Source organism: Pseudophryne corroboree, chromosome 7 (genome assembly GCF_028390025.1).
Source record: "Pseudophryne corroboree isolate aPseCor3 chromosome 7, aPseCor3.hap2, whole genome shotgun sequence".
Lineage (NCBI taxonomy): Eukaryota > Metazoa > Chordata > Amphibia > Anura > Myobatrachidae > Pseudophryne > Pseudophryne corroboree.
The window spans coordinates 258,129,079-258,389,936 of record NC_086450.1 but is presented as its reverse complement, the minus strand read 5'-3'; the positions used below and the strand labels follow the sequence as shown (position 1 = coordinate 258,389,936).

General features: G+C 45.8%; 203 non-coding genes and 15 pseudogenes across 203 annotated transcripts; 75 read left to right on the top strand and 143 right to left on the bottom strand.

Annotated features, from left to right (window-relative positions):
• Nucleotides 1-29,422: 29,422 nt before the first annotated feature.
• LOC134946639 (U1 spliceosomal RNA) lies at nt 29,423-29,585 on the bottom strand. Its single transcript, XR_010182305.1, has one exon. It is a non-coding gene; the product is annotated as a U1 spliceosomal RNA (small nuclear RNA).
• A 152-nt stretch (nt 29,586-29,737) lies between these two features.
• On the bottom strand, nt 29,738-29,901 carry LOC134946541 (U1 spliceosomal RNA). Its single transcript, XR_010182232.1, has one exon. It is a non-coding gene; the product is annotated as a U1 spliceosomal RNA (small nuclear RNA).
• Nucleotides 29,902-30,572: 671 nt separating this feature from the next.
• On the bottom strand, nt 30,573-30,735 carry LOC134946640 (U1 spliceosomal RNA). Its single transcript, XR_010182306.1, has one exon. It is a non-coding gene; the product is annotated as a U1 spliceosomal RNA (small nuclear RNA).
• A 152-nt stretch (nt 30,736-30,887) lies between these two features.
• LOC134946548 (U1 spliceosomal RNA) lies at nt 30,888-31,051 on the bottom strand. The gene has a single exon (XR_010182237.1). It is a non-coding gene; the product is annotated as a U1 spliceosomal RNA (small nuclear RNA).
• A 144-nt stretch (nt 31,052-31,195) lies between these two features.
• Nucleotides 31,196-31,311, top strand: LOC134946739 (U5 spliceosomal RNA). The gene has a single exon (XR_010182340.1). It is a non-coding gene; the product is annotated as a U5 spliceosomal RNA (small nuclear RNA).
• A 286-nt stretch (nt 31,312-31,597) lies between these two features.
• LOC134946732 (U5 spliceosomal RNA) lies at nt 31,598-31,713 on the top strand. Its single transcript, XR_010182334.1, has one exon. It is a non-coding gene; the product is annotated as a U5 spliceosomal RNA (small nuclear RNA).
• A 579-nt stretch (nt 31,714-32,292) lies between these two features.
• Nucleotides 32,293-32,408, top strand: LOC134946870 (U5 spliceosomal RNA). Its single transcript, XR_010182447.1, has one exon. It is a non-coding gene; the product is annotated as a U5 spliceosomal RNA (small nuclear RNA).
• Nucleotides 32,409-32,682: 274 nt separating this feature from the next.
• On the top strand, nt 32,683-32,798 carry LOC134946784 (U5 spliceosomal RNA). Its single transcript, XR_010182376.1, has one exon. It is a non-coding gene; the product is annotated as a U5 spliceosomal RNA (small nuclear RNA).
• A 286-nt stretch (nt 32,799-33,084) lies between these two features.
• Nucleotides 33,085-33,200, top strand: LOC134946852 (U5 spliceosomal RNA). Its single transcript, XR_010182434.1, has one exon. It is a non-coding gene; the product is annotated as a U5 spliceosomal RNA (small nuclear RNA).
• Nucleotides 33,201-38,244: 5,044 nt separating this feature from the next.
• LOC134946735 (U5 spliceosomal RNA) lies at nt 38,245-38,360 on the top strand. The gene has a single exon (XR_010182336.1). It is a non-coding gene; the product is annotated as a U5 spliceosomal RNA (small nuclear RNA).
• Nucleotides 38,361-38,630: 270 nt separating this feature from the next.
• On the top strand, nt 38,631-38,746 carry LOC134946774 (U5 spliceosomal RNA). Its single transcript, XR_010182369.1, has one exon. It is a non-coding gene; the product is annotated as a U5 spliceosomal RNA (small nuclear RNA).
• Nucleotides 38,747-39,325: 579 nt separating this feature from the next.
• Nucleotides 39,326-39,441, top strand: LOC134946748 (U5 spliceosomal RNA). The gene has a single exon (XR_010182347.1). It is a non-coding gene; the product is annotated as a U5 spliceosomal RNA (small nuclear RNA).
• A 275-nt stretch (nt 39,442-39,716) lies between these two features.
• LOC134946745 (U5 spliceosomal RNA) lies at nt 39,717-39,832 on the top strand. Its single transcript, XR_010182345.1, has one exon. It is a non-coding gene; the product is annotated as a U5 spliceosomal RNA (small nuclear RNA).
• A 286-nt stretch (nt 39,833-40,118) lies between these two features.
• LOC134946726 (U5 spliceosomal RNA) lies at nt 40,119-40,234 on the top strand. The gene has a single exon (XR_010182329.1). It is a non-coding gene; the product is annotated as a U5 spliceosomal RNA (small nuclear RNA).
• A 7,062-nt stretch (nt 40,235-47,296) lies between these two features.
• LOC134946536 (U1 spliceosomal RNA) lies at nt 47,297-47,460 on the top strand. The gene has a single exon (XR_010182227.1). It is a non-coding gene; the product is annotated as a U1 spliceosomal RNA (small nuclear RNA).
• Nucleotides 47,461-47,612: 152 nt separating this feature from the next.
• Nucleotides 47,613-47,775, top strand: LOC134946583 (U1 spliceosomal RNA). The gene has a single exon (XR_010182266.1). It is a non-coding gene; the product is annotated as a U1 spliceosomal RNA (small nuclear RNA).
• A 674-nt stretch (nt 47,776-48,449) lies between these two features.
• On the top strand, nt 48,450-48,613 carry LOC134946513 (U1 spliceosomal RNA). Its single transcript, XR_010182208.1, has one exon. It is a non-coding gene; the product is annotated as a U1 spliceosomal RNA (small nuclear RNA).
• Nucleotides 48,614-48,765: 152 nt separating this feature from the next.
• Nucleotides 48,766-48,928, top strand: LOC134946588 (U1 spliceosomal RNA). Its single transcript, XR_010182269.1, has one exon. It is a non-coding gene; the product is annotated as a U1 spliceosomal RNA (small nuclear RNA).
• A 672-nt stretch (nt 48,929-49,600) lies between these two features.
• On the top strand, nt 49,601-49,764 carry LOC134946527 (U1 spliceosomal RNA). Its single transcript, XR_010182220.1, has one exon. It is a non-coding gene; the product is annotated as a U1 spliceosomal RNA (small nuclear RNA).
• A 152-nt stretch (nt 49,765-49,916) lies between these two features.
• On the top strand, nt 49,917-50,046 carry LOC134946663 (U1 spliceosomal RNA; annotated as a pseudogene).
• A 6,036-nt stretch (nt 50,047-56,082) lies between these two features.
• Nucleotides 56,083-56,246, top strand: LOC134946534 (U1 spliceosomal RNA). The gene has a single exon (XR_010182226.1). It is a non-coding gene; the product is annotated as a U1 spliceosomal RNA (small nuclear RNA).
• A 152-nt stretch (nt 56,247-56,398) lies between these two features.
• Nucleotides 56,399-56,561, top strand: LOC134946582 (U1 spliceosomal RNA). The gene has a single exon (XR_010182265.1). It is a non-coding gene; the product is annotated as a U1 spliceosomal RNA (small nuclear RNA).
• Nucleotides 56,562-57,235: 674 nt separating this feature from the next.
• On the top strand, nt 57,236-57,399 carry LOC134946512 (U1 spliceosomal RNA). The gene has a single exon (XR_010182207.1). It is a non-coding gene; the product is annotated as a U1 spliceosomal RNA (small nuclear RNA).
• Nucleotides 57,400-57,551: 152 nt separating this feature from the next.
• LOC134946586 (U1 spliceosomal RNA) lies at nt 57,552-57,714 on the top strand. Its single transcript, XR_010182268.1, has one exon. It is a non-coding gene; the product is annotated as a U1 spliceosomal RNA (small nuclear RNA).
• A 672-nt stretch (nt 57,715-58,386) lies between these two features.
• LOC134946526 (U1 spliceosomal RNA) lies at nt 58,387-58,550 on the top strand. The gene has a single exon (XR_010182219.1). It is a non-coding gene; the product is annotated as a U1 spliceosomal RNA (small nuclear RNA).
• Nucleotides 58,551-58,702: 152 nt separating this feature from the next.
• Nucleotides 58,703-58,832, top strand: LOC134946662 (U1 spliceosomal RNA; annotated as a pseudogene).
• Nucleotides 58,833-64,863: 6,031 nt separating this feature from the next.
• LOC134946533 (U1 spliceosomal RNA) lies at nt 64,864-65,027 on the top strand. Its single transcript, XR_010182225.1, has one exon. It is a non-coding gene; the product is annotated as a U1 spliceosomal RNA (small nuclear RNA).
• Nucleotides 65,028-65,179: 152 nt separating this feature from the next.
• Nucleotides 65,180-65,342, top strand: LOC134946574 (U1 spliceosomal RNA). Its single transcript, XR_010182258.1, has one exon. It is a non-coding gene; the product is annotated as a U1 spliceosomal RNA (small nuclear RNA).
• Nucleotides 65,343-66,016: 674 nt separating this feature from the next.
• On the top strand, nt 66,017-66,180 carry LOC134946525 (U1 spliceosomal RNA). The gene has a single exon (XR_010182218.1). It is a non-coding gene; the product is annotated as a U1 spliceosomal RNA (small nuclear RNA).
• Nucleotides 66,181-66,332: 152 nt separating this feature from the next.
• Nucleotides 66,333-66,495, top strand: LOC134946594 (U1 spliceosomal RNA). The gene has a single exon (XR_010182272.1). It is a non-coding gene; the product is annotated as a U1 spliceosomal RNA (small nuclear RNA).
• A 672-nt stretch (nt 66,496-67,167) lies between these two features.
• On the top strand, nt 67,168-67,331 carry LOC134946524 (U1 spliceosomal RNA). The gene has a single exon (XR_010182217.1). It is a non-coding gene; the product is annotated as a U1 spliceosomal RNA (small nuclear RNA).
• Nucleotides 67,332-67,483: 152 nt separating this feature from the next.
• On the top strand, nt 67,484-67,646 carry LOC134946614 (U1 spliceosomal RNA). Its single transcript, XR_010182289.1, has one exon. It is a non-coding gene; the product is annotated as a U1 spliceosomal RNA (small nuclear RNA).
• A 672-nt stretch (nt 67,647-68,318) lies between these two features.
• On the top strand, nt 68,319-68,482 carry LOC134946555 (U1 spliceosomal RNA). Its single transcript, XR_010182243.1, has one exon. It is a non-coding gene; the product is annotated as a U1 spliceosomal RNA (small nuclear RNA).
• A 152-nt stretch (nt 68,483-68,634) lies between these two features.
• LOC134946613 (U1 spliceosomal RNA) lies at nt 68,635-68,797 on the top strand. Its single transcript, XR_010182287.1, has one exon. It is a non-coding gene; the product is annotated as a U1 spliceosomal RNA (small nuclear RNA).
• A 671-nt stretch (nt 68,798-69,468) lies between these two features.
• Nucleotides 69,469-69,632, top strand: LOC134946522 (U1 spliceosomal RNA). Its single transcript, XR_010182216.1, has one exon. It is a non-coding gene; the product is annotated as a U1 spliceosomal RNA (small nuclear RNA).
• Nucleotides 69,633-69,783: 151 nt separating this feature from the next.
• On the top strand, nt 69,784-69,946 carry LOC134946578 (U1 spliceosomal RNA). The gene has a single exon (XR_010182261.1). It is a non-coding gene; the product is annotated as a U1 spliceosomal RNA (small nuclear RNA).
• Nucleotides 69,947-70,617: 671 nt separating this feature from the next.
• Nucleotides 70,618-70,781, top strand: LOC134946549 (U1 spliceosomal RNA). The gene has a single exon (XR_010182238.1). It is a non-coding gene; the product is annotated as a U1 spliceosomal RNA (small nuclear RNA).
• A 25,831-nt stretch (nt 70,782-96,612) lies between these two features.
• LOC134946660 (U1 spliceosomal RNA) lies at nt 96,613-96,737 on the bottom strand (annotated as a pseudogene).
• A 152-nt stretch (nt 96,738-96,889) lies between these two features.
• LOC134946488 (U1 spliceosomal RNA) lies at nt 96,890-97,053 on the bottom strand. Its single transcript, XR_010182187.1, has one exon. It is a non-coding gene; the product is annotated as a U1 spliceosomal RNA (small nuclear RNA).
• Nucleotides 97,054-97,716: 663 nt separating this feature from the next.
• On the bottom strand, nt 97,717-97,879 carry LOC134946619 (U1 spliceosomal RNA). Its single transcript, XR_010182293.1, has one exon. It is a non-coding gene; the product is annotated as a U1 spliceosomal RNA (small nuclear RNA).
• A 152-nt stretch (nt 97,880-98,031) lies between these two features.
• Nucleotides 98,032-98,180, bottom strand: LOC134946661 (U1 spliceosomal RNA; annotated as a pseudogene).
• Nucleotides 98,181-98,875: 695 nt separating this feature from the next.
• On the bottom strand, nt 98,876-99,017 carry LOC134946632 (U1 spliceosomal RNA; annotated as a pseudogene).
• A 151-nt stretch (nt 99,018-99,168) lies between these two features.
• Nucleotides 99,169-99,332, bottom strand: LOC134946485 (U1 spliceosomal RNA). Its single transcript, XR_010182186.1, has one exon. It is a non-coding gene; the product is annotated as a U1 spliceosomal RNA (small nuclear RNA).
• A 671-nt stretch (nt 99,333-100,003) lies between these two features.
• LOC134946634 (U1 spliceosomal RNA) lies at nt 100,004-100,166 on the bottom strand. The gene has a single exon (XR_010182302.1). It is a non-coding gene; the product is annotated as a U1 spliceosomal RNA (small nuclear RNA).
• A 152-nt stretch (nt 100,167-100,318) lies between these two features.
• Nucleotides 100,319-100,482, bottom strand: LOC134946496 (U1 spliceosomal RNA). The gene has a single exon (XR_010182195.1). It is a non-coding gene; the product is annotated as a U1 spliceosomal RNA (small nuclear RNA).
• Nucleotides 100,483-101,154: 672 nt separating this feature from the next.
• On the bottom strand, nt 101,155-101,317 carry LOC134946617 (U1 spliceosomal RNA). The gene has a single exon (XR_010182292.1). It is a non-coding gene; the product is annotated as a U1 spliceosomal RNA (small nuclear RNA).
• Nucleotides 101,318-101,468: 151 nt separating this feature from the next.
• LOC134946515 (U1 spliceosomal RNA) lies at nt 101,469-101,632 on the bottom strand. Its single transcript, XR_010182210.1, has one exon. It is a non-coding gene; the product is annotated as a U1 spliceosomal RNA (small nuclear RNA).
• A 674-nt stretch (nt 101,633-102,306) lies between these two features.
• Nucleotides 102,307-102,469, bottom strand: LOC134946615 (U1 spliceosomal RNA). Its single transcript, XR_010182290.1, has one exon. It is a non-coding gene; the product is annotated as a U1 spliceosomal RNA (small nuclear RNA).
• A 151-nt stretch (nt 102,470-102,620) lies between these two features.
• LOC134946490 (U1 spliceosomal RNA) lies at nt 102,621-102,784 on the bottom strand. The gene has a single exon (XR_010182189.1). It is a non-coding gene; the product is annotated as a U1 spliceosomal RNA (small nuclear RNA).
• Nucleotides 102,785-103,455: 671 nt separating this feature from the next.
• Nucleotides 103,456-103,618, bottom strand: LOC134946650 (U1 spliceosomal RNA). Its single transcript, XR_010182313.1, has one exon. It is a non-coding gene; the product is annotated as a U1 spliceosomal RNA (small nuclear RNA).
• Nucleotides 103,619-103,770: 152 nt separating this feature from the next.
• On the bottom strand, nt 103,771-103,934 carry LOC134946569 (U1 spliceosomal RNA). The gene has a single exon (XR_010182254.1). It is a non-coding gene; the product is annotated as a U1 spliceosomal RNA (small nuclear RNA).
• A 677-nt stretch (nt 103,935-104,611) lies between these two features.
• On the bottom strand, nt 104,612-104,774 carry LOC134946604 (U1 spliceosomal RNA). The gene has a single exon (XR_010182280.1). It is a non-coding gene; the product is annotated as a U1 spliceosomal RNA (small nuclear RNA).
• Nucleotides 104,775-104,926: 152 nt separating this feature from the next.
• LOC134946568 (U1 spliceosomal RNA) lies at nt 104,927-105,090 on the bottom strand. The gene has a single exon (XR_010182253.1). It is a non-coding gene; the product is annotated as a U1 spliceosomal RNA (small nuclear RNA).
• A 695-nt stretch (nt 105,091-105,785) lies between these two features.
• On the bottom strand, nt 105,786-105,927 carry LOC134946618 (U1 spliceosomal RNA; annotated as a pseudogene).
• A 151-nt stretch (nt 105,928-106,078) lies between these two features.
• On the bottom strand, nt 106,079-106,242 carry LOC134946501 (U1 spliceosomal RNA). Its single transcript, XR_010182198.1, has one exon. It is a non-coding gene; the product is annotated as a U1 spliceosomal RNA (small nuclear RNA).
• Nucleotides 106,243-106,881: 639 nt separating this feature from the next.
• Nucleotides 106,882-107,044, bottom strand: LOC134946579 (U1 spliceosomal RNA). Its single transcript, XR_010182262.1, has one exon. It is a non-coding gene; the product is annotated as a U1 spliceosomal RNA (small nuclear RNA).
• Nucleotides 107,045-107,196: 152 nt separating this feature from the next.
• LOC134946532 (U1 spliceosomal RNA) lies at nt 107,197-107,359 on the bottom strand. Its single transcript, XR_010182224.1, has one exon. It is a non-coding gene; the product is annotated as a U1 spliceosomal RNA (small nuclear RNA).
• A 674-nt stretch (nt 107,360-108,033) lies between these two features.
• Nucleotides 108,034-108,196, bottom strand: LOC134946584 (U1 spliceosomal RNA). The gene has a single exon (XR_010182267.1). It is a non-coding gene; the product is annotated as a U1 spliceosomal RNA (small nuclear RNA).
• Nucleotides 108,197-108,347: 151 nt separating this feature from the next.
• On the bottom strand, nt 108,348-108,511 carry LOC134946516 (U1 spliceosomal RNA). Its single transcript, XR_010182211.1, has one exon. It is a non-coding gene; the product is annotated as a U1 spliceosomal RNA (small nuclear RNA).
• A 13,162-nt stretch (nt 108,512-121,673) lies between these two features.
• On the bottom strand, nt 121,674-121,836 carry LOC134946600 (U1 spliceosomal RNA). Its single transcript, XR_010182276.1, has one exon. It is a non-coding gene; the product is annotated as a U1 spliceosomal RNA (small nuclear RNA).
• A 152-nt stretch (nt 121,837-121,988) lies between these two features.
• LOC134946514 (U1 spliceosomal RNA) lies at nt 121,989-122,152 on the bottom strand. Its single transcript, XR_010182209.1, has one exon. It is a non-coding gene; the product is annotated as a U1 spliceosomal RNA (small nuclear RNA).
• Nucleotides 122,153-122,826: 674 nt separating this feature from the next.
• On the bottom strand, nt 122,827-122,989 carry LOC134946595 (U1 spliceosomal RNA). The gene has a single exon (XR_010182273.1). It is a non-coding gene; the product is annotated as a U1 spliceosomal RNA (small nuclear RNA).
• Nucleotides 122,990-123,141: 152 nt separating this feature from the next.
• On the bottom strand, nt 123,142-123,305 carry LOC134946551 (U1 spliceosomal RNA). Its single transcript, XR_010182240.1, has one exon. It is a non-coding gene; the product is annotated as a U1 spliceosomal RNA (small nuclear RNA).
• A 671-nt stretch (nt 123,306-123,976) lies between these two features.
• On the bottom strand, nt 123,977-124,139 carry LOC134946625 (U1 spliceosomal RNA). The gene has a single exon (XR_010182297.1). It is a non-coding gene; the product is annotated as a U1 spliceosomal RNA (small nuclear RNA).
• A 152-nt stretch (nt 124,140-124,291) lies between these two features.
• Nucleotides 124,292-124,455, bottom strand: LOC134946489 (U1 spliceosomal RNA). Its single transcript, XR_010182188.1, has one exon. It is a non-coding gene; the product is annotated as a U1 spliceosomal RNA (small nuclear RNA).
• A 674-nt stretch (nt 124,456-125,129) lies between these two features.
• On the bottom strand, nt 125,130-125,292 carry LOC134946629 (U1 spliceosomal RNA). Its single transcript, XR_010182299.1, has one exon. It is a non-coding gene; the product is annotated as a U1 spliceosomal RNA (small nuclear RNA).
• A 152-nt stretch (nt 125,293-125,444) lies between these two features.
• Nucleotides 125,445-125,604, bottom strand: LOC134946566 (U1 spliceosomal RNA). Its single transcript, XR_010182251.1, has one exon. It is a non-coding gene; the product is annotated as a U1 spliceosomal RNA (small nuclear RNA).
• A 671-nt stretch (nt 125,605-126,275) lies between these two features.
• LOC134946644 (U1 spliceosomal RNA) lies at nt 126,276-126,438 on the bottom strand. Its single transcript, XR_010182309.1, has one exon. It is a non-coding gene; the product is annotated as a U1 spliceosomal RNA (small nuclear RNA).
• A 152-nt stretch (nt 126,439-126,590) lies between these two features.
• LOC134946503 (U1 spliceosomal RNA) lies at nt 126,591-126,754 on the bottom strand. Its single transcript, XR_010182200.1, has one exon. It is a non-coding gene; the product is annotated as a U1 spliceosomal RNA (small nuclear RNA).
• Nucleotides 126,755-127,428: 674 nt separating this feature from the next.
• Nucleotides 127,429-127,591, bottom strand: LOC134946599 (U1 spliceosomal RNA). The gene has a single exon (XR_010182275.1). It is a non-coding gene; the product is annotated as a U1 spliceosomal RNA (small nuclear RNA).
• A 152-nt stretch (nt 127,592-127,743) lies between these two features.
• On the bottom strand, nt 127,744-127,907 carry LOC134946562 (U1 spliceosomal RNA). The gene has a single exon (XR_010182248.1). It is a non-coding gene; the product is annotated as a U1 spliceosomal RNA (small nuclear RNA).
• A 671-nt stretch (nt 127,908-128,578) lies between these two features.
• Nucleotides 128,579-128,741, bottom strand: LOC134946624 (U1 spliceosomal RNA). Its single transcript, XR_010182296.1, has one exon. It is a non-coding gene; the product is annotated as a U1 spliceosomal RNA (small nuclear RNA).
• Nucleotides 128,742-128,893: 152 nt separating this feature from the next.
• Nucleotides 128,894-129,057, bottom strand: LOC134946484 (U1 spliceosomal RNA). Its single transcript, XR_010182185.1, has one exon. It is a non-coding gene; the product is annotated as a U1 spliceosomal RNA (small nuclear RNA).
• A 671-nt stretch (nt 129,058-129,728) lies between these two features.
• On the bottom strand, nt 129,729-129,891 carry LOC134946590 (U1 spliceosomal RNA). Its single transcript, XR_010182271.1, has one exon. It is a non-coding gene; the product is annotated as a U1 spliceosomal RNA (small nuclear RNA).
• A 152-nt stretch (nt 129,892-130,043) lies between these two features.
• Nucleotides 130,044-130,207, bottom strand: LOC134946505 (U1 spliceosomal RNA). The gene has a single exon (XR_010182202.1). It is a non-coding gene; the product is annotated as a U1 spliceosomal RNA (small nuclear RNA).
• Nucleotides 130,208-130,874: 667 nt separating this feature from the next.
• LOC134946572 (U1 spliceosomal RNA) lies at nt 130,875-131,037 on the bottom strand. Its single transcript, XR_010182257.1, has one exon. It is a non-coding gene; the product is annotated as a U1 spliceosomal RNA (small nuclear RNA).
• A 152-nt stretch (nt 131,038-131,189) lies between these two features.
• Nucleotides 131,190-131,353, bottom strand: LOC134946529 (U1 spliceosomal RNA). The gene has a single exon (XR_010182222.1). It is a non-coding gene; the product is annotated as a U1 spliceosomal RNA (small nuclear RNA).
• Nucleotides 131,354-132,026: 673 nt separating this feature from the next.
• Nucleotides 132,027-132,189, bottom strand: LOC134946648 (U1 spliceosomal RNA). The gene has a single exon (XR_010182311.1). It is a non-coding gene; the product is annotated as a U1 spliceosomal RNA (small nuclear RNA).
• A 152-nt stretch (nt 132,190-132,341) lies between these two features.
• Nucleotides 132,342-132,505, bottom strand: LOC134946517 (U1 spliceosomal RNA). Its single transcript, XR_010182212.1, has one exon. It is a non-coding gene; the product is annotated as a U1 spliceosomal RNA (small nuclear RNA).
• A 671-nt stretch (nt 132,506-133,176) lies between these two features.
• On the bottom strand, nt 133,177-133,339 carry LOC134946611 (U1 spliceosomal RNA). The gene has a single exon (XR_010182285.1). It is a non-coding gene; the product is annotated as a U1 spliceosomal RNA (small nuclear RNA).
• Nucleotides 133,340-133,491: 152 nt separating this feature from the next.
• On the bottom strand, nt 133,492-133,655 carry LOC134946493 (U1 spliceosomal RNA). The gene has a single exon (XR_010182192.1). It is a non-coding gene; the product is annotated as a U1 spliceosomal RNA (small nuclear RNA).
• Nucleotides 133,656-134,326: 671 nt separating this feature from the next.
• On the bottom strand, nt 134,327-134,489 carry LOC134946643 (U1 spliceosomal RNA). The gene has a single exon (XR_010182308.1). It is a non-coding gene; the product is annotated as a U1 spliceosomal RNA (small nuclear RNA).
• Nucleotides 134,490-134,641: 152 nt separating this feature from the next.
• Nucleotides 134,642-134,805, bottom strand: LOC134946502 (U1 spliceosomal RNA). The gene has a single exon (XR_010182199.1). It is a non-coding gene; the product is annotated as a U1 spliceosomal RNA (small nuclear RNA).
• Nucleotides 134,806-135,479: 674 nt separating this feature from the next.
• LOC134946596 (U1 spliceosomal RNA) lies at nt 135,480-135,642 on the bottom strand. Its single transcript, XR_010182274.1, has one exon. It is a non-coding gene; the product is annotated as a U1 spliceosomal RNA (small nuclear RNA).
• Nucleotides 135,643-135,794: 152 nt separating this feature from the next.
• On the bottom strand, nt 135,795-135,958 carry LOC134946560 (U1 spliceosomal RNA). The gene has a single exon (XR_010182247.1). It is a non-coding gene; the product is annotated as a U1 spliceosomal RNA (small nuclear RNA).
• Nucleotides 135,959-136,629: 671 nt separating this feature from the next.
• On the bottom strand, nt 136,630-136,792 carry LOC134946622 (U1 spliceosomal RNA). Its single transcript, XR_010182295.1, has one exon. It is a non-coding gene; the product is annotated as a U1 spliceosomal RNA (small nuclear RNA).
• Nucleotides 136,793-136,944: 152 nt separating this feature from the next.
• Nucleotides 136,945-137,108, bottom strand: LOC134946483 (U1 spliceosomal RNA). The gene has a single exon (XR_010182184.1). It is a non-coding gene; the product is annotated as a U1 spliceosomal RNA (small nuclear RNA).
• Nucleotides 137,109-137,779: 671 nt separating this feature from the next.
• LOC134946589 (U1 spliceosomal RNA) lies at nt 137,780-137,942 on the bottom strand. The gene has a single exon (XR_010182270.1). It is a non-coding gene; the product is annotated as a U1 spliceosomal RNA (small nuclear RNA).
• Nucleotides 137,943-138,094: 152 nt separating this feature from the next.
• LOC134946504 (U1 spliceosomal RNA) lies at nt 138,095-138,258 on the bottom strand. The gene has a single exon (XR_010182201.1). It is a non-coding gene; the product is annotated as a U1 spliceosomal RNA (small nuclear RNA).
• Nucleotides 138,259-138,925: 667 nt separating this feature from the next.
• Nucleotides 138,926-139,088, bottom strand: LOC134946571 (U1 spliceosomal RNA). The gene has a single exon (XR_010182256.1). It is a non-coding gene; the product is annotated as a U1 spliceosomal RNA (small nuclear RNA).
• Nucleotides 139,089-139,240: 152 nt separating this feature from the next.
• On the bottom strand, nt 139,241-139,404 carry LOC134946528 (U1 spliceosomal RNA). Its single transcript, XR_010182221.1, has one exon. It is a non-coding gene; the product is annotated as a U1 spliceosomal RNA (small nuclear RNA).
• A 671-nt stretch (nt 139,405-140,075) lies between these two features.
• Nucleotides 140,076-140,238, bottom strand: LOC134946577 (U1 spliceosomal RNA). The gene has a single exon (XR_010182260.1). It is a non-coding gene; the product is annotated as a U1 spliceosomal RNA (small nuclear RNA).
• A 152-nt stretch (nt 140,239-140,390) lies between these two features.
• On the bottom strand, nt 140,391-140,554 carry LOC134946508 (U1 spliceosomal RNA). Its single transcript, XR_010182205.1, has one exon. It is a non-coding gene; the product is annotated as a U1 spliceosomal RNA (small nuclear RNA).
• A 692-nt stretch (nt 140,555-141,246) lies between these two features.
• Nucleotides 141,247-141,388, bottom strand: LOC134946593 (U1 spliceosomal RNA; annotated as a pseudogene).
• Nucleotides 141,389-141,540: 152 nt separating this feature from the next.
• On the bottom strand, nt 141,541-141,704 carry LOC134946530 (U1 spliceosomal RNA). Its single transcript, XR_010182223.1, has one exon. It is a non-coding gene; the product is annotated as a U1 spliceosomal RNA (small nuclear RNA).
• A 144-nt stretch (nt 141,705-141,848) lies between these two features.
• LOC134946730 (U5 spliceosomal RNA) lies at nt 141,849-141,964 on the top strand. Its single transcript, XR_010182333.1, has one exon. It is a non-coding gene; the product is annotated as a U5 spliceosomal RNA (small nuclear RNA).
• A 270-nt stretch (nt 141,965-142,234) lies between these two features.
• LOC134946862 (U5 spliceosomal RNA) lies at nt 142,235-142,350 on the top strand. The gene has a single exon (XR_010182442.1). It is a non-coding gene; the product is annotated as a U5 spliceosomal RNA (small nuclear RNA).
• Nucleotides 142,351-142,619: 269 nt separating this feature from the next.
• Nucleotides 142,620-142,735, top strand: LOC134946782 (U5 spliceosomal RNA). The gene has a single exon (XR_010182375.1). It is a non-coding gene; the product is annotated as a U5 spliceosomal RNA (small nuclear RNA).
• A 286-nt stretch (nt 142,736-143,021) lies between these two features.
• LOC134946871 (U5 spliceosomal RNA) lies at nt 143,022-143,137 on the top strand. The gene has a single exon (XR_010182448.1). It is a non-coding gene; the product is annotated as a U5 spliceosomal RNA (small nuclear RNA).
• A 269-nt stretch (nt 143,138-143,406) lies between these two features.
• On the top strand, nt 143,407-143,522 carry LOC134946819 (U5 spliceosomal RNA). The gene has a single exon (XR_010182406.1). It is a non-coding gene; the product is annotated as a U5 spliceosomal RNA (small nuclear RNA).
• Nucleotides 143,523-143,774: 252 nt separating this feature from the next.
• On the bottom strand, nt 143,775-143,890 carry LOC134946751 (U5 spliceosomal RNA). The gene has a single exon (XR_010182350.1). It is a non-coding gene; the product is annotated as a U5 spliceosomal RNA (small nuclear RNA).
• A 270-nt stretch (nt 143,891-144,160) lies between these two features.
• LOC134946743 (U5 spliceosomal RNA) lies at nt 144,161-144,276 on the bottom strand. Its single transcript, XR_010182343.1, has one exon. It is a non-coding gene; the product is annotated as a U5 spliceosomal RNA (small nuclear RNA).
• Nucleotides 144,277-144,558: 282 nt separating this feature from the next.
• On the bottom strand, nt 144,559-144,674 carry LOC134946823 (U5 spliceosomal RNA). Its single transcript, XR_010182408.1, has one exon. It is a non-coding gene; the product is annotated as a U5 spliceosomal RNA (small nuclear RNA).
• Nucleotides 144,675-144,945: 271 nt separating this feature from the next.
• On the bottom strand, nt 144,946-145,061 carry LOC134946817 (U5 spliceosomal RNA). Its single transcript, XR_010182404.1, has one exon. It is a non-coding gene; the product is annotated as a U5 spliceosomal RNA (small nuclear RNA).
• A 282-nt stretch (nt 145,062-145,343) lies between these two features.
• Nucleotides 145,344-145,459, bottom strand: LOC134946829 (U5 spliceosomal RNA). The gene has a single exon (XR_010182414.1). It is a non-coding gene; the product is annotated as a U5 spliceosomal RNA (small nuclear RNA).
• Nucleotides 145,460-145,735: 276 nt separating this feature from the next.
• LOC134946810 (U5 spliceosomal RNA) lies at nt 145,736-145,851 on the bottom strand. Its single transcript, XR_010182397.1, has one exon. It is a non-coding gene; the product is annotated as a U5 spliceosomal RNA (small nuclear RNA).
• Nucleotides 145,852-146,645: 794 nt separating this feature from the next.
• Nucleotides 146,646-146,761, bottom strand: LOC134946759 (U5 spliceosomal RNA). The gene has a single exon (XR_010182356.1). It is a non-coding gene; the product is annotated as a U5 spliceosomal RNA (small nuclear RNA).
• Nucleotides 146,762-147,031: 270 nt separating this feature from the next.
• On the bottom strand, nt 147,032-147,147 carry LOC134946828 (U5 spliceosomal RNA). The gene has a single exon (XR_010182413.1). It is a non-coding gene; the product is annotated as a U5 spliceosomal RNA (small nuclear RNA).
• A 272-nt stretch (nt 147,148-147,419) lies between these two features.
• Nucleotides 147,420-147,535, bottom strand: LOC134946861 (U5 spliceosomal RNA). The gene has a single exon (XR_010182441.1). It is a non-coding gene; the product is annotated as a U5 spliceosomal RNA (small nuclear RNA).
• A 270-nt stretch (nt 147,536-147,805) lies between these two features.
• LOC134946827 (U5 spliceosomal RNA) lies at nt 147,806-147,921 on the bottom strand. The gene has a single exon (XR_010182412.1). It is a non-coding gene; the product is annotated as a U5 spliceosomal RNA (small nuclear RNA).
• Nucleotides 147,922-148,191: 270 nt separating this feature from the next.
• On the bottom strand, nt 148,192-148,307 carry LOC134946844 (U5 spliceosomal RNA). Its single transcript, XR_010182427.1, has one exon. It is a non-coding gene; the product is annotated as a U5 spliceosomal RNA (small nuclear RNA).
• Nucleotides 148,308-148,577: 270 nt separating this feature from the next.
• Nucleotides 148,578-148,693, bottom strand: LOC134946797 (U5 spliceosomal RNA). Its single transcript, XR_010182387.1, has one exon. It is a non-coding gene; the product is annotated as a U5 spliceosomal RNA (small nuclear RNA).
• Nucleotides 148,694-148,964: 271 nt separating this feature from the next.
• On the bottom strand, nt 148,965-149,080 carry LOC134946805 (U5 spliceosomal RNA). Its single transcript, XR_010182394.1, has one exon. It is a non-coding gene; the product is annotated as a U5 spliceosomal RNA (small nuclear RNA).
• A 270-nt stretch (nt 149,081-149,350) lies between these two features.
• On the bottom strand, nt 149,351-149,466 carry LOC134946796 (U5 spliceosomal RNA). Its single transcript, XR_010182386.1, has one exon. It is a non-coding gene; the product is annotated as a U5 spliceosomal RNA (small nuclear RNA).
• Nucleotides 149,467-149,737: 271 nt separating this feature from the next.
• Nucleotides 149,738-149,853, bottom strand: LOC134946804 (U5 spliceosomal RNA). The gene has a single exon (XR_010182393.1). It is a non-coding gene; the product is annotated as a U5 spliceosomal RNA (small nuclear RNA).
• Nucleotides 149,854-150,123: 270 nt separating this feature from the next.
• LOC134946763 (U5 spliceosomal RNA) lies at nt 150,124-150,239 on the bottom strand. Its single transcript, XR_010182360.1, has one exon. It is a non-coding gene; the product is annotated as a U5 spliceosomal RNA (small nuclear RNA).
• A 274-nt stretch (nt 150,240-150,513) lies between these two features.
• On the bottom strand, nt 150,514-150,629 carry LOC134946741 (U5 spliceosomal RNA). The gene has a single exon (XR_010182342.1). It is a non-coding gene; the product is annotated as a U5 spliceosomal RNA (small nuclear RNA).
• Nucleotides 150,630-150,899: 270 nt separating this feature from the next.
• On the bottom strand, nt 150,900-151,015 carry LOC134946794 (U5 spliceosomal RNA). The gene has a single exon (XR_010182385.1). It is a non-coding gene; the product is annotated as a U5 spliceosomal RNA (small nuclear RNA).
• Nucleotides 151,016-151,286: 271 nt separating this feature from the next.
• On the bottom strand, nt 151,287-151,402 carry LOC134946803 (U5 spliceosomal RNA). The gene has a single exon (XR_010182392.1). It is a non-coding gene; the product is annotated as a U5 spliceosomal RNA (small nuclear RNA).
• Nucleotides 151,403-151,672: 270 nt separating this feature from the next.
• Nucleotides 151,673-151,788, bottom strand: LOC134946793 (U5 spliceosomal RNA). The gene has a single exon (XR_010182384.1). It is a non-coding gene; the product is annotated as a U5 spliceosomal RNA (small nuclear RNA).
• A 271-nt stretch (nt 151,789-152,059) lies between these two features.
• LOC134946801 (U5 spliceosomal RNA) lies at nt 152,060-152,175 on the bottom strand. Its single transcript, XR_010182390.1, has one exon. It is a non-coding gene; the product is annotated as a U5 spliceosomal RNA (small nuclear RNA).
• A 270-nt stretch (nt 152,176-152,445) lies between these two features.
• Nucleotides 152,446-152,561, bottom strand: LOC134946762 (U5 spliceosomal RNA). The gene has a single exon (XR_010182359.1). It is a non-coding gene; the product is annotated as a U5 spliceosomal RNA (small nuclear RNA).
• A 794-nt stretch (nt 152,562-153,355) lies between these two features.
• LOC134946725 (U5 spliceosomal RNA) lies at nt 153,356-153,471 on the bottom strand. The gene has a single exon (XR_010182328.1). It is a non-coding gene; the product is annotated as a U5 spliceosomal RNA (small nuclear RNA).
• Nucleotides 153,472-153,746: 275 nt separating this feature from the next.
• Nucleotides 153,747-153,862, bottom strand: LOC134946766 (U5 spliceosomal RNA). Its single transcript, XR_010182362.1, has one exon. It is a non-coding gene; the product is annotated as a U5 spliceosomal RNA (small nuclear RNA).
• A 282-nt stretch (nt 153,863-154,144) lies between these two features.
• LOC134946756 (U5 spliceosomal RNA) lies at nt 154,145-154,260 on the bottom strand. Its single transcript, XR_010182354.1, has one exon. It is a non-coding gene; the product is annotated as a U5 spliceosomal RNA (small nuclear RNA).
• Nucleotides 154,261-154,534: 274 nt separating this feature from the next.
• LOC134946778 (U5 spliceosomal RNA) lies at nt 154,535-154,650 on the bottom strand. Its single transcript, XR_010182372.1, has one exon. It is a non-coding gene; the product is annotated as a U5 spliceosomal RNA (small nuclear RNA).
• A 275-nt stretch (nt 154,651-154,925) lies between these two features.
• Nucleotides 154,926-155,041, bottom strand: LOC134946776 (U5 spliceosomal RNA). Its single transcript, XR_010182370.1, has one exon. It is a non-coding gene; the product is annotated as a U5 spliceosomal RNA (small nuclear RNA).
• A 274-nt stretch (nt 155,042-155,315) lies between these two features.
• Nucleotides 155,316-155,431, bottom strand: LOC134946749 (U5 spliceosomal RNA). The gene has a single exon (XR_010182348.1). It is a non-coding gene; the product is annotated as a U5 spliceosomal RNA (small nuclear RNA).
• Nucleotides 155,432-155,713: 282 nt separating this feature from the next.
• Nucleotides 155,714-155,829, bottom strand: LOC134946822 (U5 spliceosomal RNA). Its single transcript, XR_010182407.1, has one exon. It is a non-coding gene; the product is annotated as a U5 spliceosomal RNA (small nuclear RNA).
• A 275-nt stretch (nt 155,830-156,104) lies between these two features.
• Nucleotides 156,105-156,220, bottom strand: LOC134946737 (U5 spliceosomal RNA). Its single transcript, XR_010182338.1, has one exon. It is a non-coding gene; the product is annotated as a U5 spliceosomal RNA (small nuclear RNA).
• Nucleotides 156,221-156,502: 282 nt separating this feature from the next.
• Nucleotides 156,503-156,618, bottom strand: LOC134946724 (U5 spliceosomal RNA). Its single transcript, XR_010182326.1, has one exon. It is a non-coding gene; the product is annotated as a U5 spliceosomal RNA (small nuclear RNA).
• A 275-nt stretch (nt 156,619-156,893) lies between these two features.
• On the bottom strand, nt 156,894-157,009 carry LOC134946777 (U5 spliceosomal RNA). The gene has a single exon (XR_010182371.1). It is a non-coding gene; the product is annotated as a U5 spliceosomal RNA (small nuclear RNA).
• An 806-nt stretch (nt 157,010-157,815) lies between these two features.
• On the bottom strand, nt 157,816-157,931 carry LOC134946838 (U5 spliceosomal RNA). The gene has a single exon (XR_010182422.1). It is a non-coding gene; the product is annotated as a U5 spliceosomal RNA (small nuclear RNA).
• A 270-nt stretch (nt 157,932-158,201) lies between these two features.
• Nucleotides 158,202-158,317, bottom strand: LOC134946790 (U5 spliceosomal RNA). The gene has a single exon (XR_010182381.1). It is a non-coding gene; the product is annotated as a U5 spliceosomal RNA (small nuclear RNA).
• Nucleotides 158,318-158,599: 282 nt separating this feature from the next.
• Nucleotides 158,600-158,715, bottom strand: LOC134946826 (U5 spliceosomal RNA). The gene has a single exon (XR_010182411.1). It is a non-coding gene; the product is annotated as a U5 spliceosomal RNA (small nuclear RNA).
• Nucleotides 158,716-167,899: 9,184 nt separating this feature from the next.
• On the bottom strand, nt 167,900-168,015 carry LOC134946738 (U5 spliceosomal RNA). Its single transcript, XR_010182339.1, has one exon. It is a non-coding gene; the product is annotated as a U5 spliceosomal RNA (small nuclear RNA).
• A 275-nt stretch (nt 168,016-168,290) lies between these two features.
• Nucleotides 168,291-168,406, bottom strand: LOC134946813 (U5 spliceosomal RNA). Its single transcript, XR_010182400.1, has one exon. It is a non-coding gene; the product is annotated as a U5 spliceosomal RNA (small nuclear RNA).
• A 282-nt stretch (nt 168,407-168,688) lies between these two features.
• On the bottom strand, nt 168,689-168,804 carry LOC134946839 (U5 spliceosomal RNA). Its single transcript, XR_010182423.1, has one exon. It is a non-coding gene; the product is annotated as a U5 spliceosomal RNA (small nuclear RNA).
• Nucleotides 168,805-169,086: 282 nt separating this feature from the next.
• On the bottom strand, nt 169,087-169,202 carry LOC134946825 (U5 spliceosomal RNA). The gene has a single exon (XR_010182410.1). It is a non-coding gene; the product is annotated as a U5 spliceosomal RNA (small nuclear RNA).
• A 282-nt stretch (nt 169,203-169,484) lies between these two features.
• Nucleotides 169,485-169,600, bottom strand: LOC134946754 (U5 spliceosomal RNA). The gene has a single exon (XR_010182352.1). It is a non-coding gene; the product is annotated as a U5 spliceosomal RNA (small nuclear RNA).
• A 274-nt stretch (nt 169,601-169,874) lies between these two features.
• On the bottom strand, nt 169,875-169,990 carry LOC134946750 (U5 spliceosomal RNA). Its single transcript, XR_010182349.1, has one exon. It is a non-coding gene; the product is annotated as a U5 spliceosomal RNA (small nuclear RNA).
• Nucleotides 169,991-170,272: 282 nt separating this feature from the next.
• LOC134946747 (U5 spliceosomal RNA) lies at nt 170,273-170,388 on the bottom strand. Its single transcript, XR_010182346.1, has one exon. It is a non-coding gene; the product is annotated as a U5 spliceosomal RNA (small nuclear RNA).
• A 2,179-nt stretch (nt 170,389-172,567) lies between these two features.
• Nucleotides 172,568-172,683, bottom strand: LOC134946760 (U5 spliceosomal RNA). The gene has a single exon (XR_010182357.1). It is a non-coding gene; the product is annotated as a U5 spliceosomal RNA (small nuclear RNA).
• Nucleotides 172,684-172,965: 282 nt separating this feature from the next.
• Nucleotides 172,966-173,081, bottom strand: LOC134946840 (U5 spliceosomal RNA). Its single transcript, XR_010182424.1, has one exon. It is a non-coding gene; the product is annotated as a U5 spliceosomal RNA (small nuclear RNA).
• A 317-nt stretch (nt 173,082-173,398) lies between these two features.
• Nucleotides 173,399-173,514, bottom strand: LOC134946757 (U5 spliceosomal RNA). The gene has a single exon (XR_010182355.1). It is a non-coding gene; the product is annotated as a U5 spliceosomal RNA (small nuclear RNA).
• Nucleotides 173,515-173,787: 273 nt separating this feature from the next.
• Nucleotides 173,788-173,903, bottom strand: LOC134946835 (U5 spliceosomal RNA). Its single transcript, XR_010182418.1, has one exon. It is a non-coding gene; the product is annotated as a U5 spliceosomal RNA (small nuclear RNA).
• A 282-nt stretch (nt 173,904-174,185) lies between these two features.
• Nucleotides 174,186-174,301, bottom strand: LOC134946789 (U5 spliceosomal RNA). The gene has a single exon (XR_010182380.1). It is a non-coding gene; the product is annotated as a U5 spliceosomal RNA (small nuclear RNA).
• Nucleotides 174,302-174,576: 275 nt separating this feature from the next.
• LOC134946744 (U5 spliceosomal RNA) lies at nt 174,577-174,692 on the bottom strand. Its single transcript, XR_010182344.1, has one exon. It is a non-coding gene; the product is annotated as a U5 spliceosomal RNA (small nuclear RNA).
• A 2,114-nt stretch (nt 174,693-176,806) lies between these two features.
• Nucleotides 176,807-176,922, bottom strand: LOC134946740 (U5 spliceosomal RNA). Its single transcript, XR_010182341.1, has one exon. It is a non-coding gene; the product is annotated as a U5 spliceosomal RNA (small nuclear RNA).
• A 306-nt stretch (nt 176,923-177,228) lies between these two features.
• Nucleotides 177,229-177,341, bottom strand: LOC134946917 (U5 spliceosomal RNA). The gene has a single exon (XR_010182477.1). It is a non-coding gene; the product is annotated as a U5 spliceosomal RNA (small nuclear RNA).
• Nucleotides 177,342-177,629: 288 nt separating this feature from the next.
• Nucleotides 177,630-177,745, bottom strand: LOC134946729 (U5 spliceosomal RNA). The gene has a single exon (XR_010182332.1). It is a non-coding gene; the product is annotated as a U5 spliceosomal RNA (small nuclear RNA).
• A 275-nt stretch (nt 177,746-178,020) lies between these two features.
• On the bottom strand, nt 178,021-178,136 carry LOC134946818 (U5 spliceosomal RNA). Its single transcript, XR_010182405.1, has one exon. It is a non-coding gene; the product is annotated as a U5 spliceosomal RNA (small nuclear RNA).
• Nucleotides 178,137-178,406: 270 nt separating this feature from the next.
• LOC134946847 (U5 spliceosomal RNA) lies at nt 178,407-178,524 on the bottom strand. Its single transcript, XR_010182429.1, has one exon. It is a non-coding gene; the product is annotated as a U5 spliceosomal RNA (small nuclear RNA).
• Nucleotides 178,525-178,806: 282 nt separating this feature from the next.
• LOC134946843 (U5 spliceosomal RNA) lies at nt 178,807-178,922 on the bottom strand. Its single transcript, XR_010182426.1, has one exon. It is a non-coding gene; the product is annotated as a U5 spliceosomal RNA (small nuclear RNA).
• Nucleotides 178,923-181,049: 2,127 nt separating this feature from the next.
• LOC134946727 (U5 spliceosomal RNA) lies at nt 181,050-181,165 on the bottom strand. Its single transcript, XR_010182330.1, has one exon. It is a non-coding gene; the product is annotated as a U5 spliceosomal RNA (small nuclear RNA).
• A 1,464-nt stretch (nt 181,166-182,629) lies between these two features.
• On the bottom strand, nt 182,630-182,697 carry LOC134946915 (U5 spliceosomal RNA; annotated as a pseudogene).
• Nucleotides 182,698-182,978: 281 nt separating this feature from the next.
• On the bottom strand, nt 182,979-183,094 carry LOC134946792 (U5 spliceosomal RNA). Its single transcript, XR_010182383.1, has one exon. It is a non-coding gene; the product is annotated as a U5 spliceosomal RNA (small nuclear RNA).
• A 281-nt stretch (nt 183,095-183,375) lies between these two features.
• Nucleotides 183,376-183,492, bottom strand: LOC134946780 (U5 spliceosomal RNA). Its single transcript, XR_010182374.1, has one exon. It is a non-coding gene; the product is annotated as a U5 spliceosomal RNA (small nuclear RNA).
• Nucleotides 183,493-190,664: 7,172 nt separating this feature from the next.
• Nucleotides 190,665-190,780, bottom strand: LOC134946736 (U5 spliceosomal RNA). Its single transcript, XR_010182337.1, has one exon. It is a non-coding gene; the product is annotated as a U5 spliceosomal RNA (small nuclear RNA).
• A 282-nt stretch (nt 190,781-191,062) lies between these two features.
• LOC134946779 (U5 spliceosomal RNA) lies at nt 191,063-191,178 on the bottom strand. The gene has a single exon (XR_010182373.1). It is a non-coding gene; the product is annotated as a U5 spliceosomal RNA (small nuclear RNA).
• Nucleotides 191,179-191,460: 282 nt separating this feature from the next.
• On the bottom strand, nt 191,461-191,576 carry LOC134946765 (U5 spliceosomal RNA). The gene has a single exon (XR_010182361.1). It is a non-coding gene; the product is annotated as a U5 spliceosomal RNA (small nuclear RNA).
• Nucleotides 191,577-191,850: 274 nt separating this feature from the next.
• LOC134946854 (U5 spliceosomal RNA) lies at nt 191,851-191,967 on the bottom strand. The gene has a single exon (XR_010182435.1). It is a non-coding gene; the product is annotated as a U5 spliceosomal RNA (small nuclear RNA).
• A 282-nt stretch (nt 191,968-192,249) lies between these two features.
• LOC134946837 (U5 spliceosomal RNA) lies at nt 192,250-192,365 on the bottom strand. Its single transcript, XR_010182421.1, has one exon. It is a non-coding gene; the product is annotated as a U5 spliceosomal RNA (small nuclear RNA).
• Nucleotides 192,366-192,647: 282 nt separating this feature from the next.
• Nucleotides 192,648-192,760, bottom strand: LOC134946849 (U5 spliceosomal RNA). Its single transcript, XR_010182431.1, has one exon. It is a non-coding gene; the product is annotated as a U5 spliceosomal RNA (small nuclear RNA).
• A 274-nt stretch (nt 192,761-193,034) lies between these two features.
• On the bottom strand, nt 193,035-193,150 carry LOC134946752 (U5 spliceosomal RNA). The gene has a single exon (XR_010182351.1). It is a non-coding gene; the product is annotated as a U5 spliceosomal RNA (small nuclear RNA).
• A 144-nt stretch (nt 193,151-193,294) lies between these two features.
• Nucleotides 193,295-193,458, top strand: LOC134946544 (U1 spliceosomal RNA). The gene has a single exon (XR_010182234.1). It is a non-coding gene; the product is annotated as a U1 spliceosomal RNA (small nuclear RNA).
• Nucleotides 193,459-193,610: 152 nt separating this feature from the next.
• On the top strand, nt 193,611-193,773 carry LOC134946603 (U1 spliceosomal RNA). Its single transcript, XR_010182279.1, has one exon. It is a non-coding gene; the product is annotated as a U1 spliceosomal RNA (small nuclear RNA).
• Nucleotides 193,774-194,447: 674 nt separating this feature from the next.
• LOC134946543 (U1 spliceosomal RNA) lies at nt 194,448-194,611 on the top strand. The gene has a single exon (XR_010182233.1). It is a non-coding gene; the product is annotated as a U1 spliceosomal RNA (small nuclear RNA).
• Nucleotides 194,612-194,763: 152 nt separating this feature from the next.
• Nucleotides 194,764-194,905, top strand: LOC134946656 (U1 spliceosomal RNA; annotated as a pseudogene).
• Nucleotides 194,906-195,596: 691 nt separating this feature from the next.
• Nucleotides 195,597-195,760, top strand: LOC134946540 (U1 spliceosomal RNA). Its single transcript, XR_010182231.1, has one exon. It is a non-coding gene; the product is annotated as a U1 spliceosomal RNA (small nuclear RNA).
• A 151-nt stretch (nt 195,761-195,911) lies between these two features.
• LOC134946606 (U1 spliceosomal RNA) lies at nt 195,912-196,074 on the top strand. Its single transcript, XR_010182282.1, has one exon. It is a non-coding gene; the product is annotated as a U1 spliceosomal RNA (small nuclear RNA).
• Nucleotides 196,075-196,745: 671 nt separating this feature from the next.
• LOC134946479 (U1 spliceosomal RNA) lies at nt 196,746-196,909 on the top strand. The gene has a single exon (XR_010182180.1). It is a non-coding gene; the product is annotated as a U1 spliceosomal RNA (small nuclear RNA).
• A 152-nt stretch (nt 196,910-197,061) lies between these two features.
• On the top strand, nt 197,062-197,224 carry LOC134946607 (U1 spliceosomal RNA). Its single transcript, XR_010182283.1, has one exon. It is a non-coding gene; the product is annotated as a U1 spliceosomal RNA (small nuclear RNA).
• Nucleotides 197,225-197,895: 671 nt separating this feature from the next.
• On the top strand, nt 197,896-198,059 carry LOC134946478 (U1 spliceosomal RNA). The gene has a single exon (XR_010182179.1). It is a non-coding gene; the product is annotated as a U1 spliceosomal RNA (small nuclear RNA).
• A 152-nt stretch (nt 198,060-198,211) lies between these two features.
• Nucleotides 198,212-198,374, top strand: LOC134946637 (U1 spliceosomal RNA). Its single transcript, XR_010182304.1, has one exon. It is a non-coding gene; the product is annotated as a U1 spliceosomal RNA (small nuclear RNA).
• Nucleotides 198,375-199,045: 671 nt separating this feature from the next.
• LOC134946492 (U1 spliceosomal RNA) lies at nt 199,046-199,209 on the top strand. Its single transcript, XR_010182191.1, has one exon. It is a non-coding gene; the product is annotated as a U1 spliceosomal RNA (small nuclear RNA).
• Nucleotides 199,210-199,361: 152 nt separating this feature from the next.
• Nucleotides 199,362-199,503, top strand: LOC134946655 (U1 spliceosomal RNA; annotated as a pseudogene).
• A 691-nt stretch (nt 199,504-200,194) lies between these two features.
• On the top strand, nt 200,195-200,358 carry LOC134946546 (U1 spliceosomal RNA). The gene has a single exon (XR_010182236.1). It is a non-coding gene; the product is annotated as a U1 spliceosomal RNA (small nuclear RNA).
• A 152-nt stretch (nt 200,359-200,510) lies between these two features.
• LOC134946605 (U1 spliceosomal RNA) lies at nt 200,511-200,673 on the top strand. Its single transcript, XR_010182281.1, has one exon. It is a non-coding gene; the product is annotated as a U1 spliceosomal RNA (small nuclear RNA).
• Nucleotides 200,674-201,344: 671 nt separating this feature from the next.
• Nucleotides 201,345-201,508, top strand: LOC134946495 (U1 spliceosomal RNA). The gene has a single exon (XR_010182194.1). It is a non-coding gene; the product is annotated as a U1 spliceosomal RNA (small nuclear RNA).
• A 152-nt stretch (nt 201,509-201,660) lies between these two features.
• LOC134946649 (U1 spliceosomal RNA) lies at nt 201,661-201,824 on the top strand. Its single transcript, XR_010182312.1, has one exon. It is a non-coding gene; the product is annotated as a U1 spliceosomal RNA (small nuclear RNA).
• A 671-nt stretch (nt 201,825-202,495) lies between these two features.
• Nucleotides 202,496-202,659, top strand: LOC134946477 (U1 spliceosomal RNA). Its single transcript, XR_010182178.1, has one exon. It is a non-coding gene; the product is annotated as a U1 spliceosomal RNA (small nuclear RNA).
• A 152-nt stretch (nt 202,660-202,811) lies between these two features.
• Nucleotides 202,812-202,953, top strand: LOC134946646 (U1 spliceosomal RNA; annotated as a pseudogene).
• A 692-nt stretch (nt 202,954-203,645) lies between these two features.
• LOC134946491 (U1 spliceosomal RNA) lies at nt 203,646-203,809 on the top strand. The gene has a single exon (XR_010182190.1). It is a non-coding gene; the product is annotated as a U1 spliceosomal RNA (small nuclear RNA).
• Nucleotides 203,810-203,961: 152 nt separating this feature from the next.
• LOC134946657 (U1 spliceosomal RNA) lies at nt 203,962-204,103 on the top strand (annotated as a pseudogene).
• A 691-nt stretch (nt 204,104-204,794) lies between these two features.
• LOC134946539 (U1 spliceosomal RNA) lies at nt 204,795-204,958 on the top strand. Its single transcript, XR_010182230.1, has one exon. It is a non-coding gene; the product is annotated as a U1 spliceosomal RNA (small nuclear RNA).
• A 152-nt stretch (nt 204,959-205,110) lies between these two features.
• On the top strand, nt 205,111-205,273 carry LOC134946575 (U1 spliceosomal RNA). Its single transcript, XR_010182259.1, has one exon. It is a non-coding gene; the product is annotated as a U1 spliceosomal RNA (small nuclear RNA).
• Nucleotides 205,274-205,944: 671 nt separating this feature from the next.
• On the top strand, nt 205,945-206,108 carry LOC134946475 (U1 spliceosomal RNA). Its single transcript, XR_010182177.1, has one exon. It is a non-coding gene; the product is annotated as a U1 spliceosomal RNA (small nuclear RNA).
• A 152-nt stretch (nt 206,109-206,260) lies between these two features.
• On the top strand, nt 206,261-206,423 carry LOC134946636 (U1 spliceosomal RNA). Its single transcript, XR_010182303.1, has one exon. It is a non-coding gene; the product is annotated as a U1 spliceosomal RNA (small nuclear RNA).
• Nucleotides 206,424-207,093: 670 nt separating this feature from the next.
• Nucleotides 207,094-207,257, top strand: LOC134946482 (U1 spliceosomal RNA). Its single transcript, XR_010182183.1, has one exon. It is a non-coding gene; the product is annotated as a U1 spliceosomal RNA (small nuclear RNA).
• A 152-nt stretch (nt 207,258-207,409) lies between these two features.
• LOC134946626 (U1 spliceosomal RNA) lies at nt 207,410-207,572 on the top strand. Its single transcript, XR_010182298.1, has one exon. It is a non-coding gene; the product is annotated as a U1 spliceosomal RNA (small nuclear RNA).
• A 671-nt stretch (nt 207,573-208,243) lies between these two features.
• On the top strand, nt 208,244-208,407 carry LOC134946538 (U1 spliceosomal RNA). Its single transcript, XR_010182229.1, has one exon. It is a non-coding gene; the product is annotated as a U1 spliceosomal RNA (small nuclear RNA).
• A 1,596-nt stretch (nt 208,408-210,003) lies between these two features.
• On the top strand, nt 210,004-210,167 carry LOC134946557 (U1 spliceosomal RNA). The gene has a single exon (XR_010182245.1). It is a non-coding gene; the product is annotated as a U1 spliceosomal RNA (small nuclear RNA).
• A 152-nt stretch (nt 210,168-210,319) lies between these two features.
• LOC134946564 (U1 spliceosomal RNA) lies at nt 210,320-210,485 on the top strand. The gene has a single exon (XR_010182250.1). It is a non-coding gene; the product is annotated as a U1 spliceosomal RNA (small nuclear RNA).
• A 3,638-nt stretch (nt 210,486-214,123) lies between these two features.
• Nucleotides 214,124-214,287, top strand: LOC134946550 (U1 spliceosomal RNA). Its single transcript, XR_010182239.1, has one exon. It is a non-coding gene; the product is annotated as a U1 spliceosomal RNA (small nuclear RNA).
• Nucleotides 214,288-214,439: 152 nt separating this feature from the next.
• Nucleotides 214,440-214,574, top strand: LOC134946627 (U1 spliceosomal RNA; annotated as a pseudogene).
• Nucleotides 214,575-222,670: 8,096 nt separating this feature from the next.
• Nucleotides 222,671-222,834, top strand: LOC134946481 (U1 spliceosomal RNA). The gene has a single exon (XR_010182182.1). It is a non-coding gene; the product is annotated as a U1 spliceosomal RNA (small nuclear RNA).
• Nucleotides 222,835-222,986: 152 nt separating this feature from the next.
• Nucleotides 222,987-223,149, top strand: LOC134946641 (U1 spliceosomal RNA). Its single transcript, XR_010182307.1, has one exon. It is a non-coding gene; the product is annotated as a U1 spliceosomal RNA (small nuclear RNA).
• A 507-nt stretch (nt 223,150-223,656) lies between these two features.
• Nucleotides 223,657-223,819, bottom strand: LOC134946652 (U1 spliceosomal RNA). Its single transcript, XR_010182315.1, has one exon. It is a non-coding gene; the product is annotated as a U1 spliceosomal RNA (small nuclear RNA).
• A 152-nt stretch (nt 223,820-223,971) lies between these two features.
• Nucleotides 223,972-224,135, bottom strand: LOC134946558 (U1 spliceosomal RNA). The gene has a single exon (XR_010182246.1). It is a non-coding gene; the product is annotated as a U1 spliceosomal RNA (small nuclear RNA).
• Nucleotides 224,136-224,827: 692 nt separating this feature from the next.
• LOC134946628 (U1 spliceosomal RNA) lies at nt 224,828-224,969 on the bottom strand (annotated as a pseudogene).
• A 153-nt stretch (nt 224,970-225,122) lies between these two features.
• Nucleotides 225,123-225,285, bottom strand: LOC134946563 (U1 spliceosomal RNA). The gene has a single exon (XR_010182249.1). It is a non-coding gene; the product is annotated as a U1 spliceosomal RNA (small nuclear RNA).
• A 671-nt stretch (nt 225,286-225,956) lies between these two features.
• LOC134946651 (U1 spliceosomal RNA) lies at nt 225,957-226,119 on the bottom strand. Its single transcript, XR_010182314.1, has one exon. It is a non-coding gene; the product is annotated as a U1 spliceosomal RNA (small nuclear RNA).
• A 152-nt stretch (nt 226,120-226,271) lies between these two features.
• Nucleotides 226,272-226,435, bottom strand: LOC134946480 (U1 spliceosomal RNA). The gene has a single exon (XR_010182181.1). It is a non-coding gene; the product is annotated as a U1 spliceosomal RNA (small nuclear RNA).
• A 658-nt stretch (nt 226,436-227,093) lies between these two features.
• On the bottom strand, nt 227,094-227,256 carry LOC134946621 (U1 spliceosomal RNA). Its single transcript, XR_010182294.1, has one exon. It is a non-coding gene; the product is annotated as a U1 spliceosomal RNA (small nuclear RNA).
• Nucleotides 227,257-227,408: 152 nt separating this feature from the next.
• Nucleotides 227,409-227,572, bottom strand: LOC134946507 (U1 spliceosomal RNA). Its single transcript, XR_010182204.1, has one exon. It is a non-coding gene; the product is annotated as a U1 spliceosomal RNA (small nuclear RNA).
• A 681-nt stretch (nt 227,573-228,253) lies between these two features.
• LOC134946592 (U1 spliceosomal RNA) lies at nt 228,254-228,395 on the bottom strand (annotated as a pseudogene).
• Nucleotides 228,396-228,547: 152 nt separating this feature from the next.
• Nucleotides 228,548-228,711, bottom strand: LOC134946552 (U1 spliceosomal RNA). The gene has a single exon (XR_010182241.1). It is a non-coding gene; the product is annotated as a U1 spliceosomal RNA (small nuclear RNA).
• A 671-nt stretch (nt 228,712-229,382) lies between these two features.
• LOC134946602 (U1 spliceosomal RNA) lies at nt 229,383-229,545 on the bottom strand. The gene has a single exon (XR_010182278.1). It is a non-coding gene; the product is annotated as a U1 spliceosomal RNA (small nuclear RNA).
• A 1,797-nt stretch (nt 229,546-231,342) lies between these two features.
• LOC134946816 (U5 spliceosomal RNA) lies at nt 231,343-231,458 on the bottom strand. The gene has a single exon (XR_010182403.1). It is a non-coding gene; the product is annotated as a U5 spliceosomal RNA (small nuclear RNA).
• Nucleotides 231,459-231,744: 286 nt separating this feature from the next.
• On the bottom strand, nt 231,745-231,860 carry LOC134946807 (U5 spliceosomal RNA). Its single transcript, XR_010182396.1, has one exon. It is a non-coding gene; the product is annotated as a U5 spliceosomal RNA (small nuclear RNA).
• Nucleotides 231,861-232,134: 274 nt separating this feature from the next.
• Nucleotides 232,135-232,250, bottom strand: LOC134946806 (U5 spliceosomal RNA). The gene has a single exon (XR_010182395.1). It is a non-coding gene; the product is annotated as a U5 spliceosomal RNA (small nuclear RNA).
• Nucleotides 232,251-232,524: 274 nt separating this feature from the next.
• On the bottom strand, nt 232,525-232,640 carry LOC134946788 (U5 spliceosomal RNA). Its single transcript, XR_010182379.1, has one exon. It is a non-coding gene; the product is annotated as a U5 spliceosomal RNA (small nuclear RNA).
• A 270-nt stretch (nt 232,641-232,910) lies between these two features.
• Nucleotides 232,911-233,026, bottom strand: LOC134946848 (U5 spliceosomal RNA). The gene has a single exon (XR_010182430.1). It is a non-coding gene; the product is annotated as a U5 spliceosomal RNA (small nuclear RNA).
• A 144-nt stretch (nt 233,027-233,170) lies between these two features.
• On the top strand, nt 233,171-233,334 carry LOC134946494 (U1 spliceosomal RNA). Its single transcript, XR_010182193.1, has one exon. It is a non-coding gene; the product is annotated as a U1 spliceosomal RNA (small nuclear RNA).
• Nucleotides 233,335-233,486: 152 nt separating this feature from the next.
• LOC134946570 (U1 spliceosomal RNA) lies at nt 233,487-233,649 on the top strand. Its single transcript, XR_010182255.1, has one exon. It is a non-coding gene; the product is annotated as a U1 spliceosomal RNA (small nuclear RNA).
• Nucleotides 233,650-235,339: 1,690 nt separating this feature from the next.
• LOC134946497 (U1 spliceosomal RNA) lies at nt 235,340-235,503 on the top strand. Its single transcript, XR_010182196.1, has one exon. It is a non-coding gene; the product is annotated as a U1 spliceosomal RNA (small nuclear RNA).
• A 152-nt stretch (nt 235,504-235,655) lies between these two features.
• LOC134946601 (U1 spliceosomal RNA) lies at nt 235,656-235,818 on the top strand. Its single transcript, XR_010182277.1, has one exon. It is a non-coding gene; the product is annotated as a U1 spliceosomal RNA (small nuclear RNA).
• The last annotated feature ends 25,040 nt before the right edge of the window (nt 235,819-260,858 follow it).

The window sequence follows — 260,858 nt, the reverse complement described above, 5'->3', positions numbered from 1 at the left end:
CACGCCTCCTGTTTCTCAGTTGCCGACCCAATATTGAAACCCTGCCCCCGCACCGCTCCATCTCCGACTTGGAAATGGAGTGTTGTTGACCCCCCTCCCCCCCCCCTGCACCGATTGACAGGCAGAGGCGATCGCATTATCTGCGAGGTGCCGCAGAAAATGCAGGCGGATGCGTATGCTCTTAGCAATTTTTGCAGTTGGATTGCTTATTGCGATTGCAATCCAACCTGAATTAGGCCCTATTACCTATCACAATGCACTGCGGGTAGTACAAAATGGGGTTAATATAGGAGAAAAAACCCCAGAGCTGTGCTCCTTAACTGTCCCTGGTGGCTAGTGGAGCAGCTGCCCAGTAATCAGTGTCCACGTCAGTGCGCACACGGCCCGCCCCCTACAGCCACGCTGGATCACGGTATAGTGTGGGCACAGAAGCCCCTTACCACCCTTTCATCAGCGGCCTCGTGATCCCGGAGGGCGGTGCATGTGTGACTGACCTTAGGAAGAAACCGGAGCCTCCGCTGCAGTGACCCAGCAACCGGGGCACGGGAGTATACTGCGCCGCTGGGAGTGATGGAGCTGCAGTAAATATGTCTATTAGACCTAGCCTGCTGCAGCCCTTGTAGATTCTTATTAAAAAAGTTCTTCTTTTCTTGTCAAAATTAATAGCTAAGAATAGGATGCCTTAGGCAGCCCCCTGTTAAGTGGCCTGCTACTGAAGGCACCAACTACAAACTGAGCTCCCTGTTCATGGAAGCGAGGTTATAGAGGAGGGGGCGCTGAGTATCTTGGGAACAGTCAAAAGCTTTGAGCTTGTTGGTGCCTCAGATCAAGATCCTACTCTACACCCCAATGTGAATCCTTGTGGAGTCCAGTGTACCCCACAGAAGAAAAAAATGTGTCACAACCATTGGCAGCAACATTAGAATAGCTTCTGATGGGCACAATTGAGAAAGGAAAGGGGGAAAACATTTGAATCCAGCACATATATGTAATTCGAATATGTAATTTGTACCTTCCTACTTTAAAATGTAATGGATGAACCTCACCCTGTGAGAACTATCTTCATGATCAAGAGATCTCATATGCAAGATAAGTATGTGTTGGGATAGGGCTGTGGAGGGCGGCTGCTCGGGCACACCCCCGTCAAGTTAAGGAGATTCAACTGAGGAAGCACAAGGGAACTCTCATCTGGGGACAACAACTGCAGGGAGAACACATTTTCAGATGAATGTGGGAGGGCAGAAGGCTGCCTAATACTGAAGCACCCCCAAACAACAAACCAAATGCAACAACTAGTGCAAGCATTCCTGGGTGAAGGCCTGCAGCAGATGGATCCAGTAACAGCTCCAGAGTTGCTCTACAAAACAAGTAAAAGGGTGTGAGCCCTGCAGCACCACCTGTACTTTGCATACACACATATATAGGACAGCATCTCTTATATGCCCCAGGGTCAATAAAATAGTATCCTTATCTAGGGTATCCATCCCCTCAGATAAGGTATACGTCCATGCTGCTACAGCACTACACATACACACCCAGGCCGACGCAATTGCCGGTCTGAGTAAGGTACCCGAATGTGTATAAATGGACTTCAGGGTTATCTCCTGTTTGCGGTCAGCAGACTCTTTGAGGGTAGCCGTATCCTGGGACGGGAGGGCTACCTTCTTGAATAAGCGTGTTAATGCTTTGTCCACCCTAGGGGAGGATTCCCATCTTAACCTATCCATTGATGGGAAAGGATACGCCATAAGAATCCTTTTGGAAATCTGCAGTCTTTTATCTGGAGATTCCCAAGCTTTTTCACATAACTCGTTCAGCTCGTGTGAGGGGGGAAAGGTTACCTCAGGCTTCTTTCCCTTGTACATATGTACCCTCTTGTCAGGGACAGGGGGTTCCTCTGTGATGTGCAAAACATCTTTTATTGCCATAATCATATATCGAATGGATTTTGCCAATTTTGGCTGTAACTTTGCATCATCGTAATCGACACTGGAGTCAGAATCCGTGTCAGTATCTGTGTCAACAATCTGGGATAGTGGGCGCTTATGAGACCCTGACAGTCCCTGCGACATAGGATCAGGCATGGGTTGAGACTCTGACTGTCCCGAAGCTTCAGCCTTGTCTAATCTTTTGTGCAATGAGTTTACACTAGCATTTAAAACATTCCACATATCCATCCAATCAGCTGTCGGCGGAGACACCACATTAATTTTGCTACAGGGCTATGCCGTGTAGATGATGGCCTAACAGGAGGCTTTAAAATTTTCTTTCTAGTGTCCTTCGTTTGGGAGAAAAATGCAAAGGTACAAGACAGCTTTTCCTTGCCAATATCTCTCTTTTGCAAAGAGCTACGCATTGAAAAATTCAGGGCTATGCCATGTAGATGAAGCCCTAACAGGAGGCTTTAAAATTTTCATTCTAGTGTCCTTCGTTTGGGAGAAAAATGCAAAGGTACAAGACAGCTTTTCCTTGCCAATATCTCTCTTTTGCAAAGAGCTACGCATTGGAAAAATTCAGGGCTATGCCGTGTAGATGAAGCCCTAACAGGAGGCTTTAAAATTTTCCTTCTAGTGTCCTTCGTTTGGGAGAAAAATGCAAAGGTATAATACAGCTTTTCCTTGCCAATATCTCTCTTTTGCAAAGAGCTGCGCATTGGAAAATTCAGGGCTTTGCCATGTAGATGATGGCCTAACAGGAGGCTTTAAAATTTTCTTTCTAGTGTCCTTCGTTTGGGAGAAAAATGCAAAGGTACAAGACAGCTTTTCCTTGCCAATATCTCTCTTTTGCAAAGAGCTACGCATTGGAAAATTCAGGGCTATACCGTGTAGATGAAGCACTAACAGTAGGCTTTAAAATTTTCATTCTAGTGTCCTTCGCTTGGGAGAAAAATGCAAAGGTACAAGAAAGCTTTTCCTTGCCAATATCTCTCTTTTGCAAAGAGCTACGCATTGGAAAATTCAGGGCTATACCGTGTAGATGAAGCACTAACAGGAGGCTTTAAAATTTTCTTTCTAGTGTCCTTCGTTTGGGAGAAAAATGCAAAGGTACAAGACAGCTTTTCCTTGCCAATATCTCTCTTTTGCAAAGAGCTACGCATTGGAAAATTCAGGGCTATGCCGTGTAGATGAAGCCCTAACAGGAGGCTTTAAAATTTTCCTTCTAGTGTCCTTCGTTTGGGAGAAAAATCATAGTTCTCACAGGGTGAGGTTCATCCATTACATTTTAAAGTAGGAAGGTACAAATTACATATTCAAATTACATATATGTGCTGGATTCAAATGTTTTTCCCCCTTCCTTTCTCAATTGTGCCCATCAGCAGCTATTCTAATGTTGCTGCCAATGGGTGTGACACATACATTTCTTCTGTGGGGTACACTGGACTCCACAAGGATTCACATTGGGGTGTAGAGTAGGATCTTGATCTGAGGCACCAACAGGCTCAAAGCTTTTGACTGTTCCCAAGATGCTCAGCGCCCCCTCCTCTATAACCTCGCTTCCATGAACAGGGAGCTCAGTTTGTAGTTGGTGCCTTCAGTAGCAGGCCACTTAACAGGGGGCTGCCTCAGGCAGCCTATTCTTAGCTATTAATTTTGGCAAGAAAAGAAGAACTTTTTTTATAAGAATCTACAAGGGCTGCAGCAGGCTAGGTCTAATAGACCTCTTTACTGCAGCTCCATCACTCCCAGTGGCGCAGTATACTCCCGTGCCCCGGTTGCTGGGTCACTGCAGCGGAGGCTCCGGTTTCTTCCTAAGGTCAGTCACACACACACCGCCCTCCGGGATCATGAGGCCGCTGATGGGGGCGGGCCGTGTGCGCACTGGCGTGGACACCGATTACTGGGCAGCCGCTCCACTAGCCACCAGGGACAGTTAAGGAGCACAGCTCTGGGGTTTTTTCTCCTATATTAACCCCATTTTGTACTGCCCGCAGTGCATTGTGATAGGTAATGGGGCCTGATTCAGGTTGGATCGCAATCCAACTGCAAAAACTGCTAAGAGCATACGCATCCGCCTGCATTTTCTGCAGCACCCCGCAGATAATGCGATCGCCTCTGCCTGTGAATTGGTGAAGGGGGGGGGAGGGGGGTCAAAAAACACTCCATTTCCAAGTCGGAGATGGAGCGGTGCGGGGGCACGGTTTCAAAATGGGGTCGGCAACGGAGAAACAGGAGGCATGGTCAGAGCAGCTGCATGACATCACATGGGCCGGACTCTGCCAGTGGAGCCCCAGCGTCATGAGGTAGATTTTGTAGAGGCCGGGGAGGACTTCTGTTCCTGGGAACTAGCTGTGTTGTGCAGCTTTATTCCTCTGCCCCTACCTCTGGCAAGAAAGGACGCACCTCGCACTTTCTTGTTTCTTTGTGACCGAAAGGACTGCATTTGATAATGCGGAGCTTTCTTATGCTGTGAGGGAACATAAGGTAAAAAAATTGATCTTCCAACTGTAGCTGTGTGTGTTAATGCTTTGTCCATCCTAGGGGAGGATTTCCATCGTAACCTATCCGTTGATGGAAAAGGATACGCCATAAGAATCCTTTTGGAAATCTGCAGTCTTTTATCTGGAGATTCCCAAGCTTTTTCACATAACTCGTTCAGCTCGTGTGACCCCCTCAAAGGTTACCTCAGGCTTCTTTCCCTTGTACATATGTACCCTCTTGTCAGGGACAGGGGGTTCCTCTGTGATGTGCAAAACATCTTTTATTGCCATAATCATATATCGAATGGATTTTGCCAATTTTGGCTGTAACTTTGCATCATCGTAATCGACACTGGAGTCAGAATCCATGTCGGTATCTGTGTCAACAATCTGGGATAGTGGGCGCTTATGAGACCCTGACAGTCCCTGCAACATAGGATCAGGCATGGGTTGAGACCCTGACTGTCCCAAAGCTTCAGCCTTGTCTAATCTTTTGTACAATGAGTTTACACTAGAATTTAAAGCATTCCACATATCCATCCAATCAGGTGTCAGCGGAGACACCACATTCATTTGCTCCCGCTCTTCTCTAATATAGCCTTCTTCCTCAGACATGTCGACACACGTGTACCGACACACCACACACACAGGGAATGCTTTTTCTGAAGACAGTTTCCCCACAAGGCCCTTTGGAGAGACAGAGAGAGAGTATGCCAGCACACACCCCAGCGCTTAATAACCCAGGAATAACACAGTAACTTAATGTTTGTCCAGTAGCGCTGCTGTATGTAATTTGCGCCGAATTTTGTGCCCCCCCCCCCTCTCTTTTAAACCCTCTTCTCTACCGTGCTATAAGCAGGGGAGAGTCCGGGGAGCTTCCTCTCAGCGGTGCTGTGGAGAAAAAATGGCGCTGGTGAGTGCTGAGGGAGAAGCCCCGCCCCCTCTGCGGCGGGCTTCTGTCCCGCTTAAACTGTAAAATTGGCGGGGGCTCATACATATATACAGTGCCCAGCTGTATATATGTTATATTTTTGCCAAAAAGAGGTTTATATTGCTGCCCAGGGTGCCCCCCCTGCGCCCTGCACCCTTACAGTGACCGGAGTATGTGAGGTGTATGGGAGCAATGGCGCACAGCTGCAGTGCTGTGCGTTACCTCAGTGAAGATCATGAGCTCTGTGGAGCCCGTCTATCCCCATGGTCCTTACGGAGTCCCCAGCATCCTCTAGGACGTTAGAGAAACTAGGATTTTAATACCTACCGGTAAATCCTTTTCTCTTAGTCTGTAGAGGATGCTGGGCACCCGTCCCAGTGTGTACTGTGTCTGCAGTTATTAAATGGCCCTTAACTCCAGAACATTTATGTGGAGACAACTTTCCTGACTTGACCATCTTCCTTGGACATTTTCCCCCTGTGTGACTGCTCCCCAGCCTCGGAGGGTTGCATCTGTGGTCCCTAGGATCCAGTCCTGGATCCCGAACCATCGCCCCTCTAGGATGTGAGAACTGTGCAGCCACCAATGGAGTGAGATTCTGGTCTTGGAAGACAGGATTATCCTCCGGTGCTTGTGTAGGTGGGATCCGGACCACTTGTCCAACAGGTCCCACTGGAACACTCTGGCATGGAACCTGCCAAACTGAATGGCCTCGTAGGCCACAACCATCTTCCCCAGCAACCGAATGCATTGATGGATTAACACTCTTGCTGGTTTCAGAATTTGTTTGACCAGACTCTGGATCTCCATAGCCTTTCCACTGGAAGAAAACCTCTTCTGTGTCCAGTATGACTCCCAAAAACAACTACCGCGTCATTGGGACCAACTGCGATTTTGGCAAGTGTAGGATCCAACCATGTTGTTGAAGAACTGTCAGGGAGAGTGCAATGTTTTGCACCAACTGGTCCCTGGATCTCGCCTTTATCAGGAGCTCATCCAAGTACGGGATAATTGTGACTCCTTGCTTGCGAAGGAGAACCATCATTTCCGCCATCACCCTGGTGAAAATCCTCGGAGCCGTGGACAGACCAAACGGCAATGTCTGAAATTGGTAATGACAATCCTGAATTGCAAACCTTAGGTAGCTTGATGCAGTGGCTAAATGGGAACATGTAAGTAGGCATCCTTTATGTCTACCAAAACCATGAAATCTCCTTCCTCCAGACTGGAGATCACTACCCTGAGAGATTCCATCTTGAAATTGAATTTCTTTAGGAAGAAATTGAGGGATTTCAGATTTAAGATTGGTCTGACTGAGCCGTCCGGCTTCGGGACCACGAAGAGGCTTGAATAAAAACCTTCTCCCTGCTGACTAAGGCCAATTTGAACAATCGGTGAGGGGGAACGTCTTGAAACCCCAGTTTGTACCCTTGGGACACTATTTGTAAAACCCACAAGTCCAGGTCTGAATGAATCCAGAACTGACTGAAGAGTTTTAGACGTGCCCCCACTGGTGTGGGATCCTGCAAGAAAGCCCCAGCGTCATGCAGTGGATTTGGCAGAAGCAGAGGACAATCTCTGCTCCTGCGATCTTGAAGAGGCTACAGACCTCTTCCTTCTCCTTCCTCTACCTGCAAAGAAAGGGGAATCTTAACTTCTTGCATATCTATTGGGCCAAAATGACTGTGGTAGATAATGATGCGTCTTCATCCGTTGAGAGGGAACATAGGGCAAGAATGTTGACTTACCTGCGGGAGCTGCCGAGATCAAATTAACTAGGCCGTCGCCAAACAAGGCTTCACCTTCATAGGGAAGAGACTCCCTTTCTTCTTGGAGTCAGCATCAGCATTCCCTTGGTGAATCCACAATGCCCTCCTATCCGAGACTGCCATGAAATTGGCCCGTGAACTCAAGAGTCCTATATCCCTTGCAGTCGTAAGTATGCTGCAGTGTCAACAGGCCAACTAAACCCTCCCCCCTCCTTTTACCCCATCACTTTGTCCAGTCCCTGTGGTCCATACTGTATTGCCATTATTATGCATGTTGCTGTGCTGGCCCTTTTCTGAATGTCCCTGCCACCGCCACCGAAGAGCTGGATAGCCCAGTATGAAAACCACCTGCCGGCCTCACTGACGGTCCGAGTCAAAGGCTCCATTTTTTTTTTAAAGATCCCTCTGCCAAGTTAAGGGGGGGTTAAGGGGGCCCCAGAGATATCAGTGTACTGGGGCCCAAGATTTCTGTTGCTGGCCCTGACCCTCTGGGGCGTATCTACCCCTTGGCCAGGATGTCACTTGCCAGGGGCACCATCCAGGTTTCAGTTGGGGGATTAGAGTTCATACAGTAATTAAATGTTTTCATATTGAGAACTACATCTCCCAGCATATACAGTGTGCTGGGGATGCTAACAAGCTTTATTTAAAAGTTTAAAAAACATTGCTTTTATAATTGCAATGGTTAAAAAGGGAGTGCTATAAATCAATTTATCAGTGAATGATCGCAGTTTGAGCCGTTACATTTTACTGAACCACCTATCCCTCCACACTCACTACCTGTCCTCAGGATACATTTACCATCCCGGCAGACGGTATTTGACCGATGTTGGAATCCTGACACCACTTGGGAGACTGGTGCCGGCACACAGACAGCCAACATCCCGAAGGTGAGTATTGGAGGGAGGGTTAGGAGTCGGACCAGGGGAGGTGGTGTAAGGGAAGGCACTAGGATGGGGGGGGAGGTAGCCCTAGCTGCCACCCCCTGAGGGTTAGCCCTATCCGCCACCCCCCCCAGAGGGTTAGTATTAGGATTGGGGATCATGTGACCGCTGGAATCCCGAGCGCCGGATGCCATACCCAACCCCCTTTACTTTTTCAGGCATTTCTATCTCTCCTCTCTCTATGGTGTTCCAATTGCCCACTTTCCCTTGTGCTTTACTCTCTCTCTCTCTCCTTTGTTTAGAGCATCAGTTTCTGTAGTCCACTTATACCCTTATATTTTCCAGTGTTTCACTATCTCTCTGATGTAATGAGGATGTATGGTCTAGAGGGATCATCAGTAATGCATTGTACTGTATAGAGGCGTCAGGGATGTAGCGTAGGGAATAGAGGCGTCAGGGATGTAGCGTAGGGAATAGAGGTGTCAGGGATGTGGCGTAGGAAGTAGAGGCGTCAGGGATGTGGCGTAGGGAATAGAGGCGTCAGGGATGTGGCGTAGGGAATAGAGGCGTCAGGGATGTGGCGTAGGGAATAGAGGCGTCAGGGATGTGGCGTAGGGAATAGAGGCGTCAGGGATGTGGCGTAGGGAATAGAGGCATCAGGGATGTGGCGTAGGGAATAGAGGTGTCAGGGATGTAGCGTAGGGAATATAGGCATCAGGGATGTACTAGCAGGTATATAGAGGTCAGTGTACTGTAAAGAGGGGTCAGTAATGCAGTGATGGTTATAGAAAGGTCAGTGATGTAGTGTAGGGTATAGAGGGGTCAGTTATGTAGTGTGGGGTAAAGAGGGGTCAGTAAAGATACTAAGCTGAAGTACTTAGAACACTTCTTGAATTAAGACACAACCTGCAAGAAAAAGTATGCAATATGGGTGAAAAGGCAAATGTCAGAGGTCTGATACAAGTGACCAGCTCCATACCTTGCACTACATAGCGTTATGTTAAACTGGGATATGTTCTTTTTTGGTGTGTGTGTGTGTGTGTGTGTGTGTGTGTGTGTGTGTGTGTGGGAGCCAAAGGCTGCCTGCCTGATTGCTCCTCCCCCATCCGGCTCCCAAGCACCTCTGCTGCCCAGTGATCCAGGAGCCTGCTGCTAGGAAGAAGTGGCCGAGCTTCAGCAAGCGAGTCTGGAAACTGGCGGAGGAAGTCATGATAACCAGATAATGGGGAGTGGAGAGCCAGTTCCAAGGTAATACTTGATACAGCTGGTTGAGATCCTGGTCGGTGGATATGGATTCCAAGAAAACCCTGGAGGTGCTTCCTTTCAAGGGAGACACTCTCTTTGGAGAAGACCTCAATAAGATTGTAGCTGATCTGGCTACTGCTAAAACAACTTGCCTACCTAGTATGACTCCTACCACGCAGAAGGCTAAAAGTACTTTCCCTTGGCCCTTTCATCCTCCAGGTAAAGCGTACCCATGGTCAGGCATACCCAAAGCAAGCTCATGCTTCCAGACCTGCCAAGCCCAGACTGAAGCAAGCCTGGGCTGCCCGTCAGCCTGCTTCCAAAACGGACAAGCCTGCCGCATGACGGGGCGGGCCTCCCTCTGGGGGATCCCAGGGTGGGGGGCCCGACTTCTAGGTTTGGCATAGAAAAGTATAATTCTAAGATAGAGAATTCTATTTGGAGCTCACCTTGTACTTTGTGAAGAAATAATCAGCATTGTGGCTGAGCAGATACATGTAGTGTGTGGCTGCAAACTGCATGGATCTGCTGCGTTGCAATGCTGATACTTTTTTTTTTCAAAGTACCAATAGCTTCATATAATGTTCACAATTTTTATGCAGGATCAAATAGCTCAATGGGTAGGGTGTTTGATTAGAATTCAACAGGTTATAGGTTTGAATCCTGGGTATTGTAGTTTGAGATGTGTTATTTAATAAAGCATGTTATTCTGACTGCCGGCATCCTATCACCTGGGATATCATACTAAATAAATGGAGTTGATCATTTTTTTTTTTTTTTTATTAAACTAGGGACAATTTCCAGATACTTTTCTTTATAACTGAGATTGCCCCCTGGTACTTCACATCAGTTGACAACTATGCATGAGTGGGCAGTGCGTGCCCTGGATCTGCCCACCCATTTGTGTGCCATCATAAAAGAAAGCATAACTGACAGTTATCCTGGGCGTACACTACACAATTATCTGTCAGGCTATCTATCCAGTCTGGATGGATGGAATAAAAATCTGGTAATGTATAGGAGCAAATGTCAATTAACCATTTGCTCCCAAACACTAGAAAAGTGGTCAAAAATGGTCATTACACAAATTGGTTAAACCCCAAATTTAACCAATTTGTTTAGGGGACCATTTTTGTCCATTTTCTAGTGTTTGAGAGTAAATCGTTGATGGTCATTTGCTCACATAGATAACCGGATTTCTATTCCAACCAGCCAGTGTTGGAGAGATGGTCTGCCAGATTACATAATGCATACCAGAGCCATAACTAGACTTTTTAGTGCCCTGTGACAGAGAATTATATGCCCCCCCCCCCCCACTATTTTTGCAATATGGACAAAAGGCGCATGCCTCGTGGGGAAGGGGCATAACAAGATTGGTCTCAGAGAAAGCACATGAGATATGAAGATATATCTAGTATACTTGACACTCAATGGTTTGTGGTATTGCCGGGGGGCCCTCCTTAAATGCATATACAGTCACACATGGCTTGCTTGTGCAAATGGCATATCAGCAGTCAGCACTAACTGGTGACATGCCATTTGTACAAGTAAGCCATGTGTGACTAATATATAAACACACTTTATTAAATAACACCTCAAACTACCATACCCAGGATTCAAACCTATAACCTGTTGAATTCTAATCAAACACCCTACCCATTGAGCTACTTGATCCTGCATAAAAATTGTGAACATTATATGAAGCTATTGGTACTTTGCAAAAAAAAATTATTAGCATTGCAACTCAGCAGATCAATGCAGTGTGCAGCCACAAACTCCATATATCTGCTCAGCCACAATGCTGATTATTTCTTCACAAAGTACAAGGTGAGCTCCAAATAGAATTCTCTAGCTTAGATTATACCTTTCTATGCAAGGGTAAATAGCTCAATTGTTTGACTGCAATGCCACAGGAAATGGTTTGGATCCAAGACAGTGTGACTGAATAATAAAGAAACCTTAAGATGAGTTCATGAATGTTGTAAAAGTATTAGTGAGAGATGGGGTCAGGAGCATGCTAGGCTGCAAAAAATAAGGTAGGCTGCAAGTGAAAGTAATGATCTCCTATATATTTTCCCAGATCTGTCACTCTGTGTGGCTAACTCTGGGGGAAGTCACAGCAATGGGCGGAGACGGCATCTGCAGGACGATACACCAGTGCCAGCAGCAGACCGTAACAAAGTGACAGATTAGGGAGAATATATAGGAGGTAGGCAGGTGGCCATGGTACATGGCTGACCAAGGGACACTAGCTCATGTACCCCTTTACCACTGAGGCTAGCCACCAAGGATGGACCTGTTACCAGTGCACATGCAATAACCTCTTCTGCTGCCCTCTTTGCAACTCAGATTGCCCAGTGCTCCCCTTCGCTAACAGTCCACAAAGTTTCCCCATCTCACGATCTGCCTCCTCACCGCCACTTTCATCTCTACAGCACACGCGCATATCATACAAGATCCCATCATGCGTACGTAAGTCTGAAATGCCAGAGGGAGGTTGGGGGGAGATTGGCATGCGCCAGCAACACCACACAGCTCACTGTGACCACAGTGGAGAGGCGCTGCAACAGGACAATACACCAACCTCAGAGCAAGGAACTGCGTCGGTCAGGAGGAGAACTATTTCAATAGCATAAAAAGGTTAGTGCGTCCCACCCTATGGACACCAGACTCATCAAGTCACTGTTGCCAGAGTCTCATACAATGACTCTGAACCTCTAAGCACACTATTTGACTGTCCACACCCTGCTGTGCCTATTACCCATCTCCTCCACCACCCTCAACACTGACCCACACATCATTCACCCACAAAGATACAATAAAGGTAGTTTGGATAAATTAGCTAAATGAAATGGATTTAACCAATTTATCTAAATGACCATTTTTGGATGTTTTCGAGTGTTTGTGAGCAAATGGTCAATTGTCATTTGCTGCCACATATTAGCATAATTTTGTTTCAACTAGAAAAAAAAATTGGACAGATAATCTAAGTGTGGATCCAGTTTAAAGGTCCATATTCACGGCCCGATTTTGGGGAGAGATGTGTGCTGAGCGAACTGCTCAGCACACATCTCTCCCCCCGCTCAGCACAGCGTGATGTGTGCTGAGCGTACGGGGGGTGTGGGGGCGCTCATTTCACCCCCTGTGTAGGGCATTCTGTGTGTATCCAGCTTAACAGGTGTGAGCATTATACAACTACTGACTTGCGAGTAACTATACAGCAGCTCCATACCTTGTGACTTGAAGAAACACCAGTTAACCCTGGGAATGCTGCAGTCAAAGCAACAATTCCTCTTCTTACATTCCGCTGCACTTATTGTGGGGTAGCCGCAATCCCTTCTGCTGTACGGTTCCACATTACATTGTTTCTTGTCACTTCCTGTTGATTAAGGAAACATCCAGGAATTACAGCAGCTTAGTTTTTTTTTTTTTTAACTGGGGCAATTTAGCTAGATCACAGGGCAATTTAGCTCCTTTGGTCCTTTTTTAGGACCAGTTAATCAGACAGTTGAGCAAACTGAAAAACAGCTAACAGGAAATTTCCACTTAAATGGTATTTTCTAATCTTATCTGACCATGACTAAGAATAAAGGATACACAAGATAAACTCTTTAGAGCTATGGACCTTATCCATGTTTAAGCTCCATCAAATCTGTAATCAATAGCACTACATGCTCCCACTCTACCACTGTACTATATACTCTACCTGTGTTTTTAAGGTAAAAACACCATTTAACCCCAGTGACACTTGAATTAAAGTAGCAGCCTCTGGAATAGCATTCTTTAGCATTAATCCCAGGAAATCTGCAATCTTCACGCTCTTTGATAGCCACGCTACATTGCTGTTTACTTGGATGGAGCAGAGAGCACAACATCAGGACATAGGAAATATTGCAATGCATGATAAGAAAGGTGTGAGCTCTACAGCAAGGCCTCTAACCCTTTGCCAGTGCCAAATACATAGGGCTTAACTCAGATCTGATCACAGCAGCAAATTTATTAGCTAAAACCATGTACACTGCAGGAGGGGGGGGGTGTATAATATGTGCAGAGAGAGTTAGATTTTGGTGCGGTGTGTTCAAACTGAAATCTAAATTGCAGTGTAAAAACAAAACAGTCAGTATTTACCCTGCACACAAACAATATAACCCACCTAAATCTCTCTGCAAATGTTATATCTGCCCCCCCCCCCCCCATCCCTGCAGTGCACATGGTTTTGCCCACTAGCTAACAAATTTGCTGCATCTGGGAATTACAGCATCTTAATATTTCTTTTTACAGAAGGTTCAGCAAATTAAATTATTTAGTGAAATACTGTAATCATAACAGTTACAGGGATATTGTAGGTAGATTTATTGTCAGTGGATAAATGTAAAAATTAAACCCTTAGGCATAGTTCCCAAATGCTGTCATTGCAATCCAGATTTTAAGGATATCATGCTTGAGCACAGGTGACTTAATTAGAACTTCGGTCAATGTGAATTAACCATTGGACTCAACCATGGTTATCCTTAAAACCCAGGGGTCTATTTAAGATCGATCTTAATCGATGTTGGGCTTCCAGGTTGAAAAAAAAACACACATTTACTAACATTTTAAAATTTATATAAAAAATCATCTGTTCGTAAATGCAGTGCACATGGTTTTGCCCAACTGCTAACAAAAATCCTGCTGCGATCAACTCAGAATTACCCCCCATGGCCCTCATTCCGAGTTGTTCGCTCGCAAGCTGCTTTTAGCAGCATTGCACACGCTAAGCCGCCGCCTACTGGGAGTGAATCTTAGCATCTTAAAATTGCGAACGAAAGATTTGCAATATTGCGATAAGACATCTCTGTGCAGTTTCTGAGTAGCTCGAGACTTACTCTGCCAGTGCGATCAGTTCAGTGCTTGTCGTTCCTGGTTTGACGTCACAAACACACCCAGCGTTCGCCCAGACACTCCTCCGTTTCTCCAGCCATTACCGCGTTTTTCCCAGAAACGGTAGCATTTTTCCCCACACGCCCCTAAAACGGCCTGTTTCCGCCCAGAAACACCCACTTCCTGTCAATCACATTACGATCACCAGAACGATGAAAAAACCGTGAGTAATATTCCTAACTGCATAGCAAATTTACTTGGCGCAGTCGCAGTGTGAACATTGCGCATTAAGCGGAAAATCTCTGCGATGTGAAGAAAATTACCGAGCGAACATCTCGGAATGACCACCTATGTGCACTGCAGGGAAGGCAGATTTAACATGTGCAGAGAGAGTTAGATTTGGGTGTGGTGTGTTCAAACTGCAATCTAATTTGCAGTGTATAAATAAAGCAGTCAGTATTTACCCTGCACAGAAACAAAATAACTCACCCAAATCTAACTCTTTCTGCACATGTTATATCTGCCTCCCCTGCAGTACACATGGTTTTGCCCAACTGCTAACAAAATTTCTGCTGCGATCAACTTGGAATTACCCCCATCGATTGATGTTTTCACACTGCTCGTGTATATAAGACATAGGGCCTAATTCAGTTTGGATCGTAATAAGCGTTCCAACCGCAAAAACTATGAAGAGGATGGGGGCATATACGCAGGGTCCATCCTGTGCGTGTGCCTACATTTTCTCCGGGTGCCCCGCAGAAAATGCGAATGCCTCTGCCTGTCAATCAGTAGAGGGCGTACCTTCGCAGGTATATCGCGATCATGAGCCATGTCTCCCATTTTTGTCATTATAGGTGCTCTGTGAGCTGCTGGCCATGCCCCAGCCCCTCTGTCTCCCGTGAATAGACATTGAGGCTTATTCATACCAGATCGCTTCAATTTATTTTCATCCAGCTGGCAATCAGGTCTGCACTGCACATGCGTATGCGCCACAATGCGTAAGTGCGACGGTCCGGAGATCACAAGAAGATTGACAAGAAGAGGGTGTTTGTGTGGGTGGCAACTGAATGTTTCTAGGGAGTATCCGGAAAAACACTGGAGGGACCCGGCGTTTTGTGGGAGGATTTGTGACGTCACCTCAATGGCTGAGTAAGTGCTGAGCTGTGCAGCTCTAGTGCACATGTGATCACACACCTGCACAGCAAATTTTCCCTTCCGCTGTAGGCGGCAACTACCTGATTACAGGGATGCAAAAAACACACCCTAGCGATCAGGTCTGAATTACCCACAATGTGCATATTTGCAGAGCAAAAAGCTACAGGGAGACTACCACCCCCACCCCCCCTTCCCCATGACAATGGGACACTGCGGCCCCCACAGGGGGGGGGGGGGTTGTTTGGGTTAGCTGGACATTCCCAAAAAAGTGACTGTCCTGCAATAATTGGGTTAGTTGGGAGGTATGTGCAAATACATTTATTGTTTTGCATGCAGGGTAAATACTGGCTTCTTTGACATTTAGCCACAAATGCTGCACAGCTGAATTACAGTATTACACTGCAATTAACAGTTATGCTAGGACATTCCCCCTCCCAAATCTACCTCTCTCTGCATGTTACATCTGTCCCACAGTGGCGTGCGGTGAGGTCAGTGGCTAGTGAGGCACTACAGCCATAATTTCCGCCGAATCCTGCCGATGACCCTTAGCCAATGCCCGCTACTGCCTCTGAGCCGATACCCGCTGCCACCGCCAATGGCTTACAAACTCTCCCACAATCAACTGACCCAGCCCTCCACCACTAATTTCTATCTCAGTCCGATGCCGCCAATGCCCGCTGCCTGCCTGCTCATTGTTCTTGTTATATATTATAAATTTTTAAAGAAAAAAAAAAAAGAGTGTTTGGGACTGGGAAGGGTGAGGGAGGAGGACATGAATGCAATTTTGTTGTCCAGGGCTTCCATTAACTTAAAGGAGAAGGGTCTGAATGGGTTAAAAAAAATGCATGAGGTCCCCCCTCCTTAGTATAACCAGCCTCGGGCTCTTTGAGCCGGTCCTGGTTATTTAAATACTGGGGGAAAAATTGGACAGGGGTTCCCCGTATTTAGACAACCAGCACCGGGCTCTTAGAACGGTCCAGGTTCCAAAAATACGTGGGACAAAAGATGTAGGGGTCCCCTATATTTTTAAAACCAGCACCTGGCTCCACTAGCCAGAGAGATAATGCCACAGCCGGGGGACACTTTTATGTAGGTCCCTGCGGCCCTGGCATTACCCCTCCAACTAGTCACCCCTGGCCGGGGTTCCCTGGAGGAGTGGGGACCCCTTAAATCAAGAGGTTCCTCCCCTCAAGGCACCCAAGGGCCAGGGGTGAAGCCCGAGGCTGTCCCCAGCACCCCTGGGTGGTGGGTGCCGGGCTGATAGCCATGTGTGTAAAAAAAGAATATTGTTTTTTTGTTGTGGAACTACAAGGCCCAGCAAGCCTCCCCCGCTTGCTGGTACTTGGAGAACCTCAAGTACCAGCAGGCGGGGAAATAACGGGCTTGCTGGTACCTGTAGTTCTACAACAACAAAAAATACCCAAATAAAAACACAAACACACACAGCGTGACAGTAAAATTATTGAGACAGGCTGTAGCATGTGGGTGCATGTAACTAGAGATGAGCGGGTTCGGTTTCTCTGAATCCGAACCCGCCAGAACTTCATGTTTTTTCTCACGGGTCCGAGCGACTCGGATCTTCCCGCCTTGCTCGGTTAACCCGAGCGCGCCCGAACGTCATCATGACGCTGTCGGATTCTCGCGAGGCTCGGATTCTATCGCGAGACTCGGATTCTATATAAGGAGCCGCGCGTCACCGCCATTTTCACACGTGCATTGAGATTGATAGGGAGAGGACGTGGCTGGCGTCCTCTCCGTTTAGAATTAGAATAGATTAGAGAGACACTTGATTTACTAATTTTGGGGAGCATTAGGAGTACTCAGTAGTGTACAGTGCAGAGTTTTGCTGATAGTGACCAGTGACCACCACTTTTATTTATAATCCGTTCTCTGCCTGAAAAAAGCGATACACAGCACACAGTGACTCAGTCACATACCATATCTGTGTGCACTGCTCAGGCTCAGGCCAGTGTGCTGCATCATCTATTATCTATATATAATATTATATATATCTGTCTGACTGCTCAGCTCACACAGCTTATAATTGTGGGGGAGACTGGGGAGCACTACTGCAGTGCCAGTTATAGGTTATAGCAGGAGCCAGGAGTACATAATATAATCCGTTCTCTGCCTGAAAAAAGCGATACACAGCACACAGTGACTCAGTCACATACCATATCTGTGTGCACTGCTCAGGCTCAGGCCAGTGTGCTGCATCATCTATTATCTATATATAATATTATATATATCTGTCTGACTGCTCAGCTCACACAGCTTATAATTGTGGGGGAGACTGGGGAGCACTACTGCAGTGCCAGTTATAGGTTATAGCAGGAGCCAGGAGTACATAATATATTATATAGTGAGTGACCACCAGACACACAGTGCAGTTTATTTAATATATCCGTTCTCTGCCTGAAAAAAGCGATACACACAGTGACTCAGTCAGTCACATACCATATCTGTGTGCACTGCTCAGGCTCAGGCCAGTGTGCTGCATCATCTATATATATTATATATCTGTCTGACTGCTCAGCTCACACAGCTTATAATTGTGGGGGAGACTGGGGAGCACTACTGCAGTGCCAGTTATAGGTTATAGCAGGAGCCAGGAGTACATAATATTATATTAAAATTAAACAGTGCACACTTTTGCTGCAGGAGTGCCACTGCCAGTGTGACTAGTGACCAGTGACCTGACCACCAGTATATAATATTAGTAGTATACTATCTCTTTATCAACCAGTCTATATTAGCAGCAGACACAGTACAGTGCGGTAGTTCACGGCTGTGGCTACCTCTGTGTCGGCACTCGGCAGCCCGTCCATAATTGTATATACCAGTGACCTAACCGTGGTTTTTTTTGCTTTCTTTATACATACATACTAGTTACGAGTATACTATCTCTTTATCAACCAGTCTATATATTAGCAGCAGACACAGTACAGTGCGGTAGTTCACGGCTGTGGCTACCTCTGTGTCGGCACTCGGCAGCCCGTCCATAATTGTATATACCACCTAACCGTGGTTTTTTTTTCTTTCTTTATACATACATACTAGTTACGAGTATACTATCTCTTTATCAACCAGTCTATATATTAGCAGCAGACACAGTACAGTGCGGTAGTTCACGGCTGTGGCTACCTCTGTGTCGGCACTCGGCAGCCCGTCCATAATTGTATATACCACCTAACCGTGGTTTTTTTTTCTTTCTTTATACATACATACTAGTTACGAGTATACTATCTCTTTATCAACCAGTCTATATATTAGCAGCAGACACAGTACAGTGCGGTAGTTCACGGCTGTGGCTACCTCTGTGTTGGCACTCGGCAGCCCGTCCATAATTGTATATACCACCTAACCGTGTTTTTTTTTTCTTTCTTTATACATACATACTAGTTACGAGTATACTATCTCTTTATCAACCAGTCTATATATTAGCAGCAGACACAGTACAGTGCGGTAGTTCACGGCTGTGGCTACCTCTGTGTCGGCACTCGGCAGCCCGTCCATAATTGTATATACCACCTAACCGTGGTTTTTTTTTCTTTCTTTATACATACATACTAGTTACGAGTATACTATCTCTTTATCAACCAGTCTATATATTAGCAGCAGACACAGTACAGTAGTTCCCGGCTGTGGCTACCTCTGTGTCGGCACTCGGCAGCCCGTCCATAATTGTATATACCACCTAACCGTGGTTTTTTTTTCTTTCTTTATACATACATACTAGTTACGAGTATACTATCTCTTTATCAACCAGTCTATATATTAGCAGCAGACACAGTACAGTAGTTCACGGCTGTGGCTACCTCTGTGTCGGCACTCGGCAGCCCGTCCATAATTGTATATACCACCTAACCGTGGTTTTTTTTTCTTTCTTTATACATACATACTAGTTACGAGTATACTATCTCTTTATCAACCAGTCTATATATTAGCAGCAGACACAGTACAGTGCGGTAGTTCACGGCTGTGGCTACCTCTGTGTCGGCACTCGGCAGCCCGTCCATAATTGTATATACCACCTAACCGTGGTTTTTTTTTCTTTCTTTATACATACATACTAGTTACGAGTATACTATCTCTTTATCAACCAGTCTATATATTAGCAGCAGACACAGTACAGTGCGGTAGTTCACGGCTGTGGCTACCTCTGTGTCGGCACTCGGCAGCCCGTCCATAATTGTATATACCACCTAACCGTGGTTTTTTTTTCTTTCTTTATACATACATACTAGTTACGAGTATACTATCTCTTTATCAACCAGTCTATATATTAGCAGCAGACACAGTACAGTGCGGTAGTTCACGGCTGTGGCTACCTCTGTGTCGGCACTCGGCAGCCCGTCCATAATTGTATATACCACCTAACCGTGGTTTTTTTTTCTTTCTTTATACATACATACTAGTTACGAGTATACTATCTCTTTATCAACCAGTCTATATATTAGCAGCAGACACAGTACAGTGCGGTAGTTCACGGCTGTGGCTACCTCTGTGTCGGCACTCGGCAGCCCGTCCATAATTGTATACTAGTATCCAATCCATCCATCTCCATTGTTTACCTGAGGTGCCTTTTAGTTGTGCCTATTAAAATATGGAGAACAAAAATGTTGAGGTTCCAAAATTAGGGAAAGATCAAGATCCACTTCCACCTCGTGCTGAAGCTGCTGCCACTAGTCATGGCCGAGACGATGAAATGCCAGCAACGTCGTCTGCCAAGGCCGATGCCCAATGGCATAGTACAGAGCATGTCAAAACCAAAACACCAAATATCAGTAAAAAAAGGACTCCAAAACCTAAAATAAAATTGTCGGAGGAGAAGCGTAAACTTGCCAATATGCCATTTACCACACGGAGTGGCAAGGAACGGCTGAGGCCCTGGCCTATGTTCATGGCTAGTGGTTCAGCTTCACATGAGGATGGAAGCACTCAGCCTCTCGCTAGAAAACTGAAAAGACTCAAGCTGGCAAAAGCACCGCAAAGAACTGTGCGTTCTTTGAAATCCCAAATCCACAAGGAGAGTCCAATTGTGTCGGTTGCGATGCCTGACCTTCCCAACACTGGACGTGAAGAGCATGCGCCTTCCACCATTTGCACGCCCCCTGCAAGTGCTGGAAGGAGCACCCGCAGTCCAGTTCCTGATAGTCAGATTGAAGATGTCAGTGTTGAAGTACACCAGGATGAGGAGGATATGGGTGTTGCTGGCGCTGGGGAGGAAATTGACCAGGAGGATTCTGATGGTGAGGTGGTTTGTTTAAGTCAGGCACCCGGGGAGACACCTGTTGTCCGTGGGAGGAATATGGCCGTTGACATGCCAGGTGAAAATACCAAAAAAATCAGCTCTTCGGTGTGGAGGTATTTCACCAGAAATGCGGACAACAGGTGTCAAGCCGTGTGTTCCCTTTGTCAAGCTGTAATAAGTAGGGGTAAGGACGTTAACCACCTCGGAACATCCTCCCTTATACGTCACCTGCAGCGCATTCATAATAAGTCAGTGACAAGTTCAAAAACTTTGGGTGACAGCGGAAGCAGTCCACTGACCAGTAAATCCCTTCCTCTTGTAACCAAGCTCACGCAAACCACCCCACCAACTCCCTCAGTGTCAATTTCCTCCTTCCCCAGGAATGCCAATAGTCCTGCAGGCCATGTCACTGGCAATTCTGACGAGTCCTCTCCTGCCTGGGATTCCTCCGATGCATCCTTGCGTGTAACGCCTACTGCTGCTGGCGCTGCTGTTGTTGCCGCTGGGAGTCGATGGTCATCCCAGAGGGGAAGTCGTAAGCCCACTTGTACTACTTCCAGTAAGCAATTGACTGTTCAACAGTCCTTTGCGAGGAAGATGAAATATCACAGCAGTCATCCTACTGCAAAGCGGATAACTGAGTCCTTGACAACTATGTTGGTGTTAGACGTGCGTCCGGTATCCGCCGTTAGTTCACAGGGAACTAGACAATTTATTGAGGCAGTGTGCCCCCGTTACCAAATACCATCTAGGTTCCACTTCTCTAGGCAGGCGATACCGAGAATGTACACGGACGTCAGAAAAAGACTCACCAGTGTCCTAAAAAATGCAGTAGTACCCAATGTCCACTTAACCACGGACATGTGGACAAGTGGAGCAGGGCAGGGTCAGGACTATATGACTGTGACAGCCCACTGGGTAGATGTATGGACTCCCGCCGCAAGAACAGCAGCGGCGGCACCAGTAGCAGCATCTCGCAAACGCCAACTCTTTCCTAGGCAGGCTACGCTTTGTATCACCGCTTTCCAGAATACGCACACAGCTGAAAACCTCTTACGGCAACTGAGGAAGATCATCGCGGAATGGCTTACCCCAATTGGACTCTCCTGTGGATTTGTGGCATCGGACAACGCCAGCAATATTGTGTGTGCATTAAATATGGGCAAATTCCAGCACGTCCCATGTTTTGCACATACCTTGAATTTGGTGGTGCAGAATTTTTTAAAAAACGACAGGGGCGTGCAAGAGATGCTGTCGGTGGCCAGAAAAATTGCGGGACACTTTCGGCGTACAGGCACCACGTACAGAAGACTGGAGCACCACCAAAAACTACTGAACCTGCCCTGCCATCATCTGAAGCAAGAAGTGGTAACGAGGTGGAATTCAACCCTCTATATGCTTCAGAGGTTGGAGGAGCAGCAAAAGGCCATTCAAGCCTATACAATTGAGCACGATATAGTAGGTGGAATGCACCTGTCTCAAGTGCAGTGGAGAATGATTTCAACGTTGTGCAAGGTTCTGATGCCCTTTGAACTTGCCACACGTGAAGTCAGTTCAGACACTGCCAGCCTGAGTCAGGTCATTCCCCTCATCAGGCTTTTGCAGAAGAAGCTGGAGGCATTGAAGAAGGAGCTAAAAGGGAGCGATTCCGCTAGGCATGTGGGACTTGTGGATGCAGCCCTTAATTCGCTTAACAAGGATTCACGGGTGGTCAATCTGTTGAAATCAGAGCACTACATTTTGGCCACCGTGCTCGATCCTAGATTTAAAGCCTACCTTGGATCTCTCTTTCCGGCAGACACAGGTCTGCTGGGGTTGAAAGACCTGCTGGTGACAAAATTGTCAAGTCAAGCGGAACGCGACCTGTCAACATCTCCTCCTTCACATTCTCCCGCAACTGGGGGTGCGAGGAAAAGGCTCAGAATTCCGAGCCCACCCGCTGGCGGTGATGCAGGGCAGTCTGGAGCGACTGCTGATGCTGACATCTGGTCCGGACTGAAGGACCTGACAACGATTACGGACATGTCGTCTACTGTCACTGCATATGATTCTCTCAACATTGATAGAATGGTGGAGGATTATATGAGTGACCGCATCCAAGTAGGCACGTCACACAGTCCGTACTTATACTGGCAGGAAAAAGAGGCAATTTGGAGGCCCTTGCACAAACTGGCTTTATTCTACCTAAGTTGCCCTCCCACAAGTGTGTACTCCGAAAGAGTGTTTAGTGCCGCCGCTCACCTTGTCAGCAATCGGCGTACGAGGTTACATCCAGAAAATGTGGAGAAGATGATGTTCATTAAAATGAATTATAATCAATTCCTCCGCGGAGACATTGACCAGCAGCAATTGCCTCCACAAAGTACACAGGGAGCTGAGATGGTGGATTCCAGTGGGGACGAATTGATAATCTGTGAGGAGGGGGATGTACACGGTGATATATCGGAGGGTGAAGATGAGGTGGACATCTTGCCTCTGTAGAGCCAGTTTGTGCAAGGAGAGATTAATTGCTTCTTTTTTGGGGGGGGTCCAAACCAACCCGTCATATCAGTCACAGTCGTGTGGCAGACCCTGTCACTGAAATGATGGGTTGGTTAAAGTGTGCATGTCCTGTTTTGTTTATACAACATAAGGGTGGGTGGGAGGGCCCAAGGACAATTCCATCTTGCACCTCTTTTTTCTTTTCTTTTTCTTTGCATCATGTGCTGATTGGGGAGGGTTTTTTGGAAGGGACATCCTGCGTGACACTGCAGTGCCACTCCTAGATGGGCCCGGTGTTTGTGTCGGCCACTAGGGTCGCTAATCTTACTCACACAGTCAGCTACCTCATTGCGCCTCTTTTTTTCTTTGCGTCATGTGCTGTTTGGGGAGGGTTTTTTGGAAGGGACATCCTGCGTGACACTGCAGTGCCACTCCTAGATGGGCCCGGTGTTTGTGTCGGCCACTAGGGTCGCTAATCTTACTCACACAGTCAGCTACCTCATTGCGCCTCTTTTTTTCTTTGCGTCATGTGCTGTTTGGGGAGGGTTTTTTGGAAGGGACATCCTGCGTGACACTGCAGTGCCACTCCTAGATGGGCCCGGTGTTTGTGTCGGCCACTAGGGTCGCTAATCTTACTCACACAGTCAGCTACCTCATTGCGCCTCTTTTTTTCTTTGCGTCATGTGCTGTTTGGGGAGGGTTTTTTGGAAGGGACATCCTGCGTGACACTGCAGTGCCACTCCTAGATGTGCCCGGTGTTTGTGTCGGCCACTAGGGTCGCTAATCTTACTCACACAGCTACCTCATTGCGCCTCTTTTTTTCTTTGCGTCATGTGCTGTTTGGGGAGGGTTTTTTGGAAGGGCCATCCTGCGTGACACTGCAGTGCCACTCCTAGATGGGCCCGGTGTTTGTGTCGGCCACTAGGGTCGCTAATCTTACTCACACAGCTACCTCATTGCGCCTCTTTTTTTCTTTGCGTCATGTGCTGTTTGGGGAGGGTTTTTTGGAAGGGACATCCTGCGTGACACTGCAGTGCCACTCCTAGATGGGCCCGGTGTTTGTGTCGGCCACTAGGGTCGCTAATCTTACTCACACAGTCAGCTACCTCATTGCGCCTCTTTTTTTCTTTGCGTCATGTGCTGTTTGGGGAGGGTTTTTTGGAAGGGCCATCCTGCGTGACACTGCAGTGCCACTCCTAGATGGGCCCGGTGTTTGTGTCGGCCACTAGGGTCGCTAATCTTACTCACACAGCTACCTCATTGCGCCTCTTTTTTTCTTTGCGTCATGTGCTGTTTGGGGAGGGTTTTTTGGAAGGGCCATCCTGCGTGACACTGCAGTGCCACTCCTAGATGGGCCCGGTGTTTGTGTCGGCCACTAGGGTCGCTAATCTTACTCACACAGCTACCTCATTGCGCCTCTTTTTTTCTTTGCGTCATGTGCTGTTTGGGGAGGGTTTTTTGGAAGGGACATCCTGCGTGACACTGCAGTGCCACTCCTAGATGGGCCCGGTGTTTGTGTCGGCCACTAGGGTCGCTTATCTTACTCACACAGCGACCTCGGTGCAAATATTAGGACTAAAAATAATATTGTGAGGTGTGAGGTATTCAGAATAGACTGAAAATGAGTGTAAATTATGGTTTTTGAGGTTAATAATACTTTGGGATCAAAATGACCCCCAAATTCTATGATTTAAGCTGTTTTTTAGTGTTTTTGGAAAAAAACACCCGAATCCAAAACACACCCGAATCCGACAAAAAAAATTCGGTGAGGTTTTGCCAAAACGCGTTCGAACCCAAAACACGGCCGCGGAACCGAACCCAAAACCAAAACACAAAACCCGAAAAATTTCAGGCGCTCATCTCTACATGTAACCCTATAAAAGTGATGGATTGGGTGACTATTACAATACCCACTGTTGCTGTTTGAAAAATGATGGATTTATAGATTGCTCTGCCGAGACATGTTTTTTTCTAAAATGCACCACAGGTATGGATGGATAGCATACTTGATGACACAGAGGTAGGTAGAGCAGTGGCCTACTGTACCGTACTGCTATATATTATATTATTTATTATTATTATTATTATCCTTTATTTATATGGCGCCACAAGTGTTCCGCAGTGCCCAATTACAGAGTACATAAACAAATAATCAAACAGGAAAACAGCAACTTACAGTTGACGACAATATAGGACAAGTACAGGGTAAATAAACATAGCTACATCAGCAGATGACACTGGAATAAGTATCAGGTGGCAGAAGACTGCTGGATTTGGTGCAGCTGAAGATTATTAAAGTAAGAAAAGAGTAAGCACATGAGGGAAGAGGGCCCTGCTCGTGAGAGCTTACATTCTAAAAGGGAGGGGTAGACAGACAGGGGTGAGACAGATGGGGTACATAGAGAGCGTGGAACAGAGGTTTAGGATGAGATTTGGCTGGGTTTGGTGAAGAAGTGGGTCTTGAGAGCCCGTTTGAAGTTTTGTAGAGAGGTGGAGAGTCTGAGGGGGAGAGGTAGGGAATTCCAGAGAAGTGGTGCAGCACGTGAAAAATCTTGGAGGTAGGAGTAGGAGGAAGTAATCCGTAGGCAGGAGTCGGTGTGCATTAGCAGAGCGAAGAGGACGGGCAGATTCTGAAAGGGAAGGGGAGCCAGTGAAGGACTAGTAAGAGAGGAGAGGTGGACGTAGTGCGTTTGGTGAGGAAAATGAGCCGGGCAGCAGCATTGAGGATAGATTGGAGTGGAGAGAGGTATTTGTCAGGAATGCCAGTCAGGAAGAGCTTACAGCAGTCCAGTCTGGAGATGACCAGTGAGTGGATAAGAGTCTTAGTAGCATCCTGGGTCAGAAAGGGTCTGATCCTGGAAATATTTTTTAGATGAAAACGGCAGGTTTGTGAGAGGTGCTGAATGTGTGTTTTGAAGGAGAGGGAGGAGTCAAGGATTACTCCAAGACAGCGCACTTGGGGGGTAGAGGAGATAGTAGTGCCATCAATAGATAATGAGATTGTAGGAGGTGAGGTTATGCAGGAGGGAGGGTAGATGATCAGCTCGGTCATAGACATGTTAAGTTTAAGAAAGCGCTGGGACATCCAGGAAGAGATAGCAGAGAGACAGTTGGAGATACGGGTGAGGAGAGTAGGGGAGAGGTCTGGAGAGGAAAGATAGATTTGAGTGTCATCAGCATAGAGATGATATTGGAAACCAAAAGAACTAATGAGCTTACCTAGTGAGGACGTATAGAGAGAGAAGAGAAGAGGACCAAGGACAGAACCTTGGGGTACCCCTACAGTTAGTGGAAGTGAGGGGGAGGTGGAGTCATGAGAGGAGACAGAGAATGAACGGTCAGAAAGGTTGGTGGTTCAATCCCACCCAGGGACGTAATTGACCTTGTTATCAGATTTTGGTGATCTTTAAGTAGACAAGTCAAAATTTCAAACCCCCTCTTATGGTGTAGGGTACCTGGCCTTCTCTGATGTAATCAGAGTTAGATTTGATTAAGTGATTTTATAAAACAACAGATAGGAAGTACAATTTAGCAGTGGGTTGCAGAGAAAAAGAAAAATGCTGGCAGAAAAATCCAATTGAGTGATTAAACAGCTCCTTATTTTCTGGCTTTATTTTTATGCTAACAAATTTGTTCTCTGAAAAGGGTCCACAAAGCCAAGTCTCTGATTAACACCTTTGTAGGGATGGTTTTTCACCTATTACTAAATTAAACTTGCTTCATTGGAAAGGCAGCAAGATGCATCCTGATTTCAATGTCTACTGAAATAATACAGGTTGACACCAGGAAACATTAACGCCACTGCATCCTTGCTGCTTTCTCATGTGGAAGTCTGTTTAATGTGAAAACAAGGTGATATCTAATTAGCACACAGGTAAGGAATTAAGAAAATATTTAAGGGTGAAGATGTTTCTCACAAAATCGTTGCCCCAATGCATCATTGAAATTCAAGCTGGAAAGATGATTTTAATATATCACTTGTACATTTTGTATTGCTCTTCTGGTGACAATGTAGTTTGTTTTTGTCAATTACCACTTTAATAATAGGGTAAAGAAAATTAAGTGAATTTTTGAAAGAAAACAATACTGTCAATATACTATTAAAACAAATTAAAATGGTAAAAGTTATTGTACTTTAAGTAAAATTAAAAGAGCTAAAATATCAATCCCAGTTTTGGATTACTTTAATTAAAAAAATGCATATAGCAGAGGATAGTTTCAATCTGCCTACCTCTGGGTTATGGGCCCAGCATGCTTCCATTGCAGTACTCTGCTGCACATGTAAGTGCAAGAGATCCTGAAGCACTCACTCATCATGGGAAAGTACCAATGTGTTTCTTCGTTGGTTGATTTAAGAAACATCTTACAAAAACTCTCCAGATTATTGACTTTTTAAAGTTTTTCTAGGAAACGTTCTAGATGAATGCTTATTAGCCTTTGTCAGTATGCATTTTAGAAAAGTGTCTCTGTGGCGCAATCAGTTAGTGTATCCGGCTACTAACCAGAAGGTTGGTGATTCAATCCCACCCAGGGACGTAATTGACCTTGTGATCAGATTTTGGTGATCTTTAAGTAGTCAAGTCAAAATTTCAAACCCCCTCTTATGGTGTAGGGTACCTGGCCTTCTCTGATGTAATCAGAGTTAGATTTGATTAAGTGATTTTATAAAAAAAAAACAGATAGGAAGTACAATTTAGCAGTGGGTTGCAGAGAAAAAGAAAAATGCTGGCAGAAAAATCCTATTGAGTGATTAAACAGCTCTTCATTTTCTGGCTTTATGTTTATGCTAACAAATTTGTTCTCTGAAAAGTGTCCACAAAGCCAAGTCTCTGATTAACACCTTTGTAGGGATGGTTTTTCACCTATTACTAAATTAAACTTGCTTCATTGGAAAGGCAGCAAGATGCATCCTGATTTCAATGTCTACTGAAATAATACAGGTTGACACCAGGAAACATTAACGCCACTGCATCCTTGCTGCTTTCTCATGTGGAAGTCTGTTTAATGTGAAAACAAGGTGATATCTAATTAGCACACAGGTAAGGAATTAAGAAAATCTTTATTTAAGGGTGAAGATGTTTCTCACAAAATCGTTGCCCCAATGCATCATTGAAATTCAAGCTGGAAAGATGATTTTAATATATCACTTGTACATTTTGTACTGCTCTTCTGGTGACAATGTAGTTTGTTTTTGTCAATTACCATTTTAATAATAGGGTAAAGAAAATTAAGTGGATTTTTGAAAGAAAACAATACTGTCAATATACTATTAAAACAAATTAAAATGGTAAAAGTTATTGTACTTTAAGTAAACATAAAAGAGCCAAAATATCAATCCCAGTTTTGGATTACTTTAATTAACAAAAAAAAATGCATATAGCAGAGGATAGTTTCAATCTGCCTACCTCTGGGTTATGGGCCCAGCATGCTTCCATTGCAGTACTCTGCTGCACATGTAAGTGCAAGAGATCCTGAAGCACTCACTCATCATGGGAAAGTACCAATGTGTTTCTTCGTTGGTTGATTTAAGAAACATCTTACAAAAACTCTCCAGATTATTGACTTTTTAAAGTTTTTCTAGGAAACGTTCTAGATGAATGCTTATTAGCCTTTGTCAGTATGTACTTTTTGCAAAGTGTCTCTGTGGCGCAATCAGTTAGTGTGTTTGGCTACTAACCAACAGGTTGGTGGTTCAATCCCACCCAGGGATGTAATTGACCTAGTGATCAGGTTTTGGTGATCTTTAAGTAGACAAGTCAAAATTTCACACCCCCTCTTATGATGTAGGGTACCTGGCCTTCTCTGATGTAATCAGAGTTAGATTTGATTAAGTGATTTTATAAAAAATAGCTAGGAAGCACAATTTAGCAGTGGGTTGCAGAGAAAAAAAATATGCTGGCAGAAAAATCCAATTGAGTGATTAAACAGCTCTTCATTTTCTGGCTTTATTTTTATGCTAACAAATTTGTTCTCTGAAAAGTGTCCACAAAGCCAAGTCTCTGATGAACACCTTTTTAAGGATGGTTTTTTACCTATTACTAAATTAAACTTGCTTCATTGGAAAGGCAGAGAAAAGGGCATGGCGGCCTTTTGCAGCGCTTGGATGACCCTTAGTTCGCATTAAACACTCCCACCATCTTTCGGTGTGGGGCTCATGTTGGCCATGCCCCAGCCCCTGAAGCATTCAAGCTGATTTCTTGCAGCAGCTTGGCACTGTAAAAGCTCCAGAGCTGCTCTGTAAGGCAAGTAAAAGGGCGTGGGCCCTGCAGCACTACCTGTAGTTTGCATTGTGCATTAAAAGGCACAAAGTAAGCAGACATGAGGAGAAGTCAGGATAGTGCACAAGGGTATAAAAGGGAGGGGCTCAAGAAAAAAGAAGTGGAAACATACAGCAAACTAGGCTGGAGAGAGACCTGAGACAAAGAGTTCTGAATTATACGAGAGCCGACCAGGGGAAACACAAATTATGCAGTCAAGTTTCCCACATTTGGGGAAATCGCAGGGGCAGCACACCCAGAGTGCAATGGATGAGCTTTGCCCTGGAAGAAGCACCTTCATGATCATAGTATCTCACCTGGCAGGTAAATAGGAGTTGGGCTAGAGCTGGGGAGGGTCGCTGCTCGGGCACCCCCCTGTCAAGTGAAGGAGATCCAACTGAGGCAGCACAAGGGAACTCTCGAGAGAATAAAAAGGCTAGAGGAAGATCTGAGACAAAGAAATCTGACTTTTACCAGAGCTGACCAGAGGAAAGCACAAACACAGTCCCCCACTACCACAAATAATGCAGTTGAGTTTCCAACATTTGGGGAAATCACAGGGGTCAGCATACCCAGAATGCAATGAATGAACCTCACCCTGGGAGAACAATCTTCATGACCATGGTATCGCCTATGCAAAATAAGTATGATTTGGGATAGGGCTGGGGAGGGCCGCTGCTCAGGCACATCTCTGTCAAGTAAAGGAGATTCAACTGAGGCAGCACAAGGGAACTCTCATCTGGGGACAACAACTGCAGGGAGAACACATATTTTCAGATGAACATGGGTGGGCAGAAGGCTGCCTAATACTGAAGCACCCCCAAACAACAAACCAAATGCAACAACTAGTGCAAGCATTCCTGGGGGAAGGCCTGCAGCAGATGGATTTGCATATGGTGATGTCATTCAAGCAGTGGGTCAAAGTTGGCTTCAACCCTCGTCTGCATATGAAAAGAGAAAAGGGGCGTGCAGGGCATGGCGGCCTTTTGCGGCGCTTGGATGACCCCTAGTTCGCATTAAACACCTCCACCCTCCTTCGGTGTGGGGCTCATGTTGGCTATGCCCCAGCCCCTGAAGCATTCAAGCTGATTTCTTGCAGCAGCTGGGCACTGTAACTGCTCCAGAGCTGCTCTGTAAGGCAAGTAAAAGGGTGTGAGCCCTGCAGCACTACCTGTAGCTCGCATTGTGCGTTGGAAGGCACGAAGTAAGCAGACGGGAGAAGTAAGGATAGTGCGCAAGGGCAAAGAAGGGAGCAGCTCAAGAAAAGAGAAGTGGAAACAGACAGCAAACTAGGCTGGAGAGAGACCTAAGACAAAGAGATCTGAATTATACGAGAGCCGACCAGGGGAAACACAAATTATGCAGTCAAGTTTCCCACATTTGGGGAAATCGCAGGAGCAGCACACCCAGAGTGCAATGGGTGAGCCTTGCCCTGGTAGAAGCACCTTCATGATCATAGTATCTCACCTGGCAGGTAAGTAGGAGTTGGGCTAGAGCTGGGGAGGGTCGCTGCTCGGGTTCCCCCCTGTGAAGTGAAGGAGATCCAACTGAGGCAGCACAAGGGAACTTTCGAAAGAAGAACAAGGCTAGAGGAAGATCTGAGACAAAGAAATCTGACTTTTACCAGAGCTGACCAGAGGAAAGCACAAACACAGTCCCCCACTACCACAAATAATGCAGTCGAGTTTCCCACATTTGGGGAAATCACAGGGGTCAGCATATCCAGAATGCTATGAATGAACCTCACCCTGGGAAAAAAATCTTCATGACCATGGTATCTCCTATGCAAAATAAGTATGATTTGGGATAGGGCTGGGGAGGGCCGCTGCTCAGGCACATCTCTGTCAAGTAAAGGAGATTCAACTGAGGCAGCACAAGGGAACTCTCATCTGGGGACAACAACTGCAGGGAGAACACATATTTTCAGATGAAAATCTTGGTCATGCTCTGGTTTCTCTTCAGAACGAACAAATCTTTCGCCTTTTACTAAAGATTTCCGTGGAGAGGAGCAAAACCGAGTTTTATCTCAATTTTTGTATGCCCCGTCTTATTGGGGTTTCTTTTATCAGTTTAAAGACAGAACGAGTGTGCTTTCTTGTTAGCTTTAATGTAAGTTTATTTGCATAACAATGACAGTAAATGTCTGTTTCTTTTCAAGCAGAACTTTCTTGACCATACTAATTGCTTGAATGATCTGGGAGCACATGGAAAAGAGTACAAACCATGCTTATAGCAAGGGGAAGCCTGGTGAGAAATCTGCTTTCTTTCTTTCAAATTGGGTGCTCACTTTGAGCTGAATGAGGACTGCTGGCATGGCACTCAGGCGACAGGTGGAATCTAGGTCATGCTCTGGTTTCTCTTCAGAACGAACAAATCTTTCGCCTTTTACTAAAGATTTCCGTGGAGAGGAGCAAAACTGAGTTTTATCTCAATTTTTGTATGCCCCGTCTTATTGGGGTTTCTTTTATCGGTTTAAAGATAGAACGAGTGTGCTTTAATGTAAGCTCATTTGCATAGAAATGACAGTAAATGTTTGTTTCTTTTCAAACAGAACTTTCTTGATTATACTAATTGCTTGAAAGATCTGGGAGCACATGGAAAAGAGTACAAACCATGGGGGTAATTCTGAGTTGATCACAGCAGGATTTTTGATAGCAATTGGGCAAAACCATGTGCACTGCAGGGGAGGCAGATATAACATGTGCAGATAGAGTTAGATTTGGGTGGGTTATTTTGTTTCTGTGCAGGGTAAATACTGGCTGCTTTATTTTTGCACTGCAAATTAGATTGCAGATTGAACACACCACACCCAAATCTAACTCTCTCTGCACATGTTATATCTGCCTCCCCAGCAGTGCACATGGTTTTGCCCAATTGCTATCAAAAATCCTGCTGCGATCAACTTGGAATTACCCCCCATGTTTATAGCAAGGGGAAGCCTGGTGAGAAATCTGCTTTCTTTCTTTCAAATTGGGTGCTCACTTTGAGCTGAATGAGGACTGCTGGCATGGCACTCAGGCGACAGGTGGAATCTTGGTCATGCTCTGGTTTCTCTTCAGAACGAACAAATCTTTTGCATTTTATTAAAGAATTACGTGGAGAGGAGCAAAACTGAGTTTTATCTCAATTTTTGCATGCCCCGTCTTATTGGGGTTTCTTTTATCGGTTTAAAGATAGAACGAGTGTGCTTTAATGTATGCTCATTTGCATAGAAATGACAGTAAATGTTTGTTTCTTTTCAAACAGAACTTTCTTGACCACACTAATTGCTTGAAAGATCTGGGAGCACATGGAAAAGAGTACAAACCATGTTTTGTAGCAAGGGGAAGCCAGGTGAGAAATCTGCTGTCTTTCTTTCAAATTGGGTGCTCACTTTGAGCTGAATGAGGACTGCTCCATGGCACTCAGGCAACAGGTGGAATCTTGGTCATGCTCTGGTTTCTCTTCAGAATGAACAAATCTTTCGCCTTTTATTAAAGATTTCCGTGGAGAGGAGCAAAACTGAGTTTTATCTCAATTTTTGCATGCCCCATATTATTGGGGTTTCTTTTATCAGTTTAAAGACAGAACGAGTGTGCTTTCTTTTTAGATTTAATGTAAGTTTATTTGCATAACAATGACAGTAAATGTCTGTTTCTTTTCAAGCAGAACTTTCTTGACCATACTAATTGCTTGAAAGATCTGGGAGCACATGGAAAAGAGTACAAACCATGCTTATAGCAAGGGGAAGCCTGGTGAGAAATCTGCTTTCTTTCTTTCAAATTGGGTGCTCACTTTGAGCTGAATGAGGACTGCTGGCATGGCACTCAGGCGACAGGTGGAATCTTGGTCATGCTCTGGTTTCTCTTCAGAACGAACAAATCTTTCGCCTTTTATTAAAGATTTCCGTGGAGAGGAGCAAAACCGAGTTTTATTTCAATTTTTGCATGCCCCATCTTATTGTTTTTTTTTTTATCGGTTTAAAGATAGACTGAGTGTGCTTTAATGTAAGCTCATTTGCATAGAAATGACAGTAAATGTTTGTTTCTTTTCAAACTGAACTTTCTTGACCATGTTACATGCTTGAAAGATCTGGGAGCACATGGAAAACAGTACAAACCATGCTTTTAGCAAGGGGAAGCCTGGTGAGAAAATAAGAATTTAGTTACCGATAATTCTATTTCTCGTAGTCCGTAGTGGATGCTGGGAACTCCGTAAGGACCATGGGGAATAGCGGCTCCGCAGGAGACTGGGCACAAAAGTTAAGCTTTAGGACTACCTGGTGTGCACTGGCTCCTCCCCCTATGACCCTCCTCCAAACCTCAGTTAGGATACTGTGCCCGGACGAGCGTACACAATAAGGAAGGATTTTGAATCCCGGGTAAGACTCATACCAGCCACACCAATCACACCGTACAACCTGTGATCTGAACCCAGTTAACAGCATGATAACAGCGGAGCCTCTGAAAAGATGTCTCACAACAACAAAAACCCGATTTTTGTAACAGCAACTATGTACAAGTATTGCAGACAATCCGCACTTGGGATGGGCGCCCAGCATCCACTACGGACTACGAGAAATAGAATTATCGGTAAGTAAATTCTTATTTTCTTTGACGTCCTAGTGGATGCTGGGAACTCCGTAAGGACCATGGGGATTATACCAAAGCTCCCAAACGGGCGGGAGAGTGCGGATGACTCTGCAGCACCGAATGAGAGAACTCCAGGTCCTCCTCAGCCAGGGTATCAAATTTGTAGAATTTAGCAAACGTGTTTGGCCCTGACCAAGTAGCTGCTCGGCAAAGTTGTAAAGCCGAGACCCCTCGGGCAGCCGCCCAAGATGAGCCCACCTTCCTTGTGGAATGGGCTTTTACAGATTTAGGCTGTGGCAGGCCTGCCACAGAATGTGCAAGCTGAATTGTACTACAAATCCAACGAGCAATAGTCTGCTTAGAAGCAGGAGCACCCAGCTTGTTGGGTGCATACAGGATAAACAGCGAGTCAGATTTTCTGACTCCAGCCGTCCTGGAAACATATATTTTCAGGGCCCTGACTACATCCAGCAACTTGGAGTCCTCCAAGTCCCTAGTAGCCGCAGGTACCACAATAGGCTGGTTCAGGTGAAACGCTGAAACAACCTTAGGGAGAAATTGAGGATGAGTCCTCAATTCTGCCCTGTCCGTATGAAAAATTAGATAAGGGCTTTTATAGGATAAATCCGCCAATTCTGACACACGCCTGGCCGAAGCCAGGGCCAACAGCCTTACCACTTTCCATGTGAGATATTTTAAGTCCACAGTGGTGAGTGGTTCAAACCAATGTGATTTTAGGAACCCCAAAACTACATTGAGATCCCAAGGTGCCACTGGAGGCACAAAAGGAGGCTGTATATGCAGTACCCCCTTGACAAACGTCTGAACTTCAGGAACTGAAGCCAGTTCTTTCTGGAAGAAAATCGACAGGGCCGAAATTTGAACCTTAATGGACCCTAATTTTAGGCCCATAGACAGTCCTGTTTGCAGGAAATGCAGGAAACGACCCAGTTGAAATTCCTCTGTAGGGGCCTGCCTGGCCTCGCACCACGCAACATATTTACGCCAAATGCGGTGATAATGTTGTGCGGTTACATCCTTCCTGGCTTTGATCAGGGTAGGGATTACTTCATCCGGAATGCCTTTTTCCTTCAGGATCCGGCGTTCAACCGCCATGCCGTCAAACGCAGTCGCGGTAAGTCTTGGAACAGACAGGGTCCCTGCTGGAGCAGGTCCCTTCTTAGAGGTAGAGGCCACGGGTCCTCTGTGAGCATCTCTTGAAGTTCCGGGTACCAAGTCCTTCTTGGCCAATCCGGAGCCACGAGTATAGTTCTTACTCCTCTCCGTCTTATAATTCTCAGTACCTTGGGTATGAGAGGCAGAGGAGGGAACACATACACTGACTGGTACACCCATGGTGTTACCAGAGCATCCACAGCTATTGCCTGAGGGTCCCTTGACCTGGCGCAATACCTGTCTAGTTTTTTGTTGAGGCGGGACGCCATCATGTCCACCTTTGGTTTTTCCCAACGGTTCACAATCATGTGGAAGACTTCTGGATGAAGTCCCCACTCTCCCGGGTGGAGGTCGTGCCTGCTGAGGAAGTCTGCTTCCCAGTTGTCCACTCCCGGAATGAATACTGCTGACAGTGCTATCACATGATTTTCCGCCCAGCGAAGAATCCTTGCAGCTTCTGCCATTGCCCTCCTGCTTCTTGTGCCGCCCTGTCTGTTTACGTGGGCGACTGCCGTGATGTTGTCTGACTGGATCAGCACCGGCTGACCTTGAAGCAGAGGTCTTGCTAGGCTTAGAGCATTGTAGATGGCCCTTAGCTCCAGAATATTTATGTGAAGTGATGTCTCCAGGCTTGACCACAAGCCCTGGAAATTTCTTCCCTGTGTGACTGCTCCCCAGCCTCTCAGGCTGGCATCCGTGGTCACCAGGACCCAGTCCTGAATGCCGAATCTGCGGCCCTCTAGAAGATGAGCACTCTGCAACCACCACAGGAGAGACACCCTTGTCTTTGGTGACAAGATTATCCGCTGATGCATCTGAAGATGCGACCCGGACCATTTGTCTAGCAGATCCCACTGGAAGGTTCTTGCGTGGAATCTGCCGAATGGGATTGCTTTGTAGGAAGCCACCATTTTTCCCAGGACCCTTGTGCATTGATGCACTGAGACTTGGCCTGGTTTTAGGAGATTTCTTGGGAACTGGCTGTGTGCTGCAGCCTTTTTCCTCTCCCTCTGCCACGGGGCAGAAATGAGGAGCCTTTTGACCGCTTGCCCTTATGGGGCCGAAAGGGCTGCGCCTGATAATACGGTGTCTTCTTATGTTGAGAGGCTACCTGGGGTAAAAATGTGGATTTTCCAGCAGTTGCCGTGGCTACCAGGTCTGATAGACCTACCCCAAATAACTCCTCCCCCTTATAAGGCAATACTTCCATGTGCCTTTTGGAATCCGCATCACTTGACCACTGCTGCGTCCATAACCCTCTTCTTGCAGAAATGAACAGCGCGCTAACTCTTGATGCTAGTCGGCAAATATCCCTCTGTGCATCACGCATATATAAAAATGCATCTTTTAAATGCTCTATAGTCAGTAATATACTGTCCCTATCTAGGGTATCAATATTTTCAGTCAGGGAATCCGACCACGCCACCCCAGCACTGCACATCCAGGCTGAGGCGATTGCCGGTCGCAGTATAACACCCGTTTGAGTGTATATACATTTTAGGATATTCTCCTGCTTTCTGTCGGCAGGTTCCTTTAGGGCGGCCGTATCAGGAGAGGGTAGTGCCACCTGTTTAGACAAGCGTGTGAGCGCTTTATCCACCATAGGGGGTGTTTCCCAACGTGCCCTATCCTCTGGCGGGAAAGGGTATGATGCCAATAACCTTTTAGGAATTATCAGTTTTTTATCGGGGGAAACCCACGCCTCATCACACACTTCATTTAATTCCTCGGATACAGGAAAAACTACAGGCAGTTTTTTCTCACCAAACATAATACCCTTTTTAGTGGTACTTCTATTATCAGAAATATGCAAAACATTTTTCATTGCCTCAATCATGTAACGTGTGGCCTTACTGGAAGTTACATTTGTCTCATCATCGTCGACACTGGAGTCAGTATCCGTGTCTGTGTCTGCCATCTGAGGTAACGGGCGTTTTAGAGCCCCTGATGGCGTTTGAGACCCCTGGACAGGCACAAGCTGAGTAGCCGGCTGTCTCATATCGTCAACTGTCTTTCGTAAAGAGCTGACATTGTCACGCAATTCCTTCCATAAGCTCATCCACTCAGGTGTCGACTCCCTAGGGGGTGACAACTCTATTATAGGCAATTGCTCCGCCTCCATCTCATTTTCCTCCTCAAACATGTCGACACAATCGTACCGACACACCGCACACACACAGGGAATGCTCTGATAGAGGACAGGACCCCACTAGCCCTTTGGGGAGACAGAGGGAGAGTATGCCAGCACACACCAGAGCGCTATATATAGACAGGAATACCACTATATAACGTGCTTTTCCCTTTATAGCTGCTGTTATTATCAAAACTGCGTCAAATTAGTGCCCCCCCTCTCTTTTTTACCCTTTTCTGTAGTGCAGGACTGCATGGGAGAGTCAGGGAGACGTCCTTCCAGCGGAGCTGTGATGGAAAATGGCGCCCATGTGCTGAGGAGATAGGCTCCGCCCCCTTCTCGGCGGCCTTTTCTCCCGCTTTTTGGTGAATTCTGGCAGGGGTTAAAATACATCCATATAGCCCTGGGGGTTATATGTGGTGTATTTTCGCCAGCCAAGGTGTTTTACATTGCTGCATAGGGCGCCCCCCCCTAGCGCCCTGCACCCTCAGTGACCGGAGTGTGAAGTGTGCCTGAGGAGCAATGGCGCACAGCTGCAGTGCTGTGCGCTACCTTGTTGAAGACTGATGTCTTCTGCCGCCGATTTTTCCGGACCTCTTCTTGCTTCTGGCTCTGTAAGGGGGCCGGCGGCGCGGCTCTGGGACCGGACTCCGAGGCTGGGCCTGTGTTCGGTTCCTCTGGAGCTAATGGTGTCCAGTAGCCTAAGAAGCCCAAGCTGGCTGCAAGCAGGCAGGTTCGCTTCTTCTCCCCTTAGTCCCTCGATGCAGTGAGCCTGTTGCCAGCAGGTCTCACTGAAAATAAAAAACCTAAAACTAAACTTTCACTAAGAAGCTCAGGAGAGCCCCTAGTGTGCACCCTTCTCGGCCGGGCACAAAAATCTAACTGAGGCTTGGAGGAGGGTCATAGGGGGAGGAGCCAGTGCACACCAGGTAGTCCTAAAGCTTTACTTTTGTGCCCAGTCTCCTGCGGAGCCGCTATTCCCCATGGTCCTTACGGAGTTCCCAGCATCCACTAGGACGTCAGAGAAATCTGCTTTCTTTCAAATTGGGCGCTCACTTTGAGCTGAATGAGGACTGCTGGCACGGCACTCAGGCGACAGGAGGAATCTTGGTCATGCTCTGGTTTCTCTTCAGAACGAACAAATCTTTCGCCTTTTACTAAAGATTTCCGTGGAGAGGAGCAAAACTGAGTTTTATCTTAATTTTTGCAGGCCCCGTCTTATTGGGGTTTCTTTTATCGGTTTAAAGACAGAATGAGTGTGCTTTAATGTAAGCTCATTTGCATAGAAATTACAGTAAATGTTTGTTTCTTTTCAAACAGAACTTTCTTGACCATGCTACTTGCTTGAAAGATCTGGGAGCACATGGAAAACAGTGCAAACCATGCTTATAGCAAGGGGAAGCCAGTTGAGAAATCTGCTTTCTTTCAAATTGGGCGCTCACTTTGAGCTGAATGAGGACTGCTGGCATGGCATTCAGGTGACAGGTGGAATCTTGGTCATGCTCTGGTTTCTCTTCAGAATGAACAAATCTTTCGCTTTTTACTAAAGATTTCCGTGGAGAGGAGCAAAACTGAGTTTTATCTCAATTTTTGCATGCCCCATCTTATTGGGGTTTCTTTTATCGGTTTAAAGATAGAATGAGTGTGCTTTAATGTAAGCTCATTTTCATAGAAATGACAGTAAATGTTTGTTTCTTTTCAAACAGAACTTTCTTGACCACACTAATTGCTTGAAAGATCTGGGAGCACATGGAAAAGAGTACAAACCATGGGGGGTAATTACAAGTTGATCGCAGCAGGAAATTTTTTAGCAGTTGGGCAAAACCATGTGCACTGCAGGGGGGCAGATATAACATTTGCAGAGAGAGTTAAATTTGGGTGGGTTATTTTATTTCTGTGCATGGTAAATACTGGCTGCTATATTTTTACACTGCAATTTAGATTGCAGATTGAACACACCACACCCAAATCTAACTCTCTCTGCACATGTTATATCTGCCTCCCCTGCAGTGCACATGGTTTTGCCCAATTGCTAACAGAATTCCTGCTGCGATCAACTTGGAATTACCCCCCATGTTTATAGCAAGGGGAAGCCTGGTGATAAATCTGCTTTCTTTCTTTCAAATTGGGTGCTCACTTTGAGCTGAATGAGCACTGCTGGCATGGCACTCAGGCGACAGGTGGAATCTTGGTCATGCTCTGGTTTCTCTTCAAAATGAACAAATCTTTCGCCTTTTACTAAAGATTTCCGTGGAGAGGAGCAAAACTGAGTTTTATCTCAATTTTTGCATGCCCCGTCTTATTGGGGTTTCTTTTATCGGTTTAAAGACAGAACGAGTGTGCTTTATTGTAAGCTCATTTGCATAGAAATGACAGTAAATGTTTGTTTCTTTTCAAACAGAACTTTCTTGACTATACTAATTGCTTGAAAGAACTGGGAGCACATGGAAAAGGAGTACAAACCATGTTTATAGCAAGGGGAAGCCTGGTGAGAAATCTGCTTTCTTTCTTTCAAATTGGGTGCTCACTTTGAGCTGAATGAGGATTGCTGGCATGGCACTCAGGCGACACGTGGCATCTTGGTCATGCTCTGGTTTCTCTTCAGAATGAACAAATCTTTCGCCTTTTACTAAAGATTTCCGTGGAGAGGAGCAAAACTGAGTTTTATCTCAATTTTTGCATGCCCCATGTTATTGGGGTTTCTTTTATCAGTTTAAAGACAGAACGAGTGTGCTTTCTTGGTAGCTTTAATGTAAGTTTATTTGCATAACAATGACAGTAAATGTCTGTTTCTTTTCAAGCAGAACTGTCTTGACCATACTAATTGCTTGAAAGATCTGGGAGCACATGGAAAAGAGTACAAACCATGCTTATAGCAAGGGGAAGCCTGGTGAGAAATCTGCTTTCTTTCTTTCAAATTGGGTGCTCACTTTGAGCTGAATGAGGACTGCTGGCATGGCACTCAGGCGACAGGTGGAATCTTGGCCATGCTCTGGTTTCTCTTCAGAACGAACAAATCTTTCGCCTTTTACTAAAGATTTCCGTGGAGAGGAGCAAAACTGAGTTTTATCTCAATTTTTGCATGCCCCATCTTATTGGGGTTTCTTTTATCGGTTTAAAGATAGAACGAGTGTGCTTTAATGTAAGCTCTTTTGCATAGAAATGAAAGTAAATGTTTGTTTCTTTTCAAACAGAACTTTCTTGACCATGCTACTTGCTTGAAAGATCTGGGAGCACATGGAAAACAGTACAAACCATGCAGTACCACCGAAGGTGGTTCATCTTTCCACATGGTGACTTTGGCCACTGACACCTTCGTTGAGTCAAAGTCTCTGGCTGTGGTCAGAACTTTGAAAATTTATGTCACCAGAACGGTTCAGATTAGGAAAACAGAGACTCTGTTTGTCCTGTATGCTCCCAACAGGATTGGGTGTCCTGCTTCCATGCAGACCAGTATGCGCTGGATCTGTGGTAAGATTCAGCATGCTCATTCCATGGCAGGATTGCCGTTACTGAATTAGGTGAAGACCCATTCTACTAGAAAGGTGGGTTCATCCTGGGCAGCTGGTCGGGGAGTCTCGGCATTGCAACTTTGCCGAGCAGCTATTTAGTAAACACTTTTGCTAAGTTTTACAAGTTTGATACCTTGGCCGATGATAACCTCAAGTTGGGTCATTCGGTGCTGCAGAGTCGTACGCACTCTCCCACCCGTTCAAGAGCTTTGGTATAACCCCATGGTTCTTAATGTGACCCCAGCATCCTCTAGGTCGTATGAGAAAATAGGATTTTAATACCTACCGGTAAATCCTTTTCTCTTAGTCCGTAGAGGATGCTGGGCACCCGTCCCTGTCCATACTGTTTTGCTGCAATTGTTCATGCCGTTGGCTTGTGTTCTGTTGAATGCCACGTTCTGCGGCATGCTTAAGGTGTGAGCTGGTAAGATGCTCACCTTAGTTTAACAATAAATCCTTTCCTCGAAATGTCCGTCTCCCTGGGCACAGTTCCTATAACTGGAGTCTGGAGGAGGGGCATAGAGGGAGTAGCCAGTTCACACCCTTTGAAAGTCTTAAAGTGCCCATGTCTCTTGTGGATCCCGTCTATACCACATGGTTCTTAATGTGACCCCAGCATTCTCTACGGACTAAGAGAAAAGGATGCCCTTGCGCACTATCCTGACTTCTCCTCCCGTCTGCTTACTTTGTGCCTTCCAACGCACAATGCTAACTACAGGTGGTGCTGCAGGGCCCACACCCTTTTACTTGCCTTACAGTACAGCTCTGGAGCTATTACAGTGCCCAGCTGCTGCAAGAAATCAGCTTGAATGCTTCAGGGGATGGGGCATGGCCAACATGAGCCCCACACCAAAGGAGGGTGGGGGTGTTTAATGCGAACTAGGGGTCATCCAAGCACCGCAAAAGGCCGCCATGCCCTGCATGCCCCTTTTCTCTTTTCATATGCAGATGAGGGTTCCAGCCAACTTTGGCCCACTGTTTGGAAGACATCACCGTATGCAAATCCGTCTGCTGCAGACGTTCCCCCAGGAATGCTTGTACTAGTTGTTGCATATGGTTTGATATTTAATGGTGCTTCAGTATTAGGCAGCCTTCCGCCCTCCCATGTTCATCTGAAAAGATGTGGTCTCCCTGCAGTTGTTGTCCCCAGACGAGAGTTCCCTTGTGCTTCCTCAGTTGAATCTCCTTTACTTGACGGGGGAGGGGCTGCCCGAGCAGCCACCCTCCCCAGCCCTATCCCAACTCATACTTATTTTGCATATGAGATCTCTTGATCATGAAGATTGTTCTCACAGGGTGAGGTTCATCCATTATATTTTAAAATAGGAAGGTACAAATTACATATTTGAATTGCATCTATGTGCTGGATTCAAATGTTCCCCCCCCCCCTTCCTTTCTCAATTGTGACCGTCAGCAGCTATTCTAAGGTTGCTGCCAATGGGTGTGACACATTAATTTCTTCTGTGGGGTACACTGGACTCCACAAGGATTCACATTGGGGTGTAGAGTAGGATCTTGATCTGAGGCACCAACCGGCTCAAAGCTTTTGACTGTTCCCAAGATGCTCAGCGCATCCTCCTCTATAACCCCGCTTCCATGAACAGGGAGCTCAGTTTGTAGTTGGTTCCTTCAGTAGCAGGCCACTCAACAGGGGCCTGCCTCAGGCAGCATATTCTTAGCTATTAATTTTGACAAGAAAAGAAGAACTTGTTTTATGAGAATCTACAAGGGCTGCAGCAGGCTAGGTCTAATAGACATCTTTACTGCAGCTTCATCACTCCCAGCGGTGCTGTATACTCCCGTGCCCTGGTTGCTTGGTCACTGCAGCGGAGGCTCCGGTTTCTTCCTAAGGTCAGTCACACACACACCGCCCTTCCGGATCACGAGGCCGCTGATGAAGGGGAGCGTGGCCGTAGGGGGTGGGCCGTGTGCGCACTGGCGTGGACACTGATTACTGGGCAGCCGCTCCACTAGCCACCAGGTACAGTTAAGGAGCACAGGTCTGGGGTTTTTTCTCCTATATTAACCCAATTTTGTACTGCCCGCAGCGCATTGTGATAGGTAATAGGGCCTGATTCAGGTTGGATTGCAATCACAATAAGCGATCCAACTGCAAAAATTGCTAAGAGCATACGCATGTGCCTGCATTTTCTGCGGCACCCCGCAGAGAATGCGATCACCTCTGCCTGTCAATCGGGGCGGGGGGGGGAGAGGGGGGTCAGCAACACTCCATTTCCAAGTCAGGGATGGAGCGGTGCAGGGGCAAGGCTTCAAAATGGGGTCTGCAATGGAGGAGACACAGGGGGCGTGGTCACAGCGGCTGTATGACATCACATTCAGCCGCTGTGATAACAAAAATGGTGGCGGCTTCCAGCGCGCACATACAGTCTGCACCAGCAGGAGGCTACACCATTTTTTATGATCACGCTGAACTGCAGTGCGACTGCAATTACAGCATGGTCAAGAAGGGAGGCTGGGTTGCCATGCCCTGTCACTGTGCAGGAGCCAGCGCCGCTCACACACTAGTCCCCGGGTGCAGCCCCCAACCCCCGGGACACCCGGAGCAACAAAATGTAGATTCAGGCCACCAGGCCACGCCCCTACCTATGAAACCATGCCTCCTTTTTACCATTGCGCTGCTTATCTGCGCGCACTGCATTACAATCTCCCTCGCCACCTCTCTGGGTGTCACCAGTGATAGTGCCACCTCTGCCATGCTTGTAGCAGCTGGTCCTAAGATCTACGCCTCAAGCCCTGAGTGTTTGCCCTTGTGACTTGTTGATCACGAACTCCACGTGGTTTACACTGGTCCGAGGCAGGCTCGGTTGTTCCCGCCTGACTCGGAAAACCTGAACAAGGGAAAATGTCTTCATCCCGCTGTTGGATTCTCGCGAGATTCGGATTCCATATAAAGAGCTGCGCGTTGCCGCCATTTTTACTCGTGCATTGAAGAGAGAGCGGAGAGGACGTGGCTATGTTCTCTCAGTGGAAATCTCAATATCAGTGCTCAGTATCAGTGGTTACTTATTGCTGCTCAGTAATACTAGTAGTGTGTCTCTCCTGCTCAGTGTCAGTTCTCAGTAGTATCCTCATCAGTGCTCAGTATCACTGCTCATTGTCTTGTGCTGCATTGTGGTGCTCAGCATACTACAGTACATTACTAATAGTCCAGTGCTGCATCTTGCTGCTCAGTGTCAGTTCTAGTATCCTCATCAGTGCTCACTATCAATGCTCATTGCATTGTGGTGTTCTGTATACTACAGTAACATAGTAATATAGTAACATAGTTTTTGAGGTTGAATAGAGGCAAATTGCCCATCGTGTTCAACCTGTTTTAAGTTGTGATGATTCTACATACTTGCTGAATAATGTTTTATGACTAGTTAGCTACTATAACTCATGTTACCCCCGGATTAACCATGTTGATATTTTAAGTATTATAACCTTGGATAGCTTTTTCATTCAGAAATGTATCCATTCCTTTTTTAAATCCAATTACAGAGTCCGCCATTACCACCTTCCCTGTCAGGGAATTCCACATCCTGATTGCCCTAACAGTGAAGAACCCTTTCCTCCATTGCGTTCTGAACTTTCCTCCAGTCGCAGCGAGTGACCACGTGTTCTTTTAATAAATAATTCCTCTGATAACTCTTTGTTATGTATCTTTACATATTTGAAGATATTAATAATATCTCCTCTTAGGCACCTCTTTTCTAGTGTATACATATTCAGCCTAGTAAGTCTTTCCTTATAGTCCAGTACTTTTAGGCCTTTAATCAATTTAGCCTTCAGGATCTCTTGCACTTCCATGAGCAGCAGAGTAGTGCAATGGAAGCATGCTGGGCCCATAACCCAGAGGTCGATTGATCGAAACTATCCTCTGCTATGTGCATTTTTTTTTTTTTTTATAATTAAAGTAATCAAAAACTGGGATTGGGCTCTTTTACTTTTACTTAAAGTACAATAACTTTTATCATTTTAATTTGTTTTAATAGTATATTGACAGCATTGTTTTCTTTAAAAAATCCACTTAATTTTCTTTACCCTATTACTGAAATGGTAATTGACAAAAACAAACTACATTGTCACCAGAAGAGCAATGCAAAATGTACAAGTGATATATTAAAATCATCTTCCATCTTGAATTTCAATGATGCATTGGGACAACAATTTTGTGAGAAACATCTTCACCCATAAAGAAAGATTTTCTTAATTCCTTACCTGTGTGCTGATTAGATATTGCCTTGTTTTCACATTAAACAGACTTCCACATGAGAAAGCAGCAAGGATGCAGTGACATTTATGTTTCCTGGTGTCAACCTGTATTATTTCAGTAGACATTGAAATGAGGATGCATCTTGCTGCCTTTCCAATGTAGCAAGTTTAATTCAGTAATAGGTGAAAAAACATTCCTACAAAGGTGTTAATCTGAGACTTGGCTTTGTGGACACTTTTCAGAGAGCAAATTTGTTAGCATAAAAATAAAGTCAGAAAATGAAGAGCTGTTTAATCACTCAATTGGACTTTTCTGCCAGCATATTTTTTTTTCTCTGCAACCCACTGCTAAATTGTGCTTCCTAGCTGTTTTTTATAAAATCACCTAATCAAATCTAACTCTGATTACATCAGAGAAGGCCAGGTACCCTACACCATAAGAGGGGGTTTGAAATTTTGACTTGTCTACTTAAAGATCACCAAAATCTGATCACAAGGTCAAAAACATCCCTGGGTGGGATTGAACCACCAACCTTTTGGTTAATAGCAAAACATGCTAACCGATTGCACAACAGAGACACCTCGTAAAAGTACATACTGACAAAGGCTAATAAGCATTCATCTAGAACGTTTCCTAGAAAAACTTTAAAAAGTCAATAATCTGGAGAGTTTTTGTAAGAAACACATTGGTACTTTCCCATGATGAGTGAGTGCTTCAGGATCTCTTGCATTTACATGAGCAGCAGAGTACTGCAACGGAAGCATGCTGGGCCCATAACCCAGAGGTAGGCAGATTGAAACTATCCTCTGCTATATGCATTGTTTTTTGTTAATTAAAGTAATCCAAAACTGGGATTGATATTTTGGCTCTTTTATTTTTACTTAAAGTACAATAACTTTTACCATTTTAATTTGTTTTAATAGTATATTGACAGTATTGTTTTCTTTCAAAAATCCACTTAATTTTCTTTACCCTATTATTAAAATGGTAATTGACAAAAACAAACTACATTGTCACCAGAAGAGCAGTACAAAATGTACAAGTGATATATTAAAATCATCTTTCCAGCTTGAATTTCAATGATGCTTTGGTGCAACAATTTTGTGAGAAACATCTTCACCCATAAAGAAAGATTTTCTTAATTCCTTACCTGTGTGCTGATTAGATATCACCTTGTTTTCACATTAAACAGACTTCCACATGAGCCAGTGACGTTTATGTTTCCTGGTGTCAACCTGTATTATTTCAGAAGACATTGAAATGAGGATGCATCTTGCTGCTTTTCCAATGAAGCAAGTTTAATTCAGTAATAGGTGAAAAACCATTCCTACAAAGGTGTTAATCAGAGACTTGGCTTTGTGGACACTTTTCAGAGAGCAAATTTGTTAGCATAAACATAAAATCAGAAAATGAAGAGCTGTTTAATCACTCAATTGGACTTTTCTGCCAGTATAATTTTTTTTCTCTGCAACCCACTGCTAAATTGTGCTTCCTAGCTGTTTTTTTTATAAAATCACTTAATCAAATCTAACTCTGATTACATCAGAGAAGGCCAGGTACCCTACACCATAAGAGGGGGTTTGAAATTTTGACTTGTCTACTTAAAGATCACCAAAATCTAATTACAAGGTCAATTACATGCCTGGGTGGGATTGAACCACCAACCTTTTGGTTAATAGCCTAACATGCTAACCGATTGCGCCACAGAGACACCTTGCAAAAGTAGATACTGACAAAGGCAAATAAGTATTCATCTAGAACGTTTCCTAGAAAAACTTTATAAAGTCAATAATCTGGAGAATTTTTGTAAGAAACACATTGGTACTTTCCCATGATGAGTGAGTGCTTCAGGATCTCTTGCACTTACATGGGCTATTAACCAAAAGGTTGGTGGTTCAATCCCACCCAGGGACGTATTTGACCTTGTGATCAGATTTTGGTGATCTTTAAGTAGACAAGTCAAAATTTCAAACCCCCTCTTATGGTGTAGGGTACCTGGCCTTCTCTGACGTAATCATAGTTAGATTTAATTAAGTGATTTTATAAAAAAAACAGCTAGGAAGCACAATTTAGCAGTGGGTTGCAGAGAAAAAAATAACATTTTAAACCTACCGGTAATTTTTTTTTCTCGTAGTCCGTAGAGGATGCTGGGGACTCCGTAAGGACCATGGGGGATAGACGGGCTCCGAAGGAGACATGGGCACTATAAGAAAGACTTTAGATCTGGGTGTGCACTGGCTCCTCCCTCTATGCCCCTCCTCCAGACCTCAGTTAGAGAAACTGTGCCCAGAGGAAACGGACAGTACGAGGAAAAATATGTGTTCTCCCTGCAGTTGTTGTCCCCAGATGAGAGTTCCCTTGTGCTGCCTCAGTTGAATCTCCTTTACTTGACAGAGATGTGCCTGAGCAGCAGCCCTCCCCAGCCCTATCCCAAATCATACTTATTTTGCATAGGAGATACCATGGTCATGAAGATTGTTCTCCCAGGGTGAGGTTCATTCATTGCATTCTGGGTATGCTGACCCCTGTGATTTCCCCAAATGTGGGAAACTCGACTGCATTATTTGTCGTAGTGGGGGACTGTGTTTGTGCTTTCTTCTGGTCAGCTCTGTTAAAAGTCAGATTTCTTTGTCTCAGATCTTCCTCTAGCCTTGTTCTTCTTTCGAGAGTTCCCTTGTGCTGCCTCAGTTAGATCTCCTTCACTTGACAGTGGGGTGCCCGAGCAGCGACCCTCCCCAGCTCTAGCCCAACTCCTACTTACCTGCCAGGTGAGATACTATGATCAGGAAGGTGCTTCTCCCAGGGCAAGGCTCACCCATTGCACTCTGGGTGTGCTGCCCCTGCGATTTCCCCAAATGTGGGAAACTTGACTGCATAATTTGTGTTTCCCCTGGTCGGCTCTCGTATAATTCAGATCTCTTTGTCTCAGGTCTCTCTCCAGCCTAGTTTGCTGTCGGTTTCCACTTCTTTTTTCTTGAGCCCCTCCCTTCTATACCCTTGTGCACTATCCTGACTTCTCCTCCCGTCTGCTTACTTTGTGCCTTCCAATGCACAATGCAAACTACAGGTAGTGCTGCAGGGCCCACACCCTTTTACCTGCCTTACAGAGCAGCTCTGGAGCTGTTACAGTGCCCAGCTGCTGCAAGAAATCAGCTTGAATGCTTCAGGGGCTGGGGCATGTCCAACATGAGCCCCACACCGAATGAGGGTGGGGGTGTTTAATGTGAACTAGGGGTCATCCAAGCGCCGCAAAAGGCCGCCATGCCCTGCATACCCCTTTTCTCTTTTCATATGCAGATGAGGGTTGAAGCCAACTTTGGCCCACTGCTTGGATGACATCACCATATGCAAATCCGTCTTCTGCAGACCTTCCCCCAGGAATGCTTGTACTAGTTGTTGCATTTGGTTTGTTGTTTGGGGGTGCTTCAGTATTAGGCAGCCTTCTGCCCTCCCATGTTCATCTGAAAATATGTGTTCTCCCTGCAGTTGTTGTCCCCAGATGAGAGTTCCCTTGTGCTGCCTCAGTTGAATCTCCTTTACTTGACAGAGATGTGCCTGAGCAGCGGCCCTCCCCAGCCCTATCCCAAATCATACTTATTTTGCATAGTAGATACCATGGTCATGAAGATTGTTCTCCCAGGGTGAGGTTCATTCATTGCATTCTGGGTATGCTGACCCCTGTGATTTCCCCAAATGTGGGAAACTCGACTGCATTATTTGTGGTAGTGGGGGACTGCGTTTGTGCTTTCCTCTGATCAGCTCTGGTAAAAGTCAGATTTATTTGTCTCAGATCTTCCTCTAGCCTTGTTCTTCTTTCGAGAGTTCCCTTGTGCTGCCTCAGTTGGATCTCCTTCACTTGAAAGGGGGGCGCCCGAGCAGCGATCCTCCCCAGCTCTAGCCCAACTCCTACTTACCTGCCAGGTGAGATACTATGATCATGAAGGTGCTTCTCCCAGGGAAAGGCTCACCCATTGCACTCTGGGTGTGCTGCTCCTGTGATTTCCCCAAATGTGGGAAACTTGACTGCATAATTTGTGTTTCCTCTGGTCGGCTGTCGTATAATTCAGATCTCTTTGTCTCAGGTCTCTCTCGAGCCTAGTTTGCTGTGTGTTTCCACTTCTCTTTTCTTGAGCCGCTCCCTTCTATGCCCTTGCGCACTATCCTGACTTCTCCCGTCTGCTTACTTTGTGCCTTCCAACGCACAATGCGAACTACAGGTAGTGCGGCAGGTCCCACACCCTTTTACTTGCCTTACAGAGCAGCTCTGGAGATGTTACAGTGCCCAGCTGCTGCAAGAAATCAGCTTGAATGCTTCAGGGGCTGGGGCATAGCCAACATGAGCCCCACACCGAAGGAGGGTGGAGGTGTTTAATGCGAACTAGGGGTCATCCAAGCGCCGCAAAAGGCCGCCATGCCCTGCACGCCCATTTTTCTCTTTTCAAATGCAGACGAGGGATGAAGCCAACTTTGACCCACTGCTTGGATGACATCACCATATGCAAATCCATCTGCTGCAGGCCTTCCCCCAGGAATGCTTGCACTAGTTGTTGCATTTGGTTTGTTGTTTGGGGGTGCTTCAGTATTAGGCAGCCTTCTGCCCTCCCATGTTCATCTGAAAATATGTGTTCTCCCTGCAGTTGTTGTCCCCAGATGAGAGTTCCCTTGTGCTGCCTCAGTTGAATCTCCTTTACTTGACAGAGATGTGCCTGAGCAGCGGCCCTCCCCAGCCCTATCCCAAATCATACTTATTTTGCATAGTAGATACCATGGTCATGAAGATTGTTCTCCCAGGGTGAGGTTCATTCATTGCATTCTGGGTATGCTGACCCCTGTGATTTCCCCAAATGTGGGAAACTCGACTGCATTATTTGTGGTAGTGGGGGACTGTGTTTGTGCTTTCCTCTGATCAGCTCTGGTAAAAGTCAGATTTATTTGTCTCAGATCTTCCTCTAGCCTTGTTCTTCTTTCGAGAGTTCCCTTGTGCTGCCTCAGTTGGATCTCCTTCACTTGAAAGGGGGGCGCCCGAGCAGCGATCCTCCCCAGCTCTAGCCCAACTCCTACTTACCTGCCAGGTGAGATACTATGATCAGGAAGGTGCTTCTCCCAGGGAAAGGCTCACCCATTGCACTCTGGGTGTGCTGCTCCTGTGATTTCCCCAAATGTGGGAAACTTGACCCCAGCATTCTCTACGGACTAAGAGAAAAGGATGCCCTTGCGCACTATCCTGACTTCTCCTCCCGTCTGCTTACTTTGTGCCTTCCAACGCACAATGCTAACTACAGGTGGTGCTGCAGGGCCCACACCCTTTTACTTGCCTTACAGTACAGCTCTGGAGCTGTTACAGTGCCCAGCTGCTGCAAGAAATCAGCTTGAATGCTTCAGGGGATGGGGCATGGCCAACATGAGCCCCACACCAAAGGAGGGTGGGGGTGTTTAATGCGAACTAGGGGTCATCCAAGCACCGCAAAAGGCCGCCATGCCCTGCATGCCCCTTTTCTCTTTTCATATGCAGATGAGGGTTCCAGCCAACTTTGGCCCACTGTTTGGAAGACATCACCGTATGCAAATCCGTCTGCTGCAGACGTTCCCCCAGGAATGCTTGTACTAGTTGTTGCATATGGTTTGATATTTAATGGTGCTTCAGTATTAGGCAGCCTTCCGCCCTCCCATGTTCATCTGAAAAGATGTGGTCTCCCTGCAGTTGTTGTCCCCAGACGAGAGTTCCCTTGTGCTTCCTCAGTTGAATCTCCTTTACTTGACGGGGGAGGGGCTGCCCGAGCAGCCACCCTCCCCAGCCCTATCCCAACTCATACTTATTTTGCATATGAGATCTCTTGATCATGAAGATTGTTCTCACAGGGTGAGGTTCATCCATTATATTTTAAAATAGGAAGGTACAAATTACATATTTGAATTGCATCTATGTGCTGGATTCAAATGTCCCCCCCCCCCCCTTCCTTTCTCTATTGTGCCCGTCAGCAGCTATTCTAAGGTTGCTGCCAATGGGTGTGACACATTAATTTCTTCTGTGGGGTACACTGGACTCCACAAGGATTCACATTGGGGTGTAGAGTAGGATCTTGATCTGAGGCACCAACCGGCTCAAAGCTTTTGACTGTTCCCAAGATGCTCAGCGCATCCTCCTCTATAACCCCGCTTCCATGAACAGGGAGCTCAGTTTGTAGTTGGTTCCTTCAGTAGCAGGCCACTCAACATGGGCCTGCCTCAGGCAGCATATTCTTAGCTATTAATTTTGACAAGAAAAGAAGAACTTGTTTTATGAGAATCTACAAGGGCTGCAGCAGGCTAGGTCTAATAGACATCTTTACTGCAGCTTCATCACTCCCAGCGGTGCTGTATACTCCCGTGCCCTGGTTGCTTGGTCACTGCAGCGGAGGCTCCGGTTTCTTCCTAAGGTCAGTCACACACACACCGCCCTTCCTGATCACGAGGCCGCTGATGAAGGGGAGCGTGGCCGTAGGGGGTGGGCCGTGTGCGCACTGGCGTGGACACTGATTACTGGGCAGCCGCTCCACTAGCCACCAGGTACAGTTAAGGAGCACAGGTCTGGGGTTTTTTCTCCTATATTAACCCAATTTTGTACTGCCCGCAGCGCATTGTGATAGGTAATAGGGCCTGATTCAGGTTGGATTGCAATCACAATAAGCGATCCAACTGCAAAAATTGCTAAGAGCATACGCATGTGCCTGCATTTTCTGCGGCACCCCGCAGAGAATGCGATCACCTCTGCCTGTCAATCGGGGCGGGGGGGGGAGAGGGGGGTCAGCAACACTCCATTTCCAAGTCAGGGATGGAGCGGTGCAGGGGCAAGGCTTCAAAATGGGGTCTGCAATGGAGGAGACACAGGGGGCGTGGTCACAGCGGCTGTATGACATCACATTCAGCCGCTGTGATAACAAAAATGGTGGCGGCTTCCTGCGCGCACATACAGTCTGCACCAGCAGGAGGCTACACCATTTTTTATGATCACGCTGAACTGCAGTGCGACTGCAATTACAGCATGGTCAAGAAGGGAGGCTGGGTTGCCATGCCCTGTCACTGTGCAGGAGCCAGCGCCGCTCACACACTAGTCCCCGGGTGCAGCCCCCAACCCCCGGGACACCCGGAGCAACAAAATGTAGATTCAGGCCACCAGGCCACGCCCCTACCTATGAAACCATGCCTCCTTTTTACCATTGCGCTGCTTATCTGCGCGCACTGCATTACAATCTCCCTCGCCACCTCTCTGGGTGTCACCAGTGATAGTGCCACCTCTGCCATGCTTGTAGCAGCTGGTCCTAAGATCTACGCCTCAAGCCCTGAGTGTTTGCCCTTGTGACTTGTTGATCACGAACTCCACGTGGTTTACACTGGTCCGAGGCAGGCTCGGTTGTTCCCGCCTGACTCGGAAAACCTGAACAAGGGAAAATGTCTTCATCCCGCTGTTGGATTCTCGCGAGATTCGGATTCCATATAAAGAGCTGCGCGTTGCCGCCATTTTTACTCGTGCATTGAAGAGAGAGCGGAGAGGACGTGGCTATGTTCTCTCAGTGGAAATCTCAATATCAGTGCTCAGTATCAGTGGTTACTTATTGCTGCTCAGTAATACTAGTAGTGTGTCTCTCCTGCTCAGTGTCAGTTCTCAGTAGTATCCTCATCAGTGCTCAGTATCACTGCTCATTGTCTTGTGCTGCATTGTGGTGCTCAGCATACTACAGTACATTACTAATAGTCCAGTGCTGCATCTTGCTGCTCAGTGTCAGTTCTAGTATCCTCATCAGTGCTCACTATCAATGCTCATTGCATTGTGGTGTTCTGTATACTACAGTAACATAGTAATATAGTAACATAGTTTTTGAGGTTGAATAGAGGCAAATTGCCCATCGTGTTCAACCTGTTTTAAGTTGTGATGATTCTACATACTTGCTGAATAATGTTTTATGACTAGTTAGCTACTATAACTCATGTTACCCCCGGATTAACCATGTTGATATTTTAAGTATTATAACCTTGGATAGCTTTTTCATTCAGAAATGTATCCATTCCTTTTTTAAATCCAATTACAGAGTCCGCCATTACCACCTTCCCTGTCAGGGAATTCCACATCCTGATTGCCCTAACAGTGAAGAACCCTTTCCTCCATTGCGTTCTGAACTTTCCTCCAGTCGCAGCGAGTGACCACGTGTTCTTTTAATAAATAATTCCTCTGATAACTCTTTGTTATGTATCTTTACATATTTGAAGATATTAATAATATCTCCTCTTAGGCACCTCTTTTCTAGTGTATACATATTCAGCCTAGTAAGTCTTTCCTTATAGTCCAGTACTTTTAGGCCTTTAATCAATTTAGCCTTCAGGATCTCTTGCACTTCCATGAGCAGCAGAGTAGTGCAATGGAAGCATGCTGGGCCCATAACCCAGAGGTCGATTGATCGAAACTATCCTCTGCTATGTGCATTTTTTTTTTTTTTTTTTTTATAATTAAAGTAATCAAAAACTGGGATTGGGCTCTTTTACTTTTACTTAAAGTACAATAACTTTTATCATTTTAATTTGTTTTAATAGTATATTGACAGCATTGTTTTCTTTAAAAAATCCACTTAATTTTCTTTACCCTATTACTGAAATGGTAATTGACAAAAACAAACTACATTGTCACCAGAAGAGCAATGCAAAATGTACAAGTGATATATTAAAATCATCTTCCATCTTGAATTTCAATGATGCATTGGGACAACAATTTTGTGAGAAACATCTTCACCCATAAAGAAAGATTTTCTTAATTCCTTACCTGTGTGCTGATTAGATATTACCTTGTTTTCACATTAAACAGACTTCCACATGAGAAAGCAGCAAGGATGCAGTGACATTTATGTTTCCTGGTGTCAACCTGTATTATTTCAGTAGACATTGAAATGAGGATGCATCTTGCTGCCTTTCCAATGTAGCAAGTTTAATTCAGTAATAGGTGAAAAAACATTCCTACAAAGGTGTTAATCTGAGACTTGGCTTTGTGGACACTTTTCAGAGAGCAAATTTGTTAGCATAAAAATAAAGTCAGAAAATGAAGAGCTGTTTAATCACTCAATTGGACTTTTCTGCCAGCATATTTTTTTTTCTCTGCAACCCACTGCTAAATTGTGCTTCCTAGCTGTTTTTTATAAAATCACCTAATCAAATCTAACTCTGATTACATCAGAGAAGGCCAGGTACCCTACACCATAAGAGGGGGTTTGAAATTTTGACTTGTCTACTTAAAGATCACCAAAATCTGATCACAAGGTCAAAAACATCCCTGGGTGGGATTGAACCACCAACCTTTTGGTTAATAGCAAAACATGCTAACCGATTGCACAACAGAGACACCTCGTAAAAGTACATACTGACAAAGGCTAATAAGCATTCATCTAGAACGTTTCCTAGAAAAACTTTAAAAAGTCAATAATCTGGAGAGTTTTTGTAAGAAACACATTGGTACTTTCCCATGATGAGTGAGTGCTTCAGGATCTCTTGCATTTACATGAGCAGCAGAGTACTGCAACGGAAGCATGCTGGGCCCATAACCCAGAGGTAGGCAGATTGAAACTATCCTCTGCTATATGCATTGTTTTTTGTTAATTAAAGTAATCCAAAACTGGGATTGATATTTTGGCTCTTTTATTTTTACTTAAAGTACAATAACTTTTACCATTTTAATTTGTTTTAATAGTATATTGACAGTATTGTTTTCTTTCAAAAATCCACTTAATTTTCTTTACCCTATTATTAAAATGGTAATTGACAAAAACAAACTACATTGTCACCAGAAGAGCAGTACAAAATGTACAAGTGATATATTAAAATCATCTTTCCAGCTTGAATTTCAATGATGCTTTGGTGCAACAATTTTGTGAGAAACATCTTCACCCATAAAGAAAGATTTTCTTAATTCCTTACCTGTGTGCTGATTAGATATCACCTTGTTTTCACATTAAACAGACTTCCACATGAGCCAGTGACGTTTATGTTTCCTGGTGTCAACCTGTATTATTTCAGAAGACATTGAAATGAGGATGCATCTTGCTGCTTTTCCAATGAAGCAAGTTTAATTCAGTAATAGGTGAAAAACCATTCCTACAAAGGTGTTAATCAGAGACTTGGCTTTGTGGACACTTTTCAGAGAGCAAATTTGTTAGCATAAACATAAAATCAGAAAATGAAGAGCTGTTTAATCACTCAATTGGACTTTTCTGCCAGTATAATTTTTTTTCTCTGCAACCCACTGCTAAATTGTGCTTCCTAGCTGTTTTTTTTATAAAATCACTTAATCAAATCTAACTCTGATTACATCAGAGAAGGCCAGGTACCCTACACCATAAGAGGGGGTTTGAAATTTTGACTTGTCTACTTAAAGATCACCAAAATCTAATTACAAGGTCAATTACATGCCTGGGTGGGATTGAACCACCAACCTTTTGGTTAATAGCCTAACATGCTAACCGATTGCGCCACAGAGACACCTTGCAAAAGTAGATACTGACAAAGGCAAATAAGTATTCATCTAGAACGTTTCCTAGAAAAACTTTATAAAGTCAATAATCTGGAGAATTTTTGTAAGAAACACATTGGTACTTTCCCATGATGAGTGAGTGCTTCAGGATCTCTTGCACTTACATGGGCTATTAACCAAAAGGTTGGTGGTTCAATCCCACCCAGGGACGTATTTGACCTTGTGATCAGATTTTGGTGATCTTTAAGTAGACAAGTCAAAATTTCAAACCCCCTCTTATGGTGTAGGGTACCTGGCCTTCTCTGGCGTAATCATAGTTAGATTTAATTAAGTGATTTTATAAAAAAAACAGCTAGGAAGCACAATTTAGCAGTGGGTTGCAGAGAAAAAAATAACATTTTAAACCTACCGGTAATTTTTTTTTCTCGTAGTCCGTAGAGGATGCTGGGGACTCCGTAAGGACCATGGGGGATAGACGGGCTCCGAAGGAGACATGGGCACTATAAGAAAGACTTTAGATCTGGGTGTGCACTGGCTCCTCCCTCTATGCCCCTCCTCCAGACCTCAGTTAGAGAAACTGTGCCCAGAGGAAACGGACAGTACGAGGAAAAATATGTGTTCTCCCTGCAGTTGTTGTCCCCAGATGAGAGTTCCCTTGTGCTGCCTCAGTTGAATCTCCTTTACTTGACAGAGATGTGCCTGAGCAGCAGCCCTCCCCAGCCCTATCCCAAATCATACTTATTTTGCATAGGAGATACCATGGTCATGAAGATTGTTCTCCCAGGGTGAGGTTCATTCATTGCATTCTGGGTATGCTGACCCCTGTGATTTCCCCAAATGTGGGAAACTCGACTGCATTATTTGTCGTAGTGGGGGACTGTGTTTGTGCTTTCTTCTGGTCAGCTCTGTTAAAAGTCAGATTTCTTTGTCTCAGATCTTCCTCTAGCCTTGTTCTTCTTTCGAGAGTTCCCTTGTGCTGCCTCAGTTAGATCTCCTTCACTTGACAGTGGGGTGCCCGAGCAGCGACCCTCCCCAGCTCTAGCCCAACTCCTACTTACCTGCCAGGTGAGATACTATGATCAGGAAGGTGCTTCTCCCAGGGCAAGGCTCACCCATTGCACTCTGGGTGTGCTGCCCCTGCGATTTCCCCAAATGTGGGAAACTTGACTGCATAATTTGTGTTTCCCCTGGTCGGCTCTCGTATAATTCAGATCTCTTTGTCTCAGGTCTCTCTCCAGCCTAGTTTGCTGTCGGTTTCCACTTCTTTTTTCTTGAGCCCCTCCCTTCTATACCCTTGTGCACTATCCTGACTTCTCCTCCCGTCTGCTTACTTTGTGCCTTCCAATGCACAATGCAAACTACAGGTAGTGCTGCAGGGCCCACACCCTTTTACCTGCCTTACAGAGCAGCTCTGGAGCTGTTACAGTGCCCAGCTGCTGCAAGAAATCAGCTTGAATGCTTCAGGGGCTGGGGCATGTCCAACATGAGCCCCACACCGAATGAGGGTGGGGGTGTTTAATGTGAACTAGGGGTCATCCAAGCGCCGCAAAAGGCCGCCATGCCCTGCATACCCCTTTTCTCTTTTCATATGCAGATGAGGGTTGAAGCCAACTTTGGCCCACTGCTTGGATGACATCACCATATGCAAATCCGTCTTCTGCAGACCTTCCCCCAGGAATGCTTGTACTAGTTGTTGCATTTGGTTTGTTGTTTGGGGGTGCTTCAGTATTAGGCAGCCTTCTGCCCTCCCATGTTCATCTGAAAATATGTGTTCTCCCTGCAGTTGTTGTCCCCAGATGAGAGTTCCCTTGTGCTGCCTCAGTTGAATCTCCTTTACTTGACAGAGATGTGCCTGAGCAGCGGCCCTCCCCAGCCCTATCCCAAATCATACTTATTTTGCATAGTAGATACCATGGTCATGAAGATTGTTCTCCCAGGGTGAGGTTCATTCATTGCATTCTGGGTATGCTGACCCCTGTGATTTCCCCAAATGTGGGAAACTCGACTGCATTATTTGTGGTAGTGGGGGACTGCGTTTGTGCTTTCCTCTGATCAGCTCTGGTAAAAGTCAGATTTATTTGTCTCAGATCTTCCTCTAGCCTTGTTCTTCTTTCGAGAGTTCCCTTGTGCTGTCTCAGTTGGATCTCCTTCACTTGAAAGGGGGGCGCCCGAGCAGCGATCCTCCCCAGCTCTAGCCCAACTCCTACTTACCTGCCAGGTGAGATACTATGATCATGAAGGTGCTTCTCCCAGGGAAAGGCTCACCCATTGCACTCTGGGTGTGCTGCTCCTGTGATTTCCCCAAATGTGGGAAACTTGACTGCATAATTTGTGTTTCCTCTGGTCGGCTGTCGTATAATTCAGATCTCTTTGTCTCAGGTCTCTCTCGAGCCTAGTTTGCTGTGTGTTTCCACTTCTCTTTTCTTGAGCCGCTCCCTTCTATGCCCTTGCGCACTATCCTGACTTCTCCCGTCTGCTTACTTTGTGCCTTCCAACGCACAATGCGAACTACAGGTAGTGCGGCAGGTCCCACACCCTTTTACTTGCCTTACAGAGCAGCTCTGGAGATGTTACAGTGCCCAGCTGCTGCAAGAAATCAGCTTGAATGCTTCAGGGGCTGGGGCATAGCCAACATGAGCCCCACACCGAAGGAGGGTGGAGGTGTTTAATGCGAACTAGGGGTCATCCAAGCGCCGCAAAAGGCCGCCATGCCCTGCACGCCCATTTTTCTCTTTTCAAATGCAGACGAGGGATGAAGCCAACTTTGACCCACTGCTTGGATGACATCACCATATGCAAATCCATCTGCTGCAGGCCTTCCCCCAGGAATGCTTGCACTAGTTGTTGCATTTGGTTTGTTGTTTGGGGGTGCTTCAGTATTAGGCAGCCTTCTGCCCTCCCATGTTCATCTGAAAATATGTGTTCTCCCTGCAGTTGTTGTCCCCAGATGAGAGTTCCCTTGTGCTGCCTCAGTTGAATCTCCTTTACTTGACAGAGATGTGCCTGAGCAGCGGCCCTCCCCAGCCCTATCCCAAATCATACTTATTTTGCATAGTAGATACCATGGTCATGAAGATTGTTCTCCCAGGGTGAGGTTCATTCATTGCATTCTGGGTATGCTGACCCCTGTGATTTCCCCAAATGTGGGAAACTCGACTGCATTATTTGTGGTAGTGGGGGACTGTGTTTGTGCTTTCCTCTGATCAGCTCTGGTAAAAGTCAGATTTATTTGTCTCAGATCTTCCTCTAGCCTTGTTCTTCTTTCGAGAGTTCCCTTGTGCTGCCTCAGTTGGATCTCCTTCACTTGAAAGGGGGGCGCCCGAGCAGCGATCCTCCCCAGCTCTAGCCCAACTCCTACTTACCTGCCAGGTGAGATACTATGATCAGGAAGGTGCTTCTCCCAGGGAAAGGCTCACCCATTGCACTCTGGGTGTGCTGCTCCTGTGATTTCCCCAAATGTGGGAAACTTGACCCCAGCATTCTCTACGGACTAAGAGAAAAGGATGCCCTTGCGCACTATCCTGACTTCTCCTCCCGTCTGCTTACTTTGTGCCTTCCAACGCACAATGCTAACTACAGGTGGTGCTGCAGGGCCCACACCCTTTTACTTGCCTTACAGTACAGCTCTGGAGCTGTTACAGTGCCCAGCTGCTGCAAGAAATCAGCTTGAATGCTTCAGGGGATGGGGCATGGCCAACATGAGCCCCACACCAAAGGAGGGTGGGGGTGTTTAATGCGAACTAGGGGTCATCCAAGCACCGCAAAAGGCCGCCATGCCCTGCATGCCCCTTTTCTCTTTTCATATGCAGATGAGGGTTCCAGCCAACTTTGGCCCACTGTTTGGAAGACATCACCGTATGCAAATCCGTCTGCTGCAGACGTTCCCCCAGGAATGCTTGTACTAGTTGTTGCATATGGTTTGATATTTAATGGTGCTTCAGTATTAGGCAGCCTTCCGCCCTCCCATGTTCATCTGAAAAGATGTGGTCTCCCTGCAGTTGTTGTCCCCAGACGAGAGTTCCCTTGTGCTTCCTCAGTTGAATCTCCTTTACTTGACGGGGGAGGGGCTGCCCGAGCAGCCACCCTCCCCAGCCCTATCCCAACTCATACTTATTTTGCATATGAGATCTCTTGATCATGAAGATTGTTCTCACAGGGTGAGGTTCATCCATTATATTTTAAAATAGGAAGGTACAAATTACATATTTGAATTGCATCTATGTGCTGGATTCAAATGTCCCCCCCCCCCCCTTCCTTTCTCAATTGTGCCCGTCAGCAGCTATTCTAAGGTTGCTGCCAATGGGTGTGACACATTAATTTCTTCTGTGGGGTACACTGGACTCCACAAGGATTCACATTGGGGTGTAGAGTAGGATCTTGATCTGAGGCACCAACCGGCTCAAAGCTTTTGACTGTTCCCAAGATGCTCAGCGCATCCTCCTCTATAACCCCGCTTCCATGAACAGGGAGCTCAGTTTGTAGTTGGTTCCTTCAGTAGCAGGCCACTCAACAGGGGCCTGCCTCAGGCAGCATATTCTTAGCTATTAATTTTGACAAGAAAAGAAGAACTTGTTTTATGAGAATCTACAAGGGCTGCAGCAGGCTAGGTCTAATAGACATCTTTACTGCAGCTTCATCACTCCCAGCGGTGCTGTATACTCCCGTGCCCTGGTTGCTTGGTCACTGCAGCGGAGGCTCCGGTTTCTTCCTAAGGTCAGTCACACACACACCGCCCTTCCTGATCACGAGGCCGCTGATGAAGGGGAGCGTGGCCGTAGGGGGTGGGCCGTGTGCGCACTGGCGTGGACACTGATTACTGGGCAGCCGCTCCACTAGCCACCAGGTACAGTTAAGGAGCACAGGTCTGGGGTTTTTTCTCCTATATTAACCCAATTTTGTACTGCCCGCAGCGCATTGTGATAGGTAATAGGGCCTGATTCAGGTTGGATTGCAATCACAATAAGCGATCCAACTGCAAAAATTGCTAAGAGCATACGCATGTGCCTGCATTTTCTGCGGCACCCCGCAGAGAATGCGATCACCTCTGCCTGTCAATCGGGGCGGGGGGGGGAGAAGGGGGTCAGCAACACTCCATTTCCAAGTCAGGGATGGAGCGGTGCAGGGGCAAGGCTTCAAAATGGGGTCTGCAATGGAGGAGACACAGGGGGCGTGGTCACAGCGGCTGTATGACATCACATTCAGCCGCTGTGATAACAAAAATGGTGGCGGCTTCCTGCGCGCACATACAGTCTGCACCAGCAGGAGGCTACACCATTTTTTATGATCACGCTGAACTGCAGTGCGACTGCAATTACAGCATGGTCAAGAAGGGAGGCTGGGTTGCCATGCCCTGTCACTGTGCAGGAGCCAGCGCCGCTCACACACTAGTCCCCGGGTGCAGCCCCCAACCCCCGGGACACCCGGAGCAACAAAATGTAGATTCAGGCCACCAGGCCACGCCCCTACCTATGAAACCATGCCTCCTTTTTACCATTGCGCTGCTTATCTGCGCGCACTGCATTACAATCTCCCTCGCCACCTCTCTGGGTGTCACCAGTGATAGTGCCACCTCTGCCATGCTTGTAGCAGCTGGTCCTAAGATCTACGCCTCAAGCCCTGAGTGTTTGCCCTTGTGACTTGTTGATCACGAACTCCACGTGGTTTACACTGGTCCGAGGCAGGCTCGGTTGTTCCCGCCTGACTCGGAAAACCTGAACAAGGGAAAATGTCTTCATCCCGCTGTTGGATTCTCGCGAGATTCGGATTCCATATAAAGAGCTGCGCGTTGCCGCCATTTTTACTCGTGCATTGAAGAGAGAGCGGAGAGGACGTGGCTATGTTCTCTCAGTGGAAATCTCAATATCAGTGCTCAGTATCAGTGGTTACTTATTGCTGCTCAGTAATACTAGTAGTGTGTCTCTCCTGCTCAGTGTCAGTTCTCAGTAGTATCCTCATCAGTGCTCAGTATCACTGCTCATTGTCTTGTGCTGCATTGTGGTGCTCAGCATACTACAGTACATTACTAATAGTCCAGTGCTGCATCTTGCTGCTCAGTGTCAGTTCTAGTATCCTCATCAGTGCTCACTATCAATGCTCATTGCATTGTGGTGTTCTGTATACTACAGTAACATAGTAATATAGTAACATAGTTTTTGAGGTTGAATAGAGGCAAATTGCCCATCGTGTTCAACCTGTTTTAAGTTGTGATGATTCTACATACTTGCTGAATAATGTTTTATGACTAGTTAGCTACTATAACTCATGTTACCCCCGGATTAACCATGTTGATATTTTAAGTATTATAACCTTGGATAGCTTTTTCATTCAGAAATGTATCCATTCCTTTTTTAAATCCAATTACAGAGTCCGCCATTACCACCTTCCCTGTCAGGGAATTCCACATCCTGATTGCCCTAACAGTGAAGAACCCTTTCCTCCATTGCGTTCTGAACTTTCCTCCAGTCGCAGCGAGTGACCACGTGTTCTTTTAATAAATAATTCCTCTGATAACTCTTTGTTATGTATCTTTACATATTTGAAGATATTAATAATATCTCCTCTTAGGCACCTCTTTTCTAGTGTATACATATTCAGCCTAGTAAGTCTTTCCTTATAGTCCAGTACTTTTAGGCCTTTAATCAATTTAGCCTTCAGGATCTCTTGCACTTCCATGAGCAGCAGAGTAGTGCAATGGAAGCATGCTGGGCCCATAACCCAGAGGTCGATTGATCGAAACTATCCTCTGCTATGTGCATTTTTTTTTTTTTTTATAATTAAAGTAATCAAAAACTGGGATTGGGCTCTTTTACTTTTACTTAAAGTACAATAACTTTTATCATTTTAATTTGTTTTAATAGTATATTGACAGCATTGTTTTCTTTAAAAAATCCACTTAATTTTCTTTACCCTATTACTGAAATGGTAATTGACAAAAACAAACTACATTGTCACCAGAAGAGTAATGCAAAATGTACAAGTGATATATTAAAATCATCTTCCATCTTGAATTTCAATGATGCATTGGGACAACAATTTTGTGAGAAACATCTTCACCCATAAAGAAAGATTTTCTTAATTCCTTACCTGTGTGCTGATTAGATATTACCTTGTTTTCACATTAAACAGACTTCCACATGAGAAAGCAGCAAGGATGCAGTGACATTTATGTTTCCTGGTGTCAACCTGTATTATTTCAGTAGACATTGAAATGAGGATGCATCTTGCTGCCTTTCCAATGTAGCAAGTTTAATTCAGTAATAGGTGAAAAAACATTCCTACAAAGGTGTTAATCTGAGACTTGGCTTTGTGGACACTTTTCAGAGAGCAAATTTGTTAGCATAAAAATAAAGTCAGAAAATGAAGAGCTGTTTAATCACTCAATTGGACTTTTCTGCCAGCATATTTTTTTTTCTCTGCAACCCACTGCTAAATTGTGCTTCCTAGCTGTTTTTTATAAAATCACCTAATCAAATCTAACTCTGATTACATCAGAGAAGGCCAGGTACCCTACACCATAAGAGGGGGTTTGAAATTTTGACTTGTCTACTTAAAGATCACCAAAATCTGATCACAAGGTCAAAAACATCCCTGGGTGGGATTGAACCACCAACCTTTTGGTTAATAGCAAAACATGCTAACCGATTGCACAACAGAGACACCTCGTAAAAGTACATACTGACAAAGGCTAATAAGCATTCATCTAGAACGTTTCCTAGAAAAACTTTAAAAAGTCAATAATCTGGAGAGTTTTTGTAAGAAACACATTGGTACTTTCCCATGATGAGTGAGTGCTTCAGGATCTCTTGCATTTACATGAGCAGCAGAGTACTGCAACGGAAGCATGCTGGGCCCATAACCCAGAGGTAGGCAGATTGAAACTATCCTCTGCTATATGCATTGTTTTTTGTTAATTAAAGTAATCCAAAACTGGGATTGATATTTTGGCTCTTTTATTTTTACTTAAAGTACAATAACTTTTACCATTTTAATTTGTTTTAATAGTATATTGACAGTATTGTTTTCTTTCAAAAATCCACTTAATTTTCTTTACCCTATTATTAAAATGGTAATTGACAAAAACAAACTACATTGTCACCAGAAGAGCAGTACAAAATGTACAAGTGATATATTAAAATCATCTTTCCAGCTTGAATTTCAATGATGCTTTGGTGCAACAATTTTGTGAGAAACATCTTCACCCATAAAGAAAGATTTTCTTAATTCCTTACCTGTGTGCTGATTAGATATCACCTTGTTTTCACATTAAACAGACTTCCACATGAGCCAGTGACGTTTATGTTTCCTGGTGTCAACCTGTATTATTTCAGAAGACATTGAAATGAGGATGCATCTTGCTGCTTTTCCAATGAAGCAAGTTTAATTCAGTAATAGGTGAAAAACCATTCCTACAAAGGTGTTAATCAGAGACTTGGCTTTGTGGACACTTTTCAGAGAGCAAATTTGTTAGCATAAACATAAAATCAGAAAATGAAGAGCTGTTTAATCACTCAATTGGACTTTTCTGCCAGTATAATTTTTTTTCTCTGCAACCCACTGCTAAATTGTGCTTCCTAGCTGTTTTTTTTATAAAATCACTTAATCAAATCTAACTCTGATTACATCAGAGAAGGCCAGGTACCCTACACCATAAGAGGGGGTTTGAAATTTTGACTTGTCTACTTAAAGATCACCAAAATCTAATTACAAGGTCAATTACATGCCTGGGTGGGATTGAACCACCAACCTTTTGGTTAATAGCCTAACATGCTAACCGATTGCGCCACAGAGACACCTTGCAAAAGTAGATACTGACAAAGGCAAATAAGTATTCATCTAGAACGTTTCCTAGAAAAACTTTATAAAGTCAATAATCTGGAGAATTTTTGTAAGAAACACATTGGTACTTTCCCATGATGAGTGAGTGCTTCAGGATCTCTTGCACTTACATGGGCTATTAACCAAAAGGTTGGTGGTTCAATCCCACCCAGGGACGTATTTGACCTTGTGATCAGATTTTGGTGATCTTTAAGTAGACAAGTCAAAATTTCAAACCCCCTCTTATGGTGTAGGGTACCTGGCCTTCTCTGACGTAATCATAGTTAGATTTAATTAAGTGATTTTATAAAAAAAACAGCTAGGAAGCACAATTTAGCAGTGGGTTGCAGAGAAAAAAATAACATTTTAAACCTACCGGTAATTTTTTTTTCTCGTAGTCCGTAGAGGATGCTGGGGACTCCATAAGGACCATGGGGGATAGACGGGCTCCGAAGGAGACATGGGCACTATAAGAAAGACTTTAGATCTGGGTGTGCACTGGCTCCTCCCTCTATGCCCCTCCTCCAGACCTCAGTTAGAGAAACTGTGCCCAGAGGAAACGGACAGTACGAGGAAAAATATGTGTTCTCCCTGCAGTTGTTGTCCCCAGATGAGAGTTCCCTTGTGCTGCCTCAGTTGAATCTCCTTTACTTGACAGAGATGTGCCTGAGCAGCAGCCCTCCCCAGCCCTATCCCAAATCATACTTATTTTGCATAGGAGATACCATGGTCATGAAGATTGTTCTCCCAGGGTGAGGTTCATTCATTGCATTCTGGGTATGCTGACCCCTGTGATTTCCCCAAATGTGGGAAACTCGACTGCATTATTTGTCGTAGTGGGGGACTGTGTTTGTGCTTTCTTCTGGTCAGCTCTGTTAAAAGTCAGATTTCTTTGTCTCAGATCTTCCTCTAGCCTTGTTCTTCTTTCGAGAGTTCCCTTGTGCTGCCTCAGTTAGATCTCCTTCACTTGACAGTGGGGTGCCCGAGCAGCGACCCTCCCCAGCTCTAGCCCAACTCCTACTTACCTGCCAGGTGAGATACTATGATCATGAAGGTGCTTCTCCCAGGGCAAGGCTCACCCATTGCACTCTGGGTGTGCTGCCCCTGCGATTTCCCCAAATGTGGGAAACTTGACTGCATAATTTGTGTTTCCCCTGGTCGGCTCTCGTATAATTCAGATCTCTTTGTCTCAGGTCTCTCTCCAGCCTAGTTTGCTGTCGGTTTCCACTTCTTTTTTCTTGAGCCCCTCCCTTCTATACCCTTGTGCACTATCCTGACTTCTCCTCCCGTCTGCTTACTTTGTGCCTTCCAATGCACAATGCAAACTACAGGTAGTGCTGCAGGGCCCACACCCTTTTACCTGCCTTACAGAGCAGCTCTGGAGCTGTTACAGTGCCCAGCTGCTGCAAGAAATCAGCTTGAATGCTTCAGGGGCTGGGGCATGTCCAACATGAGCCCCACACCGAATGAGGGTGGGGGTGTTTAATGTGAACTAGGGGTCATCCAAGCGCCGCAAAAGGCCGCCATGCCCTGTATACCCCTTTTCTCTTTTCATATGCATATGAGGGTTGAAGCCAACTTTGGCCCACTGCTTGGATGACATCACCATATGCAAATCCGTCTTCTGCAGACCTTCCCCCAGGAATGCTTGTACTAGTTGTTGCATTTGGTTTGTTGTTTGGGGGTGCTTCAGTATTAGGCAGCCTTCTGCCCTCCCATGTTCATCTGAAAATATGTGTTCTCCCTGCAGTTGTTGTCCCCAGATGAGAGTTCCCTTGTGCTGCCTCAGTTGAATCTCCTTTACTTGACAGAGATGTGCCTGAGCAGCGGCCCTCCCCAGCCCTATCCCAAATCATACTTATTTTGCATAGTAGATACCATGGTCATGAAGATTGTTCTCCCAGGGTGAGGTTCATTCATTGCATTCTGGGTATGCTGACCCCTGTGATTTCCCCAAATGTGGGAAACTCGACTGCATTATTTGTGGTAGTGGGGGACTGTGTTTGTGCTTTCCTCTGATCAGCTCTGGTAAAAATCAGATTTATTTGTCTCAGATCTTCCTCTAGCCTTGTTCTTCTTTCGAGAGTTTCCTTGTGCTGCCTCAGTTGGATCTCCTTCACTTGAAAGGGGGGCGCCCGAGCAGCGATCCTCCCCAGCTCTAGCCCAACTCCTACTTACCTGCCAGGTGAGATACTATGATCAGGAAGGTGCTTCTCCCAGGGAAAGGCTCACCCATTGCACTCTGGGTGTGCTGCTCCTGTGATTTCCCCAAATGTGGGAAACTTGACTGCATAATTTGTGTTTCCTCTGGTCGGCTGTCGTATAATTCAGATCTCTTTGTCTCAGGTCTCTCTCGAGCCTAGTTTGCTGTGTGTTTCCACTTCTCTTTTCTTGAGCCGCTCCCTTCTATGCCCTTGCGCACTATCCTGACTTCTCCCGTCTGCTTACTTTGTGCCTTCCAACGCACAATGCGAACTACAGGTAGTGCGGCAGGTCCCACACCCTTTTACTTGCCTTACAGAGCAGCTCTGGAGATGTTACAGTGCCCAGCTGCTGCAAGAAATCAGCTTGAATGCTTCAGGGGCTGGGGCATAGCCAACATGAGCCCCACACCGAAGGAGGGTGGAGGTGTTTAATGCGAACTAGGGGTCATCCAAGCGCCGCAAAAGGCCGCCATGCCCTGCACGCCCATTTTTCTCTTTTCAAATGCAGACGAGGGATGAAGCCAACTTTGACCCACTGCTTGGATGACATCACCATATGCAAATCCATCTGCTGCAGGCCTTCCCCCAGGAATGCTTGCACTAGTTGTTGCATTTGGTTTGTTGTTTGGGGGTGCTTCAGTATTAGGCAGCCTTCTGCCCTCCCATGTTCATCTGAAAATATGTGTTCTCCCTGCAGTTGTTGTCCCCAGATGAGAGTTCCCTTGTGCTGCCTCAGTTGAATATCCTTTACTTGACAGAGATGTGCCTGAGCAGCGGCCCTCCCCAGCCCTATCCCAAATCATACTTATTTTGCATAGGAGATACCATGGTCATGAAGATTGTTCTCCCAGGGTGAGGTTCATTCATTGCATTCTGGGTATGCTGACCCCTGTGATTTCACCAAATGTGGGAAACTCGACTGCATTATTTGTGGTAGTGGGGGACTGTGTTTGTGCTTTCCTCTGGTCAGCTCTGGTAAAAGTCAGATTTCTTTGTCTCAGATCTTCCTCTAGCCTTGTTCTTCTTTCGAGAGTTCCCTTGTGCTGCCTCAGTTGGATCTCCTTCACTTGACAGGGGGGTGCCCGAGCAGCGACCCTCCCCAGCTCTAGCCCAACTCCTACTTACCTGCCAGGTGAGATACTATGATCATGAAGGTGCTTCTCCCAGGGAAAGGCTCACCCATTGCACTCTGGGTGTGCTGCTCCTGTGATTTCCCCAAATGTGGGACACTTGACTGCATAATTTGTGTTTCCTCTGGTCGGCTGTCGTATAATTCAGATCTCTTTGTCTCAGGTCTCTCTCCAGCCTAGTTTGCTGTGTGTTTCCACTTCTCTTTTCTTGAGCCACTCCCTTCTATGCCCTTGCGCACTATCCTGACTTCTCCCGTCTGCTTACTTTGTGCCTTCCAACGCACAATGCGAACTACAGGTAGTGCTGCAGGTCCCACACCCTTTTACTTGCCTTACAGAGCAGCTCTGGAGCTGTTACAGTGCCCAGCTGCTGCAAGAAATCAGCTTGAATGCTTCAGGGGCTGGGGCATAGCCAACATGAGCCCCACACCGAAGGAGGGTGGAGGTGTTTAATGCGAACTAGGGGTCATCCAAGCGCCGCAAAAGGCCGCCATGCCCTGCACGCCCATTTTTCTCTTTTCAAATGCAGACGAGGGATGAAGCCAACTTTGACCCACTGCTTGGATGACATCACCATATGCAAATCCATCTGCTGCAGGCCTTCCCCCAGGAATGCTTGCACTAGTTGTTGCATTTGGTTTGTTGTTTGGGGGTGCTTCAGTATTAGGCAGCCTTCTGCCCTCCCATGTTCATCTGAAAATATGTGTTCTCCCTGCAGTTGTTGTCCCCAGATGAGAGTTCCCTTGTGCTGCCTCAGTTGAATCTCCTTTACTTGACAGAGATGTGCCTGAGCAGCGGCCCTCCCCAGCCCTATCCCAAATCATACTTATTTTGCATAGGAGATACCATGGTCATGAAGATTGTTCTCCCAGGGTGAGGTTCATTCATTGCATTCTGGGTATGCTGACCCCTGTGTTTTCACCAAATGTGGGAAACTCGACTGCATTATTTGTGGTAGTGGGGGACTGTGTTTGTGCTTTCCTCTGGTCAGCTCTGGTAAAAGTCAGATTTCTTTGTCTCAGATCTTCCTCTAGCCTTGTTCTTCTTTCGAGAGTTCCCTTGTGCTGCCTCAGTTGGATCTCCTTCACTTGACAGGGGGGTGCCCGAGCAGCGACCCTCCCCAGCTCTAGCCCAACTCCTACTTACCTGCCAGGTGAGATACTATGATCATGAAGGTGCTTCTCCCAGGGAAAGGCTCACCCATTGCACTCTGGGTGTGCTGCTCCTGTGATTTCCCCAAATGTGGGACACTTGACTGCATAATTTGTGTTTCCTCTGGTCGGCTGTCGTATAATTCAGATCTCTTTGTCTCAGGTCTCTCTCCAGCCTAGTTTGCTGTGTGTTTCCACTTCTCTTTTCTTGAGCCACTCCCTTCTATGCCCTTGCGCACTATCCTGACTTCTCCCGTCTGCTTACTTTGTGCCTTCCAACGCACAATGCGAACTACAGGTAGTGCTGCAGGTCCCACACCCTTTTACTTGCCTTACAGAGCAGCTCTGGAGCTGTTACAGTGCCCAGCTGCTGCAAGAAATCAGCTTGAATGCTTCAGGGGCTGGGGCATAGCCAACATGAGCCCCACACCGAAGGAGGGTGGAGGTGTTTAATGCGAGCTAGGGGTCATCCAAGCGCCGCAAAAGGCCGCCATGCCCTGCATGCCCCCTTTCTCTTTTCAAATGCAGACGAGGGTTGAAGCCAACTTTGACCCACTGCTTGGATGACATCACCATATGCAAATCCATCTGCTGCAGGCCTTCGCTCAGGAATGCTTGCACTAGTTGTTGCATTTGGTTTGTTGTTTGGGGGTGCTTCAGTATTAGGCAGCCTTCTGCCCTCCCATGTTCATCTGAAAATATGTGTTCTCCCTGCAGTTGTTGTCCCCAGATGAGAGTTCCCTTGTGCTGCCTCAGTTGAATCTCCTTTACTTGACAGAGATGTGCCTGAGCAGCGGCCCTCCCCAGCCCTATCCCAAATCATACTTATTTTGCATAGGAGATACCATGGTCATGAAGATTGTTCTCCCAGGGTGAGGTTCATTCATTGCATTCTGGGTATGCTGACCCCTATGATTTCCTCAAATGTGGGAAACTCGACTGCATTATTTGTGGTAGTGGGGGACTGTGTTTGTGCTTTCCTCGGTCAGCTCTGGTAAAAGTCAGATTTCTTTGTCTCAGATCTTCCTCTAGCCTTGTTCTTCTTTCGAGAGTTTTTTTGTGCTGCCTCAGTTGGATCTCCTTCACTTGACAGGGGGGTGCCCGAGTAGCGACCCTCCCCAGCTCTAGCCCAACTCCTACTTACCTGCCAGGTGAGATACTATGATCATGAAGGTGCTTCTCCCAGGGCAAGGCTCACCCATTGCACTCTGGGTGTGCTGCTCCTGCGATTTCCCCAAATGTGGGAAACTTGACTGCATAATTTGTGTTTCCCCTGGTCGGCTCTCGTATAATTCAGATCTCTTTGTCTCAGGTCTCTCTCCAGCCTAGTTTGCTGTCTGTTTCCACTTCTCTTTTCTTGAGCCGCTCCCTTCTGTGCCTTTGCGCACTATCCTGACTTCTCCCGTCTGCTTACTTTGTGCCTTCCAACGCACAATGCGAACTAGAGGTAGTGCTACAGGGCCCACACCCTTTTACTTGCCTTACAGAGCAGCTCTGGAGCTGTTACAGTGCCCAGCTGCTGCAAGAAATCAGCTTGAATGCTTCAAGGGCTGGGGCATAGCCAACATGAGCCCCACACCGAAGGAGGGTGGAGGTGTTTAATGCGAACTAGGGGTCATCCAAGCGCCGCAAAAGGCCGCCATGCCCTGCACTCCCCTTTTCTCTTTTCATATGCAGACGAGGGTTGAAGCCAACTTTGACCCACTGCTTGGATGACATCACCATATGCAAATCCATCTGCTGCAGGCCTTCCCCTAGGAATGCTTGCACTAGTTGTTGCATTTGGTTTGTTGTTTGGGGGTGCTTCAGTATTAGGCAGCCTTCTGCCCTCCCATGTTCATCTGAAAATATGTGTTCTCCCTGCAGTTGTTGTCCCCAGATGAGAGTTCCCATGTGCTGCCTCAGTTGAATCTCCTTTACTTGACAGAGATGTGCCTGAGCAGCGGCCCTCCTCAGCCCTATCCAAAATCATACTTATTTTGCATAGGAAATACCATGGTCATGAAGATTGTTCTCCCAGGGTGAGGTTCATTCATTGAATTCTGGGTATGCTGACCCCTGTGATTTCCCCAAATGTGGGAAACTCAACTGCATTATTTGTGGTAGTGGGGGACTGAGTTTGTGCTTTCCTCTGGTCAGCTCTGGTAAAATACAAAAAAAGAGAGGAAAATGTATCTGCACACTTAATAATCTGTAAATTAATTAAATCTTATCTGGTGTTTGAACCCCAATAAAGAAAATATAGAACTATTAATAGATTTCACTGTATGGGGGTGCAGCCCAATTACAACTCGAACTGAATATGAACAAAAGGGGAAAGGACAGGAAGGAGAATCAAAAAGTAGTTGCCTAGTAGGGCGCACTGATATAATTTGTATTCTGATATGTTATTTAAAACTTAGCTTTTATTGCTTATGCCTTCTAAAAATTTCCTTTTCTCTGGGGATTTACACAGCAAAACATAGAGGTTAAAAATATTGGACATATACAAACATGTAGTGAATAAGAAGAAATAAAGATGTGTGGAAATAGATTTAAAAAGTAGCACTACCACATATACCTCCTAATGTGGTGTAGAAAGTAGAATTTATGGTGCCCTTATGAATCCAAATATAATATCCAATCAGGTCACTCAGTGTTGACTGTTCACTATTAATACAACCTATTTCAAACAAGTGACATATTACTAAATAGGAAGGTGTATGTCTGATTGCAACCTAGTGTTGTGAGATTATGGTGTAAAGAATAACTTATACCAATAAATTTCTTATTGCAGATGTGGTGTGTGTTTATTAAATGTACATGTATCTACATGTTCTTATTATTTTTATTTTATACATTCACACCATCACTGCATATAGATCTTACTAACTTTGTGATTGGGAAAAGATGCCCCACAAATGGATGCCCCTGCAATGGGGGTCAAAGTTGCTGGAAAATTATGTCTTTGATTTCTTTATATACTTAGACAAATTCCACTTATTCATTTCATATTTTAAAGATTTTTAATCAAAAGATGCAGTGGATTATTGTCCCTGTAGTGAATACTGATCCAGGTATATATCACAGAATTGTGCTATTGCTCTTAAATTACATAGGTGACAATTCTATCACTCCTATGCACTTGCCAGCATTTATCTATCAGTGATACTTTCACTTTGATGTTGTAGCAATCTGTCCATGTAATAAAATGACACAGGAATGATATTGCTGCCTCACTGTTATTAATCTGGCTGCACCTGTGTTTGTAATTATACAATGTATCGAGTTATACTGCACGATACACTTCACTTGTGGATGATAATGCTACATTACTGTTATTGGTCTGGCTGCACCTGTGTTTGTGATTATACAATGTATCGCGTTATACTGCACAGTACACTTCACTTGTGTGTCACCAGGTTCTGCTTGGGGGCTATCACTCCTATGCACTTGCCAGCATTTGTCTCTCAGTGATACTTTCACTTTGATGTTGTAGCAATCTGTCTTTGTAATGAAATGACACAGGAATGGTATTGCTACCTCACTGTTATTGGTCCGGCTGCACCTGTGTTTGTGATCATACAATGTATCGAGTTATGCTGCACGATACACTTCACTTGTGAATGATAATGCTACATTACTGTTATTAGTCTGGCTGCACCTGTGTTTGTGATTACACAATGTATCGCATTATACTGCACAGTACACTTCACTTGTATGTTGCTAGGTTCTGCTTGGGGGCTAAAGAGTATGTACTCGATCACTGGTTCAATCTTTTATATTAGTAAGTGGAGCACTGTGTTATATATAGTTACCATAAATCAACCACTCTCACTGTAGAGTATGGTAAATATCTTATACAATTACCACTTGCTAGGAGTGGTACCTAATTGCATAAATTGTATGGTGGCTGCACAGTGCTACTACTGACATACACATGTGTTAGATATTAACAACATTCCTTGTGGTCTATGTCTGAATACATGCTAAATATAGCACCTAGGTAATTGAATTGCACAGTGGCCACGTGGTGCTGTCACTGATTTGCACATCTACAATCTGTGTCTGAGAGTCTGAGAGTCTAAATTATTGCACGATTTGGACACTCTTGGTAATTTCCTCTGATAGCCTATCCTGTCACTTGCATTCAATTGCTATCACCTCAATGTTCAAGGGTATCAGGAGGTCTACAGAGACTATCTATACAATAATTTCTACACCATTCAATACATTGTTAAGGAGTGTGGCAGGCTACTGAAACGCCGACGTGCACGTTTCGCTGTATAGCTTTAACGAGGCTGAACCCGATTGCCTTCCGTGAGCTTAATTTCTAGGATTGACCACAGCCAATCATGGGCCGGATGCAAATCATGTGAGCTGTTCCGCCAATAGCGGCGCATCCGCGTCCCGTTCTGGGCACTGATCACATGGGCAGTGACGTTAGCCCGCTCCGATCACGTGATATCCGACGTCACTCTTGATTCCATGGTTACACTGTAAACATTCGGCCCGATCACGTGATTGGGTCCTTCGAGATATCAGTGTACATTGTTCTATTTGTTCTACACAGCTCAAGAGAGAGGTATAGATTGTTGAAGCACTTAAACGAAAACATAGTGCTATTAAATACGTGTCCTAGACATACTCATCTTAATGTAGATTTCATCTTCTCCATATTGCATATTATATCATACAATTACCATAAAAGCATACACTGCATTGTCACTTATTGGATAGTATTGTCACTTATTGAATGGTATATTGTATCACAATTGTCCCCATGCTTGTGGGATATTTTATGTCACCAATGATTTCATAATCCCACGCGGGTGTCAAAAACATAATCCCAAAGTATACATGTTATGAAACCATAACAGAAAGTGGGCTCGCTAAGATGACCTACTTAAATGGTACCAATGTTAGGGTCCTTGTGTACCTTCAATATAATCTGATTGTACAGGTAAGTGTATATCCGCCACAGGGGCTGTAATTACTGGGATTGGAGTGATCATTCTTCCATATATCTCAGAAAAACCAATTGTGGGCCATATGAGATAGGTCATAGTGGGGATGAATTCACTAGAGATGAGCGGGTTCGGTTTCTCTGAAACCGAACCCGCACGAACTTCATGTTTTTTTCACGGGTCCGAGCAGACTCGGATCCTCCCGCCTTGCTCGGTTAACCCGAGCGCGCCCGAACGTCATCATGACGCTGTCGGATTCTCGCGAGACTCGGATTCTATATAAGGAGCCGCGCGTCGCCGCCATTTTCACACGTGCATTGAGATTGATAGGGAGAGGACGTGGCTGGCGTCCTCTCCATTAGAAATTAGATTAGAAGAGAGAGAGAGATTGTGCAGAGTCAGACAGAGTTTACCACAGTGACCAGTGCAGTTGTTGTTAGTTAACTTTTATTTATTTTAATATAATATATCCGTTCTCTGCTATATCCGTTCTCTGCCTGAAAAAAAACGATACACAGCAGCAGCCAGTCACACAGTGTGACTCAGTCTGTGTGCACTCAGCTCAGCCCAGTGTGCTGCACATCAATGTATAAAAGGCAAAGCTTATAATAATTGTGGGGGAGACTGGGGAGCACTGCAGGTTGTTATAGCAGGAGCCCCCAGGAGTACATAATATTATATTAATTTAAAATTAAACAGTGCACACTTTTGCTGCAGGAGTACCACTGCCAGTGTGACTAGTGGTGACCAGTGCCTGACCACCAGTATAGTAGTATATTGTTGTATGTATTGTATACTATCTCTTTATCAACCAGTCTATATTAGCAGCAGACACAGTACAGTGCGGTAGTTCACGGCTGTGGCTACCTCTGTGTCGGCAGTCGGAACTCGGCAGGCAGTCCGTCCATCCATAATTGTATTACAATATATACCACCTAACCGTGGTATTTTTTTTTCTTTCTTTATACCGTCGTCATAGTGTCATACTAGTTGTTACGAGTATACTACTATCTCTTTATCAACCAGTGTACAGTGCGGTAGTTCACGGCTGTGGCTACCTCTGTGTCGGCAGTCGGCAGGCAGTCCGTCCATCCATAATTGTATTATTATTATAATATATACCACCTAACCGTGGTTTTTTTTTCATTCTTTATACCGTCATAGTGTCATACTAGTTGTTACGAGTATACTACTATCTCTTTATCAACCAGTGTACAGTGCGGTAGTTCACGGCTGTGGCTACCTCTGTGTCGGCAGTCGGCAGGCAGTCCGTCCATCCATAATTGTATTATTATTATAATATATACCACCTAACCGTGGTTTTTTTTTCATTCTTTATACCGTCGTCATAGTGTCATACTAGTTGTTACGAGTATACTACTATCTCTTTATCAAGCAGTGTACAGTGCGGTAGTTCACGGCTGTGGCTACCTCTGTGTCGGCAGTCGGCAGGCAGTCCGTCCATCCATAATTGTATTATTATTATAATATATACCACCTAACCGTGGTTTTTTTTTCATTCTTTATACCGTCATAGTGTCATACTAGTTGTTACGAGTATACTACTATCTCTTTATCAACCAGTGTACAGTGCGGTAGTTCACGGCTGTGGCTACCTCTGTGTCGGCAGTCGGCAGGCAGTCCGTCCATCCATAATTGTATTATTATTATAATATATACCACCTAACCGTGGTTTTTTTTTCATTCTTTATACCGTCGTCATAGTGTCATACTAGTTGTTACGAGTATACTACTATCTCTTTATCAACCAGTGTACAGTGCGGTAGTTCACGGCTGTGGCTACCTCTGTGTCGGCAGTCGGCAGGCAGTCCGTCCATCCATAATTGTATTATTATTATAATATATACCACCTAACCGTGGTTTTTTTTTCATTCTTTATACCGTCGTCATAGTGTCATACTAGTTGTTACGAGTATACTACTATCTCTTTATCAACCAGTGTACAGTGCGGTAGTTCACGGCTGTGGCTACCTCTGTGTCGGCAGTCGGCAGGCAGTCCGTCCATCCATAATTGTATTATTATTATAATATATACCACCTAACCGTGGTTTTTTTTTCATTCTTTATACCGTCGTCATAGTGTCATACTAGTTGTTACGAGTATACTACTATCTCTTTATCAACCAGTGTACAGTGCGGTAGTTCACGGCTGTGGCTACCTCTGTGTCGGCAGTCGGCAGGCAGTCCGTCCATCCATAATTGTATTATTATTATAATATATACCACCTAACCGTGGTTTTTTTTTCATTCTTTATACCGTCGTCATAGTGTCATACTAGTTGTTACGAGTATACTACTATCTCTTTATCAACCAGTGTACAGTGCGGTAGTTCACGGCTGTGGCTACCTCTGTGTCGGCAGTCGGCAGGCAGTCCGTCCATCCATAATTGTATTATTATTATAATATATACCACCTAACTGTGGTATTTTTTTTTCTTTCTTTATACCGTCGTCATAGTGTCATACTAGTTGTTACGAGTATACTACTATCTCTTTATCAACCAGTGTACAGTGCGGTAGTTCACGGCTGTGGCTACCTCTGTGTCGGCAGTCGGCAGGCAGTCCGTCCATCCATAATTGTATTATTATTATAATATATACCACCTAACCGTGGTTTTTTTTTCATTCTTTATACCGTCGTCATAGTGTCATACTAGTTGTTACGAGTATACTACTATCTCTTTATCAACCAGTGTACAGTGCGGTAGTTCACGGCTGTGGCTACCTCTGTGTCGGCAGTCGGCAGGCAGTCCGTCCATCCATAATTGTATTATTATTATAATATATACCACCTAACCGTGGTTTTTTTTTCATTCTTTATACCGTCGTCATAGTGTCATACTAGTTGTTACGAGTATACTACTATCTCTTTATCAACCAGTGTACAGTGCGGTAGTTCACGGCTGTGGCTACCTCTGTGTCGGCAGTCGGCAGGCAGTCCGTCCATCCATAATTGTATTATTATTATAATATATACCACCTAACCGTGGTTTTTTTTTCATTCTTTATACCGTCGTCATAGTGTCATACTAGTTGTTACGAGTATACTACTATCTCTTTATCAACCAGTGTACAGTGCGGTAGTTCACGGCTGTGGCTACCTCTGTGTCGGCAGTCGGCAGGCAGTCCGTCCATCCATAATTGTATTATTATTATAATATATACCACCTAACCGTGGTTTTTTTATACCACCTAACCGTGGCAGTCCGTCCATAATTGTATACTAGTATCCAATCCATCCATCTCCATTGTTTACCTGAGGTGCCTTTTAGTTCTGCCTATAAAATATGGAGAACAAAAAAGTTGAGGTTCCAAAATTAGGGAAAGATCAAGATCCACTTCCACCTCGTGCTGAAGCTGCTGCCACTAGTCATGGCCGAGACGATGAAATGCCAGCAACGTCGTCTGCCAAGGCCGATGCCCAATGTCATAGTACAGAGCATGTCAAATCCAAAACACCAAATATCAGAAAAAAAGGACTCCAAAACCTAAAATAAAATTGTCGGAGGAGAAGCGTAAACTTGCCAATATGCCATTTACCACACGGAGTGGCAAGGAACGGCTGAGGCCCTGGCCTATGTTCATGGCTAGTGGTTCAGCTTCACATGAGGATGGAAGCACTCAGCCTCTCGCTAGAAAACTGAAAAGACTCAAGCTGGCAAAAGCACCGCAAAGAACTGTGCGTTCTTTGAAATCCCAAATCCACAAGGAGAGTCCAATTGTGTCGTTTGCGATGCCTGACCTTCCCAACACTGGACGTGAAGAGCATGCGCCTTCCACTATTTGCATGCCCCCTGCAAGTGCTGGAAGGAGCACCCGCAGTCCAGTTCCTGATAGTCAGATTGAAGATGTCAGTGTTGAAGTACACCAGGATGAGGAGGATATGGGTGTTGCTGGCGCTGGGGAGGAAATTGACCAGGAGGATTCTGATGGTGAGGTGGTTTGTTTAAGTCAGGCACCCGGGGAGACACCTGTTGTCCGTGGGAGGAATATGGCCGTTGACATGCCAGGTGAAAATACCAAAAAAATCAGCTCTTCGGTGTGGAGGTATTTCACCAGAAATGCGGACAACAGGTGTCAAGCCGTGTGTTCCCTTTGTCAAGCTGTAATAAGTAGGGGTAAGGACGTTAACCACCTCGGAACATCCTCCCTTATACGTCACCTGCAGCGCATTCATAATAAGTCAGTGACAAGTTCAAAAACTTTGGGTGACAGCGGAAGCAGTCCACTGACCAGTAAATCCCTTCCTCTTGTAACCAAGCTCACGCAAACCACCCCACCAACTCCCTCAGTGTCAATTTCCTCCTTCCCCAGGAATGCCAATAGTCCTGCAGGCCATGTCACTGGCAAGTCTGACGAGTCCTCTCCTGCCTGGGATTCCTCCGATGCATCCTTGCGTGTAACGCCTACTGCTGCTGGCGCTGCTGTTGTTGCCGCTGGGAGTCGATGGTCATCCCAGAGGGGAAGTCGTAAGCCCACTTGTACTACTTCCAGTAAGCAATTGACTGTTCAACAGTCCTTTGCGAGGAAGATGAAATATCACAGCAGTCATCCTACTGCAAAGCGGATAACTGAGTCCTTGACAACTATGTTGGTGTTAGACGTGCGTCCGGTATCCGCCGTTAGTTCACAGGGAACTAGACAATTTATTGAGGCAGTGTGCCCCCGTTACCAAATACCATCTAGGTTCCACTTCTCTAGGCAGGCGATACCGAGAATGTACACGGACGTCAGAAAAAGACTCACCAGTGTCCTAAAAAATGCAGTTGTACCCAATGTCCACTTAACCACGGACATGTGGACAAGTGGAGCAGGGCAGGGTCAGGACTATATGACTGTGACAGCCCACTGGGTAGATGTATGGACTCCCGCCGCAAGAACAGCAGCGGCGGCACCAGTAGCAGCATCTCGCAAACGCCAACTCTTTCCTAGGCAGGCTACGCTTTGTATCACCGCTTTCCAGAATACGCACACAGCTGAAAACCTCTTACGGCAACTGAGGAAGATCATCGCGGAATGGCTTACCCCAATTGGACTCTCCTGTGGATTTGTGGCATCGGACAACGCCAGCAATATTGTGTGTGCATTAAATATGGGCAAATTCCAGCACGTCCCATGTTTTGCACATACCTTGAATTTGGTGGTGCAGAATTTTTTAAAAAACGACAGGGGCGTGCAAGAGATGCTGTCGGTGGCCAGAAAAATTGCGGGACACTTTCGGCGTACAGGCACCACGTACAGAAGACTGGAGCACCACCAAAAACTACTGAACCTGCCCTGCCATCATCTGAAGCAAGAAGTGGTAACGAGGTGGAATTCAACCCTCTATATGCTTCAGAGGTTGGAGGAGCAGCAAAAGGCCATTCAAGCCTATACAATTGAGCACGATATAGGAGATGGAATGCACCTGTCTCAAGTGCAGTGGAGAATGATTTCAACGTTGTGCAAGGTTCTGATGCCCTTTGAACTTGCCACACGTGAAGTCAGTTCAGACACTGCCAGCCTGAGTCAGGTCATTCCCCTCATCAGGCTTTTGCAGAAGAAGCTGGAGGCATTGAAGAAGGAGCTAACACGGAGCGATTCCGCTAGGCATGTGGGACTTGTGGATGCAGCCCTTAATTCGCTTAACAAGGATTCACGGGTGGTCAATCTGTTGAAATCAGAGCACTACATTTTGGCCACCGTGCTCGATCCTAGATTTAAAGCCTACCTTGGATCTCTCTTTCCGGCAGACACAGGTCTGCTGGGGTTGAAAGACCTGCTGGTGACAAAATTGTCAAGTCAAGCGGAACGCGACCTGTCAACATCTCCTCCTTCACATTCTCCCGCAACTGGGGGCGCGAGGAAAAGGCTCAGAATTCCGAGCCCACCCGCTGGCGGTGATGCAGGGCAGTCTGGAGCGACTGCTGATGCTGACATCTGGTCCGGACTGAAGGACCTGACAACGATTACGGACATGTCGTCTACTGTCACTGCATATGATTCTCTCAACATTGATAGAATGGTGGAGGATTATATGAGTGACCGCATCCAAGTAGGCACGTCACACAGTCCGTACTTATACTGGCAGGAAAAAGAGGCAATTTGGAGGCCCTTGCACAAACTGGCTTTATTCTACCTAAGTTGCCCTCCCACAAGTGTGTACTCCGAAAGAGTGTTTAGTGCCGCCGCTCACCTTGTCAGCAATCGGCGTACGAGGTTACATCCAGAAAATGTGGAGAAGATGATGTTCATTAAAATGAATTATAATCAATTCCTCCGCGGAGACATTGACCAGCAGCAATTGCCTCCACAAAGTACACAGGGAGCTGAGATGGTGGATTCCAGTGGGGACGAATTGATAATCTGTGAGGAGGGGGATGTACACGGTGATATATCGGAGGGTGAAGATGAGGTGGACATCTTGCCTCTGTAGAGCCAGTTTGTGCAAGGAGAGATTAATTGCTTCTTTTTTGGGGGGGGTCCAAACCAACCCGTCATATCAGTCACAGTCGTGTGGCAGACCCTGTCACTGAAATGATGGGTTGGTTAAAGTGTGCATGTCCTGTTTTGTTTATACAACATAAGGGTGGGTGGGAGGGCCCAAGGATAATTCCATCTTGCACCTCTTTTTTCTTTTCTTTTTCTTTGCATCATGTGCTGATTGGGGAGGGTTTTTTGGAAGGGACATCCTGCGTGACACTGCAGTGCCACTCCTAGATGGGCCCGGTGTTTGTGTCGGCCACTAGGGTCGCTAATCTTACTCACACAGCTACCTCATTGCGCCTCTTTTTTTCTTTGCGTCATGTGCTGTTTGGGGAGGGTTTTTTGGAAGGGACATCCTGCGTGACACTGCAGTGCCACTCCTAGATGTGCCCGGTGTTTGTGTCGGCCACTAGGGTCGCTAATCTTACTCACACAGTCAGCTACCTCATTGCGCCTCTTTTTTTCTTTGTGTCATGTGCTGTTTGGGGAGGGTTTTTTGGAAGGGCCATCCTGCGTGACACTGCAGTGCCACTCCTAGATGGGCCCGGTGTTTGTGTCGGCCACTAGGGTCGCTAATCTTACTCACACAGCTACCTCATTGCGCCTCTTTTTTTCTTTGCGTCATGTGCTGTTTGGGGAGGGTTTTTTGGAAGGGACATCCTGCGTGACACTGCAGTGCCACTCCTAGATGGGCCCGGTGTTTGTGTCGGCCACTAGGGTCGCTTATCTTTCTCACACAGCTACCTCATTGCGCCTCTTTTTTTCTTTGCGTCATGTGCTGTTTGGGGAGGGTTTTTTGGAAGGGACATCCTGCGTGACACTGCAGTGCCACTCCTAGATGGGCCCGGTGTTTGTGTCGGCCACTAGGGTCGCTTATCTTTCTCACACAGTCAGCTACCTCATTGCGCCTCTTTTTTTCTTTGCGTCATGTGCTGTTTGGGGAAGGTTTTTTGGAAGGGACATCCTGCGTGACACTGCAGTGCCACTCCTAGATGGGCCCGGTGTTTGTGTCGGCCACTAGGGTCGCTTATCTTTCTCACACAGTCAGCTACCTCATTGCGCCTCTTTTTTTCTTTGCGTCATGTGCTGTTTGGGGAGGGTTTTTTGGAAGGGACATCCTGCGTGACACTGCAGTGCCACTCCTAGATGGGCCCGGTGTTTGTGTCGGCCACTAGGGTCGCTAATCTTACTCACACAGCTACCTCATTGCGCCTCTTTTTTTCTTTGCGTCATGTGCTGTTTGGGGAGGGTTTTTTGGAAGGGACATCCTGCGTGACACTGCAGTGCCACTCCTAGATGGGCCCGGTGTTTGTGTCGGCCACTAGGGTCGCTTATCTTACTCACACAGCGACCTCGGTGCAAATTTTAGGACTAAAAATAATATTGTGAGGTGTGATGTGTTCAGAATAGGCTGAAAATGAGTGTAAATTATGTTTTTTGAGGTTAATAATACTTTGGGATCAAAATTACCCCCAAATTCTATGATTTAAGCTGTTTTTTAGGGTTTTTTGAAAAAAACACCCGAATCCAAAACACACCCGAATCCGACAAAAAAAATTCGGTGAGGTTTTGCCAAAACGCGGTCGAACCCAAAACACGGCCGCGGAACCGAACCCAAAACCAAAACACAAAACCCGAAAAATTTCCGGCGCTCATCTCTAGAATTCACTAAGATGACCTATTGGGATATTCCATATTAAAGTTCCTATGTACCTTTATTGTATTCTTATTGTACAAATGAATAAGTAATCCACTGGAAAATTCCATAATATGGTTCTTATATACCATTGATGTATTCTTATTATAGAGGTAAGTATGTATAAGCGGAAAAGGGGGATATCATTTCTGAGGTTGGACTGTCAGTCTGATTTTAACATGTGAATCACTAATTAGCTACAGTCTCTTGTGATTTATCAAGGGGGGATGTTTAATTAACATATTTCTACTATATAGGCCACTCGATGAGATAAAATGATTCTATAGACTGGTATTATTATCATTTGCCAGAAAAATATATATTGAATCTGCTTTTTATGGAATAAATTATTGTCCTGGTTTTTACCTATTAATCTAAATAAGATGCATAATAATGTGATCAACGTGATATGTGAAAAAGAATAAAGAAAGAAATATTGTAATAATAATAATAGTAATGATAATAGTGAGATGTTAAATTAAATGGAGAAAAGAAAAAGTGATTGAAAAAGTGCAGTGTGTACAAGACTCCCAAAGGTAAAAAACGAAAAACAAACAAAAAAACTGTAGGAGGGAGAAAAAGAAATAGTGTGTGAAATGAAAAACGTCTAAAGTGTTATGAAGTATGACAGTATCTAAACTGATTCTTGATAAATAACCCACTAGTGGTGTATAATACCACTAGCTAGTGAGATGTGCGTGATACGTGATAGTCTGTGGTCAGAATCAGGCCACAGATAACCCCTAGAGGGATAACTCAATTAAATATTGCATGTATAATATATAATAAATGTTAATCCAGGGAGGTATTAATAAACAATGAATCCAGATATAACTATGGGTTAAGAGTGAATCCAGCTAGAATAATTAACCTAGGTTTGAGACTGCATAATCATATACAAATTGTTCATAAATATGAACTGTAACTATTAGCTTCGTTCAAACCTATCGGATACAGGCTATTCATCAGAAAGATCATTTTAGTTTCGTATCTTAGGAGGGCCTGATCTACATCTCCACCCCGAATCCCAAGTTGTATTTGTCTCATGCCGAAAACCTTCAGACCTGTGGGGTCACATTTGTGAAATTTCTGAAAATGTCGTGCCACCGATGTCAAAGTTCTAAATCTGGCTTGGTCTCTATTGGCATTACGTATATTTCCAACATGTTCTAATATACGTACTTTCAATGGTCTCAATGTTTTGCCAATATAAACTTTATGGCATGGGCACTCCATGTGATACACAATGCCTATAGAAGTACAGGTTATGAGTGTGGAGATCATCCATTTTTTGTTGAATTTATCAAAGAAATACATAGTCGGGACCATGTACTGACACGCTTTACATTGGCCACAACCTTTTGATCCCTTTCTATTGGATTTGGCATCTCCTATTTTCTGGAGGTGACTGTGTACAAGGTGGTCTTTAATATTACGTGACCGACGCCAACTACTTTGGACTTTTGTTGGAAGAATTGATTTCAGATCATGATCAGTCTGGAGAATTGACCAATGTTTCTGAAGGATAGCATTGATCTCTCTCCAGTGTGCATTAAAGGTACCAATAAACCGTACTGGCTCTTCTCTCCGTTCTTTATGCTTCACTTTTAGGAGAGACTCCCGCGGGTACCTCTCCACTTCCCTAACTGTTTTCTTAATGAGTGTATTACTATATCCTCTGTTATGGAATCGAACACTCAATTCTTTTTGTCTTATATCAAAAGTATCTGGATCCGAACAGTTCCTTTTAGTTCGGAGCAGTTCCCCCTTTGGTACTGCTTTGACCGTAGCGGGAAGATGTGAGCTCCTGGAGTGGAGGATGCTATTAGTTGCCGTATGTTTTCTGAAAATATCTGTAGAGACATTACCTTCCTCATTAATCTGTATTGTGAGATCAAGGAAATTAATCCTGGATTGGCTGGTCTCATACGTGAGCCTCAGGTTAAGGTCATTTGTGTTCAAGATGTTAATAAATCGTGTCAAGTCACTGAGATATCCCTCCCAGAGCATGAAAATATCGTCTATATAACGTAAATAGATTAAGATGTTATCTGTGAATATTTCCAATGATTCATGGAAGACCACCTCCTTTTCCCACCACCCCAGGTAGAGGTTAGCGTAAGTGGGGGCACATGCTGTCCCCATCGCTGTTCCTCTTACCTGGAGGTAGTGGGATTCGTTACACGTGAAATATTTTTTTGTTAAAATAAATTTTAACAATTGGATGAGAAAATCATTGTGTTCACATGGTATCTCCATATCAAGGAAATATCTCGCTGCTTCTATTCCCTTGTCGTGGCTAATACTGGTGTATAAGCTCTCGACATCGCAGGATACCAGCCATACCCCTGGGTTCACAATCAGATTTTGAAGTTTCAGTAACACATCTATTGTATCCCGTGTATAGGAAGCCAATGAGGTAACATGCTTCCGTAAAAATTGATCGACATAAATACTAGCTTTTTCAGTTAAGCTTCCTTTTCCGGACACAATAGGTCTTCCTGGGGGTCTGGTCTCGTTCTTATGTATTTTTGGGAGTAGATATAGTGTGGGGGTCCTTGGTTTTTCCATTTTCAAAAATTCCAGATCTTGTTTTTTTATGATACCATTATCAAATGCGGTCTTAATTAATGTATTGTATTGTTTAAGAAATTTCTGAGTGGGGTTGAAGATAAGTTTTTCATAACATGTATTGTCTTCCAGCTGTTTACGTATTTCTTCAAGGTACATGTCCCTTGGCCACAATACTACGTTCCCCCCTTTGTCAGAGGGTTTCACCAGGATTTCATCCCATTCTGCTATTTCCTGCAGTGCAGTTCTTTCTCCCTGACTAATATTGTCAGGATGTCTGCATTTGTGATGAAATAGTTTATCTAAGTCTCTGGAAACTAGGTCTTGGTATACTTGTACAGATGGACAGATCTTATAATCAGGGAGGAAAGAAGATCTTTTTTTAATCTTACTCCTGTCAAATGGTAGAGACATGGAATTATCTGCTGGTTCTTCATTAGCTAGCTCTTCTAATGCTTGAATAGCCAGTGAGTCTTGTGAATTCAAAGTCAGAGTATTGGAATCAGATTCTACTAAAGGGGATTGTTGGGAGTTTTGGTTTGCGAAAAATTTCTTGAGAAGGATTTTCCTAGTGAACAGATGTAAATCCTTTTCGCATTCAAACCGGTCCAAATCTTGGACTGGGGAAAAGGAGAGGCCTTTACTCAAAATCCCAATTTGATCCGGGGTCAAAATTTTGTTAGATAAATTGATAACTCTTAGAGTATCTCCGAGCGTAGTATTGGAGGCATCTACCGATATTTCCTGTCTCTCCTTTCCCTCGGTTCTTCCTGCCAATCCAGGGAGTCTCTTTTTCTTCTGTTTCCCCTGCCCCATCCTGGTCTTCCTCCCTCTATTCCTGGACCATCGCGTATGTTTCTCGGGGTTTTGCCTAAAAAATCCCTCCTATGTGTCCTATTGAGGGATGTGCTATTGGAGAGTTCCCCATCCGAGGAATCAACCTCAGAGGTGGAATAATTGGAGGGTTGAGGGTTTCTATTCCTCTGGGGATGGGTGTTCCATTTGAACACTCTGTTCATTGTGAAATCAGTTTTATCTCTCAAGAATTTACGTCTCTTTCTTTCGATTATTTCATTTTCATATTCCTCCAATTCCTTTCTATATTTTTCATATCTCTGTTGAAATACATCAAGGCTTTCAAAATTTTTAAGTCTGTCACTCAACTTAGAAATCTCTTGTGTTAATTGCGTGAGTATGATGTCATCATGTTTAATGAGTATTTTAATTAGTTCTCTTGAACAGTGTAATAATGTGTTTTCCCATTCTTTTTTCAATTCATTATTAGCCAGTTCATACGCTGGAAAAAGTTTGGGTCTAAGACCCCTCGGTACTAAATCGTTTTTAAGATATTACTCGGATGTGGTTCGATTCCAACATATTCTACTTTGTCGCATAAGTGCCAATTTCAACCCGAATAGATCATCTGTCCAATCTGCATGTAAATTAGTATGTTGTGTAGATGTATCATTGAAAGCAGATTCCATGTCATTACGTAATTTGTCTCTCCTATTCTCAAGGTCCTTGGTAAGACTGAAACTTGACATGGTTGTAGTCACGGAAGAAACAAAATGGGTTCCTTATTATTATAATTATTAATTATTTCAAGAAATGATAAATGTAATATAATCCAGATTATATTTTGGGATTAAGGTGCTAGATACTGGAGAAAGCTGGAAACCAGCTAGACTAGTTATGTACAAAAAAAGAGAGGAAAATGTATCTGCACACTTAATAATCTGTAAATTAATTGAATCTTATCTGGTGTTTGAACCCCAATAAAGAAAATATAGAACTATTAATAGATCTCACTGTATGGGGGTGCAGCCCAATTACAACTCGAACTGAATATGAACAAAAGGGGAAAGGACAGGAAGGAGAATCGAAAAGTAGTTGCCTAGTAGGGCGCACTGATATAATTTGTATTCTGATATGTTATTTAAAACTTAGCTTTTATTGCTTATGCCTTCTAAAAATTCCCTTTTCTCTGGGGATTTACACAGCAAAACATAGAGGTTAAAAATATTGGACATATACAAACATGTAGTGAATAAGAAGATATAAAGATGTGTGGAAATAGATTTAAAAAGTAGCACTACCACATATACCTCCTAATGTGGTGTAGAAAGTAGAATTTATGGTGCCCTTATGAATCCAAATATAATATCCAATCAGGTCACTCAGTGTTGACTGTTCACTATTAATACAACCTATTTCAAACAAGTGACATATTACTAAATAGGAAGGTGTATGTCTGATTGCAACCTAGTGTTGTGAGATTATGGTGTAAAGAATAATTTATACCAATAAATTTCTTATTGCAGATGTGGTGTGTGTTTATTAAATGTACATGTATCTACATGTTCTTATTATTTTTATTTTATACATTCACACCATCACTGCATATAGATCTTACTAACTTTGTGATTGGGAAAAGATGCCCCACAAATGGATGCCCCTGCAATGGGGGTCAAAGTTGCTGGAAAATTATGTCTTTGATTTCTTTATATACTTAGACAAATTCCACTTATTCATTTCATATTTTAAAGATTTTTAATCAAAAGATGCAGTGGATTATTGTCCCTGTAGTGAATACTGATCCAGGTATATATCACAGAATTGTGCTATTGCTCTTAAATTATATAGGTGACAATTCTATCACTCCTATGCACTTGCCAGCATTTATCTATCAGTGATACTTTCACTTTGATGTTGTAGCAATCTGTCTATGTAATAAAATGACACAGGAATGATATTGCTGCCTCACTGTTATTAATCTGGCTGCACCTGTGTTTGTAATTATACAATGTATCGAGTTATACTGCACGATACACTTCACTTGTGGATGATAATGCTACATTACTGTTATTGGTCTGGCTGCACCTGTGTTTGTGATTATACAATGTATCGCGTTATACTGCACAGTACACTTCACTTGTGTGTCACCAGGTTCTGCTTGGGGGCTATCACTCCTATGCACTTGCCAGCATTTGTCTCTCAGTGATACTTTCACTTTGATGTTGTAGCAATCTGTCTTTGTAATAAAATGACACAGGAATGATATTGCTGCCTCACTGTTATTAATCTGGCTGCACCTGTGTTTGTAATTATACAATGTATCGAGTTATACTGCACGATACACTTCACTTGTGGATGATAATGCTACATTACTGTTATTGGTCTTGCTGCACCTGTGTTTGTGATTATACAATGTATCGCGTTATACTGCACAGTACACTTCACTTGTGTGTCACCAGGTTCTGCTTGGGGGCTATCACTCCTATGCACTTGCCAGCATTTGTCTCTCAGTGATACTTTCACTTTGATGTTGTAGCAATCTGTCTTTGTAATGAAATGACACAGGAATGGTATTGCTACCTCACTGTTATTGGTCTGGCTGCACCTGTGTTTGTGATCATACAATGTATCGAGTTATGCTGCACGATACACTTTACTTGTGAATGATAATGCTACATTACTGTTATTAGTCTGGCTGCACCTGTGTTTGTGATTATACAATGTATCGCGTTATACTGCACAGTACACTTCACTTGTGTGTTGCTAGGTTCTGCTTGGGGGCTAAAGAGTATGTACTCGATCACTGGTTCAATCTTTTATATTAGTAAGTGGAGCACTGTGTTATATATAGTTACCATAAATCAACCACTCTCACTGTAGAGTATGGTAAATATCTTATACAATTACCACTTGCTAGGAGTGGTACCTAATTGCTTAAATTGTAAGGAGGCTGCACAGTGCTACTACTGACATACACATGTGTTAGATATTAACAACATTCCTTGTGGTCTATGTCTGAATACATGCTAAATATAGCACCTAGGTAATTGAATTGCACAGTGGCCACGTGGTGCTGTCACTGATTTGCACATCTACAATCTGTGTCTGAGAGTCTGAGAGTCTAAATTATTGCACGATTTGGACACTCTTGGTAATTTCCTCTGATAGCCTATCCTGTCACTTGCATTCAATTGCTATCACCTCAATGTTCAAGGGTATCAGGAGGTCTACAGAGACTATCTATACAATAATTTCTACACCATTCAATACATTGTTAAGGAGTGTGGCAGGCTACTGAAACACTGACGTGCACGTTTCGCTGTATAGCTTTAACGAGGCTGAACCCGATTGCCTTCCGTGAGCTTAATTTCTAGGATTGACCACAGCCAATCATGGGCCGGATGCAAATCATGTGAGCTGTTCCACCAATAGCGGCGCATCCGCGTCCCGTTCTGGGCACTGATCACATGGGCCCGCTCCGATCACGTGATATCCGACGTCACGTTTACAGATTATTAAGTGTGCAGATACATTTTCCTCTCTTTTTTGTACATAACTAGTCTAGCTGGTTTCCAGCTTTCACCAGTATCTAGCACCTTAATCCCAAAATATAATCTGGATTATATTACACTTATCATTTCTTGAAATAATTAATAATTATAATAATAAGGAACCCATTTTGTTTCTTCCGTGACTACAACCATGTCAAGTTTCAGTCTTACCAAGGACCTTGAGAATAGGAGAGACAAATTACGTAATGACATGGAATCTGCTTTCAATGATACATCTACACAACATACTAATTTACATGCAGATTGGACAGATGATCTATTCGGGTTGAAATTGGCACTTATGCGACAAAGTAGAACATGTTGGAATCGAACCACATCCGAGAAATATCTTAAAAACGATTTAGTACCGAGGGGTCTTAGACCCAAACTTTTTCCAGCGTATGAACTGGCTAATAATGAATTGAAAAAAGAATGGGAAAACACATTATTACACTGTTCAAGAGAACTAATTAAAATACTCATTAAACATGATGACATCATACTCACGCAATTAACACAAGAGATTTCTAAGTTGAGTGACAGACTTAAAAATTTTGAAAGCCTTGATGTATTTCAACAGAGATATGAAAAATATAGAAAGGAATTGGAGGAATATGAAAATGAAATAATCGAAAGAAAGAGACGTAAATTCTTGAGAGATAAAACTGATTTCACAATGAACAGAGTGTTCAAATGGAACACCCATCCCCAGAGGAATAGAAACCCTCAACCCTCCAATTATTCCACCTCTGAGGTTGATTCCTCGGATGGGGAACTCTCCAATAGCACATCCCTCAATAGGACACATAGGAGGGATTTTTTAGGCAAAACCCCGAGAAACATACGCGATGGTCAAGGAATAGAGGGAGGTAGACCAGGAGGGGGCAGGGGAAACAGAAGAAAAAGAGACTCCCTGGATTGGCAGGAAGAACCGAGGGAAAGGAGAGACAGGAAATATCGGTAGATGCCTCCAATACTACGCTCGGAGATACTCTAAGAGTTATCAATTTATCTAACAAAATTTTGACCCCGGATCAAATTGGGATTTTGAGTAAAGGCCTCTCCTTTTCCCCAGTCCAAGATTTGGAACGGTTTGAATGCGAAAAGGATTTACATCTGTTCACTAGGAAAATCCTTCTCAAGAAATTTTTCGCAAACCAAAACTCCCAACAATCCCCTTTAGTAGAATCTGATTCCAATACTCTGACTTTGAATTCACAAGACTCACTGGCTATTCAAGCATTAGAAGAGCTAGCTAATGAAGAACCAGCAGATAATTCCATGTCTCTACCATTTGACAGGAGTAAGATTAAAAAAAGATCTTCTTTCCTCCCTGATTATAAGATCTGTCCATCTGTACAAGTATACCAAGACCTAGTTTCCAGAGACTTAGATAAACTATTTCATCACAAATGCAGACATCCTGACAATATTAGTCAGGGAGAAAGAACTGCACTGCAGGAAATAGCAGAATGGGATGAAATCCTGGTGAAACCCTCTGACAAAGGGGGGAACGTAGTATTGTGGCCAAGGGACATGTACCTTGAAGAAATACGTAAACAGCTGGAAGACAATACATGTTATGAAAAACTTATCTTCAACCCCACTCAGAAATTTCTTAAACAATACAATACATTAATTAAGACCGCATTTGATAATGGTATCATAAAAAAACAAGATCTGGAATTTTTGAAAATGGAAAAACCAAGGACCCCCACACTATATCTACTCCCAAAAATACATAAGAACGAGACCAGACCCCCAGGAAGACCTATTGTGTCCGGAAAAGGGAGCTTAACTGAAAAAGCTAGTATTTATGTCGATCAATTTTTACGGAAGCATGTTACCTCATTGGCTTCCCATACACGGGATACAATAGATGTGTTACTGAAACTTCAAAATCTGAATGTGAACCCAGGGGTATGGCTGGTATCCTGCGATGTCGAGAGCTTATACACCAGTATTAGCCACGACAAGGGAATAGAAGCAGCGAGATATTTCCTTGATATGGAGATACCATGTGAACACAATGATTTTCTCATCCAATTGTTAAAATTTATTTTAACAAAAAATTATTTCACGTGTAACGAATCCTACTACCTCCAGGTAAGAGGAACAGCGATGGGGACAGCATGTGCCCCCACTTACGCTAACCTCTACCTGGGGTGGTGGGAAAAGGAGGTGGTCTTCCATGAATCATTGGAAATATTCACAGATAACATCTTAATCTATTTACGTTATATAGACGATATTTTCATGCTCTGGGAGGGACAGCTCAGTGACTTGACACGATTTATTAACATCTTGAACACAAATGACCTTAACCTGAGGCTCACGTATGAGACCAGCCAATCCAGGATTAATTTCCTGGATCTCACAATACAGATTAATGAGGAAGGTAATGTCTCTACAGATATTTTCAGAAAACATACGGCAACTAATAGCATCCTCCACTCCAGGAGCTCACATCTTCCCGCTACGGTCAAAGCAGTACCAAAGGGGGAACTGCTCCGAACTAAAAGGTACTGTTCGGATCCAGATACTTTTGATATAAGACAAAAAGAATTGAGTGTTCGATTCCATAACAGAGGATATAGTAATACACTCATTAAGAAAACAGTTAGGGAAGTGGAGAGGTACCCGCGGGAGTCTCTCCTAAAAGTGAAGCATAAAGAACGGAGAGAAGAGCCAGTACGGTTTATTGGTACCTTTAATGCACACTGGAGAGAGATCAATGCTATCCTTCAGAAACATTGGTCAATTCTCCAGACTGATCATGATCTGAAATCAATTCTTCCAACAAAAGTCCAAAGTAGTTGGCGTCGGTCACGTAATATTAAAGACCATCTTGTACACAGTCACCTCCAGAAAATAGGAGATGCCAAATCCAATAGAAAGGGATCAAAAGGTTGTGGCCAATGTAAAGCGTGTCAGTACATGGTCCCGACTATGTATTTCTTTGATAAATTCAACAAAAAATGGATGATCTCCACACTCATAACCTGTACTTCTATAGGCATTGTGTATCACATGGAGTGCCCATGCCATAAAGTTTATATTGGCAAAACATTGAGACCATTGAAAGTACGTATATTAGAACATGTTGGAAATATACGTAATGCCAATAGAGACCAAGCCAGATTTAGAACTTTGACATCGGTGGCACGACATTTTCAGAAATTTCACAAATGTGACCCCACAGGTCTGAAGGTTTTCGGCATGAGACAAATACAACTTGGGATTCGGGGTGGAGATGTAGATCAGGCCCTCCTAAGATACGAAACTAAAATGATCTTTCTGATGAATAGCCTGTATCCGATAGGTTTGAACGAAGCTAATAGTTACAGTTCATATTTATGAACAATTTGTATATGATTATGCAGTCTCAAACCTAGGTTAATTATTCTAGCTGGATTCACTCTTAACCCATAGTTATATCTGGATTCATTGTTTATTAATACCTCCCTGGATTAACATTTATTATATATTATACATGCAATATTTAATTGAGTTATCCCTCTAGGGGTTATCTGTGGCCTGATTCTGACCACAGACTATCACGTATCACGCACATCTCACTAGCTAGTGGTATTATACACCACTAGTGGGTTATTTATCAAGAATCAGTTTAGATACTGTCATACTTCATAACACTTTAGACGTTTTTCATTTCACACACTATTTCTTTTTCTCCCTCCTACAGTTTTTTTGTTTGTTTTTTCGTTTTTTACCTTTGGGAGTCTTGTACACACTGCACTTTTTCAATCACTTTTTCTTTTCTCCATTTAATTTAACATCTCACTATTATCATTACTATTATTATTATTACAATATTTCTTTCTTTATTCTTTTTCACATATCACGTTGATCACATTATTATGCATCTTATTTAGATTAATAGGTAAAAACCAGGACAATAATTTATTCCATAAAAAGCAGATTCAATATATATTTTTCTGGCAAATGATAATAATACCAGTCTATAGAATCATTTTATCTCATCGAGTGGCCTATATAGTAGAAATATGTTAATTAAACATCCCCCCTTGATAAATCACAAGAGACTGTAGCTAATTAGTGATTCACATGTTAAAATCAGACTGACAGTCCAACCTCAGAAATGATATCCCCCTTTTCCGCTTATACATACTTACCTCTATAATAAGAATACATCAATGGTATATAAGAACCATATTATGGAATTTTCCAGTGGATTACTTATTCATTTGTACAATAAGAATACAATAAAGGTACATAGGAACTTTAATATGGAATATCCCAATAGGTCATCTTAGTGAATTCATCCCCACTATGACCTGTCTCATACGGCCCACAATTGGTTTTTCTGAGATATATGGAAGAATGATCACTCCAATCCCAGTAATTACAGCCCCAGTGGCGGATATACACTTACCTGTACAATCAGATTATATTGAAGGTACACAAGGACCCTAACATTGGTACCATTTAAGTAGGTCATTTTAGCGAGCCCACTTTCTGTTATGGTTTCATAACATGTATACTTTGGGATTATGTTTTTGACACCCGCGTGGGATTATGAAATCATTGGTGACATAAAATATCCCACAAGCATGGGGACAATTGTGATACAATATACCATTCAATGGGGTCGATTCTATTCTGCAACTAATGAATAGCGCCGGGAATTAGCTCCCGACGCTATTCAATTCAGCAACTAGTTACGTCGGCGATGGCCCGTTCTCGCCGACAAAACAGGTTGAATTGTCGGGAGAACGGACATTCTCCGACTTAACTCCCCGGCGCGAGGCTGATTCCCGACAGAATCAGCCTCGCGCCGGCCGCGAGGCAGCACTTTTGTCGGGTTTCTCTTCTCATCCCCCGGGGATGAGAGAAGAATTCCCGACAATTGCAGGTAATTAGTTGCTGTATTGAATAGCGTCGGGAGCTAATTCCCGGCGCTATTCATTAGTTGCCGAATAGAATCGACCCCAATAAGTGACAATACTATCCAATAAGTGACAATGCAGTGTATGCTTTTATGGTAATTGTATGATATAATATGCAATATGGAGAAGATGAAATCTACATTAAGATGAGTATGTCTAGGACACGTATTTAATAGCACTATGTTTTCGTTTAAGTGCTTCAACAATCTATACCTCTCTCTTGAGCTGTGTAGAACAAATAGAACAATGTACACTGATATCTCGAAGGACCCAATCACGTGATCGGGCCGAATGTTTACAGTGTAACCATGGAATCAAGAGTGACGTCGGATATCACGTGATCGGAGCGGGCTAACGTCACTGCCCATGTGATCAGTGCCCAGAACGGGACGCGGATGCGCCGCTATTGGCGGAACAGCTCACATGATTTGCATCCAGCCCATGATTGGCTGTGGTCAATCCTAGAAATTAAGCTCACGGAAGGCAATCGGGTTCAGCCTCGTTAAAGCTATACAGCGAAACGTGCACGTTGGCGTTTCAGTAGCCTGCCACACTCCTTAACAATGTATTGAATGGTGTAGAAATTATTGTATAGATAGTCTCTGTAGACCTCCTGATACCCTTGAACATTGAGGTGATAGCCTATCCTGTCACTTGCATTCAATTGCTATCAGAGGAAATTACCAAGAGTGTCCAAATCGTGCAATAAATTAGACTCTCAGACTCTCAGACACAGATTGTAGATGTGCAAATCAGTGACAGCACCACGTGGCCACTGTGCAATTCAATTACCTAGGTGCTATATTTAGCATGTATTCAGACATAGACCACAAGGAATGTTGTTAATATCTAACACATGTGTATGTCAGTAGTAGCACTGTGCAGCCACCTTACAATTTATGCAATTAGGTACCACTCCTAGCAAGTGGTAGTTGTATAAGATATTTACCATACTCTACAGTGAGAGTGGTTGATTTATGGTAACTATATATAACACAGTGCTCCACTTACTAATATAAAAGATTGAACCAGTGATCGAGTACATACTCTTTAGCCCCCAAGCAGAACCTAGCAACACACAAGTGAAGTGTACTGTGCAGTATAACGCGATACATTGTATAATCACAAACACAGGTGCAGCCAGACTAATAACAGTAATGTAGCATTATCATTCACAAGTGAAGTGTATCGTGCAGCATAACTCGATACATTGTATGATCACAAACACAGGTGCAGCCAGACCAATAACAGTGAGGTAGCAATACCATTCCTGTGTCATTTCATTACAAAGACAGATTGCTACAACATCAAAGTGAAAGTATCACTGAGAGACAAATGCTGGCAAGTGCATAGGAGTGATAGCCCCCAAGCAGAACCTGGTGACACACAAGTGAAGTGTACTGTGCAGTATAACGCGATACATTGTATAATCACAAACACAGGTGCAGCCAGACCAATAACAGTAATGTAGCATTATCATCCACAAGTGAAGTGTATCATGCAGTATAACTCGATACATTGTATAATTACAAACACAGGTGCAGCCAGATTAATAACAGTGAGGCAGCAATATCATTCCTGTGTCATTTTATTACAAAGACAGATTGCTACAACATCAAAGTGAAAGTATCACTGATAGATAAATGCTGGCAAGTGCATAGGAGTGATAGAATTGTCACCCATGTAATTTAAGAGCAATAGCACAATTCTGTGATATATACCTGGATCAGTATTCACTACAGGGACAATAATCCACTGCATCTTTTGATTAAAAATCTTTAAAATATGAAATGAATAAGTGGAATTTGTCTAAGTATATAAAGAAATCAAAGACATAATTTTCCAGCAACTTTGACCCCCATTGCAGGGGCATCCATTTGTGGGGCATCTTTTCCCAATCACAAAGTTAGTAAGATCTATATGCAGTGATGGTGTGAATGTATAAAATAAAAATAATAAGAACATGTAGATACATGTACATTTAATAAACACACACCACATCTGCAATAAGAAATTTATTGGTATAAGTTATTCTTTACACCATAATCTCACAACACTAGGTTGCAATCAGACATACACCTTCCTATTTAGTAATATGTCACTTGTTTGAAATAGGTTGTATTAATAGTGAACAGTCAACACTGAGTGACCTGATTGGATATTATATTTGGATTCATAAGGGCACCATAAATTCTACTTTCTACACCACATTAGGAGGTATATGTGGTAGTGCTACTTTTTAAATCTATTTACACACATCTTTATTTCTTCTTATTCACTACATGTTTGTATATGTCCAATATTTTTAACCTCTATGTTTTGCTGTGTAAATCCCCAGAGAAAAGGGAATTTTTAGAAGGCATAAGCAATAAAAGCTAAGTTTTAAATAACATATCAGAATACAAATTATATCAGTGCGCCCTACTAGGCAACTACTTTTCGATTCTCCTTCCTGTCCTTTCCCCTTTTGTTCATATTCAGCTCTGGTAAAAGTCAGATTTCTTTGTCTCAGATCTTCCTCTAGCCTATCCCAAATCATACTTATTGTCATCCAAGCAGTGGGTCAAAGTAGGCTTCAACCCTTGTCTGCATATGAAAATAGAAAAGGGGCGTGCAGGGCATGGCGGGCTTTTGCGGTGCTTGGATGACCCCTAGTCTGCATTAAACACCTCCACCCTCCTTCGGTGTGGGGCTCATGTTGGCTATGCCCCAGCCCCTGAAGCATTCAAGCTGATTTCTTGCAGCAGCTGGGCACTGTAACAGCTCCAGAGCTGCTCTGTAAGGCAAGTAAAAGGGTGTGGGCCCTGCAGCACTACCTGTAGTTCGCATTGTGCGTTGGAAGGCACAAAGTAAGCAGACGGGAGAAGTCAGGATAGTGCGCAAGGGCATAGAAGGGAGCGGCTCAAGAAAAGAGAAGTGGAAACAGACAGCAAACTAGGCTGGAGAGAGACCTGAGACAAAGAGATCTGAATTATACGAGAGCCGACTAGGGGAAACACAAATTATGCAGTCAAGTTTCCCACATTTGGGGAAATCACAGGGGCAGCACACCCAGAGTGCAATGGGTGAGCCTTGCCCTGGGAGAAGCACCTTTTATCTCACCTGGCAGGTAAGTAGGAGTTGGGCTAGAGCTGAGGAGGGTCGCTGCTCGGGCACCCCCCTGTCAAGTGAAGGAGATCCAACTGAGGCAGCACAAGGGAACTCTCGAAAGAAGAACAAGGCTAGAAGAACATCTGAGACAAAGAAATCTGACTTTTACCAGAGCTGACCAGAGGAAAGCACAAACACAGTCCCCCACTACCACAAATAATGCAGTCGAGTTTCCCACATTTGGGGAAATCACAGGGGTCAGCATACCCAGAATGCAATGAATGAACCTCACCCTGGGAGAACAATCTTCATGACCATGGTATCTCCTATGCAAAATAAGTATGATTTGGGATAGGGCTGGGGAGGGCCGCTGCTCAGGCACATCTCTGTCAAGTAAAGGAGATTCAACTGAGGCAGCACAAAGGAACTCTCATCTGGGGACAACAACTGCAGGGAGAACACATATTTTCAGATGAACATGGGAGGGCAGAAGGCTGCCTAATTCTGAAGCACCCCCAAACAACAAACCAAATACAACAACTAGTGCAAGCATTCCTGGGGAAAGGCTGCAGCAGATGGATTTGCATATGGTGATGTCATCCAAGCAGTGGGTCAAAGTTGGCTTCAACCCTCGTCTGCATATGAAAAGAGAAAAGGGGCGTGCAGGGCATGGCGGCCTTTTGTGGCGCTTGGATGACCCCTAGTTCGCATTAAACACCTCCACCCTCCTTCGGTGTGGGGCTCATGTTGGCTATGCCCCAGCCCCTGAAGCATTCAAGCTGATTTCTTGCAGCAGCTGGGCACTGTAACAGCACCAGAGCTGCTCTGTAAGGCAAGTAAAAGGGTGTGGGCCCTGCAGCACTACCTGTAGTTCGCCTTCCACTGCACAAAGTAAGCAGACGGAAGAAGTCAGGATAGTGCGCAAGGGCATAGAAGGGAGTGGCTCAAGAAAAGAGAAGTGGAAACAGACAGCAAACTAGGCTGGAGAGAGACCTGAGACAAAGAGATCTGAATTATACGAGAGCCGACCAGGGGAAACACAAATTATGCAGTCAATTTTCCCACATTTGGGGAAATCGCAGGAGCAGCACACCCAGAGTGCAATGGGTGAGCCTTGCCCTGTTAGAAGCACCTTCATGATCATAGTATCTCACCTGGCAGGTAAGTAGGAGTTGGGCTAGAGTTGGGGAGGGTCGCTGCTCGGGCACCCCCCTGTCAAGTGAAGGAGATCCAACTGAGGCAGCACAAGGGAAATCTCGAAAGAGGAACAAGGCTAGAGGAAGATCTGAGACAAAGAAATCTGACTTTTACCAGAGCTGACCAGAGGAAAGCACAAACACATTCCCCCACTACCACAAATAATGCAGTTGAGTTTCCCACATTTGGGGAAATCACAAGGGTTAGCATACCCAGAATGCAGTAATTAGAACAAACTTCATGACCATGGTATCTCCTATGCAAAATAAGTATGATTTGGGATAGGGCTGGGGAGGGCCGCTGCTCAGGCACATCTCTGTCAAGTAAAGGAGATTCAACTGAGGCAGCACAAGTGAACTCTCATCTGGGGACAACAACTGCAGGGAGAACACATATTTTCAGATGAACATGGGAGGGCAGAAGGCTGCCTAATACTGAAGCACCCCCAAACAACAAACCAAATGCAACAACTAGTGCAAGCATTCCTGGGGGAAGGCCTGCAGCAGATGGATTTGCAAATGGTGATGTCATCAACTCAGTGGGTCAAAGTTGGCTTCAACCCTCATCTGCATATGAAAAGAGAAAAGGGTCGTGCAGGGCATGGCGACCTTTTGCGGCGCTTGGATGACCCATAGTTCGCATTAAACACCCCCACCCTCCTTCGGTGTGGGGCTCATGTTGGCCATGCCCCAGCCCCTGAAGCATTCAAGCTGATTTCTTGCAGCAGCTGGGCACTGTAACAGCTCCAGAGCTGCTCTGTAAGGCAAGTAAAACGGTGTGGGCCCTGCAGCACTACCTGTAGTTTGCATTGTGCATTGGAAGGTACAAAGTAAGCACACGGGAGGAGAAGTCAGGATAGTGCACAAAGGTATAGAAGGGAGGGGTTCAAGAAAAAAGAAGTGGAAACAGACAGCAAACTAGGCTGGAGAGAGACCTGAGACAAAGAGATCTGAATTATATGAGAGCCGACCAGGGGAAACACAAATTATGCAGTCAAGTGTCCCACATTTAGGGAAATCGCAGGGGCAGCACACCCAGAGTGCAATGGGTGAGCCTTGCCCTGGGAGAAGCACCTTCATGATCATAGTATCTCACCTGGCAGGTAAGTAGGAGTTGGGCTAGAGCTGTGGAGGGTTGCTGCTCGGGCACCCCCTGTCAAGTGAAGGAGATCCAACTGAGGCAGCACAAGGGAACTCTCGAAAGAAGAACAAGGCTAGAGGAAGATCTGAGACAAAGAAATCTGACTTTTACCAGAGCTGACCAGAGGAAAGCACAAACACAGTCCCCCACTACCACAAATAATGCAGTCGAGTTTCCCACATTTGGGGAAATCACAGGGGTCAGCATACCCAGAATGCAATGAATGAACCTCACCCTGGGAGAACAATCTTCATGACCATGGTATCTCCTATGCAAAATAAGTATGATTTGGGATAGGGCTGGGGAGGGCCGCTGCTCAGGCACATCTCTGTCAAGTAATGGAGATTCAACTGAGGCAGCACAAGGGAACTCTCATCTGGGGACAACAACTGCAGGGAGAACACATATTTTCATATGAACATGGGAGGGCAGAAGGCTGCCTAATACTGAAGCACCCCCAAACAACAAACCAAATGCAACAACTAGTGCAAGCATTCCTGGGGGAAGGCCTGCAGCAGATGGATTTGCATATGGTGATGTCATCCAAACAGTGGGTCAAAGTTGGCTTCAACCCTCGTCTGCATATGAAAAGAAAAAAGGGGTGTGCAGGGCATGGCGGCCTTTTGCGGCGCTTGGATGACCCCTAGTTCGCATTAAACACCTCCACCCTCCTTCGGTGTGGGGCTCATGTTGGCTATGCCCCAGCCCCTGAAGCATTCAAGCTGATTTCTTGCAGCAGCTGGGCACTGTAACAGCTCCAGAGCTGCTCTGTAAAGCAAGTAAAAGGGTGTGGGCCCTGCAGCACTACCTATAGTTTGCAGTGTGCGTTGGAAGGCACAAAGTAAGCAGACGGGAGAAGTCAGGATAGTGCACAAGGGCATAGAAGGGAGCGGCTCAAGAAAAGAGAAGTGGAAACAGACAGCAAACTAGGCTGGAGAGAGACCTGAGACAAAGCGATCTGAATTATACGAGAGCCGACCAGGGGAAACACAAATTATGCAGTCAAGTTTCCCACATTTGGGAAAATCGCAGGGGCAGCACACCCAGTGTGCAATGGGTGAGCCTTGCCCTGGGAGAAGCACCTTCATGATCAAAGTATCTCACCTGGCAGGTAAGTAGGAGTTGGGCTAGAGCTGGGGAGGGTCGCTGCTCGGGCACCCCCCTGTCAAGTGAAGGAGATCCAACTGAGGCAGCACAAGGGAACTCTCGAAAGAAGAACAAGGCTAGAGGAATATCTGAGACAAAGAAATCTGACTTTTACCAGAGCTGACCAGAGGAAAACACAAACACAGTCCCCCACTACCACAAATAATGCAGTCGAGTTTCCCACATTTGGGGAAATCACAAGGGTCAGCATACCCAGAATGCAATGAATGAACCTCACCCTGGGAGAACAATCTTCATGACCATGGTATCTCCTATGCAAAGTAAGTATGATTTGGGATAGAGCTGGGGAGGGCCGCTGCTCAGGCACATCTCTGTCAAGTAAAGGAGATTCAACTGAGGCAGCACAAGGGAACTCTCATCTGGGGACAACAACTGCAGGGAGAACACATATTTTCAGATGAACATGGTAGGGCAGAAGGCTGCCTAATACTGAAGCACCCCCAAACAACAAACCAAATGCAACAACTAGTGCAAGCATTCCTGGGGGAAGGCCTGCAGCAGATGGATTTGCATATGGTGATGTCATCCAAGCAGTGGGTCAAAGTTGGCTTCAACCCTCATCTGCATATGAAAAGAGAAAAGGGGCGTGCAGGGCATGGCGGCCTTTTGCGGCGCTTGGATGACCCCTAGTTCACATTAAACACCTACACCCTCCTTCGGTGTGGGGCTCATGTTGGCTATGCCCCAGCCCCTTAAGCATTCAAGCTGATTTCTTGCAGCAGCTGGGCACTGTAACAGCTCCAGAGCTGCTCTGTAAGGCAAGTAAAAGGGTGTGGGCCCTGCAGCACTACCTGTAGTTTGCATTGTGCATTGGAAGGCACAAAGTAAGCAGACGGGAGAAGTCAGGATAGTGCACAAGGGTATAGAAGGGAGGGGTTTAAAGAAAAAAGAAGTGGAAACAGACAGCAAACTAGGCTGGAGAGAGACCTGAGACAAAGAGATCTGAATTATACGAGAGCCGACCAGGGGAAACACAAATTATGCAGTCAAGTGTCCCACATTTAGGGAAATCGCAGGGGCAGCACACCCAGAGTGCAATGGGTGAGCCTTGCCCTGGGAGAAGCACCTTCATGATCATAGTATCTCACCTGGCAGGTAAGTAGGAGTTGGGCTAGAGCTGTGGAGGGTTGCTGCTCGGGCACCCCCTGTCAAGTGAAGGAGATCCAACTGAGGCAGCACAAGGGAACTCTCGAAAGAAGAACAAGGCTAGAGGAAGATCTGAGACAAAGAAATCTGACTTTTACCAGAGCTGACCAGAGGAAAGCACAAACACAGTCCCCCACTACCACAAATAATGCAGTCGAGTTTCCCACATTTGGGGAAATCACAGGGGTCAGCATACCCAGAATGCAATGAATGAACCTCACCCTGGGAGAAGAATCTTCATGACCATGGTATCTCCTATGCAAAATAAGTATGATTTGGGATAGGGCTGGGGAGGGCCGCTGCTCAGGCACAGCTCTGTCAAGTAAAGGAGATTCAACTGAGGCAGCACAAGGGAACTCTCATCTGGGGACAACAACTGCAGGGAGAACACATATTTTCATATGAACATGGGAGGGCAGAAGGCTGCCTAATACTGAAGCACAGCCAAACAACAAACCAAATGCAACAACTAGTACAAGCATTCCTGGGGGTAGGTCTGCTGAAGACGGATTTGCATACGGTGATGTCATCCAAGCAGTGGGCCAAAGTTGGCTGGAACCCTCATCTGCATATGAAAAGAGAAAAGGAGTACGCAGGGCATGGCGGCCTTTTGCGGCGCTTGGATGACCCCTAGTTCGCATTAAACACCCCCACCCTCCTTCGGTGTGGGGCTCATGTTGGCTATGCCCCAGCCCCTGAAGCATTCAAGCTGATTTCTTGCAGCAGCTGGGCACTATAACAGCTCCAGAGCTGCTCTGTAAGGCAAGTAAAAGGGTGTGGGCCCTGCAGCACTACCTGTAGTTTGCATTGTGCGTTGGAAGGCACAAAGTAAGCAGACGGGAGGAGAAGTCAGGATAGTGCACAAGGGTATAGAAGGGAGGGGCTCAAGAAAAAAGAAGTGGAAACAGACAGCAAACTAGGCTGGAGAGAGACCTGAGACAAAGAGATCTGAATTATACGAGAGCCGACCAGGGGAAACACAAATTATGCAGTCAAGTGTCCCACATTTAGGGAAATCGCAGGGGCAGCACACCCAGAGTGCAATGGGTGAGCCTTGCCCTGGGAGAAGCACCTTCATGATCATAGTATCTCACCTGGCAGGTAAGTAGGAGTTGGGCTAGAGCTGTGGAGGGTTGCTGCTTGGGCACCCCCTGTCAAGTGAAGGAGATCCAACTGAGGCAGCACAAGGGAACTCTCGAAAGAAGAACAAGGCTAGAGGAAGATCTGAGATAAAGAAATCTGACTTTTACCAGAGCTGACCAGAGGAAAGCACAAACACAGTCCCCCACTGCCACAAATAATGCAGTCGAGTTTCCCACATTTGGGGAAATCACAGGGGTCAGCATACCCAGAATGCAATGAATGAACCTCACCCTGGGAGAACAATCTTCATGACCATGGTATCTCCTATGCAAAATAAGTATGATTTGGGATAGGGCTGGGGAGGGCCGGTGCTCAGGCACATCTCTGTCAAGTAAAGGAGATTCAACTGAGGCAGCACAAGGGAACTCTCATCTGGGGACAACAACTGCAGGGAGAACACATATTTTCAGATGAACATGGGAGGGCAGAAGGCTGCCTAATACTGAAGCACCCCCAAACAACAAACCAAATGCAACAACTAGTGCAAGCATTCCTGGGGGAAGGCCTGCAGCAGATGGATTTGCATATCGTGATGTCATCCAAGCAGTGGGTCAAAGTTGGCTTCAACCCTCGTCTGCATATGAAAAGAAAAAAGGGGTGTGCAGGGCATGGCGGCCTTTTGCGGCGCTTGGATGACCCCTAGTTCGCATTAAACACCTCCACCCTCCTTCGGTGTGGGGCTCATGTTGGCTATGCCCCAGCCCCTGAAGCATTCAAGCTGATTTCTTGCAGCAGCTGGGCACTGTAACAGCTCCAGAGCTGCTCTGTAAAGCAAGTAAAAGGGTGTGGGCCCTGCAGCACTACCTATAGTTTGCATTGTGCGTTGGAAGTCACAAAGTAAGCAGACGGGAGAAGTCAGGATAGTGCACAAGGGCATAGAAGGGAGCGGCTCAAGAAAAGAGAAGTGGAAACAGACAGCAAACTAGGCTGGAGAGAGACCTGAGACAAAGCGATCTGAATTATACGAGAGCCGACCAGGGGAAACACAAATTATGCAGTCAAGTTTCCCACATTTGGGGAAATCGCAGGGGCAGCACACCCAGTGTGCAATGGGTGAGCCTTGCCCTGGGAGAAGCACCTTCATGATCAAAGTATCTCACTTGGCAGGTAAGTAGGAGTTGGGATAGAGCTGGGGAGGGTCGCTGCTCGGGCACCCCCCTGTCAAGTGAAGGAGATCCAACTTAGGCAGCACAAGGGAACTCTTGAAAGAAGAACAAGGCTAGAGGAAGATCTGAGACAAAGAAATCTGACTTTTACCAGAGCTGACCAGAGGAAAACACAAACACAGTCCCCCACTACCACAAATAATGCAGTCAAGTTTCCCACATTTGGGGAAATCACAAGGGTCAGCATACCCAGAATGCAATGAATGAACCTCACCCTGGGAGAACAATCTTCATGACCATGTTATCTCATATGCAAAATAAATATGATTTGGGATAGAGCTGGGGAGGGCCGCTGCTCAGGCACATCTCTGTCAAGTAAAGGAGATTCAACTGAGGCAGCACAAGGGAACTCTCATCTGGGGACAACAACTGCAGGGAGAACACATATTTTCAGATGAACATGGGAGGGCAGAAGGCTGCCAAATACTGAAGCACCCCTAAACAACAAACCAAATGCAACAACTAGTGCAAGCATTCCTGGGGGAAGGCCTGCAGCAGATGGATTTGCATATGGTGATGTCATCCAAGCAGTGGGTCAAAGTTGGCTTCAACCCTCATCTGCATATGAAAAGAGAAAAGGGGCGTGCAGGGCATGGCGGCCTTTTGCGGCGCTTGGATGACCCCTAGTTCACATTAAACACCTACACCCTCCTTCGGTGTGGGGCTCATGTTGGCTATGCCCCAGCCCCTGAAGCATTCAAGCTAATTTCTTGCAGCAGCTGGGCACTGTAACAGCTCCAGAGCTGCTCTGTAAGGCAAGTAAAAGGGTGTGGGCCCTGCAGCACTACCTGTAGTTTGCATTGCATTGCATTGGAAGGCACAAAGTAAGCAGACGGGAGGAGAAGTCAGGATAGTGCACAAGGGTATAGAAGGGAGGGGCTCAAAAAAAAAGAAGTGGAAACAGACAGCAAACTAGGCTGGAGAGAGACCTGAGACAAAGAGATCTGAATTATATGAGAGCCGACCAGAGGAAACACAAATTATGCAGTCAAGTTTCCCACATTTGGGGAAATCGCAGGGGCAGCACACCCAGAGTGCAATGGGTGAGCCTTGCCCTGGGAGAAGCAACTTCATGATCATAGTATCTCACCTGGCAGGTAAGTAGGAGTTGGGCTAGAGCTGTGGAGGGTCGCTGCTCGGGCACCCCCCTGTCAAGTGAAGGAGATCCAACTGAGGCAGCACAAGGGAACTCTCGAAAGAAGAACAAGGCTAGAGGAATATCTGAGACAAAGAAATCTGAATTTTACCAGAGCTGACCAGAGGAAAGCACAAACACAGTCCCCCACTACCACAAATAATGCAGTCAAGTTTCCCAGATTTGGGGAAATCACAGGGGTCAGCATACCCAGAATGCAATGAATGAACCTCACCCTGGGAGAACAATTTCCATGATAATGGTATATCCTATGCAAAATAAGTATGATTTGGGATAGGGCTGGGGAGGGCCGCTGCTCAGGCACATCTCAGCCAAGTAAAGGAGATTCAACTGAGGCAGCACAAGGGAACTCTCATCTGGGGACAACAACTGCAGGGAGAACACATATTTTCAGATGAACATGGGAGGGCAGAAGGCTGCCTAATACTGAAGCACAGCCAAACAACAAACCAAATGCAACAACTAGTACAAGCATTCCTGGGGGTAGGTCTGCTGAAGACGGATTTGCATACGGTGATGTCATCCAAGTAGTGGGCCAAAGTTGGCTGGAACCCTCATCTGCATATGAAAAGAGAAAAGGGGTATGCAGGGCATGGCGGCCTTTTGCGGCGCTTGGATGACCCCTAGTTCGCATTAAACACCCCCACCCTCCTTCGGTGTGGGGCTCATGTTGGCTATGCCCCAGCCCCTGAAGCATTCAAGCTGATTTCTTGCAGCAGCTGGGCACTGTAACAGCTCCAGAGCTGCTCTGTAAGGCAAGTAAAAGGGTGTGGGCCCTGCAGCACTACCTGTAGTTTGCATTGTGCGTTGGAAGGCACAAAGTAAGCAGACGGGAGGAGAAGTCAGGATAGTGCACAAGGGTATAGAAGGGAGGGGCTCAAGAAAAAAGAAGTGGAAACAGACAGCAAACTAGGCTGGAGAGAGACCTGAGACAAAGAGATCTGAATTATATGAGAGCCGACCAGGGGAAACACAAATTATGCAGTCAAGTTTCCCACATTTGGGGAAATCGCAGGAGCAGCACACCCAGTGTGCAATGGGTGAGCCTTGCCCTGGGAGAAGCACCTTCATGATCATAGTATCTCACCTGGCAGGTAAGTAGGAGTTGGGCTAGAGCTGTGGAGGGTTGCTGCTCGGGCACCCCCTGTCAAGTGAAGGAGATCCAACTGAGGCAGCACAAGGGAACTCTCGAAAGAAGAACAAGGCTAGAGGAAGATCTGAGACAAAGAAATCTGACTTTTACCAGAGCTGACCAGAGGAAAGCACAAACACAGTCCCCCACTACCACAAATAATGCAGTCGAGTTTCCCACATTTGGGGAAATCACAGGGGTCAGCATACCCAGAATGCAATGAATGAACCTCACCCTGGGAGAACAATCTTCATGACCATGGTATCTCCTATGCAAAATAAATATGATTTGGGATAGGGCTGGGGAGGGCCGCTGCTCAGGCACATCTCTGTCAAGTAAAGGAGATTCAACTGAGGCAGCACAAGGGAACTCTCATCTGGGGACAAAAACTGCAGGGAGAACACATATTTTCAGATGAACATGGGAGGGCAGAAGGCTGCCTAATACTGAAGCACCCCCAAACAACAAACCAAATGCCACAACTAGTGCAAGCATTCCTGGGGGAAGGCCTGCAGCAGATGGATTTGCATATGGTGATGTCATCCAAGCAGTGAGAAAAGAGAAAAGGGGTATGCAGGGCATGGCGGCCTTTTGCGGCGCTTGGATGACCCTTAGTTCGCATTAAACACCCCCACCCTCCTTCGGTGTGGGGCTCATGTTGGCTATGCCCCAGCCCCTGAAGCATTCAAGCTGATTTCTTGCAGCAGCTGGGCACTGTAACAGCTCCAGAGCTGCTCTGTAAGGCAAGTAAAAGGGTGTGGGCCCTGCAGCACTACCTGTAGTTCGCATTGTGCGTTGGAAGGCACAAAGTAAGCAGACGGGAGAAGTCAGGATAGTGCACAAGGGCATAGAAGGGAGCGGCTCAAGAAAAGAGAAGTGGAAACAGACAGCAAACTAGGCTGGAGAGAGACCTGAGACAAAGAGATCTGAATTATACGAGAGCCGTCCAGAGGAAACACAAATTATGCAGTCAAGTGTCCCACATTTAGGGAAATCGTAGGAGCAGCACACCCAGAGTGCAATGGGTGAGCCTTGCCCTGGGAGAAGCACCTTCATGATCATAGTATCTCACCTGGCAGGTAAGTAGGAGCTGGGCTAGAGCTGGGGAGGGTCGCTGCTCGGGTACCCCCCTGTCAAGTGAAGGAGATCCAACTGAGGCAGCACAAGGGAACTCTCGAAAGAAGAACAAGGCTAGAGGAAGATCTGAGACAAAGAAATCTGACTTTTACCAGAGCTGACCAGAGGAAAGCACAAACACAGTCCCCCACTACCACAAATAATGCAGTTGAGTTTCCCACATTTGGGGAAATCACAGGGTCAGCATACCCAGAATGCAATGAATGAACCTCACCCTGGGAGAACAATCTTTATGACCATGGTATCTCCTATGCAAAATAAGTATGATTTGGGATAGGGCTGGGGAGGGCCGCTGCTCAGGCACATCTCTGTCAAGTAAAGGAGATTCAACTGAGGCAGCACAAGGGAACTCTCATCTGGGGACAACAACTGCAGGGAGAACACATATTTTCAGATGAACATGGGAGGGCAGAAGGCTGCCTAATACTGAAGCACCCCCAAACAACAAACCAAATGCAACAACTAGTACAAGCATTCCTGGGGGAAGGTCTGCAGAAGACGGATTTGCATACGGTGATGTCATCCAAGCAGTGGGCCAAAGTTGGCTGGAACCCTCATCTGTATATGAAAAGAGAAAAGGGGTATGCAGGGCATGGCGGCCTTTTGCGGCGCTTGGATGACCCTTAGTTCGCATTAAACACCCCCACCCTCCTTCGGTGTAGGGCTCATGTTGTCCATGCCCCAGCCCCTGAAGCATTCAAGCTGATTTCTTGCAGCAGCTGGGCACTGTAACAGCTCCAGAGCTGCTCTGTAAGGCAAGTAAAAGGGTGTGGGCCCTGCAGCACTACCTGTAGTTTGCATTGTGCATTGGAAGGCACAAAGTAAGCAGACGGGAGGAGAAGTCAGGATAGTGCACAAGGGTATAAAAGGGAGGGGCTCAAGAAAAAAGAAGTGGAAACAGACAGCAAACTAGGCTGGAGAGAGACCTGAGACAAAGAGATCTGAATTATACGAGAGCCGACCAGGTGAAACACAAATTATGCAGTCAAGTGTCCCACATTTGGGGAAATCGCAGGGGCAGCACACCCAGAGTGCAATGGGTGAGCCTTGCCCTGGGAGAACCAACTTCATGATCATAGTATCTCACCTGGCAGGTAAGTAGGAGTTGGGCTAGAGCTGGGGAGGGTTGCTGCTCGGGCACCCCCTGTCAAGTGAAGGAGATCCAACTGAGGCAGCACAAGGGAACTCTCGAAAGAAGAACAAGGCTAGAGGAAGATCTGAGACAAAGAAATCTGACTTTTACCAGAGCTGACCAGAGGAAAGCACAAACACAGTCCCCCACTACCACAAATAATGCAGTCGAGTTTCCCATATTTGGGGAAATCACAGGGGTCAGCATACCCAGAATGCAATGAATGAACCTAACCCTGGGAGAACAATCTTCATGACCATGGTATCTCCTATGCAAAATAAGTATGATTTGGGATAGGGCTGGGGAGGGCCGCTGCTCAGGCACATCTCTGTCAAGTAAAGGAGATTCAACTGAGGCAGCACAAGGGAACTCTCATCTGGGGACAACAACTGCAGGGAGAACACATATTTTCAGATGAACATGGGAGGGCAGAAGGCTGCCTAATACTGAAGCACCCCCAAACAACAAACCAAATGCAACAACTAGTACAAGCATTCCTGGGGGAAGGTCTGCAGAAGACGGATTTGCATACGGTGATGTCATCCAAGCAGTGGGCCAAAGTTGGCTGGAACCCTCATCTGCATATGAAAAGAGAAAAGGGGTATGCAGGGCATGGCGGCCTTTTGCGGCGCTTGGATGACCCTTAGTTCGCATTAAATACCCCCACCCTCCTTCGGTGTGGGGCTCATGTTGGCCATGCCCCAGCCCCTGAAGCATTCCAGCTGATTTCTTGCAGCAGCTTGGCACTGTAACAGTTCCAGAGCTGCTCTGTAAGGCAAGTAAAAGGGTGTGGGCCCTGCAGCACTACCTGTAGTTTGCATTGTGCATTGTAAGGTACAAAGTAAGCGGATGGGAGGAGAAGTCAGGATAGTGCACAAGGGTATAGAAGGGAGGGGCTCAAGAAAAAAGAAGTGGAAACAGACAGCAAACTAGTGTCAAAGTCAGAAAAATATCTCTATACACACTGCCATATTTGCACCTCATACACGTCCGCGCTGCGCATGCGTACGCTCTCCCGTGCGTGCGCATACTCACAGTCGCGGGCACCCGCAGGCGCACGGTATGCGTATTTACGGTAGAGTTTATGTGATCGTAGCGTGCGACTCAATCGTTACATATTTTAACTATATAATGTATTTTGTAGATCATGGTCCCTTTGATAGATTCTGAAAGTTTAGTTAATATAGCATGTTCCTGGACAGGGGGATCCCTCTTTGTATTGTACGAAGGGTCTAACAGGAGTCATACAGTGGTGTTTAGTACCCATCGGAAGAACATTTAAAGAGCAATATTCCGGTGTTGGTTTGGAGCGGATTAATCGCTCGTGCGAATAGTTATGGACATAAGAAGTTTATGTCCATTTACTATTATTTACTCTTACTTAGCCATGCGGCGGGAAACCCAGTATCCCACCCACCTGAGCTGTTGGAAATCGTCACAGCCCACCTGTATGAATCAACCTATGACCTTTTGTTATAGTGCGAGGAGGAATTCCTGTGTCCAATGAACAATGAGATTGTAGGGACCATTGAATTGTATTGTGTGTGGGGCATAAATAGACAAGCCGATCACATCCAGCTCACTCTTCAACGGTTATCATTGCTGAAAATCGGGAGCTGGATGTCCAGAGGCGCATGCGATCATTCCCCTTGTGCGTAAGTGTTTCTCCGCAACCATATTGTTCTTACTGTTATTGTGAGCCATTTCTCTCTCTCTCTCTCTTCTCCTCTTTCTCTCTTATTTTCCCTTAAAACATAATTGTATTGTATTGTATTTCCTGTGTAGTTAACTGGTTAGGTAGTCTATGTTATATTGTAGTGTATGACTTGTATTGTGTTAATTCTTTTGCAAGTATATCATTCATAATATATATATATTAGGCGTTGGACCCTAAGCCCAGGTATCTGTGTATTTCTTATAGTGTTTAGTATTCTCAGAGTGTCGGTGACGCTCGAACAGCATTTGAGTTAATAAGGTTATACTGTGTTGCATTTACACTCTATCACTACACTAAGGTTTTACTGCATAATATACGGTTTATGGTTTAGATATAAAGGTTTAACATTGTGAGCGTCAGCGCCGCTGGTGATCTCCTCGTGGTCCCGAGCGTCCGCTACGCTATAGCGAATCATTACGTTAGACGGCAGCCAATAGCGTGCCTGCCTGTGATCTCTTGGCCGTGAGCGAACATGACGCTTGAGCGTCTCGACTACAGCTAAGCGATTGCTACGCAACGAGCGTACCCTTACGGTACTCCATACGTGAATAGCGTACAGTGTTCTTAGACCTCATAAAGGGTTTTATATAAGATAAATATTTAGCTTTATCAATTGGCGGCTCGCCCGTCCTTCACATATCTGCACTAGGTAATTTCAGCAGACATTATCCAGCAGCAAAGGGCGGGAGGTCATATTCCTCGTAGTGCTGTTTGGATAAGCGTCTGCTTCGCTTAGTAAAGGGTGCTGAAGGAATCCGGGACCGGAGGTAAGAACAAAACAATAGTGTCTTTTTAAAACTGTTTATTTCTGTCTTGCGTACACACGCACGCATATCTGCATTTCTTTTCATTCGTGTATTTTCATATATCACTCTCCTGTTTGCCATTGTATAATTGATAAACGTACTAAGAGAGATTTGCCGCTATTTCATAGTTAAAGAGTAAAGGTAATACAGTTAAGGTATATAAATACACACAGCTCTACCTAAAGGTAAAAGGAGAGATTGGTGTGGTGTGCGGTAGATGATCGAGGATCATCTACATTGATAAATGTGTTAGTTGTGTTACGGTGGACATTGGTTTTGTGTACACGTGTCTCTAACAAAGGGCTGAGACTCGCGTACGCAAAGGCCGACGCACGCAGCGTAAATTACGCAACGGAGCGTCTGGGTACGCCCACGTAACTCAAGTCACACGATAGTGTTGATTGTTAAATAGCGCAACAAGCGATAAATAGCGCAACAAGCGATAAATAGCGCAACAGGCGATAAGTAGCGCAAATCTATTTTAAATTCGAAATTTAAATTAACAGATCCTTCTCCTAATTTGTAACACATCTGGTCTAAAGAGAAATTTCTGCGCAGAAATAGAAATAGAAACAAAAGTGTATATGTGGTGAGTGAGTGTGTTTTTACAATTTTGAGGATTGAACCAAAAGAAATCATCGAGTTCTCGTGAAGGTACATACGTGTAAGTGACATGCACGGTGGCTAGGGAGGCATCCTTGGTTAAACAAAAAATTTGAGCATTAGAGTATAGCAGACCAGGAGGTCACACTGTAACAGACCAGGAGGTCTAGGTACAGCAGACAAGGAAGTCCGCTATAGAGTCCACAGGCACAACACCAAAAAAAAAAAGGGTTGGTGCAACACCCATATAGGCCATACAAGCTCTTGCTGAAGGAATTCGCAGCTGCAATTTTCGATTCCGCTGGTCACTCCGTACATAAGATTAGTTGCTTATGTGCTGAACGATTGTACCGCACGTAATTGTGTGCATTAGTAAACCTGACCGGTACTATTTGTGTACGAAGGTCATAAACGCTATTTGTACATTCGAACGTGATTTGTGTAATTTTTTATTTTTTCAAAAAGGGAAGTTCGCTGGTCACTCAGGAACTATCTGACAACCACACCTTTACTGGAAAGGGTTAATGCTCTGCGGATCACACTCACATGTTCCAGTAAACAAAGGTTAATAGGGGCCCTGGGTCGAGTACGCCAGCACTATATCAGTGTGATCAGGTCGTATTGGTCGGCGTGGGCGAGTGAGTGAGGTGCTCGGTAAACTTCACCGCCAACCTATCGTGAATATCTTGGTTTTTTGTAAGGTTCCGTAACACCTGCAAATTATGGGGGCCAGTTGTTCAGGAAGGGGGCGATCAACCTCGGTTCGGGTTGATTCTATAAACCGACCAGTCGGGTCGGCAAGGTACGTAATGTGTGAAAAGTACGGAAGTCACACAGAAGCATGGTGATGAATGTGATGAATGTGATGAATGGGAGAGAATGACAGTACATGACGGGGAGAAATTCCCAAGAGTAGGTAGCTTCAGCACAGAAGTGTTAACGAATTTAAGGAGAAGGATATGTCTCATTAAATCAGCAAAGAGACGAATCAAGCATTATGATTATTTGCAGTTGTGGCAACAGGAGGGTGACATACAGAGAGGATTGGCTCAGGCGGCGGGATCTGGCTCGATCAGGAAACTGATAGCCACGGCCCCACCGCCACCATACATATCAGGAGAGAAATTGGTTGCGGAGAATGACGCACTAAGGTGTAACAAACAAACACTTAGCAACTGTGTAAATGTTAAAGATAATGTTAACCAATTAACCAATGCAAGTATTAACCCGTGCAAGTTGTACCCTGTTTTGAACTTTCCCCAGGAGTGTGATCAAGAGGACGAATCGGCAACAATATCAGCGCTCTCTCTAGCAGCCACCATATCAGAAACAACAGTAGGCACGGCCCAACCCATAAGATTAGTAACAAAGCCCCCTAGCGGAGGGACAGGTGAGGTCGTATCAACGGGTAAGTACGGCACCATACACTATGCTGAAACTATTTCACCACAAACTGCAGAATCTACACAGAATGATGTTGTTAGAATTAATCCTGTTAAAGTAATAGTAGTGCCAAATGGGAAAACGGACACTTCAGGAGTCACTCCTGTTAGGAACATCGCCATGTATAGCCCGTTTACCCGAATGGAATTAAGGACCATAGTGTCTGAATTCCCTGACCCTAGAAAAGATTTAGTTGCTAGCCAAAAATACATCAGAGACCTAGGAAACACTTTAGAGCCCAATAATAAAGATTGGCAAGTACTGCTAAGAGCTTGTTTACCCTCCAATGTCGACGCAACTCAATTTTTAGCTGACTGTGGATTAGATCAGGATGTACCTCTTACAGATGTGTACAACAAAGATAATGTAAAAAGAATAAGTTTACAGTTAAAGGAGTATTTCCCAGCGGTAGTTAAATGGAACAAGATATTCTCCATTAAACAAAAGGAGTCAGAAACAGCTGCAGAGTATTTTCACAGAGCATTATCAGAGATGGCAAAATACACAGGCATAGAGGACATTAAAACAAACATAAACCATCGAGAAGTAACAGTATCGGTACTGATGGATGGTTTAAAAGAGTCATTAAAGACTAGGGTACAGACCACACAACCATGTTGGCGAGGTCTGTCTGTGGCTACTTTGAGAGAGGCTGCTATTGATCACGACCGGAATATCACCAGACACAGGGAGTCACAAGGTGATAAGTTAATGTCAGTAAGTATACAGGCCCTGACCACAAAACAGCCTGTGTTAATATCACCAAACCCTGTGGGTAAGTCAAATGTGGTAACATGTTATTTTTGTCACAAACAAGGACACTTTGCACGAGACTGTAGATCGAGAAATGTACAAAAATCTTATCAACCCCCTAGACAACGACACGACACACGACATTGGGATCAGGGTCCACAGAGACGGAGTTATGAGCCACATACAGGGGAAACAAAAAGATACCCCCCGAACAGAGACTGGCACGCCTCTGGTAGTTCCCAGCTAACTCCCTCACAAGTAGTTGCTGCCAGCGGGATTCAGGGAGGTCACCATACCCAATAGGGGTGTGGCCATACCTGTAATCTGCAGCCAGTAAAATTGATTGCAAGCCTTGGAAGTGAACCCGAAGTTGCAATTAATGTAGCTGGTAAATCATTAAACTTTCTTGTAGATACGGGGGCGGCCAAATCAGTGATAAATTCGACAGTGGGCATGAGAACCACTGGTAGGACAATTCCAGCCATGGGAGTAACAGGAGTAGTCCAGCATTACCCTGTTAGCGAGCCAGCCGAGATTACAATAGGGCCTTTACATACCAAGCATTCCTTTTTGCTGGCTGCATCGGCACCGACCAATCTCCTGGGAAGAGACTTACTGTGTAAAATGGGGTGCGTCATTTATTGTACTCCTGAAGGTGTATTCTTGGACATACCTGAGAATCACGCTCAGGAAGTGCGAGACATGTTAGACTCCCCATCAAAATTAATGTCACATACCATTATGACAAATAGGACTCCCTCCCAAGTAGAAGAAATGACATCTCAGATACCAGAGTCACTTTGGACTAAAGATGGACAGGACACTGGATTAATGGCAAACGTAGCTCCGGTAGTTGTACAAGTAAAAGATGGTAGGATAGCTCCAAAAATCCCACAGTACCCTCTGAAGCCAGAGGTGGAGTTAGGAGTTTACCCAGTAATAGAGCGCTTGCTACAACAGGGCATTCTGGTAAGAACGTCCAGCACTGCCAATAGTCCCATCTTCCCTGTGAAAAAGAGTGGGGGGAGGGGTTACCGGCTAGTGCAGGATCTAAGGGGGATTAACAAAATAGTTGAGAGTCAGTTCCCCGTAGTGCCAAATCCAGCTGTCATCCTAATGCAAATCCCTCCCACTGCGAAATTTTTCACTGTTATTGACCTCTGCTCCGCTTTCTTTTCGGTACCCCTGCACCCTGACAGCCAATATTTGTTCGCATTTACATACAGAGGAGTCCAATACACATGGACTCGATTACCACAAGGATTCATAGATAGTCCAAGTATATTTTCCCAGGCTTTGCATGATTGTTTACAGTCTTTCCAACCAGTGAGTGGATCAGTATTAATACAGTACGTGGATGATCTACTACTGTGCTCTGATTCATTGGAAGCATCCCTGAAGGATACGAAACAGCTCCTGTTTCATCTTTCAGACACAGGACACAAGGTTTCCAAAGACAAGTTGCAATTATGCCAAACTAAGGTAAAATATTTGGGACACTGTCTAACACAAGGCCTGAAACACCTGACCGCTGATAGAATTCAAGCAATTAGAGACATGACTCTGCCACAAACCCAGCAACAGATCAGAACGTTTTTAGGAATGTGTGGGTATTGCCGTAACTGGATCCCAGGATTTTCCATTCTAGCGTTACCTTTGCAGGAGATGGTCTCCTCAAACAAACCTGATCGGATTTCGCATACAGACGAGTTTGAGACGGCATTTGAGAGACTTAAACAGTGCCTAACGCAGGCACCAGCATTAGGTATGCCAGACTATGGGAAACCCTTTGAGCTATACGGAACAGAAAGTGCTGGTTGCGCGGCAGGCGTACTAACCAAAAGCACGGTGATGCCAGCAGGCCAGTAGCATATTACAGCGCTCAGCTAGACACGGTAGCGCGATCCCTCCCCACATGCTTGCGAAGCGTTGCTGCGATAGCATTGCTAGTAACGAAAAGCGAAGATGTCGTGCTAGGTCACAACCTCACAATTCATACACCACATGCAGTGTCAGCCTTGTTAAATTCTGCCCAAACCAGGCACGTCTCATTAGCGCGGTTTACAAGATGGGAATTGGCACTAATGGCCCCCGTAAACATCACCATAAGGAGATGCAGTGCATTAAATCCTGCAACATATCTCCCAGGTGTGCCTGGACAGGCACAAAGGGTGGAGGATGAGAGTGGTGGGGAAGGAGGATTTAATACAAAGGAAGACACACATGATTGTATGGAATATTTGACCCAAAATTTTACCGCAAGGCCTGACATCAGTGACAACCCACTGGAAGATGTAGAACTTACGTTCTACACGGACGGTAGTTGTCATAGACAGTCAGACTCGGGAGACTTGTGTACTGGATACGCAGTCGTAGATGACCAAGGCACCATAGAAGCGGAACCGCTAGGCCCACCTCACTCAGCCCAGGTTGCTGAACTGGTCGCCCTAACCAGAGCATGTGAATTGGCTAAGGGCAAATCAGCCAATATCTACACCGACTCTAGATACGCATTCGGGGTAGTCCATGATTTCGGAGCCCTATGGCGCCTCAGAAATTTCATGACGGCAGCTGGTACACCGATAGCGCATGCAGCCCACATAAAAAGGCTTCTAACAGCGATACAGGAACCCGACAGAGTGGCTGTTATCAAATGTAAAGCACACACATATAGCCAAGACCCAGTATCACTTGGTAACAGCCGAGCAGACGAAGCTGCTAAGTTAGCAGCTGGTACCCCCAGACAGACAGACACCACACAACTGATGGTATTTAATACCATCAACACACAGAAGTTGTGTGAGATGCAAAATTTGTGTTCCACACAGGAAAAGGCAGTCTGGAAGGCAAAAGGATATGGCCAGGAGTCCTCAGGACTCTGGACGGATGGACACAGTAAACCAGTGGCCCCCAGAGCATACCTTCCATGTTTAGCTGAGGCAGCTCACGGGCTGACTCATCTGGGCAAGGAAGGGATGTGCAAGTTGGTAAGAGCATATTGGTGTGCCCCAGGATTTTCATCTCATGCGAGTAAAAGAGCAATGTCATGCCTTACCTGTTTGAGAAAGAACATCGGAAAGGCAATACCTACAGAACCATCTCATATCCCACCTGCCGGCGGCCCTTTCCAGGTAATACAGATTGACTTTATACAATTACCCCCTTGTCGAAATTTGAAATATGTACTTGTTTGTATAGATGTTTTCTCAAATTGGGTCGAAGCATTTCCGGCGGCCACAAATACCGCTATGTTTACTGCTAAGAAAATTGTGCAGGAATTTGTATGTAGATATGGTATCCCTAGAATTATCGAAAGTGATAGGGGTACCCATTTTACAGGTGATGTCTTTCAAGGAATGTGTAAATTGATGGGAATTGATAGCAAGCTGCACACTCCATACCATCCACAGGCGAGTGCGAAAGTGGAAAGAGTGAACAGCACTATTAAAAATAAACTGAGTAAAGTGATGGCAGAGACAGGATTGACATGGCCAGAAGCTTTACCCATTGTACTGTACAGCATCAGAACCACTCCCAGGTCCCCTTTTAATCTGTCTCCCTTTGAAATCTTGTTTGGTCGACAACCGCATGTTATGATTAACCCTCAGGATGATTTGAAGTGTAACAATGAAGTGACTGTAAAATACTTGATTAACATGAGTAAACAGTTAAGGAATCAAAATGATAATCTGAAGTTGGTGATTCCTGATTTACCAGATAGTAATTGTCATGACATTGAACCTGGGGATTATGTAATGATAAGGAATTTTCTACGCTCAGGTTGCCTTATTGACAGATGGGAAGGACCATACCAGGTCTTATTGACTAGCACTACAGCATTGAAGGTTGCTGAGAGAGAGACTTGGGTTCATTCGTCCCACTGTAAGAAGGTTGCTGATCCAGAGAGGTCCCGTGATAAGGAACAGACGGTAGAGGTTGTATCACTGGAGTGTCTGTTCCAGGAGGATTGAGGCGGCACCTGAGCATTGAAAATCACAAGACCAAAAGCAGTTGTCGATCCCCTGTTCCCTTTTATTGTTTTTCTCCAACTTCCCATCCCTTTTCCCTCAAATTATTTTTTTTTCCCCCTTCTCATTCTTCTCCATTTCCTCCTACAAGATGGACTTGCCCCAAGAGACTGTGATCCGGATTTTCCTGTTGACCATGATGTTGACCAGAGCAGTCTGTTCCGGCGAGAGTACCATGGAGGTCGAGAGAGGTTCTGGAATGGGTTCTGATGATAAAGATGGAGGCGTAGTTTTCCAAGAACAACTTAACCAACAAGTAAAGGCGAGTATCAGAAAACGATCAGATAGCATTGACAATAGAAGGAATTGTGAAGGATTGTTAGCTGAAGAAAACTGTATCTGTAGGCTCTGTAACAACGTAGTGGAGGATGGGTGCATTAAGAAATGCCAATCCAGTTTTAATATCCATATGGACCGGCATCCATTGAGTGACTATCACTCCTTAGTGGGTAGTGTGTTAAATAAAACAGATTGTTGGGTATGCTCCCAAGTACCTCAAGGTCATAGCAAATCAGGGCTAGTACCATTTCCTTTAACGTTAGGGGAGGTACTTGAGTTAAGTGGTGGGAGACCGGTGGACAGGAGGTTTAATATCTCCAGCCCTCCTAGTTTGAAGCTCCACCAATACCATGTGGATAGGTCCCTATTATGTTTTAACATCTCCAATCCCCGAAAGCCGGGAAATTGGGAAGTGTCATGGAGTAACCAAACCATGACCTTTTCGCATAGAGCAGATAGAATGCCTACAGATACAGAGTTTATACGCCACATAGCCAGTAGAGGAAAATCTTTCCGATATAGGTATACCTTAGGAAATAGGATTACGAGAGTTGGAGAGGTATCACCAGGATACTGTGCACATATCGTACAACCTGATACGTGTACTAAGCAGATGGAAGAATTAGGGTTAGGAGATTTCACATGGAAGGTGTGTAATATGGTTATGTCCTACTCCGTCCCATATGTTCTCCCCGATGATGCATATTTCATATGCGGGAGAAAGGCGTATAAGTGGCTTGCCCCAAACTCTGAAGGATTGTGTTATATTGGAAAAGTACTGCCTGAAGTAATGACTGTATCACATGACAAAATGAAAGACATACACCGTGTTGCCCAAACTCCTTATACTCACACCCATTACGAGCACGTAGTTAAACGGCACCTGATAGAAAGAACAGAGCATCCGGCCTCTGACATGATCCATGAATCCACCGGGATTCAGTTTCTAATCGCGTTAGACATCACTCGCACCGCCAGAGGAGTGTTGAATTATAAATACATATCTGCGCTTGCAAATTTGTTAGATAATATCACTGAAATGTATGATGACACGTTTAGGTATACTGGAAGAGAACTTCAAGCTTATAAAACAGAACTGGTACAGCATAGAATGGTTCTTAATTACCTCACAGCAGTGACAGGCGGATATTGTGTCACACTGGCAACACAATACGGCGTGAAATGTTGCACATATATTACGAATAGCACCGAGGACCCGGTCGAGGTCATAGACCAAAAGATGGACGATATTCTCCAACTGAAGTGGGAATTTCGCAGGAGACACAATCTCACTCTTGCTGCTGTAGGTAATGAGCTGACTGGTTGGGTGTCATGGTTGAACCCGCGAAATTGGTTCTCTGGTTTAGGAGACTGGGCTCAAGGAGTCATAATGGATGTTGGGAAGTTTCTCCTATGTATCTTAGGTGTTATCATAACGATTGGCTTGATATTTAGATGCGGTCAGGCTTTAACGAAGTGTAAACGAAGTACCAGGGTGATGAGTTTAAGGAGTGAGGAAACTGTAATTCCAATGGATTTGATTTATGACCCAAATGTAGAAACAATGATGTGATGAAAATGCGATTTCTACGGTCCGTTTCTTTCACCTGTTTTTCCGTTTCCTCCAAGGTAAAAAGACCCACTTGGACGAGGAATTTGATGAGCCGATATACAGACAACAGATGGATTAAAGAAGAAGTTTTGACAACCTGATACACAGATTTTTGATGAACTTTGCCATAGATCCCCAGTTTCCCTAGAAATTTTAAAATTACGCTAGCCCAACACTTTTGTAAATCTATGGACATTGACAAAGCTTTTGCTCGCACCTTATGGGCAAAAGCACAAAGAAGACTGCATTCAACAGACACCGAACAAGACTTCAACCGACAAATGTTCATTTACCTGACATAGAATACCACTGCATTTACCGTAATTATGTCTTTTCTTCATCTCTACAACCTTCAGGTAATTACACACATAGTATAGGGAATACAGGCACAGATATCAGCAATCACATATTCCCCCATTCATGTATCATCAACTAAAATGTGCTCCCCCATTTTGTTACAACCAAAAGCCGAAAAGAGCTCGGTAAAGTTTGACAGCCCATCCACAGACCCATACCACGGGATAAGAAGGAATTCAAATGTATACTTCGCAATGCCTCGAAGCTTGATGTACAACACGTACGGCACGATGATACATGACCCCCCCAAACATGGATTCATACACACATGCTTCTACTATCTCACTAGGTCATACCCTCTTCACACCTTCTCCACTCTCCTCCCTTACCCAACCATGGAAATGTATTAACCCCTGACATATATTTTTCTCTTTTTGAAATGTTTTAGAAGGTGGCAGTTATTGTTGACTGCCAAAGGGTGGACTGTCAAAGTCAGAAAAATATCTCTATAAACACTGCCATATTTGCACCTCATACACGTCCGCGCTGCGCATGCGTACGCTCTCCCGTGCGTGCGCATACTCACAGTCGCGGGCACCCGCAGGCGCACGGTATGCGTATTTACGGTAGAGTTTATGTGATCGTAGCGTGCGACTCAATCGTTACATATTTTAACTATATAATGTATTTTGTAGATCATGGTCCCTTTGATAGATTCTGAAAGTTTAGTTAATATAGCATGTTCCTGGACAGGGGGATCCCTCTTTGTATTGTACGAAGGGTCTAACAGGAGTCATACAGTGGTGTTTAGTACCCATCGGAAGAACATTTAAAGAGCAATATTCCGGTGTTGGTTTGGAGCGGATTAATCGCTCGTGCGAATAGTTATGGACATAAGAAGTTTATGTCCATTTACTATTATTTACTCTTACTTAGCCATGCGGCGGGAAACCCAGTATCCCACCCACCTGAGCTGTTGGAAATCGTCACAGCCCACCTGTATGAATCAACCTATGACCTTTTGTTATAGTGCGAGGAGGAATTCCTGTGTCCAATGAACAATGAGATTGTAGGGACCATTGAATTGTATTGTGTGTGGGGCATAAATAGACAAGCCGATCACATCCAGCTCACTCTTCAACGGTTATCATTGCTGAAAATCGGGAGCTGGATGTCCAGAGGCGCATGCGATCTTTCCCTTGTGCGTAAGTGTTTCTCCGCTACCATATTGTTCTTACTGTTATTGTGAGCCATTTCTCTCTCTCTCTCTCTTCTCCTCTTTCTCTCTTATTTTCCCTTAAAACATAATTGTATTGTATTGTATTTCCTGTGTAGTTATCTGGTTAGGTAGTCTATGTTATATTGCAGTGTATGACTTGTATTGTGTTAATTCTTTTGCAAGTATATCATTCATAATATATATATATTAGGCGTTGGACCCTAAGCCCAGGTATCTGTGTATTTCTTATAGTGTTTAGTATTCTCAGAGCGTCGGTGACGCTCGAACAGCATTTGAGTTAATAAGGTTATACTGTGTTGCATTTACACTCTATCACTACACTAAGGTTTTACTGCATAATATACGGTTTATGGTTTAGATATAAAGGTTTAACATTGTGAGCGTCAGCGCCGCTGGTGATCTCCTCGTGGTCCCGAGCGTCCGCTACGCTATAGCGAATCATTACGTTAGACGGCAGCCAATAGCGTGCCTGCCTGTGATCTCTTGGCCGTGAGCGAACGTGACGCTTGAGCGTCTCGACTACGGCTAAGCGATTGCTACGCAACGAGCGTACCCTTACGGTACTCCATACGTGAATAGCGTACAGTGTTCTTAGACCTCATAAAGGGTTTTATATAAGATAAATATTTAGCTTTATCACTAGGCTGGAGAGAGACCTGAGACAAAGAGATCTGAATTATATGAGAACCGACCAGGGGAAACACAAATTATGCAGTCAAGTTTCCCACATTTGGGGAAATCGCAGGGGCAGCACACCCAGAGTGCAATGGGTGAGCCTTGCCCTGGGAGAAGCAACTTCATGATCATAGTATCTCACCTGGCAGGTAAGTAGGAGTTGGGTTAGAGCTGGGGAGGGTCGCTGCTCGGGCACCCCCCTGTCAAATGAAGGAGATCCAACTGAGGCAGCACAAGGGAACTCTCGAAAGAAGAACAAGGCTAGAGGAAGATCTGAGACAAAGAAATCTGACTTTTACCAGAGCTGACCAGAGGAAAGCACAAACACAGTCCCCCACTACCACAAATAATGCAGTCGAGTTTCCCACATTTGGGGAAATCACAGGGGTCAGCATACCCAGAATGCAATGAATGAACCTCACCCTGGGAGAATAATCTTCATGACCATGGTATCTCCTATGCAAAATAAGTATGATTTGGGATAGGGCTGGGGAGGGCCGCTGCTCAGGCACATCTCTGTCAAGTAAAGGAGATTCAACTGAGGCAGCACAAGGGAACTCTCATCTGGGGACAACAACTGCAGGGAGAACACATATTTTCAGATGAACATGGGAGGGCAGAAGGCTGCCTAATACTGAAGCACCCCCAAACAACAAACCAAATGCAACAACTAGTACAAGCATTCCTGGGGGAAGGTCTGCAGAAGACGGATTTGCATACGGTGATGTCATCCAAGCAGTGGGCCAAAGTTGGCTGGAACCCTCATCTGCATATGAAAAGAGAAAAGGGGTATGCAGGGCATGGCGGCCTTTTGCGGCGCTTGGATGACCCTTAGTTCGCATTAAACACCCCCACCCTCCTTCGGTGTGGGGCTCATGTTGGCCATGCCCCAGCCCCTGAAGCATTCAAGCTGATTTCTTGCAGCAGCTTGGCACTGTAACAGCTCCAGAGCTGCTCTGTAAGGCAAGTAAAAGGGTGTGGGCCCTGCAGCACTACCTGTAGTTTGCATTGTGCATTGTAAGGTACAAAGTAAGCGGATGGGAGGAGAAGTCAGGATAGTGCACAAGGGTATAGAAGGGAGGGGCTCAAGAAAAAAGAAGTGGAAACAGACAGCAAACTAGGCTGGAGAGAGACCTGAGACAAAGAGATCTGAATTATATGAGAACCGACCAGGGGAAACACAAATTATGCAGTCAAGTTTCCCACATTTGGGGAAATCGCAGGGACAGCACACCCAGAGTGCAATGGGTGAGCCTGGCCCTGGGAGAAGCAACTTCATGATCATAGTATCTCACCTGGCAGGTAAGTAGGAGTTGGGCTAGAGCTGGGGAGGGTCGCTGCTCGGGCACCCCCCTGTCAAGTGAAGGAGATCCAACTGAGGCAGCACAAGGGAACTCTCGAAAGAAGAACAAGGCTAGAGGAAGATCTGAGACAAAGAAATCTGACTTTTACCAGAGCTGACCAGAGGAAAGCACAAACACAGGCCCCCACTACCACAAATAATGCAGTCAAGTTTCCCACATTTGGGGAAATCACAGGGGTCAGCATACCCAGAATGCAATGAATGAACCTAACCCTGGGAGAACAATCTTCATGACCATGGTATCTCCTATGCAAAATAAGTATGATTTGGGATAGGGCTGGGGAGGGCCGCTGCTCAGGCACATCTCTGTCAAGTAAAGGAGATTCAACTGAGGCAGCACAAGGGAACTCTCATCTGGGGACAACAATTGCAGGGAGAACACATATTTTCAGATGAACATGGGAGGGCAGAAGGCTGCCTAATACTGAAGCACCCCCAAACAACAAACCAAATGCAACAACTAGTGCAAGCATTCCTGGGGGAAGGCCTGCCGCAGATGGATTTGCATATGGTGATGTCATCCAAGCAGTGGGTCAAAGTTGGCTTCAACCCTCGTCTGCATATGAAAAGAGAAAAGGGGCGTGCAGGGCATGGCGGCCTTTTGCGGCGCTTGGCTGACCCCTAGTTTGCATTGAACACCTCCACCCTCCTTCGGTGTGGGGCTCATGTTGGCTATGCCCCAGCCCCTGAAGCATTCAAGCTGATTTCTTGCAGCAGCTGGGCACTGTAACAGCTCCAGAGCTGCTCTGTAAGGCAAGTAAAAGGGTGTGGGCCCTGCAGCACTACCTGTAGTTCGCATTGTGCGTTGGAAGGCACAAAGTAAGCAGACGGGAGAAGTCAGGATAGTGCACAAGGGCATAGAAGGGAGCGGCTCAAGAAAAGAGAAGTGGAAACAGACAGCAAACTAGGCTGGAGAGAGACCTGAGACAAAGAGATCTGAATTATACGAGAGCCGACCAGGGGAAACACAAATTATGCAGTCAAGTGTCCCACATTTGGGGAAATCGCAGGAGCAGCACACCCAGAGTGCAATGGGTGAGCCTTGCCCTGGGAGAAGCACCTTCATGACCATAGTATCTCACCTGGCAGGTAAGTAGGAGCTGGGCTAGAGCTGGGGAGGGTCGCTGCTCGGGTACCCCCCAGTCAAGTGAAGGAGATCCAACTGAGGCAGCACAAGGGAACTCTCGAAAGAAGAACAAGGCTAGAGGAAGATCTGAGACAAAGAAATCTGACTTTTACCAGAGCTGACCAGAGGAAAGCACAAACACAGTCCCCCACTACCACAAATAATGCAATTGAGTTTCCCACATTTGGGGAAATCACAAGGGTCAGCATACCCAGAATGCAATGAATGAACCTCACCCTGGGAGAACAATCTTTATGACCATGGTATCTCCTATGCAAAATAAGTATGATTTGGGATAGGGCTGGGGAGGGCCGCTGCTCAGGCACATCTCTGTCAAGTAAAGGAGATTCAACTGAGGCAGCACAAGGGAACTCTCATCTGGGGACAACAACTGCAGGGAGAACACATATTTTCAGATGAACATGGGAGGGCAGAAGGCTGCCTAATACTGAAGCACCCCCAAACAACAAACCAAATGCAACAACTAGTACAAGCATTCCTGGGGGAAGGTCTGCAGAAGACGGATTTGCATACGGTGATGTCATCCAAGCAGTGGGCCAAAGTTGGCTGGAACCCTCATCTGCATATGAAAAGAGAAAAGGGGTATGCAGGGCATGGCGGCCTTTTGCGGCGCTTGGATGACCCTTAGTTCGCATTAAACACCCCCACCCTCCTTCGGTGTAGGGCTCATGTTGTCCATGCCCCAGCCCCTGAAGCATTCAAGCTGATTTCTTGCAGCAGCTGGGCACTGTAACAGCTCCAGAGCTGCTCTGTAAGGCAAGTAAAAGGGTGTGGGCCCTGCAGCACTACCTGTAGTTTGCATTGTGCATTGGAAGGCACAAAGTAAGCAGACGGGAGGAGAAGTCAGGATAGTGCACAAGGGTATAAAAGGGAGGGGCTCAAGAAAAAAGAAGTGGAAACAGACAGCAAACTAGGCTGGAGAGAGACCTGAGACAAAGAGATCTGAATTATACGAGAGCCGACCAGGTGAAACACAAATTATGCAGTCAAGTGTCCCACATTTGGGGAAATCGCAGGGGCAGCACACCCAGAGTGCAATGGGTGAGCCTTGCCCTGGGAGAAGCAACTTCATGATCATAGTATCTCACCTGGCAGGTAAGTAGGAGTTGGGCTAGAGCTGGGGAGGGTCGCTGCTCGAGCAGCCCCCTGTCAAGTGAAGGAGATCCAACTGAGGCAGCACAAGAGAACTCTCGAAAGAAGAACAAGGCTAGAGGAAGATCTGAGACAAAGAAATCTGACTTTTACCAGAGCTGACCAGAGGAAAGCACAAACACAGTCCCCCACTACCACAAATAATGCAGTCGAGTTTCCCACATTTGGGGAAATCACAGGGGTCAGCATACCCAGAATGCAATGAATCTAACCCTGGGAGAACAATCTTCATGACCATGGTATCTCCTATGCAAAATAAGTATGATTTGGGATAGGGCTGGGGAGGGCCGCTGCTCAGGCACATCTCTGTCAAGTAAAGGAGATTCAACTGAGGCAGCACAAGGGAACTCTCATCTGGGGACAACAACTGCAGGGAGAACACATATTTTCAGATGAACATGGGAGGGCAGAAGGCTGCCTAATACTGAAGCACCCCCAAACAACAAACCAAATGCAACAACTAGTGCAAGCATTCCTGGGGGAAGGCCTGCCGCAGATGGATTTGCATATGGTGATGTCATCCAAGCAGTGGGCCAAAGTTGGCTGGAACCCTCATCTGCATATGAAAAGAGAAAAGGGTTATGCAGGGCATGGCGGCCTTTTGCGGCGCTTGGATGACCCCTAGTTCGCATTAAACACCTCCACCCTCCTTCGGTGTGGGGCTCATGTTGGCTATGCCCCAGCCCCTGAAGCATTCAAGCTGATTTCTTGCAGCAGCTGGGCACTGTAACAGCTCCAGAGCTGCTCTGTAAGGCAAGTAAAAAGGTGTGGGCCCTGCAGCACTACCTGTAGTTCGCATTGTGCATTGGAAGGCACAAAGTAAGCAGACGGGAGAAGTTAGGATAGTGCGCAAGGGCATAGAAGGGAGCGGCTCAAGAAAAGAGAAGTGGAAACAGACAGCAAACTAGGCTGGAGAGAGACCTGAGACAAAGAGATCTGAATTATACGAGAGCCGACCAGGGGAAACACAAATTATGCAGTCAAGTGTCCCACATTTGGGGAAATCGCAGGAGCAGCACACCCAGAGTGCAATGGGTGAGCCTTGCCCTGGGAGAAACACCTTCATATTCATAGTATCTCACCTGGCAGGTAAGTAGGAGTTGGGCTAGAGCTGGGGAGGGTCGCTGCTCGGGCACCCCCCTGTCAAGTGAAGGAGATCCAACTGAGGCAGCACAAGGGAACTCTCGAAAGAAGAACAAGGCTAGAGGAAGATCTGAGACAAAGAAATCTGACTTTTACCAGAGCTGACCAGAGGAAAGCACAAACACAGTCCCCCACTACCACAAATAATGCAGTCGAGTTTCCCACATTTGGGGAAATCACAGGGGTCAGCATTCCCAGAATGCAATGAATGAACCTCACCCTGGGAGAACAATCTTCATGACCATGGTATCTCCTATGCAAAATAAGTATGATTTGGGATAGGGCTGGGGAGGGCCGCTGCTCAGGCACATCTCTGTCAAGTAAAGGAGATTCAACTGAGGCAGCACAAGGGAACTCTCATCTGGGGACAACAACTGCAGGGAGAACACATATTTTCAGATGAACATGGGAGGGCAGAAGGCTGCCTAATACTGAAGCACCCCCAAACAACAAACCAAATGCAACAACTAGTACAAGCATTCCTGGGGGAAGGTCTGCAGAAGACGGATTTGCATACGGTGAAGTCATCCAAGCAGTGGGCCAAAGTTGGCTGGAACCCTCATCTGCATATGAAAAGAGAAAAGGGGTATGCAGGGCATGGCGGCCTTTTGCGGCGCTTGGATGACCCTTAGTTCGCATTAAATACCCCCACCCTCCTTCGGTGTGGGGCTCATGTTGGCCATGCCCCAGCCCCTGAAGCATTCAAGCTGATTTCTTGCAGCAGCTTGGCACTGTAACAGCTCCAGAGCTGCTCTGTAAGGCAAGTAAAAGGGTGTGGGCCCTGCAGCACTACCTGTAGTTTGCATTGTGCATTGTAAGGTACAAAGTAAGCGGATGGGAGGAGAAGTCAGGATAGTGCACAAGGGTATAGAAGGGAGGGGCTCAAGAAAAAAGAAGTGGAAACAGACAGCAAACTAGGCTGGAGAGAGACCTGAGACAAAGAGATCTGAATTATATGAGAACCGACCAGGGGAAACACAAATTATGCAGTCAAGTTTCCCACATTTGGGGAAATCGCAGGGGCAGCACACCCAGAGTGCAATGGGTGAGCCTTGCCCTGGGAGAAGCAACTTCATGATCATAGTATCTCACCTGGCAGGTAAGTAGGAGTTGGGTTAGAGCTGGGGAGGGTCGCTGCTCGGGCACCCCCCTGTCAAGTGAAGGAGATCCAACTGAGGCAGCACAAGGGAACTCTCGAAAGAAGAACAAGGCTAGAGGAAGATCTGAGACAAAGAAATCTGACTTTTACCAGAGCTGACCAGAGGAAAGCACAAACACATGCCCCCACTACCACAAATAATGCAGTCCAGTTTCCCACATTTGGGGAAATCACAGGGGTCAGCATACCCAGAATGCAATGAATGAACCTAACCCTGGGAGAACAATCTTCATGACCATGGTATCTCCTATGCAAAATAAGTATGATTTGGGATAGGGCTGGGGAGGGCCGCTGCTCAGGCACATCTCTGTCAAGTAAAGGAGATTCAACTGAGGCAGCACAAGGGAACTCTCATCTGGGGACAACAACTGCAGGGAGAACACATATTTTCAGATGAACATGGGAGGGCAGAAGGCTGCCTAATACTGAAGCACCCCCAAACAACAAACCAAATGCAAAAACTAGTGCAAGCATTCCTGGGGGAAGGCCTGCCGCAGATGGATTTGCATATGGTGATGTCATCCAAGCAGTGGGTCAAAGTTGGCTTCAACCCTCGTCTGCATATGAAAAGAGAAAAGGGGCGTGCAGGGCATGGCGGCCTTTTGCGGAGCTTGGCTGACCCCTAGTTTGCATTGAACACCTCCACCCTCCTTCGGTGTGGGGCTCATGTTGGCTATGCCCCAGCCCCTGAAGCATTCAAGCTGATTTCTTGCAGCAGCTGGGCACTGTAACAGCTCCAGGGCTGCTCTGTAAGGCAAGTAAAAGGGTGTGGGCCCTGCAGCACTACCTGTAGTTCGCATTGTGCGTTGGAATGCACAAAGTAAGCAGACGGGAGAAGTCAGGATAGTGCACAAGGGCATAGAAGGGAGCGGCTCAAGAAAAGAGAAGTGGAAACAGACAGCAAACTAGGCTGGAGAGAGACCTGAGACAAAGAGATCTGAATTATACGAGAGCCGACCAGGGGAAACACAAATTATGCAGTCAAGTGTCCCACATTTGGGGAAATCGCAGGATCAGCACACCCAGAGTGCAATGGGTGAGCCTTGCCCTGGGAGAAGCACCTTCATAATCATAGTATCTCACCTGGCAGGTAAGTAGGAGTTGGGCTAGAGCTGGGGAGGGTCGCTGCTCGGGTACCCCCCTTTCAAATGAAGGAGATCCAACTGAGGCAGCACAAGGGAACTCTCGAAAAAAGAACAAGGCTAGAGGAAGATCTGAGACAAAGAAATCTGACTTTTACCAGAGCTGACCAGAGGAAAGCACAAACACAGTCCCCCACTACCACAAATAATGCAGTCGAGTTTCCCACATTTGGGGAAATCACAGGGGTCAGCATACCCAGAATGCAATGAATGAACCTCACCCTGGGAGAACAATCTTCATGACCATGGTATCTCCTATGCAAAATAAGTATGATTTGGGATAGGGCTGGGGAGGGCCGCTGCTCAGGCACATCTCTGTCAAGTAAAGGAGATTCAACTGAGGCAGCACAAGGGAACTCTCATCTGGGGACAACAACTGCAGGGAGAACACATATTTTCAGATGAACATGGGAGGGCAGAAGGCTGCCTAATACTGAAGCACCCCCAAACAACAAACCAAATGCAACAACTAGTACAAGCATTCCTGGGGGAAGGTCTGCAGAAGACGGATTTGCATACGGCGATGTCATCCAAGCAGTGGGCCAAAGTTGGCTGGAACCCTCATCTGCATATGAAAAGAGAAAAGGGGTATGCAGGGCATGGCGGCCTTTTGCGGCGCTTGGATGACCCTTAGTTCGCATTAAACACCCCCACCCTCCTTCGGTGTGGGGCTCATGTTGTCCATGCCCCAGCCCTTGAAGCATTCAAGCTGATTTCTTGCAGCAGCTGGGCACTGTAACAGCTCCAGAGCTGCTCTGTAAGGCAAGTAAAAGGGTGTGGGCCCTGCAGCACTACCTGTAGTTTGCATTGTGCATTGGAAGGCACAAAGTAAGCAGACGGGAGAAGTCAGGATAGTGCACAAGGGCATAGAAGGGAGCGGCTCAAGAAAAGAGAAGTGGAAACAGACAGCAAACTAGGCTGGAGAGAGACCTGAGACAAAGAGATCTGAATTATACGAGAGCCGACCAGAGGAAACACAAATTATGCAGTCAAGTGTCCCACATTTGGGGAAATCGTAGGAGCAGCACACCCAGAGTGCAATGGGTGAGCCTTGCCCTGGGAGAAGCACCTTCCTGATCATAGTATCTCACCTGGCAGGTAAGTAGGAGTTGGGCTAGAGCTGGGGAGGGTCGCTGCTCGGGCACCCCCCTGTCAAGTGAAGGAGATCCAACTGAGGCAGCACAAGAAAACTCTCGAAAAAAGAACAAGGCTAGAGGAAGATCTGAGACAAAGAAATCTGAATTTTACCAGAGCTGACCAGAGGAAAGCACAAACACAGTCCCCCACTACCACAAATAATGCAGTCGAGTTTCCCACATTTGGGGAAATCACAGGGGTCAGCATACCCAGAATGCAATGAATGAACCTCACCCAGGGAGAACAATCTTCATGACCATGGTATCTCCTATGCAAAATAAGTATGATTTGGGATAGGGCTGGGGAGGGCCGCTGCTCAGGCACATCTCTGTCAAGTAAAGGAGATTCAACTGAGGCAGCACAAGGGAACTCTCATCTGGGGACAACAACTGCAGGGAGAACACATATTTTCAGATGAACATGGGAGGGCAGAAGGCTGCCTAATACTGAAGCACCCCCAAACAACAAACCAAATGCAACAACTAGTAAAAGCATTCCTGGGAGAAGGTCTGCAGAAGACGGATTTGCATACGGTGATGTCATCCAAGCAGTGGGCCAAAGTTGGCTGGAACCCTCATCTGCATATGAAAAGGGGTATGCAGGGCATGGCGGCCTTTTGCAGCGCTTGGATGACCCTTAGTTCACATTAAACACCCCCACCCTCCTTCGGTGTGGGGCTCATGTTGGCCATGCCCCAGCCCCTGAAGCATTCAAGCTGATTTCTTGCAGCAGCTTGGCACTGTAACAGCTCCAGAGCTGCTCTGTAAGGCAAGTTAAAGGGTGTGGGCCCTGCAGCACAACCTGTAGTTTGCATTGTGCATTGGAAGGCACAAAGTAAGCAGACAGGAGGAGAAGTCAGGATAGTGCACAAGGGTATAAAAGGGAGGGGCTCAAGAAAAGAGAAGTGGAAACAGACAGCAAACTAGGCTGGAGATAGACCTGAGACAAAGAGATCTGAATTATACGAGAGCCGACCAGGGGAAACACAAATTATGCAGTCAAGTTTCCCACATTTGGGGAAATCGCAGGGGCAGCACACCCAGAGTGCAATGGGTGAGCCTTGCCCTGGGAGAAGCACCTTCATGATCATAGTATCTCACCTGGCAGGTAAGTAGGAGTTGGGCTAGAGCTGGGGAGGGTCACTGCTCGGGCACCCCCCTGTCAAGTGAAGGAGATCCAACTGAGGCAGCACAAGGGAACTCTCGAAAGAAAAACAAAGCTAGAAAAAGATCTGAAACAAAGAAATCTGACTTTTACCAGAGCTGACCAGAGGAAAACACAAACACAGTCCCCCACTACCACAAATAATGCAGTCGAGTTTCCCACATTTGGGGAAATCACAGGGGTCAGCATACCCAGAATGCAATGAATGAACCTCACCCTGGGAGAATAATCTTCATGACCATGGTATCTCCTATGCAAAATAAGTATGATTTGGGATAGGGCTGGGGAGGGCCGCTGCTCAGGCACATCTCTGTCAAGTAAAGGAGATTCAACTGAGGCAGCACAAGGGAACTCTCATCTGGGGACAACAACTGCAGGGAGAACACATATTTTCAGATGAACATGGGAGGGCAGAAGGCTGCCTAATACTGAAGCACCCCCAAACAACAAACCAAATGCAACAACTAGTGCAAGCATTCCTGGGGGAAGGCCTGCCGCAGATGGATTTGCATATGGTGATGTCATCCAAGCAGTGGGTCAAAGTTGGCTTCAACCCTCGTCTGCATATGAAAAGAGAAAAGGGGTATGCAGGGCATGGCGGCCTTTTGCGGCGCTTGGATGACCCTTAGTTCGCATTAAACACCCCACCCTCCTTCGGTGTGGGGCTCATGTTGTCCATGCCCCAGCCCCTGAAGCATTCAAGCTGATTTCTTGCAGCAGCTTGGCACTGTAACAGCTCCAGAGCTGCTCTGTAAGGCAAGTAAAAGGGTTTGGGCCCTGCAGCACTACCTGTAGTTTGCATTGTGCATTGGAAGGCACAAAGTAAGCAGACAGGAGGAGAAGTCAGGATAGTGCACAAGGGTATAAAAAGGAGGGGCGCAAGAAAAAAGAAGTGGAAACAGACAGCAAACTAGGCTGGAGAGAGACCTGAGACAAAGAGATCTGAATTATACGAGAGCCGACCAGGGGAAACACAAATTATGCAGTATAGTTTCCCACATTTGGGGAAATCGCAGGGGCAGCACACCCAGAGTGCAATGGGTGAGCCTTGCCCTGGGAGAAGCACCTTCATGATCATAGTATCTCACCTGGCAGGTAAGTAGGAGTTGAGCTATAGCTGGGGAGGGTCACTGCTCGGGCACCCCCCTGTCAAGTGAAGGAGATCCAACTGAGGCAGCACAAGGGAACTCTCGAAAGAAGAATAAGGCTAGAGGAAGATCTGGGACAAAGAAATCTGACTTTTACCAGAGCTGACCGGAGGAAAACACAAACACAGTCCCCCACTACCACAAATAATGCAGTCGAGTTCTCCACATTTGGGGAAATCACAGGGGTCAGCATACCCAGAATGCAATGAATGAACCTCACCCTGGGAGAACAATCTTCATGACCATGGTACCTCCTATGCAAAATAAGTATGATTTGGGATAGGGCTGGGGAGGGCCGCTGCTCAGGCACATTTCTGTCAAGTAAAGGAGATTCAACTGAGGCAGCACAAAAGAACTCTCATCTGGGGACAACAACTGCAGGGAGAACACATATTTTCAGATGAACATGGGAGGGCAGAAGGCTGCCTAATACTGAAGCACCCCCAAACAACAAACCAAATGCAACAACTAGTGCAAGCATTCCTGGGGGAAGGCCTGCAGCAGATGGATTTGCATATGGTGATGTCATCCAAGCAGTGGGTCAAAGTTGGCTTCAACCCTCGTCTGCATATGAAAAGAGAAAAGGGGCGTGCAGGGCATGGCGGCCTTTTGCGGCACTTGGATAACCCCTAGTTCGCATTAAACACCTCCACCCTCCTTCGGTGTGGGGCTCATGTTGGCTATGCCCCAGCCCCTGAAGCATTCAAGCTGATTTCTTGCAGCAGCTGGGCACTGTAACATCTCAAGAGCTGCTCTGTACGGCAAGTAAAAGGGTGTGGGCCCTGCAGCACTACCTGTAGTTTGCATTGTGCATTGGAAGGCACAAAGTAAGCAGACGGGAGAAGTCAGGATAGTGCGCAAGGGCATAGAAGGGAGCGGCTCAAGAAAACAGAAGTGGAAACAGACAGCAAACTAGGCTGGAGAGAGACCTGAGACAAAGAGATCTGAATTATACGAGAGCCGACCAGGGGAAACACAAATTATGCAGTCAAGTGTCCCACATTTGGGGAAATCGCAGGAGCAGCACACCCAGAGTGCAATGGGTGAGCCTTGCCCTGGGAGAAGCACCTTCATGATCATAATATCTCACCTGGCAGGTAAGTTGGAGTTGGGCTAGAGCTGGGGAGGGTCGCTGCTCGGGTACCCCCCTGTCAAGTGAAGGAGATCCAACTGAGGCAGCACAAGGGAACTCTCGAAAGACGAACAAGGCTAGAGGAAGATCTGAGACAAAGAAATCTGACTTTTACCAGAGCTGACCAGAGGAAAGCACAAACACAGTCCCTCACTACCACAAATAATGCAGTTGAGTTTCCCACATTTGGGAAAATCACAGGGGTCGGCATACCCAGAATGCAATGAATGAACCTCACCCTGGGAAAACAATCTTCATGACCATGGTATCTCCTATGCAAAATAAGTATGATTTGGGATAGGGCTGGGGAGGGCCGCTGCTCAGGCACATCTCTGTCAAGTAAAGGAGATTCAACTGAGGCAGCACAAGGGAACTCTCATCTGGGGACAACAACTGCAGGGAGAACACATATTTTCAGATGAACATGGGAGGGCAGAAGGCTGCCTAATACTGAAGCACCCCCAAACAACAAACCAAATGCAACAACTAGTAAAAGCATTCCTGGGAGAAGGTCTGCAGAAGACGGATTTGCATACGGTGATGTCATCCAAGCAGTGGGCCAAAGTTGGCTGGAACCCTCATCTGCATATGAAAAGAGAAAAGGGTTATGCAGGGCATGGCGGCCTTTTGCGGCGCTTGGATGACCCCTAGTTCGCATTAAACACCTCCACCCTCCTTCGGTGTGGGGCTCATGTTGGCTATGCCCCAGCCCCTGAAGCATTCAAGCTGATTTCTTGCAGCAGCTGGGCACTGTAACAGCTCCAGAGCTGCTCTGTAAGGCAAGTAAAAAGGTGTGGGCCCTGCAGCACTACCTGTAGTTCGCATTGTGCATTGGAAGGCACAAAGTAAGCAGACGGGAGAAGTTAGGATAGTGCGCAAGGGCATAGAAGGGAGCGGCTCAAGAAAAGAGAAGTGGAAACAGACAGCAAACTAGGCTGGAGAGAGACCTGAGACAAAGAGATCTGAATTATACGAGAGCCGACCAGGGGAAACACAAATTATGCAGTCAAGTGTCCCACATTTGGGGAAATCGCAGGAGCAGCACACCCAGAGTGCAATGGGTGAGCCTTGCCCTGGGAGAAACACCTTCATATTCATAGTATCTCACCTGGCAGGTAAGTAGGAGTTGGGCTAGAGCTGGGGAGGGTCGCTGCTCGGGCACCCCCCTGTCAAGTGAAGGAGATCCAACTGAGGCAGCACAAGGGAACTCTCGAAAGAAGAACAAGGCTAGAGGAAGATCTGAGACAAAGAAATCTGACTTTTACCAGAGCTGACCAGAGGAAAGCACAAACACAGTCCCCCACTACCACAAATAATGCAGTCGAGTTTCCCACATTTGGGGAAATCACAGGGGTCAGCATTCCCAGAATGCAATGAATGAACCTCACCCTGGGAGAACAATCTTCATGACCATGGTATCTCCTATGCAAAATAAGTATGATTTGGGATAGGGCTGGGGAGGGCCGCTGCTCAGGCACATCTCTGTCAAGTAAAGGAGATTCAACTGAGGCAGCACAAGGGAACTCTCATCTGGGGACAACAACTGCAGGGAGAACACATATTTTCAGATGAACATGGGAGGGCAGAAGGCTGCCTAATACTGAAGCACCCCCAAACAACAAACCAAATGCAACAACTAGTACAAGCATTCCTGGGGGAAGGTCTGCAGAAGACGGATTTGCATACGGTGAAGTCATCCAAGCAGTGGGCCAAAGTTGGCTGGAACCCTCATCTGCATATGAAAAGAGAAAAGGGGTATGCAGGGCATGGCGGCCTTTTGCGGCGCTTGGATGACCCTTAGTTCGCATTAAATACCCCCACCCTCCTTCGGTGTGGGGCTCATGTTGGCCATGCCCCAGCCCCTGAAGCATTCAAGCTGATTTCTTGCAGCAGCTTGGCACTGTAACAGCTCCAGAGCTGCTCTGTAAGGCAAGTAAAAGGGTGTGGGCCCTGCAGCACTACCTGTAGTTTGCATTGTGCATTGTAAGGTACAAAGTAAGCGGATGGGAGGAGAAGTCAGGATAGTGCACAAGGGTATAGAAGGGAGGGGCTCAAGAAAAAAGAAGTGGAAACAGACAGCAAACTAGGCTGGAGAGAGACCTGAGACAAAGAGATCTGAATTATATGAGAACCGACCAGGGGAAACACAAATTATGCAGTCAAGTTTCCCACATTTGGGGAAATCGCAGGGGCAGCACACCCAGAGTGCAATGGGTGAGCCTTGCCCTGGGAGAAGCAACTTCATGATCATAGTATCTCACCTGGCAGGTAAGTAGGAGTTGGGTTAGAGCTGGGGAGGGTCGCTGCTCGGGCACCCCCCTGTCAAGTGAAGGAGATCCAACTGAGGCAGCACAAGGGAACTCTCGAAAGAAGAACAAGGCTAGAGGAAGATCTGAGACAAAGAAATCTGACTTTTACCAGAGCTGACCAGAGGAAAGCACAAACACATGCCCCCACTACCACAAATAATGCAGTCCAGTTTCCCACATTTGGGGAAATCACAGGGGTCAGCATACCCAGAATGCAATGAATGAACCTAACCCTGGGAGAACAATCTTCATGACCATGGTATCTCCTATGCAAAATAAGTATGATTTGGGATAGGGCTGGGGAGGGCCGCTGCTCAGGCACATCTCTGTCAAGTAAAGGAGATTCAACTGAGGCAGCACAAGGGAACTCTCATCTGGGGACAACAACTGCAGGGAGAACACATATTTTCAGATGAACATGGGAGGGCAGAAGGCTGCCTAATACTGAAGCACCCCCAAACAACAAACCAAATGCAAAAACTAGTGCAAGCATTCCTGGGGGAAGGCCTGCCGCAGATGGATTTGCATATGGTGATGTCATCCAAGCAGTGGGTCAAAGTTGGCTTCAACCCTCGTCTGCATATGAAAAGAGAAAAGGGGCGTGCAGGGCATGGCGGCCTTTTGCGGAGCTTGGCTGACCCCTAGTTTGCATTGAACACCTCCACCCTCCTTCGGTGTGGGGCTCATGTTGGCTATGCCCCAGCCCCTGAAGCATTCAAGCTGATTTCTTGCAGCAGCTGGGCACTGTAACAGCTCCAGGGCTGCTCTGTAAGGCAAGTAAAAGGGTGTGGGCCCTGCAGCACTACCTGTAGTTCGCATTGTGCGTTGGAATGCACAAAGTAAGCAGACGGGAGAAGTCAGGATAGTGCACAAGGGCATAGAAGGGAGCGGCTCAAGAAAAGAGAAGTGGAAACAGACAGCAAACTAGGCTGGAGAGAGACCTGAGACAAAGAGATCTGAATTATACGAGAGCCGACCAGGGGAAACACAAATTATGCAGTCAAGTGTCCCACATTTGGGGAAATCGCAGGATCAGCACACCCAGAGTGCAATGGGTGAGCCTTGCCCTGGGAGAAGCACCTTCATAATCATAGTATCTCACCTGGCAGGTAAGTAGGAGTTGGGCTAGAGCTGGGGAGGGTCGCTGCTCGGGTACCCCCCTTTCAAATGAAGGAGATCCAACTGAGGCAGCACAAGGGAACTCTCGAAAAAAGAACAAGGCTAGAGGAAGATCTGAGACAAAGAAATCTGACTTTTACCAGAGCTGACCAGAGGAAAGCACAAACACAGTCCCCCACTACCACAAATAATGCAGTCGAGTTTCCCACATTTGGGGAAATCACAGGGGTCAGCATACCCAGAATGCAATGAATGAACCTCACCCTGGGAGAACAATCTTCATGACCATGGTATCTCCTATGCAAAATAAGTATGATTTGGGATAGGGCTGGGGAGGGCCGCTGCTCAGGCACATCTCTGTCAAGTAAAGGAGATTCAACTGAGGCAGCACAAGGGAACTCTCATCTGGGGACAACAACTGCAGGGAGAACACATATTTTCAGATGAACATGGGAGGGCAGAAGGCTGCCTAATACTGAAGCACCCCCAAACAACAAACCAAATGCAACAACTAGTACAAGCATTCCTGGGGGAAGGTCTGCAGAAGACGGATTTGCATACGGCGATGTCATCCAAGCAGTGGGCCAAAGTTGGCTGGAACCCTCATCTGCATATGAAAAGAGAAAAGGGGTATGCAGGGCATGGCGGCCTTTTGCGGCGCTTGGATGACCCTTAGTTCGCATTAAACACCCCCACCCTCCTTCGGTGTGGGGCTCATGTTGTCCATGCCCCAGCCCTTGAAGCATTCAAGCTGATTTCTTGCAGCAGCTGGGCACTGTAACAGCTCCAGAGCTGCTCTGTAAGGCAAGTAAAAGGGTGTGGGCCCTGCAGCACTACCTGTAGTTTGCATTGTGCATTGGAAGGCACAAAGTAAGCAGACGGGAGAAGTCAGGATAGTGCACAAGGGCATAGAAGGGAGCGGCTCAAGAAAAGAGAAGTGGAAACAGACAGCAAACTAGGCTGGAGAGAGACCTGAGACAAAGAGATCTGAATTATACGAGAGCCGACCAGAGGAAACACAAATTATGCAGTCAAGTGTCCCACATTTGGGGAAATCGTAGGAGCAGCACACCCAGAGTGCAATGGGTGAGCCTTGCCCTGGGAGAAGCACCTTCCTGATCATAGTATCTCACCTGGCAGGTAAGTAGGAGTTGGGCTAGAGCTGGGGAGGGTCGCTGCTCGGGCACCCCCCTGTCAAGTGAAGGAGATCCAACTGAGGCAGCACAAGAAAACTCTCGAAAAAAGAACAAGGCTAGAGGAAGATCTGAGACAAAGAAATCTGAATTTTACCAGAGCTGACCAGAGGAAAGCACAAACACAGTCCCCCACTACCACAAATAATGCAGTCGAGTTTCCCACATTTGGGGAAATCACAGGGGTCAGCATACCCAGAATGCAATGAATGAACCTCACCCAGGGAGAACAATCTTCATGACCATGGTATCTCCTATGCAAAATAAGTATGATTTGGGATAGGGCTGGGGAGGGCCGCTGCTCAGGCACATCTCTGTCAAGTAAAGGAGATTCAACTGAGGCAGCACAAGGGAACTCTCATCTGGGGACAACAACTGCAGGGAGAACACATATTTTCAGATGAACATGGGAGGGCAGAAGGCTGCCTAATACTGAAGCACCCCCAAACAACAAACCAAATGCAACAACTAGTAAAAGCATTCCTGGGAGAAGGTCTGCAGAAGACGGATTTGCATACGGTGATGTCATCCAAGCAGTGGGCCAAAGTTGGCTGGAACCCTCATCTGCATATGAAAAGGGGTATGCAGGGCATGGCGGCCTTTTGCAGCGCTTGGATGACCCTTAGTTCACATTAAACACCCCCACCCTCCTTCGGTGTGGGGCTCATGTTGGCCATGCCCCAGCCCCTGAAGCATTCAAGCTGATTTCTTGCAGCAGCTTGGCACTGTAACAGCTCCAGAGCTGCTCTGTAAGGCAAGTTAAAGGGTGTGGGCCCTGCAGCACAACCTGTAGTTTGCATTGTGCATTGGAAGGCACAAAGTAAGCAGACAGGAGGAGAAGTCAGGATAGTGCACAAGGGTATAAAAGGGAGGGGCTCAAGAAAAGAGAAGTGGAAACAGACAGCAAACTAGGCTGGAGATAGACCTGAGACAAAGAGATCTGAATTATACGAGAGCCGACCAGGGGAAACACAAATTATGCAGTCAAGTTTCCCACATTTGGGGAAATCGCAGGGGCAGCACACCCAGAGTGCAATGGGTGAGCCTTGCCCTGGGAGAAGCACCTTCATGATCATAGTATCTCACCTGGCAGGTAAGTAGGAGTTGGGCTAGAGCTGGGGAGGGTCACTGCTCGGGCACCCCCCTGTCAAGTGAAGGAGATCCAACTGAGGCAGCACAAGGGAACTCTCGAAAGAAAAACAAAGCTAGAAAAAGATCTGAAACAAAGAAATCTGACTTTTACCAGAGCTGACCAGAGGAAAACACAAACACAGTCCCCCACTACCACAAATAATGCAGTCGAGTTTCCCACATTTGGGGAAATCACAGGGGTCAGCATACCCAGAATGCAATGAATGAACCTCACCCTGGGAGAATAATCTTCATGACCATGGTATCTCCTATGCAAAATAAGTATGATTTGGGATAGGGCTGGGGAGGGCCGCTGCTCAGGCACATCTCTGTCAAGTAAAGGAGATTCAACTGAGGCAGCACAAGGGAACTCTCATCTGGGGACAACAACTGCAGGGAGAACACATATTTTCAGATGAACATGGGAGGGCAGAAGGCTGCCTAATACTGAAGCACCCCCAAACAACAAACCAAATGCAACAACTAGTGCAAGCATTCCTGGGGGAAGGCCTGCCGCAGATGGATTTGCATATGGTGATGTCATCCAAGCAGTGGGTCAAAGTTGGCTTCAACCCTCGTCTGCATATGAAAAGAGAAAAGGGGCGTGCAGGGTATGGCGGCCTTTTGCGGCACTTGGATAACCTCTAGTTCGCATTAAACACCTCCACCCTCCTTCGGTGTGGGGCTCATGTTGGCTATGCCCCAGCCCCTGAAGCATTCAAGCTGATTTCTTGCAGCAGCTGGGCACTGTAACAGCTCCAGAGCTGCTCTGTACGGCAAGTAAAAGGGTGTGGGCCCTGCAGCACTACCTGTAGTTTGCATTGTGCATTGGAAGGCACAAAGTAAGCAGACGGGAGAAGTCAGGATAGTGCACAAGGGAATAGAAGGGAGCGGCTCAAGAAAACAGAAGTGGAAACAGACAGCAAACTAGGCTGGAGAGAGACCTGAGACAAAGAGATCTGAATTATACGAGAGCCGACCAGGGGAAACACAAATTATGCAGTCAAGTTTCCCACATTTGGGGAAATCGCAGGAGCAGCACACCCAGAGTGCAATGGGTGAGCCTTGCCCTGGGAGAAGCACCTTCATGATCATAGTATCTCACCTGGCAGGTAAGTAGGAGTTCGCCTAGAGCTGGGGAGGGTCGCTGCTCGGGTACCCCCCTGTCAAGTGAAGGAGATCCAACTGAGGCAGCACAAGGGAACTCTCGAAAGAAGAACAAGGCTAGAGGAAGATCTGAGACAAAGAAATCTGACTTTTACCAGAGCTGACCAGAGGAAAGCACAAACACAGTCCCTCACTACCACAAATAATGCAGTCGAGTTTCCCACATTTGGGAAAATCACAGGGGTCAGCATACCCAGAATGCAATGAATGAACCTCACCCTGGGAAAACAATCTTCATGACCATGGTATCTCCTATGCAAAATAAGTATGATTTGGGATAGGGCTGGGGAGGGCCGCTGCTCAGGCACATCTCTGTCAAGTAAAGGAGATTCAACTGAGGCAGCACAAGGGAACTCTCATCTGGGGACAACAACTGCAGGGAGAACACATACTTTCAGATGAACATGGGAGGGCAGAAGGCTGCCTAATACTGAAGCACCCCCAAACAACAAACCAAATGCAACAACTAGTACAAGCATTCCTGGGGGAAGGTCTGCAGAAGACGGATTTGCATACGGTGATGTCATCAAAGCAGTGGGCCAAAGTTGGCTGGAACCCTCATCTGCATATGAAAAGAGAAAAGGGGTATGCAGGGCATGGCGGCCTTTTGCAGCGCTTGGATGACCCTTAGTTCGCATTAAACACCCCCACCCTCCTTCGGTGTGGGGCTCATGTTGGCTATGCCCCAGCCCCTGAAGCATTCAAGATGATTTCTTGCAGGAGCTGGGCACTGTAACTTCTCCAGAGCTGCTCTGTAAGGCAAGTAAAAGGGTGTGAGCCCTGCAGCACTACCTGTAGTTCGCATTGTGCGTTGGAAGGCACGAAGTAAGCAGACGGGAGAAGTCAGGATAGTGCGCAAGGGCATAGAAGGGAGCGGCTCAAGAAAAGAGAAGTGGAAACAGACAGCAAACTAGGCTGGAGAGAGACCTAATACAAAGAGATATGAATTATACGAGAGCCGACCAGGGGAAACACAAATTATGCAGTCAAGTTTCCCACATTTGGGGAAATCGCAGGAGCAGCACACCCAGAGTGCAATGGGTGAGCCTTGCCCTGGGAGAAGCACCTTCATGATCATAGTATCTCACCTGGCAGGTAAGTAGGAGTTGGGCTAGAGCTGGGGAGGGTCGCTGCTCGGGTTCCCCCCTGTGAAGAGAAGGAGATCCAACTGAGGCAGCACAAGGGAACTTTCGAAAGAAGAACAAGGCTAGAGGAAGATCTGAGACAAAGAAATCTGACTTTTACCAGAGCTGACCAGAGGAAAGCACAAACACAGTCCCCCACTACCACAAATAATGCAGTCGAGTTTCCCACATTTGGGGAAATCACAGGGGTCAGCATATCCAGAATGCAATGAATGAACATCACCCTGGGAGAACAATCTTCATGACCATGGTATCGCCTATGCAAAATAAGTATGATTTGGGATAGGGCTGGGGAGGGCCGCTGCTCAGGCACATCTCTGTCAAGTAAAGGAGATTCAACTGAGGCAGCACAAGGGAACTCTCATCTGGGGACAACAACTGCAGGGAGAACACATATTTTCAGATGAAAATCTTGGTAATGCTCTGGTTTCTCTTCAGAACGAACAAATCTTTCGCCTTTTACTAAAGATTTCCGTGGAGAGGAGCAAAACCGAGTTTTATCTCAATTTTTGCATGCCCCATCTTATTGGGGTTTCTTTTATCGGTTTAAAGATAGAATGAGTGTGCTTTAATGTAAGCTCATTTGCATAGAAATGACAGTAAATGTTTGTTTCTTTTCAAACAGAACTTTCTTGACCATGCTACTTGCTTGAAAGATCTGGGAGCACATGGAATACAGTACAAACCATGATTATAGCAAGGAGAAGCCAGGTGAGAAATCTGCTTCCTTTCAAATTGGGCGCTCACTTTGATCTGAATGAGGACTGCTGGCACGGCACTCAGGCGACAGGTGGAATCTTGGTCATGCTCTGGTTTCTCTTCAGAACGAGCAAATTTTTCGCCTTTTATTAAAGATTTCTGTGGAGAGGAGCAAAACTGAGTTTTATCTCAATTTTTGCATGCCTTGTCTTATTGGGGTTTCTTTTATCGGTTTAAAGATAGAACGAGTGTGCTTTAATGTAAGCTCATTTGCATAGAAATGACAGTAAATGTTTGTTTCTTTTCAAACAGAACTTTCTTGACCACACGCTTGAAAGATCTGGGAGCACATGGAAAAGAGTACAAACCATGTTTATAGCAAGGGGAAGCCTGGTGAGAAATCTGCTTTCATTCTTTCAAATTGGGTGCTCACTTTGAGCTGAATGAGGATTGCTGGCATGGCACTCAGGCGACAGTTGGAATCTTGGTCATGCTCTGGTTTCTCTTCAGAATGAACAAATCTTTCGCCTTTTATTAAAGATTTCCGTGGAGAGGAGCAAAACTGAGTTTTATCTCAATTTTTGCATGCCCCATATTATTGGGGTTTCTTTTATCAGTTTAAAGACAGAACGAGTGTGCTTTCTTGTTAGCTTTAATGTAAGTTTATTTGCATAACAATGACAGTAAATGTCTGTTTCTTTTCAAGCAGAACTTTCTTGACCATACTAATTGCTTGAAAGATCTGGGAGCACATGGAAAAGAGTACAAACCATGCTTATAGCAAGGGGAAGCCTGGTGAGCAATCTGCTTTCTTTCTTTCAAATTGGGTGCTCACTTTGAGCTGAATGAGGACTGCTGGCATGGCACTCAGGCGACAGGTGGAATCTTGGTCATACTCTGGTTTCTCTTCAGAACTAACAAATATTTTGCTTTTTATTAAAGATTTCCGTGGAGAGGAGCAAAACTGAGTTTTATCTCAATTTTTGCATGCCCCATATTATTGGATTTTTTTTTATCAGTTTAAAGACAGAACGAGTGTGCTTTAATGTAAGCTCATTTGCATAGAAATGACAGTAAATGTTTGTTTCTTTTCAAACAGAACTTTCTTGACCACACGCTTGAAAGATCTGGGAGCACATGGAAAAGAGTACAAACCATGTTTATAGCAAGGGGAAGCCTGGTGAGAAATCTGCTTTCTTTCTTTCAAATTGGGTGCTCACTTTGAGCTGAATGAGGATTGCTGGCATGGCACTCAGGCGACAGGTGGAATCTTGGTCATGCTCTGGTTTCTCTTCAGAATGAACAAATCTTTCGCCTTTTATTAAAGATTTCCGTGGAGAGGAGAAAAAATGAGTTTTATCTCAATTTTTGCATGCCCCATATTATTGGGGTTTCTTTTATCAGTTTAAAGACAGAACGAGTGTGCTTTCTTGTTAGCTTTAATGTAAGTTTATTTGCATAACAATGACAGTAAATGTCTGTTTCTTTTCAAGCAGAACTTTCTTGACCATGTGCTCCCAGATCTTTCAAGCAATTAGTATAGTCAAGAAAATTCTGTTTGAAAAGAAACAAACATTTACTGTCATTTCTATGCAAATGAGCTTACATTAAAGCACACTCGTTCTGTCTTTAAACTGATAAAAGAAACCCCAATAAGACGGGGCATGCAAAAATTGAGATAAAACTCAGTTTTACTCCTCTCCACGGAAATCTTTAGTAAAAGGCGAAAGATTTGTTCGTTCTGAAGAGAAACCAGAGCATGACCAAGATTCCTCCTGTCGCCTGAGTGCTGTGCCAGCAGTCCTCATTCAGCTCAAAGTGAGCGCCCAATTTGAAAGAAAGCAGATTTCTCACCTGTCTTCCCCTTGCTATAAGCATGGTTTGTACGGTTTTCCATGTGCTCCCAGATCTTTCAAACAAGTAGCATGGTAAAGAAAGTTCTGTTTGAAAAGAAACAAACATTTACTGTAATTTTTATGCAAATGAGCTAACATTAAAGCACACTCATTCTATCTGTAAACTGATAAAAGAAACCCCAATAAGACGGGGCATGAAAAAATTGAGATAAAACTCAATTTTGCTCCTCTCCACGGAAATCTTTAGTAAAAGGCGAAAGATTTGTTCGTTCTGAAGAGAAACCAGAGCATGACCAAGATTCCACCTGTCGCCTGAGTGCCATGCCAGCAGTCCTCATTCAGCTCAAAGTGAGCACCCAATTTGAAAGAAAGCAGATTTCTCACCAGGCTTCCCCTTGCTATAAGCATGGTTTGTACTCTTTTCCATGTGCTCCCAGATCTTTCAAGCAATTAGTATGGTCAAGAAAGTTCTGCTTGAAAAGAAACAGACATTTACTGTCATTGTTATGCAAATAAACTTACATTAAAGCTAAAAAGAAAGCACACTCATTCTATCTTTAAACTGATAAAAGAAACCCCAATAAGACGGGGCATGCAAAAATTGAGATAAAACTCAGTTTTGCTCCTCTCCACAGGAATCTTTAGTAAAAGGCGAAAGATTTGTTCGTTCTGAAGAGAAACCAGAGCATGACCAAGATTCCACCTGTCGCCTGAGTGCCATGCCAGCAATCCTCATTCAGCTCAAAGTGAGCACCCAATTTGAAAGAAAGCAAATTTCTCACCTGTCTTCCCCTTGCTATAAGCATTGTTTGTACTGTTTTCCATGTGCTCCCAGATCTTTCAAGCAAGTAGCATGGTAAAGAAAGTTCTGTTTGAAAAGAAACAAACATTTACTGTCATTTCTATGCAAATGAGCTTACATTAAAGCACACTCATTCTATCTTTAAACCAATTAAAAAAAAAACCAATAAGATGGGGCATGCAAAAATTGAGATAAAACTCAATTTTGCTCCTCTCCACGGAAATCTTTAGTAAAAGGCGAAAGATTTGTTTGTTCTGAAGAGAAACCAGAGCATGATCAAGATTCCACCTGTCGCCTGAGTGCCATGCCAGCAGTCCTCTTTCAGCTCAAAGTGAGCACCCAATTTGAAAGAAAGCAGATTTCTCACCAGGCTTCCCCTTGCTATAAGCATGGTTTGTACTCTTTTCCATGTGCTCCCAGATCTTTCAAGCAATTAGTATGGTCAAGAAAGTTCTGCTTGAAAAGAAACAGACATTTACTGTCATTGTTATGCAAATAAACTTACATTAAAGCTAAAAAGAAAGCACACTCATTCTGTCTTTAAACTGATAAAAGAAACCCCAATAATATGGGGCATGCAAAAATTGAGATAAAATTCAGTTTTGCTCCTCTCCACGGAAATCTTTAATAAAAGGCGAAAGATTTGTTCGTTCTGAAGAGAAACCAAAGCATGACCAAGATTCCACCTGTCGCCTGAGTGCCATGCCAGCAATCCTCATTCAGCTCAAAGTGAGCACCCAATTTGAAAGAAAGAAAGCAGATTTCTCACCAGGCTTCCCCTTGCTATAAGCATGGTTTGTACTCTTTTCCATGTGCTCCCAGATCTTTCAAGCAAGTAGCATGGTAAAGAAAGTTCTGTTTGAAAAGAAACAAACATTTACTGTAATTTCTATGCAAATGAGCTAACATTAAAGCACACTCATTCTATCTTTAAACTGATAAAAAAAAAAAACCAATAAAACGGGGCATGCAAAAATTGAGATAAAACTCAGTTTTGCTCCTCTCCACGGAAATCTTTAGTAAAAGGCGAAAGATTTGTTCGTTCTGAAGAGAAACCAGAGCATGACCAAGATTCCACCTGTCGCCTGAGTGCCATGCCAGCAATCCTCATTCAGCTCAAAGTGAGCACCCAATTTGAAAGAAAGAAAGCAGATTTCTCACCAGGCTTCCCCTTGCTATAAACATGGGCCCTCATTCCGAGTTGTTCGCTCGGTAAATTTCATCGCATCGCAGCGATTTTCCGCTTAGTGCGCATGCGCAATGTCCGCACTGCGACTGCGCCAAGTAAATTTGCTATGAAGTTAGGATTTTTACTCACGGCTTTTTCTTCGCTCCGGCGATCGTAGTGTGATTGACAGGAAATGGGTGTTTCTGGGCGGAAACAGGCCGTTTTATGGGCGTGTGGGAAAAAACGCTACCGTTTCCGGGAAAAACGCAGGAGTTTCCGGAGAAACGGAGGAGTGTCTGGGCGAACGCTGGGTGTGTTTGTGACGTCAAACCAGGAACGACAAGCACTGAACTGATCGCAGATGCCGAGTAAGTTTGAAGCTACTCAGAAACTGCTACGAGGTGTGTAATCGCAATATTGCGATTACTTCGTTCGCAATTTTAAGATGCTAAGATTCACTCCCAGTAGGCGGCGGCTTAGCGTGAGCAACTCTGCTAAAATCGCCATGCGAGCGAACAACTCGGAATGACCTCCATGGTTTGTACTCTTTTTCCATGTGCTCCCAGATCTTTCAAGCAATTAGTATAGTCAATAAAGTTCTGTTTGAAAAGAAACAAACATTTACTGTCATTTCTATGCAAATGAGCTTACATTAAAGCACACTCATTCTATCTTTAAACCGATAAAAGAAAACCCAATAAGATGGGGCATGCAAAAATTGAGATCAAACTCAGTTTTGCTCCTCTCCACGGAAATCTTTAGTAAAAGGCGAAAGATTTGTTCGTTCTGAAGAGAAACCAGAGCATGACCAAGATTCCACCTGTCGCCTGAGTGCCATGCCAGCAATCCTCATTCAGCTCAAACTGAGCACCCAATTTGAAAGAAAGCAAATTTCTCACCTGTCTTCCCCTTGCTATAAGCATGGTTTGTACTGTTTTCCATGTGCTCCCAGATCTTTCAAGCAAGTAGCATGGTAAAGAAAGTTCTGTTTGAAAAGAAACAAACATTTACTGTCATTTCTATGCAAATGAGCTTACATTAAAGCACACTCATTCTACCTTTAAACCGATAAAAAAAAAACCAATAAGATGGGGCATGCAAAAATTGAGATAAAACTCAGTTTTGCTCCTCTCCACAGAAATCTTTAGTAAAAGGCGAAAGATTTGTTCGTTCTGAAGAGAAACCAGAGCATGACCAAGATTCCACCTGTCGCCTGAGTGCCATGCCAGCAATCCTCATTCAGCTCAAAGTGAGCACCCAATTTGAAAGAAAGCAAATTTCTCACCTGTCTTCCCCTTGCTATAAGCATGGTTTGTACTGTTTTCCATGTGCTCCCAGATCTTTCAAGCAAGTAGCATGGTAAAGAAAGTTCTGTTTGAAAAGAAACAAACATTTACTGTCATTTCTATGCAAATGAGCTTACATTAAAGCACACTCATTCTATCTTTAAACCGATAAAAAAAAAAAACCAATAAGATGGGGCATGCAAAAATTGAGATAAAACTCAGTTTTGCTCCTCTCCACAGAAATCTATAGTAAAAGGCGAAAGATTTGTTCGTTCTGAAGAGAAACCTGAGCATGACCAAGATTCCACCTGTCGCCTGAGTGCCATGCCAGCAGTCCTCATTCAGTTCAAAGTGAGCACCCAATTTGAAAGAAAGCAAATTTCTCACCTGTCTTCCCCTTGCTATAAGCATGGTTTGTACTGTTTTCCATGTGCTCCCAGATCTTTCAAGCAAGTAGCATGGTAAAGAAAGTTCTGTTTGAAAAGAAACAAACATTTACTGTCATTTCTATGCAAATGAGCTTACATTAAAGCACACTCATTCTATCTTTAAACCGATAAAAAAAAAACCAATAAGATGGGGCATGCAAAAATTGAGATAAAACTCAGTTTTGCTCCTCTCCACAGAAATCTTTAGTAAAAGGCGAAAGATTTGTTCGTTCTGAAGAGAAACCAGAGCATGACCAACATTCCACCTGTCGCCTGAGTGCCATGCCAGCAGTCCTCATTCAGCTCAAAGTGAGCACCCAATTTGAAAGAAAGCAAATTTCTCAACTGTCTTCCCCTTGCTATAAGCATGGTTTGTACTGTTTTCCATGTGCTCCCAGATCTTTCAAGCAAGTAGCATGGTAAAGAAAGTTCTGTTTGAAAAGAAACAAACATTTACTGCCATTTCTATGCAAATGAGCTTACATTAAAGCACACTCATTCTATCTTTAAACCGATAAAAAAAAAAACAATAAGATGGGGCATGCAAAAATTGAGATAAAACTCAGTTTTGCTCCTCTCCACAGAAATCTTTAGTAAAAGGCGAAAGATTTGTTCGTTCTGAAGAGAAACCAGAGCATGACCAAGATTCCACCTGTCGCCTGAGTGCCATGCCAGCAGTCCTCATTCAGCTCAAAGTGAGCACCTAATTTGAAAGAAAGCAGATTTCTCACCAGGCTTCCCCTTGCTATAAGCATGGTTTGTACTGTTTTCCATGTGCTCCCAGATCTTTCAAGCAAGTAGCATGATAAAGAAAGTTCTGTTTGAAAAGAAACAAATATTTACTGTCATTTCTATGCAAATGAGCTTACATTAAAGCACACTCATTCTATCTTTAAACCGATAAAAGAAACCCCAATAAGACAGGGCATGCAAAAATTGAGATAAAACTCAGTTTTGCTCCTCTCCACGGAAATCTTTAGTAAAAGGTGAAAGATTTGTTCGTTCTGAAGAGAAACCAGAGCATGACCAAGATTCCACCTGTCGCCTGAGTGCCATGCCAGCAATCCTCATTCAGCTCAAAGTGAGCACCCAATTTGAAAGAAAGCAAATTTCTCACCTGTCTTCCCCTTGCTATAAGCAAGGTTTGTACTGTTTTCCATGTGCTCCCAGATCTTTCAAGCAAGTAGCATGGTAAAGAAAGTTCTGTTTGAAAAGAAACAAACATTTACTGTAATTTCTATGCAAATGAGCTAACATTAAAGCACACTCATTCTATCTTTAAACTGATTAAAAAAAAACCCAATAAGACGGGGCATGCAAAAATTGAGATAAAACTCAGTTTTGCTCCTCTCCACGGAAATCTTTAGTAAAAGGCGAAAGATTTGTTTGTTCTGAAGAGAAACCAGAGCATGACCAAGATTCCACCTGTCGCTTGAGTGCCATGCCAGTAGTTCTCATTCAGCTCAAAGTGAGCACCCAATTTGAAAGAAAGCAGATTTCTCACCAGGCTTCCCCTTGCTATAAGCATGGTTTGTACTGTTTTCCATGTGCTCCCAGATCTTTCAAGCAAGTAGCATGATAAAGAAAGTTCTGTTTGAAAAGAAACAAATATTTACTGTCATTTCTATGCAAATGAGCTTACATTAAAGCACACTCATTCTATCTTTAAACCGATAAAAGAAACCCCAATAAGACAGGGCATGCAAAAATTGAGATAAAACTCAGTTTTGCTCCTCTCCACGGAAATCTTTAGTAAAAGGTGAAAGATTTGTTCGTTCTGAAGAGAAACCAGAGCATGACCAAGATTCCACCTGTCGCCTGAGTGCCATGCCAGCAATCCTCATTCAGCTCAAAGTGAGCACCCAATTTGAAAGAAAGCAAATTTCTCACCTGTCTTCCCCTTGCTATAAGCAAGGTTTGTACTGTTTTCCATGTGCTCCCAGATCTTTCAAGCAAGTAGCATGGTAAAGAAAGTTCTGTTTGAAAAGAAACAAACATTTACTGTAATTTCTATGCAAATGAGCTAACATTAAAGCACACTCATTCTATCTTTAAACTGATTAAAAAAAAACCCAATAAGACGGGGCATGCAAAAATTGAGATAAAACTCAGTTTTGCTCCTCTCCACGGAAATCTTTAGTAAAAGGCGAAAGATTTGTTTGTTCTGAAGAGAAACCAGAGCATGACCAAGATTCCACCTGTCGCTTGAGTGCCATGCCAGTAGTTCTCATTCAGCTCAAAGTGAGCACCCAATTTGAAAGAAAGCAGATTTCTCACCAGGCTTCCCCTTGCTATAAGCATGGTTTGTACTGTTTTCCATGTGCTCCCAGATCTTTCAAGCAAGTAGCATGGTAAAGAAAGTTCTGTTTGAAAAGAAACAAACATTTACTGTCATTTCTATGCAAATGAGCTTACATTAAAGCACACTCATTCTATCTTTAAACCGATGAAAGAAACCCCAATAAGATGGGGCATGCAAAAATTGAGATAAAACTCAGTTTTGCTCCTCTCCACGGAAATCTTTAGTAAAAGGCGAAATATTTGTTCGTTCTGAAGAGAAACCAGAGCATGACCAAGATTCCACCTGTCGCCTGAGTGCCATGCCAGCAATCCTCATTCAGCTCAAAGTGAGCACCCAATTTGAAAGAAAGAAAGCAGATTTCTCACCAGGCTTCCCCTTGCTATAAACATGGTTTGTACTCTTTTCCATGTGCTCCCAGATCTTTCAAACAAGTAGCATGGTAAAGAAAGTTCTGTTTGAAAAGAAACAAACATTTACTGTAATTTTTATGCAAATGAGCTAACATTAAAGCACACTCATTCTATCTGTAAACCGATAAAAGAAACCCCAATAAGACGGGGCATGAAAAAATTGAGATAAAACTCAATTTTGCTCCTCTCCACGGAAATCTTTAGTAAAAGGCGAAAGATTTGTTCGTTCTGAAGAGAAACCAGAGCATGACCAAGATTCCACCTGTCGCCTGAGTGCCATGCCAGCAGTCCTCATTCAGCTCAAAGTGAGCACCTAATTTGAAAGAAAGCAGATTTCTCACCAGGCTTCCCCTTGCTATAAGCATGGTTTGTACTGTTTTCCATGTGCTCCCAGATCTTTCAAGCAAGTAGCATGATAAAGAAAGTTCTGTTTGAAAAGAAACAAATATTTACTGTCATTTCTATGCAAATGAGCTTACATTAAAGCACACTCATTCTATCTTTAAACCGATAAAAGAAACCCCAATAAGACAGGGCATGCAAAAATTGAGATAAAACTCAGTTTTGCTCCTCTCCACGGAAATCTTTAGTAAAAGGTGAAAGATTTGTTCGTTCTGAAGAGAAACCAGAGCATGACCAAGATTCCACCTGTCGCCTGAGTGCCATGCCAGCAATCCTCATTCAGCTCAAAGTGAGCACCCAATTTGAAAGAAAGCAAATTTCTCACCTGTCTTCCCCTTGCTATAAGCAAGGTTTGTACTGTTTTCCATGTGCTCCCAGATCTTTCAAGCAAGTAGCATGGTAAAGAAAGTTCTGTTTGAAAAGAAACAAACATTTACTGTAATTTCTATGCAAATGAGCTAACATTAAAGCACACTCATTCTATCTTTAAACTGATTAAAAAAAAACCCAATAAGACGGGGCATGCAAAAATTGAGATAAAACTCAGTTTTGCTCCTCTCCACGGAAATCTTTAGTAAAAGGCGAAAGATTTGTTTGTTCTGAAGAGAAACCAGAGCATGACCAAGATTCCACCTGTCGCTTGAGTGCCATGCCAGTAGTTCTCATTCAGCTCAAAGTGAGCACCCAATTTGAAAGAAAGCAGATTTCTCACCAGGCTTCCCCTTGCTATAAGCATGGTTTGTACTGTTTTCCATGTGCTCCCAGATCTTTCAAGCAAGTAGCATGATAAAGAAAGTTCTGTTTGAAAAGAAACAAATATTTACTGTCATTTCTATGCAAATGAGCTTACATTAAAGCACACTCATTCTATCTTTAAACCGATAAAAGAAACCCCAATAAGACAGGGCATGCAAAAATTGAGATAAAACTCAGTTTTGCTCCTCTCCACGGAAATCTTTAGTAAAAGGTGAAAGATTTGTTCGTTCTGAAGAGAAACCAGAGCATGACCAAGATTCCACCTGTCGCCTGAGTGCCATGCCAGCAATCCTCATTCAGCTCAAAGTGAGCACCCAATTTGAAAGAAAGCAAATTTCTCACCTGTCTTCCCCTTGCTATAAGCAAGGTTTGTACTGTTTTCCATGTGCTCCCAGATCTTTCAAGCAAGTAGCATGGTAAAGAAAGTTCTGTTTGAAAAGAAACAAACATTTACTGTAATTTCTATGCAAATGAGCTAACATTAAAGCACACTCATTCTATCTTTAAACTGATTAAAAAAAAACCCAATAAGACGGGGCATGCAAAAATTGAGATAAAACTCAGTTTTGCTCCTCTCCACGGAAATCTTTAGTAAAAGGCGAAAGATTTGTTTGTTCTGAAGAGAAACCAGAGCATGACCAAGATTCCACCTGTCGCTTGAGTGCCATGCCAGTAGTTCTCATTCAGCTCAAAGTGAGCACCCAATTTGAAAGAAAGCAGATTTCTCACCAGGCTTCCCCTTGCTATAAGCATGGTTTGTACTGTTTTCCATGTGCTCCCAGATCTTTCAAGCAAGTAGCATGGTAAAGAAAGTTCTGTTTGAAAAGAAACAAACATTTACTGTCATTTCTATGCAAATGAGCTTACATTAAAGCACACTCATTCTATCTTTAAACCGATGAAAGAAACCCCAATAAGATGGGGCATGCAAAAATTGAGATAAAACTCAGTTTTGCTCCTCTCCACGGAAATCTTTAGTAAAAGGCGAAATATTTGTTCGTTCTGAAGAGAAACCAGAGCATGACCAAGATTCCACCTGTCGCCTGAGTGCCATGCCAGCAATCCTCATTCAGCTCAAAGTGAGCACCCAATTTGAAAGAAAGAAAGCAGATTTCTCACCAGGCTTCCCCTTGCTGTAAACATTGGCCCTCATTCCGAGTTGTTCGCTCGGTAAATTTCATCGCATCGCAGCGATTTTCCGCTTAGTGCGCATGCGCAATGTCCGCACTGCGACTGCGCCAAGTAAATTTGCTATGAAGTTAGGATTTTTACTCACGGCTTTTTCTTCGCTCAGGCGATCGTAGTGTGATTGACAGGAAATGGGTGTTTCTGGGCGGAAACAGGCCGTTTTATGGGCGTGTGGGAAAAAACGCTACCATTTCCGGGAAAAACGCAGGAGTTGCCGGAGAAACGGAGGAGTGTCTGGGCGAACGCTGGGTGTGTTTGTGACGTCAAACCAGGAACGACAAGCACTGAACTGATCGCAGATGCCGAGTAAGTTTGAAGCTACTCAGAAACTGCTACGAGGTGTGTAATCGCAATATTGCGATTACTTCGTTCGCAATTTTAAGATGCTAAGATTCACTCCCAGTAGGCGGCGGCTTAGCGTGAGCAACTCTGCTAAAATCGCCTTGCGAGCGAACAACTCGGAATGACCTCCATGGTTTGTACTCTTTTTCCATGTGCTCCCAGATCTTTCAAGCAATTAGTATAGTCAAGAAAGTTCTGTTTGAAAAGAAACAAACATTTACTGTCATTTCTATGCAAATGAGCTTACATTAAAGCACACTTATTCTATCTTTAAACCGATAAAAGAAACCCCAATAAGATGGGGCATGCAAAAATTGAGATAAAACTCAGTTTTGCTCCTCTCCACGGAAATCTTTAGTAAAAGGCGAAAGATTTGTTCGTTCTGAAGAGAAACCAGAGCATGACCAAGATTCCACCTGTCGCCTGAGTGCCATGCCAGCAATCCTCATTCAGCTCAAAGTGAGCACCCAATTTGAAAGAAAGAAAGCAGATTTCTCACCAGGCTTCCCCTTGCTATAAACATGGTTTGTACTCTTTTTCCATGTGCTCCCAGATCTTTCAAGCAAGTAGCATGGTAAAGAAAGTTCTGTTTGAAAAGAAACAAACATTTACTGTAATTTCTATGCAAATGAGCTAACATTAAAGCACACTCATTCTATCTTTAAACTGATAAAAGAAACCCCAATAAGACGGGGCATGCAAAAATTGAGATAAAACTCAGTTTTGCTCCTCTCCACGGAAATCTTTAGTAAAAGACGAAAGATTTGTTCGTTCTGAAGAGAAACCAGAGCATGACCAAGATTTCACCTGTCGCCTGAGTGATATGCCAGCAGTCCTCATTCAGCTCAAAGTGAGCACCCAATTTGAAAGAAAGCAGATTTCTCACCAGGCTTCCCCTTGCTATAAACATGGTTTGTACTCTTTTCCATGTGCTCCCAGATCTTTCAAGCAATTAGTATGGTCAAGAAAGTTCTGCTTGAAAAAAAACAGACATTTACTGTCATTGTTATGCAAATAAACTTACATTAAAACTAAAAAGAAAGCACACTCGTTCTGTCTTTAAACTGATAAAAGAAACCCCAATAATATGGGGCATGCAAAAATTGAGATATAACTCAGTTTTGCTCCTCTCCACAGAAATCTTTAGTAAAAGGCGAAAGATTTGTTCGTTCTGAAGAGAAACCAGAGCATGACCAAGATTCCACCTGTCGCCTGAGTGCCATGCCAGCAATCCTCATTCAGCTCAAAGTGAGCGCTCAATTTGAAAGAAAGAAAGCAGATTTCTCACCTGTCTTCCCCTTGCTATAAGCATGGTTTGTACTATTTTCCATGTGCTCCCAGATCTTTCAAGCAAGTAGCATGGTAAAGAAAGCTCTGTTTGAAAAGAAACAAACATTTACTGTCATTTCTATGCAAATGAGCTTACATTAAAGCACACTCATTCTATCTTTAAACCGATAAAAAAAAAACCAATAAGATGGGGCATGCAAAAATTGAGATAAAACTCAGTTTTGCTCCTCTCCACGGAAATCTTTAGTAAAAGGCGAAAGATTTGTTCGTTCTGAAGAGAAACCAGAGCATGACCAAGATTCCACCTGTCGCCTGAGTGCCATGCCAGCAATCCTCATTCAGTTCAAAGTGAGCGCCCAATTTGAAAGAAAGAAAGCAGATTTCTCACTAGGCTTCCCCTTGCTATAAACATGGTTTGTATTCTTTTTCCATGTGCTCCCAGATCTTTCAAGCAATTAGTATAGTCAAGAAAGTTCTGTTTGAAAAGAAACAAACATTTACTGTCATTTCTATGCAAATGAGCTTACATTAAAGCACACTCGTTCTGTCTTTAAACTGATAAAAGAAACCCCAATAAGATGGGGCATGCAAAAATTGAAACAAAACTCAGTTTTGCTCTTCTCCACGGAAATCTTTAGTAAAAGGCGAAAGATTTGTTCGTTCTGAAGAGAAACCAGAGCATGACCAAGATTCCACCTGTCGCCTGAGTGCCATGCCAGCAATCCTCATTCAGCTCAAAGTGAGCACCCAATTTGAAAGAAAGAAAGCAGATTTCTCACCAGGCTTCCCCTTGCTATAAGCATGGTTTGTACTCTTTTCCATGTGCTCCCAGATCTTTCAAGCAAGTAGCATGGTAAAGAAAGTTCTGTTTGAAAAGAAACAAACATTTACTGTAATTTCTATGCAAATGAGCTAACATTAAAGCACACTCATTCTATCTTTAAACTGATAAAAGAAACCCCAATAAGACGGGGCACGCAAAAATTGAGATAAAACTCAGTTTTGCTCCTCTCCACGGAAATCTTTAGTAAAAGGCGAAAGATTTGTTCGTTCTGAAGAGAAACCAGAGCATGACCAAGATTCCACCTGTCGCCTGAGTGCCATGCCAGCAGTCCTCATTCAGCTCAAAGTGAGCACCCAATTTGAAAGAAAGCAGATTTCTCACCAGGCTTCCCCTTGCTATAAGCATGGTTTGTACTCTTTTCCATGTGCTCCCAGATCTTTCAAGCAATTAGTATGGTCAAGAAAGTTCTGCCTGAAAAGAAACAGACATTTACTGTCATTGTTATGCAAATAAACTTACATAAAAGCTAAAAAGAAAGCACACTCGTTCTGTCTTTAAACTGATAAAAGAAACCCCAATAATATGGGGCATGCAAAAATTGAGATAAAACTCAGTTTTGCTCCGCTCCACGGAAATCTTTAATAAAAGGCGAAAGATTTGTTCGTTCTGAAGAGAAACCAAAGCATGACCAAGATTCCACCTGTCGCCTGAGTGCCATGCCAGCAATCCTCATTCAGCTCAAAGTGAGCACCCAATTTGAAAGAAAGAAAGCAGACTTCTCACCAGGCTTCCCCTTGCTATAAACATGGTTTGTACTCTTTTTCCATGTGCTCCCAGATCTTTCAAGCAATTAGTATAGTCAAGAAAGTTCTATTTGAAAAGAAACAAACATTTACTGTCATTTCTATGCAAATGAGCTTACATTAAAGCACACTCGTTCTGTCTTTAAACTGATAAAAGAAACCCCAATAAGACGGGGCATGCAAAAATTGAGATAAAACTCAGTTTTGCTCCTCTCCACGGAAATCTTTAGTAAAAGGCGAAAGATTTGTTCGTTCTGAAGAGAAACCAGAGCATGATCAAGATTCCACCTGTCGCCTGAGTGCCATGCCAGCAGTCCTCATTCAGCTCAAAGTGAGCACCCAATTTGAAAGAAAGCAGATTTCTCACCAGGCTTCCCCTTGCTATAAGCATGGTTTGTACTCTTTTCCATGTGCCCCCAGATCTTTCAAGCAATTAGTATGATCAAGAAAGTTCTGTTTGAAAAGAAACAGACATTTACTGTCATTGTTATGCAAATAAACTTACATTAAAGCTAAAGAGAAAGCACACTCATTCTGTCTTTAAACTGATAAAAGAAACCCCAATAATATGGGGCATGCAAAAATTAAGATAAAACTCAGTTTTGCTTCTCTCCACGGAAATCTTTAGTAAAAGGCGAAAGATTTGTTCGTTCTGAAGAGAAACCAGAGCATGACCAAGATTCCACCTGTCGCCTGAGTGCCATGCCAGCAATCCTCATTCAGTTCAAAGTGAGCGCCCAATTTGAAAGAAAGAAAGCAGATTTCTCACCAGGCTTCCCCTTGCTATAAACATGGTTTGTACTCTTTTTCCATGTGCTCCCAGATCTTTCAAGCAATTAGTATAGTCAAGAAAGTTCTGTTTGAAAAGAAACAAACATTTACTGTCATTTCTATGCAAATGAGCTTACATTAAAGCACACTCGTTCTGTCTTTAAACTGATAAAAGAAACCCCAATAAGACGGGGCATGCAAAAATTGAGATAAAACTCAGTTTTGCTCTTCTCCACGGAAATCTTTAGTAAAAGGCGAAAGATTTGTTCGTTCTGAAGAGAAACCAGAGCATGACCAAGATTCCACCTGTCGCCTGAGTGCCATGCCAGCAATCCTCATTCAGCTCAAAGTGAGCACCCAATTTGAAAGAAAGAAAGCAGATTTCTCACCAGGCTTCCCCTTGCTATAAACATGGGCCCTCATTCCGAGTTGTTCGCTCGGTAAAAATCCTCGCATCGCAGCGATTTTCCGCTTAATGCGCATGCGCAATGTCCGCACTGCGACTGCGCCAAGTAAATTTGCTATGCACTTAGTAATTTTACTCACGGCATTTTCATCGTTCTGGCGATCGCAATGTGATTGACAGGAAATGGGTGTTACTGGGCGGAAACAGGCCGTTTTATGGGCGTGTGGGAAAAAACGCTACCGTTTCCGGAAAAAACGCAGGAGTGGCCGGAGAAACGGAGGAGTGTCTGGGCGAACGCTGGGTGTGTTTGTGACGTCAAACCAGGAACGACAAGCACTGAACTGATCGCAGATGCCGAGTAAGTCTGAAGCTACTCAGAAACTGCTACGAGGTGTGTAATTGCAATATTGCGATTACTTCGTTCGCAGTTTTAAGATGCTAAGATTCACTCCCAGTAGGCGGCGGCTTAGCGTGAGCAACTCTGCTAAAATCGCCTAGCGAGCGAACAACTCGGAATGACCTCCATGGTTTGTACTCTTTTTCCATGTGCTCCCAGATCTTTCAAGCAATTAGTATAGTCAAGAAAGTTCTGTTTGAAAAGAAACAAACATTTACTGTCATTTCTATGCAAATGAGCTTACATTAAAGCTAAAGAGAAAGCACACTCGTTCTGTCTTTAAACTGATAAAAGAAACCCAAATAAGACGGGGCATGCAAAAATTGAGATAAAACTCAGTTTTACTCTTCTCCACGGAAATCTTTAGTAAAAGGCGAAAGATTTGTTCGTTCTGAAGAGAAACCAGAGCATGACCAAGATTCCTCCTGTCGCCTGAGTGCCATGCCAGCAGTCCTCATTCAGCTCAAAGTGAGCACCCAATTTGAAATAAAGCAGATTTCTCACCAGGCTTCCCCTTGCTATAAGCATGGTTTGTACTCTTTTCCATGTGCTCCCAGATCTTTCAAGCAAGTAGCATGGTAAAGAAAGTTCTGTTTGAAAAGAAACAAACATTTCCTGTCATTTCTATGCAAATGAGCTTACATTAAAGCACACTCATTCTATCTTTAAACTGATAAAAGAAAACCCAATAAGACGGGGCATGCAAAAATTGAGATAAAACTCAGTTTTGCTCCTCTCCACGGAAATCTTTAGTAAAAGGCGAAAGATTTGTTCGTTCTGAAGAAAAACCAGAGCATGACCAGGATTCCACCTGTCGCCTGAGTGCCATGCCAGCAGTCCTCATTCAGCTCAAAGTGAGCACCCAATTTGAAATAAAGCAGATTTCTCACCAGGCTTCCCCTTGCTATAAGCATGGTTTGTACTCTTTTCCATGTGCTCCCAGATCTTTCAAGCAATTAGTATGGTCAAGAAAGTTCTGCTTGAAAAGAAACAGACATTTACTGTCATTGTTATGCAAATAAACTTACATTAAAGCTAAAAAGACAGCACACTCGTTCTGTTTTTAAACTGATAAAAGAAACCCCAATAATATGGGGCATGCAAAAATTGAGATAAAACTCAGTTTTGCTCCGCTCCACGGAAATCTTTAGTAAAAGGTGAAAGATTTGTTCGTTCTGAAGAAAAACCAGAGCATGACCAAGATTCTAGAGATGAGCGGGTTCGGTTCCTCGGAATCCGAACCCGCCCGAACTTCATGTTTTTTTACACGGGTCCGAGCGACTCGGATTTTCCCGCCTTGCTCGGTTAACCCGAGCGCGCCCGAACGTCATCATCACGCTGTCGGATTCTCGCGAGGCTCGGATTCTATCGCGAGACTCGGATTCTATATAAGGAGCCGCGCGTCGCCGCCATTTTTCACACGTGCATTGAGATTCATAGGGAGAGGACGTGGCTGGCGTCCTCTCCGTTTATAGAGATTCGAGAAGAGAGAGAGACAGAGAGAGACACAGTAGTAATTTGGGGAGCATTAGGAGGAGTACTACTACTACTAGTACTTGCTGAAGTGATAGAGAGAGATAGTGTGACTGTATTATCTGACTTGTGGGGGAGACACTGACAGTGGGGAGCAGTTAGAGTCTGAGAGCAGGACTCAGGACTCAGGAGTACATATAACGTACAGTGCACACTTTTGCTGCCAGAGTGCCAGCCACACTGCCATTGTTTGTGACCACACTGACCACCAGTATAATATATATTGTGATTGTCTGCTTAGGACTCAGGAGTACTACTTGCAAGTTGCTGATAGTGTGACCAGTGACCTGACCACCAGTTTAATAATCACCACCAGTTTATGAGTTTAATATATATTATATATATATATATATAATTGTATATAATTTATATATAATATTGTATACCACCTAGCACCTACCCGTGTTTTTTTTTTTTCTTTCTTCTTTATACATACTACTATAGTAGCTTACTGTAGCAGTCTGCGGTGCTGCTGAGCTGACAGTGTCCAGCAGGTCCGTCATCAGTCATTACATAATAAATATATAATATATATACCTGTCCGGCTGCAGTACTAGTGATATTATATATACATATATATTGATTTCATCTCATTATCATCCAGTCTATATTATCAGCAGACACAGTACGTTAGTCCACGGCTGTAGCTACCTCTGTGTCGGCACTCGGCAGTCCATCCATAATTGTATACCACCTACCCGTGGTTGTTTTTTTTTTTCTTTCTTCTTTATACATACTACTATAGTAGCTTACTGTAGCAGTCTGCAGTGCTGCTGAGCTGACAGTGTCCAGCAGGTCCGTCATCAGTCATTACATAATAAATATATAATATATACCTGTCCGGCTGCAGTACTAGTGATATTATATATACATATATATTGATTTCATCTCATTATCATCCAGTCTATATTATCAGCAGACACAGTACGTTAGTCCACGGCTGTAGCTACCTCTGTGTCGGCACTCGGCAGTCCATCCATAATTGTATACCACCTACCCGTGGTTGTTTTTTTTTTTCTTTCTTCTTTATACATACTACTATAGTAGCTTACTGTAGCAGTCTGCGGTGCTGCTGAGCTGACAGTGTCCAGCAGGTCCGTCATCAGTCATTACATAATAAATATATAATATATATACCTGTCCGGCTGCAGTACTAGTGATATTATATATACATATATATTGATTTCATCTCATTATCATCCAGTCTATATTATCAGCAGACACAGTACGTTAGTCCACGGCTGTAGCTACCTCTGTGTCGGCACTCGGCAGTCCATCCAAAATTGTATACCACCTACCCGTGGTTGTTTTTTTTTTCTTTCTTCTTTATACATACTACTATAGTAGCTTACTGTAGCAGTCTGCGGTGCTGCTGAGCTGACAGTGTCCAGCAGGTCCATCATCAGTCATTACATAATAAATATATAATATATACCTGTCCGGCTGCAGTACTAGTGATATTATATATACATATATATTGATTTCATCTCATTATGATCCAGTCTATATTAGCAGCAGACACAGTACGGTAGTCCACGGCTGTAGCTACCTCTGTGTCGGCACTCGGCAGTCCATCCATAATTGTATACCACCTACCCGTGGTTGTTTTTTTTTTCTTTCTTCTTTATACATACTACTATAGTAGCTTACTGTAGCAGTCTGCGGTGCTGCTGAGCTGACAGTGTCCAGCAGGTCCGTCATCAGTCATTACATAATAAATATATAATATATATACCTGTCCGGCTGCAGTACTAGTGATATTATATATACATATATATTGATTTCATCTCATTATCATCCAGTCTATATTATCAGCAGACACAGTACGTTAGTCCACGGCTGTAGCTACCTCTGTGTCGGCACTCGGCAGTCCATCCATAATTGTATACCACCTACCCGTGGTTGTTTTTTTTTTCTTTCTTCTTTATACATACTACTATAGTAGCTTACTGTAGCAGTCTGCGGTGCTGCTGAGCTGACAGTGTCCAGCAGGTCCGTCATCAGTCATTACATAATAAATATATAATATATACCTGTCCGGCTGCAGTACTAGTGATATTATATATACATATATATTGATTTAATCTCATTATCATCCAGTCTATATTATCAGCAGACACAGTACGTTAGTCCACGGATGTAGCTACCACTGTGTCGGCACTCGGCAGTCCATCCATAATTGTATACCACCTACCCGTGGTTGTTTTTTTTTTCTTTCTTCTTTATACATACTACTATAGTAGCTTACTGTAGCAGTCTGCGGTGCTGCTGAGCTGACAGTGTCCAGCAGGTCCGTCATCAGTCATTACATAATAAATATATAATATATACCTGTCCGGCTGCAATACTAGTGATATTATATATACATATATATTGATTTCATCTCATTATCATCCAGTCTATATTATCAGCAGACACAGTACGTTAGTCCACGGCTGTAGCTACCTCTGTGTCGGCACTCGGCAGTCCATCCATAATTGTATACCACCTACACGTGGTTGTTGTTTTTTTCTTTCTTCTTTATACATACTACTATAGTAGCTTACTGTAGCAGTCTGCGGTGCTGCTGAGCTGACAGTGTCCAGCAGGTCCGTCATCAGTCATTACATAATAAATATATAATATATATACCTGTCCGGCTGCAGTACTAGTGATATTATATATACATATATATTGATTTCATCTCATTATCGTCCAGTCTATATTATCAGCAGACACAGTACGTTAGTCCACGGCTGTAGCTACCTCTGTGTCGGCACTCGGCAGTCCATCCATAATTGTATACCACCTACACGTGGTTGTTTTTTTTTTCTTTCTTCTTTATACATACTACTATAGTAGCTTACTGTAGCAGTCTGCGGTGCTGCTGAGCTGACAGTGTCCAGCAGGTCCGTCATCAGTCATTACATAATAAATATATAATATATATACCTGTCCGGCTGCAGTACTAGTGATATTATACATATATATATATATATATATTAATTTCATCTCATTATCATCCAGTCTATATTAGCAGCAGACACAGTACGGTAGTCCACGGCTGTAGCTACCTCTGTGTCGGCAGTCGCTCGTCCATCCATAATTGTATACCACCTACCCGTGGTTTTTTTTTTTTCTTTCTTCTTGATACATACTACTATAGTAGCTTACTGTAGCAGTCTGCGGTGCTGCTGAGCTGACAGTGTCCAGCAGGTCCGTCATCAGTCATTACATAATAAATATATATACCTGTCCAGCTGCAGTACTAGTGATATTATATATACATATATATTGATTTCATCTCATTATCATCCAGTCTATATTAGCAGCAGACACAGTACGGTAGTCCATGGCTGTAGCTACCTCTGTGTCGGCACTCGGCAGTCCATCCATAAGTATACTAGTATCCATCCATCTCCATTGTTTACCTGAGGTGCCTTTTAGTTGTGCCTATTAAAATATGGAGAACAAAAATGTTGAGGTTCCAAAATTAGGGAAAGATCAAGATCCACTTCCACCTCGTGCTGAAGCTGCTGCCACTAGTCATGGCCGAGACGATGAAATGCCAGCAACGTCGTCTGCCAAGGCCGATGCCCAATGTCATAGTACAGAGCATGTAAAATCCAAAACACCAAATATCAGTAAAAAAAGGACTCCAAAACCTAAAATAAAATTGTCGGAGGAGAAGCGTAAACTTGCCAATATGCCATTTACCACACGGAGTGGCAAGGAACGGCTGAGGCCCTGGCCTATGTTCATGGCTAGTGGTTCAGCTTCACATGAGGATGGAAGCACTCAGCCTCTCACTAGAAAAATGAAAAGACTCAAGCTGGCAAAAGCACCGCAAAGAACTGTGCGTTCTTCGAAATCCCAAATCCACAAGGAGAGTCCAATTGTGTCGGTTGCGATGCCTGACCTTCCCAACACTGGACGTGAAGAGCATGCGCCTTCCACCATTTGCACGCCCCCTGCAAGTGCTGGAAGGAGCACCCGCAGTCCAGTTCCTGATAGTCAGATTGAAGATGTCAGTGTTGAAGTACACCAGGATGAGGAGGATATGGGTGTTGCTGGCGCTGGGGAGGAAATTGACCAGGAGGATTCTGATGGTGAGGTGGTTTGTTTAAGTCAGGCACCCGGGGAGACACCTGTTGTCCGTGGGAGGAATATGGCCATTGACATGCCTGGTGAAAATACCAAAAAAATCAGCTCTTCGGTGTGGAAGTATTTCAACAGAAATGCGGACAACAGGTGTCAAGCCGTGTGTTGCCTTTGTCAAGCTGTAATAAGTAGGGGTAAGGACGTTAACCACCTCGGAACATCCTCCCTTATACGTCACCTGCAGCGCATTCATAATAAGTCAGTGACAAGTTCAAAAACTTTGGGTGACAGCGGAAGCAGTCCACTGACCAGTAAATCCCTTCCTCTTGTAACCAAGCTCACGCAAACCACCCCACCAACTCCCTCAGTGTCAATTTCCTCCTTACCCAGGAATGCCAATAGTCCTGCAGGCCATGTCACTGGCAATTCTGACGAGTCCTCTCCTGCCTGGGATTCCTCCGATGCATCCTTGAGTGTAATGCCTACTGCTGCTGGCGCTGCTGTTGTTGCTGCTGGGAGTCGATCGTCATCCCAGAGGGGAAGTCGTAAGCCCACTTGTACTACTTCCAGTAAGCAATTGACTGTCCAACAGTCCTTTGCGAGGAAGATGAAATATCACAGCAGTCATCCTGCTGCAAAGCGGATAACTGAGGCCTTGACAACTATGTTGGTGTTAGACGTGCGTCCGGTATCCGCCGTTAGTTCACAGGGAACTAGACAATTTATTGAGGCAGTGTGCCCCCGTTACCAAATACCATCTAGGTTCCACTTCTCTAGGCAGGCGATACCGAGAATGTACACGGACGTCAGAAAAAGACTCACCAGTGTCCTAAAAAATGCAGTTGTACCCAATGTCCACTTAACCACGGACATGTGGACAAGTGGAGCAGGGCAGGGTCAGGACTATATGACTGTGACAGCCCACTGGGTAGATGTATGGACTCCCGCCGCAAGAACAGCAGCGGCGGCACCAGTAGCAGCATCTCGCAAACGCCAACTCTTTCCTAGGCAGGCTACGCTTTGTATCACCGCTTTCCAGAATACGCACACAGCTGAAAACCTCTTACGGCAACTGAGGAAGATCATCGCGGAATGGCTTACCCCAATTGGACTCTCCTGTGGATTTGTGGCATCGGACAACGCCAGCAATATTGTGTGTGCATTAAATATGGGCAAATTCCAGCACGTCCCATGTTTTGCACATACCTTGAATTTGGTGGTGCAGAATTTTTTAAAAAACGACAGGGGTGTGCAAGAGATGCTGTCGGTGGCCAGAAGAATTGCGGGACACTTTCGGCGTACAGGCACCACGTACAGAAGACTGGAGCACCACCAAAAACAACTGAACCTGCCCTGCCATCATCTGAAGCAAGAAGTGGTAACGAGGTGGAATTCAACCCTCTATATGCTTCAGAGGTTGGAGGAGCAGCAAAAGGCCATTCAAGCCTATACAATTCAGCACGATATAGGAGGTGGAATGCACCTGTCTCAAGCGCAGTGGAGAATGATTTCAACATTGTGCAAGGTTCTGATGCCCTTTGAACTTGCCACACGTGAAGTCAGTTCAGACACTGCCAGCCTGAGTCAGGTCATTCCCCTCATCAGGCTTTTGCAGAAGAAGCTGGAGACATTGAAGGAGGAGCTAACACAGAGCGATTCCGCTAGGCATGTGGGACTTGTGGATGGAGCCCTTAATTCGCTTAACAAGGATTCACGGGTGGTCAATCTGTTGAAATCAGAGCACTACATTTTGGCCACCATGCTCGATCCTAGATTTAAAGCCTACCTTGGATCTCTCTTTCCGGCAGACACAAGTCTGCTGGGGTTCAAAGACCTGCTGGTGAGAAAATTGTCAAGTCAAGCGGAACGCGACCTGTCAACATCTCCTCCTTCACATTCTCCCGCAACTGGGGGTGCGAGGAAAAGGCTCAGAATTCCGAGCCCACCCGCTGGCGGTGATGCAGGGCAGTCTGGAGCGACTGCTGATGCTGACATCTGGTCCGGACTGAAGGACCTGTCAACGATTACGGACATGTCGTCTACTGTCACTGCATATGATTCTCTCACCATTGAAAGAACGGTGGAGGATTATATGAGTGACCGCATCCAAGTAGGCACGTCACACAGTCCGTACTTATACTGGCAGGAAAAAGAGGCAATTTGGAGGCCCTTGCACAAACTGGCTTTATTCTACCTAAGTTGCCCTCCCACAAGTGTGTACTCCGAAAGAGTGTTTAGTGCTGCCGCTCACCTTGTCAGCAATCGGCGTACGAGGTTACATCCAGAAAATGTGGAGAAGATGATGTTCATTAAAATGAATTATAATCAATTCCTCCGTGGAGACATTGACCAGCAGCAATTGCCTCCACAAAGTACACAGGGAGCTGAGATGGTGGATTCCAGTGGGGACGAATTGATAATCTGTGAGGAGGGGGATGTACACGGTGATATATCGGAGGATGATGATGAGGTGGACATCTTGCCTCTGTAGAGCCAGTTTGTGCAAGGAGAGATTAATTGCTTCTTTTTAGGTGGGGGTCCAAACCAACCCGTCATTTCAGTCACAGTCGTGTGGCAGACCCTGTCACTGAAATGATGGGTTGGTTAAAGTGTGCATGTCCTGTTTATACAACATAAGGGTGGGTGGGAGGGCCCAAGGACAATTCCATCTTGCACCTCTTTTTTCTTTCATTTTTATTTGCGTCATGTGCTGTTTGGGGAGTGTTTTTTGGAAGGGCCATCCTGCGTGACACTGCAGTGCCACTCCTAGATGGGCCCGGTGTTTGTGTCGGCCACTAGGGTCGCTTATCTTACTCACACAGCTACCTCATTGCGCCTCTTTTTTTCTTTGCGTCATGTGCTGTTTGGGGAGGGTTTTTTGGAAGGGCCATCCTGCGTGACACTGCAGTGCTACTCCTAGATGGGCCCGATGTTTGTGTCGGCCACTAGGGTCGCTTATCTTACTCACACAGCTACCTCATTGCGCCTCTTTTTTTCTTTGCGTCATGTGCTGTTTGGGGAGGGTTTTTTGGAAGGGACATCCTGCGTGACACTGCAGTGACACTCCTAGATGGGCCCGGTGTTTGTGTCGGCCACTAGGGTCGCTTATCTTACTCACACAGCTACCTCATTGCGCCTCTTTTTTTCTTTGCGTCATGTGCTGTTTGGGGAGGGTTTTTTGGAAGGGACATCCTGCGTGACACTGCAGTGCCACTCCTAGATGGGCCCGGTGTTTGTGTCGGCCACTAGGGTCGCTTATCTTACTCACACAGCTACCTCATTGCGCCTCTTTTTTTCTTTGCATCATGTGCTGTTTGGGGAGGGTTTTTTGGAAGGGACATCCTGCGTGACACTGCAGTGCCACTCCTAGATGGGCCAGGTGTTTGTGTCGGCCACTAGGGTCGCTTATCTTACTCACACAGCTACCTCATTGCGCCTCTTTTTTTCATTGCGTCATGTGCTGTTTGGGGAGGTTTTTTTGGAAGGGACATCCTGCGTGACACTGCAGTGCCACTCCTGGATGGGCCAGGTGTTTGTGTCGGCAACTAGGGTCGCTTATCTTACTCACACAGCTACCTCATTGCGCCTCTTTTTTTCTTTGCGTCATGTGCTGTTTGGGGAGGGTTTTTTGGAAGGGACATCCTGCGTGACACTGCAGTGCCACTCCTAGATGGGCCAGGTGTTTGTGTCGGCCACTAGGGTCGCTTATCTTACTCACACAGCTACCTCATTGCGCCTCTTTTTTTCTTTGCGTCATGTGCTGTTTGGGGAGGGTTTTTTGGAAGGGCCATCCTGCGTGACACTGCAGTGCCACTCCTAGATGGGCCCGGTGTTTGTGTCGGCCACTAGGGTCGCTTATCTTACTCACACAGCTACCTCATTGCGCCTCTTTTTTTCTTTGCGTCATGTGCTGTTTGGGGAGGGTTTTTTGGAAGGGACATCCTGCCTGACACTGCAGTGCCACTCCTAGATGGGCCCGGTGTTTGTGTCGGCCACTAGGGTCGCTTATCTTACTCACACAGCTACCTCATTGCGCCTCTTTTTTTCTTTGCGTCATGTGCTGTTTAGGGAGGGTTTTTTGGAAGGGCCATCCTGCGTGACACTGCAGTGCCACTCCTAGATGGGCCAGGTGTTTGTGTCGGCCACTAGGGTCGCTTAGCTTAGTCATCCAGCGACCTCGGTGCAAATTTTAGGACTAAAAATAATATTGTGAGGTGTGAGGTATTCAGAATAGACTGAAAATGAGTGGAAATTTTGGTTTTTGAGGTTAATAATACTTTGGGATCAAAATGACCCCCAAATTCTATGATTTAAGCTGTTTTTTTGTGTTTTTTGAAAAAAAACACCCGAATCCAAAACACACCCGAATCCGACAAAAAAAATTCGGTGAGGTTTTGCCAAAACGCGGTCGAACCCAAAACACGGCCGCGGAACCGAACCCAAAACCAAAACACAAAACCCGAAAAATTTCAAGTGCACATCTCTACAAGATTCCACCTGTCGCCTGAGTGCCATGCCAGCAGTCCTCATTCAGCTCAAAGTGAGCACCCAATTTGAAAGAAAGCAGATTTCTCACCAGGCTTCCCCTTGCTATAAGCATGGTTTGTACTCTTTTCCATGTGCTCCCAGATCTTTCAAGCAATTAGTATGATCAAGAAAGTTCTGTTTGAAAAGAAACAGACATTTACTGTCATTGTTATGCAAATAAACTTACATTAAAAGCTAAAGAGAAAGCACACTCATTCTGTCTTTAAACTGATAAAAGAAACCCCAATAATATGGGGCATGCAAAAATTGAGATAAAACTCAGTTTTGCTCCTCTCCACGGAAATCTTTAGTAAAAGGCAAAAGATTTGTTCGTTCTGAAAAGAAACCAGAGCATGACCAAGATTCCACCTGTCGCCTGAGTGCCATGCCAGCAATCCTCATTCAGCTCAAAGTGAGCACCCAATTTGAAAGAAAGAAAGACGATTTCTCACCAGGCTTCCCCTTGCTATAAACATGGTTTGTACTCTTTTTCCATGTGCTCCCAGATCTTTCAAGCAATTAGTACAGTCAAGAAAGTTCTGTTTGAAAAGAAACAAACATTTACTGTCATTTCTATGCAAATGAGCTTACCTTAAAGCACACTCGTTCTGTCTCTAAACTGATAAAAGAAACCCCAATAAGACGGGGCATGCAAAAATTGAGATAAAACTCAGTTTTACTCCTCTCCACGGAAAACTTTAGTAAAAGGCGAAAGATTTGTTCGTTCTGAAGAGAAACCAGAGCATGACCAAGATTCCTCCTGTCGCCTGAGTGCCGTGCCAGCAGTCCTCATTCAGCTCAAAGTGAGCACCCAATTTGAAAGAAAGCAGATTTCTCACCAGGCTTCCCCTTGCTATAAGCATGGTTTGTACTCTTTTCCATGTGCTCCCAGATCTTTCAAGCAATTAGTATGGTCAAGAAAGTTCTGCTTGAAAAGAAACAGACATTTACTGTCATTGTTATGCAAATAAACTTACATTAAAGCTAAAAAGAAAGCACACTCGTTCTGTCTTTAAACTGATAAAAGAAACCCCAATAAGACCGGGCATGCAAAAATTGAGATAAAACTCAGTATTGCTCCTCTCCACGGAAATCTTTAGTAAAAAGCGAAAAATTTGTTCGTTCTGAAGAAAAACCAGAGCATGACCAAGATTCCTCCTGTCGCCTGAGTGCCGTGCCAGCAGTCCTCATTCAGCTCAAAGTGAGCACCCAATTTGAAAGAAAGCAGATTTCTCACCAGGCTTCCCCTTGCTATAAGCATGGTTTGTACTCTTTTCCATGTGCTCCCAGATCTTTCAAGCAATTAGTATGGTCAAGAAAGTTCTGCTTGAAAAGAAACAGACATTTACTGTCATTGTTATGCAAATAAACTTACATTAAAGCTAAAAAGAAAGCACACTCGTTCTGTCTTTAAACTGATAAAAGAAACCCCAATAAGACGGGGCATGCAAAAATTGAGATAAAACTCAGTTTTGCTCCTCTCCACGGAAATCTTTAGTAAAAAGCGAAAAATTTGTTCGTTCTGAAGAAAAACCAGAGCATGACCAAGATTCCACCTGTCGCCTGAGTGCCATGCCAGCAGTCCTCTTTCAGCTCAAAGTGAGCACCCAATTTGAAAGAAAGTAGATTTCTCACCAGGCTTCCCCTTGCTATAAGCATGGTTTGTACTCTTTTCCATGTGCTCCCAGATCTTTCAAGCAATTACTATGGTCAAGAAAGTTCTGCTTGAAAAGAAACAGAAATTTACTGTCATTGTTATGCAAATAAACTTATATAAAAGCTAAAAAGAAAGCACACTCGTTCTGTCTTTAAACTGATAAAAGAAACCCCAATAATATGGGGCATGCAAAAATTGAGATAAAACTCAGTTTTGCTCCTCTCCACAGAAATCTTTAGTAAAAGGCGAAAGATTTGTTCGTTCTGAAGAGAAACCAGAGCATGACCAAGATTCCACCTGTCGCCTGAGTGCCATGCCAGCCATCCTCATTCAGCTCAAAGTGAGCACCCAATTTGAAAGAAAGAAAGCAGACTTCTCACCAGGCTTCCCCTTGCTATAAACATGGTTTGTACTCTTTTTCCATGTGCTCCCAGATCTTTCAAGCAATTAGGATAATCAAGAAAGTTCTGTTTGAAAAGAAACAAACATTTACTGTCATTTCTATGCAAATGAGCTTACATTAAAGCACACTCGTTCTGTCTTTAACTGATAAAAGAAACCCCAATAAGACGGGGCATGCAAAAATTAAGATAAAACTCAGTTTTGCTCCTCTCCACGGAAATCTTTAGTAAAAGGCGAAAGATTTGTTCGTTCTGAAGAAAAACCAGAGCATGACCAAGATTCCACCTGTCGCCTTAGTGCCATGCCAGCAGTCCTCATTCAGCTCAAAGTGAGCACCCAATTTGAAAGAAAGCAGATTTCTCACCAGGCTTCCCCTTGCTATAAGCATGGTTTGTACTCTTTTCCATGTGCTCCCAGATCCCTCAAGCAATTAGTATGATCAAGCAAGTTCTGTTTGAAAAGAAACAGACATTTACTGTCATTGTTATGCAAATAAACTTACATTAAAGCTAAAGAGAAAGCACACTCATTCTGTCTTTAAACTGATAAAAGAAACCCCAATAATATGGGGCATGCAAAAATTGAGATAAAACTCAGTTTTGCTCCTCTCCACGGAAATCTTTAGTAAAAGGCGAAAGATTTGTTCGTTCTGAAAAGAAACCAGAGCACAGTGTTGCCAACTCTGAAATGAAAAACAAGCAACCAATGACTGAAAAATAAGCCCAAAACAAGCCCAAACCAATCCTAAGCAGCCCAAAAAAAAGCCCAACTCAAGTTTTTTTTTTTATATATAAAAGCAAACATTATTGTTTGTCTTATTAAAATACATATAATTATTTTATAATCTGCCTTTAAGGTCTTTACAATGATATTTATCAGCACAAAACTGGCTTTTAAAGAATACTGGAATTTTTATAAATATTATAGTTAGAGTTGTGAATTTAAGATACTATACTTTCATGTTTCCTCTAAAGAAAAATCTCAAGTGAAAATTGTCAACTGTATATACTGTATCTGTGGTCATTTGTATTCACTGTGAAATATTTATTCGATGGAAAGATAAAACAAATAATCTTACAACATCCAACTTTGTACTTCTATTAAATAAATAAAGAGGCCAAATCAAGGTAACAAAACAAAAGATTATTAAGACAATTCAAAATAATAAATGCATATATAAATATTAAATAGTAACTCAATTCAATAAATAACATAGGAATTACTGAGAGGTAAAGTGCATTGCAGATGGCACACTGTGAGGTAAAGTGCATGGCACACTGTGTGAAGTAAAGTGCATTGCAGATGGCATGCTATGTGAGGTAAAGTGCATGGCACACTGTGTGAAGTATAGTGCATTGCAGATAGCACACTGGGGGTCATTCCGAGTTGTTCGCTCGTTGCCGATTTTCGCAACGGAGCGATTAAGGCAAAAATGCGCATGTGCATGGTACGCAGTGCGCATGCGCTAAGTAATTTAGCACAAAACTTGGTAGACTTACTCACGTCCGAACGAAGAATTTTAATCGTTGACGTGATCGGAGTGTGATTGACAGGAAGTGGGTGTTTCTGGGCGGAAATTTACAGTTTTCTGGGAGTGTGCGGAAAAAACGCAGGCGTGCCAGGATAAAACGCAGCAGTGTCTGGAGAAACGGGGGAGTGGCTGGCCGAACGCAGGGCGTGTTTGTGATGTCAAACCAGGAACGAAACGGGCTGAGCTGATCGCAGTGTAGGAGTAGGTCTCGAGCTACTCAGAAACTGCTAAGAATTATTTATTCACAATTCTGCTAATCTTTCGTTCGCAATTCTACTAAGCGAAGATACACTCCCAGAGGGCGGCGGCCTAGCGTGTGCAATGCTGCTAAAAGCAGCTAGCGAGCGAACAACTCGGAATGACCCCCACTGTGTGAGGTAAAGTGCATGGCACACTGTGTGAAGTAAAGTGCATTGCAGATGGCATACTGTGAGGTAAAGTACATGGCACACTGAATTACAAAGGTTTTATGTAAAATGGATATAAGCAAATTCATCTGAGCTGTCTCCATCGTCTATAGAAGCTTCCATGTTATACATTCCTGAGTTGAAGCGCTGAAGCATATTGGTAGTTGGTTTAAAATCCATGCAACAAATACCCAAGGGTCTTAAACCATATCTGACATAAAGAATACCACATAAAGTGGTCCTAAATTGCTTCACTGTTGTGTGTCTGGTCACTGGTCAGTGTCTTTGTTGTTGTCATTGTTAAAAACAAATTAGCCCTACTGAATACACACAACCGGCAGTCGGCAACAATAGACATAAGGAATGACTCATCATCATTTCTTTAAGACTCTATTCATCCACAACGTCTCACCTACAGTATGTCAGTGTGAGGATCTGTGTTATATGGATGAATGACTAATTATCTCTGAAAGTTGGTGTCAGTGATACCTAAAAACAAAAGAAGCCCAAAAACAAGCAGCAAAAAAAATTATAAGCCCAAAAACAAGCAACCACCCAAAAAAATATGCAACCAGAAGAAAAAACAAGCCCAATTCCGCTTGTTATAAGCTGAATTGGCAACTATGCCAGAGCATAACCAAGATTCCACCTGTCGCCTGAGTGCCATGCCAGCAATCCTCATTCAGCTCAAAGTGAGCACCCAATTTGAAAGAAAGAAAGCAGATTTCTCACCAGGCTTCCCCTTGCTATAAACATGGTTTGTACTCTTTTTCCATGTGCTCCCAGATCTTTCAAGCAATTAGTATAGTCAAGAAAGTTCTGTTTGAAAAGAAACAAACATTTATTGTCATTTCTATGCAAATGAGCTTACATTAAAGCACACTCGTTCTGTCTTTAAACTGATAAAAGAAACCCCAATAAGACAGGGCATGCAAAAATTGAGATAAAACTCAGTTTTGCTCCTCTCCACGGAAATCTTTAGTAAAAGGCGAAAGATTTGTTCGTTCTGAAAAGAAACCAGAGCATGACCAAGATTCCACCTGTCGCCTGAGTGCCATGCCAGCAGTCCTTAATCAGCTCAAAGTGAGCACCCAATTTGAAAGAAAGCAGATTTCTCACCTGTCTTCCCCTTGCTATAAGCATGGTTTGTACTGTTTTCCATGTGCTCCCAGATCTTTCAAGCAAGTAGCATGGTAAAGAAAGTTCTGTTTGAAAAGAAACAGACATTTACTGTCATTGTTATACAAATAAACTTACATTAAAGCTAAAAAGAAAGCACACTCGTTCTGTCTTTAAACTGATAAAAGAAACCCCAATAAGACAGGGCATGCAAAAATTGAGATAAAACTCAGTTTTGCTCCTCTCCACGGAAATTTTTAGTAAAAAGCGAAAGATTTGTTCGTTCTGAAGAAAAACCAGAGCATGACCAAGATTCCACCTGTCGCCTGAGTGCCATGCCAGCAGTCCTCATTCAGCTCAAAGTGAGCACCCAATTTGAAAGAAAGTAGATTTCTCACCAGGCTTCCCCTTGCTATAAGCATGGTTTGTACTCTTTTCCATGTGCTCCCAGATCTTTCAAGCAATTACTATGGTCAAGAAAGTTCTGCTTGAAAAGAAACAGAAATTTACTGTCATTGTTATGCAAATAAACTTATATAAAAGCTAAAAAGAAAGCACACTCGTTCTGTCTTTAAACTGATAAAAGAAACCCCAATATTATGGGGTTTAAACTGATAAAAGAAACCCCAATATTATGGGGCATGCAAAAATTGAGATAAAACTCAGTTTTGCTCCTCTCCACAGAAATCTTTAGTAAAAGGCGAAAGATTTGTTCGTTCTGAAGAGAAACCAGAGCATGACCAAGATTCCACCTGTCGCCTGAGTGCCATGCCAGCCATCCTCATTCAGCTCAAAGTGAGCACCCAATTTGAAAGAAAGAAAGCAGACTTCTCACCAGGCTTCCCCTTGCTATAAACATGGTTTGTACTCTTTCCATGTGCTCCCAGATCTTTCAAGCAATTAGGATAGTCAAGAAAGTTCTGTTTGAAAAGAAACAAACATTTACTGTCATTTCTATGCAAATGAGCTTACATTAAAGCACACTCGTTCTGTCTTTAAACTGATAAAAGAAACCCCAATAAGACCGGGCATGCAAAAATTGAGATAAAACTCAGTATTGCTCCTCTCCACGGGAATCTTTAGTAAAAGGCGAAAGATTTGTTCGTTCTGAAAAGAAACCAGAGCATGACCAAGAGTCCACCTGTCGCCTGAGTGCCATGCCAGCAGTCCTCATTCAGCTCAAAGTGAGCACCCAATTTGAAAGAAAGCAGATTTCTCACCAGGCTACCCCTTGCTATAAGCATGGTTTGTACTCTTTTCCATGTGCTCCCAGATCTTTCAAGCAATTAGTATGGTCAAGAAAGTTCTGCTTGAAAAGAAACAAACATTTACTGTCATTGTTATGCAAATAAACTTACATAAAAGCTAAAAAGAAAGCACACTCGTTCTGTCTTTAAACTGATAAAAGAAACCCCAATAATATGATGCATGCAAAAATTGAGATAAAACTCAGTTTTGCTCCTCTCCACGGAAATCTTTAGTAAAAGGCGAAAGATTTGTTCGTTCTGAAAAGAAACCAGAGCATGACCAAGATTCCACCTGTCGCCTGAGTGCCATGCCAGCAATCCTCATTCAGCTCAAAGTGAGCACCCAATTTGAAAGAAAGAAAGCAGATTTCTCACCAGGCTTCCCCTTGCTATAAACATGGTTTGTACTCTTTTTCCATGTGCTCCCAGATCTTTCAAGCAATTAGTATAGTCAAGAAAGTTCTGTTTGAAAAGAAACAAACATTTATTGTCATTTCTATGCAAATGAGCTTACATTAAAGCACACTCGTTCTGTCTTTAAACTGATAAAAGAAACCCCAATAAGATGGGGCATGCAAAAATTGAGATAAAACTCAGTTTTGCTCCTCTCCACGGAAATCTTTAGTAAAAGGCGAAAGATTTGTTCGTTCTGAAAAGAAACCAGAGCACGACCAAGATTCCACCTGTCGCCTGAGTGCCATGCCAGCAGTCCTCATTCAGCTCAAAGTGAGCACCCAATTTGAAAGAAAGCAGATTTCTCACCTGTCTTCCCCTTGCTATAAGCATGGTTTGTACTGTTTTCCATGTGCTCCCAGATCTTTCAAGCAAGTAGCATGGTAAAGAAAGTTCTGTTTGAAAAGAAACAGACATTTACTGTCATTTCTATGTAGAGGGACATTTAATATAGGGACATATATATCATATATATATATATATATATATATATATAAATGTGAAACTGTATTGTGTATTATATTATAAAATATATATTGCTGCCTTCGGGAGATACCAGAGCTGGGACCCGCTCGCGGGGATCCCGTGCGGGAGAGACCAGTGACAGAGACATCAGATAAAAAGTACCCGTATATGGACGTTGAGGAGGGAGTCTGGAGACCAGTATAAATATCAGGACAAGTGCGCCATAAGGGACGGTTGAGCTGGGAGATGGAGGACAGCAGAGAGGAGCAGCTACCCGAAGCGCCTGAAGTCGACGTACCGGAGAGCCGGGGGAGAAGAGCATCGGAGCAGCAAGCAGCCTCACAGGAAGCGGGGTGACGGTGAGTGAGTCACCGCCCCGTCTTCATCACAAGTAGTCAGAGAGGGCGGACGATCTCTCGGGAGCATCCCACGGTGGGAGGACCGAATGCCGGAGACCTGCCTTAGGAGGTGCTGACCCAGCCCCCACCCTGACGTTGTTGCTACACAGACTTTCATAGCTTGAGGAGGCGGGCACGTCCAGTGATACTTTCCAAGAGATCATCATCAATGCTGTATTAACAGCACGAATAGTAAGTGATACGCCCCCACCACTGTGCACAGGTTTATTAAGGCTCATACCAAACCCAGCAGAGACTGCGCCTATTATTAACTGTGATAGTGTGCTATATTATAAATAGATTTTAGCTACAGCCGCCTCACACAGATCTGAGTACTATATATATATATATATATATACAGGAGGATTCACGGACACTAACCACACTTACCTGATAATCTACCACCGACATATAAGGAAGTCCAGCTACCCTAAAACAGAGAAGGACAAAATATCACTACGCTGATAGGGCATCCCATCTTCGAGAGCTATATCATACTGATACTAAGAGGACTAATATACAGCACACATATCTATATTGGTGAACGACCATCCTATCTGGATTAATTAGCCATATGCCCTGATCGAACTCTGTTCACTGTCATTACGCAACCCAGAATATTGCATCCATTGTATATTATAAAAGATACTGGGATATATATATACCTCTACTAAGTCCCCAGCACCAGTTGAAAGGAGTAAAGGGACTGAGAATTATACAGGCTGGCCTCCATTAAAGACTCCATATTTATTGACGGGAGTCCCCTCCCTTTGTAACTATTTGATATTTGCTACATTTGAGTATCCGGAGCACTACCTGATAATCCTTTGGCCCGTGGATTTTTTTAGAGACAAAGGATTACTTAATAAATTGAACAACATTAGCTACAGCGGATACTGCTACACCCCATGTCGTTGGGGATCTCACTATATAGACTAAACTCAGTGCACTGAACTATATATATATATATATTTGCAAATATATAAAGCGGTAAGGGTTAAGGGGTTAAATTGGGAAACAAGGATTATAGGAGTATTAAGATTGTATATTTTTTATTGTTGTGTTGTAATTACACTTAAACATTTAATGTGTGGTACAGTTAAATTACTTTATCAAAAGCAACAGTAAAGTGTTGAATAGTAAAGGAGTTAAGGTTGTCACGTCAGTACTACTCATCTGATCCCACGGGAGCACGAAAAGCTCGAAGCCAAGTACATCCAGTAAGTGATATAATATTGAAGGGTGTGTACTTTGTGAGGCCAAAATTCACTTAGAGGAGTTACTGTGTGACACTAGTTAGGGGTTTCTCAGACTTACCCCCCTTCTGCCATTATTCTATAGCAGATCAAAGGTCTGAGTGGAAGCACTGTGTCTAAATAGAAGCAACTGGTGATGAACAAAGGTCTACATCTATGCAAATGAGCTTACATTAAAGCACACTCATTCTATCTTTAAACCGATAAAAGAAACCCCAATAAGATGGGGCATGCAAAAATTGAGATAAAACTCAGTTTTGCTCCTCTCCACGGAAATCTTTAGTAAAAGGCGAAAGATTTGTTCGATCTGAAGAAAAACCAGAGCATGACCAAGATTCCACCTGTCGCCTGAGTGCCATGCCAGCAGTCCTCATTCAGCTCAAAGTGAGCACCCAATTTGAAAGAAAGCAGATTTCTCACCAGGCTTCCCCTTGCTATAAGCATGGTTTGTACTCTTTTCCATGTGCTCCCAGATCTTTCAAGCAATTAGTATGGTCAAGAAAGTTCTGCTTGAAAAGAAACAGACATTTACTGTCATTGTTATGCAAATAATCTTACATTAAAGCTAAAAAGAAAGCACACTCGTTCTGTCTTTAAACTGATAAAAGAAACCCCAATAATATGTAGTGATGAGCGGATTCGGTTTTACTCGGTTCTCAAAACCGAATCTTATTGTTTTGCTCCGCTCCACGGAAATCTTTAATAAAAGGCGAAAGATTTGTTCGTTATGAAGAGAAACCAGAGCATAACCAAGATTCCACCTGTCGCCTGAGTGCCATGCCAGCAATCCTCATTCAGCTCAAAGTGAGCACCCAATTTGAAAGAAAGAAAGCAGATTTCTCACCAGGCTTCCCCTTGCTATAAACATGGTTTGTACTCTTTTTCCATGTGCTCCCAGATCTTTCAAGCAATTAGTATGATCAAGAAAGTTCTGTTTGAAAAGAAACAGACATTTACTGTCATTGTTATGCAAATAAACTTACATTAAAGCTAAAGAGAAAGCACACTCGTTCTGTCTTTAAACTGATAAAAGAAACCCCAATAATATGGGGCATGCAAAAATTGAGATAAAACTCAGTTTTGCTCCTCTCCACGGAAATCTTTAGTAAAAGGCGAAAGATTTGTTCGTTCTGAAGAGAAACCAGAGCATGACCAAGATTCCACCTGTCGCCTGAGTGCCATGCCAGCAATCCTCATTCAGCTCAAAGTGAGCACCCAATTTGAAAGAAAGAAAGCAGATTTCTCACCAGGCTTCCCCTTGCTATAAACATGGTTTGTACTCTTTTTCCATGTGCTCCCAGATCTTTCAAGCAATTAGTATAGTCAAGAAAGTTCTGTTTGAAAAGAAACAAACATTTACTGTCATTTCTATGCAAATGTGCTTACATTAAAGCACACTCGTTCTGTCTTTAAACTGATAAAAGAAACCCCAATAAGACGGGGCATGCAAAAATTGAGATAAAACTCAGTTTTACTCCTCTCCACGGAAAGCTTTAGTAAAAGGCGAAAGATTTGTTCGTTCTGAAGAGAAACCAGAGCATGACCAAGATTCCTCCTGTCGCCTGAGTGCCGTGCCAGCAGTCCTCATTCAGCTCAAAGTGAGCGCCCAATTTGAAAGAAAGCAGATTTCTCACCTGTCTTCCCCTTGCTATAAGCATGGTTTGTACTCTTTTCCATGTGCTCCCAGATCTTTCAAGCAAGTAGCATGGTAAAGAAAGTTCTGTTTGAAAAGAAACAAACATTTACTGTCATTTCTATGCAAACGAGCTTACATTAAAGCACACTCATTCTATCTTTAAACTGATAAAAGAAACCCCAATAAGACGGGGCATGCAAAAATTGAGATAAAACTCAGTTTTGCTCCTCTTTACGGAAATCTTTAGTAAAAGGCGAAAAAGATTTGTTCGTTCTGAAGAGAAACCAGAGCATGACCAAGATTCCACCTGTCGCCTGAGTGCCATGCCAGCAGTCCTCATTCAGCTCAAAGTGAGCACCCAATTTGAAAGAAAGCAGATTTCTCACCAGGCTTCCCCTTGCTATAAGCATGGTTTGTACTCTTTTCCATGTGCTCCCAGATCTTTCAAGCAATTAGTATGGTCAATAAAGTTCAGCTTGAAAAGAAACAGACATTTACTGTCATTGTTATGCAAATAAACTTACATTAAAGCTAAAAAGAAAGCACACTCGTTCTGTCTTTAAACTGATAAAAGAAACCCCAATAATATGGGGCATGCAAAAATTGAGATAAAACTCAGTTTTGCTCCTCTCCACGGAAATCTTTAGTGTAATGCGAAAGATTTGTTCGTTCTGAAGAGAAACCAGAGCATGACCAAGATTCCTCCTGTCGCCTAAATGCCGTGCCAGCAGTCCTCATTCAGCTCAAAGTGAGCGCCCAATTTGAAAGAAAGCAGATTTCTCACCTGTCTTCCCCTTGCTATAAGCATGGTTTGTACTGTTTTCCATGTGCTCCCAGATCTTTCAAGCAAGTAGCATGGTAAAGAAAGTTCTGTTTGAAAAGAAACAGACATTTACTGTCATTTCTATGTAGAGGGACATTTAATATAGGGACATATATATCATATATATATATATATATATATATATATATATATATATATAAATGTGAAACTGTATTGTGTATTATATTATAAAATATATATTGCTGCCTTCGTGAGATACCAGAGCTGGGACCCGCTCGCGGGGATCCCGTGCGGGAGAGACCAGTGACAGAGACATCAGATAAAAAGTACCCGTATATGGACGTTGAGGAGGGAGTCTGGAGACCAGTATAAATATCGGGACAAGTGCGCCATAAGGGACGGTTGAGCTGGGAGACGAAGGACAGCAGAGAGGAGCAGCTACCCGAAGCGCCTGAAGTCGACGTACCGGAGAGCCGGGGGAGAAGAGCATCGGAGCAGCAAGCAGCCTCACAGGAAGCGGGGTGACGGTGAGTGAGTCACCGCCCCGTCTTCATCACAAGTAGTCAGAGAGGGCGGACGATCTCTCGGGAGCATCCCACGGTGGGAGGACCGAATGCCGGAGACCTGCCTTAGGAGGTGCTGACCCAGCCCCCACCCTGACGTTGTTGCTACACAGACTTTCATAGCTAGAGGATGCGGGCACGTCCATTGATACTTTCCAAGAGATCATCATCAATGCTGTATTAACAGCACGAATAGTAAGTGATACGCCCCCACCACTGTGCACAGGTTTATTAAGGCTCATACCAAACCCAGCAGAGACTGCGCCTATTATTAACTGTGATAGTGTGCTATATTATAAATAGATTTCAGCTACAGCCGCCTCACAGAATCTGAGTACTATATATATATATATATATATACAGGAGGATTCACGGACACTAACCACACTTACCTGATAATCTACCACCGACATATAAGGAAGTCCAGCTACCCTAAAACAGAGAAGGACAAAATATCACTACGCTGATAGGGCATCCCATCTTCGAGAGCTATATCATACTGATACTAAGAGGACTAATATACAGCACACATATCTATATTGGTGAACGACCATCCTATCTGGATTAATTAGCCATATGCCCTGATCGAACTCTGTTCACTGTCATTACGCAACCCAGAATATTGCATCCATTGTATATTATAAAAGATACTGGGATATATATATACCTCTACTAAGTCCCCAGCACCAGTTGAAAGGAGTAAAGGGACTGAGAATTATACAGGCTGGCCTCCATTAAAGACTCCATATTTATTGACGGGAGTCCCCTCCCTTTGTAACTATTTGATATTTGCTACATTTGAGTATCCGGAGCACTACCTGATAATCCTTTGGCCCGTGGATTTTTTTAGAGACAAAGGATTACTTAATAAATTGAACAACATTAGCTACAGCGGATACTGCTACACCCCATGTCGTTGGGGATCTCACTATATAGACTAAACTCAGTGCACTGAACTATATATATATATATATATTTGCAAATATATAAAGCGGTAAGGGTTAAGGGGTTAAATTGGGAAATAAGGATTATAGGAGTATTAAGATTGTATCTTTTTTATTGTTGTGTTGTAATTACACTTAAACATTTAATGTGTGGTACAGTTAAATTACTTTATCAAAAGCAACAGTAAAGTGTTGAATAGTAAAGGAGTTAAGGTTGTCACGTCAGTACTACTCATCTGATCCCACGGGAGCACGAAAAGCTCGAAGCCAAGTACATCCAGTAAGTGATATAATATTGAAGAGTGTGTACTTTGGGAGGCCAAAATTCACTTAGAGGAGTTACTGTGTGACACTAGTTAGGGGTTTCTCAAACTTACTCCCCTTCTGCCATTATTCTATAGCAGATCAAAGGTCTGAGTGGAGGCACTGTGTCTAGATAGAAGCAACTGGTGATGAACAAAGGTCTACATCTATGCAAATGAGCTTACATTAAAGCACACTCATTCTATCTTTAAACCGATAAAAGAAACCCCAATAAGATGGGGCATGCAAAAATTGAGATAAAACTCAGTTTTGCTCCTCTCCACGGAAATCTTTAGTAAAAGGCAAAAGATTTGTTCGTTCTGAAGAGAAACCAGAGCATGACCAAGATTCCACCTGTCGCCTGAGTGCCATGCCAGCAGTCCTCATTCAGCTCAAAGTGAGCACCCAATTTGAAAGAAAGCAGATTTCTCACCAGGCTTCCCCTTGCTATAAGCAGTGGTTAAAGTGGGCCGGAACGGGGCGGAACTGCGTTCCGTCACCTCTAATTGCAGGCGGAACCAGTTCCGCCTCCGTCCGGCCACAGCATCAGGTCCCCACTGCATTGTAAAGGTGGCAGCGGCCGCCAGCCAATCCTGGCTCGCGGACCGGCTGCAGCACCAATCAAAAGAAGGGGCGGCATTTTTAAAATCGGGCATGAGCCAATCACTGCTCACGGACCGCCAGCCAATGAGAAGCTGCCAAATGTCAGCTTATCATTAGCTGGCGGTCTGGGAGCCGTGAGTGGCGCACAATCAAAGTGCGGCCTCGCTTTTTCCAATAGCAGCCCTGCCAGGTCCACTCACATCACATCTCCCCCCCCCAGCCGCCACTCAGTCACAGCGCATCTCCTCCCCCAGCCACCACTCAGTCACACCGCATCTCCTCCCCCAGCCGCTACTCACACCGCATCTCCCACGGAGTCCCACCTCCACCCCTCTCCTGCCAGGGGCAGCCAAGGCGTGGGATTACTAATGTATTACATGGCACAGTTTTCCAGCGTGGCGGCGCGTCCTCTGCTGTGTGACGTTACACATCACTGCCATCAGGTGTGAAGGAGGCGGCGGCCAGCGGGATTTGTGACAAGACTGATGCTGCTGTCTGCTGCTGCTTATCAGAGGTGACCACCTAGCTGCTGCTAATCGGGGATGGGGTCCGTGTCCTGCAGCTTCAGTCTATTAGGGCAGTGCCTCTGAAAAAGGTATGAGTGCACCTGCCACTGACTGTGAAGACTTTAATGTTTATAATGTTTTGTGTGTCAGAAAGGGGTGTGGCCTTATAAGGAAGGGGCGTGGCCACACAAAAGTTGCAGTTGGAAAAAAGCGCAGGAGGTGAGTACCCGGGTGGCATGGGGGTTGCCTGGGGTGCACTGTGACTCACAGTGCACCCCAGGCAACCCCCATGCCACCCGGGTACTCACCTCCTGCGCTTTTTTCCAACTGCAACTTTTGTGTGGCCACGCCCCTTCTTTGTAAGGTCACACCCCTTTCTGCGAAGGCGCGCTGGGTCGTGGGGGAGGTGAGTTCCCCCACCTCTCCAGGACCACTTTAAGCCCTGGCTATAAGCATGGTTTGTACTCTTTTCCATGTGCTCCCAGATCTTTCAAGCAATTAGTATGGTCAAGAAAGTTCTGCTTGAAAAGAAACAGACATTTACTATCATTGTTATGCAAATAATCTTACATTAAAGCTAAAAAGAAAGCACACTCGTTCTGTCTTTAAACTGATAAAAGAAACCCCAATAATATGTAGTGATGAGCGAATTCGGTTTTACTCGGTTTTACTCGGTTCTCAAAACCGAATCTTATTGTTTTGCTCCGCTCCACGGAAATCTTTAGTAAAAGGCAAAAGATTTGTTCATTCTGAAGAGAAACCAGAGCATGACCAAGATTCCACCTGTCGCCTGAGTGCCATGCCAGCAGTCCTCATACAGCTCAAAGTGAGCACCCAATTTGAAAGAAAGAAAGCAGATTTCTCACCAGGCTTCCCCTTGCTATAAACATGGTTTGTACTCTTTTTCCATGTGCTCCCAGATCTTTCAAGCAATTAGTATAGTCAAGAAAGTTCTGTTTGAAAAGAAACAAACATTTACTGTAATTTCTATGCAAATGAGCTTACATTAAAGCACAATCGTTCTGTCTTTAAACTGATAAAATAAACCCCAATAAGACGGGGCATGCAAAAATTGAGATAAAACTCAGTTTTGCTCATCTCCACGGAAATCTTTAGTAAAAGGCGAAAGATTTGTTCGTTCTGAAGAGAAACCAGAGCATGACCAAGATTCCACCTGTCGCCTGAGTGCCATGCCAGCAGTCCTCATTCAGCTCAAAGTGAGCACCCAATTTGAAAGAAAGCAGATTTCTCACCAGGCTTCCCCTTGCTATAAGCATGGTTTGTACTTTTTCCATGTGCTCCCAGATCTTTTAAGCAATTAGTATGATCAAGAAAGTTCTGTTTGAAAAGAAACAGACATTTACTGTCATTGTTATGCAAATAAACTTACATTAAAGCTAAAGAGAAAGCACACTCATTCTGTCTTTAAACTGATAAAAGAAACCCCAATAATATGGGGCATGCAAAAATTGAGATAAAACTCAGTTTTGCTCCTCTCCACGGAAATCTTTTAGTAAAAGGCGAAAGATTTGTTCGTTCTGAAGAGAAACCAGAGCATGACCAAGATGCCACCTGTCGCCTTAGTGCCATGCCAGCAATCCTCATTCAGCTCAAAGTGAGCACCCAATTTGAAAGAAAGAAAGCAGATTTCTCACCAGGCTTCCCCTTGCTATAAACATGGTTTGTACTCTTTTTCCATGTGCTCCCAGATCTTTCAAGCAATTAGTATATAGAGATGTGCACTTGAAATTTTTCGGGTTTTGTGTTTTGGTTTTGGGTTCGGTTCCGCGGCCGTGTTTTGGGTTCGACCGCGTTTTGGCAAAACCTCACCGAATTTTTTTTGTCGGATTCGGGTGTGTTTTGGATTCGGGTGTTTTTTTCAAAAAAACACTAAAAAACAGCTTAAATCATAGAATTTGGGGGTCATTTTGATCCCAAAGTATTATTAACCTCAAAAACCATAATTTCCACTCATTTTCAGTCTATTCTGAACACCTCACACCTCACAATATTATTTTTAGTCCTAAAATTTGCACCGAGGTCGCTGGATGACTAAGCTAAGCGACCCTAGTGGCCGACACAAACACCTGGCCCATCTAGGAGTGGCACTGCAGTGTCACGCAGGATGGCCCTTCCAAAAAACACTCCCCAAACAGCACATGACGCAAAGAAAAAAAGAGGCGCAATGAGGTAGCTGTGTGAGTAAGCTAAGCGACCCTAGTGGCCGACACAAACACCTGGCCCATCTAGGAGTGGCACTGCAGTGTCACGCAGGATGGCCCTTCCAAAAAACACTCCCCAAACAGCACATGACGCAAAGAAAAAAAGAGGCGCAATGAGGTAGCTGTGTGAGTAAGCTAAGCGACCCTAGTGACCGACACAAACACCTGGCCCATCTAGGAGTGGCACTGCAGTGTCACGCAGGATGGCCCTTCCAAAAAACACTCCCCAAACAGCACATGACGCAAAGAAAAAAAGAGGCGCAATGAGGTAGCTGTGTGAGTAAGCTAAGCGACCCTAGTGGCCGACACAAACACCTGGCCCATCTAGGAGTGGCACTGCAGTGTCACGCAGGATGGCCCTTCCAAAAAACACTCCCCAAACAGCACATGACGCAAAGAAAAAAAGAGGCGCAATGAGGTAGCTGTGTGAGTAAGCTAAGCGACCCTAGTGGCCGACACAAACACCTGGCCCATCTAGGAGTGGCACTGCAGTGTCACGCAGGATGGCCCTTCCAAAAAACACTCCCCAAACAGCACATGACGCAAAGAAAAAAAGAGGCGCAATGAGGTAGCTGTGTAAGCTAAGCGACCCTAGTGGCCGACACAAACACCTGTCCCATCTAGGAGTGGCACTGCAGTGTCACGCAGGATGGCCCTTCCAAAAAACACTCCCCAAACAGCACATGACGCAAAGAAAAAAAGAGGCGCAATGAGGTAGCTGTGTGAGTAAGCTAAGCGACCCTAGTGGCCGACACAAACACCTGGCCCATCTAGGAGTGGCACTGCAGTGTCACGCAGGATGGCCCTTCCAAAAAACACTCCCCAAACAGCACATGACGCAAAGAAAAAAAGAGGCGCAATGAGGTAGCTGTGTGAGTAAGCTAAGCGACCCTAGTGGCCGACACAAACACCTGGCCCATCTAGGAGTGGCACTGCAGTGTCACGCAGGATGGCCCTTCCAAAAAACACTCCCCAAACAGCACATGACGGAAAGAAAAATGAAAGAAAAAAGAGGAGCAAGATGGAATTGTCCTTGGACCCTCCCACCCACCCTTATGTTGTATAAACAGGACATGCACACTTTAACCAACCCATCATTTCAGTGACAGGGTCTGCCACACGACTGTGACTGAAATGACGGGTTGGTTTGGACCCCCACCGAAAAAGAAGCAATTAATCTCTCCTTGCACAAACTGGCTCTACAGAGGCAAGATGTCCACCTCATCATCATCCTCCGATATATCACCGTGTACATCCCGCTCCTCACAGATTATCAATTCGTCCCCACTGGAATCCACCATCTCAGCTCCCTGTGTACTTTGTGGAGGCAATTGCTGCTGGTCAATGTCTCCACGGAGGAATTGATTATAATTCATTTTAATGAACATCATCTTCTCCACATTTTCTGGAAGTAACCTCGTACGCCGATTGCTGACAAGGTGAGCGGCGGCACTAAACACTCTTTCGGAGTACACACTTGTGGGAGGGCAACTTAGGTAGAATAAAGCCAGTTTGTGCAAGGGCCTCCAAATTGCCTCTTTTTCCTGCCAGTATAAGTACGGACTGTCTGACGTGCCTACTTGGATGCGGTCACTCATATAATCCTCCACCATTCTTTCAATGGGGAGAGAATCATATGCAGTGCCAGTAGACGACATGTCCGTATCCGTAATCGTTGGCAGGTCCTTCAGTCCGGACCAGATGTCAGCATCAGCAGTCGCTCCAGACTGCCCTGCATCACCGCCAGCGGGTGGGCTCGGAATTCTGAGCCTTTTCCTCGCACCCCCAGTTGCGGGAGAATGTGAAGGACGAGATGTTGACAGGTCGCGTTCCGCTTGACTTGACAATTTTCTCACCAGCAGGTCTTTGAACCCCAGCAGACTTGTGTCTGCCGGAAAGAGAGATCCAAGGTAGGTTTTAAATCTAGGATCGAGCACGGTGGCCAAAATGTAGTGCTCTGATTTCAACAGATTGACCACCCGTGAATCCTTGTTAAGCGAATTAAGGGCTCCATCCACAAGTCCCACATGCCTAGCGGAATCGCTCTGTGTTAGCTCCTCCTTCAATGTCTCCAGCTTCTTCTGCAAAAGCCTGATGAGGGGAATGACCTGACTCAGGCTGGCAGTGTCTGAACTGACTTCACGTGTGGCAAGTTCAAAGGGCAGCAGAACCTTGCACAACGTTGAAATCATTCTCCACTGCGCTTGAGACAGGTGCATTCCACCTCCTATATCGTGCTCAATTGTATAGGCTTGAATGGCCTTTTGCTGCTCCTCCAACCTCTGAAGCATATAGAGGGTTGAATTCCACCTCGTTACCACTTCTTGCTTCAGATGATGGCAGGGCAGGTTCAGGCGTTTTTGGTGGTGCTCCAGTCTTCTGTACGTGGTGCCTGTACGCCGAAAGTGTCCCACAATTCTTCTGGCCACCGACAGCATCTCTTGCACGCCCCTCTCGTTTTTTAAATAATTCTGCACCATCAAATTCAAGGTATGTGCAAAACATGGGACGTGCTGGAATTTGCCCATATTTAATGCACACACAATATTGCTGGCGTTGTCCGATGCCACAAATCCACAGGAGAGTCCAATTGGGGTAAGCCATTCCGCGATGATCTTCCTCAGTTGCCGTAAGAGGTTTTCAGCTGTGTGCGTATTCTGGAAACCGGTGATACAAAGCGTAGCCTGCCTAGGAAAGAGTTGGCGTTTGCGAGATGCTGCTACTGGTGCCGCCGCTGCTGTTCTTGCGGCGGGAGTCCATACATCTACCCAGTGGGCTGTCACAGTCATATAGTCCTGACCCTGCCCTGCTCCACTTGTCCACATGTCCGTGGTTAAGTGGACATTGGGTACAACTGCATTTTTTAGGACACTGGTGAGTCTTTTTCTGACGTCCGTGTACATTCTCGGTATCGCCTGCCTAGAGAAGTGGAACCTAGATGGTATTTGGTAACGGGGGCACACTACCTCAAGAAATTGTCTAGTTCCCTGTGAACTAACGGCGGATACCGGACGCACGTCTAACACCAACATAGTTGTCAAGGCCTCAGTTATCCGCTTTGCAACAGGATGACTGCTGTGATATTTCATCTTCCTCGCAAAGGACTGTTGGACAGTCAATTGCTTACTGGAAGTAGTACAAGTGGTCTTCCGACTTCCCCTCTGGGATGACCATCGACTCCCAGCAGCAACAACAGCAGCGCCAGCAGCAGTAGGCGTTACACGCAAGGATGCATCGGAGGAATCCCAGGCAGGAGAGGACTCGTCAGAATTGCCAGTGACATGGCCTGCAGGACTATTGGCATTCCTGGGGAAGGAGGAAATTGACACTGAGGGAGTTGGTGGGGTGGTTTGCGTGAGCTTGGTTACAAGAGGAAGGGATTTACTGGTCAGTGGACTGCTTCCGCTGTCGCCCAAAGTTTTTGAACTTGTCACTGACTTATGATGAATGCGCTGCAGGTGACGTATAAGGGAGGATGTTCCGAGGTGGTTAACGTCCTTACCCCTACTTATTACAGCTTGACAAAGGCAACACACGGCTTGACAAATGTTGTCCGCATTTCTGTTGAAATACTTCCACACCGAAGAGCTGATTTTTTTGGTATTTTCACCAGGCATGTCAATGGCCATATTCCTCCCACGGACAACAGGTGTCTTACCGGGTGCCTGACTTAAACAAACCACCTCACCATCAGAATCCTCCTGGTCAATTTCCTCCCCAGCGCCAGCAACACCCATATCCTCCTCATCCTGGTGTACTTCAACACTGACATCTTCAATCTGACTATCAGGAACTGGACTGCGGGTGCTCCTTCCAGCACTTGCAGGGGGCGTGCAAATGGTGGAAGGCGCATGCTCTTCACGTCCAGTGTTGGGAAGGTCAGGCATCGCAACCGACACAATTGGACTCTCCTTGTGGATTTGGGATTTCGAAGAACGCACAGTTCTTTGCTGTGCTTTTGCCAGCTTGAGTCTTTTCATTTTTCTAGTGAGAGGCTGAGTGCTTCCATCCTCATGTGAAGCTGAACCACTAGCCATGAACATAGGCCAGGGCCTCAGCCGTTCCTTGCCACTCCGTGTGGTAAATGGCATATTGGCAAGTTTACGCTTCTCCTCCGACGATTTTATTTTAGATTTTTGAGTCCTTTTTTTACTGATATTTGGTGTTTTGGATTTTACATGCTCTGTACTATGACATTGGGCATCGGCCTTGGCAGACGACGTTGCTGGCATTTCATCGTCTCGGCCATGACTAGTGGCAGCAGCTTCAGCACGAGGTGGAAGTCGATCTTGATCTTTCCCTATTTTTGGAACCTCAACATTTTTGTTCTCCATATTTTAATAGGCACAACTAAAAGGCACCTCAGGTAAACAATGGAGATGGATGGATACTAGTATACTTATGGATGGACGAGCGACTGCCGACACAGAGGTAGCTACAGCCGTGGACTACCGTACTGTGTCTGCTGCTAATATAGACTGGATGATAATGAGATAAAATTAAAATATATATATATATCACACTAGTACTGCAGCCGGACAGGTATATATTATGTAATGACGGCCGTGCTGGACACTGTCTGTCAGCACTGCAGACTCCTAAAGTAAGCTCAACAACACAATTTTTGAGTAGTCCACAAGCGCTACCACATTACAGACTATTTTATATATATGTGTGTAAGAATCCTTTCAGGGATCTGAGTCCTCAACATCTAGGGTGAGCTTTTTTTCCCGTGGTTCGCACCTCCGGACTGACCTCCTGTCAATGGGGGATGTTCCTCAAAAGGTTTCTTTTAGGCCCCTCTGACACGTCTGGTCCCTGGGATCTCACCCCTCCTAGATAAAGGACGCTCACCTTATGTATATGCCCTATGTGCCTTGAAAGGTTTCTTTCCTTCAATTCGTTTCTCTCAAAGAACACTCTGTGTATATCTCATCGAAGTAGATCTTATCCCATATATACCATGCTCACCTTAGTATAAGGCCCTATGTGCCTTAAAAGGTTTCTTTCACCGTCTGTCCTCCACGTTCTTTTCTACTCTTCCGTTGGTCCTCATATAGTATTTCAGAACAAGTAAAAAGTCCAAAATCCGAACTTATATTAAAAAAGTTCAAAAATTTATTTCCAACAAAACATAAAATTCCATAAAAAAGGGTAATAATAACCTCTTAAAATATGCCCCTAAACGACAGTGGCCAAAGGTTCATCCCACATTTAGCCCCTCGGAACCCGACAGGGAGTAGTATATTACCCTGGTTTCAAAAGAAAAATGGATCTAGGAATCCCTTCCAAAATCCCGGTTCCTTATCTAGGGGAGAAAAATATGAGAAGACCTTACCACTTGGGGTCAAAAAGATAGTGCCTATCTATATAGGTATATATTATGTAATGACGGACCTGCTGGACACTGTCTGTCAGCACTGCAGACTCCTAAAGTAAGCTACTAGTATCAAGAAGATAGAAAAAAAAAAACCACGGGTAGGTGGTATACAATTATGGATGGACGAGCGACTGCCGACACAGAGGTAGCTACAGCCGTGGACTACCGTACTGTGTCTGCTGCTAATATAGACTGGATGATAATGAGATAAAATTAAAATATATATATATATCACACTAGTACTGCAGCCGGACAGGTATATATTATGTAATGACGGACCTGCTGGACACTGTCTGCAGAATGCGTTTATAAAAAACACCACACGACGAGTGTTTAACTTTTTCAGGCAGACAATCACAATATACTGGTGGTCAGCAGACAATCACAATACTGGTGGTCAGTGGTCACTGGTCAGTCACACTGGCAGTGGCACTCTGGCAGCAAAAGTGTGCACTGTACTTAAAAAAAATATGTACTCCTGCTATAACTGCTCCCCAGTCTCCCCCACAATTAAGCTGTTTGAGCAGTGAGCACTCAGCACAGTCAGATAATGATATACAGTATTACATATGATGCAGCACACTGGGCTGAGCACAGATATGGTATGTGACTGTGTCACACTGTGTATCGTTTTTTATCAGGCAGAGAACGGATTAATTAAACTGGTGGTCACTGGTCACACTATCAGCAGCAAGTAGTACTCCTCCTAATAATATGCTCCCCAAAATTTGTGTCTCTCTCTAGTCACTCTAAACGTAGAGGACGCCAGCCACGTCCTCTCCCTATCAATCTCAATGCACGTGTGAAAATGGCGGCGACGCGCGGCTCCTTATATAGAATCCGAGTCTCGCGATAGAATCCGAGCCTCGCGAGAATCCGACAGCAGGGATGATGACGTTCGGGCGCGCTCGGGTTAACCGAGCAAGGCGGGAGGATCCGAGCCTGCTCGGCCCCGTGTAAAAAAAGCTGAAGTTCGGGCGGGTTCGGATTCCGAGGAACCGAACCCGCTCATCTCTATTAGTATAATCAAGAAAGTTCTGTTTAAAAAGAAACAAACATTTACTGTCATTTCTATGCAAATGAGCTTACATTAAAGCACACTCATTCTATCTTTAAACTGATAAAAGAAACCCCAATAAGACGGGGCATGCAAAAATTGAGATAAAACTCAGTTTTGCTCCTCTCCACGGAAATCTTTAGTAAAAGGCGAAAGATTTGTTCGTTCTGAAGAGAAACCAGAGCATGACCAAGATTCCACCTGTCGCCTGAGTGCCATGCCAGCAGTCCTCATTCAGCTCAAAGTGAGCACCCAATTTGAAAGAAAGCAGATTTCTCACCAGGCTTCCCCTTGCTATAAGCATGGTTTGTACTCTTTTCCATGTGCTCCCAGATCTTTCAAGCAATTAGTATGGTCAAGAAAGTTCTGCTTGAAAAGAAACAGACATTTACTGTCATTGTTATGCAAATAAACTTACATTAAAGCTAAAAAGAAAGCACACTCGTTCTGTCTTTAAACTGATAAAAGAAACCTCAATAATATGGGGCATGCAAAAATTGAGATAAAACTCAGTTTTGCTCCGCTCCACGGAAATCTTTAGTAAAAGGCGAAAGATTTGTTCGTTCTGAAGAGAAACCAGAGCATGACCAAGATTTCACCTGTCGCCTGAGTGCCATGCCAGCAGTCCTCATTCAGCTCAAAGTGAGCACCCAATTTGAAAGAAAGCAGATTTCTCACCAGGCTTCCCCTTGCTGTAAGCATGGTTTGTACTCTTTTCCATGTGCTTCCAGATCTTTCAAGCAATTAGTATGGTCAAGAAAGTTCTGCTTGAAAAGAAACAGACATTTACTGTCATTGTTATGCAAATAAACTTACATTAAAGCTAAAAAGAAAGCACACTCGTTTTGTCTTTAAACTGATAAAAGAAACCCCAATAATGTGGGGCATGCAAAAATTGAGATAAAACTCAGTTTTGCTCCTCTCCACGGAAATCTTTAGTAAAAGGTGAAAGATTTGTTCGTTCTGAAGAGAAACCAGAGCATGACCAAGATTCCACCTGTCGCCTGAGTGCCATGCCAGCAATCCTCATTCAGCTCAAAGTGAGCACCCAATATGAAAGAATGAAAGCAGACTTCTCACCAGGCTTCCCCTTGCTATAAACATGGTTTGTACTCTTTTTCCATGTGCTCCCAGATCTTTCAAGCAATTAGTATAGTCAAGAAAGTTCTGTTTGAAAAGAAACAAATATTAACTGTCATTTCTATACAAATGAGCTTACATTAAAGCACACTCGTTCTGTCTTTAAACTGATAAAAGAAACCCCAATAAGACGGGTCATGCAATAATTGAGATAAAACTCAGTTTTGCTCCTCTCCACAGAAATCTTTACTAAAAGGCGAAAGATTTGTTCGTTCTGAAGAGAAACCAGAGCATGACCAAGATTCCACCTGTCGCCTGAGTGCCATGCCAGCAGTCCTCATTCAGCTCAAAGTGAGCACCCAATTTGAAAGAAAGCAGATTTCTCACCAGGCTTCCCCTTGCTACAAGCATGGTTTGTACTCTTTTCCATGTGCTCCCAGATCTTTCAAGCAATTAGTATGATCAAGAAAGTTCTGCTTGAAAAGAAACAGACATTTACTGTCATTGTTATGCAAATAAACTTACATTAAAGCTAAAAAGAAAGCACACTCGTTCTGTCTTTAAACTGATAAAAGAAACCCCAATAATGTGGGGCATGCAATAATTGAGATAAAACTCAGTTTTGCTCCGCTCCACGGAAATCTTTAGTAAAAGGTGAAAGATTTGTTCGTTCTGAAGAGAAACCAGAGCATGACCAAGATTCCACCTGTCGCCTGAGTGCCATGCCAGCAGTCCTCATTCAGCTCAAAGTGAGCACCCAATTTGAAAGAAAGCAGATTTCTCACCAGGATACCCCTTGCTATAAGCATGGTTTGTACTCTTTCCCATGTGCTCCCAGATCTTTCAAGCAATTAGTATGGTCAAGAAAGTTCTGCTTGAAAAGAAACAGACATTTACTGTCATTGTTATGCAAATAAACTTACATAAAAGCTAAAAAGAAAGCACACTCGTTCTGTCTTTAAACTGATAAAAGAAACCCCAATAACATGGGGCATGCAAAAATTGAGATACTCAGTTTTGCTCCTCTCCACGGAAATCTTTAATAAAAGGCGAAAGATTTGTTCGTTCTGAAGAGAAACCAGAACATGACTAAGATTCCACCTGTCGCCTGTGTGCCATGCCAGCAGACCTCATTCAGCTCAAAGTGAGCACCCAATTTGAAAGAAAGAAAGCAGATTTCTCACCAGGCTTCCCCTTGCTATAAACATTGTTTGTACGCTTTTCCATGTGCTCCCAGATCTTTCAAGCAATTAGTGTGGTCAAGAAAGTTCTGATTGAAAAGAAACAAACATTTACTGTCATTTCTATGCAAATGAGCTTACATTAAAGCACACTCGTTCTATCTTTAAACCGATAAAAGAAACCCCAATAAGATGGGGCATGCAAAAATTGAGATAAAACTCAGTTTTGCTCCTCTCCATGGAAATCTTTAGTAAAAGGCGAAAGATTTGTTCGTTCTGAAGAGAAACCAGAGCATGACCAAGATTTTCATCTGAAAATATGTGTTCACCCTGCAGTTGTTGTCCCCAGATGAGAGTTCCCTTGTGCTGCCTCAGTTGAATCTCCTTTACTTGACAGAGATGTGCCTGAGCAGCGGCCCTCCCCAGCCCTATCCCAAATCCTACTTATTTTGCATAGGAGATACCATGGTCATGAAGATTGTTCTCCCAGGGTGAGGTTCATTCATTGCATTCTGGGTATGCTGACCCCTGTGATTTCCCCAAGTGTGGGAAACTCGACTGCATTATTTGTGGTAGTGGGGGACTGTGTTTGTGTTTTCCTCTGGTCAGCTCTGGTAAAAGTCAGATTTCTTTGTCTCAGATCTTCCTCTAGCCTTGTTCTTCTTTCGAGAGTTCCCTTGTGCTGCCTCAGTTGGATCTCCTTCACTTGACAGGGGGGTGCCCGAGCAGCGACCCTCCCCAGCTCTAGCCCAACTCCTATTTACCTGCCAGGTGAGATACTATGATCATGAAGGTGCTTCTCCCAGGGCAAGGCTCACCCATTGCACTCTGGGTGTGCTGCTCCTGCGATTTCCCCAAATGTGGGAAACTTGACTGCATAATTTGTGTTTCCCCTGGTCAGCTCTCGTATAATTCAGATCTCTTTGTCTCAGGTCTCTCTCCAGCCTAGTTTGCTGTCTGTTTCCACTTCTTTTTTCTTGAGCCCCTCCCTTTTATACCCTTGTGCACTATCCTGACTTCTCCTCCTGTCTGCTTACTTTGTGCCTTCCAATGCACAATGCAAACTACAGGTAGTGCTGCAGGGCCCACACCCTTTTACTTGCATTACAGAGCAGCTCTGGAGCTGTTATAGTGCCAAGCTGCTGCAAGAAATCAGCTTGAATGCTTCAGGGGCTGGGGCATGGCCAACATGAGCCCCACACCGAAGGAGGGTGGAGGTGTTTAATGCGAACTAAGGGTCATCCAAGTACCGCAAAAGGCAGCCATGCCCTGCATACCCCTTTTCTCTTTTCATATGCAGATGAGGGTTCCAGCCAACTTTGGCCCACTGCTTGGATGACATCACCGTATGCAAATCCGTCTTCTGCAGACCTTCCCCCAGGAATGCTTGTACTAGTTGTTGCATTTGGTTTGTTGTTTGGGGGTGCTTGAGTATTAGGCAGCCTTCTGCCCTCCCATGTTCATCTGAAAATATGTGTTCTCCCTGCAGTTGTTGTCCCCAGATGAGAGTTCCCTTGTGCTGCCTCAGTTGAATCTCCTGTACTTGACAGAGATGTGCCTGAGCAGCGGCCCTCCCCAGCCCTATCCCAAATCATACTTATTTTGCACAGGAGATACCATGGTCATGAAGATTGTTCTCCCAGGGTGAGGTTCATTCATTGCATTCTGGGTATGTTGACCCCTGTGATTTCCCCTAATATGGGAAACTTGACTGCATTATTTGTGGTAGTGGAGGACTGTGTTTGTGCTTTCCTCTGGTCAGCTCTGGTAAAAGTCAGATGTCTTTGTCACAGATCTTCCTCTAGCCTTGTTCTTCATTCGAGAGTTCCCCTGTGCTGCCTCAGTTGGATCTCCTTCACTTGACAGGGGGGTGCCCGAGCAGCGACCCTCCCCAGCTCTAGCCCAACTCCTATTTACCTGCCAGGTGAGATACTATGATCATGAAGGTGCTTCTCCCAGGGCAAGGCTCACCCATTGCACTCTGGGTCTGCTGCTCCTGGGATTTCCCCAAATGTGGGAAACTTGACTGCATAATTTGTGTTTCCCCTGGTCGGCTCTCATATAATTCAGATCTCTTTGTCTCAGGTCTCTCTCCAGCCAAGTTTGCTGTCTGTTTCCACTTCTCTTTTCTTGAGCCGCTCCCTTCTATGCCCTTGCGCACTATCCTGACTTCTCCCGTCTGCTTACTTTGTGCCTTCCAACGCACAATGCGAACTACAGGTAGTGCTGCAGGGCCCACACCCTTTTACTTGCCTTACAGAGCAGCTCTGGTGCTGTTATAGTGCCCAGCTGCTGCAAGAAATCAGCTTGAATGCTTCAGGGGCTGGGGCATAGCCAACATGAGCCCCACACCGAAGGAGGGTGGGGGTGTTTAATGCGAACTAAGGGTCATCCAAGCGCCGCAAAAGGCCGCCATGCCCTGCATACCCCTTTTCTCTTTTCATATGCAGATGAGGGTTCCAGCCAACTTTGGCCCACTGCTTGGATGACATCACCGTATGAAAATCCGTCTTCTGCAGACCTTCCCCCAGGAATGCTTGCACTAGTTGTTGCATTTGGTTGTTGTTTGGGGGTGCTTCAGTATTAGGCAGCCTTCTGCCTTCCCATGTTCATCTGAAAATATGTGTTCTCCCTGCAGTTGTTGTCCCCAGATGAGAGTTCCCTTGTGCTGCCTCAGTTGAATCTCCTTTACTTGACAGAGATATGCCTGAGCAGCGTACCTCCCCAGCCCTATCCCAAATCATACTTATTTTGCATAGGAGATACCATGGTCATGAAGATTATTCTCCCAGGGTGAGGTTCATTCATTGCATTCTGGGTATGCTGAGCCCTGTGATTTCCCCAAATGTGGGAAACTCGACTGCATTATTTGTGGTAGTGGGGGACTGTGTTTGTGCTTTCCTCTGGTCAGCTCTGGTAAAAGTCAGATTTCTTTGTCTAGATCTTCCTCTAGCCTTGTTCTTCTTTCGAGAGTTCCCTTGTGCTGCCTCAGTTGGATCTCCTTTACTTGACAGGGCGGTGTCCGAGCAGCGACCGTCCCCAGCTCTAGCCCAACTCCTACTTACCTGCCAGGTGAGATACTATGATCAGGAAGGTGCTTCTCCCAGGGTAAGGCTCACCCATTGCACTCTGGGTGTGCTGCTCCTGCGATTTCCCAAAATGTGGGACACTTGACTGCATAATTTGTGTTTCCTCTGGTCGGCTCTCGTATAATTCAGATCTCTTTGTCTCAGGTCTCTCTCTAGCCTAGTTTGCTGTCTGTTTCCACTTCTCTTTTCTTGAGCCGCTCCCTTCTATGCCCTTGTGCACTATCCTGACTTCTCCCGTCTGCTTACTTTGTGCCTTCCAACGCACAATGCGAACTACAGGTAGTGCTGCAGGGCCTACACCCTTTTACTTGCCTTACAGAGCAGCTCTGGAGCTGTTACAGTGCCCAGCTGCTGCAAGAAATCAGCTTGAATGCTTCAGGGGCTGGGGCATAGCCAACATTAGCCCCACACCGAAGGAGGGTGGAGGTGTTTAATGCGAACTAGGGGTCATCCAAGCGCCGCAAAAGGCCGCCATGCCCTGCATGCCCCTTTTCTCTTTTCATATGCAGACGAGGGTTGAAGCCAACTTTTACCCACTGCTTGGATGACATCACCATATGCAAATCCATCTGCTGCAGGCCTTCCCCCAGGAATGCTTGCACTAGTTGTTGCATTTGGTTTGTTGTTTGGGGGTGCTTCAGTATTAGGCAGCCTTCTGCCCTCCCATGTTCATCTGAAAATATGTGTTCTCCCTGCAGTTGTTGTCCCCAGATGAGAGTTCCCTTGTGCTGCCTCAGTTGAATCTCCTTTACTTGACAGAGATGTGCCTGAGCAGCGGCCCTCCCCAGCCCTATCCCAAATCATACTTATTTTGCAAAGGAGATACCATGGTCATGAAGATTGTTCTCCCAGGGTGAGGTTCATTCATTGCATTCTGGGTATGCTGACCCCTGTGATTTCCCCAAATGTGGGAAACTCGACTGCATTATTTGTGGTAGTGGGGGACTGTGTTTGTGCTTTCCTCTGGTCAGCTCTGGTAAAAGTCAGATTTCTTTGTCTCAGATCTTCCTCTAGCCTTGTTCTTCATTCGAGAGTTCCCTTGTGCTGCCTCAGTTGGATCTCCTTCACTTGACAGGGGGGTGCCCGAGCAGCGACCCTCCCCAGCTCTAGCCCAACTCCTACTTACCTGCCAGGTGAGATACTATGATCATGAAGGTGCTTCTCCCAGGGCAAGGCTCACCCATTGCACTCTGGGTGTGCTGCTCCTGCGATTTCCCAAAATGTGGGAAACTTGACTGCATAATTTGTGTTTCCCCTGGTCGGCTCTCGTATAATTCAGATCTCTTTGTCTCAGGTCTCTCTCCAGCCTAGTTTGCTGTCTGTTTCCACTTCTCTTTTCTTGAGCTGCTCCCATCTTCGCCCTTGCGCACTATCCTGACTTCTCCCGTCTGCTTACTTTGTGCCTTCCAATGCACAATGCAAACTACAGGTAGTGCTGCAGGGCCCACACCCTTTTACTTGCCTTACAGAGCAGCTCTGGAGCTGTTACAGTGCCCAGCTGCTGCAAGAAATCAGCTTGAATGCTTCAGGGGCTGGGCCATAGCCAACATGAGCCCCACACCGAAGGAGGGTGGAGGTGTTTAATGCGAACTAGGGGTCATCCAAGTGCCGCAAAAGGCCGCCATGCCCTGCACGCCCCTTTTCTCTTTTCATATGCAGACGAGGGTTGAAGCCAACTTTGACCCACTGCTTGGATGACATCACCATATGCAAATCCATCTGCTGCAGGCCTTCCCCCAGGAATGCTTGCACTAGTTGTTGCATTTGGTTTGTTGTTTGGGGGTGCTTCAGTATTAGGCAGCCTTCTGCCCTCCCATGTTCATCTGAAAATATGTGTTCTCCCTGCAGTTGTTGTCCCCAGATGAGAGTTCCCTTGTGCTGCCTCAGTTGAATCTCCTGTACTTGACAGAGATGTGCCTGAGCTGCGGCCCTCCCCAGCCCTATCCCAAATCATACTTATTTTGCATAGGAGATACCATGGTCATGAAGATTGTTCTCCCAGGGTGAGGTTTATTCATTGCATTCTGGGTATGCTGACCCCTGTGATTTCCCCAAATGTGGGAAACTCGACTGCATTATTTGTGGTAGTGGGGGACTGTGTTTGTGCTTTCCTCTGGTCAGCTCTGGGAAAAGTCAGATTTCTTTGTCTCAGATCTTCCTCTAGCCTTGTTCTTCTTTCGAGAGTTCTCTTGTGCTGCCTCAGTTGGATCTCCTTCACTTGACAGGGGGGTGCCCGAGCAGCGACCCTCCCCTGCTCTAGCCCAACTCCTACTTACCTGCCATGTGAGATACTATGATCATGAAGGTGCTTCTCCCAGGGCAAGGCTCACCCATTGCACTCTGGGTGTGCTGCTCCTGCGATTTCCCCAAATGTGGGAAACTTGACTGCATAATTTGTGTTTCCCCTGGTCGGCTCTCGTATAATTCAGATCTCTTTGTCTCAGGTCTCTCTCCAGCCTAGTTTGCTGTCTGTTTCCACTTCTCTTTTCTTGAGCTGCTCCCATCTATGCCCTTGCGCACTATCCTGACTTCTCTAGTCTGCTTACTTTGTGCCTTCCAATGCACAATGCAAACTACAGGTAGTGCTGCAGGGCCCACACCCTTTTACTTGCCTTACAGAGCAGCTCTGGAGCTGTTACATTGCCCAGCTGCTGCAAGAAATCAGCTTGAATGCTTCAGGGGCTGGGCCATAGCCAACATGAGCCCCACACCGAAGGAGGGTGGAGGTGTTTAATGTGAACTAGGGGTCATCCAAGCGCCGCAAAAGGCCGCCATGCCCTGCACGCCCCTTTTCTCTTTTCATATGCAGACGAGGGTTGAAGCCAACTTTGACCCACTGCTTGGATGACATCACCATATGCAAATCAATCTGCTGCAGGCCTTCGCCCAGGAATGCTTGCACTAGTTGTTGCATTTGGTTTGTTGTTTGGGGGTGCTTCAGTATTAGGCAGCCTTCTGCCCTCCCATGTTCATCTGAAAATATGTGTTCTCCCTGCAGTTGTTGTCCCCAGATGAGAGTTCCCTTGTGCTGCCTTAGTTGAATCTCCTTTACTTGACAGAGATGTGCCTGAGCAGCGGCCCTCCCCAGCCCTATCCCAAATCATACTTATTTTGCATAGGAGATACCATGGTCATGAAGATTGTTCTCCCAGGGTGAGGTTCATTCATTGCATTCTGGGTATGCTGACCCCTGTGATTTCCCCAAATATGGGAAACTCGACTGCATTATTTGTGGTAGTGGAGGACTGTGTTTGTGCTTTCCTCTGGTCAGCTCTGGTAAAAGTCAGATTTCTTTGTCTCAGATCTTCCTCTAGCCTTGTTCTTCATTCGAGAGTTCCCCTGTGCTGCCTCAGTTGGATCTCCTTCACTTGACAGGGGGGTGCCCGAGCAGCGACCCTCCCCAGCTCTAGCCCAACTCCTATTTACCTGCCAGGTGAGATACTATGATCATGAAGGTGCTTCTCCCAGGGCAAGGCTCACCCATTGCACTCTGGGTCTGCTGCTCCTGGGATTTCCCCAAATGTGGGAAACTTGACTGCATAATTTGTGTTTCCCCTGGTCGGCTCTCATATAATTCAGATCTCTTTGTCTCAGGTCTCTCTCCAGCCAAGTTTGCTGTCTGTTTCCACTTCTCTTTTCTTGAGCCGCTCCCTTCTATGCCCTTGCGCACTATCCTGACTTCTCCCGTCTGCTTACTTTGTGCCTTCCAACGCACAATGCGAACTACAGGTAGTGCTGCAGGGCCCACACCCTTTTACTTGCCTTACAGAGCAGCTCTGGTGCTGTTATAGTGCCCAGCTGCTGCAAGAAATCAGCTTGAATGCTTCAGGGGCTGGGGCATAGCCAACATGAGCCCCACACCGAAGGAGGGTGGGGGTGTTTAATGCGAACTAAGGGTCATCCAAGCGCCGCAAAAGGCCGCCATGCCCTGCATACCCCTTTTCTCTTTTCATATGCAGATGAGGGTTCCAGCCAACTTTGGCCCACTGCTTGGATGACATCACCGTATGAAAATCCGTCTTCTGCAGACCTTCCCCCAGGAATGCTTGCACTAGTTGTTGCATTTGGTTGTTGTTTGGGGGTGCTTCAGTATTAGGCAGCCTTCTGCCTTCCCATGTTCATCTGAAAATATGTGTTCTCCCTGCAGTTGTTGTCCCCAGATGAGAGTTCCCTTGTGCTGCCTCAGTTGAATCTCCTTTACTTGACAGAGATATGCCTGAGCAGCGTACCTCCCCAGCCCTATCCCAAATCATACTTATTTTGCATAGGAGACACCATGGTCATGAAGATTATTCTCCCAGGGTGAGGTTCATTCATTGCATTCTGGGTATGCTGAGCCCTGTGATTTCCCCAAATGTGGGAAACTCGACTGCATTATTTGTGGTAGTGGGGGACTGTGTTTGTGCTTTCCTCTGGTCAGCTCTGGTAAAAGTCAGATTTCTTTGTCTCAGATCTTCCTCTAGCCTTGTTCTTCTTTCGAGAGTTCCCTTGTGCTGCCTCAGTTGGATCTCCTTTACTTGACAGGGCGGTGTCCGAGCAGCGACCGTCCCCAGCTCTAGCCCAACTCCTACTTACCTGCCAGGTGAGATACTATGATCAGGAAGGTGCTTCTCCCAGGGTAAGGCTCACCCATTGCACTCTGGGTGTGCTGCTCCTGCGATTTCCCAAAATGTGGGACACTTGACTGCATAATTTGTGTTTCCTCTGGTCGGCTCTCGTATAATTCAGATCTCTTTGTCTCAGGTCTCTCTCTAGCCTAGTTTGCTGTCTGTTTCCACTTCTCTTTTCTTGAGCCCCTCCCTTCTATGCCCTTGTGCACTATCCTGACTTCTCCCGTCTGCTTACTTTGTGCCTTCCAACGCACAATGCGAACTACAGGTAGTGCTGCAGGGCCTACACCCTTTTATTTGCCTTACAGAGCAGCTCTGGAGCTGTTACAGTGCCCAGCTGCTGCAAGAAATCAGCTTGAATGCTTCAGGGGCTGGGGCATAGCCAACATTAGCCCCACACCGAAGGAGGGTGGAGGTGTTTAATGCGAACTAGGGGTCATCCAAGCGCCGCAAAAGGCCGCCATGCCCTGCATGCCCCTTTTCTCTTTTCATATGTAGACGAGGGTTGAAGCCAACTTTTACCCACTGCTTGGATGACATCACCATATGCAAATCCATCTGCTGCAGGCCTTCCCCCAGGAATGCTTGCACTAGTTGTTGCATTTGGTTTGTTGTTTGGGGGTGCTTCAGTATTAGGCAGCCTTCTGCCCTCCCATGTTCATCTGAAAATATGTGTTCTCCCTGCAGTTGTTGTCCCCAGATGAGAGTTCCCTTGTGCTGCCTCAGTTGAATCTCCTTTACTTGACAGAGATGTGCCTGAGCAGCGGCCCTCCCCAGCCCTATCCCAAATCATACTTATTTTGCAAAGGAGATACCATGGTCATGAAGATTGTTCTCCCAGGGTTAGGTTCATTCATTGCATTCTGGGTATGCTGACCCCTGTGATTTCCCCAAATGTGGGAAACTCGACTGCATTATTTGTGGTAGTGGGGGACTGTGTTTGTGCTTTCCTCTGGTCAGCTCTGGTAAAAGTCAGATTTCTTTGTCTCAGATCTTCCTCTAGCCTTGTTCTTCATTCGAGAGTTCCCTTGTGCTGCCTCAGTTGGATCTCCTTCACTTGACAGGGGGGTGCCCAAGCAGCGACCCTCCCCAGCTCTAGCCCAACTCCTACTTACCTGCCAGGTGAGATACTATGATCATGAAGGTGCTTCTCCAAGGGCAAGGCTCACCCATTGGCACTCTGGGTGTGCTGCTCCTGCGATTTCCCCAAATGTGGGAAACTTGACTGCATAATTTGTGTTTCCCCTGGTCGGCTCTCGTATAATTCAGATCTCTTTGTCTCAGGTCTCTCTCCAGCCTAGTTTGCTGTCTGTTTCCACTTCTCTTTTCTTGAGCTGCTCCCATCTTCGCCCTTGCGCACTATCCTGACTTCTCCCGTCTGCTTACTTTGTGCCTTCCAATGCACAATGCAAACTACAGGTAGTGCTGCAGGGCCCACACCCTTTTACTTGCCTTACAGAGCAGCTCTGGAGCTGTTACAGTGCCCAGCTGCTGCAAGAAATCAGCTTGAATGCTTCAGGGGCTGGGCCATAGCCAACATGAGCCCCACACCGAAGGAGGGTGGAGGTGTTTAATGCGAACTAGGGGTCATCCAAGTGCCGCAAAAGGCCGCCATGCCCTGCACGCCCCTTTTCTCTTTTCATATGCAGACGAGGGTTGAAGCCAACTTTGACCCACTGCTTGGATGACATCACCATATGCAAATCCATCTGCTGCAGGCCTTCCCCCAGGAATGCTTGCACTAGTTGTTGCATTTGGTTTGTTGTTTGGGGGTGCTTCAGTATTAGGCAGCCTTCTGCCCTCCCATGTTCATCTGAAAATATGTGTTCTCCCTGCAGTTGTTGTCCCCAGATGAGAGTTCCCTTGTGCTGCCTCAGTTGAATCTCCTGTACTTGACAGAGATGTGCCTGAGCTGCGGCCCTCCCCAGCCCTATCCCAAATCATACTTATTTTGCATAGGAGATACCATGGTCATGAAGATTGTTCTCCCAGGGTGAGGTTTATTCATTGCATTCTGGGTATGCTGACCCCTGTGATTTCCCCAAATGTGGGAAACTCGACTGCATTATTTGTGGTAGTGGGGGACTGTGTTTGTGCTTTCCTCTGGTCAGCTCTGGGAAAAGTCAGATTTCTTTGTCTCAGATCTTCCTCTAGCCTTGTTCTTCTTTCGAGAGTTCTCTTGTGCTGCCTCAGTTGGATCTCCTTCACTTGACAGGGGGGTGCCCGAGCAGCGACCCTCCCCTGCTCTAGCCCAACTCCTACTTACCTGCCATGTGAGATACTATGATCATGAAGGTGCTTCTCCCAGGGCAAGGCTCACCCATTGCACTCTGGGTGTGCTGCTCCTGCGATTTCCCCAAATGTGGGAAACTTGACTGCATAATTTGTGTTTCCCCTGGTCGGCTCTCATATAATTCAGATCTCTTTGTCTCAGGTCTCTCTCCAGCCAAGTTTGCTGTCTGTTTCCACTTCTCTTTTCTTGAGCTGCTCCCATCTATGCCCTTGCGCACTATCCTGACTTCTCTAGTCTGCTTACTTTGTGCCTTCCAATGCACAATGCAAACTACAGGTAGTGCTGCAGGGCCCACACCCTTTTACTTGCCTTACAGAGCAGCTCTGGAGCTGTTACATTGCCCAGCTGCTGCAAGAAATCAGCTTGAATGCTTCAGGGGCTGGGCCATAGCCAACATGAGCCCCACACCGAAGGAGGGTGGAGGTGTTTAATGTGAACTAGGGGTCATCCAAGCGCCGCAAAAGGCCGCCATGCCCTGCACGCCCCTTTTCTCTTTTCATATGCAGACGAGGGTTGAAGCCAACTTTGACCCACTGCTTGGATGACATCACCATATGCAAATCAATCTGCTGCAGGCCTTCGCCCAGGAATGCTTGCACTAGTTGTTGCATTTGGTTTGTTGTTTGGGGGTGCTTCAGTATTAGGCAGCCTTCTGCCCTCCCATGTTCATCTGAAAATATGTGTTCTCCCTGCAGTTGTTGTCCCCAGATGAGAGTTCCCTTGTGCTGCCTCAGTTGAATCTCCTTTACTTGACAGAGATGTGCCTGAGCAGCGGCCCTCCCCAGCCCTATCCCAAATCATACTTATTTTGCATAGGAGATACCATGGTCATGAAGATTGTTCTCCCAGGGTGAGGTTCATTCATTGCATTCTGGGTATGCTGACCCCTGTGATTTCCCCAAATATGGGAAACTCGACTGCATTATTTGTGGTAGTGGAGGACTGTGTTTGTGCTTTCCTCTGGTCAGCTCTGGTAAAAGTCAGATTTCTTTGTCTCAGATCTTCCTCTAGCCTTGTTCTTCATTCGAGAGTTCCCCTGTGCTGCCTCAGTTGGATCTCCTTCACTTGACAGGGGGGTGCCCGAGCAGCGACCCTCCCCAGCTCTAGCCCAACTCCTATTTACCTGCCAGGTGAGATACTATGATCATGAAGGTGCTTCTCCAAGGGCAAGGCTCACCCATTGCACTCTGGGTCTGCTGCTCCTGGGATTTCCCCAAATGTGGGAAACTTGACTGCATAATTTGTGTTTCCCCTGGTCGGCTCTCATATAATTCAGATCTCTTTGTCTCAGGTCTCTCTCCAGCCAAGTTTGCTGTCTGTTTCCACTTCTCTTTTCTTGAGCCGCTCCCTTCTATGCCCCTGCGCACTATCCTGACTTCTCCCGTCTGCTTACTTTGTGCCTTCCAACGCACAATGCGAACTACAGGTAGTGCTGCAGGGCCCACACCCTTTTACTTGCCTTACAGAGCAGCTCTGGTGCTGTTATAGTGCCCAGCTGCTGCAAGAAATCAGCTTGAATGCTTCAGGGGCTGGGGCATAGCCAACATGAGCACCACACCGAAGGAGGGTGGGGGTGTTTAATGTGAACTAAGGGTCATCCAAGCGCCGCAAAAGGCCGCCATGCCCTGCATGCCCCTTTTCTCTTTTCATATGCAGATGAGGGTTCCAGCCAACTTTGGCCCACTGCTTGGATGACATCACCGTATGAAAATCCGTCTTCTGCAGACCTTCCCCCAGGAATGCTTGTACTAGTTGTTGCATTTGGTTGTTGTTTGGGGGTGCTTCAGTATTAGGCAGCCTTCTGCCTTCCCATGTTCATCTGAAAATATGTGTTCTCCCTGCAGTTGTTGTCCCCAGATGAGAGTTCCCTTGTGCTGCCTCAGTTGAATCTCCTTTACTTGACAGAGATATGCCTGAGCAGCGTACCTCCCCAGCCCTATCCCAAATCATACTTATTTTGCATAGGAGATACCATGGTCATGAAGATTATTCTCCCAGGGTGAGGTTCATTCATTGCATTCTGGGTATGCTGAGCCCTGTGATTTCCCCAAATGTGGGAAACTCGACTGCATTATTTGTGGTAGTGGGGGACTGTGTTTGTGCTTTCCTCTGGTCAGCTCTGGTAAAAGTCAGATTTCTTTGTCTCAGATCTTCCTCTAGCCTTGTTCTTCTTTCGAGAGTTCCCTTGTGCTGCCTCAGTTGGATCTCCTTTACTTGACAGGGCGGTGTCCGAGCAGCGACCGTCCCCAGCTCTAGCCCAACTCCTACTTACCTGCCAGGTGAGATACTATGATCATGAAGGTGCTTCTCCCAGGGCAAGGCTCACCCATTGCACTCTGGGTGTGCTGCTCCTGCGATTTCCCCAAATGTGGGAAACTTGACTGCATAATTTGTGTTTCCCCTGGTCGGCTCTCGTATAATTCAGATCTCTTTGTCTCAGGTCTCTCTCCAGCCTAGTTTGCTGTCTGTTTCCACTTCTCTTTTCTTGAGCTGCTCCCATCTATGCCCTTGCGCACTATCCTGACTTCTCCCGTCTGCTTACTTTGTGCCTTCCAATGCACAATGCAAACTACAGGTAGTGCTGCAGGGCCCACACCCTTTTACTTGCCTTACAGAGCAGCTCTGGAGCTGTTACAGTGCCCAGCTGCTGCAAGAAATCAGCTTGAATGCTTCAGGGGCTGGGCCATAGCCAACATGAGCCCCACACCGAAGGAGGGTGGAGGTGTTTAATGTGAACTAGGGGTCATCCAAGTGCCGCAAAAGGCCGCCATGCCCTGCACGCCCCTTTTCTCTTTTCATATGCAGACGAGGGTTGAAGCCAACTTTGACCCACTGCTTGGATGACATCACCATATGCAAATCCATCTGCTGCAGGCCTTCCCCCAGGAATGCTTGCACTAGTTGTTGCATTTGGTTTGTTGTTTGGGGGTGCTTCAGTATTAGGCAGCCTTCTGCCCTCCCATGTTCATCTGAAAATATGTGTTCTCCCTGCAGTTGTTGTCCCCAGATGAGAGTTCCCTTGTGCTGCCTCAGTTGAATCTCCTTTACTTGACAGAGATGTGCCTGAGCTGCGGCCCTCCCCAGCCCTATCCCAAATCATACTTATTTTGCATAGGAGATACCATGGTCATGAAGATTGTTCTCCCAGGGTGAGGTTTATTCATTGCATTCTGGGTATGCTGACCCCTGTGATTTCCCCAAATGTGGGAAACTCGACTGCATTATTTGTGGTAGTGGGGGACTGTGTTTGTGCTTTCCTCTGGTCAGCTCTGGGAAAAGTCAGATTTCTTTGTCTCAGATCTTCCTCTAGCCTTGTTCTTCTTTCGAGAGTTCTCTTGTGCTGCCTCAGTTGGATCTCCTTCACTTGACAGGGGGGTGCCCGAGCAGCGACCCTCCCCTGCTCTAGCCCAACTCCTACTTACCTGCCATGTGAGATACTATGATCATGAAGGTGCTTCTCCCAGGGCAAGGCTCACCCATTGCACTCTGGGTGTGCTGCTCCTGCGATTTCCCCAAATGTGGGAAACTTGACTGCATAATTTGTGTTTCCCCTGGTCGGCTCTCGTATAATTCAGATCTCTTTGTCTCAGGTCTCTCTCCAGCCTAGTTTGCTGTCTGTTTCCACTTCTCTTTTCTTGAGCTGCTCCCATCTATGCCCTTGCGCACTATCCTGACTTCTCTAGTCTGCTTACTTTGTGCCTTCCAATGCACAATGCAAACTACAGGTAGTGCTGCAGGGCCCACACCCTTTTACTTGCCTTACAGAGCAGCTCTGGAGCTGTTACATTGCCCAGCTGCTGCAAGAAATCAGCTTGAATGCTTCAGGGGCTGGGCCATAGCCAACATGAGCCCCACACCGAAGGAGGGTGGAGGTGTTTAATGCGAACTAGGGGTCATCCAAGCGCCGCAAAAGGCAGCCATGCCCTGCACACCCCTTTTCTTTTTCATATGCAGACGAGGGTGGAAGCCAACTTTGACCCACTGCTTGGATGACATCACCATATGCAAATCCATCTGCTGCAGGCCTTCCCCCAGGAATGCTTGCACTAGTTGTTGCATTTGGTTTGTTGTTTGGGGGTGCTTCAGTATTAGGCAGCCTTCTGCCCTCCCATGTTCATCTGAAAATATGTGTTCTCCCTGCAGTTGTTGTCCCCAGATGAGAGTTCCCTTGTGCTGCCTCAGTTGAATCTCCTTTACTTGACAGAGATGTGCCTGAGCAGCGGCCCTCCCCAGCCCTATCCTAAATCATACTTATTTTGCATAGGAGATACCATGGTCATGAAGATTGTTCTCCCAGGGTGAGGTTCATTCATTGCATTCTGGGTATGCTGACCCCTGTGATTTCCCCAAATGTGGGAAACTCGACTGCATTATTTGTGGTAGTGGGGGACTGTGTTTGTGCTTTCCTCTGGTCAGCTCTGGTAAAAGTCAGTTTTCTTTGTCTCAGATCTTCCTCTAGCCTTGTTCTTCATTCGAGAGTTCCCTTGTGCTGCCTCAGTTGGATCTCCTTCACTTGACAGGGGGGTGCCCGAGCAGCGACCCACCCCAGCTCTAGCCCAACTCCAACTTACCTGCCAGGTGAGATACTATGATCATGAAGGTGCTTCTCCCAGGGCAAGGCTCACCCATTGCACTCTGGGTGTGCTGCTCCTGCGATTTCCCCAAATGTGGGAAACTTGATTGCATAATTTGTGTTTCCCCTGGTCGGCTCTCGTATAATTCAGATCTCTTTGTCTCAGGTCTCTCTCCAGCCTAGTTTGCTGTCTGTTTCTACTTCTCTTTTCTTGAGCCGCTCCCATCTATGCCCTTGCGCACTATCCTGACTTCTCCCGTCTGCTTACATTGTGCCTTCCACCGCACAATGCAAACTACAGGTAGTGCTGCAGGGCCCACACCCTTTTACTTGCCTTACAGAGCAGCTCTGGAGCTGTTACAGTGCCCAGCTGCTGCAAGAAATCAGCTTGAATGCTTCAGGGGCTGGGGCATCGCCAACATGAGCCCCACACCGAAGGAGGGTGGAGGTGTTTAATGCGAACTAGGGGTCATCCAAGCGCCGCAAAATGCCGCCATGCCCTGCACACCCCTTTTCTTTTTTCATATGCAGACGAGGGTTCCAGCCAACTTTGACCCACTGCTTGGATGACATCACCATATGCAAATCCATCTGCTGCAGGCCTTCCCCCAGGAATGCTTGCACTAGTTGTTGCATTTGGTTTGTTGTTTGGGGGTGCTTCAGTATTAGGCAGCCTTCTGCCCTCCCATGTTCATCTGAAAATATGTGTTCTCCCTGCAGTTGTTGTCCCCAGATGAGAGTTCCCTTGTGCTGCCTCAGTTGAATCTCCTTTACGTGACAGAGATGTGCCTGAGCAACGGCCCTCCCCAGCCCTATCCCAAATCATACTTATTTTGCATAGGAGATACCATGGTCATGAAGATTGTTCTCCCAGGGTGAGGTTCATTCATTGCCTTCTGGGTATGCTGACCTCTGTGATTTCCCCAAATGTGGGAAACTCGACTGCATTATTTGTGGTAGTGGGGGACTGTGTTTGTGCTTTCCTCTGGTCAGCTCTGGTAAAAGTCAGATTTCTTTGTCTCAGATCTTCCTCTAGCTTTGTTCTTCTTTCGAGAGTTCCCTTGTGCTGCCTCAGTTGAATCTCCTTAACTTGACGGGAGTGTGCCTGAGCAGCCGCCCTCCCCAGCCCCAACTCATACTTATCTTGCATATGAGATCTCTTGGTCATGAAGATAGTTCTCACAGGGTAAGGTTCATCCATTACATTTTAAAATAGGAAGGTACAAAGTACATATTCGAATTGCATATATGTGCTGGATTCAAATGACCCCCCCCCCCTTCCTTTCTCAATTGTGCCTGTCAGCAGCTATTCTAATGTTGCTGCCAATGGGTGTGACACATTCATTTCTTCTCTGGGGTACACTGGACTCCACAAGGATTCACATTGGGGTGTAGAGTATGATCTTGATCTGAGGCACCAACAGGCTCAAAGCTTTTGACTGTTCCCAAGATGCTCAGCGCCCCTCCTCTATAACCCCGCTTCCATGAACAGGGAGCTCAGTTTGTAGTTGGTGCCTTCAGTAGCAGGCCTCAGGCAGGCCTCAGTTGGTGCCTTCAGTAGCAGGCCTCAGGCAGGCCTCAGGCAGCCTATTCTTAGCTATTAATTTTGACAAGAAAAGAAGAGCTTTTTTTTATAAGATCTTCAAGGGCTGCAGCAGGCTAGGTCTAATAGACATAGTTATATTGTAGTGTAGCGCTCAGTCCTTGCTCCTAGTTTGGTTGTCTAAGTGAAAGTAGTACTGTCTGTGAGTGCCCTTAGGTAAAATATATTCAATAGGTGTTTATATCTCTTAAATGGTGTACAATATCACAGAACAATTATGTTTCCCAAATGAAATGTCCACATATAGCTCATTAATGATAACGGTGGTTTATTGTTTGCTAATATTAGTTAAAGGAAGAGTTATGGGTAAACTCTTAGTCTAGGAGTCTATTGAGTGTGTGCTGCAGCCTGCGGCGTCCCGCACAGCTGCAGACAGTCGTTTTGTCCTTGGTAAGTTCAATTCCGTGTTGAAAAAAATATAAAGATAAATTATAAACAAAAAATATATATATAAACAAAAACACAGTCTTGGGTTTCTTCACGGTGGGAGTGTATAGGGTTAAGCAGGGAAAAGTAGGTTGCTCCGGACTGGTCTTTCTCTCTAGGCTCCGCTTCTCATGGTGTGTCCTGGTACAGACACGCCTGGAAACCGGAGGGTTCGAGAGGCTGACCTGCCTAGGGTAAGGGGGAGACTCTGTCAGCGCTCTACGGAGCAGCTTCAAGAGTGACACCCGCCGCATACGGAGACTCACCTTCTGTTTTCTCCTGTTTCCCCGCCGCACCTCGTCACCGACTTCTTCTCTTTCCTTCTGTTGCTAGGCAGCGTAGTTGATTTCCGGGTTTCCCCGATCACGTGACCGGGACTCCGCTTCGTAGTAAGCGCTTGCTGTCATCTTTGTCAGTTTCGGTTTTAGGTTGTAGTGTTAGCCCCAACGCGTTTCAGCCTCTAGGGCCTTCCTCTGGGAGAAGTGGATCTAATAGACATCTTTACTTGACAGAGATGTGCCTGAGCAGCAGCCCTCCCCAGCCCTATCCCAAATCATACTTATTTTGCATAGGAGATACCATGGTCATGAAGATTGTTCTCCCAGGGTGAGGTTCATTCATTGCATTCTGGGTATGCTGACCCATATGATTTCCCCAAATGTGGGAAACTCGACTGCATTATTTGTGGTAGTGGGGGACTGTCTTTGTGCTTTCCTCTGGTCAGCTCTGGTAAAAGTCAGATTTCTTTGTCTCAGATCTTCCTCTAGCCTTGTTCTTCTTTCGAGAGTTCCCTTGTGCTGCCTCAGTTGGATCTCCTTCACTTGACAGGGGGGTGCCCGAGCAGCGACCCTCCCCAGCTCTAGCTCAACTCCTACTTACCTGCCAGGTGAGATACTATGATCATGAAGGTGCTTCTCCCAGGGCAAGGCTCACCCATTGCACTCTGGGTGTGCTGCTCCTGCGATTTCCCAAAATGTGGGAAACTTGACTGCATAATTTGTGTTTCTGTAGAGATGTGCCCTGTGGGCACATCTGTGGTGCTGTCCCTAGCTGGGGACAGCGCTGGGGCAGCTTGTCTGTCCCCAGCGCTGGGTGCGTGGCGGCGGGTGTCCGGTGCAGGGATTACCCTTTTCCCTGCACCGGACCAGAGGCATTCGAATGTTGGTGCCCTCCGGGAGCCAATCGCGGCTCCCGGAGCGGCAGCCAATCAGAGAGGGACGCGGCGAGCCAATCGGCGCTCGCCGCGTCATAGGCCCCGCCCCCGGCATCTGACGTCAGACGCCGGGCGGGAGCCTGAAGATAGGACGGCGCGCAGGAGCGCAAAGAGGAGAGACGCCGGGCGGGAGCCGAGAACACCGCGCGCGCGGAAGAGCGCGAGGAAGAAGAGATCGTGGTCGGAGTTCGGGTGGCCGCGGAAGAGGCCTGAAGACGTCCGGCGGCAGGAAGATGTCCAGCGGCGGCTGGACGCGGCGAGGCGACGACGGCGCCGCTGGCCAGGACGGGCCAGCGGCCGAAGATTGAAGAAGAGCGGCGGAGAGGTCACCAGGGGTGGGAAGAAAAGAGCTGATTAAGCTCCCCCCTGGTGCCTCTCCCAGTGGGTCAGGTAGGCCCTTTTCAGGTGCCCCTGTACCCGCTCCTCCCTAGACCACCGGGTGTTCGGGCAATAGGCCCATGGGCACAGTCAGGCCCTCCCAGCCTGTGGGCACGTAGTCGGGCCCTCCCGGCCTGGGGGCATTTGGTCGGGCCTCACGGCCCGTGGGGGCATTTAGTCGGGCCCTCCAGGCCCGTGGGCACGAGTAGCCGGGGGGAACCCCCCCCCGGCCCGGATAGGCAGGCACTAGGCCTGAGACACAGTTGGGCACTAGGCCCTTAGGAATAGTCAGGACACAGGCCTGTGGGCAGTTAGGCGGGCATTAGGCCCGAGGGGCACATCAGGCACTAGGCCTGTGGGGCATTAGAGGGCATTAGGCCCTAGGGTATTCTGGCCAGCTAGGGATATCTGAAGGTGACGCTGGGCGCTAGGCCCAGGTCACCCAACGGGTGACAAGTTAGGCGGGCACTAGGCCCGTGGGTGAAGTCAGGCCTCCGGCCTGTGTGTAGTCAGGGGGTGCGCTAGGCCCAGTGGGTAAGTGCCCCCGAGGTGAATAAAGGTGGCACTGGGCGCTAGGCCCAGGCCACCCTGAGGTGTTAGGTAGGCAGGCCCGCTCGGCCTGAGCCCCTAAGAAGAGAGTACGGTAGGTGGGTGAGCTGTGCGGCCCCCACTACTGGGTGTTCTGAGTTTGGTAACTAAAGGGACCGTACCGTCGCTTGCATTGTGTATCGTGATGTATGTTACCGTGCGGGGCAAAGTGAGAGCTCGTTAAGTGTGTTTAGTTTTGTTGCACCACACCCACAGAGCTAGTTCGAGGGCTCTGCCGTTGTAGTTAGTATAGGGTGTGACACTAGGTTAGAGTTAGGCCCTGCACGGCTGTTTGCTTGTTTGTTTACCTCCTTACAGGGACCTGTAAGAGAAGAAGACGTTCGCAGTGCGAAACTGACGGTGAGTAACATCTGTGTGCGTTTGTCCCTTGTCTGTCCCCGAGCGCCGGAGTCGGGATTGCTCACGGACGTGAGAATCCTTTTCATCACACTACGTGCGAGAGCGCGAGTGTGTGAAATCTGGGTGGCTGAGGCTTTGTGCCGGTGATGACCTTTCACCCAACCGGTGGAGGTCGCGGTCACCCCTGGGGGTATCCCCTCTTCCAGTGGAAGAAGGGTCGATACCCCCTTTAAGGTAAACCATTCTCTCCTCAGCTCGGTCGTCGGTCCGCTCCGAGAGGGAATCGCCGTGTCCGGATCCGATTGAAGATTTCCAGGTCCGTTGAGGGTTCCGGTACCTGAAGGTGAGAGAGAGCGGCGCCTGGTGAGTACCGAGTCTACACCTGCACGGCAGCAGGCACCACCACACCGCAGCCGCACCTCTCACATTTCCCCTGGTCGGCTCTCGTATAATTCAGATCTCTTTGTCTCAGGTCTCTCTCCAGCCTAGTTTGCTGTCTGTTTCCACTTCTCTTTTCTTGAGCCGCTCCCTTCTATGCCCTTGCGCACTATCCTGACTTCTCCCGTCTGCTTACTTTGTGCCTTCCAATGCACAATGCGAACTACAGGTAGTGCTGCAGGGCCCACACCCTTTTACTTGCCTTACAGAGCAGCTCTGGAGCTGTTACAGTGCCCAGCTGCTGCAAGAAATCAGCTTGAATGCTTCAGGGGCTGGGACAGGGACTATAGTGCCCTGAGGAAGCTCAATAGGAGTGAAATGCGCATAGGCTCATGCTGTGTGTTCCCTAATTATTATGGATAATTAAATGTTTCAATGTTGCACTGCACACTCTGAAATGTATACTATCACTGGGAGCTATTATACTTAATTATAAAAAGAAAGTTTGCACGGCTGCCTGTTATACCCAGCAGAACGCCATCTCAGTGCTGTGGATTACGCTGTCATTCAGACACAACACGAGGGAGAGCAGGGGATTTATTTAACTTACAGTGTTGTTCATATATATATATGGACTCATTGTACTTGATCACATATTAGGTTACTGCCCCAATGGATTAATTACTGTGTATTAATATAATACAGAATATATATATTCTTGTATATTTACTTAGTATCTGCTTGTACTAAGAAGGATGCACCATCAGCATGAATAGCAGATATAAAGTATTATTGTGATTCCAATTTAATACAGTGCAGCAAGACAGCCTGTTATTAACCAATAATAGTATATAGGGGATATTAATTTATTCTCTTTATGTACTTGTTGAATACCTTACTGCAGCATGTCATAAATGTGATCACTGTGCTGTAAATACCATCGTGAATCACGGAATAGACATAACACAGTATAAAAAGGAAATCTAATACTGCTAATTAACCTTATCAATGGAAGATTAATTTATACATTTGTACACAATTTTATATACGGTACTACTTTAAGATATATCCCCAAATAGCTCTCTCTATGTGTGGATGGTAGATATCACACTGCAAGGCTTCTGTACCGTGCAATATCTCAGGACTCAGCGTATGAGTCACATACTTGAGCAACAGTGTTTCATCTACTCTAACTTGCTACATTGAGAATTATCTCACCACACTTCTGGTATACATTAGGAGACCAGAGTCTCATTGTTGCAATATCTGAAACAAGTCTGTGACTCAATAGTAGGGAAATATATCTCCCTCTATAGTATATGATACAAGCTCCATGAAATATGGATATTATACATTTTGAATAAATTATGCACTGATATAGTGCTGTACAAATATAATGGTCATGCACATTTGAAACAAATATAAGAAAGTACACACAGGGAAAAACACATCAGCTTTGTTTTTAAATCTTTATTCACATTTTTCTTTTTCTATCACACAAATAATTTTTCCTTTTCTTTGATTTTAATATTTCGCTCTATTAATAAAGGACAATTATAGTCCCATTAGAAAAATAATTTCAGGCAACCATTTTGGTTATGGATATTTAAACCAATACTTACTAATACTACTGAGGATATACATTTCTGGAAAATCTTATTTAAAAAATTTGTCAGTTGGGTAGTGTGCACCACAAAGTATACCTGGTTTCTTTTGTCTTTCCCCTCTCTTGGGGATCTGTATTTCCTATCCCAAATCATACTTATTTTGAATAGGAGATACCATGGTCATGAAGATTGTTCTCCCAGGGTGAGGTTCATTCATTGCATTCTGGGTATGCTGACCCCTGCGATTTCCCCAAATGTGGGAAACTCAACTGCATTATTTGTGGTAGTGGGGGACTGTGTTTGTGCTTTCCTCTGGTCAGCTCTGGTAAAAGTCAGATTTCTTTGTCTCAGATTTTCCTCTAGCCTTGTTCTTCTTTCGAGAGTTCCCTTGTGCTGCCTCAGTTGGATCTCCTTCACTTGACAGGGGGGTGCCCGAGCAGCGACCCTCCCCAGCTCTAGCCCAACTCCTACTTACCTGCCAGGTGAGATACTATGATCATGAAGTTGCTTCTCCCAGGGCAAGGCTCACCCATTGCACTCTGGGTGTGCTGCCCCTGCGATTTCCCCAAATGTGGGAAACTTGACTGCATAATTTGTGTTTCCCCTGTTCGGCTCTCATATAATTCAGATCTCTTTGTCTCAGGTCTCTCTCCAGCCTAGTTTGCTGTCTGTTTCCACTTCTTTTTTCTTGAGCCCCTCCCTTCTATACCCTTGTGCACTATCCTGACTTCTCCTCCCGTCGGCTTACTTTGTGCCTTCCAATGCACAATGCAAACTACAGGTAGTGCTGCAGGGCCCACACCCTTTTACTTGCCTTACAGAGCAGCTCTGGAGCTGTTACAGTGCCCAGCTGCTACAAGAAATCAGCTTGAATGCTTCAGGGGCTGGGGCATGGCCAACATGAGCCCCACACCGAAGGAGGGTGGGGGTGTTTAATGCGAACTAATGGTCATCCAAGCGCCGCAAAAGGCCGCCATGCCCTGCATACCCCTTTTCTCTTTTCATATGCAGATGAGGGTTCCAGCCAACTTTGGCCCACTGCTTGGATGACATCACCGTATGCAAATCCGTCTTCTGCAGACCTTCCCCCAGGAATGCTTGTACTAGTTGTTGCATTTGGTTTGTTGTTTGGGGGTGCTTCAGTATTAGGCAGCCTTCTGCCCTCCCATGTTCATCTGAAAATATGTGTTCTCCCTGCAGTTGTTGTCCCCAGATGAGAGTTCCCTTGTGCTGCCTCAGTTGAATCTCCTTTACTTTTTTTTTTTGCAAATAGATTTTTATTGAAATTTCAAATATACGAAACCAGGAAGTTGCGGAAACAATACAGTAGCTTCTAAGATTGTCAGAGGTACATCATCTAGAGAAACTTAACACCTTGTATAATAATAGAAAAAAAAAGAAAAAAAAATAGAAAAGACTGTATAAGGGGATGTCCTCTTTCCACAAACGGATCATACTTCCTGGGAAAGAACAATATATAGAGCATAAAGGAGTAAGAACTATAAACGTTTCATAAATTGCAACTTCTTGATGCAAAAGGGAGAGAGTAGAAGTAGGAGAGGAAAGAAGAGTATCGAGGTGAAAAGAGAAAGATATAGGGATATGGGGTAGTATTACTCTCAGTGTAGAGGGGGAGAAAGAAAGGTTACTTAGGGAGTTAAGGTTTAGGAAGGGGGGGGAGGTTCTCTCATCCCTTCCCAAGGGGCTTAACGCATGATTGATTACATATGGCTACTGGAGGTAAGAAAGGGGGGGGTTTCTCTTAAAGAGAAGATTTGTAATGGGCTGACGCTTTGTATTCCAGCCATGGGCTCCAAGTAGCGATGAAGGAGGTGTTTTTCATTTCTAGAGACAAAATGAGATCTTCCATTGCCATATAGTGGTCTAATCGGGCAGTCCATTCTTTCATGGTGGGGGGCACTGTTGATTTCCAGTGGACTGGGATCACTGCCTTAGAGGCACTCAAAATATGGCGAAGTAGTGATTTCTTGAGATGATATCTAGGTGTACGCGTGAGATTTAATAACCAAAAGCTGGGGCAAAAGGGTAAGTCCTCACTGAGGATAATGCTAGCTGTCTCCACCACCTTGCGCCAAAACGGTTGCAAGAGAGAGCATTCCCACCATATATGTAGTGGGGTGCCTACTGCTGTCCCGCATCTCCAGCACGTGTTGGGTACTCCAGGATAGATTTTCGCAAGGATATTTGGGCATCTATACCATCTTGTAAGTACTTTGTAGTGAGTCTCCAAGGCTAGCACATTGGTAGTTAATGAGAAGGTATTTTTATAGATCCCTTCCCAATCATCTGTGGTCACCAGACCTCCCAGGTCTAATTCCCAATCTCTGACAAATTTCGGTTGGGAAGAAAATCTATGATTCACGATCCACTTGTAAAACGTGGAAAGAGTGTGTCTAGGGTATGTGTGAGAGAGGTACATCTGTTCAAATAGAGTCAGAGCTCGTATACCCTTTCCAGAAGAGCAAAAGGTCTGTAGGTAATGTTTAATTTGGAGATATCTCCAGATTTCTTTATTGGGTAGATTCCATTTAGTTTGCAGTTCGGGAAAAGGTATTATACCAGATGAGTCCAGCATTTGATTCGTTCTCCGGATGCCCTTTTCCTGCCATGCATAGAACGACAGGGAGTGGCATCCAGGGGGAAATTCAGGATTCCCAAACAGTGGTGAGAGTGGGGAGGGATGTGCTGAAATATGTGGGAGGGAGCGCAGGAGACGCCAACACGAAAAGATGGGGCCAGCCAGTGGGTGCATTACCTGGGGGACTTTAGAAAGCCAGGGGGAGTTCACGCTAAGAGAGGGAAGAGAGGCCAGTTCAATGTCTACCCATTGTTTCCTGTGGAGTTCACTACTCCATTCCATGACTCTCGTAAGGAGTACTGCATGGTAATAGGATAAAAAGTGAGGAAGTTGGAGACCTCCTTGATGTTTCCGTCTAAAGAGGATCTCATGCTTAAATCGGGGTTTTCGCCCCGCCCAAATGTAGTCTCTGATTTTTCGTTGTAGTGAGAGGAACCATGGTCGAGGAATAGTGACAGGCAGGGTTTGTAATAGGTAAAGAATTCTGGGTAAAATATTCATTTTGATTACTGCTATTCTCCCTATCCATGAAATTTTTTTCCCGCCCCATTTGGAGAGATCAGATTGGAGTTTTGATAGGAGTGGGGGGAAATTCAATTGGTAAATTTGGGAAAGATCCTTGTGAAGGATTACTCCTAAATATTTTAATTGTGATGGATGCCATGCAAAGGGCGAGATAGATTGTAATACCTGGAGGCTGGTCTGGTCTAGTGTTAGATTCATTGCTGTAGATTTTGATAAATTTATTTTAAAATTGGAGAGAGTGCCAAATCGCTTGAACTCTTTAAGGAGATTGGGTATAGAGGTCAAAGGATTAGAAATCACTGCAAGGAGGTCATCTGCATATAGGGCAAGCTTGTACTCCGTCTTCCCCACCTGCAGCCCTGTGATGTTAACATTCTGGCGAATGGCCCTCGCCAGGGCCTCCATACATAGCACAAAAATAAGTGGTGACAAAGGACACCCCTGACGAGTCCCATTCCGTATCTGGAACGGGTCTGACAGTTCACCATTGATACGTACGCGAGCAGCGGGGTCAGAATATAGGGCCCTAATTCTCTGGAGGCCCACCATGCCCACGCCCATGTGTTCCAGCACCCCCAATAGGAAATCCCAGTCAACTCTGTCAAACGCTTTTTCTGCGTCTGTTGAGAGGAGAATGGAGGGGGATTTACAAGTTGAGGCGTAATGAATCAAATCAAGAACCTTCGTGGTGTTGTCCCTGGCCTCGCGGCCCGGGACGAAACCCACCTGGTCCGAGTGTATCAGTTTTGGAAGGAAGAGTTTTAAGCGATTCGCCATTAATTTGGCGAAGAGCTTCAGGTCTACGTTTAGTAGGGAAATGGGTCTATAGCTGGAACAGTGTGACGGGTCTTTGCCCTCTTTATGAATCACTGTGATGTGTGCGAGCATTGACTGGGGGGAGAAGGAGGACTGGTCTGAAACCTGATTAAAAGCTCTAAGCATCATAAGTAGCAAAACATCTCCAAATGTCTTATAGTAGGCTAGAGAGAAACCGTCTGGGCCCGGACTCCTGCCATTTGGGGTGGTCTTAACCGCTTCTTCGAGCTCTGCCAGAGTGTAGGGGTTCTCGAGTGACTCGACTTCTTCAGGTGTAAGAGTGGGGAAATTAATTTCCCTTAAAAACTCTGCAATGTAGGCCTGTCGGGGAAGATCAGATTCCGCCTCCGTGGAGCTTCTTAGATTGTATAATTGGGTATAATAATGTCGGAAAGCTGCTGCTATCTCTGTCGTGGTGTGTTGTGTTGTTCCCGTATGGGATTTTACTTTAGATATAAAAGATGCTGCGCGTTGTGCCTGGAGAGCCCGCGCTAGCAGCTTCCCAGGCTTGTTCCCCCATAGAAAATAGCGACTGCGACATTTTCTAGCCTCTAACTTCAATCTGTGGGACATAAGCGAGTTTAATTCCTTCCGGGCCATTAGTAATGATTGAAGGTTTTCATCTGACATGGTGGATTTATGGAGAAGTTCTAATGCTTGAATTCTGTGTAACAAGGCTTCCCGTGCCGCCATATGTTGTCTTTTCCTATGGGCGCCCAGTTGAATGAGTTTTCCTCTTATTACACATTTGTGTGCCTCCCAAACTACCACTTTAGAGATCTCCTCTGTGTCGTTAACCTCAATATAATCGGCTATCGCCTCTCTGATCTGCTGCTGGCAACTGGGGTCCCGGATGATCATCTCGTTTAGTCTCCACGTGTAGGAGTTCGGGCGGGCAGGGGACAGGCGAACCCCCAGAGAGACGGGAGCATGGTCTGTCCAGGACATGTTGCCCACAGCAGATACTTCGGCCAGGTGCAAAAATCTATGCGGGATAAATAAGTAGTCAATCCTAGTGTAAGTGTTGTGAGGGTGTGAATAAAAGCTAAAATCCGTAGTGGAGGGGTGTTGTATCCTCCAGACATCTATAAGTTGGAAGTTATGTAGGATCTTCCGGACCCTACGGTGTAATTTATCCGAATACCTTGGGGAGGGGTTGGAGGAGTCTAATCGGGGCTCCAAAGACCAGTTTAAATCCCCGCCAAAAAGCAGAATCCCATTAATATGGGGTTGGGCTAGCGTTAGGACTCTTTCCAAAAAGCCTGGCTGTGTCTTATTGGGGGCATAAACATTGAGAAATGTGAGAGCTCTATTAGCGATGCTGCAGTTAACAAGTAGAGCCCTGCCGGGGACCAGTTGGTGACACACAACCTCAGCGAGGGTAACATGCTTGGCGATCAGAATCGCTACCCCCAATGTCTTACCTTCAACGTTATTGGAAAAATACCCTGTAGGGAAGTCTCGATTCCTGAGAGAGGGGGCCACTCCCTCTTTAAAGTGAGTTTCTTGCACAAAGGCAACGTCTGCTTTTTCAGCTTTCAATTCACGTAAGGCCCTTGACCGCCTCTCAGGAATGTTGAGTCCCCGGGCATTAATAGAAACCACTTTTAGTAATGCCATTTACTCGTTCCAAAAAGAAATAGTACATCTGGTCTTACCGAGATCCCAGCAGCATAGAGTAGGGTTTGGGTATTGGTGAGTCTAGGTAATTTTGGAAGGGAAGAGAGAACCTGGAGGAGAGGAGGGGAGAAAGAAAGGGATAGAGGGAGAACAACAGAACAGAAAAGCATAGCAATATAGAACAGTTGAACATGTGAAGACGTAACACCGCTCCTGGCGATACGAACAACGGGGACAATGACCCCATCGGTCGCTCCAGGACCAAACATTGCGGTGCAAATGGGGTAACAACGAGGGGGATGGATCCGCCCTCCCACATGAACTATATCAATGGAACATAATTAATAACCACAATAATATGAACATTGCATGCCATCACATTCGGAACAGTGCATTGCCCGAGCTACAATAATATAGTAGATACCGTGTCAGAGTTGCTTAAATCTCGCTCTATTCGGGAAGTTAAAATGTCTAAGTCCCTCGGGCGTGACTGGACTGTCAACTATAGAGGCGGGAGTCCGAGAGGCAACGCGCCCCTCAACTGCATGGTGTCTCAAGGGAGGCAGTCTTCATATAGGAGCCATGGACCCTCCTATAGGGACTTGACATAATGAAGTAGTCCTCTCCGTGCCCGTCAGTCCTGCGTAGCGAGGAAAGGTTGCCATTTTAAAGGTGGGGCGATCAGGTATTCGCAGCCGAGGGAGAAGATAAAGATTGAGGGGACGGAAGGGAGCGATTCCTTTTCTGTGCTGCTGAAGGAGATCCCACTGTTTGGAAAGGTATGTCAGCCCGGGGAGGTTGGGGGGGGGCGTATCCTCAAGCCTACGGATTGCCACTCAGGGACCTGTACTGGGTCAATAGATAGGGTGGAGCAGAAGGGGGCGACATCCTCGGGGGTCCGAATCGTTGCAGACCTGCCGTCATTGGTTGCTGTGATGCTGAAGGGAAAACCCCACCTGTATTTGATGTTGTTTTTACGGAGAGCATCTGTTAGGGGTTTTAGTTGACGTCTTGACTGTAGGGTGTGGCGAGAAAGGTCCTGGAAGACCTGGATAGGTGCGCCGTTGAAGTCTAGGTCTCCGGCGTTCCAGAGTTTCCTGATTATCTCTTCTTTTTGGCTGTAGTAGTGAAGTCGGCAAATAATGTCTCTTGGCCGGTCGGACTGCAAGCCTCTGGGACGCAGTGCTCTGTGTGCCCTGTCGAAAACAATGGGGTCGTTCGGGTCGGTTTCCAGGATTGCACCAAAGATCTTGTTGAGGACATCTGAGATGTTTTGCTGTGGTATGTCTTCGGGAATGCCCCTCACTCGCAGGTTATTCCGACGTCCCCTGTTGTCTATATCATCAAGATGGTCGTGCAGGTTCTGAATCTCTTCTGCTTGAAGTCTGATAGTATCTACCAGTGCGTGTTGGAAAGCGTTGGATTCCTCCCCCCTGGTCTCCAATGTTTCAATTCGAGAACCCAGCTGAGTCAGTTCAGACCGTAGTGAGGACACCTCAGAGTGGACCACATCTCGGAGTTTACTCTCCAAAGATGTGAAGTCCGCCTTAGTGGGCAGGGTCTGCAGGAGGGTGAGGACTTTCTGCATGTCTTGCTGTCCAGAGGAGTTCCTATCTGGTGTAGTCACCTTGGTTTCGCCTTGCTTCTCCGCCCTCTCGGAGTGTGCCGGAGAGGGAGGCGTCGGTGGAGTCGACATAACTGTATCTTTCCGGAGATTGAGAAACCGCCTTAGGTCTGAGCGGGGGGTGACTTCAGACTGACGAATAGAGGTTTTCACTCCCCTACGTTTCCTGCGACTCATGGGTAATAAGAAGGAGATGTGGGCGTCGAAACCAGTGCGACAGGCGTTGGGGCAGATGTATTGGGCGATTCAGTATCACAGGTCACACTTTGAGCTTTCCCTCGGTCCCATATCCCAGAGCTTGGGGCTGATATTCACTGATCCCTAAGTCGCCACCATACGGAAGAGAGTGTCAGGTGCAGTGGTGGATGCGTTCGGTGAATCGCGCGGTTACAGACAAGTCCGGGTGGATGCGTTATCGTGTCGGGTCTAGCAAAACAGATCTGTGGTCATTTTGGTAGTGGAACGTGTTAGAAGGCGTCCGCCATCATCCCCCGAGACGGCCCTACATGACTGCAGGAGGAGGCGTCTATTTCCTTGTGGGTGGGGACATGATGGTCACACAGCGGTGGCTAGTTGTAGGCAATTTGTTTTGTTATAATACAAGCAAGTGTAGCAGTAGGGGAGGTGAGATGTAGCAAGGGTCCACCAGGGGGAGCTTCAGTTCCCTATGTCAGGCAAAGAATGTGCAGCTCATCTCCTATAACTAGTGGGGTGGTTGGAATCTTGTGTTAACAGCCCCTGTCACCTACACCTTATTTGGCAGCAGGACTATAAAGCACCCCAGAGCAGCTTCTCTTAGTATGGGTGCCTTTGCCAATTGCCAGTGATGTCTGCCAGGGTCTAAAATGGCGTCGCCAGGCTGCTGTCTCTAGGTGCTTGTAATGAGCCTTATGTATCTCCTGCCTGCGGGATATTTTCAGTGGGGGCAGTGGCTGGCGTCCCCGGAGCCCAGGTGGGGTCTCCTGGGGCACGCTGTGAGCTTGAATTATCCCAGTGGCCGCGTCCGGCCCCGGGAGCGGTATCACGTGACCGGCGCCGCACTCTCGCTACGGAGCCAGCCGCCGGGCACACAGGGACCCGCCGCGCAGAGCGTATCGTCTAGGTACAGACTCACCAGGACGGGGTGACGCGCGGTGAGTGGTGCGGGGGCAACGGGGGTGTAAGGAATAGCTCCAGCCCGTCTCTCCGCCGCAGGGCGCCGCACTTCCGGTCCGGGGCAGCTCCAAACGCGAGGTCCCGGCTCCAGCTGGCAGGGAAGGCCGCAACCCGCACGGGTCCAGGGGGCACCCGCCGGCTCCGCAACCGCCCTGTGTAGTGTTGGGGGGGTCCGGGTAGGATATATGAAGGGTCCCCGTTAAGTCTGTGTGGCAAATGAGCAGTTAAAACTGCTATTGTAACAGGAGCTTAAGTGCTGCACCACCTCCTGCATCCACAGCCAGGCAACACACCCCGAATCTCCTTTACTTGACAGAGATGTGCCTGAGCAACGGCCCTCCCCAGCCCTATCCCAAATCATACTTATTTTGCATAGGAGATACCATGGTCATGAAGATTGTTCTCCCAGGGTGAGGTTCATTCATTGCATTCTGGGTATGCTGACCCCTGTGATTTCCCCAAATGTGGGAAACTCGACTGCATTATTTGTGGTAGTGGGGGACTGTGTTTGTGCTTTCCTCTGGTCAGCTCTGGTAAAAGTCAGATTTCTTTGTCTCAGATCATCCTCTAGCCTTGTTCTTCTTTCGAGAGTTCCCTTGTGCTGCCTCAGTTGGATCTCCTTCACTTGACAGGGGGGTGCCCGAGAAGCGACCCTCCCCAGCTCTAGCCCAACTCCTACTTACCTGCCAGGTGAGATACTATGATCAGGAAGGTGCTTCTCCCAGGGCAAGGCTCACCCATTGCACTCTGGGTGTGCTGCTCCTGTGATTTCCCGAAATGTGGGACACTTGACTGCATAATTTGTGTTTCCTCTGGTCGGCTCTCGTATAATTCAGATCTTTTTGTCTCAGCACCCCCAAACAACAAACCAAATGCAACAACTAGTGCAAGCAATCCAGGGGGAAGGCCTGCAGCAGATGGATTTGCATATGGTGATGTCATCCAAGCAGTGGGTCAAAGTTGGCTTCAACCCTCGTCTGCATATGAAAAGAGAAAAGGGGCGTGCAGGGCATGGCGGCCTTTTGCAGCGCTTGGATGACCCCTAGTTTGCATTAAACACTTCCACCCTCCTTCGGTGTGGGGCTATTTCCCATCCCCTGAAGCATTCAAGCTGATTTCTAGCAGCAGCTGGGCACTGTAACAGCTCCAGAGCTGCTCTGTAAGGCAAGTAAAAGGGTGTGGGCCCTGCAGCACTACCTGTAGTTCGCATTGTGCGTTGGAAGGCACAAAGTAAGCAGACGGGAGAAGTCAGGATAGTGCGCAAGGGCATAGAAGGGAGCGGCTCAAGAAAAGAGAAGTGGAAACAGACAGCAAACTAGGCTGGAGAGAGACCTGAGACAAAGAGATCTGAATTATACGAGAGCCGACCAGGGGAAATACAAATTATGCAGTCAAGTGTCCCACATTTGGGGAAATCGCAGGAGCAGCACACCCAGAGTGCAATGGGTGAGCCTTGCCCTGGGAGAAGCACCTTCATGATCATAGTATCTCACCTTGCAGGTAAGTAGGAGTTGGGCTAGAGCTGGGGAGGGTCGCTGCTCGGGCACCCCCCTGTCAAGTGAAGGAGATCCAACTGAGGCAGCATAAGGGAACTCTCGAAAGAAGAACAAGGCTAGAGGAAGATCTGAGACAAAGAAATCTGACTTTTACCAGAGCTGACCAGAGGAAAGCACAAACACAGTCCCCCACTACCACAAATAATGCAGTCGAGTTTCCCACATTTGGGGAAATCACAGGAGTCAGCATACCCAGAATGCAATGAATGAACCTCACCCTGGTAGAACAATCTTCATGACCATGCTATCTCCTTTGCAAAATAAGTATGATTTGGGATAGGGCTGGGGAGGGCTGCTGCTCAGGCACATCTCTGTCAAGTAAAGGAGATTCAACTGAGGCAGCACAAGGGAACTTTCATCTGGGGACAACAACTGCTGGGAGAACACATATTTTCAGATGAACATGGGAGGGCAGAAGGCTGCCTAATACTGAAGCACCCCCAAACAACAAACCAAATGCAACAAATAGTGCAAGCATTCCTGGGGAAAGGCCTGCAGCAGATGGATTTGCATATGGTGATGTCATCCAACCAGTGGGTCAAAGTTGGCTTCAACCCTCGTCTGCATATGAAAAGAGAAAAGGGGCATGCAGGGCATGGCGGCCTTTTGCGGCGCTTGGATGACACCTAGTTCGCATTAAACACCTCCACCCTCCTTCGGTGTGGGGCTCATGTTGGCTATGCCCCAGCCCCTGAAGCATTCAAGCTGATTTCTTGCAGCAGCTGGGCACTGTAACAGCTCCAGAGCTGCTCTGTAAGGCAAGTAAAAGGGTGTGGGCCCTGCAGCACTACCTGTAGTTTGCATTGTGCGTTGGAAGGCACAAATTAAGCAGACGGGAGAAGTCAGGATAGTGCGCAAGGGCATAGAAGGGAGCGGCTCAAGAAAAGAGAAGTGGAAACAGACAGCAAACTAGGCTGGAGAGAGACCTGAGACAAAGAGATCTGAATTATATGAGAGCCGACCAGGGGAAACACAAATTATGCAGTCAAGTTTCCCACATTTGGGGAAATCGCAGGAGCAGCACACCCAGAGTACAATGGATGAGCCTTGCCCTGGGAGAAGCACCTTCATGATCATAGTATCTCACCTGGCAGGTAAGTAGGAGTTGGGCTAGAGCTGGGGAGGGTCGCTGCTCGGGCACCCCCCTGTCAAGTGAAGGAGATCCAACTGAGGCAGCACAAGGAAACTCTCGAAAGAAGAACAAGGTTAGAGGAAGAAATGAGACAAATAAATCTGACTTTTACCAGAGCTGACCAGAGGAAACAACAAACACAGTTCCCCACTACCACAAATAATGCAGTCGAGTTTCCCACATTTGGGGAAATCATAGGGGTCAGCATACCCAGAATGCAATGAATGAACCTCACCCTGGGAGAACAATCTTCATGACTATGGTATCTCCTATGCAAAATAAGTATGATTTGGGATAGGGCTGGGGAGGGCCGCTGCTCAGGCACATCTCTGTCAAGTAAAGGAGATTGAACTGAGGCAGCACAAGGGAACTTTCATCTGGGGACAACAACTGCAGGGAGAACACATATTTTCAGATGAACATGGGAGGGCAGAAGGCTGCCTAATACTGAAGCACCCCCAAACAACAAACCAAATGCAACAACTAGTGCAAGCATTCCTGGGGGAAGGCCTGCAGCAGATGGATTTGCATATGGTGATGTCATCCAAGCAGTGGGTCAAAGTTGGCTTCAACCCTCGTCTGCATATGAAAAGAGAAAAGGGGCGTGCAGGGCATGGCGGCCTTTTGCGGCGCTTGGATGACCCCTAGTTTGCATTAAACACCTCCACCCTCCTTCGGTGTGGGGCTCATGTTGGCTATGCCCCAGCCCCTGAAGCATTCAAGCTGATTTCTTGCAGCAGCTGGGCACTGTAACAGCTCCAGAGCTGCTCTGTATGGCAAGTAAAAGAGTGTGGGCCCTGCAGCACTACCTGTAGTTCGCATTGTGCATTGGATGGCACAAAGTAAGCAGACGGGAGAAGTCAGGATAGTGCGCAAGGGCATAGAAGGGAGCGGCTCAAGAAAAGAGAAGTGGAAACAGACAGCAAACTAGGCTGGAGAGAGACCTGAGACAAAGAGATCTGAATTATACGAGAGCTGACCAGGGGAAACACAAATTATGCAGTCAAGTGTCCCACATTTGGGGAAATCGCAGGAGCAGCACACCCAGAGAGCAATGGATGAGCCTTGCCCTGGGAGAAGCACCTTCATGATCATAGTATCTCACCTGGGAGGTAAGTAAGAGTTGGGCTAGAGCTGGGGAGGGTCTCTGCTCGGGCACCCCCCTGTCAAGTGAAGGAGATCCAACTGAGGCAGCACAAGGGAACTCTCGAAAGAAGAACAAGGCTAGAGGAAGATCTGAGACAAAGAAATCTGACTTTTACCAGAGCTGACCAGAGGAAAGCACAAACACAGTCCCCCACTACCACAAATAATGCAGTCGAGTTTCCCACATTTGGGGAAATCACAGGGGTCAGCATACCCAGAATGCAATGAATGAACCTCACCCTGGGAGAACAATCTTCATGACCATGGTATCTCCTATGCAAAATAAGTATGATTTGGGATAGGGCTGGGGAGGGCCGCTGCTCAGGCACATCTCTGTCAAGTAAAGGAGATTCAACTGAGGCAGCACAAGGGATCTCTCATCTGGGGACAACTGCAGGGAGAACACATATTTTCAGATGAACATGGGAGGGCAGAAGGCTGCCTAATACTGAAGCACCCCCAAACAACAAACCAAATGCAACAACTAGTGCAAGCAATCCTAGGGGAAGCCCTGCAGCAGATGGATTTGCATATGGTGATGTCATCCAAGCAGTGGGTCAAAGTTGGCTTCAACCCTCGTCTGCATATGAAAAGAGAAAAGGGGCGTGCAGGGCATGGCGGCCTTTTGCGGCGCTTGGATGACCCCTAGTTCGCATTAAACACCTCCACCCTCCTTCGGTGTGGGGCTATTTCCCATCCCCTGAAGCATTCAAGCTGATTTCTTGCAGCAGCTGGGCACTGTAACAGCTCCAGAGCTGCTCTGTATGGCAAGTAAAAGAGTGTGGGCCCTGCAGCACTACCTGTAGTTCGCATTGTGCATTGGATGGCACAAAGTAAGCAGACGGGAGAAGTCAGGATAGTGCGCAAGGGCATAGAAGGGAGCGGCTCAAGAAAAGAGAAGTGGAAACAGACAGCAAACTAGGCTGGAGAGAGACCTGAGACAAAGAGATCTGAATTATACGAGAGCCGACCAGGGGAAACAAAAATTATGCAGTCAAGTGTCCCAAATTTGGGGAAATCGCAGGAGCAGCACACCCAGAGTGCAATGGGTGAGCCTTGCCCTGGGAGAAGCACCTTCATGATCATAGTATCTCACCTGGCAGGTAAGTAGGAGTTGGGCTAGAGCTGGGGAGGGTCGCTGCTCGGGCACCCCCCTGTCAAGTGAAGGAGATCCAACTGAGGCAGCACAAGGGAACTCTCGAAAGAAGAACAAGGCTAGAGGAAGATCTGAGACAAAGAAATCTGACTTTTACCAGAGCTGACCAGAGGAAAGCACAAACACAGTCCCCCACTACCACAAATAATGCAGTCGAGTTTCCCACATTTGGAGAAATCACAGGGGTCAGCATACCCAGAATGCAATGAATGAACCTCACCCTGGGAGAACAATCTTCATGACCATGGTATCTCCTATGCAAAATAAGTATGATTTGGGATAGGGCTGGGGAGGGCCGCTGCTCAGGCACATCTCTGTCAAGTAAAGGAGATTCAACTGAGGCAGCACAAGGGAACCCTCATCTGGGGACAACAACTGCAGGGAGAACACATATTTTCAGATGAACATGGGAGGGCAGAAGGCTGCCTAATACTGAAGCACCCCCAAACAACAAACCAAATGCAACAACTAGTGCAAGCAATCCTGGGGAAGGCCTGCAGCAGATGGATTTGCATATGGTGATGTCATCCAAGCAGTGGGTCAAAGTTGGCTTCAACCCTCGTCTGCATATGAAAAGAGAAAAGGGGCGTGCAGGGCATGGCGGCCTTTTGCGGCGCTTGGATGACCCCTAGTTCGCATTAAACACCTCCACCCTCCTTCGGTGTGGGGCTATTTCCCAGCCCCTGAAGCATTCAAGCTGATTTCTTGCAGCAGCTGGGCACTGTAACAGCTCCAGAGCTGCTCTGTAAGGCAAGTAAAAGGGTGTGGGCCCTGCAGCACTACCTGTAGTTCGCATTGTGCGTTGGAAGGCACAAATTAAGCAGACGGGAGAAGTCAGGATAGTGCGCAAGGGCATAGAAGGGAGCGGCTCAAGAAAAGAGAAGTGGAAACAGACAGCAAACTAGGCTGGAGAGAGACCTGAGACAAAGAGATCTGAATTATATGAGAGCCGACCAGGGGAAACACAAATTATGCAGTCAAGTTTCCCACATTTGGGGAAATCGCAGGAGCAGCACACCCAGAGTGCAATGGGTGAGCCTTGCCCTGGGAGAAGCACCTTCATGATCATAGTATCTCACCTGGCAGGTAAGTAGGAGTTGGGCTAGAGCTGGGGAGGGTCGCTGCTCGGGCACCCCCCTGTCAAGTGAAGGAGATCCAACTGAGGCAGCACAAGGAAACTCTCGAAAGAAGAACAAGGCTAGATGAAGATCTGAGACAATTAAATCTGACTTTTACCAGAGCTGACCAGAGGAAACAACAAATACAGTCCCCCACTACCACAAATAATGCAGTCGAGTTTCCCACATTTGGGGAAATCATAGGGGTCAGCATACCCAGAATGCAATGAATGAACCTCACCCTGGGAGAACAATCTTCATGACCATGGTATCTCCTATGCAAAATAAGTATGATTTGGGATAGGGCTGGGGAGGGCCGCTGCTCAGGCACGTCTCTGTCAAGTAAAGGAGATTCAACTGAGGCAGCACAAGGGAACTCTCATCTGGGGACAACAACTGCAGGGAGAACACATATTTTCAGATAAACATGGGAGGGCAGAAGGCTGCCTAATACTGAAGCACCCCCAAACAACAAACCAAATGCAACAACTAGTGCAAGCATTCCTGGGGGAAGGCCTGCAGCAGATGGATTTGCATATGGTGATGTCATCCAAGCAGTGGGTCGAAGTTGGCTTCAACCCTCGTCTGCATATGAAAAGAGAAAAGGGGCGTGCAGGGCATGGCGGCCTTTTGCGGCGCTTGGATGACCCCTAGTTCGCATTAAACACCTCCACCCTCCTTATGTGTGGGGCTCATGTTGGCTATGCCCCAGCCCCTGAAGCATTCAAGCTGATTTCTTGCAGCAGCTGGGCACTGTAACAGCTCCAGAGCTGCTCTGTAAGGCAAGTAAAAGGGTGTGGGCCCTGCAGCACTACCTGTAGTTCGCATTGTGCGTTGGAAGGCACAAATTAAGCAGACGGGAGAAGTCAGGATAGTGCGCAAGGGCATAGAAGGGAGCGGCTCAAGAAAAGAGAAGTGGAAACAAACAGCAAACTAGGCTGGAGAGAGACCTGAGACAAAGAGATCTGAATTATACGAGAGCCGACCAGGGGAAACACAAATTATGCAGTCAAGTGTCCCACATTTGGGGAAATCGCAGGAGCAGCACACCCAGAGTGCAATGGGTGAGCCTTGCCCTGGGAGAAGCACCTTCATGATCATAGTATCTCACCTGGCAGGTAAGTAGGTGTTGGGCTAGAGCTGGGGAGGGTTGCTGCTCAAGCACCCCCCTGTCAAGTGAAGGAGATCCAACTGAGGCAGCACAAGGGATATACAGTATATAATATACTGTATAATAATAACGGACCTGGTGGACACTGTCAGCAGACTGCTAAACTAGTATGAAGGAAAAAAAGCCACCATAGGTATACAATGTAGATGGATGGATAGTATAGTATTATATTACTTATGGACGACGACTGACGACACAGAGGTAGGTACAGCCGTGGCCTACCGTACTGCTATATATATATATAATATACTGTATAATAATAACGGACCTGGTGGACACTGTCAGCAGACTGCTAAACTAGTATGAAGAAAAAAAAAGCCACCACAGGTATACAATGCAGATGGATGGATAGTATAGTATTATATTACTTATGGACGACGACTGACGACACAGAGGCAGGTACAGCCGTGGCCTACCGTACTGCTATATATATATAATATACTGTATAATAATAACGGACCTGGTGGACACTGTCAGCAGACTGCTAAACTAGTATGAAGAAAAAAAAAGCCACCACAGGTATACAATGTAGATGGATGGATAGTATAGTATTATATTACTTATGGACGATGACTGACGACACAGAGGTAGGTACAGCCGTGGCCTACCGTACTGCTATATATATATATATATATATATATATATATAATATACTGTATAATAATAACAGACCTGGTGGACACTGTCAGCAGACTGCTAAACTAGTATGAAGAAAAAAAAAGCCACCACAGGTATACAATGTAGATGGATGGATAGTATAGTATTATATTACTTATGGACGATGACTGACGACACAGAGGTAGGTACAGCCGTGGCCTACCGTACTGCTATATATATATATATATATATATATATAATATACTGTATAATAATAACAGACCTGGTGGACACTGTCAGCAGACTGCTAAACTAGTATGAAGAAAAAAAAAGCCACCACAGGTATACAATGTAGATGGATGGATAGTATAGTATTATATTACTTATGGACGACGACTGACGACACAGAGGTAGGTACAGCCGAGGCCTACCGTACTGTTATATATATATAATATACTGTATAATAATAACGGACCTGGTGGACACTGTCAGCAGACTGCTAAACTAGTATGAAGAAAAAAAAAGCCACCACAGGAGTGTTTTTCAGGCAGTCAAACGTATACTGGACTGGTGGTCACTATCAGCAAAACTGTGCACTGTACTCCTGCTATAACTGCTCCCCAGTCCCCACAATTAGGCAGTGTGAGCAGTGCACTCGTTTGGTGTTGATATATCATGCAGCAGTGCAGCACACTGAGCACAGATATGGTGGAGCGTTTTTTTTCAGGCAGAGAAACAACGGATTAAACTGGTGGTATTATAATCAAAACCCTGCACTGTACTCCCTACCAGCTGCTACCCGTCCCCAATCCTCCCCACAATTATAACTAAGTCACTCTTTTCTACTATAATGGAGAGGACGCCAGCCACGTCCTCTCCCTATCAATCTCAATGCACGTGTGAAAATGGCGGTGACGCGCGGCTGCTTATATAGAATCCGAGTCTCGCGAGAATCCGACAGCGGGATGATGACGTTCGGGCGCGCTCGGTTTACCCGAGCCACACGGGAGAATCCGAGCACGGCTCGGACCCGTGTAAAAAGGCTGAAGTTCGGGGGGGTTCGGTTTCCGAAAAACCGAACCCGCTCATCACTAATTTCTATGCAAATGAACTTACATTGAAGCACACTCGTTCTGTCTTTAAACCGATAAAAGAAACCCCAATAAGACGGGGCATGCAAAAATTGAGATAAAACTCAGATTTACTCCTCTCCACGGAAATCTTTAGTAAAAGGCGAAAGATTTGCTCTTTCTGAAGAGAAACCAGAGCATGACCAAGATTCCACCTGTCGCCTGAGTGCCATGCCAGCAGTCCTCATTCAGCTCAAAGTGAGCACCCAATTTGAAAGAAAGAAAGCAGATTTCTCACCAGGCTTCCCCTTGCTATAAGCATGGTTTGTACTCTTTTCCATGTGCTCCCAGATCTTTCAAGCAATTAGTATGGTCAAGAAAGTTCTGCTTGAAAAGAAACAGACATTTACTGTCATTGTTACGCAAATAAACTTACATTAAAGCTAAAAAGAAAGCACACTCGTTTTGTTTTTAAACTGATAAAAGAAACCCCAATAATATGGGGCATGAAAAAAATGAGATAAAACTCAGTTTTGCTCCTCTCCACGGAAATCTTTAATAAAAGGCGAAAGATTTGTTCGTTCTGAAGAGAAACCAGAGCATGACCAAGATTCCACCTGTCGCCTGAGTGCCATGCCAGCAGTCCTCATTCCGCTCAAAGTGAGCACCCAATTTGAAAGAAAGAAAGCAGATTTCTCACCAGGCTTCCCCTTGCTATAAGCATGGTTTGTACTGTTTTCCATGTGCTCCCAGATCTTTCAAGCAAGTAGCATGGTCAAGAAAGTTCTGTTTGAAAAGAAACAAACATTTACTGTCATTTATATGCAAATGAGCTTACAATAAAGCACACTCGTTCTGTCTTTAAACCGATAAAAGAAACCCCAATAAGACGGGGCATGCAAAAATTTTGATAAAACTCAGTTTTGCTACTCTCCACGGAAATCTTTAGTAAATGGCAAAAGATTTGTTCGTTCTGAAGAGAAACCAGAGCTTGACCAAGATTCCTCCTGTCGCCTGAGTGCCGTGCCAGAGGTCCTCATTCAGCTCAAAGTGAGCACCCAATTTGAAAGAAAGAAAGCAGATTTCTCACCAGGCTTCCCCTTGCTATAAGCATGGTTTGTACTGTTTTCCATGTGCTCCCAGATCTTTCAAGCAAGTAGCATGGTCAAGAAAGTTCTGTTTGAAAAGAAACAAACATTTACTGTCATTTCTATGCAAATGAGCTTACATTAAAGCACACTCGTTCTATCTTTAAACCGATAAAAGAAACCCCAATAAGATGGGGCATGCAAAAATTGAGATAAAACTCAGTTTTGCTCCTCTCCACGGAAATCTGTAGTAAAAGGCGAAAGATTTGTTCGTTCTGAAGAGAAACCAGAGCATGACCAAGATTCCACCTGTCGCCTGAGTGCCGTGCCAGCAGTCCTCATTCAGATCAAAGTGAGCGCCCAATTTGAAAGAAAGCAGATTTCTCACCTGGCTTCCCCTTGCTATAAGCATGGTTTGTACTGTTTTCCATGTGCTCCCAGATCTTTCAAGCAAGTAGCATGGTCAAGAAAGTACTGTTTGAAAAGAATTAAACATTTACTGTCATTTCTATGCAAATGAGCTTACATTAAAGCACACTCATTCTATCTTTAAACCGATAAAAGAAACCCCAATAAGATGGGGCATGCAAAAATTGAGATAAAACTCAGTTTTGCTTTTCTCCACGGAAATCTTTAGTAAAAGGCGAACGATTTGTTCTTTCTGAAGAGAAACCAGAGCATGACCAACATTTTCATCTGAAAATATGTGTTCTCCCCGCAGTTGTTGTCCCCAGATGAGAGTTCCCTTGTGCTGCCTCAGTTGAATCTCCTTTACTTGACAGAGATGTGCCTGAGCAGCGGCCCTCCCCAGCCCTATCCCAAATCATACTTATTTTGCATAGGAGATACCATGGTCATGAAGATTGTTCTCCCAGGGTGAGGTTCATTCATTGCATTCTGGGTATGCTGACCCCTGTGATTTCCCCAAATGTGGGAAACTCGACTGCAATATTTGTGGTAGTGGGGGACTGTGTTTGTGCTTTCCTCTGGTCAGCTCTGGTAAAAGTCAGATTTCTTTGTCTCAGATCTTCCTCTAGCCTTGTTCTTCTTTCGAGAGTTCCCTTGTGCTGCCTCAGTTGGATCTCCTTCACTTGACAGGGGGGAACCCGAGCAGCGACGCTCCCCAGCTCTAGCCCAACTCCTACTTACCTGCCAGGTGAGATACTATGATCATGAAGGTGCTTCTCCCAGGGCAAGGCTCACCCATTGCACTCTGGGTGTGCTGCCCCTGCGATTTCCCCAAATGTGGGAAACTTGACTGCATAATTTGTGTTTCCCCTGGTCGGCTCTCGTATAATTCAGATCTCTTTGTCTCAGGTCTCTCTCCAGCCTAGTTTGCTGTCTGTTTCCACTTCTCTTTTCTTGAGCCGCTCCCTTCTATGCCCTTGCGCACTATCCTGACTTCTCCCGTCTGCTTAATTTGTGCCTTCCAACGCACAATGCGAACTACAGGTAGTGCTGCAGGGCCCACACCCTTTTACTTGCCTTACAGAGCAGCTCTGGAGCTGTTACAGTGCCCAGCTGCTGCAAGAAATCAGCTTGAATGCTTCAGGGGCTGGGGCATAGCCAACATGAGCCCCACACCGAAGGAGTATGGAGGTGTTTAATGCGATCTAGGGGTCATCCAAGCGCCGCAAAAGGCCGCCATGCCCTGCACGCCCCTTTTCTCTTTTCATATGCAGACGAGGATTGAAGCCAACTTTGACCCACTGCTTGGATGACATCACCATATGCAAATCCATCTGCTGCAGGCCTTCCCCCAGGAATGCTTGCACTATGTCAGACTTGGTTTTGTCTGTGTCCCCGGAGGGGGCGCTAGTGGGTCAGTGGAGGTAGAAGGGAGAAAGCAAGGAGGCTGGATTAAGTTTCTGCGCATGGGCGCAATGATATTTATTATACAGAAAGTTCACAATGGCAGCAGAAAATAAACAATAAGAAATGCAAATGTCAATAGTGCAGCATGGAAGCTGAAAGTCTATGGCAACAGAAATATGGCAAATGGATGATTGGTAACTGATGAATGATAACTGGTAAATAATAACTGATGAATGTACACTGATGAATAATAACTTGGCAGGAGATAATCTGGTATGGGAACCAGAGCAGTTTAAAACGTGGAGCCAGCAGAGATGGTAATAAATGGCAAACCTGGTAGCAGAGGCAGGAGACTGGCAATGTTCACAGTGCAGGTGATGAGGCACAGGCAGCAAGCAAGCTGCATCACAGGTGAGGAGATGGAATGCACCTGGAGCGAGTCTCTACTGCTAGGCTGAAGCACACTGAGTTGGTGATTAGTGTGAAGCCTGTAAACAGAAGCAGGTAATGCTGAGGCTTGTAGTTCCACGGAGCTGTAGAGGATACCTGGAGCACAAAGTCACAGGTAGGTAACCAGGAACACGGAGGTATAGGCAGGTAACCAGGAACACGGAGGAACAGGTACCAGATCCAGACACATGGGTCGCAGGAGTGACACAAAGTTCAGGATGATCACAGACTGAACCTGCAGCTCCAGATATACCCCCTGATGTGCAGGCATTGGTGGGAGTGAGGAAAGTAGGTGCGGCCAAGCACCGGATTGGCCGCCGTGCTCTGACCGATGGAGACTGTCATGGCGGCGCCCATGCCGCGGCCCGGCGGGAACGCGGCGTGCTACACGGCAGCTGTCACAGGAGCGCTCCTAAGGCCAGGATGACATCTGAGGGCAGAGGTGCGGATGACAGCAGAACGCAGGGACCCTGGACGGAGTCCGCACCGGCGGACAGATGTGACTGTGGTGAGTCGATTCCTGACACACTAGTTGTTGCATTTGGTTTGTTGTTTGGGGGTGCTTCAGTATTAGGCAGCCTTCTGCCCTCCCATGTTCATCTGAAAATATGTGTTCTCCCTGCAGTTGTTGTCCCCAGATGAGAGTTCCCTTGTGCTGCCTCAGCTGAATCTCCTTTACTTGACAGAGATGTGCCTGAGCAGCGGCCCTCCCCAGCCCTATCCCAAATCATACTTATTTTGCATAGGAGATACCATGGTCATGAAGATTGTTCTCCCAGGGTGAGGTTCATTCATTGCATTCTGGGTATGCTGACCCTTGTGATTTCCCCAAATGTGGGAAACTCGACTGCATTATTTGTGGTAGTGGGGGACTGTGTTTGTGCTTTCCTCTGGTCAGCTCTGGTAAAAGTCAGATTTCTTTGTCTCAGATCTTCCTCTAGCCTTGTTCTTCTTTCGAGAGTTCCCTTGTGCTGCCTCAGTTGGATCTCCTTCACTTGAGAGGGGGGTACCCGAGCAGCGACCCTCCCCAGCTCTAGCCCAACTCCTACTTACCTGCCAGGTGAGATACTATGATCATGAAGGTGCTTCTCCCAGGGCAAGGCTCACCCATTGCACTCTGGGTGTGCTGCTCCTGCGATTTCCCCAAATGTGGGACACTTGACTGCATAATTTGTGTTTCCCCTGGTCGGCTCTCGTATAATTCAGATCTCTTTGTCTCAGGTCTCTCTCCAGCCTAGTTTGCTGTCTGTTTCCACTTCTCTTTTCTTGAGCCGCTCCCTTCTATGCCCTTGCGCACTATCCTGACTTCTCCCGTCTGCTTACTTTGTGCCTTCCAACGCACAATGCGAACTACAGGTAGTGCTGCAGGGCCCACACCCTTTTACTTGCCTTACAGAGCAGCTCTGGAGCTGTTACAGTGCCCAGCTGCTGCAAGAAATCAGCTTGAATACTTCAGGGGCTGGGGCATAGCCAACATGAGCCCCACACCGAAGGAGGGTGGAGGTGTTTAATGCGAACTAGGGGTCATCCAAGCGCCGCAAAAGGCCGCCATGCCCTGCACGCCCCTTTTCTCTTTTCATATGCAGACGAGGGTTGAAGCCAACTTTGGCCCACTGCTTGGATGACATCACCGTATGCAAATCCGTCTGCTGCAGACCTTCCCCCAGGAATGCTTGTACTAGTTGTGGCATATGGTTTGATGTTTGAGGGTGCTTCAATGTTAGTCAGCCTTCCGCCCTCCCATGTTCATCTGAAAAGATGTGGTCTCCCTGCAGTTGTTGTCCCCAGACGAGAGTTCCCTTGTGCTTCCTCAGTTGAATCTCCTTAACTTGACGGGGGTGTGCCTGAGCAGCCGCCCTCCCCAGCCCTATCCCAACTCATACTTATCTTGCATATGAGATCTCTTGGTCATGAAGATAGTTCTCACAGGGTGAGGTTCATCCATTACATTTTAAAATAGGAAGGTACAAATTACATATTCGAATTGCGTCTATGTGCTGGATTCAAATGCCCTCCCCCCCCCCTTCCTTTCTCAATTGTGCCTGTCAGCAGCTATTCTAATGTTGCTGCCAATGGGTGTGACACATTAATTTCTTCTGTGGGGTACACTGGACTCCACAAGGATTCACATTGGGGTGTAGAGTAGGATCTTGATCTGAGGCACCAACAGGCTCAAAGCTTTTGACTATTCCCAAGATGCTCAGCGCCCCTCCTCTATAACCCCGCTTCCATGAACAGGGAGCTCAGTTTGTAGTTGGTGCCTTCAGTAGCAGGCCTCAGGCAGGCCTCAGTTGGCGCCTACAGTAGCAGGCCTCAGGCAGCCTATTCTTAGCTATTAATTTTGACAAGAAAAGAAGAACTTTTTTTTTATAAGAATCTACAAGGGCTGCAGCAGGCTTGGTCTAATGGACATCTTTACTGCAGCTCCATCACTCCCAGCGGCGCTGTATACTCCCGTGCCCTGGTTGCTGGGTCACTGCAGCAGAGGCTCCGGTTTATTCCTAATGTCAGTCATACACACACCGCCCTCCCGGATCACGAGGCCGCTGATGAATGGGAGGTAAGGGGCTTCTGTGCCCACACTATACCGTGATCCAGAGTGGCCGTAGGGGGTGGGCCGTGTGCGCACTGGCATGGACACTGATTACTGGGCTCCACTAGCCACCAGGTACAGTTAAGGAGCACAGGTCTGGGGGTTTTTCTCCTATATTAACCCCATTTTGTAGTGCCCGCAGCGCATTGTGATAGGTAATAGGGCCTGATTCAGGTTGGATTGCAATCGCAATAAGCGATCCAACTGCATAAATTGCTAAGAGCATGCGCCTACATTTTCTGCGGCACCCCGCAGAGAATGCAACCGCCTCTGCTTGTCAATCGGGGCGGGGGGGGTCAGCAACACTCCATTTCCAAGTCAGAGATGGAGCGGTACGGGGGCAAGGCTTCAAAATTGGGTCGGCAACGGAGAAACAGGTGGCGTGGTCAGAGCGGCTGCATGACATCACATTTAGCCGTTGCGATCACAAAAATGGTGGTGGCTTCCTGCGCGCACATACAGTCTGCACCAGCAGGAGGCTACCCCATTTTTTATGATCACGCTGAACTGCAGTGCGACTGCAATTACAGCGTGGTCAAGAAGGGAGGCGGCATGCCCTGTGATGGGTGGCCCCAGCATGCGAACCAACGGATTGCAAATTCTGTTACTTAGCAGAATTTGCAATCCTTACTGAATTAGGCCCATTGATTACAAAATTTATTTGTAAACAATATTTGCAGTTTTTCTTCAGGGACTAACACAAAAGATGCTTGGGGCTACTAACACATGGGTAAGCCACGTAAAGCTTCCCATGGGTCAGTGGCATCACAACGGGGTTGCGGCCCACACCCGAGTGTCACCCGCCAAGAGGGGTGACACCAAAGTGCCGGCTCCTCTTCAGTGACAGAATGTGGGTGCTGCACTGTGACATTACATGCAACACCCAGCTTCTGTCACTGTGCAGGAGCCAGCACCGCTCACACACTAGTCCCCGGGTGCAGTTCGCAAACCCCCGGGACACCCGGAGCAACAAAATGGAGATTCAGGCCACCAGGCCACGCCCCTACCTATGAGACTATGCCTCCTTTTTACCATTGCGCTGCTTATCTGCGCGCACTGCATTACAATCTCCCTCACCACCTCTCTGGGTGTTACCAGTGATAGTGACACCTCTGCCATGCTTGTAGCAGCTGGTCCTAAGATCTACGCCTCCAGCCCTGAGTGTTTGCCCTTGTGACTTGTTGATCATCATAGCGAAGCAGATGCTTACAGAAAACTGCAGGGGCTTAGATTGAAAGGAAAAAAATTGATGAGTGTAAGGTAGAGAGGAGCGGGTTCGGTTCTCCGAGAACCGAATTCCCCACGAACTCCACGTGGCTTACACTGGTTCGAGGCAGGCTCGGTTGTTCCCGCCTGATTCGGAAAACCTGAACGAGGGAAAATTTCATAATCCTGCTGTCGAATTCTCGCGAGATTCGGATTCCATATAAAGAGCTGCGCGTCGCCGCCATTTTTACTCGTGCATTGAAGAGAGAGCGGAGAGGACGTGGCTATGCTCTCTCAGTGGAAATCTCAATATCAGTGCTCAGTATCAGTGGTTACTTATTGCTGCTCAGTAATACTAGTAGTGTGTCTCTCCTGCTCAGTGTCAGTTCTCAGTAGTATCCTCATCAGTGCTCAGTATCACTGCTCATTGTCTTGTGCTGCATTGTGGTCCTTAGCATACTACAGTACATTACTAATTTTATGACTAGTTAGCTACTATAACTCATGTTACCCCCGGATTAACCATGTTGATATTTTAAGTATTATAACCTTGGATAGCTTTTTCATTCAGAAATGTATCCATTCCTTTTTTAAATCCAATTACAGAGTCCGCCATTACCACCTTCCCTGGCAGGGAATTCCACATCCTGATTGCCCTAACAGTGAAGAACCCTTTCCTCCATTGCGTTCGGAACTTTCCTCCAGTCGCAGCAAGTGCCCACGTGTCCTAAACTGTGTTCTTTTAATAAATAATTCCTCTGATAACTCTTTGTTATGTATCTTTACATATTTGAAGATATTAATAATATCTCCTCTTAGGCACCTCTTTTCTAGTATATACATATTCAGCCTAGTAAGTCTTTCCTTATAGTACAGCCTTCAGGATCTTTTGCACTTACATGAGCAGCAGAGTGGTGCAATGGAAGCATGCTGGGCCCATAACCCAGAGGTCGATTGATCGAAACTATCCTCTGCTATGTGTATTTTTTTTTTATGGGATTGATATTTTGGCTCTTTTATTTTTACTTAAAGTACAATAACTTTTACCATTTTAATTTGTTTTAATAGTATATTGACAGCATTGTTTTCTTTAAAAAATCCACTTGATTTTCTTTACCCTATTACTGAAATGGTAATTGACAAAAACAAACTACATTGTCACCAGAAGAGCAATGCAAAATGTACAAGTGATATATTAAAATCATCTTCCATCTTAAATTTCAATGATGCATTGGGACAACGATTTTGTGAGAAACATCTTCACCCTTAAATAAAGATTTTCGTAATTCCTTACCTGTGTGCTGATTATATATCACCTTGTTTTCACATTAAACAGACTTCCACATGGGAAAGCAGCAAGGATGCAGTGACGTTTATGTTTCCTGGTGTCAACCTGTATTATTTCAGTAGACATTGAAATGAGGATGCATCTTGCTGCCTTTCCAATGAAGCAAGTTTAATTCAGTAATAGGTGAAAAACCATTCCTACAAAGGTGTTAATCATATGTTTGGGGAGAAAAAACTACCAGTGGTTTTTCCCCCATCTGAGGAATTAAATGAAGTGTGTGAAGAAGCGTGGGCTTCCCCCGATAAGAAACTGGTAATCTCTAAAAGGTTACTAATGACGTACCCTTTCCCGCCGAGGATAGGTCACGTTGGGAGACATCCCCTAGGGTGAATAAAGCGCTCACACGCTTGTCAAAGAAGGTGGCACTACCGTCTCCGGATACGGCCGCCCTAATGGAGCCTGCTGATAGGAAACAGGAGGCTATCCTGAAGTCTATATATACACACACAGGTATTATACTGAGACCAGCTATTGCTTCAGCATGGATGTGCAGTGCTGCAGCTGCGTGGTCAGATTCCCTGTCGGAAAATATTGATACCCTAGACAGGGACACTATATTGCTAACCATAGAGCATATAAAAGACGCAGTCTTATACATGAGAGATGCACAGAGGGATATTTGCCGGCTGGCATCTAAAATAAGTGCAATGTCCATTTCTGCCAGGAGAGGGTTATGGACTCGGCAGTGGACAGGTGATGCAGATTCTAAAAGGCACATGGAAGTTTTGCTTTATAAAGGTGAGGAGTTGTTTGGGGATGGTCTCTCGGACCTCGTTTCCACAGCGACAGCTGGGAAGTCAGCATTTTTACCCCATGTTCCCTCACAGCCAAAGAAAGCACCGTATTATCAGGTACAGTCCTTTCGGCCCCATAAGGGCAAGCGGGTTAAAGGCGCGTCCTTTCTGCCCAGAGGCAGAGGTAGAGGGAAAAAGCTGCAGCAGGCAGCCAGTTCCCAGGAGCAAAAGCCCTCCCCCGCTTCCTCTAAGTCCACCGCATGACGCTGGGGCTCCACAGGCGGAGCCAGGTACTGTGGGGGCCCGTCTCAGAAACTTCAGCAATCAGTGGGCTCGCTCACAGGTGGATCCCTGGATCCTTCAAGTAGTATCTCAGGGGTACAAGCTGGAATTCGAGACGTCTCCCCCCCGCCGTTTCCTCAAATCTGCCTTGCCAACAACTCCCTCAAGCAGGGAGGCTGTGTTAGAGGCAATACACAAGCTGTATTCCCAGCAGGTGATAGTCAAGGTGCCCCTCCTTCAACAAGGACGGGGTTACTATTCCACAATGTTTGTGGTACCGAAACCGGACGGTTCGGTGAGACCCATTTTAAATTTGAAATCCTTGAACACTTATATAAAAAAATTCAAGTTCAAGATGGAATCGCTCAGGGCGGTTATTGCAAGCCTGGACGAGGGGGATTACATGGTATCACTGGACATCAAGGATGCTTACCTGCATGTCCCCATTTACCATCCTCACCAGGAGTACCTCAGATTTGTGGTACAGGATTGTCATTACCAATTCCAGACGTTGCCGTTCGGTCTGTCCACGGCACCGAGGGTATTTAGCAAGGTAATGGCCAAAATGATGATACTCCTTCGAAAAAAGGGAGTTTTAATTATCCCATACTTGGACGATCTCCTGATAAAGGCGAGGTCCAGGGAGCAGTTGTTGGTCGGGGTAGCACTATCTCAGGAGGTGCTACAACAGCACGGTTGGATTCAAAATATTCCAAAGTCACAGCTGGTCCCTACGACACGTCTACTGTTCCTGGGGATGATTCTGGACACAGACCAGAAAAAAGTGTTTCTCCCGGAGGAGAAAGCAAAGGAGCTGTCATCTCTAGTCAGAGGCCTCCTGAAACCAAGACAGGTGTCGGTGCATCACTGCACGCGAGTCCTGGGAAAGATGGTAGCTTCCTACGAAGCAATTCCATTCGGCAGGTTCCATGCAAGAACTTTTCAGTGGGACCTGTTGGACAAGTGGTCCGGATCGCATCTTCAGATGCATCGGCGGATAACCCTGTCTCCAAGGACCAGGGTGTCTCTGCTGTGGTGGCTGCAGAGTGCTCATCTTCAAGAGGGCCACAGATTCGGCATTCAGGACTGGGTCCTGGTGACCACGGATGTCAGCCTGCGAGGCTGGGGGGCAGTCACACAGGGAAGAAATTTCCAGGGACTATGGTCAAACCAGGAGATTTCACTACACATAAATATTCTGGAACTAAGGGCCATTTACAATGCCCTAAGTCAAGCAAGACCCCTGCTTCAAAACCAGCCGGTACTGATTCAGTCAGACAACATCACGGCGGTTGCCCATGTAAACCGACAGGGCGGCACAAGAAGCAGGATGGCGATGGCAGAAGCCACAAGGATTCTCCGATGGGCGGAAAATCACGTGTTAGCACTGTCAGCAGTGTTCATTCCGGGAGTGGACAACTGGGAAGCAGACTTCCTCAGCAGGCACGACCTCCACCCGGGAGAGTGGGGCTTCATCCAGAAGTCTTCCAAATGATTGTAAACCGTTGGGAAAAGCCACAGGTGGACATGATGGCGTCCCGCCTCATCAAAAAGCTAAAAAGATACTGCGCCAGGTCAAGGGACCCTCAGGCGATAGCTGTGGACGCTCTAGTGACACCGTGGGTTTACCAGTCGGTTTATGTGTTCCCTCCAAGGTACTGAGAATAATACGAAGAAGAGGAGTAAAAACTATACTCGTGGTTCCGGATTGGCCAAGAAGAGCTTGGTACCCAGAACTTCAAGAGATGATCTCAGAGGACCCATGGCCTCTGCCGCTCAGACAGGACCTGCTGCAGCAGGAGCCCTGTCTGTTCCAAGACTTACCGCGGCTGCGTTTGACGGCATGGCGGTTGAACACCGGATCATAAAAGAAAAGGGCATTCCGGAGGAAGTCATTCCTACGCTGATTAAAGCCAGGAAAGATGTAACTGCAAATCATTATCACCGCATATGGCGAAAATATGTTGCGTGGTGTGAGGCCAGGAAGGCCCCAACGGAGGAATTTCAGCTGGGTCGATTTCTGCACTTACCACAGTCAGGGGTGACTATGGGCCTAAATTGTGTTCCATTAAGGTCCAGATTTCGGCTCTGTCGATTTTCTTCCAGAAAGAACTGGCTTCACTGCCTGAAGTTCAGACATTTGTTAAGGGAGTGCTGCATATTCAGCCCCCTTTTGTGCCTCCAGTGGCACCTTGGGATCTCAACGTGGTGCTGGGTTTCCTAAAGTCACATTGGTTTGAGCCACTTAAAACCGTGGATTTGAAATATCTCACGTGGAAAGTGGTCATGCTGTTGGCCTTGGCTTCGGCCAGGCGTGTGTCAGAATTGGCGGCTTTGTCATGTAAAAGCCCTTCTCTGATTTTCCATATGGATAGGGGAGAATTGAGGACTCGTCCCCAGTTTCTCCCTAAGGTGGTATCAGCTTTTCATTTGAACCAACCTATTGTGGTGCCTGCGGCTACTAGGGACTTGGAGGATTCCAAGTTACTGGACGTAGTCAGGGCCTTGAAAATATATGTTTCCAGGACGGCTGGAGTCAGGAAGACTGACTCGCTATTTATCCTGTATGCACCCAACAAGATGGGTGCTCCTGCTTCGAAGCAGACTATTGCTCGCTGGATCTGTAGCACAATTCAGCTTGCGCATTCTGCGGCTGGACTGCCGCATCCTAAATCTGTAAAAGCCCATTCCACGAGGAAGGTGGGCTCTTCTTGGGCGGCTGCCCGAGGGGTCTCGGCTTTTCAACTTTGCCGAGCGGCTACTTGGTCAGGGTCTAACACATTTGCAAAATTCTACAAATTTGATACCCTGGCTGAGGAGGACCTTGAGTTTGCTCATTCGATGCTGCAGAGTCATCCGCACTCTCCCGCCCGTTTGGGAGCTTTGGTATAATCCCCATGGTCCTTACGGAGTCCCAGCATCCACTTAGGACGTCAGAGAAAATAAGATTTTACTCACCGGTAAATCGATTTCTCGTAGTCCGTAGTGGATGCTGGGCGCCCATCCCAAGTGCGGATTGTCTGCAATGCTTGTATATAGTTATTGTTAAACTAAAGGGTTATTGTTGAGCCATCTGTTGAGAGGCTCAGTTATTTTTTCATACTGTTAACTGGGTATAGTATCACGAGTTATACGGTGTGATTGGTGTGGCTGGTATGAGTCTTACCCGGGATTCAAAATCCTTCCTTATTGTGTCAGCTCTTCCGGGCACAGTATCCTAACTGAGGTCTGGAGGAGGGTCATAGGAGGGAGGAGCCAGTGCACACCAGGTAGTCCTAAAGCTTTCTTTAGTTGTGCCCAGTCTCCTGCGGAGCCGCTGTTCCCCATGGTCCTTACGAAGTCCCAGCATCCACTACGGACTACGAGAAATAGATTTACCAGTGAGTAAAATCTTATTATTTCATACCTTCTCTATCCATGTTGGCATAGAGTTGGTTATAAACCTTGTGGCAAGTGAGGCGAGGGTAAGTCTCCCATTGGAGTCCCAGTTGACAAAATTATCCACACAAACTTTTTAGTGGTCAACCATTTTCATGTTGACATTTTGACCATGTCGACCTAATGTCTGTCTAACATATGGTGTCTATCTATTGACTGTCTAACTAGACACTGTCTATCAAACTGCAACCATCATATAGACCCTATCACTATGTTGTCAACTAAATTTGAAAGGAAAAATGTGTTAATGAACCTTGTAGATGAAAATAGTTTTACATTGTGGCTGATTATTATTCCAGTATTGGTGCTTCTTCAAACTTGAAAATTATTCCTAGTTTGGAATATTGGTCCTCAATTGTGAAGGCCACAGGCTTGTCAGATTATACTTTGTAAATTGAAAATGATAAAATACATCCATCATTTCGAATTATTTATGGACTGCTATTGTCCTAGGAAGATAACTCTAGCTTCAAGCAGAATATTTTTTCATTTGAAATAACATTATTTAAGTAACGCACGTATTTTAAACAGACCTTTAAATTATAAAAATTCACATCAGTCTCTGCCCCAGGGAGGTTTACAATATTTATACCCTCTCGTTTGTATACAAGTACTAGGACAGACTCCAACTCTGTCCTCGGGTCCCCAAACAGTTCATGTTTTCACGTTCTAAACAAAGAAGAAGAAGAAGAATAGTTGGCTCCACCTGTTGGTCTTTTAAAATGTCAGTGAGCAATGAGTACACCTAAGTTCATGATAGTTCATCTCTAAAATGTGCTCGGTTTGTGGTCCTGTGGACAGAGTCTGAGAACCATTGCTATATATCTATTATTAACTAACTTCAAATTACATATGTAATTTGAAAAAATAAGATGACCAATATATCATAAAAATTATTTTTTATTCACAGAAGCGGACCAATTAGAAGAAAGAAATAAAAGTAACATCAGCAAGGGGAAATAGCTTGATTGTACTGCATAGGTCTTCAATCTGTGACCCTCCAGCTTTTGTGAAACTACACGTTTTAACATGCCTTAATATCAAAACTGTGGCAGGGGATGCTGGGATGTGTTGTTCCACAGCATCTGGAGGGGCACAGGTTGGAAATTTGGACTGATTGGGGACCCTCAGTATATAGGGGTCAAAGGTCACGACCCCTGACCTCTGGACACTTCTGAACACTTTGGTCCAGGTTTTGGGGGGTCCCGATCCACTTTGAAGCTTAGACCCCAATGGGGCACAGGTAGCCCCAGCGATTCTTTACCCCAATACAAAATTTCTAGTCTTTGGGTCAAAAATGGGGGTGCTAGGCTCCGGGGGACACTGCCCCCCACCGCTTCCGGACCATGCACCCCAAAATTTTGAAACTTGGGTTGATAGAGAAGAGACTCTTCTGTATGCCTGCCAAATTTGGGGTCACTGGCACCCCAGGAATGGAAGTTATAGCTCCAGAAGTGGACCCCACTTGACTTTTCCGCCTGCGGGAGAGCCCGGGTAAGTCAATGGGAAAACACCGCTGGCTGGAAGTCATGGATCTCCGGTTCCCGTGGAGCAATTTAAACCCAATTTGTGACAGTAGTAGCAGAGAATCCCCTCTATATTTGTGCAAAATTTGGGGTCATTGGGTCAAACAGAACCAGAGATATAGACCAGTAAATCCCCCAACTTTTACCGGGGCTTTCCCGGGTAAGACAATGGCCAAGTACCGCTGTCTGGAAGTCATGGATCTCCAGTTCCTGTGGAGCCATTGACCCCAAATTTGGTACAGTAGTAGCTGAATATCACCTCTATATGTGGTCCAAACTTGGGATCATTGGATCCAACAGAACCTGAGATATTTTGACCCAAATTTGAAACTTTTGGTCCCGTTCAAAGAACCAGAGATGAGCTGCAACCAGCGCCGTTGTCATTAAAGTACTCTCCAAAAAGGGCTCCAGAAAGAAAAGATATGTGCCCCCACCGGTGGAAGTGATGTTTTGGATCCAGGGTGTATTTAAGAGTCCCTGGGTTCAAAGAGGCCCTCCTGTCCCGGTGGGTGCCGTTTTGGTGAATCCCAGGTCGGGAACCAGGATATGTGTGGCCATAAGTCGGTGCTCTGGGAACTTGTACTGAAACAAGACTTAGTGCAATGAAATCAGCGCCTCAACAACTTCCAGGCGGTGGATGGTGGGCTTTGAATCCGGGGAGGGGGGCCAATCGGGGTGGGCTTAATAGTCCATATTTTTTGGAGGGGGGCTGGTTCCCTTCCAGGGGGCCGATTTACACCAAATTTTGACCACTTATGGAGCCTGATCCTGGGAACATCTCCACCAATTTTGGGGTGTTTTGGAGGTATGGAGCTAGGTCAACCGTCCGGTCACCCGTGATGACTTTACCCGGTCTGAGCCTGGGTAAGCAAGTGACCAAGTACCGGTGCCTGGAAGTCATGGATCTCCGGTTCCCGAAAAGCCAAAATTATGGGACTTGGTAGACTGCTAGCAGAGTATCCCCTATATATATGGGCCAAATTTGGGTTCATTGGGTCCAACAGAACCGGAGATATTGACCGACCAATCCCCAAAACCTGTAGCCATCAGAGCCTTGGTAAGCAAGTGACCAAATACCGGTGGCTGGAAGTCATGGATCTCCGGTTCCAGAAAAGCCCAAATTATGAGATTTGGTACACTAGTATCCCCTCTATCACTGGTTCAAATTTGGGGTGATTCAGTCCAACAGAACCAGAGATATACCCCTTTAAACTTACCGCCACTCTCTTTTCCCATGGATTTCAGTTTGGGAAATGATTGTATGGATTGAGCTCAGTTTCTGGAATCAAACTCCGGTTCCCGGGCAGGTAGAAACTTGGTTCCGGTACCATTGGAAATCTGAATATCTCAGCTTTCAGAACTTGGAACCAAGTTTGTCGTTGCCCGGGATCCCAAGTTATGCCCGGTTGAGCAGTCAAAATACCGCCTCAATGAGAGCGATTTGGCCGGGTTTGAGCAGGTATAGCTCCGCTTCCAAGAACGGTATAAAAAAACGGAGATATACGGAGGTGGAACGTGGCATTCATGGGAGCCATCCCCCATATTTCTACCGACTATGGAACCGGAGCTAGACCATTTGAAAGTCCGGGTCATGTTTGAATGGCGGTTCTCCGTCTTTGATCCAGAATAACTCCGGTTCTGGATGGGCTAGAAACTAGGTTTCAACGGTTCCTGAATCCTCAGGATCCACTCTTTCAAACGAGCCCCCCCCCGCATAATTTTGGGGTGCAAGGGGGAGCAACTTGGAAGTCAGGCTGAAAAAGTGTGGACTTTGGACAGGGGTCGACTTTTAACAGTCATATCTCCGGTTCCCGGGTAGATACATTAAAACTTCTGATACCCCCTGATAGCTGAGAGTCCCCTCTAATTTATGACATCCTAGCAGAGCATGTGAGTCCAAAGGCGGCTGAGATATCAGGGTTCAGGCAGAAATTAAGGGGTCCCATTATAGTCTATGGGAATTTGGGTGAACTTTGGCCGGTTGTATCTCCGGTTCCCGGGGGTCAATCAACTATCGGAGATATACGTTTTGTAGGTCTGGATCTCCTCTCTGGGCAAGTACCAGCTCCCCAAGGAAACAGAGCTACACCGGTTGAAAGCCAGTGCCCCGATCTGCTGGACCAAATCACCCCAAATTTGGCCCAAATATAGAGGGGATACTCATCTACTAGTGTACCAAAATTGGAATAAATAGCTCCACAGGAACCGGAGATCCATGACTTCCAGCCACTGGTACTTGGTCTTTGTACTTACCCGATGAGTGCCTGGGTACATGTTTTTGAGTTTGACGGTCTATCTCCCCGGTTTTGCTGGACCGAATGACCCCAAATTTGGACCACTTATAGAGGTGATATACCTCTACTAGTGTACCAAATTGGGTGTAAATAGCTCCACAGGACCGGAGATCCATGACTTCCAGTCAGCGGTACTTTGCCATTTCTGTACCCAGGAGAGCGCCGGTAAAGATTTTTTACTTTGTCGGTCTATATCTCTTGTTCTCCAATACCGAATCACCCCATATTTGGCCCAAATATGCAGGTGATACCCCTCTACTAGTCTACCAAATTGGGTGTAAATAGCTCCAAAGGAACCGGAGAACCATGACTTCCAGTCAGCGGTACTTGGCCATTAGCTTACCCGGGAGTGCCTGGGTACAGGTTCATGACTTTGCCGGTCTATATCTCCGGTTCCCCTGGACCAAATCACCCCAAAATTGGCCCAAATATAGAGAAGATACTCATCTACTAGTGGGTGTAAATAGCTCCAGAGGAACCGGAGATCCATGACTTCCAGCCAACGGTGTTCTCCCGCAAGAGATCAGGTCAAGTGGGGTCCACTTATGGAGCTATATCTTCCATTTTTGGGGTGCCAGTAACCCCAAATTTGGCAGGCATACAGAAGAGTCTCTTCTCTATCACCCCACCAAGTTTAAAATTTTTTACGGTGCATGGTCCGGAAGAGGTGGGGGGGTAGTGTCCCCCAGAGGCCAGCACCCCCATTTTTGCCCCAAAAACTAGAAATTTCATATTAGGGTACATAATCGCTGGGGCTACCTGTGCCCCATTGGGGTCTAAGCTCCAAAGTTTATTGGGATCCCCCAAAACTTGGATCAAAGTGTTTGGAAGCGTCCAGAGGTCAGAGGTCATGATCTTTGACCCCGACCCCTATATACCGAGGGTAGCTCAGAATCTCCTCTCCAAAACGTATATCTCTGATTTTTTATGAAAAATCAGGGGGCCGAGCAATCGGACCCCAAAACGGACCCCCCTAAAAAAAAGTCATACGGATTAGCTAGCCCCGCAAGTATGCTAAAATTTTGGGGATATGCTCATTGGAAAGAGAAAAGTCTACTGACCAAAACGCATATTTGGTATTTTTATAGACCCCTTAGATCGGGAGATATCAGGGTTCGATTGAACCCCAACTCGCCCATTGACTTTGAATGGGGGCTAGGGTCCCCCGGTTAAACGGTCGATATCTCCGGTTCCTGTGAACCGATTGACCCCAAATTTTGACCACATGGACAGGGGTGTCTGGGCTCTCGTTGGTGAATTGGTACACAGGAACCAGAGATATTCACCGTTGATTCCGAAAGTCCCGACTGGGGCTTGGGGTCACCCGGTTGGGGCGACTATATCTCTGGTTCTGCTGGGCCCAAAGACTGGTTCCTGGGTTCATCCAAGAGCCAAGGGTCCAAGCTACCGTATGGCAATAGTCCCGTGCTTCTGGGTTCCCGGGTTCGCAAGATAATTTGTTTCAAGTGGACCGGGAAAACAGGCGCTAGGTACCCGGCTCAGGGCGCGAGGTCTTCGGCTTGACCGCTAGCCAACACAGGGTCCCAGAGACAGACTATACAAGTTGACTCTAGCTCAGATGGTGCTAACTCAAAGTCGAGTTTAATGGTTTCTGGGGGTGCTAGATACCCCAAATTTGGCACGTGGACAGAAGGGTTGATTCTGAACCAGCCCACCAAGTTTCACCAATTTGGGGTCTAGAGACTTGAGGGTCACCCTTTTAGGGTAGCCCACAGTTGGGGCTACCTATGTTACATTGGGGGTTAAGCTCCAGGGCATTTCGGGGTGCCCCAAAATTGAGTCCAAATCGTTTGGAATGCTCCACAGGTCAGGGGTCGTAACCTTTGACCCGGAACCCTATGGGTCAAGGGTAGCCCAAAGAGTGCCCTACAAAATGTATATCTCGGATTTTCAATATACCCCCCCTGGACCGAGCAATCGCCCCCCACAAAAAAGTCACACGGAATATCTAACGTTCCTGGGGTACTGGAAACTCAAGATTGGGCTCAGCTGAATAAAACGTATATCTCTGAATTTTTATAGACCCCTTGGTTCTGGAGATATCGGGGTTCAAAGAGACTTGGAAACATGTTTTACATTGTAGCCACCCATTCTACCTTGGTATGCAGGACATGAGCACTTGTGCTCTAAAAAAAATTCTTACATTGAAGGGAAAATGGCCTTCAGATGAAGCTGGCTAGTTCCCCTTCATCGTAAGAACCTGACAAGTAGGAGCTGATCCTCTAGGAGAGTGATTCTGAAACTCTGCCCGCAGGACTACAAACAGTTAATGTTTTACCACAGAATCAAAAGCGCTAATTTGCTCCAGCTGTGGATGTTTTAACATGTGTCAGTGAGTAATGCAAACACCTGTGCATCTGCCAGGTGACCTGCAATATGAACTGTGTGGGGTCCTGAGAACGGCAGATGTATTAACCTGTAGTAGACATAAGGAAGTGATAAAGCAGTGATAAGTGCAAGGTGATAAATGTACCAGCCAATCAGCTCCAAGCTGTTAATTTACATATTGGAGTTGATTGGCTGGTATGTTATCACCTTGCACTTATCACTTCCTTATGCCTTCTCAAGGTTAATACATCTGCCCCAGAATTTGAGAAACACTGCTCTAGAGTTTGAGAACCTGTGCTCTTGGGAGTGTAAAAAAATTATTAGCATTTCTTTATAGCTGCTTAGTTCCCCTTAGTCATAAGCACAGAATCAACAGGTGGGTAAAAAGTGTCCTTTCCTCAAAGGGTAAAGAACATGTTTTGTGCTTGGTTGGTTAATTTCACTTCATGTGCAGGACCTGACCACTAATACCCTTTTCAGACATAAGACCCAGTTAATTTCCCTGCTTCAGACTAGAGATGAGCGCCGGAAATTTTTCGGGTTTTGTGTTTTGGTTTTGGGTTCGGTTCCGCGGCCGTGTTTTGGGTTCGACCGCGTTTTGGCAAAACCTCACCAAATTTTTTTTGTCGGATTCGGGTGTGTTTTGGATTCGGGTGTTTTTTTCAAAAAACACTAAAAAACAGCTTAAATCATAGAATTTGGGGGTCATTTTGATCCCAAAGTATTATTAACCTCAAAAACCATAATTTACACTCATTTTCAGTCTATTCTGAATACCTCACACCTCACAATATTATTTTTAGTCCTAAAATTTGCACCTAGGTCGCTGGATGACTAAGCTAAGCGACCCTAGTGGCCGACACAAACACCGGGCCCATCTAGGAGTGTCACTGCAGTGTCACGCAGGATGTCCCTTCCAAAAAACCCTCCCCAAACAGCACATGACGCAAAGAAAAAAAGAGGCGCAATGAGGTAGCTGTGTGAGTAAGATAAGCGACCCTAGTGGCCGACACAAACACCGGGCCCATCTAGGAGTGTCACTGCAGTGTCACGCAGGATGTCCCTTCCAAAAAACCCTCCCCAAACAGCACATGACGCAAAGAAAAAAAGAGGCGCAATGAGGTAGCTGTGTGAGTAAGATAAGCGACCCTAGTGGCCGACACAAACACCGGGCCCATCTAGGAGTGTCACTGCAGTGTCACGCAGGATGTCCCTTCCAAAAAACCCTCCCCAAACAGCACATGACGCAAAGAAAAAAAGAGGCGCAATGAGGTAGCTGTGTGAGTAAGATAAGCGACCCTAGTGGCCGACACAAACACCGGGCCCATCTAGGAGTGTCACTGCAGTGTCACGCAGGATGTCCCTTCCAAAAAACCCTCCCCAAACAGCACATGACGCAAAGAAAAAAAGAGGCGCAATGAGGTAGCTGTGTGAGTAAGATAAGCGACCCTAGTGGCCGACACAAACACCGGGCCCATCTAGGAGTGTCACTGCAGTGTCACGCAGGATGTCCCTTCCAAAAAACCCTCCCCAAACAGCACATGACGCAAAGAAAAAAAGAGGCGCAATGAGGTAGCTGTGTGAGTAAGATAAGCGACCCTAGTGGCCGACACAAACACCGGGCCCATCTAGGAGTGTCACTGCAGTGTCACGCAGGATGTCCCTTCCAAAAAACCCTCCCCAAACAGCACATGACGCAAAGAAAAAAAGAGGCGCAATGAGGTAGCTGTGTGAGTAAGATAAGCAACCCTAGTGGCCGACACAAACACCGGGCCCATCTAGGAGTGTCACTGCAGTGTCACGCAGGATGTCCCTTCCAAAAAACCCTCCCCAAACAGCACATGACGCAAAGAAAAAAAGAGGCGCAATGAGGTAGCTGTGTGAGTAAGATAAGCGACCCTAGTGGCCGACACAAACACCGGGCCCATCTAGGAGTGTCACTGCAGTGTCACGCAGGATGTCCCTTCCAAAAAACCCTCCCCAAACAGCACATGACGCAAAGAAAAAAAGAGGCGCAATGAGGTAGCTGTGTGAGTAAGATAAGCGACCCTAGTGGCCGACACAAACACCGGGCCCATCTAGGAGTGGCACTGCAGTGTCACGCAGGATGTCCCTTCCAAAAAACCCTCCCCAAACAGCACATGACGCAAAGAAAAATTAAAGAAAAAAGAGGTGCAAGATGGAATTGTCCTTGGGCCCTCCCACCCACCCTTATGTTGTATAAACAGGACATGCACACTTTAACCAACCCATCATTTCAGTGACAGGGTCTGCCACACGACTGTGACTGAAATGACTGGTTGGTTTGGACCCCCACCAAAAAAGAAGCAATTAATCTCTCCTTGCACAAACTGGCTCTACAGAGGCAAGATGTCCACCTCATCATCATCCTCCGATATATCACCGTGTACATCCCCCTCCTCACAGATTATCAATTCGTCCCCACTGGAATCCACCATCTCAGCTCCCTGTGTACTTTGTGGAGGCAACTGCTGCTGGTCAATGTCTCCACGGAGGAATTGATTATAATTCATTTTAATGAACATCATCTTCTCCACATTTTCTGGATGTAACCTCGTACGCCGATTGCTGACAAGGTGAGCGGCGGCACTAAACACTCTTTCGGAGTACACACTTGTGGGAGGGCAACTTAGGTAGAATAAAGCCAGTTTGTGCAAGGGCCTCCAAATTGCCTCTTTTTCCTGCCAGTATAAGTACGGACTGTGTGACGTGCCTACTTGGATGCGGTCACTCATATAATCCTCCACCATTCTTTCAATGGGGAGAGAATCATATGCAGTGACAGTAGACGACATGTCCGTAATCGTTGTCAGGTCCTTCAGTCCGGACCAGATGTCAGCATCAGCAGTCGCTCCAGACTGCCCTGCATCACCGCCAGCGGGTGGGCTCGGAATTCTGAGCCTTTTCCTCGCACCCCCAGTTGCGGGAGAATGTGAAGGAGGAGATGTTGACTGGTCGCGTTCCGCTTGACTTGACAATTTTCTCACCAGCAGGTCTTTCAACCCCAGCAGACTTGTGTCTGCCGGAAAGAGAGATCCAAGGTAGGCTTTAAATCTAGGATCGAGCACGGTGGCCAAAATGTAGTGCTCTGATTTCAACAGATTGACCACCCGTGAATCCTTGTTAAGCGAATTAAGGGCTCCATCCACAAGTCCCACATGCCTAGCGGAATCGCTCCGTGTTAGCTCCTCCTTCAATGTCTCCAGCTTCTTCTGCAAAAGCCTGATGAGGGGAATGACCTGACTCAGGCTGGCAGTGTCTGAACTGACTTCACGTGTGGCAAGTTCAAAGGGCATCAGAACCTTGCACAACGTTGAAATCATTCTCCACTGCGCTTGAGACAGGTGCATTCCACCTCCTATATCGTGCTCAATTGTATAGGCTTGAATGGCCTTTTGCTGCTCCTCCAACCTCTGAAGCATATAGAGGGTTGAATTCCACCTCGTTACCACTTCTTGCTTCAGATGATGGCAGGGCAGGTTCAGTAGTTTTTGGTGGTGCTCCAGTCTTCTGTACGTGGTGCCTGTACGCCGAAAGTGTCCCGCAATTCTTCTGGCCACCGACAGCATCTCTTACACGCCCCTGTCGTTTTTTAAAAAATTCTGCACCACCAAATTCAAGGTATGTGCAAAACATGGGACGTGCTGGAATTTGCCCATATTTAATGCACACACAATATTGCTGGCGTTGTCCGATGCCACAAATCCACAGGAGAGTCCAATTGGGGTAAGCCATTCCGCGATGATCTTCCTCAGTTGCCGTAAGAGGTTTTCAGCTGTGTGCGTATTCTGGAAAGCGGTGATACAAAGCGTAGCCTGCCTAGGAAAGAGTTGGCGTTTGCGAGATGCTGCTACTGGTGCCGCCGCTGCTGTTCTTGCGGCGGGAGTCCATACATCTACCCAGTGGGCTGTCACAGTCATATAGTCCTGACCCTGCCCTGCTCCACTTGTCCACATGTCCGTGGTTAAGTGGACATTGGGTACAGCTGCATTTTTTAGGACACTGGTGAGTCTTTTTCTGAGGTCTGTGTACATTTTCGGTATCGCCTGCCTAGAGAAGTGGAACCTAGATGGTATTTGGTAACGGGGGCACACTACCTCAAGAAATTGTGTAGTTCCCTGTGAACTAACGGCGGATACCGGACGCACGTCTAACACCAACATAGTTGTCAAGGCCTCAGTTATCCGCTTTGCAGCAGGATGACTGCTGTGATATTTCATCTTCCTCGCAAAGGACTGTTGGACAGTCAATTGCTTACTGGAAGTAGTACAAGTGGTCTTCTGACTTCCCCTCTGGGATGACCATCGACTCCCAGCAGCAACAACAGCAGCGCCAGCAGCAGTAGGCGTTACACGCAAGGATGCATCGGAGGAATCCCAGGCAGGAGAGGAATCGTCAGAATTGCCAGTGACATGGCCTGCAGGACTATTGGCATTCCTGGGGAAGGAGGAAATTGACACTGAGGGAGTTGGTGGGGTGGTTTGCGTGAGCTTGGTTACAAGAGGAAGGGATTTACTGGTCAGTGGACTGCTTCCGCTGTCACCCAAAGTTTTTGAACTTGTCACTGACTTATTATGAATGCGCTGCAGGTGACGTATAAGGGAGGATGTTCCGAGGTGGTTAACGTCCTTACCCCTACTTATTACAGCTTGACAAAGGCAACACACGGCTTGACACCTGTTGTCCGCTTTTCTGTTGAAATACCTCCACACTGAAGAGCTGATTTTTTTGGTATTTTCACCAGGCATGTCAACGGCCATATTCCTCCCACGGACAACAGGTGTCTCCCCGGGTGCCTGACTTAAACAAACCACCTCACCATCAGAATCCTCCTGGTCAATTTCCTCCCCAGCGCCAGCAACACCCATATCCTCCTCATCCTGGTGTACTTCAACACTGACATCTTCAATCTGACTATCAGGAACTGGACTGCGGGTGCTCCTTCCAGCACTTGCAGGGGGCGTGCAAATGGTGGAAGGCGCATGCTCTTCACGTCCAGTGTTGGGAAGGTCAGGCATCGCAACCGACACAATTGGACTCTCCTTGTGGATTTGGGATTTCGAAGAACGCACAGTTCTTTGCGGTGCTTTTGCCAGCTTGAGTCTTTTCAGTTTTCTAGCGAGAGGCTGAGTGCTTCCATCCTCATGTGAAGCTGAACCACTAGCCATGAACATAGGCCAGGGCCTCAGCCGTTCCTTGCCACTCCGTGTGGTAAATGGCATATTGGCAAGTTTACGCTTCTCCTCCGACAATTTTATTTTAGGTTTTGGAGTCCTTTTTTTACTGATATTTGGTGTTTTGGATTTGACATGCTCTGTACTATGACATTGGGCATCGGCCTTGGCAGACGACGTTGCTGGCATTTCATCGTCTCGGCCATGACTAGTGGCAGCAGCTTCAGCACGAGGTGGAAGTGGATCTTGATCTTTCCCTAATTTTGGAACCTCAACATTTTTGTTCTCCATATTTTAATAGGCACAACTAAAAGGCACCTCAGGTAAACAATGGAGATGGATGGATACTAGTATACTTATGGATGGACTGCCGAGTGCCGACACAGAGGTAGCTACAGCCGTGGACTACCGTACTGTGTCTGCTGCTAATATAGACTGGATGATAATGAGATGAAATCAATATATATATATGTATGTATATATAATATCACTAGTACTGCAGCTGTTAGGCGCCGAGGGTCCGCCCGTCAGTGCGGCCCGGCGCCTAGCAACTAGGGACGCCGCAGGCACACAGCCGCCGGCTCCCTAGCAACGCTAGACGCCGGGCGCACGGAGCCGCTCAGACCATAGCAACGGGGACGCCACTGTCAGACCGCGTTCCCCGTTGCTAGGTCTAGATAATGAGTTCATTTGTATCCTGGCCGTGCAGCATGCAGCTGCACGGCATGATGTTTATTACCCTGTCTGGATCCTGATTGGAGGGTTCCCAAATAAAGGCACTCTCAGGACTTCTTACAGACGCCGGTGATAGCTTCCTGTTTGCTGAGTCTGTTACAGAGAGTTTCCAGTCCTGCTCAATCCGGTTGTTCCTGTCCTCAGTTATCCAGTACTCGGAATTTGTCATCTATTCCTGGAGTCCGACCGAGCACCTTTTAACATCCTGTGGTGTTCGTGAGTCGCGGCGTAGCCGTGTGTTGCGGCCTGACCGCTTACTATTTATTATTTAGTTTCTTTGTGTTCCGGAGTTTTTTGCGGAGGATTCCGCTCCCACAGATCCACTCTGGTATCCAGCGGTGCTGGATAGGAGTAACGGATCAGGGGATCTTTTGGTTGTCCTTTTCCCTGGCGGTTTGTCCGCACATACTTTTGGTTAAGTTAGATAGCTTGTAACCCCTGGCCTGGTTGCTTAGTCAGAGGGCCCCTTGTTATCACCCTGTCTCGGATTTCCCTTTGTCTCCCATTAAGACCTGAGGGGGCATCGGGGTTGGGCAGACATAATCCGCCCTTCGAACGCGGCTGCCATGGGCTCAAGCAACCATAGTCTCGCAGGGGATTTCTGACAACACGGGCGAGACAACGGAGTTAGGGCGCCAGGGGTTACTAGGCTTTCCTGCTCCCGTAACCAGCATATCTTTCCAGTACCCAGACCTCTGCCATAAGATCTCCTCTGGTCTGGAGTACGGGAATCATAACAGCAGCCGGACAGGTAGATAATATATTTATTAGGTAATGATGACTGATGACGGACCTGCTGGACACTGTCAGCTCAGCAGCACCGCAGACTGCTACAGTAAGCTACTATACTATAGTAGTATGTACAAAGAAGAAAGAAAAAAAAAACCACGGGTAGGTGGTATACAATTATGGATGGACTGCCGAGTGCCGACACAGAGGTAGCTACAGCCGTGGACTAACGTACTGTGTCTGCTGCTAATATAGACTGGATGATTGATAATGAGATGAAATCAATATATATATGTATGTATATATAATATCACTAGTACTGCAGCCGGACAGGTAGATAATATATTTATTAGGTAATGATGACTGATGACGGACCTGCTGGACACTGTCAGCTCAGCAGCACCGCAGACTGCTACAGTAAGCTACTATACTATAGTAGTATGTACAAAGAAGAAAGAAAAAAAAAAAACCACGGGTAGGTGGTATACAATTATGGATGGACTGCTGAGTGCCGACACAGAGGTAGCTACAGCCGTGGACTAACGTACTGTGTCTGCTGCTAATATAGACTGGATGATTGATAATGAGATGAAATCAATATATATATGTATGTATATATAATATCACTAGAACTGCAGCCGGACAGGTAGATAATATATTTATTAGGTAATGATGACTGATGACGGACCTGCTGGACACTGTCAGCTCAGCAGCACCGCAGACTGCTACAGTAAGCTACTATACTCTATAGTAGTATGTACAAAGAAGAAAGAAAAAAAAAAAACCACGGGTAGGTGGTATACAATTATGGATGGACTGCTGAGTGCCGACACAGAGGTAGCTACAGCCGTGGACTAACGTACTGTGTCTGCTGCTAATATAGACTGGATGATTGATAATGAGATGAAATCAATATATATATGTATGTATATATAATATCACTAGTACTGCAGCCGGACAGGTAGATAATATATTTATTAGGTAATGATGACTGATGACGGACCTGCTGGACACTGTCAGCTCAGCAGCACCGCAGACTGCTACAGTAAGCTACTATACTCTATAGTAGTATGTACAAAGAAGAAAGAAAAGAAAAAAACCACGGGTAGGTGATATACAATTATGGATGGACTGCCGAGTGCCGACACAGAGGTAGCTACAGCCGTGGACTAACGTACTGTGTCTGCTGCTAATATAGACTGGATGATTGATAATGAGATGAAATCAATATATATATGTATGTATATATAATATCACTAGTACTGCAGCCGGACAGGTAGATAATATATTTATTAGGTAATGATGACTGATGACGGACCTGCTGGACACTGTCAGCTCAGCAGCACCGCAGACTGCTACAGTAAGCTACTATACTCTATAGTAGTATGTACAAAGAAGAAAGAAAAAAAAAACCACGGGTAGGTGGTATACAATTATGGATGGACTGCCGAGTGCCGACACAGAGGTAGCTACAGCCGTGGACTAACGTACTGTGTCTGCTGCTAATATAGACTGGATGATTGATAATGAGATGAAATCAATATATATATGTATGTATATATAATATCACTAGTACTGCAGCCGGACAGGTAGATAATATATTTATTAGGTAATGATGACTGATGACGGACCTGCTGGACACTGTCAGCTCAGCAGCACCGCAGACTGCTACAGTAAGCTACTATACTATAGTAGTATGTACAAAGAAGAAAGAAAAAAAAAACCACGGGTAGGTGGTATACAATTATGGATGGACTGCCGAGTGCCGACACAGAGGTAGCTACAGCCGTGGACTAACGTACTGTGTCTGCTGCTCATATAGACTGGATGATTGATAATGAGATGAAATCAATATATATATGTATGTATATATAATATCACTAGTACTGCAGCCGGACAGGTAGATAATATATTTATTAGGTAATGATGACTGATGACGGACCTGCTGGACACTGTCAGCTCAGCAGCACCGCAGACTGCTACAGTAAGCTACTATACTCTATAGTAGTATGTACAAAGAAGAAAGAAAAAAAAAAACCACGGGTAGGTGGTATACAATTATGGATGGACTGCCGAGTGCCGACACAGAGGTAGCTACAGCCGTGGACTAACGTACTGTGTCTGCTGCTAATATAGACTGGATGATTGATAATGAGATGAAATCAATATATATATGTATGTATATATAATATCACTAGTACTGCAGCCGGACAGGTAGATAATATATTTATTAGGTAATGATGACTGATGACGGACCTGCTGGACACTGTCAGCTCAGCAGCACCGCAGACTGCTACAGTAAGCTCCTATACTCTATAGTAGTATGTACAAAGAAGAAAGAAAAAAAAAACCACGGGTAGGTGGTATACAATTATGGATGGACTGCCGAGTGCCGACACAGAGGTAGCTACAGCCGTGGACTAACGTACTGTGTCTGCTGCTAATATAGAGTCTAGACTGGATGATAAATTATTGATAATGAGATGAAATCAATATAATATCACTAGTACTGCAGCCGGACAGGTACTATATATATTTATTATGTAATGACTGATGACGGACCTGCTGGACACTGTCAGGTCAGCACAGCACCGCAGACTGCTACAGTAAGCTACTATAGTAGTATGTATAAAGAAGAATGAAAAAAAAAAACCACGGGTAGGTGGTATACAATATTATATATATATATATATATTATATACAATTATATATATATATATATATATATATATATATATTAAACTGGTGGTGATTGATTATTAAACTGGTGGTCACTTCAGGTCACGTTGCAACTTGCAACTAGTACTCCGAGGCCTAAGCAGACAATCACAAAATATATTATTATACTGGTGGTCAGTGTGGTCACAACAATGGCAGTGTGGCACTGACTCTGGCAGCAAAAGTGTGCACTGTACGTTATATGTACTCCTGAGTCCTGCTCTCAGACTCTAACTGCTCCCCACTGTCAGTGTCTCCCCCACAAGTCAGATAATACACTTACAGTCACACTATCTAATCTATAAATATCACTTAAGCAAGTAGTAAGTATAGTAGTATACAGTATAGTAGTACTCCTCCTAATAATGCTCCCCAAAATACTGTGTCTCTGTCTTCTCTAAACGGAGAGGACGCCAGCCACGTCCTCTCCCTATGACTCTCAATGCACGTGTGAAAATGGCGGCGACGCGCGGCTCCTTATATAGAATCCGAGTCTCACGATAGAATCCGAGCCTCGCGAGAATCCGACAGCGTGATGATGACGTTCGGGCGCGCTCGGGTTAGCCGAGCAAGGCGGGAAGATCCGAGCCTGCTCGGACCCATGTAAAAAACCTGAAGTTCGGGCGGGTTCGGATTCAGAGGAACCGAACCCGCTCATCTCTACTTCAGACCTGGGATTTTCACTTTATAGATCAGTGGCATGCGGTGAGGTCAGTGGCTGGTGAGGCACTGCAACCATAATGTCCGCCGAATCCTACCGATGACCCCTACCGCCAATGCCCGCTGCCTGCCTGCTCATCATACTTGTGATATATTGTACATTTTTAGAGAAAAATTTAAATTAGTGTTTGGGACTGGGAGGAGGACATGAATGCAATTTTGTTGCCAAGGGCTTCCATTAACTTAATTGCACCGTGGATGCGGCGCTATTAAGTTAATGGAAGTCCTGGTCAACAAAATAGCCAGAGAGAGGGTGACAGCAGTGGGTGACAGGGAGTGAGTGACGCCAGGGAGAGGGTGACAGGAAAAGCGTGACAGCAGGGAGAGGGTGACAGCAGTGGGTGATGCCAGGGAGAAGGTGACGGGGAGGCTGATGCCAGA